Source organism: Quercus robur, chromosome 4 (genome assembly GCF_932294415.1).
Source record: "Quercus robur chromosome 4, dhQueRobu3.1, whole genome shotgun sequence".
NCBI classification, from domain to species: domain Eukaryota; kingdom Viridiplantae; phylum Streptophyta; class Magnoliopsida; order Fagales; family Fagaceae; genus Quercus; species Quercus robur.
Genome location: NC_065537.1, coordinates 57,371,832 through 57,660,189, shown reverse-complemented (window position 1 = coordinate 57,660,189; position 288,358 = coordinate 57,371,832). Strand labels below are relative to the sequence as shown.

Genomic DNA, 288,358 nt, shown 5'->3' with positions numbered 1-288,358 from the left:
ACAAAAGAAAATAAACGGTGTTAAAAGAGACGGTTAAAGTTCCCTGAAAGATGAAAAGCGACGAAAAAAAAAAAAAAAAGAAGAAAGAGACGGGGGCAACCTGACTCCCTAATATAAGCCCAGGTGTTATCAAAATAACCCCCGGGCAACTTATCCCATTCTTCGGGGCGACACACCCAGTCCGTCCCTTTAACAAAGAAAAATCTATTCTTCCAGTTCCTATTCGAATCCGGCATATCAAACACTAATCTTAAGTTCTTTTCACGAGGCGCAAAGTGATATGTCCCCTTGGCGGATACTTTATGCTGAGGTCGGTAGCAGTAAAAGAACTCGTCTATCGAAAGTTGACGGTTCCCCCCACTCAAGCGACCCCAAAGAACTTCAGCTCCTATAAAGATCCTCCAGGCATTCGGAGAGATCTGGCTGACGGACAATCCTAAGAAATCCGCCAGCTGACGGTGTAAGGCCGTCAGTGGGAGTCTAAGGCCAGCTGCGAACATGGCATCATACATCCCCACATCAGCCGTCCTCCCTGTATAACACTTCTCATTCTTTTTAGGGAGACGGAGGGGAATGTGATCTGGGATCTGGAAACGAATACGCAACTCAGAAAAAACTCTGTTGCTCATCTTTGGAAGAAATTTATTGACGGCCCACTCCTCCGGAAGGATGAAAGGACGATTACCTCCGGAACTCCCTGAAGTTCCCTCACTGGACTCTCCGTCATCCTCATCCTCATTACCGTCACTACTAACCTCGCTACCGTCATCCCTATTTCCGTCACTATCGGTCTCTTCGTCACCTTCCCCCCAGTTCCCGTCATCAACAACTTCCTCGTCGATCCCCTCGACCTCAACCTCACTTAACACCTTTCCCCTAACTCCCTCAACACGGTCGTCTACATCAACACTAAGGGATTGGGCGGACGTTTCTTTCCCTGACGACTCCAAAAAGCCGTCGGACTCTTGACCCGAGCCAAAGACTTCGTCGTAGCCCGCTCCGTCGCGGACTGACGACTGATCACTCGACGCGTCACTTGACATCTGACTACCTACAAGTGACGGATACACCCTAAGTTCCTAGACTGACGTTCTCAATAAAAGAAAAATTCTTGGGCAAAAAATAAAAATAAAAAGGAAGCGAAAAGAGAGGAAGAGGAACTTACAGGTGAAATAGATCTTGAATAAATGGAACAAAGTGTGACGGTACTGGTAAGAGCTGACGGAGCAAAACGTGAGCGAGAGTGACGGTTTCTCTGTTAAAAAGATCTGCGAAGTTAAAATGACAAAATAAAGCAAAGCATGATATTTATATAAGGGAAAAAACGCACGGAATGCGAGGCGACGTCCGTGCCCAGAAACGAGGCCAACGACTGCTCGCCACGTAACCTTGCATTAAATAGCTCGCAGCTCGAGGAGACATCCATAGTTCTTTTTCTGTTTCGAAAACAACTCAACATGCTGACGGTTGTAAGCGTCGAACATGTAGAGTAGAGGGCAACTGATAAGGATAAAAGGAGTCTGGCCTCGGACCGACGGTTCTGTGCGACCTTCCATACATAAGCAGACGGAGCCATAGCAGACGGTCTCTATGGTCGACGGTCTTAATAGCTGACGGCCTAAAAGCTGAAGGAAATGAAGTGAGACTGACGGACCAAGTAATATGGCTTTCTCCCCACGCTACAAGTGAGGGATTGACTTGTTTCCCACGCTATAGAATATTCAAGAAACCCCTATAAGGAAAGGATCCCGAAAAATACGCCCAAAGAAGACTCCTATAAGGAAAAGACTTCTACTCCAAGGGAAAAGGGGATGACCCTTGCTACTATAAAAACCTTAACACCCTCGTGATCCAAGGTACGCGTAATTTTACCCTCTCTAGCACTCTAGAGCAGTGAGAATAGTTCTAACTTGACCTTCGGAGGGTATTCGGCCGGTACCACACCGGTGCTCTCTGCTAGGTTATTCCTTTTCGTTGTGCAGGTGCCATTTGCGATCGAGTGAGGAGCGTGCGACTCATTGGTGGTATTGTTTTCAGCACCATCATAGTTGTTGTTACTAAAATAGTTACAATATGATTACATATTAAATTAAATTTATTAACATAGTATACTTTAAGTGTTATTTGTACAAATTCAAGCAATAAGAGTGTCATTTCATCCATAATTTGTATAGAACTTTTTTTTATTATTATTATTAAAACATAATATCACGCTAAGAAAGTTTGGAAAACAATAGACTTATTCTATCTTAATTAGAGAAATCAATGGGAGAGTGTTACTTATACAAACATTTGAAGCGAAAGTATCATTTTGATAAAACTCAATGGAGATTGGTGTAATTTATGCAAAATTTTAAAATAATATTCCAATTTAAAATTAATTACCAAAAGTTTCAAGAAATATAAGAAAATTTGAAAATTATTATAGTTATTAATAAAAAATTTATTTTGGTTATGTATGTGTATTAATATATTAAATATAAATTTGATAATTATGGTAATTATCAATAGGTAGTATTATGATGAGAAGATTTATGTCCATAACATTTTCATAATACTTTCACAATAAATCATAAGTTGTTAGTTATTATTGGTTCTAATTTGAACCTACCACTAAAATTACTTTTTTCCCCCCACCAATAACAACCTGTAACAACTTACCACTTATGATTTGTTATGAAAAATGTTGTGGACATAGTATTTCTCTATTATGATTGCAGTTTTAAATGGAACTATTTAATATATAATTATGGAAATTAATAGATATTTTTTTATGATTGTGTTCACAACTTTGTGTATATAATTATTTATTCCATGCTTCTCAAAAAAATATATATATTCTATTGTTTAAAAAAAAAATGACATTCCAAGTTTTTAAGTGGGGGTTAAATATAGAATATAATTTATATTCTATACATATATATATATATATATATATACACAGTTGGGAGAGGGTATACTTAAATTCCTCCACATGGTATGTTTTAAAGACTTTAGGAATCTTATATTATTTGGTGGAAATGGACAAGAGAAACATCAAAGAAAATGCATGGTTGGAGTATATATGAGAGTTAATTATTTCGTTTTAGATTAGAATTAGACTACTATAGACTTTCTCCCCCCCCCCCCCCCCCCAAAAAAGATTATTATAGTCGTAGTCGATAATTATCTCTCTTCCCATACAGGGACGGAACTAGGATTCGAAGTTGAGGGGGGCAAATATAATTTTCTTGAGGGTGGCAAATATAATTTTTCTTAAGTTTATTTTCTAAAATCTTAAATATATACCTAGCTACTATTTAATATTTTAAAAAAAATTTGGGGGGGGGGGGCCACAGCCCCCCCTGTCTGTATGTAGTTCCGTCCCTGTTCCCATAAATATAAGAATGTAAACGATTCAATCTATTCTTTAAGTGTTAGAATTTTCCTAGGGTTGATAATTATTTTCTTATTTTTTGCAGAAAAGAAAACGTTTTAGTCGTATCTTGTGCTAGGATTTAGACTTTTGCTTTTGATTTTCCTCATGTATATCAAGTGTATAGCCAATGTAATGATAGAAGGGGTGGATTGAGAGAAATGAGATTCAGGCATGGAAGCCCTATCCGGGATAGAATTCTAGCGAGGTAATAACACATGCAAGTCTATGCGTTCATGGTACGTATCGATAGATATGGGCTTTGAGCAATGCGAGCATATGAGATAAGATTTATACGAAATCAGGGACAGACGCGGGGGGCCCAAGAGGACCCCGCCCCCGGGTCCAAAAATATATTTTTTTAGTTATAATATTTTTCATTTTTGTAGTTAGGCCCCTTCTAAAATCTTAGGCCTCCGTTCTCCACAATAAGCCTAACTAAGCTCACCCAAATAGCAAATATCCAACCAAAAAATTTAACAGAAACAATAAAAATATTCACAATGATGGTTATATTTTAGCCGAAAAAAAATTATTTTACCATCAAAGAACCAAAAAATCATGTGTTATTAAATTTTTTATAACAACAGTAAACTAGTATAAATACCAGTTGACTATAGCAAGTTGTTAAAAATAAAATACTTATTTTATTAAGATTATATCTCTTCCTTTAATAAAAAGAAAAAAAATCAAATTCCTTCGCTTCCTTTATTATTTTAATGTTGTTTATATTATTTTAAATGAAGTTTTTTTTTTTTTTAAACATTTGATATTTTAGCCCAAAAAAAATTATTTTACCACCAAAGAACCAAAAAATAATGTGTTATTAAATTTTTTATAACTACAGTAAACTAGTATAAATATCAGTTGACTGTAGCAAGTTGTTAAAAATAAAATACTTATTTTATTAAGATTATATCCCTTCCTTTAATTAAAAAAAAAATCAAATTCCTTCGCTTCCTTTATTATTTTAATGTTGTTTATATTATTTTAAATGAAGTTTTTTTTTTTCTTTAAACATTTGATATTGGGTGTATTGTAAAGTGAGGTGGTAAAATAGATAAAGTAATTTTTTGAAGTGCTAAAAGCTAAAATTTTTACCACCACCAATTGAATGCTCTAACTTCAACAATAACAAAAATAAAAATAAAAAATTCTAGCCAGCCTAATATTAAAAAAATGCATTATTTTGTTTTTGTTTGTCTTTGTTGGTAAATGATTGCATCTTAATGTATTTAGAAACAATGATTTTGAGTATTTATAATTTTTTAATACTATATGGATGCCTTTTTGAATTTTTTTTTTTCCCTTTACACTCCGCCCCACTAACTTAAAATCCTAGGTCCATCCCTGTACAAAATGCATGAAGTTAGAGCCTTATAGTATCCATTCTGGTTTTGCTGGAATATGAATTCAGAGAAATTTCAAAGAATTTATTGAAACAAGTCTTCAAAGTTCTTTGTTGCTTTATTGAATATTGACCAAGGATGTCAATACCGTACCGGAGGCCGTATCGGTTTGGCCACCGGTACGATATATTTCGGATACCGGTCAATACCGGTGTACCGTTTCGGGTTTACCGCTATTTTTTATATTTATAAATATATATATATATATATATATATGTGTGTGTGTGTATGTATGTGTCTGTGTATATATATATTATAATAAATATAAAAATTTACCATAAAACATTTCTTCAATTCAGAACTAATTATTCATGGTTTTAGACTTTAGTATCAATTAAAAGGGAAAAAAATAAAAAAATAAAATAGAAAGCTTAAAAGTTACCATTGCATACTAAGAAAACAAATAATACTAATAAGTTAATACAAATAAGTTACCATTCTATCCTAACAAAAATTCAAAAATTACAAAACTTAAAAAAAAAAAAAAAAAAAAAAAAAAAAAAAAAAAAAAATTTCTGCACCGGCCTGTACACCCGGTACCGGCCGGTATTGCCCGAAATTGGCCGGTATGGCTGGTACGTCCGGTATTTTTTCCGGTACGAAACAAGGGGGTCGAGTGTATCGGATTGCTGGCCGGTACGGTATATTCCAGCCGGTACGGTACGGTATATTCCGGCCGGTATGGTACGGAATTGATAACCTTGATATTGACACCCATCAGTGCAAGATAACGTACAAGATGCATATGACTCATATATGAGAGTAATTATAAGAACATTAACTAAACAAAGATGAAAAGGCATCACATATATACCAATATAGCATTAATATTCTTTATCTTCCTTTTCCTTTATGTAATTCTAATTTTATGGAATTTAATTTTTTCATAATTTCTTTTTTAACTTTTTTGTTCAATCTTTTATCTGGAAAATGTGGTGTTTCTATGTGAGAGATCTTCGCAAAGTTTTTTTTTTTTTTTTTTAATAATTTGAGAATTTCAAGTTTCAGCCAACAACCACCAAAAAAAAAAATTTCATTTATTAGGTACCTTTGACTGATGGGCTGGCCAAAAACTGTGAAAAACCATGTAGATCTCCTAATAAAAAAAATAGAAATATGAAATTAAGAAGCGAGAGAGAGAAGAATAGGTCTTGGCTTGAAGAAGACCAAATACCATACTAAAGAATATAAATTAACCACAAAGAAAGACGTAGAAGAAGAAGAAATCTGAAATTAAGAAGGGGGGGGGGGAGAGAGAGAGAGAGAGAAAGGAAATGGGTCTTATTGTACCTAGAGGCACAACATAGAATAGAGAAATATATAGTTGGATTTGTGCAGGAAGAAATTTAAATAAATTTAAAAAAAAAACATGGGAAAGAAAAAAAATATTGTAGATAAAAAATCGAACTATGCTTAGTTGCATGGTTCGAACTAGAGCATTGATTCATTAGAGTGATAAAAGGACATTGTTTTCTCCGTGTTTTCATAAGTGTAAAAAAACACAAAACTAAAAGGAGCCATTTGGCTGTTTTCATTTTTCTTTATAAACTAGTCGCTAACCCGTGCGATGCATGGGAAAACTATTAGAAAATAATAATGCATGCATATATTAAAAGACAATTTAAGTTCATGTGTGCTTGCAAGGGATACATACCTAAATAGTTCTTGCGGTAGAAATAAAAATCTTATCTTTAAGATAAAGAACTGATGTAAACAAACTAACCTTACATAAAACAAATTTAAAAAAAAAAAAAAAAAAAAAAAAAAAAAAAAAACATAAAACTGATGTCACGGGAAATTCAGTCACATAGTAGTAATATATAAATCTCTTAAAACCTAAACCTAAAACTAAACATAAGGACTAAATATATAAACAAACTAACCTTACAAAAGCTGAACTTTATAAGCTAAAATCTATACTGTGAGTTGTAGATCTTGAATGTTATACCGTGCGTTTAGAGCTTCCTACATCTGGAGAGAGAGAGAGAGTTTGCAGAAACCAAAGAAAATCTCTTTATAACTTAAGAAACACAATATACTAAAATCAAAGAGATAAAATTTTTAGAGGACAAAATATTATAGATAATTTAAAAGAATTTTGGTTTAATTCTTGAACACTGCAACTCTATAAAATTTATATTAATAATAATATTTTATGATAGCGCAGTTAGAATTTTGGTTTAATTCTTGAACACTGAATTGGAAATTGATTATATGAGTATTCAATGGTGAACAAAGTACTATGTATTAATTAATATATAAACAAAACTAACCTTACAAAAACTGAACTTTATAAGCTAAAATCTATATCGTGCATTGTAGATCTTGAATGCTTTAGGGCTTCCTACGTCTGGAGAGAGAGAGTTTGCAGAAACCGTGGCTTTATATTTCTTAACTTGAGAAAGGGGTAAGGTTGCTAGGGTTTTGTAGATCTTGAATGCTTTAGGGCTTCCTACGTCTGGAGAAAGAGAGAGTTTGCAGAAACAGTGGCTTTATATTTCTTAACTTGAGAGAGGGGTAAAGTTGCTAGGGTTTTGAGGAGTTATAATTTTTATTTATTTTTTATTTTTTATTTTTTAAATATTGTGCTGACGTGGAAAATTGTGGTGCCAGCAAAGGCTTCGGTTTTATATATATATATATAGATTAAAAACGATAACTATTATCTATTTTTTGTTGTTTTCAACTTACCACAATTTTTTTTTTTTTTTTTTATTGGAAACAAAAAAATGGTCATTGGAAATAGAAAAAAAAATGCTAGCCAAAATATTTTCTGTTAGGAGCGAAGCTCATCCTATTATTTTTTTTATAAAAATTTAAAAAGGATTTTGTGGGGACCAACCTAGAATAATAGGTTGACTGGGGCTTGGACCCGTCCGAGGACCAATCCGTCCGAGGAGACATCGTGGCCCAGAATCCTTATTTTAGGCCCATTAGGGCAAAGAGCATATGTCCGAGGAGGAATTCCTCCTCGGACGCTGCAAAATCCAGATCAAAGGTGCGTCTCAACCACTGTAGCCCATTCTCCGAATACGTAAAAAGGAAGGAGACCCAAAATATCTCAGCAAAGACTGCCACCACCACATAAAATGTATCACAACTACTCTCTTAGCCGCATTAATGAGGAGAATACCCCTGAACAGTGCTACCTTGGCCACTGCAACTCACAAAGAACTGATAAGGGTGTCTGATGGGACAGGTGCTCAAGTAGGGGTTTGGATGATCAACAAGTGTAAAGCCCAGATGATAGGAGAGGGCCTATATAATATGTAAAAGTCCCCCAAGAGAGGGGGACGGGAGACGGAGAGAAAGAGAGGAGAGAACACTGTAGAGAACTTTTGTTTGCATGAATCTGTGCCCATTAGTCAAGTTGGAGACCTGATCATTTGAGAAAGATCTCTCTTCACTGCTATCTCTTTTTATTCTTGTCTCTGTACCCCCTGAGCCCATGCAACAAACCGTTTAAGCTAACTGAAACCAAGTTCTTTAGCCCATACTCTACAAAAAATTCATTGTGTGGGACCTTTTGGGCCAAGGCCTGACCAACAAGGATCGGGTCAACTAAAACCGTGTCCCTACAGATTTTTTTTTTTTTTTGGGGGGCTCTCTTTAAATATTTTATAATATTTAATATTTAGAAATATCAAGAAGTGCTAACAAGTTGAATTGCAAGACTCTTGGATGATATTATATTATATAACTTACTTGAAGATATGTTACTTTTATTTCTATTTAAAGTTGTATTTTTGAGATCTATTTTAATAGTTAATAATAACTCATTTAGATTATAGATGTTATTATAATTTTTTTTATGTTTCTTGTGGCTATCAATTCTTCTAAAAAAAATTTGATAGACAAACTATTTAATTAAAATGTTAGCCAAAATTATCAATATGGTAGCATATTATATAGGTTAAAACAAATGGTATTTTTTTTAGCTTCTTTCATAGTGTCGCCTCTTTTCCTTATGCTTCTTCTTTCTTCCCCCTCCCCCTCCCTAGATTTTTTTATAGTTTAATTGACATCTCCCATATACAAAGTGCTTAACATATGGGGGAGAGAGATTTGAACTTCCCCAGTATGGGAGTCAAGGGCGAAGGCAGAGCGGGACGGGAGCGGGATAAGTGCCCTTAGCTCGCCAAAGAAATCATCCCCCCCCCCCCCCCTTCCCTTTATATATTGATTTTTTATTAGGTTAAATTTTCCTTTTTGATGAATTTTTTATTGTATTTCTTCTTGTTATATTTATTTTATATCATAATTATAATTAATACACTATTAATTATTTTTATGTCAAAATTCATTCCAAAAAATAATAAAGATCGAGACAATCTTTTCTATTTTATCAATATCTTTTAAAGTTTAAAACTGATCAAAGGAAAACGAATGTAGGAGAAGAAAAATGAAAATAAGGAACTAAAGTTTTAATAAAAGTAGAAAAAACATTATTGTTACTTGTTACATATATATATATATATATATATATTTATAGCTACCAAAAAAGAGGACTTTAAATTCTTTGGGTAATAATTTGTTCTCCAGCATAAAAATTTGCATATAAGTAATAAAATTTCGGGATAATTACATAAGAAAATAGATTGTAGTATGTGGTATCTGTCTAACTATTAAGAATCTTTTAATTCATGAGTGGAGTTTAGACTTTGAAGAAAATGGCTTATTCATTAAAAAAAAATTAAACTAGATAAACAAAATATAATGAATACGTTACCTTTTCCTGTTTTCTAACACTAAAATATTAAGTATACTGTAACAGGAGTCAAATAAGATGTTAATGGTTGATCTTCTTGGCAAAAGATCATTCAATTGGAATGATCTTTCTTGATCATATTTGATAGTTTTTAGACCCCTTGAAAATACAATTGGATTAACCTAGATAATTAGCCAAGTTGTTACTTAGTCCAAATTCCAAATCTAGGTTATCACAATCAAACAATCATATCATGCAAAACAGCGGAAAGATAAATAAAACAATGATATGATCACCTAGGAAACCAAACCAGTAAAAATCTGGGGAGGATTTAACCTCGCTATCTTTAAGGTAAACCTGAATCCACTATAAAAGAATCGAAGTTGTTCAACAGGACTTAGACCACTAACATCCTATTGCTATCCACCAGTAGAAACTGACTGACCTGACTACGTGTAAGCTCCGAAACCACGGACTCCTTCTTTCTTGGATTCTCCAGAAAGTACAAGCACACCCGCTTGTGTTTCTTTAAGTTCTTATGGCAGCAACTGAATGATCATCAAGCTCTTGAAGAAATCTCCTTCTTGATAATCCTAAACTTGTGTAAAGGAAAGCTCCTCACATATCTCACAAGAAATTTACACAAACAGCAATATGAGCAACACTAAAACGTGGGTAGGGTTTGCCTTATATACCTAGGACAAATTAGAAAACCCTAAATGTTTTAAAACAAACTAGGGCTGAGCTGGAATTTTGCAGAAAACGCATCTGACCCGATTTTCGATTAATCGAGCCTAAGCTTTGATTGATCGAACCAGGCCGAGAAGCATAAATGATTTCTGCATCAGCTTGTTCCAACTTTACATAAATGAATTAACTTTGAGCAAGTCTAAACACGACTAAACATCTTGTTTTGATCATGGTTTGCCAACAATACACATTAAAGTTCTAAATACATAAAATCCTAAGTCTTTAGAACCAAACAATTTTATTCTATTTCCCTTTGGAATTTGGCCAATTACAAATTATTCAAACTTTCAATTACAAATCATTCAATCTTTCTGGCTGAAGAAATTCCCATGCACCCGTAGTTGGAGTCTATTTTAGGATGGTGACACGTCCTTGGCAATTTTGAATTTGTGTACATGAGAGAAAATTGAACAATTAATATGGGTTTATTCAAAGAAACTTCACAAGGCGGGAGGGTTTGTAGTTGTACTACTGTGTTGGGAACAAGTTTAGCTACAAATTGGTTTGTATCTATTTTTCTTCAACCCATTATATGATGATTGAAAAAACCATCCATATGTAGTTTTAGTTATATAATTTTTTTAATTAGTCATGTGACTTGTTTAAATAATTCACATGATAGTCTTATAAATCACCACATATAATTTATAATTGTTACTAAATCCCTTTTAGAGAATAATTATTGAACTTTACTAGGGCCTTGCAGACTTATAAGGTGTTTTTTTTGTTTTTGGGTGTGCATTGTTATCACATGTATAGCTCATACATTGTGTTTGGGTGCATGACAAGGAACAAAGCACATCACAAGCATGAAAGAGTGCCCACTTTCCCATCATATTGTACTTAGCACAAATCATCTCTACTCACTTCATATCTAATGAAAATGGGAAATAACCAAAGCATTGAGCATAGGAATGTAAAATTCCTATATCTTGGTCTATGATGGTAAAATGTACAAATCTTAGTTGTCATATTCATTTTGTTTCCTATCTTCTATTTCTATTAATCAACTCAAGAACATCTATATAGGGGTGTAAATTTGAGTTAGCGTGTCATGTTCGTGTCGTGTCGAAATAGGGATATTCAACTAAATGACTTAACCCGAATCTAACCCATTTAATAATTGTGTCATAACACTTCAACTCTAACTTGACTTATTAATGGGGTGGGTTGACATGACCAGACCAACTTGACACGCTTAATAAATGGGTTGTGTTGGGTTGACACAAATGTGACCTAACCCATTTCAATCCGCTTAATATTAAATATAACATCCATATAGAAATTAGTTTTTTACACCTCAAATGTAGTGCATACACTTCAAGTATTCAACTCACATTCAAAATAACATAGTTCAACAAAAAATATAACATTCATCTAGAAATAAGTTCTTTACATTCCAAAAGAAATGCATACAATTTAACCCAAATTCAAAATAACATATATCAATAAAGTTTTTGTAGGGTTTAGAGATCTAATGTTTGTAAAGTTTCTATAGGGATAAGGGGCCCAAGAATATATGTTGGGCCTTGGGCATTGTCCGAGGACACTTTGTGGTCCGAAGACAGATAAACAGTAATAAAGATGTAAAACTCAGGACTCCTTAATCAAGCTATATATGAGAAGGCAGGAAAGGGAAGCCGAGGAGGAGCATCTCCTCGGCTAAACGAGGAAGAGGTCAGAAAGTGTCATCTGTCATTCATGGTGACATCCTAGGAAATTCTGTTGATAAAGATATGCATTATGGACATACAGGACAAATGGGAGCTGGGAAATATCTAAGGGAAAGCTGTTATCACCGCATTGAATGATCTGCAACTAACTCTTTAGCCACATTAATGAGGAAGTGATACCTGAACAGTAATTATCAGCCTTACAGCTACTCTCCAAAGACTTCAGGAAGGTGCTGATGTGACAAGGATCAACACCAGCAATCTAATCTACATGTGGAGGGCAGAAATGAAAAGGAAAAGATAGTATAAAATAGAAGGGAGACCCTGAGAGAAGGGGATCAAAAATTTAAGAGAAGAATATTGTAACATTAAGAACTATACTTGTAATCAAATTCAAGAAAGATATACAAGAACTGATCTCTTCGGACTGGACCGAGAACTATTTTCTTTAGTAAAAATCAGTTTATCTCTACCTTATTGTCATTTAAATCCACTATAATTGCTACCCAACTTATTATAGCCTAGTTTTCTAACCTACTTTCTACAAATTCATTGTATTGGGCTCTTTGGGCCTAGATCCTTTTAACTTTTGGGCCTAGGATTCAAATTGCGACCTTACAGTTTCAATTTACAATTATATCACTTATACGTTTTTTTAATTACTCACTTTTTTTTGCAAGTTTAAAATATAGGTTGGATATAAAAAGTATTTGACAAATCTAAAATAAAATGAATATTTATTTGTCATACGAGTTAAATGAGTTGTGTTAAATAGGTTATTTCGAGTTGACATAAATAAATTGACATGTCAAACTTGTGTATTGTAGGTTATGCAGGTTGACCTGCTAATGACATGTTTTTTACCATGTCACTCTCGGATCGATCCGTTTATAACCCAAACTAGCTAAGCTCCCACCCTAACCTACAAAAACTAGTGTCAAACATTGACACCCCTACATCTATAAAACATAATATTCATCTAGATTGTCTTTCATACTTCTTTGTCGTAAATTTGATAATGAAATGACATTGATCTGGTGAACCCTCTCCCCTGACAGCTTTAACAATCCTCCTATCTCTTCACAAGACCTAGGTGGCTCTCCATTGAGTCCAAAGCGTAATCTCTATATATGTTCTTCTCTTTTGTTAAGTGTCTCGAGAAGTTTATCCACCTCTTGCTTCATTAGCTGTTTCTTGACCATCTTTTCTGGCATTGTTTCACCTAGTCCCGATATGATATCCTGCAACAAATTTTGAACTAATGAATTAGATTTAGTCAATGGGGCATATGTCTTAACTGATATTTCATATTTTAAAAAAAGTTTTTATTGCTAAAATGGAAGATAATAGACAAGATATTGAAGAAATTATACTAATGTTACAATGGGAAAAGAGACCAAAAATGCCTGCAATTAACCTCGCTATAAATTAGTTTATAGATAACAGGATTAGACTTCTTATGTAAAGTTTCATTGACGGTGAATTTCCTCATCTCAAGCAAGTTTCTTAAACTATTTATTCATGGGGAAAAAAAATCCTCAATCTAGTTATTTGTGAACAACAGTATTGATGTATAGTTTTATTGTTGTAAAAAATTTTCCAGGTTGGATTATCAACTCATAAGTCTGTCTTTGAGTAGTCTTATAAATTCTGAACCTTGTTTGAGATACCTAGGTATGAAACTAATTCTAGCCTCAACTATCTGGAAGGAATTTGAATTCTTGGGATTTAAAAGCCCCAGACTTCAATCTCATCTAATCCTGCAACTTTGATTTGAGGTCAATGCTTTGTAGTATCAGAATCCAATTGGAGATTTGTATTTTTAAGCACAATTTTCAAAAGATGAGAAATATCAAATATAGGAAATGCAGGACTCATAACCTTAACTGACATGACGAGGAATGGCTTGAGTTTGAACATTAAAACTGTAGGAAAGTATTAATGAAAGAAGAACTTCATCATTAATTAATGTTAGGAATAAAGTTCAAGAAAAGAACCTGGAAAGTCATGTGACCTTGATCACTTACTGCTCGATCCAATGACACTAGGGGTCTGCTCCTCTCAGAAACAAGCCTCACTGTGGAAATATTCACATTGAGCATTTTAGCAATTTCATCACAGGTAGGTGCCCTCCCTAATCTTTTAGTCAAAATGTTGCTAGCTTATGCAATTTTCGCCACCATCCTGCACACATTACTCTAAACATAGCAAGCTAACCATACATTCACTATCTACCGGTTTACCTCCCAAAAACTCATGTTAGGGTGAACAAAATATTGTGAAGAGGAAGGAAATTGTTATTTTCTTGAAATCTGGACTTAGTTCTAACAAAAATTTTGACAAATTTTTAAAACAAGCTATTGTTATAGAACATCTCAACCTGAACAGCAGTACAAGTTTTCACAAAGACTGGCATCCCATCTGATGAGCAACTCTAGGAAATACAATTTACAGCAACCACAAAATAGAATGAAAAGAAAAAGAATAAATCAGGCAGGGTTCAATGGAAACAATGTGTTGAGTTAGTAGCATCTCGATTGAAGGAAAAAATAAAGAAGCAATTCAAGGGAAGAATCACAAAGACAGAAACTTAGTCCAATATACATTATACATACATACGTACATATGTAAAGAATTTACTTGAAGTATTTACATACCAACAAATTTTAAAACACCTCATATTACATACATGTTAAACACTAAATGGGGAAGACAATGCTCCTTGAGTCGAATTTAGACCAACAACAAAGCCTGCTTTATTTCTGCTTCAGCGTTGAAATTTTGCATTGAAACGCCACAACCTACAACTCTCTCCTTCCCTCAGCCAGTCCTTTTTTTTCTTTTTCTTTTTTTGCTAGATTAATGTACACATGTTAAACTAACAAGCATAGAGACTCACCAAAAATTTATAAAAACTATCATGCAGCAACTAGAGATACTCACAGAAGAATCTTAGAGGGTTTAAGTCATTTTGAACAGAAGGGAATGGTCAGAAGTTAGACAAGCTTAACTAAAAGGTAGCAATGACTATAAACATAGTGTTAATTTACACAGTTTCTCACCGGTAATCTCACTAATCTAGTGTCATTTGCTATGGTTCCTGTAATAGCTTTCTTAATCCACCAGCCAATATATGTTGACAACTTAAGTCCTCTTTCAAGCTCAAATTTCTCCACCCCCCCACCCCCGCGCGCACACGGAAGAAGGCCAATGCTCCCTTCCTGAAAACACAACAAAACAAATTGTACATCAACACACTATAGGAAACAAAATTTAAGAGTAAAATGTATGGCAACCTGAATTAGGGAAGGCAATGGGGCGAGGTGGGGCCGAAGGATGGGATCTTCGCCCCCGCCCCTCATAGATTTTTCTTGCCGCCCCTTAAGGCCCCGCGAAGCCCCACCCTATACTGTAAAACTTTATTTCTTGTTAATTTTCCCTACAACTATTACCATTTTTTCAAATAAAATGACATGTTTCATTAATAAAAATATACTTGAAATTATAAATAAATTTATCCTATCAAATCAAACTATTTTTTGGCAAAAACTAAATAATATTATCTAAATGTTTAACAAGAAAATATCACAACAAAAATCTCATAGTATGACACAATAAAATAATCCAAACTCCTAATACATGATTGATGTCGTCATATCGGCAATCAAACCAATAGGGAAACATATTCCTCATCATCTCGTTCTCCATTCACCACCTCATATTTCTAACATGAAAATTCAAAAACAAAAACCTAGCTCGTAAAATAGATACGAATTTTGACAAGCATAAAGAAGCAGTGTTGTTAAGCAAAGTGAAATCCCAATGGGAATTCCAAGTGTTAAGAGAAAATGGGGTGTGTGATGGCGTACCTTATATTTTATAACAGCCAAATGCCCACACAAAATTACAAAAACAATGACATAGACAAATATTTAGAGCCTCAAACTAATACCTCATTAAAAAAAAAAAAAATTATATTATGTTCATGATGAAAAGTAAGTTGAGAAAGACGTATGAATCATGAATGAAATCAGTAATTCAATAGTATATAAATTTGTTTCTAATAAAGAAAAAACGTTAAAATTGGTACCTTATTTCCAACTTTGCAAGAGAGAAAAAAGAGGTAGAACCACGTTAGGTAAAATAAAATAAGCTGATGATATTTTTGTTTAAATAATAGAGATTTAGGGTATGAAAAAATTACAATTTAACCCTTATAATGCGGGCGGGGCGGGGCGGGGTGGGGTGGGTCTAAAAAGTGTAAACCCATCCCCGCCCTGCCCCGTGATGCGGGTCTAAAATCTCGCCCCATCCTCGCCCCACCACCTTTGCGGGGCGGGGAAAACCCGCACAGGGCGAAGCGAGGAGAGGCGGGTCAAGTGAGGTGAGGCAAAATTGCCATCCCTAACCTGAATGAGGTCCTGGAAGCTTAGTCCTCTGCCTTGATAACCTTTGGCAATGGAAACCACCAGTCTACGGTAGCTCCGAGCAATCTTTTGTCTTTATTCTCTTCCTTCACACAAAATCTTTTCTACACTCCTCCTTTTCATCCCTATGGCCTTGGCCAACTGTTTTGATGTTGGCTCACAGCCTAGAGCTTCCCTAACTCCTATTCTCATCCTTTCCAACCTTGCTCCCTCCTATCAATATGCAAACACTTATTTTTCCATTTTTGATAGAGATAATATTGACTTTCATTTGCAAATTTCAAACTTTTATTGATCAAGTGACTGTTATTATTAGAACAAACTACCTTAACACTCACAAATTTCACTACATAACTACTCTGTATGGAGAAGGCATTCTCTTTAACCATTGGAATATACTAGTAAAGTAATTGGAGTTAAAATTCTTCTGGTTGTTAACAAATTATGTAAAGGAGGCTATTAACATACTAAAATTCAAAGTTCATACCCCACAAGACATACTAAAGTCACTTCAATTATATTATAAGTAAATAGCAACCATTCTAGAATTTTACTGGCAAACCTAAAGAGAATCTAACTAAGGTTGAAAAGATTCTACAATGGTGTTCACACTATGAAACACTCTGTGAAAAGCAGTGAAAGAACAGAGGGCAAAAGAGAGAAAGTTTAGAGAGAGAGACGAAGAGAGAAAAGAAATTTCTGGAAGAAAATAAATGCTTCACTGTGTATTACATTTGATGTACAGTATATAAAGATTACAGAGAATCAGCAACTCCCAGATCAGATCCCTAGAATCACGGAACTGATCTATATAATGTGGAGGGAAATCAAAAACTAACTAACTAACTACCACTTAACTGCTCAACAGAGTGATCTAATGATGTACAAAATGCAGCATATCAATTAAACTAAATGCTTAAGGACTAAACTCAACGTTTCAACTAATAACATAAGTCCTAAATGCTACGTATCATTAAATACATTTACACCACAGTATTAAGTAGAACGACACCATTGCATATCTGGACTAGTCGTTGGGCATTCCATTGGACATTTGAACCATTTGATCAAAACACTAATTGTTCTAGTTGTTTCTGTGTGTACTCTTAACATCCCCCCTCAAACTCAAGGCAGTGTCAGCCAAGAGTTTGCTACATAAAACCAAAAAATGAGGGCCAGGTAAAGGTTTGGTGAAAATATTTGCAAAATTATCATGGCCAAATATGAATTTGACCCCCAAAGTGCTACGAAGAACACAACCCCTCACATAGTGATAATCAACTTCGATGTACTTGGTGCGAGAATGAAAGACTGGATTAAAGGCCAAAGCTATAGCAGAATTGTTATCACACCATAGAATGGGACGGTGTGGAAGAAACAGCCTAAGTTCGTTAAACAGAATGCGTAGCCAAGCTAGCTCAACTACTGTGGAAGCCAAGGCACGATACTCTGCCTCTATGGAGGAACGGGAAACAATTGATTGTTTCTTAGAAGACCAAGAAATTGGGTTGGAGCCAACAAAAACCAACATTCCAGTAGTGGATTTCCTGTCAGTGGGGTCTCCAGCCCAATCTACATCAGAGAAGGCAAAGAAGGTGAGTGGACCAGGAGCAAGATGAACCCCAAAGTGTAAAGTACCCCTCACATAACAAAGAACACGTTTGGCTACCTCCAAATGAGAAGAAGTGGGATTCTGCATAAACTGGCAAAGTTGATGAACACTTAAGGCCAAATTTGGACGTGTGAAGGTTAAGTACTGGAGAGCACCCACCATGCTTCTATACTCAGTGGGATCAGGTAAAACAGAGCCTTCAAAAGGAGTAAGATGGACATTGGGGCAACAAGTGTCTTTGTAGGCTTAGAGTTCTCCATCTTGAATCTATGAAGCACATCTGAAGCATACTTGGACTGGCACAGAGTAAGACCAAATCTGGAAGGCACAATTTGAATGCCTAAGAAATAAGAGAGAGCACCTAGATCCTTGAGCTCAAAAGCCTTGTTGAGGGCAGTGACAAGATGAGAAACTTATGAAGAAGAGTTGCCTGTGATGATAATATCATCAACATACACCAACAAATAAATGATGGTCTGGTGAGAGTCAAACACAAATAAGGAAGAATCGACCATGGAAGCTTCAAATCCAAGATGCAATAGTTGAGATGTAAATCTATCAAACCAGGCCCTTAGGTCCTATTTTAACCCATACAAGGATTTATGCAATCTGCAAATGTGATGAGGAAATTGTTGATCCACATAGCCTAGAGGTTGTTCCATATACACCTCCTCCTTTAGAAAAGCATGGAGGAAGGCATTGGAGACATCTAATTGTCTGAGAGGCCATCTACAACTGACTGCAATGGAGAGCACAAGCCTCACTGTAGCTGGTTTCACTACTGGACTAAAGGTTTCAGAGTAGTCCACACCAACCTTTTGATGAAAGCCCTTGGCAACCAACCTTGCTTTGTAACGAGCAATGGTGCCAACACTGTGCAATTTTAGCTTGTACACCCACTTACAACCCACCAAATTAATACCAAGAGCAGCAGGAACAAGAGTCCAAGTTTTCTGTCTTTGTAAAGCAGAAAATTCCTCATCTATGGCCTTAACCCATTGAGGAAATTTACAAGCAATTTTGTATGATGGGGGCTCAATGTGAGTATAGTCAACCACAACCTTGTAACACAATTTTGGCTTGGAGATCCCATTCTTTGATCTGGTGGTTATAGGATGCATGTTCACAAGGGCAATGATAGAAGTAGTGGCTGTAGGAAGGGAAGGTGCAGTGACAGCAAAAGTAGGTATTGATGAAATTGGAGGAGATGAAAGTGTGGAGTGAGTGGTATTAACAGATGGAGATGAAGTGGTAGGAATAGAAACAGATGGTTGACAGGTTTGGGAAGTGTCTGATAAGGGAATTTTAAAGAAGTGTGAGATGTAAGAGGAGGATTAGAATTTGTGGGATGAGATGTAGAAGTGGAATATGGCCCTAGGATGGAAGGGTGATTAAAATAGTGTAAATAGAGAAGATTAGAAAGCCAAACATCAGGATTAGGAGGATGAGAGGATGAAGTAGGAGAGGGTGTATAGAGAAAGGGAAATTTGGCTTCATTGAACAAAACAGGTCTGCAAGTGTATAGAGTATGAGTGAGTAGGTCAAGACACAAGTAACCTTTAGAGATGGCAGAATAGCCCAAGAAGAGACACTCTTTGGTTCTGTGATTCAACTCGTGTTTTGTGTATGGTCTAAGAAATGGGTAGCAAACACAGCCAAAGATTTTAAGTGAAGAGATATCAGGTTGTTGACTATGGAGCTTATACCAAGGAGAACTAAAACCTAATGTAGTAGTAGGAAGTAAGTTGATAAGTGTCACAGCTGATTGAACAGCAAAGGACCAGTAGGAAGAAGGTAAGGAAGCTTGTGATAAAAGGGTAATTGTAGTTTCAATTAGGTGTCTATGCTTCCTTTCAACTAAGCCATTTTGTTAAGGAGTATAGGGGCAAGAGATTTGATGATTAATCCCATTGGAAGTGAGGAAGGATTCAAAGGATTTAGAGGTGTATTCACCCCCACCATCTGATCTAAGAGTTTTAATATTGGTTGAGAACTGTGTTTTAACCATAGCATGAAACATGACAAATTTGGAGTAAACTTCAGATTTAGCAAAAAGTAAGTACAGCCATGTGAAACGAGTGAAATGATCAACAAAAATGACATAATATTTTTAGCCATTTATTGAATTAAGAGGTGCAGGACCCCACAGATCAGTATGTACAAGCTCAAAAGGGGAATTAGCTACAAATCTTGAACTAGGAAAAGGAAGTCTGTGCATTTTGCCATGAAGACAGTGAATATAAGAATTGACAAAATTAGCACTATTATTACAAGACAAACCATTATTTTGTAACAAAAGCTTAAGAATTTGAGAGTTGGGATGGCCAAGTCTTTGTGCCACAGATGCTAACTAGAAGAAATGAGTTGAATAGAATTGCACAGTTTATTAGGAAGCAAAAGGTCAGTGGCCTTGTGAGGATAGATAGGGTACACTCCCCCTTCACTCTTGCCCTTGTACAGAGTTTTACCCATGGCCAAGGCCTGAATGAGTAAGGTGTTTTCATCAAAGTAACACCAACAGTTATTATCATGACAAATTTTGTGGAGTGAAGCAAGATTAGAAGCAATAGAGGGAACCCTAAGAACATTTCTAAGTTGAATAGGAGTATTTGAAGCAGGTATTAGAGAGTTACCTATGTGAGTAATAGGAAAATTCTGACCATTGCCAACTATGAGGTGTTCCTAACCTGTGTAAGCCTTAGGGAAGCTTAAATGATTTAGGCTTGAGGTGACATGGTCTGTAGCTACATTGTCTGCCAACCAAGGTTGCTCCTGAGTTATCATTGAGTTGGAGGAAGTTGCCATTGCAGCTAGCTTTGTGGGTGGATGCTTGACTTAATAGGCATAATCCATCTTGTGGTAACAATCTAAGGCAGGATGACCTGCCTTACCACAAATCTGGTAGATTGGCCTTTCTGGTCTAGTATAAGATCCTTGAGATTGTGAGAATTGAGATGATGAAAACTAATTGAAGTGATTAGGAGATGGACCTCTGCCTCTACCTCTTCCATTGTTATTTCATCCTTTCCCTCTATTATAAGACTGGTTGTGAGTATTATAACCACCTGTATTGTCAAACCTTGGTGCAGTGCTAACTACCATTGCAAAGGTGGAGTCTTTGATCTCCATTCCTTCATTCAATGAATCTTCTTTTGCATTTAACAGAGTTGCTAGTTCATCAAAGCTTAATTTGGTGCTTCTGGTTCTGATTGCAGACTTGAATGCATTGAATTCTTTTGCAAGCCCTTTGATTGCTACATGAAGTAGCTCTTCATCATCCAAGAGTACACCAACTGCCATAAGCTTGTCTCTTATCACCTTAATTTTCTGCAAATATGCATCCACAGAATCCAATCCTTTCCTCACATTATGCAGCTCACCCTTTAGGTTCATCACATGTGACCTTGAGATTGAGGAAAATCTATTTTCAATCACCTTCTAGACTTCTTGTGCTGAAGAACATCCAACAGTTATGGCCAAAACTGAAGGAGTGAGGGTTGAGCTAATGAAAGTAAGAAGTGCTTTTTCCTTTGATTTCTAGATGAGATAAACTGGATTAAGCACTGAAGTAATGGTACCAGATAAGTCCTTGAGAAATTTCTCAGGAACAAGTGGAACTTCATCAAGAAGCTCGAACATGGAGTAGGTCTTTAACACCATGGAGATTTGATGCTTCCAAATGATGTAGTTGGAAGAATCCAATTTAACTGTCATCATGTTTGACATATTTGAGAGTAATAGCAGAGGTTGATTTGTGAGATTGATGGAGGTAGAAGTAAAAGTTGAAGGTATGGTTATGGAGGTTAAGGGCATAGTTGTTGAAGGTGAAGCTAAGGTGTTTTCTGCCATTGTTGCTGGGATCGATTGCTGCTCTGATACCATGAAGAGAATCTAACTAAGGTTGAAAAGATTCTACAATGGTGTTCACACTGTGAAACACTCTGTGAGAAGCAGTGAAAGAACAGAGGGCAAAAGAGAGAAAGTTTAGAGAGAGAGATGAAGAGAGAAAAGAGATTTCTGGAAGAAAATAAATGTTTCACTGTGTATTACATTTGATGTACTGTCTATATAGATTACAGAGACTCAGCAACTCCCAGATCAGATCCCTAGAATCACGGAACTGATCCGTATAATGTGGAGGGAAATTAGGAACTAACTAACTACCACTTAATTGCTCAACAGACTAATCTAATGATGTACAAAACGCAGCGTATCAATTGAACTAAATGCATAAGGACTAAACGCAGCATTTCAACTAATAACATAAGTCCTAAACACTGTGTATCATTAAATACATTTACACCACAGTATTAAGTAGAACGACACCGTTGCATATCTAGACTAGCCGTTGAGAAACTAGCCGTTCGGCATTCTATTGGACATTTGAACCATTTGATCAAAAAACTTATTGTTCTGGTTGTTTCTATGTGTACTCTTAACATACCTTAAGGCATAAACAAAGCTCCGCCTCTTCCCTGTACTCAATTTCCCAGACTTAACAGACCCAGATGAAATTCTCCAACTTTCACCAATTTTTTCCTCTAACCCTCTTCTCCTTTTCCTCCTCACTCCAAACCCTCCATTTCCATCCCCAACCAACATATTAGCACTCTCTTTGCCACTCCAAACCTCACCAATCTCAACTGCAGCCAACATAGCATTTCTAGTAGCTTGAGCTGCTGCTTAGGCTAGTGCAACTACCTCTACAACTGCAACAATGACTAATGCATCATTGGAGACTATGTTAGAGTCAAATTTAGTAGAAGATGTAGAAACATGCAACTGGGGTTGGAGAGGGTGGTAGGTTTTGAGTGAAGAAATGGTTGGGAAAGTTAGGGAGTGAGTTGGAGATGAGCATATTGTGGTGATGGCCATGAAGTGTAGATTAAGCGAGTGAGTGAGTAGAAGCTTAGACTTTAAAGTATAAATAAGAGTTTGTAGATGTTTTTGGGAGATATTTCTTTCCTTGCCATGCAGGACAAATGTGATTTTTGTTTCATTGTTGCAGATAAGATAAAAGGGAGTGATGGCAATCTATGTGTGGATGTCATTGATAATATTGTAGATAAAAATCAGAATATGTGTAGTTGCAAGGTTTGAACCAAAGCATTGATTCATTAGAGTGATAAAAAGGACATTGTTTTCTCCATGTTTTCATAAGCGTAAAAAAACACAAAACTAGAAGGAGTCATTTGGCTGTTTTCATTTTTCTTTATAAATTAAAAACGAAAACTATTATCTATTTTTTGTTGTTTTCAACTTACCAAACAAGTTTTTTGTTATTGGAAAAAAAAAAAAAAAAAAAAAAAAAGTCATTGGAAACTGAAAACTAAGAAGAAGAAAAAAACAGTTACCAAACATATTTTCTAATAGTTTTAAAAGAGCATTTGGTAACTAGTGACTTTGACATAGCCCTCCCAATTGGTGATAACCATGAAGTAGCCCTCTAGATTGCACCCCTTGTTCTGTACCTCTCCATGTGATATCCTACATTCTTCTTAATTTGGATGGAAGCAAAATAAGAGGATTTGATACCTAAAAGAAAACCCAAATTGAGATGTGGCTAAAAACTTGGTCAAGAAATTAAAGAACAGTATGTTTATTGTTTAAGGTTTACTTTTCCTGTCTTACTAGGGATCAAAAATCCACTAGAATTTTTAGAGTAGTCTACTATGTAAAGTTCTTTAAATCCTCACTTTTCTTTTACAATAAAAGGTCTAAATTGTACCAACTACCAAGCCATCAATACACCACCAAACTCATCTAAGATAATTGTTTTATACTTTCCCTCTCCAAAAACTAGGTTGTTATTGTGTATTGTGGGAGTATACTCTCTCCTTACAGGGAGTTGGATCCCACCTATCATGAATTCACCTTTATGTGAGAGGAAGTATACTCTCAAAGTAAACAATAATCTTCTCCAAATTCTGAAGTTTTCCCCCCTTTTCGCCCTCCTTTTCGTAGGGAATGGTAGGTTGTATTGTGACATTAATTTGTTTTCTGAAAATCCAATTCTTAAAACTTTAGGGACCATAAATTTTTATCTGTGCTATTGGTAGTTTTTCACGTGTCTGTCATAGGGCAGTGAGGCTCAAAGTGGATTTACTTGACTTGGAACTCATATGATATCAATATGTGTCTGTTCAAACTTCAAACTTCAATGGGATATGATTATGTTGCGCACATGATGTGCAAGTGGCTCTGTTAGAAGCATGGGATTGTTACCTATAAGTTATAACAAAATGGTCCAATTTCCACATTAACTGAAAAAGAGAAAATACCCTCTGATCATGGGATTCTTAAATCTTATGTTAAAGCTATAGCAATTCTTGATATGATATATCTCATCTGAGGATTCTGAACTACCAGAGAGAGAGAGAGAGAGAGAGAGAGAGAGAGAGAGAGAGAGAGAGAGAGAGAGAGAGAGAGAGAGAGAGGTAAGCTCAAATATCAATTTAATTGGCAATATCTGCCCAAGTATTTTTTTTTTTTTTTAAAATTATTTGTGTATTCACGTTGCTTTGATTATTTTATTCATTTGTGTGTTCACACTTTTTTTTTTAATGCGTTCACACTGCTTTTTATTTTTATTTAGATATATTATTTTATTTTAGTAAATATATTATGATATTTATATTATTTTATTGTGTTGAAAGCTAAAATATATCCACTGATGCTAGATATTTTATAAAATGAATAAATAAAATAAATAAAATAGTTTTTTATGGTGCCAAATATCTAAAAAAAATAACTCCACCAATATGGATGCTATAAGAGATTCAGTTTGTTTGTTATCCCACAAACTGAAATGCCCCACCAAAGCCAAACTCTTTCCTAAATTAAATAAACTATGTTCTCCCCAAAAAAAAAAAAAATCTCAAACTTATCCTCCTCAAACCATCCTTCAAACTTTTCTTATAACTTTTTATTAAATATGAATTTTGAAAATCTAAACGTTAAATTACATTTTTTTTTTTTATATTTTTAACAAACATATTAAATTTCATTCAAATCGAATATTATTTACCATTCGATCAATAAATTTATTCTTAGGCAACACTTAGATACAATACTTAGGTGTTGTTCCTTAAGTATCTCATCTTAAAATGTTGCCATATGACTTTTTTCTCATAAGATAAAAGTGTATTTTTTAATTAAATCACCATATGACAGAATCTTAAAAGAAGAACTTACGAAATAGTGCTGAAAGTGCTGTATGTATATTTTATCTTTTATTTTTTAATGCATAACTTTAGTTCACAAAAACTTTTTTAAACACTTATTAATTTTGTAATTTTGGAAAAATAGGAAGATACATAGTAATGAGATTTTCAAAATTCATATATCAAATAAAAGAGAAGTTTGAAAGTTTCTCTCAAACAAAACCATTTCCCATCCTTAAATTCCATTAGGATTCATATTCCAGTACCATTACCACTACCATTACCATTACGCTTATAGCAAGCAAGGTGATAACGTAAACTAGAAAAAAGAAAAAAGAAAAAAAAAACAAGAGAAAACCAATAAATAGAAGAAGAGCTCACAGAGAGTTGTAAAAGAATCAACCCCATTAGATTAGATCCCACATTCACACACGTAAACGAAGAACGAAAGGAATTTCCCACAAACTCCGAAAAGCTCAGAAATCAACAAGACTCCACCTCCACCTAGGGTTTTCCACAATCGTCGAAGAGAGAGAGAGAAGATGGTTCTGACGCAGAAGCTTCACGAAGCGTTCAAAGGAACGGTGGAGAGAATCACAGGTCCTCGCACCGTCTCCGCCTTCAAAGAGAAAGGCGTTCTCAGCATCTCCGAGTTCGTCATCGCCGGCGATAACCTCGTCTCCAAATGCCCTACCTGGTCCTGGTACTCCATTCCGTTTCTTCTTCGCCTTCCAAATACCTAATCAGAACCTTCAAATTTGCTCAATTCATAGCTCAATTTTACCTTTTATACAATTTTCGCTCAAATTTAGGTCTCACAATATAGAATTTAGCTTCAAATTTTTGAAAAAAAAAAAAAATTCCATTGTTTTCGTATTTCTTGTTAAAATTTGATTTTTAGAGTTTTTTTTATTATTTAATTTTAATTAGATTGAATTTATTTCAATGGATTTTTTGTAATGTGATTATGTCAGGGAATCAGGCGAGCCAAACAAGAGGAAGTCATACTTGCCACCAGAGAAGCAGTTCTTAATTACTAGAAATGGTAAAAACTAAAACTTTACTTTGATTTTTACGTGTTTTTTTAAATATGATAATGTGTGATGTTTTTGGTAACAGCTACGATAATGGTTTGTTTTGGTTTGAACTCATTTGACCATAATGATGACAGTAAAAAAGTAAATTTACAGATACAAACTATTTTACAAATCGTTGATGTGACAAATTCTTACAGGTTCTCATCTGGGTTCACTGCATCAGCAATTTGCAAAATAATTTTGAGGTTTTTAGGCTTTTAGCATTTTCCAAAAAGTAATAAAATTGACTGATGTTTTATAAGTTTCCTTTTTTATTGTTGATGATAATAATGGGTTTTATATGTTCACTTTTTGGCCACTAGAAAGTGTGAAAATGTGTGGGGAAGGTGGGGGAACCAAAGGGGTTTTTGGATCTTATTATGTTTGTTGTTTCGCTATCCCAAAAGTCAAAAAAAAGTTAATTGGTCCCAGTTGGTGTCCAAAAAATTATATCTGAAGTTGTTTAGTTTAATCGCCCTGTATTTTTTTCTGCAATCAAAAGGGCAGTAATGGTTTGTAGATTGATGATTGAAGCAAATAGAAGTAAAAATAGAAAAAGAAAAGGATGAAATTACGCATATCAGTAGTGTTTTGTGCAAAAAGTTGGATGTCTTTAAGAAATGTTCTGTTATTTTTTCATTTACTTTGGTGATTAGAGCTCGCCTTCTCTTTGCATTCATGCATTTTGATCGTGGTTACAACATTATATTCAGTAAATTCCTAATTAGCTCCACAGCCTCCACCAATAAGTTAGTACTCAACATGCAAATCCTTCTCCCATAATTATAGGATGGAGGGTGATGACATGGGTTCAATACCCACTAGGTGTATGTGTGTGTAATTGAATATATTCGTTACAATAGTTTTTTTTTTAATGCTTTGGATTTTTTTATTGGTAGATTATTACGAAGGATAACTACATTTTGGAATTATGCAAATTACTGGGAAGCAAAACTTCTTCTATTCTCTCTCTGATTGTAATTTTTTATTCTGTAAAACGCACTCTTATATTCTTTGAATGAATGGATAAAGTAATGATAAACCGGTCACTTGTTGTTCAGTCCCTTGTCTACGAAGGGCTGCATCAGTTGAAGAGGAATATGAAGCTGCAGGTGGGGAGGTTCTTCTTGATAACGAAGACAATGACGGCTGGTTGGCAACCCATGGGAAGCCAAAGGGTATGTCCACTTGTAGCGAACATCCGAATTATAAGTCATTATTATTTATACTTATATGTCTTCTTTCCTTTCTGAAGATAAAAGCGATGAGGCAGAAAACTTGCCTTCTATGGAGACTTTAGAAATCAGCAGCAAGAACAAGACTGTAAAGTCAATACCCTCACACTTTGGGGATCAAGATGAAGAAGATATTCCTGACATGGCTGATTACGAAGAACCTGACAATATTGAGACAGATGCTGTAAGTTTGTACATTTGTGTAACCTGCAATGTTTTAGTACTTAATTATGCATTCAGGCACGTTTGTGAAAGATTGAAACCTCATGGTTGAACTACATGACTTTTCTTATTCACTCACTCTTTCTCTCTCTCTCTCTCTCTGTGGTGTATTGATGGTCTGGTGAAGTAGCTAACTTACCAGTGTTGGCAATTCAGTGGATTCATGATAATGTCATATTTCCATGCCAGGAAAAACATTTTATAGCCATACAATCATGTGATCTTAGACCATTGGGCAGTAGTTTGCAATGCTATAATACTCAATCTTACATTCACATATGGAAGGACTAAAGTCAGCTATCAATGTATGTGGGGCATGTAAGGGTGGCAGGGTGTTATAGCTTCTTAGAATTTCATGTTCAAATTGTATTGTTAAGCTCTATACATGACCTTAAAGATTAAAGGAGATGGGGTTTTTGTTTGGCTGTCCGGTAATTCAGCGAATCACGTGGTGGGAGCTCAAGGGTTGCATGATAATATTGGTGTTACTATATCTAGGAAAGTAAAACTCTAAATTTGGATGTTAAAGATATATTGTAGGTGGTGCTAATTTGTTTATCCTGGTGATTTATTTATAGTAGCATATGACTGTGGTCTTTTGGTATAGGTCCACTATTTCGAACGGCCTTTCTCTAAGTCTCTTGCATATAATAAAGTTTTTTTTTTTTCTCCCGAAATTAGTATAATTAACTTCAATCTTGTCTTTTTGTCTTGAATGGATTTTTCTGCTTTACCAATTTATTCTATGAACTATTGATTTATGTTGTTGTCTTGAACCTGTGTTCTTCAGGCAACACTTCCATCCACATATCTTGTTGCTGAGGAACCTGATGATGACAATATTTTACGGACTCGAACCTATGATGTCAGCATCACGTAAGATCTATTATTAATTCCTTTTTTTTTTTACTAGTGTTGCTTCTCTTAAAATGGTGGAGCCCCCTGCTTCTTGAAGGATAGAGTTCCCCTTTCTTTTTGGGTTCATTTCTAATATTGTGGTGACGAATTTCTTTAAGTAGCTGGGTCAGAATGTAGTAGATTACTGCAATTATAAATATTTTTTCCTGTATAATCTTCAAACATTTATAGAAATAGTACCTTTATTTCATGGCACCAATATCTTGTCTAATATTTCCATGTTTCCAGGTATGACAAATATTATCAAACTCCTCGTGTGTGGCTTACTGGGTATGATGAGGTTCGTCTCAGTAATTACGTGTTTTTTCTTGTTTTGAGGTTCCTAAGGGTATTAAAATTTGCTTAGTTTGTTTGATTGGATGACCACTATGAGTGGTCTTTCTATCCTTGTTGGATTTTGTAGATTTGTGTTCTTCTCTAAGCAAAAGTAACTTTTGCTTAGTTTCTTGTCTTCCTTAGTACACGGCCTGTGTACCACAGAAGCAGTTTGTACTATTCCTATTTTCTTTTAATAATTTCCTTTTACCTATAAAGAAAGGGAAATTTGCTAGAGGTTTTTGTATGATAATGTCATTTGCTTTTCATACCAAGAGGTGTTTAGCAAACCAAGCAGCTTGAGCTAGAATGTTGAATTAGGATTTAACAAATCCAGTTAAGGTCTTCCTGTTGAGATCCCACAAATTGAGCAGAGCTGAGCCAAGGTCAAGCCTTAGTTCAGATTGCATTAGATAAGCCAAGCACACAAAGCTTCCAGGTCTGTCATGCTGAGCCCAAACACCTCACCTCTTGGCTCAGCATGGCCTTATTTACTTTTTCTCATGCTATTCTAACACACTTATCACTTCAGTTATGTTATATATTTCATATATGTCAACAAAACTTACATATCTTTACTGATTGTGAAACTCGCAAAGAGAAAAGGAAATGAGTTAGACACAGAGAAGATAATTGGACCAAACAAGAAGTATCTTGGAAAAATTGGCCATTGTTGTCATTGGTTGTCAAGGCTAGCATATGCATTGATGAATCTGTTCTTTATAGGCATAATGAATATTCATTAAGAAGCTAAAATAGTTTGACTACTGTCTCCATTCATTATAAGAAATTAAAACAGTGAACAAAGTCAAAGCGAATAGGAGAAAAAGAAATTCTTCAAGTTCCCCCACTGCCTTTTTCTGGTTGCTGATGTACAAAATGGTGTTTTTATATGTTTGCATTGTTGGGTGAAATGTTATCTTGGGTCGATCATTTTATTCATTTAAATATGCAACTTTTCATTTGACATATTCATTCAAAGGACTTATTGAAATTCCCTTTGCAATTGTGATAGTCAAGGATGCTTTTGCAACCAGAGCTTGTACTTGAAGATGTTAGTCAAGATCATGCACGCAAAACAGTGAGTTTTTCCTTTGAAGTTATATATATATATATATATATATTTAAAAGTAAATTCCTTTGAAGTTAAGCATTTTCTCGTTTGTATAATCAGCATATGTCCACTATATGTTGTTTCTCCTTGATGCAGCATTTACTTGATTCTTTTTTATAGCATCTTTTTTAATGTTACGAAATGGATATTCGCACCTCAACAGTCTAGTATTATAAATATTGTTTCGCTTAATACTTTAACCCTAAAAGTTCCTTTTCAGGCTACAATGATAGTTAAATATCAGTCTATATTTTTAGATATCTGTTAAATTTTATGAGATTTTCCCCATAAATTATTTAGTTCTCTATCTTTATCCCTCCTCATGTTATGTCTTCTCCATGCTTACCTTCAGAGCCTTTTCATTTTCTTCTTTTATTGGAACATAGATAAGTTGCAATTCAGTGCTACAGTACCAGTGTCTGCTATTTTGGAATCCATAGATACCTGCTGGTCCATTTTTTCATTGTTAGCAATTGCTTTTGCAGACATAAAATCATGTGTAAAGCGCCCACACATGATACATTTGTCCTTGTCCAAATGGATTAATATTAGATGCAGATATCTGTTGTAATTTACATTGTGATACCTTTTCTGTTATGCAAGTTGAACTTTAGGCTCTTGGTGTCCTTAGTTCTGGTAAGCCTTATACATGATATGTGCTACTGAACAATGGCGGACAGGGTGAGGATCCTTTGTGAAAATAATATTATATTTAAATGTTCCACATGCACCACCTTCTGATGCAATTGCTTTTTAAAATTAATTTTGTGGGTACAGGTAACCATTGAGGACCATCCACACTTGCCTGGAAAGCATGCATCAGTGCATCCATGCCGACATGGGGCTGTGATGAAAAAGATCATCGATGTACTGATGTCACATGGAGTTGAACCAGAAGTTGATAAGTACTTTTCACTCTCTCAAATCACTTAAATCAGTAGTTTTAAATTGGAACCATCTTTACTTCCAAAGGCACGATATTTCACACCTAACATTTGTCTTTAAAACTTGAATTCAAAGGCTATATGCTTTTAGAATCATATATATTTTGAATTGGAAACATCATTATATAGGTAATTGGTCTGTTATCTCCCATTGCTTGAAATCATACTAGTGCATAGGTGGGCCCCACCACTATCTCCTTTGCCTCCACCTTTACCACTGCCTGTACTGCAGCTACTTGAAATATTAATGATTTTCTGTGCAAGTCAAATGATATAAAAATATTTTCAGGAGCATTTTTAGAGTCACAGCTAGACACAAGAAAACAAGTAATTTTTCTGAAAAATGTTTTCCACCAAAACAGTGTGTTAATAAGTAACACACTACCTTTAAGCTCTCGAGTCTTGATGCCCTTGCTTGGATCCTGCCAAAACCAATCTTAACCTTCTACAATCTCCCAACTAAGCAACTATGGAAAAACACTTGCTCAAGTGCACAATAAATGTGCCAGTAAAAACAGGTGCATACACAAGTATACTCAAAGACGTAATTTTAGAAATGCTGCCTCGTTTGCTTATAATTTTTACATAATTCAGATAATGATCTGTATTCTTACTATCTCTATATGAATTCTTTAGGTACCTTTTCTTATTCTTGAAATTTGTTGCCTCTGTAATTCCAACAATTGAATATGACTACACCATGGACTTTGATCTTGGTAGCTCCAGCAATTAATTCAAAGGTAATTCTATATATATATAGACAAGGTCCTTTCATTCCTTGTGTACATAACATGTTAGAATTAACATATTATGTCTCCACTAGAAACATGATTGTTTGCACGCTTTGTCATATCTTAAGATCATGTTACAGAAATTAACAAGGTGATTGAATTTCCCTGGGAAATAAAAATTGCACCATCACATTTCCTGTATGATTGTGGTATCAATGGTCATTAAAATTGATAATCTCGTTTTTTGCTTACAACAAGAGGGGTGGGGGGGATTTGAACTCAGGTTCTCTACATGGGATAGCTCGGTAATGCCACTAAGATACAAGGCTTTTGGCCTTAAAAACGATGATCATCTATTGTAGATTATGGCGTTTTATTACCCTTCATTGAATAAGATAGATATTAAATGCGAGATGATAGGTTGGTCTTCAACAGAATTCAAGTAATCTAGGGGTTACGCGTTAAAAGGATGAATATATATCTGTGCTTTGTCTAGGACATAATTTTTCTTTGCTTTATTTTTAGCTCGACTATGTTGCAATTTACTTTATTTTGCTACTATATTACAGATACTAGTTGCAACTTCAGCATGAAGGTGATTAAAATGTGAAGTTAAACAATGTTGTAAGTTGTAACTACTACTAATGGTGTTGTCTGTTGACTTAGCCATTATTGTACAGTCTAAACTATTTGATTGGATCGTCTTTTGGATGCTGAATGTGTTATTGGAAGCCACCGTTCACGTTATTAGTGAATGATGGTTTTGTATAGTGGAAGTTCTATTTATCTTTACTGTCTGTTTTATAAGATAGTAGAATTGCCATTTGCCATATTTTGACCGGGTTCAATCACTGATACATGCTAATCGAAAGTCAAAAAACATACCTTAACAACGGGTGAATGACTCAAGTCTAAATGCAAGCGCCCTGTTAATGCATACAAAGCTTTTATGGGTGAGTTTGGTTCAACTTTTTGACATTATGTTTTTTGAAAAAGTGAGGATTTTAAAAAGTGCAGTATGAAACTGGGTTTTTTGTAAAAGCTAAGTGTTTAATAAAAGTTGTTAAAAAGTGCGTTTTGAAAAAGCTAACTGTTTAACTAGTACTTATAAAAGTGGCAGTTTGAGAGGTAAATTATAAAAAATAAAAAAACAATGTATATATAAGAAAGTTTATTTCATACTTAAATCAATTACTTCATATATTTACTAAAAAAACTAATTAATAATAATAATAATAAAAAATATATTATTGGTATTATTTTAATAATGTTTGTGTTTAGTTCTTTTTAGTGTCATAATTATTTGTTGTTAATTAAATCTAAATAAATTTCATTATCATGAAGCACAAAATGAAAATGTAAAAAGATGATAAAATACATACCAATAATCCAAGTTTAAATTGTACTACATAAAAATGTAAAAAGATAATAAAATACATACCAATAATCCAAGTTTAACTTGTACTGCATAAAAATGTAAAAAATTGTATTACATAAGTTCTGCAACTGTTGCAACATCTCTAAATATTCTATCAAGTTGTAGATTTTGTAGACCTTTATGTTGAAATTTTGAAGTTTTGGATATTTCCTACAAAATGTAATTGTCATTTCACTTATATTACAATAATATACATAACTATTTCAAACTAGTTACATATTAATAAAATATTCAACTCACCTTCAACTTTTATGTCCCACCAATTATCACTAGCATCAATCGTTCCCTTCACTGCATCCTAACTTAAACTTGTGTCAAAAACCTTCAATTTTTCCCACTGTCCAATCTGCTTTTTATACATCCCACCTACTTTTTAATTGGTCCTTATCATAGTTTAGACTGGTCTCATCACAGAATTTGATCACCAAATTGCTCCAACCTTTGGGACTTAAGGTAGCAAATATTCTTCTATTCCCAGCTTCAATCTCTTCCACACAAAAGTTACAAAAAGTAGTTATTCAACTTAGATTTCCCCATAATGCTATTGTTTTTTTTGCTTCAGAGCTGGAAGTAATGTATTTACCCATCTATAGAGTTGAGCAAACATAAGAAATGCAAAAAATAGAATTCATAATAATAAACTCTTTTGCCACAAAGGACAAGCATTTTACAAACCATGACAATGAATCAAACACTGAATAATTAACATAACTAGTCGCGAACCCGCGTGTTGCACGTGATAATATTTTTAGGATTATCTCATTAAATTTTTTTTTTGCAGTTTAGACTAATTTAATAAATAGTAATGTATTTCATAATCATATTTTCATTTATTATATGAACAATCACAAATGTAATATATATAATTTTTTTCATGAAAACAATACAATTTTTCTCAAGAATTCAAAAGGTAACAAAAATATTAATTTTTTTAATAAAAATTATTTATAACATTTTGTGTATCGTTAAAAAAGTATATTGAATTTGAATTTTTTTTTTTAAAAAAAATCTTTTTTAAATCCAATTGTATCTAGTGTACAATCAAAAACACCAAAAAACTTATATATAAAAAGTCAACAAAAATTACAATTCAAAAAAAGAAAGGGAAAAATAAAAATCACATCAAAATCAAACTTCTTCTTCCGAATATGTAAAACATTTTAAACGTGATGTGATTAAGCCAAATACCCAATGCATAATCAAATTCAAAAATTTTAATAAGATTTTGAAATGACGTAATAGAAATATGTCATTATTCCCAAGAAAAAAAGTGTTAGTTATAACTTTATATATAATGATTATAACCAAGAGTACAAAGGGGAAATTTAGACAAATTTTTTCGTACAAATAAGAAGCATTGTGTTAATACCATCATAATCTAATCTAACACCTAATCCAACATATGAAAAATGAGTAGATAAATAAATAATTTTAAACACAATTGAATTTTTTTTTTCTTAAAAATATCAAAGAATACACAAATGAGATAAAGAATATGAGCAATACAAAATATTTGTAAATGCTTAAAACAATTACTCATGCATCTAAAAATATCATATAAAGACATAAAAATTTGCTGCTAATTTGGTAATCAAAATATTTACAAATAATGAAAGAAAATTGCATAGATACCATCTTCTTCAACTGCATTAACTGTTCTTCATCGTATTGTCCAAAATATCCAGCTGTTTTCCAAATAAACTAAAACCAGCCAACAACACAAAATATGGACATATTATAATATGATTTTTCCCTAAATTTGGTCAACAACATTAAAACTATTTTGTGTTGTAAATAAAATGATAAAAAAAAAAATACTTGCATCAAGTAACACATATAAATTAGTCAATAATAAGACAATGGGAGTACAAACCTCATAAAAAATCCAACAAAAAAATGAAAAAAATAAAAAGAGAGAGAGAGAGAGAGAGAGAGGGTGAGAAATAACCTTTTTGTGTGGGAAAAATTTGTGTAAAATGGGAGTAAGTGACAAATTTATAGTAAGAAGATGAGAATAAGAAAAGTCAAAATAAAGGAAGATAAAGGGACAAAATTATATATAAAGTTAAAACCGTCTAAGAGGAATATATATAGACAATACTTAGTTATAACATCAAGATTAATGTAGGTGAATATGTAAAATTAAAACCATCTAAGATGAATTTGTAAAGTCAATGTATTTATATATTTAATATTGTCAAAAAAAAAATTAAAGGTAAAAAATAATTATGAAAAACAATAATAATGTGATAATGACATGGAGGATGAGGTGGCTTAACAGGAGTATAGCAACAATAAATACTACGTTTCAGCTTTTAGATATATATAGATTACTCCAAAAGCACCAACCCACCATAGCATGAGATTGATTCCAAAAATCAAATAATAAAGAGTGGAAACATAAACCCGTGCAAGAAACTTAATGAATAAATTAAGCTCCAAATAAAATAAATTTCATTATCAATCAACAAGAAACTTAATGAATACTTTGGAAAGTCTCAGGAAAGAAAGAATAATTGGAAATTGGAAACAGATAAATGTAGTCATCACAGGTAGTGCAACTCATCAATACATGGCAATTACAACAGACATCTCAGCAGTCCAGCCAACAGGTTCTTATTTAGCATTAAGAAAGATGAAAACTTGAGTAACATAACATTGAACCCCAAAAGAAGGAAGCCATTTCTGGATCTCCATTTTGTCTTCTTCAATCATTCTAAAACAACCACATTAAGTCAATCCCACCATAACATCTAAGCCAGTTTAACTAAAGTGAATAAACAGAGGACAAATAACAGAAACCAAAACATTTGGAGTTCCTGTAAACCTTAAGAACACAGTTTTTCCATTGTCTCTAACAATGGGAAAAATTCCTTAATTAAAAAAAAAATTAAAAAATTAAAATAATCACATAAGTAACTCCAATGGAAACAATAATCCAGCCATTCACATAAGTACAGTCCAATGGAAACAATAATCAAAAGTATAATAAAGAAAAAAATAACAAAGAGTTCTTATTGGGAACCTAGCCACCCAAGACAAAAATAATAAAGGTATAAGGCACAACAAAGATGAGCCTTCCTAGAAAACATAGTATGGCCCTTACAATCAGTCACATAAATAGTTCCCAATTTTTTTTTGCAGGAAGGACTGGGGCCACAAATGGTAACTACCATGCACAAACAAATCAAATTAGAGGCAATATTTAAGGCATGTAAACAAGCCAAGCAGAAACATGAAGCTAGTTCTGGTTGAACTTGGTTCCAGTTTGACCAATCCCAACTTCATGAGCAAATCAATTTCTTTATTAGTCACAACAATTTCAAGAACTTAGAGAAAACATTACAACATTATGAGGTACCACGGCTCTAACAACTGGCTTCTCTTCATCATAAGCAATCGTGCATCAACATTCTGATTTACCTCAAACTTCTCCCACTCTAAGGCAGTATGTCAAACTACATGATCTTACCAGGTTTCCTTACACTTACACTTACGAATGGAAATATATATGATAATGAGTATGAACTTGGAAGCAACCATGAAGAAGAAAACTTCTGAATGGACACAAGAATGTGTTTTAATGAATGTTCAGAAAACATAGGAATTATTTCTCTTCACAAAACTCTCTCTTTCTCTTTCTCTTTCTCTTTCTCTTTCTCTTTCTCACGCTATTGCTACTGCTGTCTTTTTTTAGTGTTTCTACACAACCATACGGCTTCAATAATAAACTCTTCTACCAGAGGACAAGCATTTTACAAACCATGACAATGAATCAAACACATACAAGACAACGAAATTGATTTAAAAAGTCAAACTTAAAACAAAAACTAAAATACCCAATTCTAAAGAAGACCCAAATCATGCTTAAACTTAAAAAATCATATCTCAATCCAAAGTGACTTGAACAGAGAAAGGGAGGTTGGACGATTTTTGTCATAAATTAAAAAGGTGACTTGAACATGGAAATACACCAAGCATGTAAAAACAGAGCATATATATCCACAAAAGAAAAAAAAAATACAAAGCATGTACCCACAAATTTTTTCAGTACCCAAAAGAGAACAAATAGATCATTAGCAAGAACAAATAAAGCATGCACAGATTTGAAAATTTTTTAACAGATATTTCAGAATCTCTGGTGGTACTTGGTGGTTTTTGGTAGCAGATCAGTGCTGCTTGGTGTTTTGTTAATCAAAAACTCTATCTTCAAAACATTTTTCTCAGATCAGATATAGACATAAATAAAATTATATATATATATATATATATATATACACACAAAGGGAAAGAAGAAGAAGAAGAAGAAAGAAGAAGAGGAAGAAGATCACCGATGGATGACAAAGGCAAGAGAGACTTTTACTTGCAGCAACACGGAGAGGTTTTTTCAGTAGCAGAGCAAAGAAATGAGAGGAATTTGACATGAGGTAAACTCCAGAGATGTGTTATCCTTTGATTTATCAAAGGATAAAATTGGGTTTTCAATAAAATATTTGGGCTATTTGATAATTGAATAGTCTCCAACGGTAATATTTATGAAATGCGCATTGACCTTTGCAAAAGACTCTGAAGAGCTGTCTTATGTTAAAATGGACTTCCATCACATTTCAAAAAGCAGCTTTTTAGAAAAAATAACTTTTAAAACCTTACCAAATGCACATTTATTTTTTTGGTTTCAAAAAGCATTTTTTGCCAAAAGAAAGTGCAAACAAACAAGCACTATATTAGAAGTCTCAAATGAATATATATATATATATATATATATATATATACACACACACACATTAAAAATCCAAATTTGAACATGAGCCCATTCAAAATGCTCCTCATTCCGAAGTCTGCATTTCTTAGGACCAGCATGAGAGGGCATATATGAGTTGCAATATTAGTGCTGCTGATAAAGTCTGTCTCTCGTTATCAAATAGGAAACTTGTATTTGGTAAAGAACAATCATAATAGGGAACTAGTATTTGATACAGAACAATCATAATAGAGTATATTACTAAACCATATGCACTTGCACAATAGATTTGATAATTTGATTTGGTCTACCTTGCGAGATACCTTCTATAAACCAGCATCCATAATTGGAATTAAAGCACTGCAGCAACAAGTGCAAAATAATGTCCAACACTTGAATCAGAATTTCATCAGCATAAATGATTTATTGACAAAGCTAAATTAAAAATCCCCGCTAGTGTTCCTCTTTAATTGTCAGCTAAAACATCCTAAATAAACCAAACTCATGTAGAACTCCAAAATATCATGTTCAACGTAGCTGTAAGATGCAGGAACGTCATAGACAACTAAGGTGGGTAGATCATACAGCAGACACCAAAAGGCACTTTTTTACTCTAATAGGCTGATTATTATCCACAAGTTAATATCCCTTCATTTGAATTACAAATAATATCCTTCAGTTAAGCAAATAATATCCTACCTTCATATTAAACTTTTCCTGATCATAACGACTAACAAGGACATGCAATTTCTTCTTGCCTTCATACCCCAAAAGGGAGGAGCAAAATCTGACTCGCATAGTCACAAGAGAAAGTTACAAACATACAACAGTAACACAACGTTGAGTACTAAGCTGTTTTTATATTAACAATTTAAATGAAATAAGAATTTCAATTTCTTTTACATTTATGGCATACTGCTCCAGCTCAGTAATTCCTACCCTGAAAAAGAGGAACAAAATTGGAATAGTCACAAAAGAAAGTTACAAATAAATAACGTGGGAACAATTTTCTGAAATAAACTGATTTGGTATTAACAACTAAATAAGATGAGAATATCTTCCTATTACATCTCTGGTATACTGTTTACTCAGAACTGGGCAATGAAACTTGGCTACTGCTCCAGCTTTCACTGGAAACAAGATGCTCAGCCAGAAAAACAAAATCCCGTATGAGCCGACTTGAAATGCAATAAGCCAGGATGCTTTATATGAAGCCAAGCATAACAAATTTTATTAATTTTATGATCATGCACCCTCCATGGCCACTGGGTATAGGCATTGGACCAATTCTGACTAATCTGCAAACAATACATTGAAAGATTCCAGAGGATCTCCGCAGTTATATGAGAAAACAAACATAATAAATACAATAATTAAAAAGCCAAAACAAAACAAAAATCAACAACCTACAACTAAAACCAGCAAAATTAAGATGATTTCCACTGGTTGATAATCTTAACTGGCTCTTGACAATGTTACTCTACAATTCTCTAATATAACAATACATGTGACCTTTTGTTGGTATCATATACCAAGCCTCCAATAATGTGCACCAGGTCATATGCACCTAAAGGCAGCATTGCAGGCCTCATCAAGAAACAAAAACAAAGTTTTCTTGGTTTCCTGTCAAATGTATACAGGTTTGACATCGTTAGGCCCAAAACTTGCTGAACACGTTGGACACTTTCGGTGACGAGTTTCAGTGATTCTTTGTACACAAGGATTGCAGAACAAGTGGTAGCATTTTGTAATGACAACCTGAAGACGGGAAAAAAATAAATATAAAAATAAATCTTAGCATTTTGCAATAACCACCTGAAGGCAGTAAAAAAATCTTTTTTTTTAGGTACTTAGAACAATATTTGAAAATCATTGGATTTAATGGCAGTCATTTGCTTGACCCAAATTAATGGCAGTACATAGACCAATTACTGTATCTTAAAAACCTAACTGAAACAGCTCAATATCTTTATTGAGGTTCAGCCCAAATCCATTAGTTAGTCATTTTTTTTTTCTTATTATCTAGGACCCATATCATTCTTTTTTTTCAGACAAAGTTATGCTACTGAATCATCAAACAGAATTCTAATTACCAAAAAATAAAAATAAAAATAAAAACTTTGACACAAACTACTATATCATTTGTAAAGAATTAGAGTGCACAGCGAGTGCTAAATTCAATGGTATATAATTCCATTGGTCCATTCTTAAGAACCATTCTGAAATCAAGCAAACAGAAACTCTAAATAGCAAAAACCAAGTTAAACCAAGTCATATAGATATATATTCTATACAAGGTTATAATACTGCATCTTTATTGTCTCACACTAAATAAAGCATCCTAAAGAAAGTTCCCTTTGTTTTATTTTTTCTTTTAAAACATACGCTTTGATGGAGTTAGAAAAAATGTTACATATAAACTTTTATTTTATCAATTTAGCCTTTAAAAAAATAAATAAATAAAAATTCTAACTCAAAAACTACAAATTACCTTTTCATCTTTCTTTCTACTAACCCAAATTCAAACAATTCATTTAAGTCATCTAAAACTTGAAAAAATACAATCATATTTTAAAGAATTGCTATTAATGGTTTTTTCAGTAAAAAGTTGCTGATATGGAACCACTTTCATCTGCCCTTCTTGGGGTGTGAAATAGGTTTCATACTACCAGCCATGGTAAAATTCATCATGTTTCACATATTTCAGGTGAAGACTCCAATTGTCATATTCTAATATCCACTTCTTAAAACAGGGAACCAGAGTTGAATCATCACCACTTCCTACAAACTAAACAGTAAACAACAGCCCATAAAATATAAAAATCGCAAATAAAATAATCACCTCTTTTGTCCTGTCAAGGCAGATACTGCACTTCAATATTTCCCGGTATTCTCTGAGTTCCTCCTGAAGCTTCTCAACAATTGATGAGCCTTCTGTCTGCACTCTAAGATGTGATTCCTTTCTCCTTACAACTTCCAATTCCTCCTCTGTTCTTTTCTTGTCAAACCTGATAAAGAATGAAAAATGCGTCAGAACACCTGCACTGAGCAGAAATCAGAAGTAAAGAACAACATCTTCTGTACCTTTCTCTCTCTAATTCTATCTGCAACTCCACAAGGACCACTCTACTTTTTTCAACTTTTGATTGTGATTCCTCCAGGGACTCCCTTGCTTGCTGAGATGATCTTCTCACATCTAATAATTTCTTTTGTGTATTTTCAAAAGCAACTGAACTATGAAATTTATCATCTGCAAATTTCTGAATTTGTTCTGAGCAAACTTTCAACTGCAAAGCATAATTTGACTCAAATATTAACTGTACCTGATGTTGTCAATTCAAATCCAAATCCAAAAATGAGGGCTAAGAATGTACCTGATCTTCGATTCTTGCAGATTTCATGTCATAAAAACTAAGAGAAGTACTTGCTTGCTGAAGCTCCCTCTCCATGGTTCGTTTGTTCATAAGTAGAGTATCCTGCAGCTGTCTTGCCCTGATGCCCTCTAAGACAAGCTGAAACAAAAATAATGAAAGCCATAAATTTACTTATCAATATGAGCATCGGAAGACACATTTACAGAGGTCGAGAAACAAGAAATAGCTACATGTGTAAGCAAAACTTCTTCATTATGCAAGAAAGAACTTTACAATGTTATGGATTTTAAACTTGTCTATTGAAGTCAAGACATGCACAAGTCTCTTATTATGAACTTTTTCAACACACTGATATTTAAACACAAGTCTATCATTCCCAAGCACATACACTAATAGGTGTAGAAGATATCGCCACTATTTTCAAGCACAATATAGGTTTAGAAGCTGAAGAAGGCTACTGCAAATCAAAGAAGCTCTCGACTGAGAAACACAGGAGGCACGATATAAGCTATAAACTTTGCACCAATTTGAGACAAGTGCCCCAATCACTATAAGATATAGCAACCCCCCCACCCCACTTTCTCTTTCTTTTTCATGTTTTCACATGCAACTATACTAAAAATTCATGTCAAGCGATTCTCAAAATATCAGCGAAAACTGATTTTTAAATTAAAGATACATCCAATGTGATAACTTAACCTCATTGGGTGGAATAGTTTGTTCAGGACCATGCCTCGTAAAGCAGAGGTCCATATGAAGAATGGTACTTTTTCTTTTTGGATAGGAATATGAAAATGGTGCATTACTTCTGGAAACTAGAAAAATGACAGCAGTGAGGCAGTTTTCTGTTTCATATAAATTTAAAATGTGACAGACCAATTTGAATGGACTTTCGAAGGAGTGTAAGGACCTAATGCAGAGAGGATCCATAGGCTTTTGTGGGAGGAGCTCTCCGGTCTTATCTGTTGCCTGGTGTGAGGGAGGAGACTTTAACATGGTTTGGTTTCCCATGTTATGTCTAGGTGCTGAGAATTTCACTCATGCAATACAAGACTTTTTTTTAATTTCAAATCAGTTCAAGGCTTGATGGATATACCTTTGGGAGGGAGTCAGTTTACATGGTCCAATAACATCTCAAGGTCCAGAATTTATCGTTTTCTTGTTTCTACAGATTGGGAAAATCACTTCCTTTATATAACTCAACAAATGTGGCCTAGACTATTATCAGACCACTACCTGCTCCTATTAGTTTGTGGAAACTTCCGGAGGTAAAAGACCATCCAAATTTGAGAATATGTAGCTAAAAGCAGAAGGGTTTGCGGAGAAGATGAAAACTTGGTGAGAGCCATACCAATTTCAAGGGGCCCCGAGTCACAGATTGGCAAATAAACTCAAACAATGAAAATTGATCTAAAGAAATGGAACGAGGAAGAGTTTGGAAATGTGGAGACCAACAAACAGAAGGATGATCTCTCGGAGCTGGATACCCTAGAGGAAAGTCAACAACTAACAGCTGTTGAGCTATTAGAAAAGGATTGGATTTGAGTAGAACTCCAAAAGACCTCTCTTTCATGGGAGATTTGTTGGAAGAACAAGTCTAGGGTTCTTCTATCTTCTATGGTTAAGAGAGGGGGACAGAAACATGAAAAATTTTCGTTGTATAGCCAACTTACATGGAAGGAATAACTCCATTGCCAATCTTTTGGTAGATAAGGAACTGACCCCGGATCTAGCAGCCATCACTAATTGTATTACTCAATTCTACAACGTCTATTCAGAAAGCACGACATTTGAACACCCTGGTTGGATAATATAGAGTTTTCAAGGATATCAGAGGATAATGCAAATTGGTTGGACAGACCATTTGACAAAGATATTCTTGGGGTGCTTAAAAGTTATAATGGAGATAAGGTATCACAGATGCTTTTTGTTATCATTATGGAGTTAAGCAGTATGATAGATAAAGCAGTAAGTGTTTGGGCATATGTCAAGATTTATGGTAGGTACCTCTGCAAAAAATCTGTCGATGGTGTCTCATCTTCTCTTTGTGGATGACACATTGATATTCTGTGAAGCTGACCCTGAATAGCTTGTGCATTTACATCTTGTGTTTACTTGGTTTGAGGCTGTTTCTAGACTAAAGGAGAACTTAAATAAATAAGAGTTGAATAAGAGTTGATACCAGTGGGGGATCTTTCTAATTTGGAGGACTTCGTGGATATTTTAGGTTGTAAAAAGAAAACGTTATCTATGAAGTACTTAGTCTTGGGGTGCTAAATTCAAGGAGAAGACAATCTAGAACCCAATCCTTGAGAAGATGGAGAGAGGATACTAGCGGGGTGGAAGCGGGTTCTTTTATCTAAGGGAGGTAAAGTTACGTTAATTAAAAGTACTCACTCCAATTTGCCAACTTATTTTCTTTCTATTTTTCCTATTCCAGCTAACATTGCTAATCGTATTGAAAGTTACACACAGCTTTTATGGAGGGGCTTAGGTGGGGAATCCAAGTTCCATTTGGTAAACTGAACTAAGTTTTGTTCACCTCTTTGGAATGGGGGATTGGCTTCCAAGTATCAAAAACAATTTAACCAAGTTTTCTTAGGGAAATGGATTTGGAGATTTGAAACTGAGACAGAGTTACTTTCGAGAAGAGTGACAGAGGTGAAGTAAGGCAGTGATCGGCTTTGGTGGTGTACCAAGAAGGTGTAGGGTTCTTATAGTGTGGGTCTTTGGAAATCTATAAGAGCTTCGCATCGATTGCATCATATTCTGTTTGAAGTGGAAAATAGAATCAGAGTGAAGCTTTGGCATGACCTGGGGTGGGGACAGTTCTTTAAAGAAGGCTTTCTTGGAATTATTTGGGATCAGTAATGGCGTCCTTTAGTGGGATTTGAATTTCTCAAGACCTGTGCAGGACTGGGAGTTGGAGCCTTTGTCAGCCTTCATGGATTTAATATATTCTAATCCTGTGAGGAGTGGGGATGATAAGCAGTCAACTAAGAGACAGGGTTTTGAGGTCAAAGGGTAATGTTGTTCTTTGATTTCTAATAGTGACAAGCTTTTCCCCTGGAAAACCATTTGGAGGTCAAAGGTGCTACCTAGAGTTGCTTTCTTTTTGTGGACTGCAGCTTAGGAAAAGATTTTGGCAATAGATACTGTGTGGAAGAAACCCTTGTGATTGATTGGTGTTACACGTGCAAATGTAATGGAGAAACAGTAGACCATTTACTCCCTACTATCCTATAGCTACAAAATGGTGGTCTATGGTGTTCGGATTGTTTGGAGTTCAATGAACAGGCGAAAGAGAGGTGAGTTTGCTAGCTTCTTGGCAAGCTCGATTTGGGCATCACCGGAATATTGTTATTTTGAAAGTCGTTCCTCATTGTTTGATGTGCATTAATGCATTTGGCAGGAAAGAAATGCTCAAAGCTTGAGCACTATGAACAGACCATACATGTCCTTAAGTTGTTTTTATTTAAAGCTTGTTTGATTGGATGTTAGCTTTGGGTTCTTTTTCTTTGTGTTCAGTATTAGATATGATTGATATTCGTGACCTATCAAAAAAATAAATAAGAGATCTGATTGATATTTGTACTTTGCGAGGTTAAGTTTCATGCTCCCTTGTATACTCTCTGTACTTTAGTTTTTTTTTTTCATCAATTATTACACAGAAATGACCATCAATAGGAAAATATAGAAATAAAAGGAAGCAAATAAATATTTCACCATAAACAGTGAAGCACACGACAGCTCTTAACATCCATAACAAGAATTAAACACATTATTCAAATTCCAAAATGTCACACATCAACAGGAAAAAACAAAATATCACTTCATCTCAGATAAAAGAAAAGTTTGAGGTAGACAATTACCTTAATATTATAGTCGTCTCTCTCAGTAATTTGCTGCAACAGATGTTGATTTTGATTCTGCATATCATCATATGCCTGTCCAATTGACTGCAGAAAAACCAGACCAACGATTAGACCAATTTCATGATTGAATGTCAGATCACATCCACATTAGATAACTGGAAACTAACCTCAATTTCAGATAAGTAGGCCTCATTTTCTTCATTTTTTGATTTTAGGACATCAGTAAGCCTAGAAATATCCCTGAAATAGCAGTAGTAAACTTGACATTGGTAAGAACTTTACACCATTCTCATGTTCAAACAATACCAAGCTAATGCTAGAATATCAGCCTGCACAGTTAACATAGTGTAATACAGATCATCACAAGACTTAACGATTTTTTTTCTTTAAGTGATATGAAAATTTTATGACCCCAAGAGGTAACACAATTGGCTGGGACCACACCTCATGAGACAAAAGTTCACTAGATTGAATATCATCTTCCCCCTCCCTTTGGGATCAAAACTAGCTTATCAAAAATATATATATTAGGACACTTAATGATAAAACGAAGCAATGAAGTCTTTAAGAAGAATACAAACCAGGTTCAGTTAACAAAGTCAACCCTCTGGCAATTATCTAACAATAATCTAACAGTTCAAAAATGTCTAGTGAAAAGTAAAGATCTTTTGAGAAAGTGCCAAAATCACTAGTACACTAGAAATATACAAGACGACAATTAAACAGAAGAGAACAGCAAATTAGCTTCTTAATTGAACAATTAGAAAAATCATAAGAAAAAAAAGCTAGACATAGTCATCCACTCAAAAAGTAATGTTCAAAACATAATCTTAGAGACATTAGCGCAATTCTGATGTCCACAATTTCAAAACCTCAAATCTCCAAATATCATCTCATGCCTGAATACTCGCATTAGTTATATCTAAGAATTTTTATCAAATATTCTTTGTAATGTTTGTTGATTTGTGGTGACCCTTAAGTACATATCCTGTGTACTGGGTGGTGCTTTTTCTAGTTTTTCAATAATATTTTTACTTATCAAAAAAATTTAATTTTTTAAATAAATAAATAAATAAAGCTAACATGAAAAGCTCACAATTTCAAAACCTCAAATGTCCAAATATCATCTCATGCCTGAATACTCGCATTAGTTATATCTAAGAATTTTTATTAAATATTTTTTGTAATGTTTGTTGATTTGTGGTGACCCTTAAGTACATGTCCTGTGTACTGGGTGGTGCTTTTTCTAGTTTTTCAATAATATTTTTACTTATCAAAAAAATTTAATTTTTTAAATAAATAAATAAAGCTAACATGAAAAGCTCACAATCAAATCCAATGCAACCAAAGGGGGTCTACAGTCTATTCCACACACAAAACACCAACCTTAATCATAGAAGATATTTGAGTTTTAGGGGGAAAAAAGGTTTATCCAAGTAGAAAGTTCAACAATAGTAGCAGTTTAAAAATGTTCCCACTATCATGTCAAAGTAAATTGAACCTTTTAGAAGCTTCCAACTTCTGCCTCAGCTCAGCAATATCAGCTTCTGCTGCAGCCAGCCTTTGTTGGGATATGGCCTCAGCTTCATTTGCTGTCTTCACTCGTAATTCCAAGTTGTGCTCATCAAGAGAGGATTTCAAGGTTTGAACATGAGCCCATGCCTTGTATTCCAAGTCCTTGGCTTCAATGACATCCCTGCAAATCTTATAAACTTCTAAGAAAAGTGAACACATAAACAGTAACTCACATGCTAGGTATGACAATTAAGTCGAATGCGCAAAACCTAATTTGAGCAGAATGAAGTGCTTCCAACAGTTTCAAGTAAGCCTATGTGCAAAACCTAGTCTAGGAACAGCTGTACTTTTATACATTTTAAACAAAATAAAACCATCCAAACACACTCCTATGAAATTCAGGATATTCAGCAGTTGATTTTACTTTAATTCTAACATAAAAGCAATTTTTGCAAGCACGCACACAAACACATGTATACGTGTATATAAGAGGATTGCAGAAAGAGTGCAAACACACACACACACACACAATGCATATGTATAAATCAGGAGATTGCAGAAAGAGTCCTCAGAACAGAGTCACTGTATACTTCCTGTGTACTTGGGTGTCTCTTTTTTTGATATCAATAAATCTTTATTACTTATCAAAAAGAAGAGTCCTCAGAACAATCAAAACAGCTTTGCACAAAGTTTTAGCAAATACATCAAATTAGAAATGTGAGCTAAAAATAACTTATCAAAAAGAAAGGTGAACTAAGAAAAACTAATCAAGAAGAAATGTGAACTAAGAGGAAAAAAATAAATATACAAATTCTCTAACCTTGAATCAGTGGATTCACGTCTATACATTTCTAAAATCAACTTTAACTCCAAATCACTTTCCTTCAAATCTTGGACCTGCAAAGTAGAACAGGCAAAACTCATGTGTCTATGCATTCACCAAACAGGAGAGTGCATCTTTACAGAAAAGGAACATAGGGAAATGGCACCAATGAAACAAATAATCAGGCATAAGATTTAGTTTTCAGGTTTTTAAAGCCACAACCACCTCCCCCCCCCCCCCCCCCAGGGGGCAAAGTAGAACAGGCAAAACTCGTGTCTATGCATTCACCAAACAGGAGAGTGCATCTTTACAGAAACGGAACATAGGGAAATGGCACCAATGAAACAAATAATCAGGCATAAGATTTAGTTTTCAGGTTTTTAAAGGGGTGGGGGGGGGGGGGGGGGGGGTGGTGGGGGTGGGGGGCAGGGCCTCTCTTTTTTTTCAAGTAGCAAGTTACTCAAAGCGGGTAATTATATACCATATAAATTAACTCTGAGAAAATTGTCAATCATAAGTTGAACAACATTTATATTCACAGAAATTCCTCATTATATTCATACCACAGTTGGAAACTGCAATAAATACATAGGATAAGGATAAGATACAATAAGAACATAGCAAGCCAACCAATCAACCATCAAAAACCTAGGATAGTGTACAGCAAGGGTATGAATTTTTTTTTGGTGGTAACAGACAATAACAAATAAAATTTCTAGCTATACATTTGTATGTAAATAAGAGGTTTAAAAAATAATAACGAACATCAGAACATTCAATGGGTTCAGAAAGATTAATTAAACATATTGGGTTGTGTGCATGTGTCTTCAAATTTAAGCCATTTAATTGCCAGACATGTATTGGACACATGTCTGGCAGTGTGCGAGCAATATGCATGTCTGAATACAACATATGACTCACAGACACTCCCAAGGTTTTGAAGTAACTATGCTTCATATCCAAATACATATATTGGAAACATATCATACCACAGCTTGCAACTTCTTCATCTCAGCAACTTGGTCAGCAGATCTGGCCGATAAAGTTTCAAACTCTTTCACCTGTTTTAGAGAGAGAGAACTTTAGGCCCTTCAACTGCATATATGAATATGACTGAATGAATAACAAAGGCCTGCCTTGCTGCCAATGAGCCCTAGTCTAGCTCAAATGATTGTAAGAGCAAGCAGGGTAAGGTCATGGGTTCAAGGCCCACTATGTGCATTACTAAATTACCCATTAAAAAACAAAAAAAAAAAATATACCCACCTTCCTCTCCAGAATTCCAGAAAGAGATTGCACGTCAGCCCGAAGAGAATGAACATCCGAGGCAGCCTCTTTGTATTTACTTAATTCTCTTTGCATAGTGCTCATTTCTTCAGGAAACGAAGAAACCAAGGTTCTAAATTCAGCAATGATTTCTTTTCTTCCTGCAATGCAAAGTATCTTCATCATAATTGCAGCAAAAAAAAACTATAGAGATAAAGTTACTTATGTTTAATAATCATAGAAAAGCATCAGATTTCTTGAAACCTGGTTCTCTTGATGCCTCTTCCAGCTTCGATTCAAGCCTATTTCTTTCCTCAATTTGTTTCTGTATTTCTACTCTCAAATCTGTTGCTCTAGAATCATCAATTGTAGAAGATCTTCGAAAAACATCAACCATGTCATTTTTAATGCTCAATTCTCTCTCACTCCACAAAAGATTGTCCTTCTCAGCCTACAATTTCCAACAAAAAGGTATAGTCAGCATCAGAACGAAACCCTCATGACAAAAATGACAGATGAAGGCATAAATGAAACTACCGACCAGTTACAACCTGTAGTTTCTCATATAAGGCCTGATATTGCAAAACTTCAGATTTTGACTTTTCTATTTGATCTTTCACCAGGAGGTAAGCATTGGAAGAGGAAATACACTTCACATTCTTCAACGTGTTCTGTCATGAAATACCCCATTCAAATGACATGACTGGATTAATAATTGATCCCTTAGAAAGAAATATCTATAGAATTATACCAACAGAATGATCAACATTATAGAAAACTGACCCGCAAACTTGATAACTGCAGTAATATTTTTATCCTTTCTTCATGAAGACTATTTAATTCCATTAGCCGACATGAAGCTTGGTCCTGTGAAGCTCAAAGCAATTAATCTGCTTGTCTCTTCCAATTTAAGGAATTATCAAATGTTGACCTAAAAGAGAAAAAAGTCTGAGAGGAAGGAACAGAAAATTAGTCCCAAGTCAACAAATTACCATTAGTTCTTTGAGAGTTGATTCCATATCGTGCAGATCTTTTTGTTTATCTCTGACCCTTTCATTGGCAACTTGCTTATTCCCTAGATTTAAGACAGGGAAAAATGCCCCTTTTGCAGCATCTCTCTGTGCTTTAAGAGATACCAAATTGCAATTACTTTCTTCCAATTCTGCAAGTGTAACCTCCAACTCCCCTTCAAAAAACCAACCAAATTGAATGTCATTCACTGACCTCTAAGAGCTGAAAATCTTTCACCATCCCATAACTCTTTTTTTTTTTTTAAATGTAATAAAAGTTTTATTGATAAGAAAAGTACAATGTGTTTACAATAGTAAACCCACCGCACTTGAAACAAATCAAAGGGAAGAGCTAACAGATATAAGGAAATCAGACATGGAAATACAATGCGTAAAACCCCAAATACGACTTTTTGTTTATCTCTGACCCTTTCACATGTGTCATATCATGTCAACTCAGTATGGTATGCAATTTAAGGGAACAAAAAATGTGCAAGTATACATACATAAGTCTTCACATCCGTGTTTATCTATCATTTTGGAAATAAAAAATAAAAAATAAAAACCACAAACACACACAAATCAGAGTCCTAGGAAGGTAGAGTTGAATACGGATCCCAACCTTCAAGTTGCATGAAGGGTAGCTCTCAAGAATAAACACTTACGCTTGACAACCCGAAACTTTAACTATTGCACTTCACATTTATGAGTATGTATCATTTATAACTTGCAAAAATAATATACTTAAATCAGTCTTTCCGCCATCCAATAGATGATGCTAACTGTCATGTACTTGGCAGACAGAAATAGAGCAGTTCTTTGCCTACTTCTGGAGTTATGCTAAATGTTTAGTGAAGTTTGAATAAATTCAACACCTAGGCACATATCCAGCTTTGACAAGCACACCAAAACAAATATTTAAGGAATAAATATGTAAATTTTTCTGTACTCTTACACATGCATAAACATATATACATACATACATTCATACATACACATACCTAAGAGGCAGACATATGGCAAAAATCTAAGAAGGTCATGGACACAGACACAGACACAGCTACCTGTGTCTGCGGTGTCCAGCAAAAAAATATTTAAATTTGGACATGGTCAAGGCACATCTAGGACATGGTTGTAACATGGTGATGAAAAATTTGAAAATAAAAATAGTCGGATTTCGACAACCTGGTCGGCGCTGGTCTCAACCCATTGCCACTCTCTCTCTCCCCATATCTCGATTTGGTTGCTGTCCTCCATCTGCACTCCGGTGAAGCACATTGGCACTGGTCTTGGCCCATCTGCGCTCACCATTTGCTGTCACCCACCATCTGTTCTACCCTTTTTTAAAATTATTATTTGCTTTTGCTACGGAATGTTTGAGAGCTAGAGGCTTTGAAGTTTTGCATTCATTTTTCTTAAAAACCAGGCTGATTGAATGTAATTAGTGCTTTTTTGTTTCTAACTCTATCAGTCAAAACAAAGCTAAATGGCAATAGGGGCAAACGAAAATCCTAAGCACTTAAAAGTTTGAAATTATAATCACTAATTAACATAAAATATGCTCATAAGTATAAAATATACATAAAACCCCCGCCATGTCCTTTCCTAGTTATTCAAGAACTGCCATGCCATCATGTCCCATGTCATGTCATGTCATGCTCATGTCCATTCTTCATAGACACATGCATAATACACACACACACACACACACACACACACACACACACACACTAGGTGAGAGAGTAGATATGGGCAGATGACAGATGACACTCACTCACAGCCATCTTAAGGTTTCTAATATTGCCTTGGACAATTAATGGTACATACCAACCCTCATCCCCTCTTCCCCCACAATAAACCCCAAAACCCTAAAGTCTGTTACAATAACAAGATAGAAGTGGTGATACTTAAAGCAATCCGCAAAGCCATACCCAACCAAAATTATCCAAGACCCTCCTTAAGAATTAAACCCTTTTTAGTACGGTGGTTGGGTTGAGTTGGATGGAAGGGGTAGGTGTTATCAGAATTTTGACCATGTTATAAATTCTTACATAAGGCTGCCCAAGGGGGAGGGTTATCTGAATTTTGACTGTGTTTTTACATTCTTACTTTGTCTTGAAAATGAGGCAGCCCCACATTCAACCCAACTTCATGAAATATGAGTGGAAACACCAACATCATAAACAATAAACATTCAGATCTCATTCAAGATCTGGTCATATAATCCACACTTTCAAAAGGTTATGACCAATCATATAACATAAAATAAAGTTACCTCTTAAACGTTTAATCTCAGCTTTATTTTTTGCATCAATGTCTTGGTGCCTCTGCAATTCCCGTGCTAGTGTTTTGTGCTTCAAATGAAGATCGCTAAATTCCAACCTCAAGTTCTTAACTTCTTTCTCTAAATCACAGGATGCCTTTTGCCTGCATGAGCCTAGCAAAAGGAGCAGAAATGCATAGAAATGAGGAGTAACTCAAAAAGGACAAACAAGCTCACAACAGGAACCATGTGAAATTCATATATCCCCTTTTAACTCTTACCATCTTCTGGAAGCTCCTTCAAAACTGCAGTGAGTAATCCATCCTTTAGATGCCACAGGCTATCGGTGGCAGCTACTATATTGAGAAAAATGTTCTTAGTTCTCTCTGAGGCACTTTCTCTCTCTTCTTCCATCTGATTTGGGCAATCATTCATTGAGGAACTTTCAGTTGCACCTGTTTCTATGAGCCGACTAAGAAAAGCATCCTTAAACATAGATGGAGCCCCATCTAACAAGAAAATCAAAGCATCCTTATCAGCAAGTAAATTTACAAAATAAAACATTCTTGGCATATGCTAGTTGATACAAATCTACCAGTTCACAGAGAAGGAAACACAGCCTCCACTAATACAGAAGCAAGATATTTTGAAACCACCATGAAATCAGACTTCACTAATATATTTTACATAAAGAAAAAAGGTAAAACAAAGAAACTATATATGACAATAAAGAATGACATTATTGAACTAAAAACTAGAAGAGGGAGGGCTTGAACTCTGCACCCAATTGATAAGAAAATTAGACTTCATATGAGAATCATCAATCACACATTGGAGAATGCATTGGGCATCTACACAAAAATATTGTTTTCTCAGGATTCATGCAGAGCAACGTTTAACAGGGTAAATGAATACAGCCAAGCTAATTGGGTATTTTTAGTATTTTACAGCCCAGTCCATAGTGTTTCTGTCACTTCTGAAAATTATAAGAACACTGAAGAAGACATAGGTTGCATGTCAATTCTCAACAGAGAAACCACCTTCACTACCTCCACCCTTACTGCCAGCCCCACTACAAATTTCATTACTAATACCTCTGCACTACATCTGGCATGAAAGCGGTTTACATAACAAAGAAAGCCACTTTGATCATGAATATAATATTCTCAAACCTCACTCAAAAATCACAAAATTAAGTCCAAATTGTGACAACCTCAGCAGATTTGGAATTCCTAGTGCTATTCTTAAAAAGTTGGAATATATTTTATGTTGCAAAATAATAACTTCCTCCCATAAATATGGGATTCAAAATCCTTGAGTAAAACAATAGACAGCAACGGAAACATACCCCACCATTATCAAACTAGTGAATTAGTAGTAAAATTAGCATTTTAAAAGAATTTAAAGAATTGAATTCCTTTCATTACCAATTAGTGAAGGAGTTCTATGATCTCATTACTATATTGAAAAATGAACTCTAGGCAGCCTATATTTCTTATTTGAAAGAATCCTCCAGATTGTCTTATGGAACCAAAAGAAATATCACTAAACTAATCTTGACTTCAACATGAAAGTAGATACCAGAAAAAAGGCCATAATTGCATAGCCAACCCAACTATTATATGACAAGCCAATGACAAGATGCTAAAAAACACAAAAATCAATTTCAAGCCACTTAGAATAAATTAAGCATTTAAACAAATAGGAGTACCACCACAAAAGAAGGGGAAAAACATTTAGGTAGTTGATTCTCACCCTCCCTAACAGGAAAATGTTTAACATCTCGTTCACTACTCGACTCTCTTGTGCAGATGGAAGACGATCCCAAGTCATTAACCAGCTGATGTCAAAAATTACGAGTCATTTACCATCAAGCAATAAATAATTCTGTATGCATAAAACCAAAATATAAACTGTCTAGGACTTTTTAAAAAAACAAAGTAATGCAGAAAGGAATTATTTATACCTTGTCCAAGGACTTATTGACCACTACTAATGTGGAATCATATGGTTGTTGTTTCTGCTTCAGTTGAGAGAATTTGTTCTCAAGTGCAAAATTCTCAACCTTCTGAGCTTCTAACTTCTGTACAAGCTTTTGATTTTGATATTGAAGAACAGCAATATCAAGCTACATCACCAAAAAAAAAAAAAAAAAAAAATTGGAGAACATAAGCCAAAAACAAGTTAATGAAGATGACATCATATACATTTTTTGCAACCTACAAATAATAGGCATCACTTGGTTGAAAAAGCGATTTCATTATTATCACATTAAAAGTAAGTGCCACTGCACATTATTTTTCCAAATAGCAAAGTAGAAAGTTATTTAGAAAGTAGTTTTCCAATTGTGGGCTCAAAATCCTAAACCAAAATTTCAACATCCAAACAAATTTTTCAATAATTGGCTTAAAGATGGATAAGTGGAAGGAAAGATACGATTTGAAATAAAGATATTTGTTTAGGATAAAGGTTGCCCCTATTGATAAAATAAAAAATGAGGGAGAGTGGCTTGAGATGGTTTGGTCATGTGCAGATGAAAGTAACTAATGCACTGATGAGAAAGAGGAAGTTCATTCAAGTCAAGAGGGCAAAAAAACGTAAAGGAACGCCTAAACTAACATTAGTAGAAGTAGTAAAATGACATAGGCAATTAACAGAAAAATACGTGTGACCCATCCCTCCTCCGCCCCCCCCCCCAAAAAAACACTAGTCTGACCCCAAAAAATCACTTGGTTGTATCTTACTTAACAGTCATAGCCATTTTCAAACCTTAAATCAATAAAGAACTCAAGAGACAATTCTAAGAGTATTAAAAAACTATCAAAAATAATTTCAAATTAGAATCATCAACCAAGACTTGAACCCCGGCCCTTGCCCCCTACCCCCCAGCCCCACCCACAAGAACTTATACTTGTGGATTGATCATCACACCAACTGTGCGGGTTTCCGTATGCTACTTAAAAGTCATACACTTTTCATTCTAATAAAAAAAATAAATAAAAAACACTATATTTTCAAACCTTAAATCAGTAAGACTAAAAAACACAATGTTAAGCAAAAAAAATGATCACAGATGAAACCAGATTCCAAAAGCCAATCATGTATAGCATAAACACCCCATTAACACCCAATACATCCATATACATCGCCAAAAAAAATTCCAGGTCATCCAATAGAACATGCAATAGATACCCATCAAAATCATTCCCAAGCTAAAAATGCAAAGACTATCAAAATCAATAACAACCCTAACCGCATAAAATTTCTCCACTAAAACAATAAAAATAAAGTGCCCCAAGAACCTAAAAATCATTAAAAAAAAAACCCACAAAATTTCTTGACCTAAAAAACACAATTATTTGAGAAATCACAATCAAGAAAACTGCCCCAAGATCATACCTTTTTGTCCTCAGAAATTGGCAAGAATGGCTGCTTAGCAGCAGTGGGTGAAACTGAGCTAAAGTGACGCCGTTTTCGGTCTGGCTCACCTGTGCTCCCCATTTCGAAACCCTAGCAACCTTCCACCACAACCACAAACTCCACTCTCATTACCCTAACACCAAAAACACCCTACTTCACACATCCACAAATTCCCAAAACCACGAATTCACACCAAAAAAAAAAAAACCCTAAACCAATCAATCCCTCAAAACCCTAAGTTCCCAAACAAAATACACACACACAGATTTCCCCCCCACCCCAAAAAAAAAAAAAAGTTCCCTATTTAGTTTCCAAACCTTGATTTCCCTAAACCCTAATTCAAATCAAGCTTTTTCTTGATTTTTCTCAGTATGGATTTCTAGGGTTTTGAATTTTCTCTCTCTAGTTTCTCTCTCTAAAAAACCAACACACACAGTCTCTCTCTCTCTCTCTCTTTCTTTCTCTCTGAAACTCGAGGAGGAGAGAGAGAATAAAAACGTGAGGATTTTTATGTGTTTTGTTATTATTAATAATTTAGGACGGTGCTTGGAATTCTGTGAAAGTATTGAGGGCATTTTGGGGAATTCAGGCGCGTGGTGGAGTTTGTGCACGTCCACCTGTTCGAGGAATCTAAAAGGTTCGCTGTGGGAGTTAGGTGACGTGGCGATTTCTGATTGGTGGAGTTTATTGGGTGTTGTGGGAATATCAAAGGTTGTGTTGTCGTTGTAGCCTCTCTCTTTTTCTTTTTTTCTTTTTTCTTTTTTTTTTTTCAATTTTGCCAACAAAAAACTGTAAATAGCAGTTGAGAAGTACCCAAAACAAAAGTATTTTGGATAAAAGTATAAAACCAATCAACTCTTGTATATTTATAGAAATCTTATCTTGTTTTTTTAAGTTTTGGTAGATTCACTTTACTTGTTAAGTAAAGCATTTGTGGTCGAATAAAAGATATAAGATTCATAAATTCAATCATATCTAAAAAAAAAAATCTGATAAACTATATTATGCAAAATATTTTAATTCAATTATTTCCTTCTATTTTTTTTCTTGTAATTAATTGTTTAAGATTAGAATATTAAATATTCAGTTATAAGTTGGAAAATACAATTTTAAAATATTAAATACTCTATTATAAATTGTACCATAAGAATCTTTAGAAAAAATGAATATATGTAAATGATTAATCAAAACGAAATTTGTACATAAATTTGAAGAACACGTGACACTAGCACGTGCATGGATTTAGAGTGAATGATTGCATGTGCTTTTCTTTTTCTTTTTTTTTGTTGAATAGATTGTATGTGCTTTTCATAATAAATGTATATGACCTTTTTATTTGAAAAAACCAAAAATATATTTAAAAATAATAATAACTAACTAACTAAACATTATTTAATAAGTATTAAATGCACTAACATTTTTCCTCCTTTTAAGCCTAAACCCATGTTTCTTTTTCATTTTTAAAACATGTACACAAAACATATTTAAAAGTTGAAAGTTGGGTTATGCTAACGAATACCCTTAGAATATTGGTTAACAATCCAATTAAATAAATTTTTTATATGAAAAAAAAAAACAATTAATATTTTGACATTTTTTTTTCATTTTCCATAATAGTGATATCAGAACTTTTTTAAACTGAATGGTTAACTAATACCCTAAGAACACTCATTAACATTTCCTTTAAAAGCTTTGTAGGGTTTTGTTTGCCTATGTATCAAATTCATAATAATTTGCACAATAATTAAAAGTTATTGGTTTTATGTTGCTTTGATATATTTTTATCGCTCATAATTTAAATAATTTAAGTAAGTTGCAGGACAGCAAGAACCAACAAAAAAAAAAAAAAAAAAACTCGACCTTGGTTCCTATTTCCACAATTGTCTTCTTTTTTTTCTTTTCTTTTTTTGATACAGTTGTGCATTTGTTAGTTATGCTAGTTCTTGAAAAACAGGGAAACCATTCCCACCCCCCACCCCCTCCTCCCAAATTTTTTTTTTTTTTTTTTTGAACCTTCTCACATGTATTCATACCACATGGATTTTGTTGAACTCCTAACTTCTTGAATAATAAAGAAACCTTTTTTTTGTGAACCTTCTTTCGTGGTAGGTGTATGCACAATTTTAAGATGATCAAATTTTTATCCGATTACATGTGCTTTTTTTTCATACTTGTATAAACGTGTGCAATTTTACATACTTTTTTTTAAAATAAGTATGAAAAACGCTAAAACTTGATTCTTATTTTAAAAAATAATAATAATAACTAAACATTATTTTATAAAGTATTAAATGCACTTTAGTTTAGCCTCTCTTTTTCAAGGCTAAACCAATGTTTCCTTTCTCATTTTTCAAACATGTTATCAAAACATACTTTAAAGATTGTAGAGTTTTGTTGGCCAATATATAAAATTCACAATATTTTTCAGCACGTTTTAAAGTTACTGTTTTATGTTGCTTTGATATTTTTGTCATTCAGAATTTAAGTAAGTGGAAGGACAACAAGAACGAGGAAAAAAAAAAAAAAACCTCTACCTTGACTCTATGTTCACAATTGTCGATTTGTTAGTTATGTTTTTGAAGATTAGAGAAACCGTTCACCCTTTTGCATTCACGTTGTGGAACCTTCTCTCATGCATTCATACCACATGCATTTTATTGAACCCATAACTTGCTCCTACTGAATTTGTAAGTCAATTACAGCCTATACGAATACAATATTGAATTTTTTGTTAACCATCAAAAGCTTTAGCTTTAACAAACAACTTTCAGACTATCAGTTGCACTAAGGTTGCGTTTACAGTAAAATATTTAAGTTTCAGCAAATGATTTTATATTTGAAACAAATGGAACAAATAAAAAAACTCTTTCATTTTGATTGCTACATGTTTAGCCATCTATTAGATTCCAAAAGGTAAACAATCGGTCAAGGACACTCTTAATGAAGCAAATGACACTAGTTGAATCCCCTTTCTCTTTCTCCTAGGACCAAAACTTATTAAAAAAAGTTTCAGCACCTACAAGTTTAAAGTGGGCTATTGGGTTAAATTTCAGTACAGGCTTTAGCGGAATTTTTTTTCCATTTAACTTTATTATTAGAAGAATTTTGTTATTTGACAAGTTGGGAAAGAAAGTGGAAAAATAGCATCTTGAGTTTTTAAAACTCGAGTTCAATAGCAAATCAAGTTTTAAAAACTCGTGTTCCAGACTTCCGACTTGCTAATGTGGTAAAAAATTTCAGGTGGAATTCGAGTCTCTAAAACTCAAGTTCTAGTGCAAAAGCCATCATCTGCAAATCGTCTGCAGCAAGTGTCTTAATTTTAGCACTAAAAAGGCTTTCAGTTTGATCACCAAGAAACCAGCACAAAGGAAGCAAAATAAGGAAAACCAACTTCACTAATCCTTGTTCAGTTATGTGACTTAGATTCATACATCTTTTTCCTTTTTGGGGGAACCAAACTGATTCTCTGGGAACTTTAATCAAACACCTAGTAACAAAAAAAAAAAAAATCCAACCCCTACTTCATTTACCACCTAGAAAGCTTAAAAAAAAAAACCATAAAAGGGCAATTGGGTTTTGATCAAAAGGATCATAGTACAAAGCTAGTTAAAGTGAAAAGCTCACCTAAAATGGAGAAACTTTAGTAGCAACTGAGGTTAATAGTTGCAGTTGGTGATGTTTTAAGAGTTCGAATAGTTTTTGATGATTCAAAACAAAGCAAACTTGACCGACTTCAGACTTCAGACTGCACCCATGGAGATCGTGAACTGCATCATAGATCGACAATCGGGATGTGCTTGATGGAGATTGGGTTTGTGTGTGCCATGGGTCTTCTTCTTTGCTGTGGATCTTCTTTCTTTCTTTCTTTCTGTTGGGTTTCCTTCTTTCTTCTTTCTTCTTTTCTGGGTTTTGTTTCTTCTTTATTCTTTTCTAGGTTTGTAGTTCCGTGCGCAACGTATATTGAAATCGAGTGTAAAAGAGTCGAAATCTATGTGGCAAAAATCTGTCCAAATCAGCAAGTGGGAAGCGAGTTTTTAAAACTCGAGTTTAATATGGAACTCGAGTTTCTAAAACTCGAGATGCTAGTTTCCAAATACATTTCATACCCATCCTAACTTACTATATTTTATTTCTTTACTGTGCCAGTCTGCAAATATCCCCGGCTTTAGTGTGAATAGGTAGGGTTTCTGGCTCACGTGTATACAACCCATGTTAACTAACTGTAGGAACCTGTTGAAGTCTATCCCCAGCAAACGGATAGTCCACACCTTCCGTGAAGCCATTTAGTGTGCGGACGCACTAGCCAGACTTGGGGTGAGCTCCACCCCCTCTTTTGTTGTCTTTTTGAACCCACCGCCTGTGGTGGCAAGCCTCTTGGCTTTTGACAAAACTTCTTTATGTTGTAATAGACTTGTTAATTCCTAGTTTAATGCAATCTCCATGGTTAACCGAGAAAAAGAAAAAGAAAAAGAAAAAAAATTCCCACAAGCACATAGACAATTATAGAAGTCCCCCAAACCTCCTTGAAATCACATAAATAATTAATTTTAGATATGTTGTCAAGCATTTTTTGTTGTTACTTAAATATAACACCTTAAAAAACATAAATTGTCTAAAAAATATTTAAATATACCTAAATATAAATATTAATTAATTAATTGACGTACTCCAAATGGGTCGAATATTGAATCCGCCCCCATGTCCGTGCAAATTAGTATACTAGTTGACTATGACTTACGTTTTGGTTTCAACAAATTTTTAAACATATTAAAGTGGGTATCATCTATATTTATACACAAATTTAGCAGACTCTAAACTAGTTCTGAGTGATTGCAGAAGAGGAAAAAAAAATATATAAAAGAAAAAAGAACAGCCTCACTGGCCTCATTCATCTTTCATTGCAAGTTCATGCCTCCTTTGCTGCCCAACTTCCACCACCAATGTCATAAGAGCCTCGCACACTTGGGAGGCATCTGCTTCAGATGGGTCATCATTCAATGATGAGTACACCATCCAAGCATGGTCTAATTTACGTTTTGGACGAACTACAACGGATCCAGGGACTTCGGCATCACGACATGTGACAAGCCCATCGCTCTTCTCACCATACCTGATTTGCAGCAGCTGGGCGCATGCAGCCATTACAGCACCAAGGGGAATTACCACTGCAAGTTTTGTAGGTTGATCACTTGCAGATAGGGGAGAAACTGTGGGTAGTTCAGCATGTGCAACATGAGATAATGTGGCTAAAGCAGTAGAAGAAATGCCAGCTTCTGTGTGGAAGGAAACCACAGGGAGTTCTCTTGGCAATTGGTGTTTCATCAAAAATTCTCTCCTCTTCTCGTAAGTTAAATCTTCCAAAGCTTGCAAATCACCCTTCACAACAGCAGATAATACGTTAAAATGTTTTTGACATATTTACCGAGACAAATAGTTCTTCAAAGAGTGACTCACAAATCATACTTATGACGTATTAATCCAAAATACCATAAATAAATGCTATCATTTCTTACTATACACAACCCATGGCAGAACTATCTGAAAAGTGAATCAAACTCAAGCCTAGACTTAAAAATTCAACAAAGCCACAGCCCCACTGTTTGGAGTCAGCAACACATCATTTCTTGCAATGCTATTCTACCAACCTAGCAATTCAAGCAATAATTTCAAAAAGTTCAAGTGAAAATTATATTCAAAATGAGCCACAACCACGAGAAACATCACTAGATGGATTCTAATTTAGAAGAACATACATTTCTTATCCAAGCATAAAAGCAATGATCCAGTATGCATTTCTATAAGAGAGATAGAAAAAGAAAGAGAACAAATAAAACATGCAGTACTTAATTAATAGCCCAACAAAATTTATTATCTAGTGTTATGTAGTGCATGTGAAATACAAAAAAATAATTCTTGCCTTAGTTTACAAGTTCAAATATGAGAAAAAACATTAGCCAAGGAACAATCCCCTACCCCACAAAGAAAGACAAGCAACTACAACAACAAAATCAGACACATAAAGAAAACATAGAGAAAAAAAAAAAAACACTAACACACCTTAATCACTTGACAGATCAGAATCTCCATGAGTTTCCGTACATTGACATAATCACCAAGCTGTCCTTCTCGCAAGATATCTGAAGGTATGGGGCTACCACCATATGGACTCTGTGCTAATGCCAATCCAGCAACCTTATCTTTCAAATCAGGCCAATACAATGATAAGGCAGCTGCTGCATCTACTCCGCCTTTGCTATGTCCAAGAAGCAAAACACGTTTCCTAGAACCCCAATAGATTTCCTCAATGTACTCCTTTATCTCTCTGGCATTTTTCTCAACGGAAGCCTGATTAGTAATTACTCAGTATTTAGTAAAGAATTCTAGTAAAATTTAATGTGCAGGCATGTCAGACGTAATCAAATACCTCGCTGTGAATCTTGGCAATATGACAGGCCAAACCCATCTTGGAGAAACTCATTTTTGTATTAACAAAATAAAGTGGTCCATGGTTGCTGAATAGACCTGCCAATTGCAAAATTAGCCAAACCTGATCAACAGAAAACTACTACCAAAGTTCCAAAAGCTCTAAAGTGCCAACCAACATATTACGAAACTAAAATCAGAGGATGTCATAACAGAATTCCCCCTAACATTCATACCATACAGGGGTTGAAATCAGGGTTTGAAACGAAACTTCCTGTTCACTATGCATCTGTCTGTTGAGCCATTTGAGGTTCTTAAAATTTTAAGACTTGAACCAATTTAAACTTCCCCCATAACTTACAAGAACCTCAAAAAAATCAGAATCCTCCCACCCCTATTAGAATCAGCATGAATGCTTATTAGGTCCACAAAATTTATACTAAATTTGAAACAAGAAACCTTAATTATCATTATGTCTGTTGTAATAAATTGTATTTTATAAGTTGACCCAATTAATTTGATGTATTCTTGTTCCAGAATTTTATCAAATAGATCATAAGATTAAGCTACTCTAACTGCATTATGTAACTTTCAGTAGTTTCAGAATTTCACTATTGACCCTGGATGTTTCCGTTGAAAACACTAGGAGGTGCCAATTGAGTTACAAGGCTCTCAGCTTTCATCTAATCCTTACAATTATTAAGGATACTATTGCCATTTTTAAGATAACAATTGCAAATGGTACCTGGAACAAGTAAGTACACCATTGAGTTTGGCAACTTATGAAGACCATGCCTGACACAGGGAGAAAAAACTGATTTAAAAACAGTGAAAACATGCAAGGCAAATGTAGGCATATGAGAATTGAAAGAAGAATACTCTACCGGATATTGTCAAGAATTTCCGTGAACCTTTCAGTTCCATCTTCAACTGGTGGCATTCCTGAAGCACGTTGTAGCCATCCTATATCATCTGCAGACCCACGAACAGTTCGACGAGCCCGGTCAATAAGGCTGAAAGAAAGCATCACCATTATTGATTAAGCAACATCAAACAGACTTACTAAGGTTTCTGATCCATGTGCAAGGTAATATCACTGGGAATGAATAAGAGATAATACAAGGAACTAAATAATCTTCCACTATCTACTTGATATCACAAGCAGAGAGAAGGGGGGGGGGGGGGGGGGGGGGGAGGGGGATGACTATTCAACTTAAGACAAACTTCTTTTACACTCCCTTTGTTTCAATTGTACATTTTCAGCATTTTCAGGTGTTTGTTTTGTTGTAAAACCTTGGTCAAAGCTGAAATACACTGAAGGAAACTTGTAAAATACTTTACCAAGTTCTTTTCGTAAAACATTTTCCTCAACTGGCATCGCTCACCCACACTTGTTTGTCTCGCACAAACCCCCCACCCCACCCCACCCCAAACCCTCTTCTCTCTCTCACCACCTCTCCCTTATCTCTTTCCTCATGTCGCCAATGACAGATCTGCACACCACTGACGCTATCAACCATAGATCTGTATGCCTCCTTTGTCCCTTATTTCTGTCCTCACGCTGCTTCAACCTCCCTTCTCTCTTTCCTCGCGTCAACTCCAATCTGGTTTGTGCTGCCTAGATGCTTAAGTGAATCTGGGTTCATGCCGCCTTGACACTGACGCTGATCTGGTTCCTGATTTGAGTTTTTCATGCTTCCTGATCTGGGTTCGCGATGAATATCTCTCTCTCTCTCTCTCTCTCTTTTGGCTTCCTGATCTGGGTTTTGGGGTGGTCAGTGGCATGGATTTGGTCGAGTTTGTGTCAATATGGTGGTTTGCACTAAGATTTGGTGGGTTGTGAGATCACAATTATTTCTTTTTCATTCGATGAAACATGCACCGAAAATGATTTTCTAAGCATTTTAGGAACACCCCCAAACACTAAAAAAGAAATTGTTTTCAGTTGAAACAATTTTACATTTGAAAACATTTTATAATGAAACAAACGGAGCATTAGTTCAAAATGATTTCCCAACTACCCATGAAGTCAACCTTCACTCAAAAGAAGGTCATCAGGATTCAGCATAAAAAACAAATGCCAGAAATTGATCCAGAACCAATTAAGTAGACTGTTACCAATTAATGAAGTAAAAAAAACATGTTCAAGAGTATGAAACTTTTTTAGGATGAAGAATTACTTCTTTTAAGTTTACGATACATTAAAACAGGTCTATTCAATATTTACAATCACATTATAAATTGATACCTTTTAAACATGGAAATTCCAATTCCTCCAGTAGGATTAGATTCTTCATGTGCGCTAGCATCTTCGGATGCCACTCTAGTAGATGTCCTTGTTATTTCACCATTTATGGGAGCAGCAGTTGCAGTATTAGATGATTCAGCATGCGTTGTTGGATGGCTTCCACTTGAAGACGGGAGATCACAAATAGAAGCCACATGTCCCCTAGGTTGTCCACAAGAAAACGTTTCTAACTCCTGTGCATGTACAATGGGATTCCTAGAATCTCTAGAGGGTTCTACTGCAAAAATAACGAAAGTATTCAATTGAATAAATCCAAAATTCAATGCTTAGAATTTAGAATAACTAAGTAAAACAACTAAGTATCACATCATTGCAACAGCTGATAGCTAAAAAGGAAAAATTACTATCAAACAACTACAGGGCATGAACACAGAAACAAATACGATGCACTTTAAATACTGAACACAGATGAGGTAAAGACATTGTTCAAAGGATTGGTTCCATTAAATTTTTTATTTTATTGAACCTTAAATTCATATTCAAATCCGACATTATCCATCATAGAAATATTCAAGGAAGATGCCTCTGAAAAAATAAGACTTGGATTGCCTCTATTGACAAAAATTTCCTTTTGAGGTTCATAAAATAGAAATGCATAAGCTTTTCCACACACATTTATCCTAGAAATAGAAAATTGCAGTGACAAGAAAGGAACAAGAGCTTCCAATCCTGAAAAGAACATGACAAACTGAGTGAAGATGACAAGATGGGTGACAATTGGAGAAAAAGATAATCAAAGGAGGTAGGAAGCTTACCAGAATTATCAGAGAAACAACCAGTAAATATAGAAGTTGTTTGTGCTATATAAGATGCAGCTTCATTTAGTGTTGGTACAGAGGTAAATAACTGAGGAATGAGCCCATTACTTGTCAACCCATCATTTGATGCCTGAAAAAATGGAAATTGTTATAAAAATGTTTATCAATTGTAAACTTACCTAATCATCATTGAATAAAGGGAGATATTTATATCAATGTATGAGCATGATAGATAGAAACATATTACTACAATGGAATACTTTCTTTATGTTTACCAAAACATACGAAACAACAACAGGAGCAACTGTCAGACCCATACATCTCTAGAATGGCCATATCTTCTTAAAGAGGTGCAACAAACGAAGAACTAACATCAACTCCCAAGATTAGAGCAGATTTTCCAACACCAAAAATAGCCAACCTTTAGGAGGGATCCAAAATGGAATAGACAATAAAGGCTTTAAGTAAAACCCCACAGGTTCTGCATATAAGCAAAAATTTGTTGAACTATAGGTTCAAACTGGGTTTATAGTAAACCAAGCTTGCAAAATCACTCACACCCTCCTCGATTTTTCTACAAACTAATAATATTCTTTATATCATATTTTTAAACAAATTCTCAGACAAAACCAGTTGAGTGAAAGATCGACGACTTCCCAACACATATAGTAGCCTCAAAAGTCACCCCCTCTAATCACAACATGATTTCCCTACTACTACCAGCCTCAGCCGCATCACATTCTCTATTCTTCAGCAAATACTAGCTACATTTTTAAACATCGAAATCATGCATTAAACAATCAATATAGGTTTCACTACATTCAAATATCGAACTTCATGCACCATTCAAGAAAGCACAACAAACTGACAAACTAACAAAGTTAACCTTGACGACTTATCCCACGAAACAAAATGACATTCAACCAAGTCAACAACAACAAAACATCAGCCCCAAAATTTGGGAGTTGGCTATGAATCCACAACATACTAATCAAGATCTTCCACATGTATTCTTCTCTTCAATTCTATCTCATTCTCTATTTTTCAGCAAAAATTAGCTACATTTTTAAACATCGAAAATTAAGCATTAAATAATCCGTATGGGTTTTACTACATTCAAATATCGAACTTTGTGCACCATTAAGGAAAGCACAACAAAACTAACAAAGTTAACCTCGCCGACTCATCCCACAAACGAAATGATGTTCAACAAGTTAACAACAACAACAAAACATCAATCGCAAAATTTGGGATTCGGCTATGAATTCTCAACAGACTAATCTTCCACATGTCAAATACTAGCTACATTTTTAAACGCCTTCATCCACAAAGATTGGAAAACAAGAAACTATGCATTAAACAATCCAAATACGTTTCACTAAATTCAAATATCAACAAAATTGACAAAATGACATTCAACAAAATTGACAAACTAACAAAACCTCGACTTATCCCAACAACAAAACATCAGTCCCAAAATTTGGGAGTTGGCTACAAATCCTCAACAGACTAATCGAGATCTTCCACACGTCAAAATATAAGCTACATTTTTTAAACACCTTCATCCATGAAGATTGGAAAACAAGAAACTATGCATTAAACAATCCAAATACGTTTTACTACAATTCAGATATCGAACTTCGTGCACTGTTCAGGAAAGCACAACAAAATTGACAAACTAACAAAACCACTACCTATCCCATAAACAAAATGACATTCAACAAGTCAACAACAACAACAACAACAAAAACTCAGTCCTAAAATTCTAGAGTTCCGCTATGAATTCTCAACAGACTAATCAAGATCTTCCACATGTCAACTATTCCTAATTAAACCAAAGCAACATTTTTTTATATAGCAAGGAATTTAAATTCCAATTATTTCTCAAAAAAAAAAAAAAAGAATCCACCTCCAAAATAAAAAAAAATCATGAACGAAAATTCAAGACGGTGGTATATATACTCACACCAAACGGCGCGTTTGGCTCACCACGTTTACCATTGCTAGGTTCCTCCATTGAAGCCGATTTTCTCTTTTTCTATCAAATCGCATAGCAAAAACAATATATTTACATTAAAAAAAAAAGATTGTGTGTTAAAAATATATATATAAATAAATATAAAAATTTGAAGAATATATATATATAGAAAGTTGTGTTATTAGTTATTACCTGAGGTAGAGTTATCCACTTTCGCATCAGAGAGAAATTTAAAAAAAAAAAAAAAATGAGACAATTTCTAGAAACAGCTTGGTCCAATTGAATAAAATTTAATTATTTTAAGGGGGGGGTTTTGGATTTGACTCATTTGAGAGAGAGAGAATCGTTTCTTTTTCTTTCATGGAGAGTTTCTTAACGGCAAAGCGATGCAATGTCAAAACCCAAACGTTGATTCGTCTTTTGGGCCTGAAGCCCAGTTTTGGTTTAATAATTAATAACGGTAGGTATTGTTTCGTGGGCCGACCGTTGGGTTCATGATTTTTTTTTTTTTTTTTGTTGACGAGATTGGGTTCATGTCTCAACAATATACTATTAGAGTTTTATAAAATAAAAAATAAAAACAATATACTATAGAGGATGGTTTTAAAAATCAGAATTGGGTCGGTTTTTACTAGGCCGGTTTAGAATTTGGTTCTCGGTTGATCGGACGGTTCAGTCCAATTTTTAAAACAATGTTATAGATTTATTAAGTTTTATAATTTTTTTTTTCACAATATGTTGATATTACTTTTATTATACAATAATCAAAACATGTTATCTTAGTAGTTGTGAAAAATATTGTAAAATTATTGTGTTTTTTAAACTTATTGAACTTTTATTGAGGTCTTATCAAAAAAAAAAAAAAAACTTTTATTGAGGTATAAAGGAAATGACAATGACGTTCAACGTTTACTAAAATGCTAATTTTTTTTTAAAAAATTAAGCTTTGTAAGAAATATAAGAATTACAACGATTCCTAAGACTATGTAGCAAAATAATTGTTTTCTAGCATTTGTTGTTCAGAAAGCACTTGAGATTGTTGCTGCACTCGAAGAACCAGAATGTATCACACTCTCCCATAAGCTCACTTATGTTGAATATATAATTCTATCAATTACCTCTTCTAGGAGAAAATATAGATATCTGCAAAAATCTTGCATCTTCACATACTTTTTGATTTTCAATAATTAAACTAAACAATGTGTATGGGTGACAAAAACATAGGGATGAGAGGAAAATGGCTAGCTATCGTCAGTCAGAATACTCAGTCAAGCTTAAACCCACATGCAGAGAAATGGAAACCAACAATGTCAGTAGGGCTGTTTCAACACATTTTGTGGCCTAATACGACAATTTAAAGTAGGAAATTTTATAAAAAATTATTAGTTTATTCTAATATCCCAATGGTAGTACTCGTTGAACTCTAAAAGCCATCAAGTTGATATTTGTTTTTCTTAACAACTTTAGCTCAATTGAATTGGTTTCATCGCATTATTACCACTATGATCATGCTAAAATAATGAAATATAATTATGTTATTGGCATGTTAAATGCCTTTCATTCAAAATATGGTCATATTTCTATGTTTTTATTTTATTTTTATATGTATGGAGTATTTTAAATAAAAAATAATTTTTTTTAAATACTTGTAAATTTTTAACGATGTCGTTTCTAGTGAATACCTCAATTCAGTTTTAAATAGATTATTTCAAATCTCGCTCAAATTCACGGTCCACAAAAATAGGCCTAGTCTATACATTTTGGGGCTATGAAAATGTAAAATATATTATTACTTAATATTATAAGCGATACATGAACTATTTTCATATATTTATAAACATATTTTAAAACTTGTAGTTCTAAAAATATCGAAATAATTATTATTAGAATAAATATCATATTTAGATGGTTACTATCTCTTTTGGCAATGTTTGACTTTAGTTATTAAACAATAGATTTCAATAATGAATTTGTCTTGAAAACTATTAGTTTTAATTTTAATTTTAATAGAGAGAGAAATAAAGTGTAAAATTTTTGGAAGATTAAAAATTTTTACACTTTTAAACTACCGCAAACATAGTGAAACATATTAATAAAATATTGAACATTTGGAAAGAGAATAATATTTTTAATCATTTTTATTTATTAAATTTTTAGGCCTTAATTAAAATTTTTACATCGTAAGACAAATAAACAAAAAATTCTATTGGCCAATAGAAGATGTCTTCTTTTTTTTTTTTTTTTCCCCAAGTGAGAGGCATTACTTTTTTATTATTATTTTTGTGCAATACTATAAGGCAAATAGATATAATATATTTTATTTTAGAGGGACCTTCTTTCATTTGGAGGCCTTAAACCATTGCCTAATGGTTAAGCCGCCCTTGAACGTTGATGGATGAAAGGTCCCTCTTATTAAAAAAAAAAAAAAAAAAAAAAAACTAGTTTTGAGAAAAACTCTTCAAATTTCTCATATATCTCTTTTTTGGTTGCGAATTTTGAAAATCAAACTGTTAAATTTCATGTTCTTTATGCTCTTAGCATGTATAGGGACAAAGGCTTAAAATCATGTAGTGGGCTTTGGGCTTCACCCGGGACAATTGACAAGTCCGAGGAGAGGCAAATGATTATAAAAGGGACTCACAGTTAAAATCCCATAAATAGAAAATGCATGAAAGACGATCCGAGGAGGAATACCTCTTCAGATGCGATTGATGTAGCGCAAATGCGTAACCCTAGCAATTATAGGGCCCCTTCGTAAGGCCCTAATGATAGGAGTGTGCCATATAAACATACGGGGAAGAAGGAAACACAAAATATCTAAGGAAAAGCTGCTACCATCACATTAAATGCAATGCAGCTACTTTTCTAACCGCATTTATGTAGAGAGGATCTCTGAACAGTGTTGCCTTAACTACCACAACTCATAGAAGATTGAAGGGGGGTGTCTGATGGGACGGACACTTAAGTAAGAATTCGGATGATCAACAAGTGTAGGATCAAGATGGCTCAAAGAAGGCTATATAATATGAGAGATCCCCATGAGATAGAGATCGGAAAGTAGAGAAAGTACACTGTAACAATCTGAACTGTTTTAGTATCCAACTGTGATCAATATACAATACCTGTGACCTTTTCGAACTAAAAGTCCATTGATATCAACATCTATTATTTATGTTTGATTGTCATTTAGTCCAATACTAACTGTTGTCCAATTCACTAATACCTAGTTCTTTGACCCATTCTCTACAAATTTATTGTATTGGGCTCATTGGACCAAGACTCCATACAATTTGGGATTGGGCTCCAAATTGTGACCCTACAGCATGTATATCAAATTTCATTCAAATAAGATGTTATTTACTATTTGATCAATAAACTTATTTTTTATACACAATTTTAGATCACGAAAACTTGAAATTTTAATACTTTTTTGATAAAATAACAATTGATTTTTGATATTCTTAAAAATTTTGCAAGCATAAAGGACATAAAAAAAATATGTAATCCAACGGTTAGATTTTCAAAATTCATACTCAATATAAAAGATATATAAGGTGTTTGTAGGATTTCTCTCTAAACTAGTTTAGAGAGAAACTTTGTTCCACTTTCCCCGAGAAGGAAATCATCTTCTTTCAGAGGTACTGCTTGGTTCACTTTACACAAATATATTTAATTTTACGTATCAATTATTGAAATTGCTACTTTGAACTCTCTTTTTTTTTTTTTTTTTTTTTTTTTTAAATTCTTTTAATTAGCAATTAATTTTTTTTATAGAAAATTGATTTTTTAAATGAAAATATTGTTTCTTTATGCTGAGAAAATGTCACGTCAATTGCTGGCATGTGTTTGATAATGGAGAAATGTACTTCACGTTTCATCGCCTATTAGAGCATTCACATCAGCTCTTGTATAAATGTGTAAAATACACATTTTGGCCACTTTTACACATTTTGAACCAAAAAACACACTACATCAGTCCATTTAAAATCGTGTATAATCATCTAAAATTTTCAACGAATTACAGTACCCGTGTAAATTTACACGGGCACTGTAGCATGTGTATTTAGTTTTTTATTAATTTCCGTTCGCACCAATTTTTCTCTCTCTTCTCCATGCACAACGACCTCAACTCCTCATCTTCTTTTCCTCAGATGCACACAAACACATCCTCACAGAAAAATCAACACAGAGATATACTTGCTAAAAAAAAAAAAAAGAGATACACAAACTCACCCACACACAAAACAAACCCAAACGGAAAAACAAAAAAGAGACAGATCGGTGCTTATCGGAACAATCGGAGCTCGTGGGTCTCGCTTGATCAGAGCTCGTGGGTATGGGTCTTGCCTGATCGGAGCCTGATCGGAGCTAGGGAGATTGGTGCTTGTGGATCGGAGCTAGGGAGAATTGAGCTGTGGATCGGTGCTTGTGATCGGAGCTATGGATCGGTGCAGTTGTGGATCGGAGTTGTGGATCGATGCAGCTGTGGATCGATGCTTGTGATCGGAGCTGTGGATCGATGCTTGTGATCAGAGCTATGATCGGAGCTGTGGATCGATGCTTGTGATCAGAGCTATGATGATGTGGATTGGTTTGTGACCGAGAGGGAGAAAGATGAGTATAGAGAGATAGACCGAGAGGGAGAGATTGGGTATGGAGAGATAGAAGAGAGAGAGAAAGAAATCAGAAAATATGAGAGAGAGAGAGAGAGAGAGAGAGAGAGAGCGCGTATAAAAACAGGTAAAATGGGTTAGGTGAGAGAAATAATAAAATAATTAAGAAAATTGATTATTTAAATAAGAGAGGTGATAGAATAGATGAACTGATGTGGGTGTTTTGTAAAAGTGATGGTGTAAAATAGAAAAAGTAGGTTTTTGGTGTAAAATAGATGAAATCTTTTAGATGAGCTGATATGAATGCCCTTAGACTAAATTGTTCTTTATGAGAAGAGACAGTATCACAGTAATGGTCTTTAAATAATATCATTAACAAAAAACAATTGTTCTTATGATTGGAGATTGTGTTTCTTGTTATTAGTACATATGGATACTCCATCAAATGAGGTCTATGTCCAAGAGCAACCAGCCCACATAGCAAAAATTGTGTTCAAAACAGGGTTAATGTCATCAATCCTTGGTGAAATGAACAAGGGCATGTTCATTGTGCAGGCGAGGCTTTCTAGTGCCAGAAATATTATTGATAGAATCTTTAGTCTCCACCATGTGTTTTTTTCTTTTTTTTTTGGGGGGGGGGGGGTGGGGGGTAGATATGTTTTGTTAATTAGAACTTGGTTGTAAAAACCAGATCGAAGGCAAAACCGGATTTACCTCTAGTTCTTGATTTTGACTAGTTATTGGGGTTTTTTCCAGATCGAACTAGTGGCCGGTTCCTGATTCAACCAGTCGGTCCAGTTTTAAAACCATGAGTTAGAATTGAATTGGATTTGGATTGTAATCTTGTGTTTGTTGGTATTGTGCTTTACTTTGTATTTGGGGATTATAATCTTGATATGAGTTTGGATTGTAATTTTTTTTTTTGTTGGTATTGTCTATTGTGCTTTAGTTTTTATTTGGGGATTGTAATCTTGATATGATTTGATTATAAATTTGGTTATAAATTTGCTTTATTTATGATGATGTAGTTCTAATTCTCAATTTAATATTAATAATAGTAATTAAAAAAAAAAATTTCCAACCCAATCCAACTCGGTCCACATGGGTTGGATTGGACCCTTGTGATAGGTTGGGTTGGATTTTTTTTAACCCACCATGGTGAGTTGGTTTGAAAAAGACTCACTAACCCAACTCATGCACAACCCTACCACCTATAATCCTATGTGAACATGACCGTAGTCGAATTGGAACACGTGTCCAAAACACAAGGATCAATGTAGACGTGTCTATATTTAACCATTAGAACTGGATGCATTTGCTGTATCTTGAGGACACGACATATACGTGTCAATGCTTGAATAATTGTGTCATTATAAATAGGAAACCATCAAAATAAACTCTATGAATCAACTTCTTTTCTTTTTTGTCTTATTTTATTCTTTTAATATGAACAAAAAAAAGGTCTTGTGTCACTGTTCTTGCCCACTTAAACCCAAATTCAATATGGTGTGAGGCACCCTTAAGTACGTTAGGGTTATCCACATCACATCATAGCATTTTTTTCTCTAAAGTGTGTGACTTGAACCAACACACTCCCGCAAGCATCACGTGGTGCCAGTCCGTAACTCCTACCAACGAACCACACCCCCAAGACTCTATGACTCAACTTCAATAGTCAAGAAATGGGGAGATTTTATTTAACTAAGTTACTGTCATCATTTGATAAAATTCAGTTTTGCACTTATTCACAAAGGTTTTTTTTTTTTTTTTTGGTTTATAATCCACAAAGTTGTTTTATTATTTTTTGGTTGTATCCTGTAGTATATGTAACACACAATGTGCTGTTATCAACCATGTAATTTGATCATAAGCTTGTAAGTTTTTGTTGAGCAAATTAAAAACCTTTCGTAAATGTTGTTCACCCCCTAAAGAATGAATAAGCATGAAAACATGTAGACCAAGAAATTATAGGCGAAACAAAACATCAAATTGCAGTACAGATGTTATAATTATGTAATTGGTCATACTGACACTTCCATAATTTCAAGACATATATCGAAGTTAGATAGTTTAATATTCTTAATTCCCAATTCTTTAGATATTACTAATTTCAAATGCAACATAACATTCCTCCGAAGAAGATAATTCATAAGTAGTTAAAGATTAAACCAAGAAATTGTCTCCAAGATGTGATTACAGGCTACGGACGAGTATGCCTTCGAAAGTAATGCCTGGTCCAAATGCTAAGGCAAGCCCCCATTCTTCTCCTTGTATCTTCAACTCCTCTCTCATATACTCCATAACATAGAATATGGTGTTGCTACTAACATTCCCGTAATCCATTAATGCCCTTCTACTACACTCTAGCTTCTCACTTCTTAAATTCAGTTTGTTCTCAAGCCTATTAAGAATTGCTGGTCCACCAGGATGAACAGCCCAAAACAAGTCATTGAACTCTTTTATATCACCCTTTGCCATGAGCTTCTTGCAAAACTTCTCAATGTTATCCTCAATCTTCTGGGGTAGGTCTCTTCCAAGCTTGAAGTTTATACCCTCTTCAGAGAGCCTACCATCAATCACATTATGTGTATCTGGCAAGAATTGTTGGACAGCATAGTTTAGCTCCATGAAAGGAGACTCTTGACCTGTTAAAGGGTCAGTTCCAATAATCACAGCTGCAGCTCCATCACCAAAAAGTGCAGCCCCTACAAGGTCATAAGGGCGGTCCTTGTTAGGTGGGCGAAAACCCAGGATAGTAGTCTCAGAAGTGGTTAATAAAACCCTGCTTCCTGGATTGTTTTCAGCTATGTCCTTGGCAACTCTAAGGCCAGTGACACCACCATAACAACCTAGAAAATATAGCATGACGCGGCTAACATCAGTCCTTAGGCCAAGCTGACTAGCAAGGTAAAGATCACCACCCGGTAAGCGTATTTCACTTGAAGAAACATAGACTATGTGAGTGATGTCTTGTGCTGGCCTTCCCCATTCCTTGATGCAAGCAAGGCTGGCTTCCAAGGCCATTTCCACCACTGCTGGGTTTGCGATTTCAAGCCTTTGCCTGATTGTTGGTGAGCCCTCAGTAACCAGTTCAGGGTATTTGTCTAGGATCTCTTTCGACATCACTGTGTATCTTGTCTTCACAGTGGTAGTTTTGCCTAGCAAAAGAGAGATGCATGGTGAGTCCAGGGTATTAATGTGTAGAAAGACTTCCCATGGCTGCTGATACAACAAAGGTTATATTTCCCAAAAGAGAATTGACAAAAAAAAAAAAATTTGTGAAGATGTATTCATTAAAAACATTCGATTCTGTCCCTTCAGGGACATCCGATAAAAACATTCGATTCTCTGTAAAGATGATAAAATTAAGGTTAAATGGCATATTTGGTCATTAACCTTTTATCTTTGTTTCAAGATCATCCTTATACTTTGATATGTTCCAAAAAGGCTCTATTGCCATCCAACAGTTGAAAAATGCTAAGGTTACAAAATAGAATTCATGAAACCAAAGTCACTTTGATAATATGGAGCCTATAGCAAGGCATGAAACATTTCGTTTGCCACATAAATGATAATAAAGTAGGAGGCAAGTGCCTTTCACCAAAAGTGACAGGTTAGAGATTCAAGTCTGAAAATCAGTCTCTCCAATAAATTAGGGATAAGACTGCCTATCATAACCTCTCTCAGATCTCACAAAAGTAGAGGATTTGTACACTTTGTACGACATAGGTGGTGATAAAGACCATTTTGAAATAATTTTTAAAAAAGAGGAACAAAAGTGAAGCATTTTAGAGTATAAAGACAAGTTTGAAACAATGGTCAAAAGTTGAGTACCAAATATATAATTTAATTAAAACTAAACAAGGACAATTTAGAAAGCAACAAATTGAATTTGGTATAAAAAGGTTCCAAGCGCAAATCGAAGTAATAATATTTGCTTACACAGGCGCTCCAATTTCTCCTTAATGGACGAGTCTACACATTTTGTGTCACGAATGTAGCCCTCAACCAAGCAATCTTGAGGAACGAGTTGGCTAGGAAAGGCCTTGCCCAATGCAAGGACTGTTGCCTTTCCTGGTGTGGGAATACGTCTAGTTTGTGCAGAATAGTGGTTTGGGGTGCCATTGCCATTAGTTCTTGACATCTTTTTAGTAGTTGTGGCAAGAAGATAGAATTTGAGTTTGATATGAACTTAGGGAGACTTGTCAATCATATATAATGAGGAGATTGGGCTTGTTTTTGGAGAGAAGTTGGTACCAAGAGAGAATGGCATGAAGAGAGAGGAAATGATTACTTTATTAAGTTTGGTTATCTTTTGGGTTCTTGGGTTGGAAGTGTGAAGATTTATTAAGGTAACAATCTTTTTCTTTCTTGGTTTAAGAACTTGTCCTAATTCTAACTTACCATTCCTTTGTGCTGCTTCGTATGACAGACTAAAGAAAAGAGTTGGATAGTCCATTTAACATAGGAACGAGAAAGAACCTTTTCTTATTCTTCTCTCTTCAACCAGAAATCTCAAAAATAAAAAATAAAAAATAAAAAAGCATAAACCCATAGCACCAAAAACAATAGAAAATGCAAAAAATGAATTTTCTATTTTCATCCAGTTATTCTGGCTTTTGAAATCTTCCAAGCAATTAATTGTGACAGTTTCAATTGACCCATAACCCGGGGGAAAAAAAAGGTCCCAAGTAGTGAATAGTAACCTAGTTGATGACTATGAGAATAAACAATAACTGCTTTGCAATCACATTAACAAGTTACAAGTTTATAGCGCCATTTTGTCAAGAATAACAATTTCCCTGTATCCCTAACCAGGGAAGACACGCATTGTCAATCTTCAATGTCTAGGTTGTGCTCAAGTTTATGGAGTGTTGCTGAGAAATTTCCTCATCACAACAGTGAACCACTCAAAGAAGCATGGTAGCACAACAAACTAGCAACTGGAATTTAAAAAAAAAAAAAAAAAATTTCAGTGCCATCTGCCTAGACATATTTGTTTCGCCTTTAGCTTGATTTGACTGCCAACAGCTAGAGACATAATTGGTCCACTTTTCCCTTATTTTTAAATCTAAAATTCCATTAGGGGGCTGGAAAGTGGAAACAAAGTAGCAAAGAAAGGATTATATGTAATGTTTTTCTTGAGATTATGTATCACAAAGTGCACATTTTTCACAAGCAAAACAGGAAAACATATAACAGAACAACCCCTACATGAGAAGGTAGAGTGCAACTGGTAAGCGGATAAAAATCTTATTGTCATATACTGGTAGAGTAAACAGTATTATTCCCTTAATCTGCCACAACCACAATGAACACAATGCAATTCACATCCCTAAACAAATAAAAATCTTGTTGTCATATACTGGTAGAGGAAACCATATTATTCCCTTAATCTTCCATAACTGCGACGAACACAAGTCACAAGATGTTCTTGGATTGCTACCTGCAGTCTGCAGACATGAGTGGAAGAAATTAGATCAAGTTATGTGTGTTTGTGAGTGAGCATGGGTGATTGGGTGTATGTAAGATAGAGACTAGACAATTTATTTTAAAAAATTAGATCAAGTTATTTAAGAAAATTTATTGCATACAGGAAAAATTCTATGCCTCATATGACAAGACATCCATAGAAGAGATCAACAGATATACTCCAGGTGAGGCCCCAAATCATGTTACATGGACTGGAGCTTTTAATGAAATCATTTAGGAAGCAACATGTGGTTACAAATGTATGAACTAATTTGTTTATAAATATAAAAAATGATAGGGAAATACAGATATCTCCTCCAGATCAATACCCTTAGCACATACATAAGGGCAGCTCTTAGAGGAGTAGCCCTTACGCAACAAGGTAGAAGTTCCTTTTTTGCTCATAATATGCTGGTCTTTTCTTTTATAGTGGAGTCACTTATTTTCCTTGGCTAACTATTATTTTGAATAAGGTTTAGTTAGCTTTTCCTTGCCTAGATTGAGCTAATGTTACTCCCTTTTCTCTCAAGTTGATTGGAGTTATGTAGTTCAGTCTATAAAGGAAGGACAATTGATCGCACTTGGCGCAGAACAACCATAAGCTGGCTCTTTACTCCCTCCAAGTGCTTCCAATTGTTTTATTTATTATTTTATTTTATTTTATTATTTTTTTTTTTTTTGGGGGCCAATGTTAGAAGGAACAACAGAGGAAAAGGCTGCCCCAGCCAACGAAATTGACTGAGGTACATTCTTTCTTGGGGGACCATGCCCTCAGGAGAAACAAGAGATGATTGCCTCTCAATAGAATTCCTATTTGGGGGATATTGACCCATAGTAGAGTAGAGATATCCATATGTTTTCACAAAATCAATTAAAATTATAAATCTTTTTTTTTTTTTGATAAATAATTAAAATTATAAATCTTAGTTTTACCATCATAATTTAAAGGGCTTTCCCATACATGAAGACCAAAAGGAAAAAGCTAGGAGAATGGATTGATAAGTATGCATTGTGGCCATAACTTGAACACAACATATACTTATAAATGTGAGAATCCCACTCAAGAATTGAAAACAAGCATAGATATGAGTCATTCACTAAAACAATGAAAGATATAGTCTACTTCCATATTTCGTACATTTCAGAAAGATGGCAAATGAACCAAATAAAGTTATCTATAATAAAGTGCAGCAAAATAAAAAAGAACAAATTTTATGGTGATCCCAGGAACTTATTACCAGAATTTTTGAGATGCTGAAAATAACTCCCTTGAAAAGCAGTGTTTCAAAATGCGAATAGGAATAGGGATGTGGGGAATTTTGTGCCTTCAATTTACAGTGATGTAACAGCCAAAGTCATACGCTTATGAAAATCATATCCAGACTTTATTCAGCATTTCCCTCTGCACAACAACAAATGGGCTGCAATTTTAGAAAAGAATAAAAATTCAAGCATGTAATATGCATAGTTTTGATGATAAAACAAAGAAAATTACCAAATCACTTCAATTCCTTGGAAAAAATTATCCAAAAGTTGTCATGTGCTCAAACATTGAGCTTGGGCTCTCTCCACATTCTTTCACCATCAACAATAAGCTAATCAAGGAGTCCTGATGTTTGAAGCTGACATTCCATGCAAGGCTTCCTGCCCTCTTCTGGTGCTCTTCTAGGTTTCCAACCTGTGAGATAGACTAAATAATTTTAAATAATCCTTCAGAGCAGCAACTTTTATGCTTTTAATGCTGTATGAATGCATTTTCAAGCCAGCAAATTTAGAATAACTTTAACCAACACTAATCTTACAGGACAACTGAAAAAACGAGAATTAAACATAAAACACATGCACACTCGGGACTTACAGTTTTTGAGGTCTTGACTTCTCAGCGCTAGACTTTGGACTTGGAGCAGGTCTGTCCAAATGCCCCTGTTCTGGAATCCTCTTAGATACAAACCCAGCTTCCCGTGATCTTCCCCCAGCATCTAGGGCAGTTTTCAAATCATATAGGCAGGTCAAATTTTGATTTACTCCTTTCTCCACCATTTCATAGTACAAACCAAATGCTTCTGAGAGTTTATTCATTTTACAAAGGCCCAAAATCACTGTATTGCACATATCTGTGTCAATACTTTGATCCTTATCCAAGGCAAATAGCAACATTTCATGTGCATCTAACAGTTTTCGATTCTGGCAAAGGAAACCAACCAATTCTTCCATTTTAACTGAGTATCCATTCTCATAAATCAAGCCAACAATCTGAAATGCTTTATCCTTCAGCCCACTACCAAAAAGTAACCTTATACATTTTGTTGAGAGATTTATATTTTGTCTAATTTTTTTCTCTAACATCAACATTATAGAACTGGCAGATTCATGAGCACAGCCCATCTCTAGAAGTTCTGCAAATATGGAATGGAATGTTTCTGTTTTTGGGACATGAGCGCTTTTTAGCATCTTCTCTAGTGTCTGCTGGGCAAGAAGAGGCTTTCCCTTCTGCATGAAACCATTGATCAAGGATTCATAGATCTCAACATCGGGCACAAAATCTCTTCTTAACATCCAGACTAAGAGTTCATATCCAGCTTCATATGTACCTTCCCTACAATGTCCCATGATTAAGGTTTTGTATGATGGAGGGTCTTGTGTTCCCCTTTTCATTAGCTGCCGAAACACTCTCTCAGCCTTTTTAGTTTTCCCATTTCCACACAGATATTCAAACATAGGGTTATATGCAGCCACAAGAGGCTTACAACCAACAGCACTAAACAGGATTTCCTTCTCCGATAGCTCATCAAACAACTCCTCTGCCCTACCATAATCCCCAATCTGACACAAGCTACGTATTATAACACTATATGTAGCTGAATCTGGTTGAACCTGCAACTCAGACATCTTATCAAACATTTTCAATGCTTCATCCAAGTTTCCGGCACTGCAATGAGCATGAATTAATGTATTGAATGTACATGTATCGGGAGTAAATCCTCCAATTCCCTTCATTCCCTCCAAAATCTCTTTTATCTTATCCAGCTTCCCTGCCTCACAAAGCCCCTTAATTAGAGTATTATAAGTAACTACATTAGGTTTAAGCCCTTGACTACTCATCTCTTCAAGAACAACCAAGGCCTCATCGATCTCTTGTTTCATACAGTACCCTCTAATCAAAGTCGTATAAGTAACAACATTAGGATTCAAATCCACACTTCTCTTACTCATACCCTTCACCACATTATGCGCGATACTAATCTTCCCTACCCTACACAGCCCATCAACAAGGGTATTATACGTAACAACATCCGGTTCACATTTATAACGTGCCATTTCCTTAAAAAAATGAAACCCCTCATCAACCATTGTGTTCATACAAAAACCTCTAATCAAAATATTAAACGTATAAGTATCCGGAGTAACACCATATGTACTAAGCATTTCATCATACACACTCTTCGCCATATTAGTCCGACCCCGTTTAAGCAAAATTGACAAAAGACTATTGAATGAAACAACCGAAGGCGAAACCCCTAAAGACTTCATTGTTGAAAACAGCTTTATAGACTCTTGGAACAACCCAGCTCGACCGTAGTTCCTAATTAAGCTATTGAAGAACCTGTCCTCGAGCTTAACCGCCCCATTAGACCGTTTATCAATGGAAAACAGGAAATTTCTTGCTACATTGAGATTTCTATGGCGACCCAAGATTTCTAACATCATGAAGTATGATTGGGCAGTGTGAGAGAAACCCATTTGTTGTACCCACTTGAAGAACTGAAAGGCTTTGGATGGGGTTGTGATAAGGCGGAGAACTTGGAGCACAATGGTTTTGGATAGCGAGTCAGAGAGTGAGGTTTCAAGGTCATTTGACCAAGGGTTGGAATTAATGAGCCTAGCCATGGCTTTAGCCTTTTTCTTTTTGGGTTTGAGTTTAACACTCTGGTGGTTTGGTTCTTTGTTGTTGTTATCATTGTTCTCGTTGTGGGTATTGGTGTTTTGAGAGGAATACCACCTGGGTTTTGGAAATTAGTTAAGAAAAAGATACATATAGAAGTGTAAAGTGGTGTGTGTTGGTTAGTGAGAAAATGAAGAAAGAGAAGAGAAATTTACCTGGGAGTTGAATGAGGCTGAGAGTTAGAGTTGACGAATTGCTTTCTTAAGAGTGTCAATGATCGACTTTGAGAATTGAGAATGGCGGCCATGACTTGAAAGTGCCGGAATTTTGCTTCATTACCTGGGAGTTGAGTGAGGCTTGAAATGAGCTTTGGTTTAGGATGGTCCGCTGGAGTAGGGAAAGTAGACCTGGCAAAACGAGCGGGTTCGCTTAGGTTGATCCGTATTTTTCACATAACTTTTTTTTTAAAAATTTTATAAAGAAAACATGACTCAATCTAAAATGTATTATTTTGAATTCACCACTTATATCAATAATGAACTCAGTTAAATTTATTAATAATTATTTAATAATTTTAAAATTATACAAATTCTAACATTGCTATCTAAAATAAAATAACACAAAGATAAGTAAAACATATACACAAGTTTTATTTCTACACAATATCAACATTCCAAAATATAAAACAAAATTACAAATGACTTATTGGATAACTCATTTGATAGAGAATAAAAACATATAAGAAATTTACAATCTTGAAAATTAATTTTATAACCTATTATCAATTGTGATTGACACTCTATTTCAATTTGAGATATACATTAAAGTTTGATTGCTTACCTATTTAAAGCATTAAGCATTGGAAAATTCCAATGCTATTCTATTTTACCATTCTAAAACACCACTTTATCAATATACCATACTATTTTACAATTCATTCACATCCCAAAACTCTATTTTTATTAAAATATTATTTTTTAACCCATTCTTTATTATTTCTTCCCAACCGTTCGGCTCATTTTCCTGGGCTTTTCAACAACCATTTTTATTCCTCTCTCCCAGCACCGGTTCAACACACAACACACACCCATTATACAACGATCAACCTATCCAAACCCATCACCACACCCACACACACACAAACATCAAACCAGCAACAAAGCCACGCACAAACACAACCCAGCAACAAAGCCAAGCCACACACACAAACACAAACCCATTAAAAAACCAGGCCACCGATCAAAAACCCAGGCCAGGCCACCGATCCACATCGCTGATCAACCAATCCACACCGCCGATTTGAAACCCAGGCCACCGATCAAAAACCGGAGCAAACCCATTCAAAAAACATCATCACCGGAGCCACCGGAGCAAACCCATTCAAAAAAATCATCATCGGAGCAAACCCATTCAAACCCATTCAAATAAAATCATTACCGAAGCAAACCCATTCAAACCTATTCAAAAAAACATCATCACCGGAGCCACCGGAGCAAACCCATCCAATAAAATCATCACCGAAGCCATCGGAGCAAATCCATTCAAAAAAATGAGAGAGATGAGAGAGCAGAGACGAGAGAGAAGATGGAGAGCAGAGACGAGAGAGCAAACCCATTCAAAAAACATCATCACCGGCCTCTCTTTCTCCCTCAACCTCTAGCACCGGCCAAAATCCATACCCAGCGGCCAAACCCACGGCCAAAACCCACGCCGATTGCTGATCCACCTCAACCGCCACCAACCCACAAAAACCACAAACACCGAACCAAGGAATGATGAAACCCAACCACCCACACCACCAAAAATGAAACCCATGCATTGATCCATGAAACCCATATCACCAAAAATGAAACCCAGCCACCGAAAATGAAACCCACACCATGGAAGATGAAACCCAGCCACCGACCCATGAGTCCTACGCCACATCTCCACCATGGAGGCTTGATTCAAGGGAAGATAGAGAGGAAAAAAGAAGAAAAAAAGATGATCACGGTGAACGATCACGGTGGATGATCCGTGGAGCTCCATTGGTGCTTACCCATAGGTTGATGATCACGGTGGAGCTTTGTTGATTGTAGAGAAGAGGGAGAAAGAGAGGAAAGTGAGTGTGAGATAGAAAGACAGAGAGAGATGGGAGACCGTGTGATGAGAGAGAAAAAGCAGGAATAAAATATTAGTTTTTTTTTTAGAATTGTGCTACAGTGCAATTCTACCTTTGGAATTGCACTGTAGCACTATTACAAATTTTTTTGCAATAGTTGGTGTTTACAATTCCGGATGTGGGAGGTTTTTGGGAGAAAAATGCTAAATGAAGCTTAGATATGGCATTTGCAATTCCAGATGCTGATGCTCTTATACATGGTCTCTTTTATGAATATCATATCATTGTTAAGCAACACATATTCTAGAAAATATCATAATTTGTTTTGAAAAACCGTTTATTTTGGACATAAATTGTTAAAAAATAGGTCTAAGTATTCATAATTTATGCTAATTTGATACTTTGGCTTCACTATTTTCACACTTATGAAAGTTTCTAGCATATGTCTACAATTTTAAATTTATGTTTTTAACTCTGATGAACCCTAGGATATCAGTGGACTGAAAATGCCGGGCCTTGATAAACTTGCGACTGGATCCTGAGAAAACAAGCAAAAACTCAGAGGAGACCGGTGGAAGCCAGCCAAGAACCCTCCGATGGTGAAGTTAGTCTCTGACTAAAAAATGTAAACTCAGTTTCCCAAGAATAGAATGCCTTACTCTTTCATTGGCGTGTGCTTATATAGTATGCGGGAAGCGGTTACTTGTTTGGTAACTGTTCCTACAGTTGAGGAATCCAACAAGCTCGGAAGTAACTTCCATAACTGACGTAGAAGTTTGCATTTCACAACGGTTGGGCTTGACTGGTGACGGTACGTTCTTCCACTCGGCGGAGACGTAGTAACCTCCCTTGTCCTTTATAGACGAGGGGATGGTAGCAAGCTCGTCCGTCCTTTATGGACGGACGAACGGTAGAAAGCCCGTCTATCCTCAAGGACAGACGGACGATAGTGAGCTCGTCTGTCCTTAAGGACAGACGGACGAGTTGGCAAAGATATACCTCATGTCTATCCTTTGGACGACGCATATGGACGGGAGATGACTTAGCGAATTTTCGTTGCACATCAAACTCTACTGTAACCAGATTACCTTGTCATGTACTTTGCTATTTGATATCTAAAAATCTTTACTCATTATAGAATGCTCAACCATTTATTTTTTAATTAATTTGCATGCAGTTATGTAAATGTATCAGTTGTTTTCTTAAAGTTCACAACAAACAATTAAACCAATATTGTCTTAATTTTACTATTTTTTTACTCAAATTTTTTTTTTGAAAAAATGGTTTGAGTTCAAGTCGGGTTGGGTTGACTCACAAAAAACACGGGTTGAGTCACGGGTTAACCTGTTTTTGCTTCAGGTCAAAAAAATCGGGTTCGAGTAGGCTATTTTTTGGGTTGGGTTGGGTTAGAAAATTCTGACCCGTTTTGCCATGTCTAAGGGAAAATGGTGGTGACTAGCTAGATTATTTATTTATTATTATTTTTTAATGAATATGATATGTGGATTGTGAATTGTGATTGAGAGCTGACTGAATTAAATTGAACACATGTCATTAAATTATTGAATGAGAGGACCATTAAGCATTGATGACGTAGTCTTTTAAAAGCATTAGCATCATATATCTCCAAAATATCATATTTTACTATTTTAAAAACTATTTTATCTATTATACCATACCATTTTACAACACATCCAACATCCTAAACTTTTTTTTTTTTGCAACTTTATTTAAATATAACTTTTTTATTCTCTTTTTTTTACTATTTCTCTCTCTCTCTTCCTCTTAAGCAACCAACAACCCCAACCAAGCAAAACACACACACACACACACACACACAAACACACCAAGCAAAACACACACCATTGTCAATCAATCACCACCATAAATATGCCTATAACTATCGGAAAAGGATGATTTATGGTGGTGGAGACGAAATAGACCACCATACAAAACCTAGCAACTCATCCATGCCTCACTGCCACATCTAACCACCGCCGCTGCTAGATTAATGCTGCCACCACCTCACCACAACACACAAAACCTAGCAACCTATAGCCCCTCAAACTACCCACACACCACAACCCACCACCGGACCCATGCCAGAAAAATCACAACCCAGTAATCGGCAAGGTTGAGCAGCCCATCATCGAAGGCGAGCTTGAGCACCTCCATCAAAGGACCACGCCGCCGAAACCACCAGATCCACGCCGCCACCAGACCCACGACCCACGCTAGAATATGCCCATCATCATGAGAGAGGGATTTTAGTGAAAGAGAGGCTAGACCATTATGGAGAAAGAGAGACGAGATGAGAGAATGAAGAGAGAGAAAGAGGCAGATATGTTTAGGTAGGGAATAAAAAAAATATTATTTAGGTTTAGAACGTTGTTACAGTACCATCATAAATTTAGGATAGTATTGTAGCATAATTGTAATTTTTTTTTTAAAAAAAAAAAAATTGCAAGACCAGGTAATGGGACCTTTTTGTGCTTTGATGCTAAATTAGTAAATTATACCAACATATACCATATGGCAGTGCATGTACTGATGCTCTTATAGTGTGTTTGGATGACATGATTTGGATATTTGGATTTAGATTTGGGTGATTAAAATTCATATATCTTATAAGAATACTAAATAATTTCTCTTCAGCCTTTAAATAAAATAAACAACTAAAATTGCTTCTCAAAATAAATAAAATAAAAAACTAAAGTCCAAATTACATCCACTAATTTTGGATTAAATGTAAATTTTGTCTCTAATATAAATTTATATATTTTAGGGTAAATTGCAAATTATATCCCTAAAGTTTGGGGTATTTGGATTTTACCCGTGAAATTTGGAAGTATTTGGATTTTATACCCTAACGTTTCAGAACTTAGATTTTACCCCTAAATTTTAGGGGTGTTTGGATTTTACTCCATGTTGAACTTGACCTAATAATAATGTATGGGAGTTATTCGTGATATCCAGTCTACTAACCCGGTGATTTGGGTATGTGGATTTGCGGTTTAGGGTGAGCTTGGTGGCAGCAAAGTGTTTACCCAGATCCGAAGTTGGTAGGCTTCTTTTACTGGAAACTCACCCGAGTTCAATTGTGGCTAGATAAATTTCCTTTTAATACTCTCATATTATGAAGGGTATGTTACAATCAGATCTCTAAGTGGAGGTTGATACAATTTCCAAATAAGTTCATATTTCCAATTTTCTTTGGAGGAATTGAAACAATGATTTGGATAAAGTTACTTCATTGGATAAAACTACTTCCCTCTGCTTACATACCTTAATTACTTTAGATCATTCTATTTTTTCATCAAATCTTGTTGTTCCTTCTGACATTTCCCCAAAAGATTGGATTATTGATAGTGGTGCCACTGACCACATGGTTCACTCTATTTCCTTACTCACAAAAATAACCTTAGTTACCCATATATCTGTCGAACTTCCTAATGGTGAATCAGTTTTGGTTACTCACATTGGTCAAGTTCAACTTTCTTCTAATTTAATACTTGATAATATCTTGTGTGTACCTTCATTTTCTTTTAATCTCATCATTTTTCTATCTCATTGATTAGCTACTTATATACGCAACATTTCTCCCTTAATCGCTGAAGGATGATTTGGGGTATACCTTTATCCCTTTATCCCATCCCTCCCCTCTTATTCCCACTCACATCTCTCTCATTTGATTTCTTTTTCGCTTTTCTTGTTTTCTCTTCTACCATGGTTGACACTCACTCCCTTCCTTCACTACAAACATATACAAGTCTAAGCTATTTTTAAACTCTTGGTCATATGCATTTTCTAAAGCTTCCGACCTCATCAATAGTTTACCTTCGTTAGTTTTACAATTTAAAACCCCTTAGAAAAAACTTCATTCCACTTCTCAATTACTGAAGATTTTGAAAGTCCAAAATAAAGGTTCTGTCCAACCACACTGTCTTCCTTGCATTGTTGCAGAGATTTACCAAATACCTATCATTACTTGCTACAAACAATCTCTGATAACGTAGGTCTCTTGCTTTAATTAGGGCCATCAAAAGTGCTTCCTGAGTAGCTTGGTGTTGTGTCTTTCCCCCATTGCTTGCTACTCCTCTGAATATAATTGACCCATCCAAGCTCTTAGCTTCAACAGCAAAGCCACTCCTTCTGGATCTTTTGTTCCTGGTAGCTGCCACCTTTATCAGAAGTTGCCAATTCTGCCTGCACTCCATTGTTCTTTTCTTGGTTCTTTGAATATGTTTGTACCTCTGACATTGGTTAAAAACTTCCTTGTACTTGCAAATAAGAGATTGTGAAGTGAGAATTACTTCTACAGGATTAGGAGTTTTCCCATTATGAAGAACCAAATTCCTATGGGTCCAGATTGTCCACAGGATAGTGAAAATTGATTGAAGAGAACTTTGTTTCATTTGATCTAGAATATTGGTTGCAGTGATGTGACTGAGGATCCATTGTTTTACAGAAACATGGTTCAGCTCCGTAGTTCTAATGCCAAAATTCATCTTTGTTTGGATCATTTCCCGAATAAAATTAACATCTCCTACTTCACTCCATTGGTTATGATGAGAAAACCTCTTATTTGGCATTAAATCTCCTACTTCACTCCATTACTTCTGATGAGAAAATCTCATATTTGACATTAAAAAAGGCATCTTAAGGATGCTTTATTGCCCAAGTTTGGTATTGTGGAGTTGCTAGTTGCTTTACTATCCAAGTTTGGTATTGTTGAAACTGCTAGTCACTTGGATGACAAAGTGTCAAGTTTTTGCACAATTTGCAGTGCATTTATTATTAATTTCCTCCAATATTTCAATAAATTTTATAGTAAAACTTTGTAATAAAGTAATTTTTTGACAAAATAGAAGACAATAAGTATTCTATTGTTTTAATCATCTACTATACATGTGTTTACAAATTTGAAAATTGCATGATATAGTGATTGATATATGTATAGGCATATTTCACGCCTACTCAAGAATGCAAATATTGTTTTAGTTAAATAAAAAATGCAAATATTTTTCAATTATTTTTTTACATTATTGATTGTCATTAATTTTTTTTTTCCTCTTTTGTTGGACTTTGTTTCAACCGTTGGAAAAACAACTAAATTTGAGTAAGAAGTGAATTCACAAATAGTTAACTTTTTATTTATTTTTTTTTTTATGGCTTTTGGTTAATTGTTGTCAAAGCAACTAAACATGAGAAATAATCTCATATTCTAAATCTATCATTATTATTACAAATAAAAATAGTTTCTCATATAAAATTTATAAAAATAATCATATAAATTCCTTCAATATAAATCATTAATGCACAACTATCGATAATTAATATATGCATTATTCCATTAGCTAATTTGAAGGCTAATACTTTGATATAATTAAATACAAACTTTGTTGAGGTCGAAGCCTTAATAATAATAAAAAATCTTAATGAATACATCACATGGAAAAACCTCATGCTCTTCCATATGAAATATATATATATATATATACATATATTCTAATTGTTGGATGTGTCCTACTAGATTTGAAGAAATGATGCTCCTCCAAGCAAATTTATCAAGGATATAGTTGGCTGAAACTGACTCTGCGCAGTAGGTAATTTTCAAATTGGGTGCCTATATTTGTGAAAAAAATCTTGGGTGAGACATGCGCCCGTCTCACAAGATAACATCTCCTATATTTGTTATTCTGCTTGGATTGAAATTATAGTCAAACATGAAGAAGCACCATGGTGGAAATTAGACTGGCATAATTCTTCCATTCCTGAGCATGCATTCATTTAGGGGTGGTAATTCATGTTTGAGTGTTGGGTTCGTGTCATGTCAACTCATGAGTATCCAATTATATGAGTCAACACTAACCTGACATGTTTATTAAATGGGTTAAGATTCCTTGACCCTAACACAATCCATTTATTAAATAGGTCAGTTATGTCGACCTGTTTATCAGAATTTATCAAAATAAAAAAAAAATTTATGAAAAAACAAGAAAATAAATATTTTTAATATAAAATTTAGAACTAACGAGTAACTGCATCACAAATAATCATTCAAAACTAAAACATATCTCAATATCACAAATAATCAATCACAATAAGTCAAAGAAAATACACCACACAACTAATAAGTTTATATACCTAGGGTTTGAGGGGTATATTGGTAAACTGTTATTTAATTAAACGGGTCAAATGGGTCTAACGGGTTTCATGGGTTGAACACTAATAGGATTTGATCTCAGATTGGTTCCTCTTGGTTTTAGAATCTCTCTAAATTGGACCTTAGAAGCTTGAAGATTGGAGGATTTAGAGCTATGGTATTTAAGCAAATGTGGGTTGCTGCAGTACTATATCACATACTAGAGTACATAGCAGCAGCAATATACCATCAAAGGAAGCTGTAGTTAGACAAATCAAGCATTTGCAAAGCAATGCTAAATATCCTATGTAACAAGGTTGTGTGTATTATTTGGAAGGACAAAATTTAGATACAGTACCTTAAGTGCTGTTCCTTAGGTTCTCATTTAAAAATTTAGTCATGTGGCTATTTAACTAAAAAATGCACTTTCATCCTATGAGAAAAAATCCACATGACAAAATCTTAAAAAAGAAATTTAAGGAACAACATCTAAATACTGTACCTAAGTCATGCTCTATTTGGAATATCTCTTCCACTGTATTTGCCTATGTTTAGAGCAATAATTTTTTGTGGGACATGTCTTGTTAGATGAGAAACCTAACCCTGAATACTGCATACAAGAGTTGTACATTTTATGACTTGTTCATTTATAGTGTCATAGACACTTTTTCTTTGTTTTTTGTTTTTTGCTCCTGTTGATTTCTTGTAATTTGTAATCTACTTCATCAATATAATTGCTTATAAATAAATAAATAAAACTGCCAGAGTTTTAGGGCCTTTCTTGAAAATTAGACCAACGACCAAGATCCTTTCATAGTTTTATTTAGGGATAAACCATTTTTCGTCCTTACATTTTCACACGATTCTCACTTTAGTCCCTAACTTTTTTTTTTTCATTGATTTTAGTCTCTATCCTGAAAAACGCATCTCATTTTTGTCCTTGTCGTTACATCAGAGACGGAATTCGTACAGCTGGCAAACGACATAAGTTAAGAACATTAAAATAATAATAAAATTTTTTATTTTAACATTAAAAAATGCCACATCAGCATTTAAATTTAAAAAACTAATTTATCAATTTTAACTAAATAAAAAAAAAAACTAAAAACATAATTAAAAACCAAAAACCCCGTGAATTAAGATCTAAATGTATTTAGAACAAGAACAACAATAATACAAGAACCCAACCCAGATTTAAATACTTTTTTTTTTTTTTTTTGAGAAACAACTCAGATTTAAGTAAAGAACAACATTTCAGTCTTTCATCCTCTCCTTTCCATTAAAACCCACACAATCTCAAATCCACACAATCCCATCCTCTTTGTCTCTCTTTTCCTCTCTCCCTTGTCCTCTCAAATCCAAAACTTCACTGGTTTCGCGTTGGGCCGCCGCCAGCCATGCCGTGACAGCAACCAAATCAATACAAGGCCGATCTGCAAGTCAAGAGTCAAGATCCAAATCAATATATAAAAGGCTGATCTGCCTCATGACGGAGGTGGAGGACTGGCCAAAGGGATGAGGAAGATGATGCGGTGATAGAGGGCGTAGAGCTGAAGGTTGAAGCTCTCTGGTCTACAAATTATTTTAATTTTAATTTTTGGGGTTTCAAGGGAGTAATGGTTGATTGGCTTCAAAATGGTTCAGATTTGGGTTTATCTCAAAAACAACTTGGATGTGGGCTTCAGCTATGTATGTGGGTTTTGGGAATTTGGTACAGATTAAGGTTATTTTCTCTCTACTAATGTTATTCTTTGTTGCTAGGTGTTCTTATTTGTTGAATTTTCTTGTGAATATTGTTGTTTGCTGTGATGGGGTTTTGGGTGAGTGGAAAATGAGAGATTTGTTTTTTTTTTTTTTTGGGTTTTAGGCTCTATTTACGGAATGGTTTCTAGGATTTTAGTTTTTTTTTTTTTGGAGTTCCTTTGGTTGCTTTAAAAATTTCCCACCAAATGGAAGGAGAGAACTAATTCAGTTTGAGTCACAACTCTGATTTCTCACTTCTATTGCCTTAAGTGCTTCAAAAATTCATGAAGAACACGAAGAACAAGTTTCTTACAAAAAAAAAATGAAAAGTAAAAAATGTTTGGATGCTAAGAAAATGCAAGAAAAGAGAAGAAAATCTTGAATTTCTTATTTTCTAGGCAACCATGTTCTTGAAGGAAGAACAATTATTATTTAAATAATTAAATGATAACTAAAATTTTATTTTATTTAAAATGAAAGACTGAAATGTTGTTCTTGTATTTAAATCTGGGTTGAGTTCTTGTATTTTTGCTCTTGTTCTAAATACATTTAGATCTTGATTTATGGGGTTTTCGGTTTTTAATTATGTTTTTAGTTTTTTTTTTTATTTAGTTAAAATTGATAAATTAGTTTTGTAAATTTAAATGCTGATGTGGCATTTTTTAATGTTAAAATAAAAAATTTTATTATTATTTTAATGTTCTTAACTTATGCCGTTTGCCAGTTGTGCGAATTCCGTCTCTGATGTAATGGCAGTGACAAAAATGAGACGCGTTTTTAAGGATAGGGACTAAAATCGGTGAAAAAAAAAGTTAGAGACCAAAGTGAGAATCATGTGAAAATGTAGGGACGAAAAAGGGTTTTATCCCTTTTATTTAGAAGAAAATTTTGAACATTATCCCAGATGTTAGATTTGTATATTTCACGGTTCCACCGTCCAAAATCCAACCCCACCTTTTCCCTCCTATTTTCCCAAATCCTCTATTCCGTCCCCAATAAAAGCCCAAACTAAACGGAAAAGTCAATTTAAATATTGCAAAACATGAAAGGAGAGAGATGCACATATTCTTTTCTATGCTATCAAGCTAGGATTTTTGTCATCTGGAGATTGATTTAAAACTCAAGCCATGCCTCAAGTTGACCGTCGATAATAATACCTGCAAAATTATAAGGAATTAATTTTCCAAGCATGTACAGAGAGAGAGAGAGAGAGAGAGAGAGAGAGAGAGAGAGAAGAACATACACAAAAATTTTGATGCCATATATGGAAGCATATTTTCGTAGAAGACGTTCCACTGTGTACCAATCTGAGCGATCTGATCCATCCTGATACCCAATACGTGGCATGTGTATTGAAGCTTTTGGAAAAATCAGATAAATATAACATAAGACAACTTCACATATGAAGAATAAACAAAATTTCACATTCTAAATTACCAGCCTGAGAATTCTGGTAAATGAGGTGTTTATAATATATAGAAGAGAATTTTATGACCATGATGACAAGCAATCAAATAATCACCACAGTTAACTAGATACAAAAATTCATGCCTCAAAGCACGCAAACTACAAAGCAAAACTTGGTTACATTTACAAGGAAGCACACAATCCACTCAGAATTTCAAAATAACCAATAGGATGGAAGAGCAAGCCAAGAACATCAAGTTCTGTAATGAACAAGCCAATTGTGTCTTGACACCTTACCAGAGTTTTGAGCTGCTGAGAATGATGCTTTTGATAAGCAACGTTCCAGATCAGGAAGAGAGATCTTGCTGCGAGGGATTTTACGCCTAACACTGTAAGACTGTACAACAGCCAAAGCCACCCATTGAGGACTACCACCATCCATATTCTGTTCATCACTGCCCTCTGCATAGCAACCAATTGGTTGAGAGGTGAAGAATTATACGAAAGAAAGAAACCCTACAACCAACCAAAAAAGAAAATCGAATGCCAAAGTTTGGAATTTACAGTCTATATGAAAGGGAATCAATGAAGGCTACAATGGACTGCATCTCACTATGGCCCAAAAGATGAGACAATTCAAATAAAGTTCTTAAGAAGATGATTTTAGCTAAGTAAACGAGTTTCCCACATCCTCAAAAGTACGTTAGATTTTTACCTTCCACAAAAGGTATATAGAGGTAATAAGTTTGATACAACCGAAGAATATTTATCCAATCAAATCCTCCATCCAAAAAGTAGTTCTATAACACTCTGGGTAATACCCATTGTGTCTCAAACAAAGGTAAACGTCCACAATTCATAAGCAATGTCACAATATAATAAAAGATGATCTACAGTGTCACCACTGTTTCTGCACATGCAATATCAATTTAACAGACTTATCACTCTCTTGATAAGATTGTCACCACTTAGGAACTTTCCTCACGTTTTTTGGAGCCCTTGTGCTCCAAATACATTTCCAATGAAATGTCGCCCCCTTTGTTTAATGCTTCATAGTAAGAGCTAACATTGAATTGCCCATCACTAGTCAATCTCCACTTCCGTCTGGCAGAACCCTCACTACATGGGAAATTTGAGTATAACATGTCAAACAAAGTGTCAACCGACTCCAGTTCCCAGTCATTAACATCTCGAATAAACCTAATATTCTAATAGCGTGCCCTCCTATCAATCGGCGTTTCCAAACAAGAACTAATTGTAGCATTGTTATGAACTGCAATGGTGTGCAATTCTGTATATACAAATCTTCCAAAGGTTGTTGTCCACACCATGCATCATACCAAATCCACACCCTGTTCCCATCTATTACCACATACTGAACATGCCTCATGAATCTATCCTAGCCCACCATAATACTTCAAAGGTTACAACCATGGGTCCTTCTTACAGGTATCTGCATAAATTAACCTAATCTAACCGATGCTGTGTGGTGTCCATAATCATTTGATTTATAATTAGATGGATTATCTACAATGAGGTAACACATTCTTACATTGGGAAATCATATAAATAGTACCTACTTGTGATAATCTTCTTCATTTAGTCATTGAGTAGAAACTGGAAACAGGATATCTAAGGATTTAATTTTTCAATTAGTAAGTTACACACACAACAAGTGGGTCTTGAACATTGTTTGCATGGATTGAACATTGTATCCTGTCATCAGTACCTGAACAACTTCTGAAGTGTGCTTGAGTGTCTTTAAACAATCCGAAGCATATTTGGTTATTAAACAATCTAAAATAAGGAAGAGAGAACACAGAAGCTGACCATTAATTCTAATAAGATGCAGATCACCAACATGCAGGTCCCCAAATTCAGAAGCTTGTTGATACGCATCAGGGATACTTGCAGAAAGTTTGGCCAGTGCATCAAACATTCCTCCACAGCCCCAATTTCCAGAGTCATCAACACAGCTGCAAAATCAACATAAAAATCAACACTACAAGTAAAAATGGACGACCCTCCAATGAGATGGAACCATTACAAAACATAAAGAGTTGAGATATTAGTGTCATGTAACAGGAGATGAAATAGATCGTTTTATATAAACTTCTACAAGTTCAGAATTGAAGGCCTTTCCAGAACAATGAACTTACCTGAAGATAACTGTGGGCTCAGATGGACAAATTTTTGATGGTTGTGTACAATCTCCATAAACAAAATGAACAGAACCTGAATCTGACATCATATCACTATCCTCAGGAGGAATAGGTTCTTTTACAGACAATGAGCAGTATCCAAGGGCTTCCCACTTAGACAACTTCTTCTCTTCTGCCTTCTTCTTTGCAGCCTCATGTTTTAGATGCTTTTCCTCAGGGGCTTGCCTTCTAGTTCCTGACTCCATAATTGGGTTACTGCCTGTTTGTGATGCCTCCTTCAATTTTTCAACCCAGGAGAGATATGACGCATCATCAAGACCAGGATCTAAACCGACAGAGGTAGAACTTTCTCCAATAGCAATATCAGATCCACTTGACAAATCTAATGGGTTAACCTCAAATTTCCTATCATCCTTTTCCGCAGTTTGTTCATAGCGCTTTGCAAGTACCTTCTCAACCATAGCATTCAGGTCAGACATCTGCGTCTCACCCAATTTCTCAGTAGAGATCTCAGTAGGATCAAACCTGTGTAACCCAAATATGATAGAACGCAAATCACCAGTTTCAACTCCTGCAGTTTCTTTACCTTCCCAGTTCATAACATCATCCCCAACAACATTATGGCTAAGCCGCAACTTCCTCTCTGCTCTCCTCATAATAACCTATACTGACACACATGAAACCAACAGTCTATATTATGGTTTTCAACAACACAGGCTGATAGTGATTAGTAAGATCTCACCTCATCCACAGTATGTCGGGTAACTAGGTTTATGGACAAAACATGATTCATTTGACCGATTCGGTGTGCCCGCTGCAGAGCCTGCTTGTCCACTTGAGGATTCCAATCTTGCTCATAGAATATAACCTAACAATGTGGATTGAAAACAAGTTGTGAAAAAACCATAAATAATATCACAAGGATACAAAGATGTGCTCTGAAGCAACTTCAAGGAAGAACAAGATCTAGGTAGGCTTCTGCATTACACAGAAATAAGGTTTCTTAACCATGATACACTTTCAACCACAGGTGATATCATTAGTGATATCATTATCGAAGTCATTAACATCAAGAGAAGTAAAAACCTGCCTTAGAGCCTTTTGAACATGAGGATTACTATTACCTTCATTTTTGGGTAATATAACATCCAAAATATGTAATTAGAGTTATTTAAATCATTTTCACGGTACAAATTTCAGAAAACAAAACAATTTGCTGAAATAAATGGAAAAAAATTAAAAATATTTTACTACATTGTTGATTAGACAAACAACTGAAATTTGAAAACCTCAAAAAGGAAGAGATAAAGACTTATAATTGCCTCAGGTAGTTTCATTTAGCCTTGTCAAGTAAATTTTTTTGTGAAGGACAACACAAATAGAAACAGAATGAAATTGTTACAACACCTTGCCAAATTAATTTCTTGAACATTGTTAAACAGATTTATGGTAATAATACTATACAGTATTTCTTTCTTGTATTCTGATGCAGGTACTTCCTAGCTCATTAGTGCAAATCCATTTCCCACCTTACATCTTACATGATACCCAGATTGGCAACCATTGTCACCTCTAAGCTCAACTATGAGTTATCAGAGATCTACTCATGATTGTTTCCACAAGAACTATTCAGATCATCAAAGCCTTCAAGCTTGTGTCTGTTATTGATATCTGTAGTCTCTAACATCCCCAGAAAACTATTTTCAGCCACCAATGCAAGTCCGCTGGCAAATTATCTTTAGATGCGATGATTGATTAATCACCAGATTCTGATATCTGAATCTTCTCCCCAACAAGTAAATAACAATTTCAAAATTTGACTGCCTAGCTACATCCGCCCTCAAAATTGATCAAAGAAGAAATTCATCATATCATGATTTCCTCATCATATGGAATAGGTAAGAGAGCGTGGTGATTTCTAAGACTATAAGAACCATACCAGAATCTGTCAATTATCTTTATCATAGTAGTGCACTGACCAGCTTTGAATTCATGCAATCAGGAAGTTTAGAAGTTATAGCATAGAACACATAGAATGCATCAATGCATATCTCATTTCTCAGCCCTTAGCCTCATTAATTACAGGGATGGGTTTCCACAAAATTTCAAGAGTTAACTTTCTCCAGACTGTACATTTTTCATGCCATGTCATAATCAATGATATATGATATATCTCAAGAAATAAATTTAAAACAAGTAAAACTATGCTTTGGGTAAAAGGGCCTAAGAAGTATTTGTATTTGGACTGATAAGAACCATTTCCTTCAAACCACACAAACATATTAACGTGTTCATATTCCACTCGAATGAACACAAAACAAGTCCAAAGTTCCTGCTTCAACTCAATTAAAAATGATGCGGGCATGGTTGGTTGAGTTTGATAGAGCTCACAGTATCAGCAGCCACTAGATTCAAGCCAACTCCTCCAGCTCTTGTAGAGATCATAAAAACAAAAGCACCATTTTGGTCAGATTCAGAATTCAAGCTCCCTTTAATTGATTGCCCACTGAAGCTTCGTATTGCAGAGAAGCGCTCCTCAGCCCGAACTGATCCATCAAGACGCTCATAGGAATATTTTCGTAACTCAAGAAAATCCTACGTTGAATATGGAGACACTTCTTAAAACAAACTGCACACTATCTAATTTAGCTGAAGAGATTATAAAAGTTTTCTTTGTAAAAGGACAAGAAACCTGTAAAATGTCAAGTGTATGTGTCATCTGAGCAAAGAGAAGGACACGGTGTCCAGAATCATGTAGCTTCTGGAGTAGTTGGTCCAATATCATAAGTTTGCCACTGGCCTGATCAAGAAGCCATAAACGAATACAGGTTTCATTCAAAGGAAACATCATGAGTGAGGAAAAGAGAGATTTAATATATATCAATCCAGATATAAAGCACATAGTTTATCCATTTTGGGCTAAAATAGCACAAGCAAGCAACCTTATTATCCCTCTTTCTTTTTTTCTCTCGCCTTTTGTTTTCCCCTTCACTATTAAGGAGATTATAGAGTTTTGAGACCAAATACTTTGGTTCCCACCCCACATCAATTACACCACAGTTATATCAAATCAACATAAGAAAGCAGGGCTACCTGAACTAGGTGTTCACCCTCCTCAAATGGTTCAGGTTCAATACCAGGAAAAAGGTAAGGATGGCTACTTGCTTTTCTTAGCTGTATCACCTGTACACAAATGGCAGATCAATGGTCAAATGCTTTATAACATTAGAGTGACACATGGACACACACACACACACACACACACACAGAGACAAACACACAAACACATCCAATACAACCATACAGGTGATAATAATATAAAAATAAAAAACAAAAACCATGAGTTGAGTTGTAAATGAAGAATGGAGAAGAGATTTTGAGAAAATTTTTAGTGCTGGTTGATCAGTCCTTCACCTTAGCACATATTTATATTAGGGTTTATGGAATGATTACAAAAATTCCCTTTTGCTAATGTAAAATAACATGTTAATATTAAAAATAATAAAAAGTAATCCAGCCTACATGAATTGCAATCAAAGTAAGCAATTAAGTATCAACAAATCATTTGAATTTGTAAAGCAAGAAATAAAAAATTACATGACTAAGGGCCTTAGACTACTAAGATAACAGTACAGACTTCTACTAAAAGTTCACATTCTATACCTCAACATTCCTAATTAAATATGTTTTAAACTAGAAATGGTTTTCAAAGCAGATTTTGTAAAGAACGATTTTATGATTTTTGAGGCAGTCAATTGTTGAGGAAAATTTTAAGTCATTGTACTGCCTTGCTAGTCCATATATTTATGTTTCCCTCGATTTTGTACCAAATTTGGAGTTAGTTTGCACCTCTCAAGCTATGGAAATCATATTGATAAAGGCAGCTAGCCTCTTAATCCAGTCCAGAATGAGTCATAGCACTCCAGTTCAGTACCAGGCTGTAATTTAACATTAATTAAGAAGGTTCAAAAATCATCATATCATTCTTGTCATTTGGCAAGAATATTACATAGCTTTAGGGGTGGAACCGTGGAAGGCCAACAGGGACCCACCAATTTCCACTTACCCCTTCTTTACGTGGCATGCTTCAGCCAATGGACTCAATCCATGAGGCTGGCAGTGAGTGAACTTTTGCATAGCTTTTTCCTTTCTTGACTTACAAGGAGCATAAGTAGCCAAACACATGATTAGTTTTAGGTGAGCACAAGCTCCATATATGAGGATGATTAATGGCAGAGTGATTCATGAGATCCATGAACCTGACATAATCCTCAGATCAGAAACATCAGATATCAATTCCCAAGCCCAATATACTGAGAATCATCTATCAAGTGATTCCATCAATCCACACATTATACTTCAACAAATTTAAGAAAAAGCATAAACATTGGCAGCCCTAGTGTCAGAAGGTTCATCAATATACTATCCTTGATACAAACTTCTTCCACACTTGGAAAATGAGATTATGTCATCTGAATAAAGCGTTGTCAACCTAGAAGCTACCTGACAATAACAACAAAGCCCAAGTCCCAAAACTTTGGGATTAGATATGCATCCTCAACAGATTAATCACGGTTGACCATATGTATTCTTCTCTACCATTCTATTCTATCCAACATCTGACACCTCCTCAATTAACTCAACCTAGAAGCTAGGTGAAATAAAATAATTCTTCCAATGTGGATTAGTAAAAGTTAAGGAACAAAGGAATTTATTGTACTGCAACATATAACTGGAATGAAAATGAAGAAAGGTGCTAAAGGTGAAAAGTTGATAAACTAACGCACAATATTCTGTAAGGATTGATGATTTGATGTTCCTGAAGATAAAGCAAGTAGTTTAGGAAGCTCCTTTCTCAATATTGACAAGTACACCTTCTTTTGCAGGCTGAGCAGCGGTGCCATCCTGTCAATATAAGGCATCTTAGAATCATATGATGTAAACAAGCACACAGAACTTTTGGTTGAAGTAGTTAGTGACATAAAATAGAAAGCATACACGGTTATCTCTGTAAGAGCGGGCAGCACTAGATTTCCACATTCAATGAGCTTTGCTTTTGTTCGTCGAAGCATGAAGGCTCCCAATATACATTTTAAACTTTGGAATTGCTCCTTTACTTTGGCTGTATCATGACCTAATCATAATTAACAAATTTAACGTTTATAAATGAAATCATGTTACATTTTCCCCAAACCTCTTTCTCATTAATAAATCACAAAAGCCATGAAGAAAGGAAGCTATCATCACCAAAAAAAAAAAGCCAGGTTAAGTGATTAGATTGTGACAGTTCCAAACTAAAAGCTATTATCGCATTAAAGGTAGCAAGCCCACACTACTAGCAATGCATATATTCTGAATGTATCTACATGTGTGTTTGTGTGCATGAGTTGGAGCTCTAAAACTTATGGAAGCAAGAGTATTCAAGAAAAGTAGCATCAATAACAATCATGATTATCAAAAAAAGTCCTGTTCCTGACACAAACTTCTCATGATTGAGAAATTTTGTACATAAAAATGGAAAGAAAAGATAATCGTAATAATTTAATTGCTTTTTTCAATTTCAAAAAACAAACTTGTAAAACTGGGTAATTGAAGAAATGAGCAAATCAATGTACAGGTTTACAGACACTCAATGTTTGAAATTCTAAACCAGGAGTATTATGATATTCAGCAGCTCAGCTGACATTATAGTTCTGAAAAGTTGTGACCCCAATTATACTTAATTAAAACTTTATAGATTGATAAATCTTAAATTGACTCCAAACTGTTTATACCAATGAAATCATTTCTCAATATATTCATAATTTTTTTATTATAATTGCACCACAGGCCACTGGCTCGGCCAAATAACCATTCAATTGATGACCTGGCTTCTTTTATAATTTGGGTAAATTTGGAATTAAAATATACTATAATTAGTTGTAGCAGAAGTAGACACTTAAATTATATAAACATAAATTCATAGTCTTGGAAGAGCTAAAATCACTGCACAACTTACTAATGGCTGGTAAGAGGATAACCTGATGAAGGATTTCCAGCTTCCTTGAATGTGAAAAGGAATTGGTCTAGTGTCCCAAACATGGAAGGCATACAAAAATGCATCAAAGCCCAAAGTTCAGCGAGATTGTTTTGAATAGGTGTGCCAGTCATCAACAACCGTCTGGGCATAAGAAAGCGATCTTTGAGGAGACCGTAAAGAACCTGTTAAGGTTTAAGCATTTAGGTCTGCAATAAGAAAAGGGCAAAAAAAGAAAATAAATAATCACTTTAACTAAAATGAGTTTTTAATCTACTTAAAATTGGCATAAGTATCAAGTAATATGGTTGCATAATTCACATCTTTCAAATATTTATTTGAAGATAACTTTCAGTATGTCATTTTTCCATGTTTGGCATCCAAAAATTTATTGTTTTCAGTAGAAATAGTAAATAAAGAGTGCTAAGTCCTCCCTTCAATTTCTGAAGGAAACTTAATAAAAATGTTCACAATATGATTAATGATGTAATTCATAAGTAAAAAAAAAGACTAATATTTCAAGTTATCTTAAGCAATAAACATACACTGGAAGGGTTTTTAAGTCTTTGAGCTTCATCAATTACTGCATACTGCCACGATATTTGAGACAAAAAATCTTGATCCATCAATGCAATGTCATACGTTGTCAACAGAATGTCAAAAGGTAACAACGAGCCCTGTCAATGGATCCAGCTTGGAAAACCATCAAGACATAGATTGAACAGGAAAACCTATTTTTCAAACAAGCGCCCAACCCAAGGAAAATTCTAGAAGGTTATGAATTAATATCATATAATACCAAAGTAACCAAAAAATTAAAAATGATTACATCCACAGCCTGACTCCAATTAGTAAACCCACATAAACTTACATTACAGGATGAGGACTGTTCTTTCACATGTTCATGCATTTTCCAGCGTAGACTGCGGCGGTGTTCTTTATCTCCTACATATCGAAGAACTTCTAAGTTTGGAGCAAATTTAACTACCTCCGAAACCCAACCATCTGTCACACTCAGAGGACATAACACCACTGCAAATAATTGAAATAAAAATAAGAAACAAAAAAAAAAAGTATGAATCCAATCCAAGACCAGAAACAAATACTTCATGATGTTTAGAATCATACAAAAATGTCCTCAACTTACAAAATGGCCCAGGAGACTTTTTGTGAACCTTCAAATAGCTCAAGAAAGAGATAGCTTGCAAAGTCTTGCCTAGTCCCATCTGTCAAGGACTTTATTAGATACAAAGCATACTGAACAAGATTATGCATTGATTTCTACACTTTACAGGCGTTATTAATTTCCTGCTTTTCACTTCTGCTTGGCTAGGTAAGGTTGAAGAAGATTAAAAAAAAATAAGCACACCACAGTTAGGTTTTCCCATATAAGCAGCTAAACTGCAATTTTCTGACAGTAACCTACCACATAAAATCTGTCATCATAAATAAGCAACTACAATTGACACTGAAAAGTCACACATGAACCTGTGACAGGAATTTAATACTCGAGACTTTGTTGTCATTCTTTCAAAACATCTCACATTTTTGTGGTTCTCCCCAAGTTACTGATGAAAAAACACAGATGTCTAAGGTGCACTAAAGGAAACAGATTTGGCACTCTAAATTTATGGTACATTTTACATCTTATTTTTCATAAATTCTAAGCACTAACATAAACTAACTATAGTATGTTACTTTTAACTGCAATGGATGTCTATTTTCATGAAATATTTTGCACTCTCAGGTTTATCAAGAATTAGTTCATTGTAGAAATAGACTACAAAGAGGGGTCCCTTGGGAAAAGTATTTCACATGTAACTTGGAAAGAATTCATCGGTTTACAAGAAGCCCAAAAATTCAGGAAAGATCAAAAGCTCTCACTCTTTGGTAAAACAATTTGTCTTCAAGAATCTCTAACATGGTAAGCATGCAAATAATAAGTCTAGTGGCATAAAATATTTCACAATTGCTGAGATGGCATATTGTGATTGGTGCACACTTAAAGTGGTGTAATTGGTGAGTCCATGTAAAAAAAATGTTGCACCAATCACAACTTACCACCTTAGCAAGTTGTGAAAAAATTTGTGTCCATATCATTGTTCGTGTGCAAATCGTAGTATGGCAAATTCAATTACTTCAAGAAAGATCATGGAAAAGGAAAAATCAAGGTCCAAGTCCCTTCTAATAGGGTAATAGAAATATCATTTCCTAAAAAAAAAGATACTAAAGTACAACAACAGCAGCAACAAAAATAAACCAAGCCTTAGTCTAAAAATTGCGAAGTAAAGAACATTAAATATCGGGCACTTTAATGTGCATACACTCTATTCAAATATTCTATTCATTTGGTTTACTGAAACTTTTAAGTTAAGTGGTACTCCAATATTACATTTAGGCCTTACTTAAAGCCTCCCCACAAAGTTATCTCCCCGAACGAGTGGTATTAGAGCTAATTGTGGCGACTGGCAAAAAGGAGCTAGTAACTCTTATTCGTGGCTTACAAAGAGATCTCAAAACTCACATAAAGATAATAACTCAAACATGATAAGAAGATTGTTAAGTATACACATTCAAGTGGAAGTCACGAATGGGAAAAAAAATTAACATCATTGGCCACAATGCCATAGACTTAAGCTTTTGTAATAATTGTGCATAAGGGTGGTGTCCCAATCTCATATATCAATTGGAGTCTCCCCAAAGTGTTATCTCTCGAGCAATTAATTCAAAGGATCAAACTCTTCATACCTAGTGCACAAATCTCTCACTTTTGCGCGGTCTGAAAAAGGTCTTGGTAGGTAAAAATTATCAACAATCTCCATAATTACTTCAACTATTTTATGAACATTCTTAGAATTAGAAACATATCTGAGGCATTTTGATGAATTTAAACAAAACTTTGAACTTCCTCTACGTATAATAAATCGTACCTCATCTCCTGCAAATTCAACAAGGAAATACAATCAATTAAATGTACATTCCAATTATTAAATATGCATATAAATGAAAATTAATCTGAATTGTATCACTGTGAATGAGCCCTAATTATGGAGTAAATTTTTAACCGTTATCAGTTTAAGTTGAATTTCACTAACTATAAACTCAAATTCCAAAACTTTCATTTACTTTTACTCAAGATTTCTCAGCAACCAAACACGGAAAAAAGTTGAGAAAGTGAAAATCGTACCGAGAATAACGTTGACGCCGAGATTGTACCGCCGAATGAGCCACGAAACTCCTTCGACTTGGTAAGGTTTCAGCGTCGCCGTGACTCCGAAGCTCGCGGCGTCCACAGGCGCGTCGCTGGCGCGTGAGTCGTCGGCGAGTACAACTCTTGCTGCAGCTTTGAGCCTCTGCTCATAATTCATCTCTTTCTGTTGAAAAAGAAACTGTGATTCGCTGATGAGATAGAGAGAGATTCTGCTGTTTGTGACTTTTTGAATCAAGAGCTTGAGAGGGAGAGTGAGTGAGATTTTATGTTGACAAAAATGGCCTTTTAGGAGTTCTCAATTTACCGTAAATCGCGTTCTTCTTCTGGTGTGGTGTGTGTTAGAAAGGTTAGGGTATTATTGGGATTTGGTTTTCCACGTGGCGACGTGGAGACGTGGGAACTGGGAAGTGAAGACCATTGCGCACGTTGATTGCACAGAAATTCCTGATACAGTTTGGGCAAAATTTCTAAAAGCTATAAGTTCTACGTGGTTTACTATCTCCGCAACACATTTTTAGTTTTTAAACAATATTACACAAATTTTCACACACTTTTTCACCTAGGCATATTTCAAAAAACTATAAATAATATTACTCAAAAAACATTACTCAATTTCCACACATATTTCAACATTCCCAATTCATCTTACCTATCTTTTGAATCTCCTAGAAATATTTCCCACATTTGGAAAGCTATTCAACATGGAAAACAACATTTCCTACATTTGTGGGTAAAGAAAGAGAAATTAGCAATTTACTACTATTTATTAAGGCTAAAATGACTAATAAAATATTTAGCAATCTACCACTATTTATTAAATATTTAACAAAAAGCTCATTTCTTGACTCTGGTCCTCTTTTCTCTCTCAGCGTAAGATAAGCATTCTTTGCTATCGTGCACTCGAGATCCCCTGCCGTTTCTCGTGAGCTTGCTCAGGGAGGTGGCCATCCTTGCTCCTTAGTGGGTCTTCTTTGCTATCTTTGTACAGCTGGTTTTGCCTTTCTAGCTCTCTGGTTGGAAGAACAAAAACTTATCCTGGCAAGGTAGAGCAACCCTCATCAATTTAGTTGCACAGGCCATTTCAGCCTATTCAATGACAGCCATTCAATTTCCTAGAGAGCTTTGCAATCAATTGAATGCTATTGTTAGACGATTCTGGTGGAACCCAAAATCAAAGTCTGGATCGTTCCTGACGCCCATAGCTTGGTCATCGTTATGTTGGCCACAAAAGGAAGGAGGTTTGGATTTAGAAAATTTTGAGATTTCAATCAAGCTCTTCTCTCCAAATTGGCATGGTGGATCCTTTCAAGAAAAGACTGCCTATGTGTAAAAGTGCTCAAAGCAAAATACAAAGTTAGAGGCAATTGGCTAAACCATAAAACTGTGGGGTCTCCCTCCAAGATTTGGAGAAGCTTAGAAGGCACAAAATCTTTGCTTGCTCGTAGTGCTTGCATTTTGGTAGGAAATGGAAACACAATCAGAATTTGGGAGGACCCTTGGATTCCAGATTTTCCTAATTTCATTCCGAGTCCAAGGGAGGGGACCAATCCCGAAATGACACTTATTGTTTCACAATTAGTCAACCAAGAAGGCTGGGATCTTATCAAAATTAGAAATACTTTTAATGAGTCCACAACCCAACTCATCCAAAAAATTCCCCTTTCTCGGCTTGCTCCAAAAGATTTCTAGATTTGGATCTCTAATAATTCAGGGGAGTTTTTAGTCAAATCTGCTTATTGGTTAAGTAGGAATATTAGCCCTCCCACAAATCAAGATGCAGTTCGTGGCCTCATTTGGAAGTCAAAAATCCATGAAAGGCTCAAAATGCACTTGTGGCGTATAGCAACAAATTGTCTACCTACTAAAGCTTGTTTAGCTAGATAATGTGACTTAGATGATGTCCTTTGCCCTCTTTGCAAGGATGCCGAAGAATCAAGCCTCCATCTCTTTAGCTCTTACCCCTTTACGAGAGCTGTTTGGTTTAACTCCCAATGGGGACTAAGGTTAGAAAATCTGAACTTAAACTCTCCTTCTCATCTCATTGGTGTCTTCCTTAATCCTCCCTTCGAAGCCAATATTGAGGGAAACAAGAGAGGTGAATTCTTATTATTTAGGGTTGTTTGTGAAGCCATTTGGAGAGCTAGAAACCAAGCTATCTTTGAAGGCCAAGAAACTAATCCTCTTGTGCTCTGCCAGAAAGTTGATAAGACCATAGTTGAGCACAGAAGGTCCATGGCAGTCCATTTGGGCTTCCAATTGCCGAAACCAGTTCAAGGGTGGAAGAAACCCCGTAGAGATTCAATCAAGATAAATGTTGATGCTGCTTTCAAGGATGGTGGCTCCTCCATTGTAGTTGTTGCTAGAGATTGGAGAGGGGAAGTGATATTTGCTTGTGCTAAGAGAGTATATACCAACCTCCCTCTCCAGGTAGAGGCAGAAGCCATTAAATGGGCCTTAAGCGTAGCAAAAAGACTTGAAGCAACTGCTATGATCGTGGAGAGTGACTCCAAAGACTGTGTTGACGCACTAGCACATTCTTGCAAAAATGCTCCCTAGAGAATTAGAGGCATTTGCAGTGAAAATACCTGATTTCGCTTATCCATGGCTATCATGTTAGCTGGATCCCTAGGGGAGCAAACAAAACTGCTCACTCTCTAGCTAAATGGTCCTTTTTGAACAATGTTTTTGGGTCTTTTGATGTTGGTTTTGGCCCTCCCTGTTTTGAGCTTATCATTAAGGATGAGGCTCTAGTTTCCTAATTGTATTCTCTATCTTTGTTTTGTGAATAAAAATTCTTGTTCATAAATATATACATATATATATATATATATATTTAACAATATACAATTATTTTGAAACTCGAATTCATGAAGCTCAAGTTCTATATAGAATTTGAGTTTATGGAAATTGAGTTCTAGAAAAATATGACATGGTGGCAAAAGCTGATCTAACATTTTATAATTTAAAAGTCTATATGGAACTTGAGTTTTAAAATTTTCTATAATATAAAACTCGAGCTCTTGAAGCTCAAGTTCCTTTAAAAATTGATGTGGCCTAATGCACATGGGACATGCTGAAGTGAAGAAAAGCTGAAGGAAAAGAAGAAAAGAATTAGACTAAAGAAAGCACAAGTGTGGGACATGCTGAAGTGAAGAAAAGATTAGACTAAAGAAAGCACAAGTTAGGTGTGTAGTGAAGGACAGTTGAAGTGTAGTAAAGAAAGCAAGGATGATGCCTGTGCTGCGTGACTTGTGAAGTGAAGTACAGGTGGAGCGAAGTGTGTAAAAAGCACAAGACAGTCATAGTGTGTAGGTGTCTAGTAGTAAGGTGTTGTAAAAGTTTTGTTTAGTGCAGTTTTATGGTACTCGAGTTTTATAAACTCAAGTAACACATTACAAGAAACTCGAGTTTCAACAGGCATTTTTTAATTAAAATAATCCGGGTTAGTGAGTGCCACCATGGTAGTTTTTATGGAACTCGAGTTTTTGAAACTCGAGTTACATGTCAAACTTGAGTTTCATGAACTTGAATTTTAAAAAGGTAGTAGATTGCTAAATATTTCAGCCAAATATGGTATTTGGCCATTTTAGCCTACGAAATCAGTGATATAACAGCTGGCCATAGTGATTGGAATTGGATATGAAAAATTCTGTGTGCACACAAAATTCAAATTTTTATATGGAAATGTTGTCATAATCATCTCCCAATTAGATCCATTTTAGCCAGTATCCACCTTGATATTGACCCTACTTGTCCTCGATGCAGTCATGTTGAAACAACCTCACATGTTATTAGAAATTGTCCTTGGGCTAAAGAATTCTAGATGAATTTACCAGGACAAAGAGATTTTTATTTTTTTATTCTCCTGCTATTATTTGGTTAAAAGCAAATCTTGCCAATACAAACCTTGTAGGGTCTTCTTTTACACCCCGGAACATTATATTTGCTTATGGTCTTTGGCATCCTTGGCTTGCTCGTAATGATAAGATTTTTCGTCCCCTTTCAGCTTCTCCCCATCAATGCATTTACTAGACACAACAACTAGCCTCATAATTTTTCTATTTAGCACACTCCTCTGTTCTTACAAAAACTAAAACCACCACACATATTTCATGGCAGGCCCCCAAAAAATCCTTTTATAGCTTTGAATATTGATGGTAGTGTACAAGGTAATCCGGGATTTGCAAGGGGAAGGGGAGTCCTTCGGGATAGCCTAGGGAACTGGATTAATGGCTTTTCAATGCATATTGGTTTTGTTACAAATGATGCTGCGGAACTATGGGTAGCTAGTCAAGGTTTATTAATTGCCTAGGAACTTGGTTACAAATTTATATACCTACAAATTGATTATGAAATTGTGATATGTTGGTTAACATCAAATGGGACCATGGCTCTGGCTATGGCTCCATTAATTTGTGAGTGTAGGGCCCTACTAAGCAGAGTGTGGACCGTCCTACCACGTCACGTCTTTCGTGAAGCTAACAATATCACGGATGGTCTAGCCAAGAGAGAAGTAATTCAAAGAAGTAGCCTAGTGGAATATGCACAGTGTCCTACTGTTGTAACTTATCCATATATTGGGATCTTTTGAAAAAAGAAAAAAGAAAAGAAAAAAAGGCACTCCAAAAGAGAGTTACTTAACATCCTTGAACTTGTGGATTTCATAAGATCCATGGGTTCGAAAGAACTACACAAACCGGGATAATAGTAAGATGCTTAAATAGCTTTGGACACCCTTGTTTACAAAATAAATAAATAATTTTTTTTCTAATTTTTCTATGCTATTTTGAGGAAAAATTGTAAATAGAAAATCTTAATCACATGCATACACAAGTTGTTTAATAAAACTTCTTATGTTATTTTCTTACATTATTCTAGACTTCTTAATTCATGGTGAGTGGTTAGGACAAAGAGAAATGAGGAGGTTAGTGTTGACGGTGGTAGAGTAATTCTGTGCTAATGGAGGTTAAGACCAATCCTCAAACTTAGGTACTACTATTTATCATTAAATTGTAGATATGGACAATGAGATGTTTTTGTTTGATTGATGAAGAAAATTATAAAAGCAAGATAAATGAATTTTGTGCAACCAATGAATTGATGAGCCAGAATATGTTTTTATTTATTTTAAAGATGGAATCTCATATGAACTTTACTAACTTTAGTGGTGCATCAGTTGGGAGAAATAAATAATTTTTTTTTTTGTCTAATTTTTCTATATTATTTTGATGAAAAATTGTAATAGAAAATCTTAATCATATGCATACACAAGTTGTTTAATAAAACTCCTTATAATTCTTTCTTACTTTATTCTAGACTTCTTAATTCATGGTGAGTGGTTAGGACGAAGAAACATAAGGAGCATAGTGTTGACTGTGGTAGAGTAACGATCCCTGGTTCTATGCTAATGGAGGTTAAGACCAATCCTTAAACTTAGGTACTATCATTTAACATTAAATTGGAGATATGGACAATGGGATGTTTTTGTTTGATTGATGAAGAAAATTAAAAAAAAAAAAAAAAAAATTCAATTTTGTGAATTGAGGATTGTGCAACCAATGAATTGATGGAGCTGAATATATATATATATATATATATATTTATATATTTATATTTATATTAATTTATTTTAAAGATGGATACTCATATAAACTTTACCAACTTTATTGGTGCATCAGTTGGGAGAAATAAATAAATAAATAAAATTTTTGGTCTAATTTTTCTATATTATTTTGATGAAAAATTGTAATAGAAATTCTTAATCACATGCATACACAAGTTGTTTAATAAAACTCCTTATGTTTCTTTCTTAGTTTATTCTAGACTTCTTAATTCATGGTGAGTGGTTAAGACGAAGAAACATAAGGAGGATAGTGTTGATTGTGGTAGAATAACAATCCCTGGTTCTTTGCTAATGGAGGTTAAGACCAATTCTCAAACTTAGGTACTATCAATTATCATTAAATTGGAGATATGGACAATGGGATGTTTTTGTTTGATTGATGAAGAAAATTATAAAAGCAAATAAATGAATTTTGTGAATTGAGGATTGTGCAACAATTGAATTGATGGAGCCTAAATATGTTTTTATTTTATTTATTTATTTTAAAGATGGATTCTCATATGAACTTTACTAACTTTAGCGGTGCATCAGTTGGGGGAAATAAATAAATAAATAAATAAATATTTTTTTGTCTAATTTTTCTATATTATTTTGATGAAAATCATAATCACATGCATACACAAGTTGTTTAATAAAACTCCTTATGTTTCTTTCTTACATTATTCTAGGCTTCTTAATTCATGGTGAGTGGTTAGGAGTTGAAGAGACACAAAGAGGGTAGTGTTGATGGTGGTGGAGTTATGGTCCCTGGTTTGTTTGTTTGTTTGTTTTGTTTTGTTTTTTTATTTTTTTTTTATTTTTTTTTATAAAATAGAATTTTTACTTTAATCTAATCTAAGTGTATATGTGTGTGAAGCTTCCTCCTAAAGACTTGAACCCGTCCCTTACCTCCGCATCCACAAGCATTTATACTTATGGAGTGACCATCGCACCAAGAGTGTGCGATGGCAATGGTCCCTAGTTTTAAACTAATGGAGGTTAAGACCAACCCTTAAACTTAGGTACTATCATTTATCATTAAATTGGAGATATGGACAATGAATTTTTTTGGTTTGATTGATGAAGAAAATTATAAAAGCAAGCTAAATGAATTTTGAGAATTGGGGATTGTGCAACTAATGAAGTGATGGAGCTAAATGTGTTTTTAATTTTTTTTTAAAGACGAGATCCCATATGAACTTTAAAAACTTTAGTGATGGACGCATCTCCATTTGAGATAGGTCTAGTTGGGGAGGGTAGTAATGGGAAGCCAAAGAAAAGTTACATATTGGGCTCACAACCAACTATTTAAAAAGAATTCTATTATTTATTTTAATAATAATATACTATAATTTTTTGTTTTAATAAAAATTTGGTATTTCGAAATGATTTTTTTTTGCCATATAAATTCAAAGAATTGTTGTTATTTTATTTGTAATATCAATTTTATTATTCAATTTCAATTATATTATTCAAGATAGTATTAGTTTTTATGCGATTTTTTTTTTTATTAATTTGTGCATCACACGATAGTACTAGTTTAAATGATTTTACTGACATATAGATCTTAAAAGTTACATAAACTAAAAATAAAGAGAGCGATGCATCCCTTCAATAAAAAAATATAACATGATTAACATCCCTTTTTCTTATAGAAATAATATACCATATCAAAAAAGAAAAAGAAATAATATATACTGAAAAAGAAACTAAAAATAAAGCAATATGGAGGAATTTGAACTCTATTAATATGTGGGTTTGATATGTCTAAGTATAAGATCTCATTTGAAACCCATAACATACTATCACAAGTGTTTTTGTTTTGAGTAAAAAGATCCAGAGAATTCACATCATAACCATGTGTTGTTATAATTAAATATATATTAAGCAATTTATACAAATAATTGTTCTCCAAATCTCTTGAATCTAAATCATGAAATTCAAATGCAATCTTTTAAGATTTTGTTCATGTGGGTTTTTCTTTTCAAGATCTATAGCAAACTTCACAAGTATAGTTTTCTTTAAATTATAATAATATATAAAAAATTCTCACGCATTACATTCTTGCATTCATATTTCTTTTGTTGTGTTCTTTGATTTTCAAACATAAATGAATGTCACATAGAAAAAAATTTGGCTATAAACTTGGTTATAATCTAAGACTACAACTTTACTTAATATTATTATTTTTTTTATTAGATATGAATTTTCACAATTCCACTATTAGATTACATTTTTTTCTTATATCCTCCATGCTTGCAAAATTTTCATAAAATATATAATTAATAGCTATATTATCAATTAAATATTTAAATTTCAAGCTTTTACAGTTTAAAATTATGCATTAAAAATAAGTTTATGGATCAAATAGTAAATAATATCCAATTGACATGAAATTTGGCATGCGTGTTAAGAACAAAAATAACGTACAATCCAACGATTATGTTTTTAAAATACATAATCATACTAATTTTTTTAGTGAGAGTTATAATCTTAAATTACATTTAAATTCTAAACCAAACTTTGTCATAATTAAAACCATATAATTTAAATTGTGCACTATTCAGAATCCAACAAATGAGCCCACCACCATTCCGACCAAGAATACAACTTGATCAAAATGGGTGTGCTATGGTCAATGACAAAACCATGCATTTTGATGAATTTTTTAATTTAGGAAACTAACAAATGGCGCTTTAGGTGGGATGTGGGGATGAGCTAAGCAGATTCCTCTATAGACGGCCCAACTAAGAAATGCGGGCCCATGCTTTCTTGTACCGACTCCGGCAGTATCACGCCAAGTACGCACTTGGGAATCAAACTCAAAATCATTATTTTGTTATTGCCCCCCATAATTTCTTCTTTTAATTTAATCCCACCTTCCTAAATTTTAACACTTTTTAAGTTCACCTAAGAGAATTTCACTTGATTTATTGTTGAATCACCAAAGTGACACCCATTGAGAAGTGTTGGGAGGTTTTAGCCTCCTTTTGGATTGTACGTTTGGCGTTTTTAGTGCGCGTCTGACATTTTTATGTGGGTCTTGTACACTATTCACAGGACCGCAAGTACAGAAAAACACATTTTTTATTTTAAAACTGGGTCTCACGGCACTATTCATACATTTAAAAATTATTTTGTTATAGTGTTTTTAGTTTTTAGTAACAAGCAGTATCTAAACAGACCCTTAAGGTGATTTTTATCTAATTTCCATATAGATTATTTCTTTTAATAATATATTTTACTATTTACATGTTAGTATGAGTGATATAAGCCAGCAATAAAAAAAAAAAAAAAATTACTGTCAGTTAAAAGTCTTGTAGCTCAGTTTTGTTTTAATTTGTTTCATTTTTTCTTTAATAAAAAAATAGTTACAACTTAAATGAGATAGCTAAAATGCTATCATGTTTTGTGTTTATCTCATTTGGGATTGAGATTAGCACCAATATCCTAATCAACTATCTAACATTTTCCTATCAAAAAAAAAAAAAAAAAAAATCTAACATTTGAAAGATATTGGGAAGAAAAATATTGGTAATTTCTTTGTTGTATTAGACTATTAGTTTAGCCCCCAAAAAAAAAAAAAAAAAATCATTTGAAATTCTTCAAAATTTAGCATAATATACAAGAGGCATAAAAAGATTTATATATATCTACAAAATTAATTGTTTTTACTGTTTTTTTTGTCAGACCAAGTTTTTTTTTTTTGAGAAAATTTTCAGACCAAGTTTGGTAAGCGAAGTTGAATATCAAATTATAAAATAATCATCTCATAAATTAAATTACCAAGTACCAAAATCTCAATGAATCTTTAGGATATATGGCAGTTGCAATGACACTTGTGGGCATCAGAACTTAAAAATTCAGTGCAGTGCTAGAAAGGTAACTTCAGTTTTCTACTCATTCCATTGTCATAATTTATTGTTTAGATAAAATATTAATAATTAAAGAAAGTAAAAAAAAAAAAAAAAAAGCCCAATAATTCTCAACTCGATTCTTCCCCGCTCCCCTTTCTTGACTAAGTAAATTAGAGACAAGATTAGAATCATTGCAGTAATTAATGTCGTTTATAATAACTGTTATTTTTATTATAAATAGCACATTGTTAATTTATTGTAAACATATTCATGTTTTTACATATAATAAGAAAATAAAAAAAGTCCGCTAGTCATTATTATTATTATTTTTTTTTGAGAAACAAACACATGCACACGAGAGAAAAGGAAAGAGGTTTTAACACAAAAGCATACCACAATTCCATTCAAAAGTTATAATTCTAGTCATTAATTTAAATTGGTTGAATTTTAATAATACATCTTTTACATTTTACCCTATAGTCAAAACTTTTATAAAATGTTTTTCTTTTTATAGAGAGTTTCAACTTTCAACTAATGATGTTTACTTCTAATGAATTGCCTTTTATTATTAGAACAAGACACCAATGGATTTTTTTGATATAGACAAGAATCAAATTCCAAATAAAATACTTCTATAAAATGTGAACTTATAAAAGGATGCTCTTCTCTAATCACTAGAAGTCAACAAGAAACTCAAAATAAAGTAAAAAAATAGCACAAAAGTTGTAAATATCTTGTGCAAATGGCCAGAGCTTTTTATTGAATGGGTTACATACTCTGTCCATAAGATTAAATGACGAAATGGAATAAAACTCGAGCATTATGTCTGCCATTCATTTTGTAAATTAATTTCTTCAAAGTCCATTGTCCTCCATGATTGATGAGACGTAAATATGACGATGGTACCCCACCATGCACATTGAAAGGGCACAAACCATGCAGCGACAAGGGTGGCAAATCTGTACTAAAACCAAACATCCAAGGCTAATTATAAATTTGACAAAGTTGGTTGTACCGAACTTCAATTCTACTTGATAATTTTTTATTGAATGGAAATTTTGACAAATCTATTATTGTATTACATTTTTTTCTTATATTTTCAATGCTTACAAAAATTTTCAGAAGATAAAAAAATCAATAGCTATATCATTAATCAAATGTTTAAATTTCAAGTTTTTATAGTTCAAATTTATGTATAAAAAATAAGTTTATAAATTGAATAGTAAATAATATTTGATTGGCACCAAAAAATCTGATATGTATCGCTCAAAGTTCCATCATTGCAAGTCATTAGCTACACCCTTTGTAGCCAAACTTTTCTTTCTTATATTGTGAGAGTTGTAACCATTAGTTACACCCTTTGTAGCCAAACTTTTCTTTCTTATAAATTTATACAATCCTTTAGAACCTACCAATCTTCTTATATATAGTATAGCTAAGTGTATAACCTAGGTGCCACCTTCATTCGAAACAAAGCCTCACTCAAATCTAAAAATTCTCTCCCTCTAAAAGATGCTAGCCAAACCTACCCACCATATTGTTCCACCAAAATTCCCATCACCAATAAACCTACCTCCATTAGTATCGCTCAAAGTTCCATCATTACAAGCCAAAACAACCCCAAAAACAATACCAAATGCTATATCCATTAACCCCACTTCAACTAACCATGTTTCAACCTTAGACGATACGCTAATTGATGACTCTGTTTGTGCCTTTTGGGACTACCAATTCTTGTTTGTGTCACAACGCTCTGAAACAACCAAACCCATCACTCTTCACGTTGTGGATGGTTCGATACCACATGACTTTCCTTCTGGTACTTACTATTTGGCTGGACCAGGTCTATTCTCCGATGACCATGGCTCAACTGTGCACCCACTTGATGGTCATGGCTACCTTAGAGCCTTTACGTTTGATGGGGTCGATAGGGAGGTCAAGTTCATGGCTAAGTACGTGAAGACTCAAGCACAAGTGGAGGAACATGACCCCACGACTGACACGTGGCAGTTCACCCACAGGGGCCCATTTTCTGTGCTGAAAGGTGGACACAAAGTTGGTAACACCAAGGTGATGAAAAATGTGGCTAACACTAGCGTGGTGAGGTGGGGTGAGAGGGTGTTGTGTTTGTGGGAAGGTGGGGAGCCGTATGAGATTCAATCTGGGACGTTGGATACGGTTGGGAGGTTCGATCTGATCGACGGCGAGTATTCCGCGGTAGATGGTGGAAAGAATAGTGGTGATATATGGGACGTTGCCGCCGGCCTTTTGAAGCCTATTTTGTATGGTATGTATTCCAGCTACAATAATTCTAGAACCACGGTCTCTTCCATACATTTTGTGGCAATTATTTTACGTAACAAACTGTGATTATCACACAGCTAGTCATATAAGAGAGTTATGGTAAAGTATGTGAAATAGGTTGTGGTCGTAGAGTTTTTGTTTCGATTATAATGGTTTTATTATGGTACCAAATAAACAATTTTTCATGAAGACACTTGTTTACGTATTTTGATACAATTTGCAAATTTGTTAACGTGTGATTAGATTACATTATTTATACAGTTACACGCAGGTCCACCACTAAAACTTAATAATAAGTAATTCAAATACCGTTTATTATGTCTCTAAATTGTGTTAAATTGCATGGGCAAAAGCGTAGTGCTTGAGTTTTTGCTTTTTTATTTATTTGAGGAAGAGAGTTTTTGCTAATTTAAAGTCAAAGGTTGCACTCATTTTGGAAAGTGACAACCGATCATGGTATTAAGTAAATAAATTTATGAATTTTTCGAATTACTTTTTACCGTATCTATCATAATCTTTATTTGAGGTTGTTGATATAAATGAAACCATCTTTGTCTCGCACTAAGTACCCGTTTGACATAATTAATTTTATCAGCTTATTTTACTATTCAGTTTATTTTAGATACTATTTATAGGTCTCACTATACTTTTTGGTACTATTCATAGATCCCATTGTACTATTTCAGCAATCTTTTACTTTTATTTACAGTACTTTTAGCAAAAAGTTTTCAATTTCAACAAAATAAGCGAATCTCAAGCAAACCCTAAGACACAAAAAGTGAAAAAAACTGACTACCAAAATTGCAATATACAATTTGGGTTTTCAAACCAACTACTAGTTTATAAAATCAACAATCATACAATATTAACTAGATTGTAGCCTTCACCTATTAGTCATCGAAGCCTTATGACAATGTGAGATAAACTGAACTTAGCATGGTGGAAGGTTTTATTTTTATTTTTTTATTTATTTTTTAATGGATGATTACTTGTGTAGCGTGCTATATATTGCCATTTAATATAGTCTATAAAGACAAAATATTCTTTATCTATTTCAATAGACAACACTTAAAGTACCTTCTCCCAAAAAAAAAAAAAAAAAAAAACTTTGAAGTATAATTATATTATACAAATATTATACAAACAATTCATACATAATGGTATGTGAGATGGTCTCCACTCTCATGTTGCCAAATGCATGTACATGTATTGATAAATGATAATAAACTTTTCACATTATTATTAAATATATATTTTTTGTGAAATTATCTATAAGTTTTTTTTTTTTTTTTTTTTTTTTTTCAATTGTTTGTTTGAGTTATTTTAAATTGGAGTATAATATTAATTAGCTTGTAAGAATGACTAGGAGGAGCGAAACATATACCTTTTACAATGTTTATCCAAAATGAAAAAAAAACCTTTTACAAAAAAAGAGCAACCGTTGCCAATTTATTTTTGGAAAATCCTTAGAATATTCTCTTTTTTTCATTAATTCTCTTTGGATGAGCAAGCTTTTTTTGGATGAGCAAGCTGGTCTGGCTAAATGGTTTAATGATAATCTTTCATTAAAATCAACTAGGGGTTATAGTTGGATACTACTAGACACATTGGATGGTCTAGTTTCAATCATCTTTGCAATTCTCTGATCATATATATATGTATATAAAAGCATCATATGTAGCTTTATTAAAAAAAAAAAAGAAAAAAGAAATCTGAGATTCCCTGTATTTGTTCTTTTGCCGATACAGTTTTCAACAAGCAGTAGAAGTTTGCTATCATTTTTATTTTTCTTCTAGGCGTGCGTTTGGCATTTAAAAAGTCAGCTTATTTTACTATTCAGTTTATTTTTATTATTATTCATGGGCAGTGGCGGAGGCAGAATTTTAGTCTAGAGGGGGCAAAATTAAAAGATGATATTAAAAGTGAAATTAATCTAAAAAATATTAACCAACAATAATAACAAGATAAATAAACAATTGTAAGCAAATATGAATATATTTCATATTATTAAAATAAATAAACAAAAATAACCAATTCATAGCTACTAAAAATTTTATAAACTGATGGAGTAAGAATGTGATTAGTGTTACTTAAAAAATATAATGAATAAATATTAGAAATTATTTTTTGTGATTAGTGACATGCCAATTTGTAAAATATAAGTAGTAAAATTTGTAATATCTCTAGCATCATTCAAGAATAAAATGATGTGAAAAGTATCATAAATAGTAAAAATGGTATAAATAATGATGTAAAATAAAAAATAAAAAATAGTGAAATAGGTGCAAGTTGCAGTAGGACAAGACAAAAGCAATGGTTTGGTGACTTTCAATCAAGTAGAAGTCCTTTTTTTCAATTTTTTTTCCTCTATGTCAGAATGTAACTACTTTAGATTACTATTACTAAAAAATTTTAGGAGAAGTCAGGGGGGGCAGGTGCCCCCCCTCGCCCCCCTCTGGCTCCGCCAGTGTTCATGGGTCTCACTGCACTTTTTGGTTCTATTTATGCAGTAGAAGTTTGCTATCATTTTTATTTTTCTTCTAGGCGTGCATTTGGCATTTAAAAAGCCAGCTTATTTTACTATTCAGTTTATTTTTGCTACTATTTATGGGTCTCATTGCATTTTTTGGTACTATTTATGGGTTCCACTGTACTATTTCAGCTAACTTTTACCTTTATTTACAGTACATTTAACAAAAAGTTTTCAGTTTTAGCAAAATAAACGGATCCTAAACAGACCCTAAATATGTACTAAAACACTGTTCATTGATTCAATCTAGGACCCTTCTCCAAATCGGATTAAATCTACAATCCCATGTCACCATTAAGGGTGGAATGCCATCACATATCATTTAGTTGACACATTTTAATGTTTTAAATAGAGATATTCAGGGTTCAAATCTTTCTTACCCCTATTGTAACAATTAAATTTAAAAATAAATTAAAAGAAGAAGAAGGAAGTATAATAGAATATTTTGCCATCTTGTCCTTAATGCTTTCAATTAATATATAATGATAAATTATAGATGACATTTATGTGTCTTATGCCTAATTTATCTTTTTTCTTTTTGGTTAAACATTCACAGGAGTGTTCAAAATGCCTCCAAAGCGGCTGTTGTCTCATTATAAGGTTGATGCCAGCATGAATAGACTTATTACAACATCATGCAATGCAGAGGATATGCTACTGCCTCGCAGTTCTTTTACATTCTATGGTACAAATTGAATAAGCCATGCTTAACTATCATTTAATGTATAATTCACAGCAAATTTATAACTTTTATCTTATAATTATCTTTTGCAGAATATGATTCAAATTTCGAGTTGATGAATAAGCAAGAGTTCAACATCCCCGATCACTTAATGATCCATGATTGGGCTTTTACAGATACTCATTACATATTATTCGCTAATCGAATCAAGCTTGATGTTGTTGGTAATTAAATGCACATAAATAGTTATGCAAGTAAATCACTTTTACTTCATTGTTTGTCGCTCTCTGATCTTTTAAATTTATTCTCTAATTGCATGTATATACATCTATGTGCACTTTAAACATAATTTCAATTGGTCCAAGACATTATTAGTTCATAAATTTAGGTAATTACTATATATGACTTGTTTACCATGAAGTACACTGCTAATGGCACTTCCTTTTGAATTGTCAATTGGTCATGGGAAAGAAAGGAAAAATACTTGGAGGTTTACAAAAGCCATTTTATTTTCAAATTCTTATAATTAAATTGTTCTCAACTGTACTATTTTTACATGAAAAATGCAAGAGTTATAAATTATTTTATAAATTTTTGATGTGGTAAGTAGTTATTGTTAAATGAAAAAGTGTAGCGGGTCTAGATGAGAACTAATAATAATTGGCCACAATAGCAGTTTATAAAAATATTGTAAAATAATTTGTGACTATAGTATTTCTCCTATATAATCATATTCAAAATTGGCAAACTTAATTGAGTTTGATAAGAATTAATCTAGCTATTTTCTTCAAGCAATAAGAAATCGTGGAAATTAAAAGAAAATGTTGAATTGTAACTTTTTAATGTGGCAAATTTTGATGAAGAAAATGATAGTGTTACAACAATAAAGTGAGATAAACTGTTTAATTAAAGTGCAGGTTCAATGGCAGCAGTGTGTGGAATATCTCCAATGATATCAGCATTATCAGTGAACCCAAGTAAGCCCACATCTCCCATGTATTTGCTCCCTCGATTTCCAGATAAATCTGGTAAAGCTCGAGATTGGAGAGTGCCTGTTGAAGCTCCTTCACAGTTTTGGTTGCTACATGTTGGCAATGCTTTTGAGATTAAGGATGTCAATGGGAATTCAGAGATCAAAATACAGGCTGCCACTTGCTCATACCAATGGTTCAACTTTCAAAAAGTATTTGGTGCGTAGTTTTTCAGCAAGTCTAGTTATTTTCTTTGGCAAGTTCTGAATTTTTCTCTTTTTTGATCCGTCAAGAATCAAGATCTTTTTATTTTTATTTTTATTTTTATTTCTTTATACAAGATAAAAATTCTACTCTAGCTTAATCTAAGTGTATATGTGTGTAAAGTTTTCTCAGAGAATTGAACCCCGGCTCTTGAGTGACATAGTTAATATAAATATTTCTGTCCTTTTAGTGACTTAAGAAACCAATGTAGAAACTACCACGTGACAGATCATCCTAAGCCCAAAACTGAGGAACTAAAAGAAACCAATTCAGTCTAATACAAATATAAAGCAAAAAGTCCAAAGGCAGTAAGGCATATAAAAAAGTTCACAACTGTTGAGGTAGCAAGTTGTTATTGTTAGATAAAAAAATGTATTAGTTATAGGTTTAGATAAAAACCAATAATAACTTGTCAATTCAATTTTTGTAAAAAAATATACGGCACACCAAACGTGGCCGAAACTATGATAAAATGATATTCTAGTACACACCTAAACATTGTTTAGTTTCACTTTGGAGCATATTATTGCTACCATGAGCCATGTTGCACATCTTTTTAACAGAAAGTATGGACACTTTGGCATTGAACAGGATATAATTGGCAGAGTGATAAGCTAGACCCTTCCATTATGAATGTAAATGAAGGTGAACATGAGTTGCTGCCTCGTCTTGTTCAGGTACTCGCTCTTTCTCTAGGTTATACATCCATAATGTATGTATTATGTGTTAATATAACAATTCCAATGTTTGTAACGCTTACATAAATTAGTTTGAGTTCCTTGCGTCCAAAAAACAAAAAAATCGAAGTACATTCTGAGTTAGCAATGAACTATGTGAAAGATTTTGTATAATTTCCAATTAGCATATATCTTATTAAATATCCTGTCACATATGCAGGTGTCTATTCAATTAGATGCTGATGGTAACTGCCAAAAATGTGGTGTGGAGCCTTTGATTAATAAATGGAAAAGGTCAACAGATTTTCCTGTGATTAACCCAGCATTCTCCGGAAACAAAAACAAATACATTTATGCAGCAACTTCTTCTGGGTCTCGCCAAACATTGCCACATTTTCCATTTGATACCGTTGTGAAGCTCAATGTTTTAAATCAATCTGTCCATACATGGTCTGTTGGTCGTCGGAGATTTATTGGTGAGCCTATTTTTATTCCTAAAGGGGACGAAGAAGATGATGGATATCTTCTTGTGGTTGAGGTGAGCAATGTCTTGATCATTTTTCTTATCAACTAAACTATATAATTTTAGTGTAAGCTAATTTGCAAGCTTAACTAATGAATATTCACTTGATACAGTATACACATATATATAGAAAATATCGGTTGAAGCAAATGGAGCTAAGAAGTATAGAATCTATCTTCTTTGATGAGGCAAATTGTTGTCTCATACTCTCAATGTCCACACTTCATGTGGATCAAACATCAATTTGAAAATGTGGATACTTTATGTCCATATTTTATAAATGGTTGTCCAATGTGTATGAAGTGTGAATATTAAGAGTATGAGATAATCATTGCTCAATAAGTATTTTGTGAACCACAAAACCAAGTCAACCAATATATAATCATTTTAGTTGTTTTTAGTTTGACATTTTTTTTTAATTCGAAAAATTGGTTCATAAATGGACTATATCATAATTAAACCAACTTTGTGGTAACATTCTTCTCTATATTGTAGTATGCCGTTTCAATACAAAGGTGCAATCTTGTAATTCTGGATCCTAAGAAGATGGGAGAAGATGATGCACTTATTGCAAGACTTGAAGTCCCAAAGCACCTGAATTTTCCTCTTGGCTTTCATGGATTTTGGGCCACTGACAAGTAATTTGTTTTTGGTAAATGAACTAAAATTCTAAATGAGTCAAAAATACATTTGCCCACAATCTCAGACCCATTTAGGCGAGTGGAAACTATTGTAACAAAGTAATATTTGTAGTGTAATTGAATGAATTGACTTTCATTTACATGTACAGTTTGAATATTTGTATTGCTCCTTCTTTTGTTGCTGGCTTCATGAATTTAAATTGCTTTATGTGAACACGTGATGAAGTGAGAATCCTAAGAAATTAGACTCCGATTGATTTTATAATGAAATTAATCAACTTGTTAAATTAATCAATCTAAATTCTTTTTAGGTTAATTACCACCATCCATATATTTGCCATATAGATTGCTCAATACCTTGAAGCCTAATCCACTTTCCTTTTTCCACGTTCTTTGAAAGAGTACAATAGGACATAACTTCTGTCTTAGAGTTTTGTTGATATTGCTTTCATCAATTTAGACATCATTATAACGGAAAAAGGTTTCTATCAAACTCATCATATATCTTTTTATTGGATGTAAATTTGCAATATCTAACCGCTGGATTGGTTGTTATTATTATATCCTCAATACTTGCAAAATTTCAAGAAGATCAACGATCAATAGATATGTCATCAATTAAATATTTAAAATTTAAGTTTTTGTGATCTAAAATTATGCACAAAAAATAAGTTTAGTGATTGAATAGTAAATAGCATACGATTGGAACGAAATTTGACATGTATTAAGAATATAAAGAACGTGCAATTCATCAGTCAGATTTTTAAATTTTATATTTAATAAAAAGTTATAGGAGGAAATTGAAAAGTTTCTCTCCAAATTAGTTTGGAGAAAAACCTTATTCATTATAGTGTGGAGTTTGGATTGCATGATTGTTTTTAGAGGAAATGGATGACCAATAATGCATGCAGTAACTTTCACCGAAAATTCTTTTCGCTTTCTACGTTCATTCTTGACTAATAGCATTTTTTCCAATAGTTTTTAAATATAATCCACTTTCTACATTATTTTTGACTTCAATGTTAATTCATCACTGAAATTAATTTTTAACCTACCAATAATAGCAAGTAGCAACCTGCTACTTAGAGTTGTTGTGAAATTAATGTGAAAATATTATGGATATAACATTTCTCTTAGCTATGGAGAAGTCTTACATCCACAATATTTTCACAACAAATTATAGAAGTAAGTTATTATTGGTTTATATTTGAACCCACCACTAAAATTAATTTTTTTTTTCTACTAATAACAGTTAATAACAATCCATCACTTAGGTTCTATTGTGAAAGTGAAAATGTTGTGAACATTATATTTCTCTTAAGAACGTCTTACTTTTCACACTTTTGAAAAAAGGAAAATAGGACACACTAATACAGATTAACCTTAGTGTGATAAACTATACATTATAATTCCAATTTTTCATAGAAAGGGAATGAGCTTCATAAAATTTCTTAAAACTATGTTTTTTATTTATTATTGTTGTTGTTGTTGTTGTTGTTACTATGAGAGGATTTGAGTAAAAATGCACGTGAAGAAGTTAAAGGGAAGTTTGTGTAATTTACCATATATTTTTTTTAGTCAAACTTAACTTAGTTGTCAACAGGGACAGAGCCAGAACTTTGAGTTAGGAGGAGCAGTTTTACTGTTGGTTGTGTGTGGCAGTTTCAACCTCTGATTCTACTATTTAACAGTTGAGTTTTTTTTTTTTTTTTTTGGGTAAGAACAAAATTATTTTTGTTTCAAAATTTTTAAAGTGCAGGGTTATTTATTTTGAATAAAATTAGTTAATTAAGCTTAATTTTGTTTTTAGTTTTATTGGTAATTTTTGTTGTTGAGCTATGTTTTTTTTTTTTGCTTGTAAATTGTGTTTTAGATTTTAGATTTATAAATTCTTTTATGGTCATTAAAATGAGGAAAATGCTAAAACTGCAAGGTTTTTTTATTTTTTTATTTTTTATTTTTTATAAATTACTAATGTGATAAGTTGTTACTGGTAAGTAAAAAAAGATGCGAGTGGTGTGCCTATATGCGAACTAATAAAAATTTGCTACCAAAACAATTTGTAAAAATGTTATAAAAAAATTTGTAAGTATAGCATTACTCTTAAAAGAATTAATGATATTGTTAAAGAAAAACAAAATGTAATTTTATAGAAAAAAATTGCTAAAATTAGTATACATATATATAATAATATTTTTTTAAAAAAAATCTAGGGGGGGCCATTGTCCCCCCCTAGTCCAAGGGTGGTTCCATCTCTGGTTGTCAAGGAATTTGGCTCAAGAGTAGCGTGAGTCGTGACCTACTTTCTGGGTTCATGAAAGAAGACAATAGGATGCAAAGTAAATCCTGATGACCAGGTATAAGATTCGGTTTACAAGATATCATTTTTTTTTTCATTTCTGATGATCATGCATAAGATTTTGTCTACAAGATATCAAAATTTTCAAAAGTTTGAGCTATTAGGCACAAATGAATTTAATTATTTAATCATATATTAACACTTCTTCTTATGTGTGGACCCAAAATCCCTCTTACAGTCTTACTAAATAAGATCTAATATGTGGCATTTTTAACACTTTTTACATGGGAGGTAAAGATCGAAATTGGGATCTCCTATTCTGATATCACGTTTATTAATCATTCAACCAAAATTCAAACAAGGATTGTGCACCAATTCTTATGGCATACACTTTAAACTAACTCATATTTGAACATCTCAAAGTTACATCTTCACAACTTAAACTGTTGCATTTTTCAATAAGATAAGTCGAAATTTATATAGCATTGAGCTTTAATCACCAAAAAAAAAAAAAAAAACTAATGCACATAAAAAAAAAAAAAATACTATCTTAGAAAATTATGATCCCAAATAGTATATCCCATCACCAAATATTTGACCAAACTTTGTTAAAAATGTTGTGTATTAACCTCCCTGTGGGTAAGAGCAGTTTTCCAAAATTACCATCCTTTTAAAATGTCTAAAAAACCCTATCTATTAAACACAAGTATACACAAATGCTCTTAAATTTTAGGCGTAAATGCACTTTTAGTCCCTATGTTTTGGCTTTTTTCCATTTTGGTCCCTACATTTTATTTTTTCCACTTTTAGTCCCTAAACCAATTAACGCGTGTTTATTTTCGTCTTTTCCGTTAGTCAACCAACGGAAATAGCTGAGGTGGCAGCCGGAGGAATTAAAATATTATAAAAATGCCACATCACCCATGACACATCATCATATAAATTTAAAAAATTAATTTATTAATTTTAACAAAATTAAAAAACATAAAAACAAAATTTAAAACATAAAATACAATGTTATAATTGAGATCTAAGAACATAAGAACTTATTATTCAATGTTCTTCTTAAATCAAGAAATAAACCCAGCAACAACATCAAACCCAAAATCAAAGAGCAAACCCAGAATAAAAGAACATGAACATCAAAGAACATGAACATCAAACCTACAGGAAAAAAAAAAACGTGAACATCACCAAATCAAAGAGCAAAGAAATTTCGAAGAACATGAACATCAACCCAACAACTCATCCACTCCCAAACCAAACCATAATCAAAGAAATTTCAAATACCACAACAAGTTAATAACTCAAAAAACAAAAAGAAATTTCGAAATGTGAAATTCCCAGCAAACGCCAAAACCAAATCTCCAGTAAACCCCAAACCCCAAATGTTTAGAAACGATCATCGATCAAACCAACAAACCCTGCAATCCCAACCAACGAACCCAGTCGAACCCAGTACCCACCAACATCTCTTTCTCTAAACCCAGATCCGATCAAACCCAGTCAAACCTACCAACAATCATCGATCAAAGCCAAAGAGAAATCCCAGATCCCAGCAAACCCAGCACCCACCATCTCTTTCTCAAAACCCAGATCCAAAGAGAAAGCTGAAGAAGTAAACAAAAACCGAGCCAGCGAGCCAGAGGTTGGGATCATGAAGCAAGGTATCGCCTTTCACGATCTTCTTAATCGCGAAGGGGATCCAAACCAGGGTCGCGACCATGATGAAGCCCAATTGCTTGGTGGAGAGGAACGGAGGCCGGTGAATCAGACGGACGTTGAGCTTGGTCTTGGCCTGGACGAAATCGGCCATCGACTCGGCGAGTCGCGAAAAACGCCCTGGTCCATGTACTCCGATTGCTTCAAGGACTATTGTGGAGTGACGAGGCAGATGTGGAGGATTTTGAGCTGGAGCTCCGACTTGTCGTGGAGCTGGGTGGCGTCGAAGAAGATGAGGAGGTAGTAGGGTCTTGGGGTTTTTGTGGAGGTGAGGTAGAGATTTTGAGTTTTTGTGTGTTTGTTTCTGAAGAAAAATTTTGGGTTTTTTGTGTGTTTGATTCAAATCTGATGTATTTTTATGTTTTAAATTTTGTTTTTATGTTTTTTAATTTTGTTAAAATTAATAAATTAATTTTTTAAATTTATATGATGATGTGTCATGGGTGATGTGGCATTTTTATAATATTTTAATTCCTCCGGCTGCCACCTCAGCTATTTCCGTTGGTTGACTGACGGAAAGGACGAAAATAAACACACGTTAATTGGTTTAAGGACTAAAAGTGGAAAAAATAAAATGTAGAGACCAAAATGGAAAAAGGCCAAAACATAGGGACTAAAAGTGCATTTACGCCTAAATTTTACTTGAAATACCAAAAATTAATGTTACTCTTACCAATGCTAATAAACAAGACGATAATATAGGACTTGCTGTCTTAGAAGAACTCCCATAAAGGAAGAACAATTTAATTCTAAAATCAATTGTTTAAATTATAGTGTATCATAAAATATTCAGTATGACTTATTTATTATTATTATTATTATTATTATTATTATTAACTGGTGGTGAAAAGATTTGTCATTGCATAAATTTTGGTTCTTGATAGACTTTGTATTTTTATTCTTATTTTATTTACTAATCATAGTATAGAGAATCTTTTAAATATATAGAATATTTTGTTGCTAATAATAAAGGAAGGATAATGTAATTACACAATTTTATTTTTAGGGCAATAGTGAGAGTTATCAAGGCCACAGTTGACCAATTAAACTCTTTTTCTAATGCTTATTATGCGATAGAATGCGTTACAAAAAGTTTACTCAAGCCACAGGTGAGTTGTAAAGACGAAAAGTTCTCGCCGTAGTAACTCTTAAAATGCAATGATTACCGCGAAACTCAAAGCCACAAAGTAGCCTGAGCTCTGGAGCCTCTATTTTCTATTTTGTTTTGTTTTTTTTTTCAGAAACAAAAAGAAAAAAAAAAAAAATTGAGAGAATTCTTGTTTACTTGGTTAGGAACTTAAAACCTTAGTATTAGTACACTAAGCCAAAACTGAAAAGATTTAAAAAAAGAAAAAAGAAAGAAGAAAAAGAGAAATGTCGTGCTGTTTCAATCACTTAATTTCATCCATAGCAAAATGCAATGCAATGGGAATTAACCTTCCTCTAGTTAAAAAGAAAAATATGATTGAAAGAGCTTTATATCATTACCTTGTATTTGATAGTATATTGTGGCTGGAAGGTAGTTAAGTCAAAGCCAAGGCTAACAGTTTTGTAGTGATTAGTGAAGTCTGCTCAGTAGCTGCTTGTATATGATTGTAAGCATTTTTTTTTCCTCTTTAATATAATCACTTGTTCATCTAAAGAAAAATTATGAATTATGGTATGTCACACAGTATTTGATTGGGAGTTGCTGTGTCCAATACCCATGTCAAAACACAATGCTTTTGTCTCTATGTCCACAAGATAGAGATCACTTACAGAATTTGGCCTTAAAAGAGACCATTAGTCCTGCTATTGGGACAAACTGGTTCTATCATCTGAGTGCTAAAATCAACTCATAGACCTTTGCTGTCTTTTTCTGTGTAGTGGCCATATTTGTGCTTTCAGAGGTCAATACTAATCTGCGTCAAATAGGTGACTCTAGATCGAATGCTTGTAAGTGTATGTTGACATAGCAGCCCATCATCAGCAAAGAGTGAGTTCAGGTTTACTGTCCAGATTGCCCATATCTTGTTCTGGAGTTATTAAATGCTCCTTATTTCTTTGTAAAACTTTTAAGCTACATTACACATAATTGGTTAAATTTCTAGAGTTATCACATCTTTAAACTTGAAAATAACAAATTATATAGCTCAATGCACTAAAAAATACATTTGAAAAGGAAAAAAATAATTCATATGATAATGAGATAATCAACACAAAACATATAAAATGGAAATGGAAATTGAACATAATTATAGAGATGGAAACAGAACTATACAGGAATTTTTACACAGACACAAATCTTTCCCCAATGTCTTAAATTGTTAGTGATTGCATGCATAAGAGCTATCTAGTAATAGAGTTACAAACCCAAAAAATGTTAAAAGAGTTTGAAGCAAGAGTAGCCAGGGACCTAGCCTCTGCAGTGACTCCTATGCACAGCATATATGTACACCATTGGTGCTCTCCAACTTCCTTGCACTTTTAGCCATCAATCAGGGCAGCAAGTTGCCAAGGAACCTTCTTCTTTCCCAAATAGAATTCCTCCATTCTTCTACTAACCAGAACAAATCTGTAAAAACCAAGCTGTAGAGCCTTAGTTAATGCTTCTCAAACAGCAAGGCATCTAGCCGCCATTCAGTTGCATATGACAGAACTGCAACAGCCTGCAAAAATTTTCTTCCCACCACATGATTTAGCTACATAGGCAAAACAACCTCATTCGCAGCTTCTCTGCCAGTGCCCCTCAACTGTCAGCAATACTGGCAATCCCTCCGCAACTGGACACACCCGCCTTAGTCTGCTGCAGTTATTCTGATCCACATGTTGTGCATCATAGGCTTGTGCATACCTACAATCCAAAGCTTTACTGAGCATTAGCACATCGTAAGTACACTGTTTTGCACCCTCAATCATCACTGTGTTGAGGTTATACAACAAGTCCCACATGTTAGTTATGACAAGATAATCTAGAGAACATCACATATTCCGGCTTATGAAAATCTAGATCTTCCATTTACTGAGTAAATTACTGCTTCCAAGAGCAAGGGTAAATGACCTCAGTTCTAAGTGTCTAATCTGACCAAAATCATACAGCCCAAGCAAGAATGCGCTACAAGAATAAATGATCCAACTTCTCTTCCTTAATGAAAAAAGACACTTGGTTTCACTCACTATGTTTGTGTTGTATGAGGCCATGTCAGATTTTCAGTAATTCCACAGCTTGAGATAGGGATGGCTAAAATTTAATCAGCCACTTCTGGAGAGTACAGCTCTCTAATCAGATCCTGTTTTTGTGTAAAAGTGTAAAGACAAGGTTAAATAAATGTTAACAGTTGTAGCTTCTTTCGACTTCGTTAAGGGATTCCTAAAATATATAATTGAAAAAGACTAGTACAGATAAACACAAAGTTGAATGTTTTAATAAAAGTGTAGGATCTTTCCACTATGAAATATGACTAAACTTAAATTCTGGACATAACATATCAAAATAAAATTGTAGGATCTTTCTTTCCACTATGAAATATAATACAACAAAACCAAGCGGAAAAATATGAGAAAACTTAAATTCTGGATGTAATGCATCAAAACAACGGTAACAACTAGAGTGGGGCTTACCAATTAAAGCAGGATACCTTCTATATTTTTCAACCTTGTCTGCACAGTTGCTTGCCTGCTTGAATATGCACAGAATGCAGAATGGCCCAGAATAACACGCACATTAAATTAACTAGGTGTACAAATATGTGTTATTTGACCAAGGAAAAAGACCAGATGAGAGTTGGAATTAGTGTTAATAATGAAACTAAAGCTCAGCTAGCAAAATTATATTTTGAGGTTCAAATTAATTAAGTAAAAGCGTCCAAAGGAAAAGGGGAAAAAGATAATGCAGAGCAACCAAAAAACAAAGGAATATATTTGAATTCATTGACTTTTAGAGTATTTGAACCTACTTTTCAAATTCCATCAACAATAATAAAAAAAAAAATCCAATGACTTACAGAGTATTTGAACCGATTTTCTAAATTCCATCAACCTTCCAAGTCACTTTCACTAGATTTCTGCCAATCACTGAGCTCCTCACTGCATTCCAAGTACTCCTCACAATCAGATTCACCATAGGCCATAAATTCTATGAATCTTTCATTCCTTTGTGGGTGTGGTAGCTCACTAGGTCCAGCCCCATCATAATCGTCATGGGTTTGCTTTGCTTTGTTACCTTCTGCTTCCACCACTGAATTATGATGGAGAACACCCAAGTCCTCGTAAGGAATGATGCTGGTGTTGTTATTCTGAGCCACAATTTGGTTGAGATCTTCTATGTCTTTCTTGTATACCATACGGAACCCACATTTCTTCACCATCGTTGTTCGACCACGGGGTTCAATTTTAATGCCAATCTGACCAAATTCATTTTCTTCAAATTCCTTCAGTAATTTTATGTCCTCCTCGATGAAGTATTGAGGAAGCCAATAAAATAGCCACATATGATCTGATAAAGCAACTATGCTTAAAGGGCCTATTGTATCATTCATTTCTTCTCCATTGACTATCAATCGACAGGTGAGGTCATTGTCATAGCAATTATCGATCCAGTGATCTTGAACACATGAAAATACAATGCAAACAGCAATGCCCATCCACTCATCACACAAATGAGAAGAAGTTTCCACTTTTATATTCACTTCAACCCCTATGCTTTGATGGCTAAACCATTTCGGAATTACACTTCCAGGAATAACAATGTTATAACTATTATGATACACTTGGCAATTAAGAGAGAGTCCCTGAAACATACAAAGCAAGTTGTTTATAACACACACAGAGAGAGAGAGAGAGAGAGAGAGAGAGAGAGAGAGAGACCTGAAGGTGCTTTCTTATCATTGTAAAAAACATGTCAATGACACCTTGATTGTCAGTCAGTTTACTGCAATTTGTAACAAAAAGCTCTACCTCACATATAGAATTAGGTTTTAGTAGATCTGGTATTGTTTCTAGTGAGGTACAACCATATCCCCCGATAGCTCCGATACTTAATGGAAGCTTTGGCAATGATCGAAGACTCTTACAATTCTCCAACATCATTTTTCTCAAATTACATAGATGATCGATGCTGTCAGGAAGACAAACAAAACTATTTTCACTTAAATCTATTTCTGTTAAAGAGATTAAGCAACCAATGTCATCAGGGATTTCCCTGAGATTGCAGTCTCTTAAATTCAATTCGGTCAAAGAACACAAACCCAATAGAGAGGACAATCCCACAGGATGTGGACTTTTTGGCATTGAATAAAAAGGGAGGAGATCATACCAAGATGGAGATTTAAATGATGATAACCCCTTACATCCATCGAAAGATAGCACTTTAAGATTCTTTAAGAGACCAATGGAAGAAGGAATCTCTTTTATAGCAGTTCCATCCAAGTAAAGCTTCAATACACGTTGCATGTTTTCTCCAAATTCTGGAATTTTTTTAATTTTTGAGCAGTCGGAAAGAATAAGAGTTTCAAGAGACTCCATTTCAAACTTGTTTGGAAGAGATGTTAGGTTTTTGCAGCCTTTTAGACTAAGAAAAGTTAGCTTTTTGAGAACTACAATGGATGGGTGCACCCTGGATAAATTTAAACAATCTTCAAGAACCAATTTCTCAAGGAACGGGACTTCGGTGAAGACAGGGGTTTCAATAAGTTTCAGAGGCTTGCTTATTCGGATCGATTTTAACCTCTGAAATGACTATTAAAAAAAAAAAAAAAAATTTAGCTTCCGCAAAACCTTATATTTTAAGGAAACCTAAAAATAAATAAATAAATAAAAATAAAGTTGCATACAAGTACCTAAATTACCTTTGATTGGAAACTTGATGGAAAATACTTTGAAGGGTACTTGTCCCAGTCAAGAATTCTTAAGCTATTAGGAAGATGTTTGGGATCATGCAAAAGGTAAACATTATTGATTATGAGTAATTTAAGATGTTGCATCTTTGAGAATGATTCAGGATTCCAATGTGCCTCTTTTGGTGTAGACAACTTTAGAACAATGCCTTGAATTGCTTCTGTGTCCTAATAATCATGAACAAAATGGATTAGTGGCATGCGAATGTACTATTACAATATTACCTAAACTACCGTAAGTTAAACTCTTTTGAATAAAATAATAGGGTACATGTCTAAGTTTTCTAAATAACCACTCACCATATTTTTTGTAAGTACATCATCAACATCCTCAAGCAACCACAGTTTGCTACGTTTTCCAGGCTCTTTAGGGCACTCTTGATAAACTATGTTCCTACCCATTTCTTGTAGTAAATCATGCATCCATAACTTAGTTTCATCCATTTTTACAAGAGATTTATCTACAAGAACCCCTAAACCAATATCAGGGTAAAGGCCGAGATAATCTAGGATTTCTACTATGTCATTTTTTATCCGATTATTAAAGAAACATGCAATATGTAGAAATATTTCCTTCTCTACTTCATCTAGTCCATCAAAACTTATTTTAAGTACTTGGAGAATTTCACTTTTAGGAAATTCTTTAAGCCTATTTAATGTACTTTTCCATTGATCAATATCTCTACTAAACAAAAAGGAACCCAAAATCTCAATAGCCAAAGGAAGACCTTTAGTATATTGTATAACATCCTTACACAGCTCTAGATAATCTTTGGGAGGATGGTCATTAGTAAAAGCTTTCAAACTTAAAAGATGAAGAGCTTCATCATCATTCAATCCTTTAACTTCGTATATTTCATCTACTTTAAGTAGACGAAGTAAATGCTTATCCCTTGTTGTTATGATAACTCTACTACCAGAACCAAACCAATTACCCTTCCCAACTAACTTTTTCAACTGGTCTAAATGATTTACATCATCAAGAACGAGAAGAATTCTTTTATGACGTAATCTATTCTTGATCACGAAAAGTCCTTCCTCAACATCTTGTATTGTCATACATTCATTTAATATTTTTCTAATAAGTAGTTGTTGCAATGGAATTAAACCATCTTTTTCACAAACCTCCCTAACATTACGGAGAAAGCAACAACCTTCAAACTTCTTCGAAACCATATCAAAAACAACTCTAGCAAGAGTTGTTTTACCTATTCCCCCCATCCCCCAAACCCCTATAATGCGAACATCATTAAACCCTGTAGCTAAACATGACTCCAATTCTTTCACTCTAGATTTTATTCCTACAAGGTCTTCAATATCTTCCAAGAATGGATAACTCAATTTATGCCATAACTCTCCCACAATATTTTGGATAAGTTGTGCCTCAGACCTGCAATGAAGAGAGAATGATATTTAGTAAGCACCACCTATAAATAAGACCAAAAAAGAAAGTAGACAACCAATGTTCTATTTTGTTGGCTAAAAACAAGAAAATGTAAATGGTGCAAAAAATTGAAAAAAAAAAATGAAAATTAATTAGATCAAGTCAAAATATAAAAAAAGTATGAACATCTATGTCACTTTACTTTAAAGTTTAAAATAAGGCTTAAGAAAATAAGAGTATTTACTTGAACATTTTCAGAGTAACTAGTATGTCAAATTGGATTACCTATCAAGTAGGTGCCACCCTTTGAGATTTGCCACTTCCCTTAAAGCAGCTCTCCATGTATTCACATTCTCTATATAGTCCTTGAAACATTCTTCATGTATAGAAAAGGCTTGGGCAAAAGAGCCTGTTTGTTTTCGTACATTTGATGGATCCACATCATAAAATATTGGAAATACCGTTGTTTTCATCTCTTTCATGCATTCAATGATCTTTACAAGTTCATCTAAACACCATGTTGAAGTTGCATAGTTTTTTGAGAGAATAACAATCGCAAATCTTGATTCTTCTATTGCTTTCAAGAGCTCTGGTGAAATAGATTTTCTTATCTCAAGTTTTTCCTCATCTCTAAAGGTGATTATGCCCTTTTGTCTCAAAGCAACATATAGATGGTCTGTAAAACTATTGCGGGTGTCCTCACCTCTAAAACTAAGAAAGACATCATATTTCCACTGTGGCGTTGAAGATGACGAAGGGGAGGCCTTTTGAGTGCTAATGGAAGACATTGGAAATATGTTGGCAAATCTTGAACTACAATAAAGATGATAAAAAAAAAAAGCGCTTTCAATTAAAATTGAAAGAAAAATTATAAGGAAAAAAATAGAGAAGAAGAAAACAATTTGGTGTGGAATTTTCATTTCTTGGAGTGAGTGAAAGTGTAGAACAAAAGAGATGAAAACTCCATGAGAAAAATTTGATGTGGAATTTTCATTTCTTGTTTAGTTCTTAGTTTTGAATAGAAAATTAATTATTTATCTAAAACCTCAGTTTTTCCATGATGAAAACTCCTTTGCCAATTGATTGATATAATCAAAAGAAATCAAGAAGTAAGCGAGCTAAAATCTAGAGAGAGAGAAAGAGAGAGAGTATTTTTTAAAGAGTGAGAATATCTACATATATAACATGAAAAGTTGAAACAATGTCATTTGTGACACCTATAAGAAGTTAGAAGGTAATTTTTTTTTGAGTAAACAGTAATACTTATTAGAATACACACGAAAAAGTAATACTAGTGTTTTAAACTAAGTTTATAATACATTACATAACCAAAATACAACTACAAAAGGGCCTAACCTTTGTAGTTGTAGACTGAGGTTATAAATAGCGGACACTAGAGCAATTGACCCAATCATCCGTGGATCGTGATCAAGGGTTAAACAGAAATAATTGATAAAAAAAAAAAATTATTAGAGCAATTTAAGCATCATTTGTGACACCTACAAGAAGTTTGAAGGCTGATGATTTAAGAAAATTGAACCAAGCATCTGAGATCAAGGGAAAAAAAAAATCAATAAATGGAAATAATTAATGATAAACAAATTTATTAGAGCAAATTAAGGGTCAATTGACCTCCGGGCCTAGTTGCCCAAGAGGTACCCAGTTCCTCAAGTAACCTCTAGCTCGGGGGTTCGATCCCCCGAATAAATAATTACCCAGCAAAATATTAAGGGTCAATTGTGCACATTTAATGTATAAGGAATGTTGGTGAGACATTTTTGCATTTAATTGATATAAAAACATTAATTTTTGTTTTTTGTTTTTGAGAAGAAAGACTTAAATTTTTTTTTTTTGAAACAAACATACACACAAGGGGAGAGAGAAATGGGTTTTAACATAGACACACCCCAAACTTTACTCAAAAACCATAGTGATATAAATTTTTGTTGATATCATATAAAGGCATGGTAAATTGAATATATAAAATATTACTTCAACTAAAAAAATGTTTTTTTTTTTTGAAAATTTGATTATTCATATGCTCATTTCAAAATTGATGATGACACATTAACCTGGAGTACGCCAATCCAAACGTAAAAATACAAAACATTGGCATTAATCTCAAAATAATACTAACAATCATTTGTAAGCAATTTAAAAAATCAATAGTTGGTGTAAATTCTATCTACAAACAAAATGCACTGAAAAAAAAAAAACGAGAGAGAGAGAGAGAGAGAGAGAGAGAGCTTTGATAGTGTAGATTAAAAACAGAAATGCAAAGGTGGAACAAATTTAACCCAATACAATTTTTAAGTTTGCTGCTATAAGAGAGACAAAAAAAGAACATATTTAAATATGAAAATATGTAGAAGAGATAAAACGTGTTACCAATAAGGCAGTGAGGAAGTTGAAAAGGTTGGGGAAGAGGAGGAGACATTGTATGTTTAAGTAATCGAATGTAATTGTAATTGTCAAAATAATGATATTATATTACTAGTCTCTGCACAGATTGCGCGTAGGCTCTTCTATTTTTTTGGAATTTGGGTAAAAGTTAATAATTTGCATCCATTATAATTTGGAAATATATATATTTTTTATTTTTCAAACAAAAAAAAAATGATAAAATTTAGAGATAAGTATTAAGTAATAACTGTAAAATAAGATGAAAATGAGGGGAAAGAAGGCTAAATTTCAGAAGTTTTCTTTATTTTATATTTTTAAATTTTTTTAAATTGGGGTGTTTTACTTTTATTCGGATGAAAAAGGAATAAAAAATGATAAATTTTAGGGAATAAAAAGATGAACGTGAAGGGAAAAAATTCTAAAATTTAAGAGTTCTCATTTTGAATTCAAAATTAAATTTGTTATTTGATATTTATGATTCTATTTCTAAGAGAAGTTACCCTTCATTAATGAGGGTATTTTTGAACCACAAAACAGTCTTATTTAAAGAGTGAAATCCTCTTATAAATAGTATAAATAAGAATAAGTCTCACTAATACCTCTTTTTTACCAAAAACAAAAGTCTCACTAATTCCCTAAAATAAATATAAAGAAATGTAAAAAGATAAACATTATGGAATTTCCATATACATTTGCAAGCTATAAACGTATGGTTGTAGACTTTCGGGTTTGGTCCTAATTATTATACATTTAATTATGGACCTAAAATAAAAATATAAAAAATAATATCATACACCCATTTTTGCTATAGATATATAAGTTTAAATTTGATGTGTCAAAAAAGTGGGATAAAAACTCAATTAAATGAGATATTTAAGAAAGAAAGACTTAAATATCTCATTTAATTGAGTTTCCCCCCCCCCCCCCCCCCAAAAAAGGAGATATTTAAGTGTCATATATAATTGTCCTAATTTAAATATTGGTGGAATTAATAGTGAACATTTAAGAGCATATTTTTTACCACTCTTGGCGTGATAGTCACTTCACAAGAACACAAATATTCAATTAGATTAGGTAAGAGTAGAATTCTATCTCAGAGATATATATATATCTCTGAGATAGAATAAAGAGCATAGTTTTTATTTCTATTTAGGGTAAATTGCAAATTAGCCTTTAAAGTTTGGGGATAATTGGATTTTACATCTTGAAGTTTTAAAATTTGGATTTTAGCCCCTAAAGTTTGGTGATGTCTGGATTTTACACTCTAATGTTTCAGAATTTGGATTTTACCTCCTATATTTTAGAAGTGTTTGGATTTTGCTCCCTAAAGTATTGGGGTTTTTGGATTTTACACCTTAAAATTTCAGAATTTGGAGGTGTAAAATCCAAACAGCCCAAAACTTTAGGGGGTAAAATCCAAATTTTGAAACGTCAGAGTTTAAAATCCAAACACCCCAAACTACAAGGGGTAAAATCCAAATTCTAAAACTTTAAGGTGTAAAATCCAATCACCACCAAACTTTTGGGGTGTAATTTGGAATTTACCCTTCTATTTATTATTGATACATGACAAACATATTCTATTTATTATTGGCACACGGCAAACATATTGACATATACAAATAATTATTTGACACGTGGGTTCCAATTAACTCAACTGGTAAAGTCTCTAATGGGTTCAATTTCTGCTTACACCAAAAACTGATTGGTGTCTTGATCTGATGATAAAGAGCTATCATCAGGAGCGGACACCATAGGTTGAAACTCTCTCTAAAAAAAATATATATATATATTTAACACATGGTGTTGGTGTCTTGATCTGATGATAAAGAGCTATCATCAGAAGCGGACACCATAGGTTGAAACTCTCTCTTAAAAAAAAAATATATATATATATATTTAACACATGGTGTTGGTGTCATGTTCTATTTATTATTGACACATGGCAAACATATTGAGATGTACAAATAATTGTTTTCAATTAATGAATCCAACATAAAATTACAATCCAACAAAATTGTTGATATATGACCCCTAAAAAAAACATACAAAAATAGAGAGCACATATTAAATATAAGAAAAAAAAACATTAAATGGCAGGCAACGTTGGTATTGTACCGTTTGTGTATGATTAAAAAGCTTTTACTTTCTTTTAAAAGAGAAAAACATATAAGAAAGGCTCTCAACATTAGCAGGTACTATTAATCACCAATAATATCGTTTAATTTAAAAAATGTATTTTCTTAAAAAAAAGAAAAGAAAAGAGTTGTAGTAATAGTCACAACAATTGCTAGGAATAATTAATCTTACATGGAAGAAATGGGATTGAGAAAAATGAAGCTAAACTGTCCTAGGACAGTAGGAGTTTCAAATTTCAATTAACTAGTCGCTAACTCGTGCGATGCACGGGAAAATTATTAAATACGATTTAAAAAAATATATATTTTTATTAATTTGTTTTTGCTATTGACAATGTTTTCTATTGTAATAGTTTGAAAATTTATTATAAGACAAAGTTTAACATGACTACATATTTTGAAAATCTAATCGTTGATTGCAAGTTTTTTATGATAACATAAATAACTTACATTATATAAAGTCAAATATGAAATTCAACTCCAAATTGTAGACTTAACTTGTAAACTAAATGACTGAGTTCATTTGATAGGAGTACTTAGACTTTGAAATTATTATTAATTAATAACTTTGAAAATCATGGTTCTCCCACTCTCCTTCATCTCTAGATTAAATTCGATGTAAAATTCCACCTCCTTTATGGTTCCTTTGAACCAAAACAACACAATTGCTGAATGTATATTTGAAGGCACACTACAGACTATAGTATATAAAAGCTAACCTCTCTTTTTTTTTTTTTTTTTTTTTTTTCTCTTTTTGCATCAATTAGTATGTAAAAAGCTACTCAAACATATCATTACCAGAATAGACTCTTTTTTTTTTTATGATAAGTATTACCAGGGAATAGACATAGCATAAAATTGGGTCAAGAAGGTGAAATCAACCAAGCTTTCACTGTTATTGGCAATATCATGGATTACTTACCTTCACACTCACTCTGGGTGATTAGTGTTGTGTCAGCGACTCAGCACCAAATAGTAGAATGGTCTTTTATTGGGAGCAACAAAACATACAAAAGCTATAGTCGCTACTTGGGTAGTTCAGATAGCCTATTAACAAAATCGTATTGTAGGGGCTGTGAGCTATGGCTTCACTGGCTTGTGAGTAAGGTTCAATTTGCAAGGGCGGCCAAGTATTTAGGTTTTATGTTTGTGACCGTGTGGGTCTCAGGTTTTCAGTTTAGGGTTTTTCAGAAACAAAGTCATGAAATTATGTAGTTGGGTTTTCAAAGGTGTATCGTGTGGTTTTTACTTAGTAAATTAAATAATTTTAAAAATTAATATTAGGTGTAAAATTATGGAGAAAGCATACTTTAGATTTTGTCGAATAGGGGAAAAAGAAAGAAGTTTAAGTAAAACGTAAAACATAAAAGGTAAAATAAAAAGAAAAATAAAATAATGCTGACGTGGAAAATTGTAGGAACTTCAAAAGTTTCGGTTTTATATATATATATAGATGAATCCAACATAGAATTACCATCTAACAAAATTGTTGATATATGACCCCTAAAAAAAAATACAAAAAAAGAGAGCACATATTAAATATAAGAAAAACAAACATTAAATGGGAGGCAACGTTGGTATTGCACAGTTTGTGTTTGATTAAAAAGCTTTTACTTTCTTTAAAAAATAAAAAATAAAAACAATGTAATACTAATACAGGCAACCAAGACAAAAAAAACCTGGGCACTTTGTATCTTGATTATCACTCTGCCCTCACGGTGACTCCTAGCCTCTTTTGCCTATTTTCCAGCACAAAAAACCTGTCCACATGAAGCCCAGTGATCCAATCACCAACATCAATCAACACAACAATCATAAAAAATGTAAGACTACAAGCAAATTGAAAGAGGAAATTCAAGATGCATCTCAAAAATAAGTTTATGGCATTAAAATACCAGAGTCCTAAACAGAGAATAAATATCAAAACATGATAACATGATGTGACACGTTTAATGTTTTGAACTTGGTATTAGAAACGAATAGTAAAAGTAACCTACTCAAGTTTAACAAAAACCAACTGCAAATCGCAAAATTCTCATCGATAGACAGATTGTCAGTGGCTGTTGAAAAGATGATGATGGTAGTGTACACTACCATGTAGAGATTGAGAAAAGACGATGATGGTGGTGTAGAGAAAAAGAATAGCATTAAACACTGTTATACCCCCAATTTTCTTTCCTATGTTTTCCATCATTCCTAAATTCCACCCAACCAAACACAGTGTAAGAGAAAAGAACGTTTGTAATTTAACAATCACAGTTGGGATAAGTGGAGAAATTCAGATACTATAAAACAAAAGTGAAACACAAAATCCAGGATGAAATCTTTATGTTGCTCCCCTTTCACTCTACTTTCTCATCATCCAAATAGAAGTTGAAACACAAACTAAATAAAATTAAAAAAAAAAAAAAAAAAAAATCACACAAAGCATTGCATAAGATAAAAAGAGAGGACCTTGAGAAGAGGAATCACGTTGTCAAGGTCGAGGAGACGAATATAGGCTTGGACAATTGGTGGGAAAAAACTTTCCGTGTGCTCAGTTTGAGAAGAAAAAAATAGTAGAGAGACAATAATTGAAGAGGCAAACTTTTAGTATTGAGTTGGAGAGTTGAGGAAAGTTGTAGGAGGTTTCGTAATTGGAATTAATGGCTTTACACTTTATTTTGCTTTTTTATCAACTTTTTAATTTACTTGCTTTAGTGGAATTTTTTTTTTTTTTTTTAGATAAGTACTTTGGTGAAAATTTGATGACAATTATTCCTAGATTAGTTTTAGGACTATAAATTATTTCATAATTTTTTTCACCACAATTTTGATATGACAGATTATAAGTTGTTAACTATCTCTTACCCTTAGATCTATTATTTTTTTTCACTAATTACACTTTATCATGTCATAATTATAATAAAAAATCTTATTCCTACACATTATTCCTTCAAGAAAAGAGAGAAGAATACTAACTTCTTGGTGGCCACCGCCAGCTATAAAGTCATGTTGATTATATTGCTTTTTGACAAACAACAAAGCTATATATTGCTTTTTTTCCCATCTATTCATAAATCAGATGTCATTGTGATGTGAGAGCATTTTCAGCCGGTTATCTAAATTTTTATATTGTTTAGACAATAAAAAGTGACATTTAATTTTTACCTATCTATTTTTTCAAATATATTTTTCAACAGATTCTTTATCCTTTTTCTCCATCTTATTTAAATATTATTTCTTCATTCATTCTTTATTATTTTTTTATCATCATTTATTCTTCCTATATTAATTCCCAACAATTATATTTTTTAATAAAAAGTGTTATATCCACAACATTTTTCACAATATTTTTACAAGAATCACATCAAAATCTTATGTGGAAAGTTGTTACTAGTTCTAATTTAAACCCATCGCTGAAATTATTTTTTTACTCACCAATATTAGTTAATAACAATCTATTACTTAAAATTTATTGTGAAAATATTGTGGTAGCATTTCTTAATTGCCATTTCTTATTTTTTATATTATTTTTCCTTTCTTAATTTCATCCATATGTTTTTTTTTCCCTTGGTTTTTTCTCCACCACACACGGATCCCATCCTATCTCTATCTACCCTTCTTTTTCTTTTTCTAGTTCATTCCGGATAATTTCTTCCGCTCTCTCTCTCTCTCTTTCTTTCTCTAGCTCTCTCTTTTTTTACTTTTTCTATTTCTACTTGATTCTAGAACACTCTCTCCCTCTATCTCACACAAATCAATTCTCTCTCATACACACATAGATCACCGTAGAGAAGTGGAGATCGGCGTTCAACAAGTTTTTTTTTGTTTTTTGTTTCTGGTTTGATTAGTTTTATGGTGAAAAACACATTTTAGTCATTACATTTTCAGATGATTCCCATTTTAGTCCCTACATTTTATTTTTACTGCTTTTAGTTCATATCCTAAAAAACGCTTCCAGTTTTGGTCTCTGCCGTTACATCAGAAATGGAGAAAGCTAACGTGGCAAATGGCAGGAATAAATAATACTAAATTAATGTCCATGTGGCCTAAATTAATAATAAAAAATGTTTTTTGGCATTAAAAAATGCCACGTCAACATTTAAATTAAAAAAATTAATTTATTAATTCTAACTAAATAAAAAAATTAAAAACAGAATTAAAAACTAAAAATCATATGAATTAAGATCTAAGTGTGTCTTGAACAAGAACAACAAGAACACAAACCCATATCCAAGAATACAAACCCACGCCCCAAATCACAAACCCATGGCTGACCTGTGACTGCCCTCAAATCACAACCACAAATCCACCGGAATCTGCCACATAACTATCAACAATCCACCACAAATCCAAAACAATAAACGCATCCACTACCCACACAAACCCATTGGAGCAAACTACCCCACCCAAATTTGATTTAAAAAAAAAAAACTTAGCTAGTCCAGCCACCATTCCTCTCCGATTTGAGTATGAAACCCATCACCAAACTTCGATTTGTGAATGAAACCCACCACCAAACTCTGATCTGTGCCATCACTGAAAACCACCACCAAACTCCAATCTTAGCCACTGAAACCCACCACCAAACTTCAATCCAGCCACAAACCATTACCGATCCAGCCATCGAACGATCATGCAACCCATCATCGACCGACCCAAACTCCAACCACAACCACCGACCCAAACTCCGATCTGTGCCATCACCAAAACCCACAACCTAAAATCGTGAGGATCACGAGGGAGGGTTGAGAGAGAAAAGAGTTTCGGAGATTGAGGCCAGGGAAAAGTGTAGAGAGTTGAGAGATGAGAGTTTTGGAGTTTTGAGAGACTCCAAATGCTAAGAGCATTTACACCGGTACTTGGATATGCCAAATGTAAGCTCTAATTTACAATTCAGCCCAAAAGCAACCCACAGTCGGACTTGTATTCACCAACTATTGCAAAAAAATTTGCAATAGTGTTACAATACAATTCTAAAGATAGAATTGCACTATAGCTCAATTCTAAAAAAAAAAAAAAAAACTAATATTTTATTATGTAACTTTATCAATTCCTCTCTCTCTCACCGGGTTTTGAGTTTTTGTTTTTATTTGGGTTTTGGGATATATTATTTTATTGTGTAGAAATATTATTTTAATGTGTTGTATTGTAAAATAAAAGTTGGGATGTTGAGAGTATTGTAAAATGGTATAGTATAATTGATAAAATAGCTTTTTAAGATGGTAAAATAGGACATGATAGAATTTCTTGATGCGAATGCTCTAACAATATCTCTATGGATTCTTCAAAAAAAAAAAAAAAAAAAAACTATCTCTGCGGAAAAATAATTTAGAAAAACCACCCAACAATCTAATAAGCAATCTCATGCCTCTATCCACAAAAACCTGAAATTAAACAGAAACACATATTGATTTGAAAATAAAAACGTCAACTTTAAACTTCAATATATGTAATTTCGTGCCTCTATCACCAAATTGAAACACCACACTTTAAACTCAATATCTTTGGCTCTTTGCATTGGGATGCGGAAGTAATATTGAGAACTTCGATTGCAGCACTGATGAAACTAGGCTGTGTTTGGTTCCCGTAAAATATTTTCCAGAAAATATTTATTTTCCGGAAATGCAATTTTCGGGAAAGGAAAATATTTTTAAGTGTTTGGTTGCATTATGAAAATTGTTGTAGAAAATATTTTCATGTGTTTGGTTTTATTCTGAAAATGCTATTTTCCTACAAATTTTTCACATTTTCTCAGCATCCAAAAAAATTTTATTACAAAAAATTTCAAAGTCACAGCCAAATACCCATCACTTGCAACCACCAACAACAACCCACAACCACCGAAATTTATACCCACCATTGAAACAATTCTCAATAGATAAACACAGAAACAAAACCCAACCAAAAAAAATTCATCAAATCTGGTCAAATTCATCAAAACCCAACCATTTCTAAATTGCGATCTCAGTGCGATCGGTGCCGTCTCGGTGCGATCCTGGGCTGCGATCTCGGCGAAGTCGAATGCGTGATCTGGGCTCTGGGTTCGCCGGTGAAGTCGAAGGGTGCGATCTGGGTGCGATTCGAAGTCGAAGTCGAATGGCGAAGTCGAAGGGTGCGAAGTCGAAGGGCTCTGGGTTCGCTGGCGAAGTCGAAGGGTGCGATCTGGGTGCGATTCAAAGTCAAAGTCGAACGGCGAAGTCGAAGGGTGCGATTCGAAGTCGAAGTCGCAGGGCTCTAGGTTCGATCTCTCTCTGGGTGCGATCTCTCTGGCCGGAGCTTGGCTGGTCGGAGGGGTGTGCTCTCTCCCTCTCTCTTCTCTCTCTCTCTCTCTCTCTCTCTCTCTCTCTCTCTGCGCGCAGGCGCGATCTCACTCTCACTCAGCTCTCTCTCTGTTTTCCGGAAAATGATATTTGAAGGTAAAATAAAAACAGAAATCATTTTACACCCCAACACACGGTCAACTGAAAAGCATTTCCAAAAAATTTATTTTCCATGCGTAACCAAACACCCGCATTTACGGAAAAGCATTTCCAGAAGTGATTTTCACCCAAAACAAACACAGCCTAATTCCAATTAGATAAATACCTATTTCAACAAATTCCACATGACCACATTATTAGCTTTTTCATATATTTTAGTTAACACTATGTTTGGTTGGGTGGAATTTAGGAAGGATGGAAAATATAAGAAGGAAAATGGGGTGGAAAACTAAGTTTTCCTCTGTTTGGGAATGGGAAGAAAATAAGAAGAGTGGAAAATCCAGGAGAAAACTTTCTCTCCCGAGCCCACAAATTTTTTCCTCCCAAATCGGGAGGAAAATCAATGAGAGAAAACTGCCTCATTGTTATTTTAACATAATGCCCTCCCACCTACCCCATTCATGCCCTTCACCTACCCCACCTGAAGACTTTTGCCCACAAATCCTTCTCACCTTTTCTCATCTTCTCATCTTACCTTTAGCACACCGTCCAGTGGTCCATCTCCTCTTTTTTTTTTTTTTTTTTTCAACGTGATCTATTCTTTCATGTCCTCATTATACTCCTCATGTACACTGTTGTAATTTTTACATTATAATAATAAAAAAAATAATAAAAATTTATATATATGATGTGGTAAATTTTATATTATTTAATAAGTACAAATAAATCTATTTCTTATATATTATGTAACAAGGGTATAATAGTCAATTTATATAAATTACATTTTCCATCCTTCCCTTTTTCTCTCCAACCAAACAAAAGAGTTTTCCACCCTCCCACTTTTCCACCCCTCCAACCAAACACATAAAAGGGAAAACTAAATATTTTCCATCCTCCCACTTTTCCACTCCTCCATCCAAACGGATCCTAAAGGAAATTAAGGCTTTGGGCTCCACAATGCTCTGTAAAACCCATGCCCGTTATTTTTCCTCTATTCTAGAGTATTTGTATTCAGGCAAAAGAACCCCTAATGGTGAGAAAATCCAAGCCAAAAAGCCTTGCAAAACCTATTCCAGATCTAGTTGCAAGCGTTTGGGGACTAGGAGAATGACATGGTGTTTGGGGGGCAAAATTAATGGCAAGCTGTTGCTGTTGTTCGGATTCATCACCACCATAAAGCTCACTGTCCTAATGGTGCCGAAGTAGGAAAAAGGATTGTTGTTGATGTGCTGCTGATGTTGGAACTGAGATATGTTTTTATTTTATTTTATAATTTTTTTATTCGAAAGGGTGTGATTTGGATAATGACTCATTTAAATGGGACATGACATTATATTACTAGAATGGAGGACCATTAGGCATTGTTGATTTAGTCCTCCATAAAGACTGAATAATTTTTCATTGACTTGATTACTCGAGTGCGTTCCTAGCAACCAGTATAAAGTGGAATTTTTTTTTGGGATAAGTACTTTACTTAGTGGAAACAGACCAGATGAGAGTTGACTATCTTTAAATGAAGTCCTGGGTTTTGTTAATATTAGAGTGTTTAGGAAAATACCCAGAAGTTTTCTGATGATTAATGAACTTTTTTTTTTTTTTTTTCCCTTTGATTTTCTAGCACTAAGGGTGTGTTTGGCTGAGGTAAAAACAGAGATGATGGAAAATAAAGAGAGGAAAATAGGATGAAAAATGTTTTTTTTCCACTGTTTAGTTGAGGAAAGAAAATAGGAGAGATAGAAAACAGGGGAGAAAGTTTTCTCTCCCATGTCCATTTTTTTAATCCTCCCAAATTGGGAGGAAAATAGGGAGAGAAAAGTGCTATAAAATACATTTTACACAAATACCCTCTCACCTACCTCTCACTTTATTTATGACCTGATGACTTTTGCATCTTCTCACATTGAATGGTCAACAAAAATGAGTGTAAATTTCTTTACGTTTGACCACGTTGAAAGTTTGCCCGGTGCAAAAACGTGGTCAACAAAATCTAAATTTTATATTATTTAATGTATGATGTGGTAAATTTTATAATAATAAAAAAAAATAAAAATATATATGTAAGATGTGGTAAATTTTATATTATTTAATGAGTAAAAATAAATCTATTTTTTACATATTATGTAAAAATGATATAACAGTCAATTTATATAAATTACATTTTCCATCCTCCCATTTTTTTCTCCAACCAAACAAAAGAGTTTTCCACCCTCCCACTTTTCCACCCCTCCAACCAAACACACAGGAGAGAAAACCAAATATTTCTATCCTCTCACTTTTCCATCCTTCCACAATTTTTCATCCTCTCACTTTTCCATTCCTCCAACCAAACGGACCCTTACTCCACTCGTAAAAATGTAAAACTATAACTTCATTTCGCTTTTATTATAATTTAATTTAATAGGTAGATAGTGGAGAGGAGAGGTGAGAATTGAACCAAAAATATGGGACACCATAAACAATATTATTATTGTATTACTAGTCGCAAACTTACGCAATGGGCTGGAATTGATATATTACAAGACTAGAAAAATCAGCTGAACTCTTAGAGAGATAAAGAGCATTTTCTTTGGTTGAAGGTTATTTCCCAACCATAGAAAACCTTCTATGAGGAGGCTACATGCTATTTCTTGCCTGACTAATCATTCTAATTGTGACCTATACATGAGTTCACATATATAATATGTAACGACATAAGAATTATAAGGTTTGCAGTAGCATGCATATAGGCAATACGGGCAATCTATTAAATAGCGAAAATCAAAAGCATACATGGTCTGCACTTGTCTTCTTCTCACTTGGCCGTGTGATTGTTTCCTAATGAACAAGTCCAACAATCCTACATCGAGGTGCCAACCAACATATATCACTGAACAAAAATTGGCCTAATCATTATTTATTTTATAAAACTTTTTTTTTTGGATTAAAAGAGTAGCTTCAAGAATGGGGCAGAATTTCTAAATAGTACATTCTAAGGAATATTTTAGGTGGATAGTATGAGGGCGAAGTTATTTAGTTATGTAGACTTTTTCTGGAACTCGAGTTTGTCAAACTCAAGTTCCAATCCAAAATCAAGTTTATCAAACTCGAGTTTCAATTAGTTTTAGGTTACGTGGTAGTCTGATGTTGTATAACAAATTGGAACTCAAGTTTGCTAAACTCAATTTTGGGTTGAAACTCGAGTTTGAAAAATTCAAGTTCCAAAGAGATTCTACATAACTAAATAACTTTAGTCACATGCTATTCTCCTAAAATTTTCCTTTAAAAAAAATACTATTTAGCAAATTTTGCCTCAAGAATGGGCATGCAGAGAATGCTATGGATACAAACATTTTTACATTTTTCTTTTCAAACTGTTGATGTTGTAAGTGGTTGTTGATAAATTAAAAAGTGATGTTAGTTGTGAAGCCAAATGAAAACCAATAAAAAGTTGACTACAACATCAGTTTGTAAAAATGTTATAAAATAGTTTGTGACTATATCATTACTCTTCTTTGACAAATTATACCTGTAGGGGTAAAGGCCCAAGATCATATATTGGGTTTTGGGTTTCACCCGGGGCAATTAACAAGTCTGAGGAGAGGCAAATGGTTGTTAAGGAATCCCCATTTAAAGTCTCATAAGCAGGGAATACATGGATGATGATCTGAGGAGGAATACCTCCTCGGATGCGATGAGTGTAGCTCAAATGTGTACCCTAGCGATTAGAGGGCCCCTCCAATAGGCTCTAGCGATAGGAATGTGCCTCGTAAATGTAGGGGGAAGAAGGAAACGCAAAATATCTACGGAAAAGCTGCTACCATCGCATTAAATACATTGCAGCTACTTTCCTGGCCGCATTTATGTGAAGAATACCTCTGAACAGTGTTGCCTTGGCTACCACAACTCACAAAAGGCTGAAGGGGGGTGTCTGATAGGACAGACACTCAAGTAGGGACTTAGATGATCAACCAGTGTAGGATCAAGATGGCCCAAAAGTGGCTATATAATGTGGGAGACCCTCCATGAGAAAAGGGAGAAGGAGGAGAAAGGAAAAAAAGGGAGAAAGAACACTGTAGTAATCTAAATTGTCTCAATATCCAACTGTGATCAACATATATGATATTGACCTCCTCGAATAGAAAGTCCATTAACATCAATATCTCTTATTTATGCTTTATTGTCATTTAATTCAACACTTGCCGTTGTACAACTCATTAGGTCATAGTTCTTCGACCCATTCTCTACAAATTCATTGTATAGAGCCCCTTAGGTCAAGACTCCATACATTTTGGGATTGGGCCCCAAATTGTGACCCTACAATACCGATCCATAAGATTTAATAATACGCATATTAAATTAACTAGGTGTACTACTATGTTTCATTTGATCAAGGAAATAGACCAGATGAGAGTTGGAATAAGTGCCAATAATGAAACTAAATCACAGCTAACAAAATTATATTTTGAAGTTCAAATTAATTAAGTAAATGCATGAGTCCAAAATTATATTAGTTTCCGATTTTTACCGATTGAATCGACAGTTTTTACATTTGAACCGCTGATTTTTACAGTTTTTATCGGACTAGTTAAGGATCCGGTTCCTGATTAAATTGGCCATTCTGATCCGGCTCTTAAAACCATGGCCATAGTTACCATGGGCCATAAATTCTGGGAGTCTTCTTGTCCTTTTTGGGTATGGTATATCAACAGTGCTTCCTTCTCCACTAGGTCAAACTTCATCATAATCATCACGGCTGCGCTTGACTTTGTGACATTCCACTACTGCTGCCAAATTGTCGAAATTATATATGATGGGGAACATCAAAGCCCTCATAAGGAGTGATGTTGTTGTTACTATATTGGGCCATTGTTCAGTCAATATCTTCTATGTCATTCTTGTATATCATACAAAATTTGCATTTTTTTTTAATCTCCAAGCCTGGACCTCTGGTTTTAATTTTAATTCCAATTTGATTGAATCCATTTGCATCACCATCCCCCGATAATTTATTTGATTTCTTGTCGAAGAATTGGGGAGTCATATAGAGTAGCCAAAGGTGATAAGATAAAACATTAGGAATTGTGCTAATGTCTGGTGCAAGAAACATTCTTCTTCACCCAATTGTGTTTTTTCCCCACCTTTTTTTCCCAGTAGTTTTGACGTAAGTCACCCAACAGATTTAAAATCAATGTCTGTGTGATATCTCATATTGAAAATCTTCCACAACTATAAAATTGGAAGTGAATCAAAAAAAAAAAAAGAAAAAAAAGAAAAAAAGAAGAAGAAGAAAATTTCCCTCTTTTAAATCCAAAATCTGAAGTAACAAAAATTAAGAAAATAGGAAAAACACATGAAAAGTGTTAAATATATAACATTTTCACAAAAAATTTTAGGTGGTAAGTTGTTATTAACTCTAATTTGAACTATATATATATACACAAAAAAAAATTGACAAAACCTTTTACACCTGTTGATGTGGCAGATTGATTTATTTATTTATATATATTTTTTGGTAAGTAAAAAAAAGGTGATATGGTTGGCCTAGATGAGAACTAGTAAAAGTATGCCCACTCAATTGTTGTAAATGGTATTTAATTTTTTTTTTTTTTTTAGAAGTGATACATTCACAACAAAGCCTAGGTGTTAAGTTGTTACTAATTCTAATTTGAACTCAATACTGAAATTACTTTTTTAACTCACCAATAACAGCCAATAACAACTTGCTACTTAGGAGTTAGGATTTGTTGTGAAAAATGTTATGAACATAGCATCTCTCTCTTTCTCTCTCTCTCTCTCTCTCTCTCATTTGATAAAGAAATTATTTTATTTATTGGCTAATATTTAGCCTTAATTAATACTATTACAATAAAAGAAATAATCACATTGATTAAAATTTGGGGGTATTTTGTACTTTAGGACCTTAGGTGGTCACCACATTTGCCTATATTATAAAGCTAGCCTGAGTGCTGTTTATTTTACACACTATCACACACACAACATAGCATGCACACTCACAAAAAAGTCACGATTGCCCTTGTCTTTATTTTATTTATTCATTTATTTGCTAAGTACCTTTAATGAAGAATTAGTCTTCACTCTTCAAGCTTGCCCACTTTCTACTTTCTTAGAAAGAGTACAGAGGGACATAACTCCTCCATTGAAGTTTTGTTTGATATTGCTTTCTCCAAATTATATGTAGCGTGGACGGCATGACTGTTTTTAGAGGAAATGGATGACAAATAATGCACGCAGTAACTTTCACTGAAAATTTTATCCGCTTTGTACGTTCATTCTTCACCTTTATAGTGTTTAACCATGGTCCATTTTCTAACTTCTAAGTCGTTTTTTTTTTAACTTCAGTGTTAAACCTAATGGTGACCATCCCACTTTTCATGCTTTTGAAAAGAGGTAGATACGACACATGCACCAACACAGAATAACCTAATGGTGACCGTCTATATGGTATAAGCAAGAAGACTGTAGGATGCAAAGTAATTTCCGATGACCAGATCCTTAGAATATTCTCTTTCTTTCATTAATACTCTTTGGATGAACAAGCTGGTCTGGCTAAATGGTTTAATCTTTCATTAAAATCAACTTGGGCTTAGTCGGATACCTACTAGACACATTGGATGGTCTAGTTTCTATCATCTTTGCAATTCTCTGAGATTTCCTGTATTTGTTGTTTTGCCGTTATAGTTTTCAATAAGCAGTAGAAGTTTACTATTATTTTTATTTTTCTTCTAAATATGTACTAAAAAGATTTCAGTCCAGGACCCTTCAATCACTAATTTATTTTTATTATGTAAAGCAACTTAGATTAAATCTACAATCCAATGTCACAGTAAGGGTAGAATGTCATCACATATCATTTAGTTGACATTTTAAATTGTAGATGAAATTGATGTCTAATTTATTTTTTTCTTTTTGGTTAAACATTCACAGGACTGTTCAAAATGCCTCCAAAGCGACTGTTGTCTCATTATAAGGTCGATGCTCGCATGAATAGACTTATTACAACCTCATGCAATGCAGAGGATATGCTACTGTGCCTCGCAGTTCTTTTACATTTTATGGTCCTAACTGAATAAGTCATGCATAACTATCATTTAATGTATAATTCACAACAAATTTATAACTTTTATCATATAATTATCCTTTGCAGAACATGATTCAAATTTCGAGTTGATGATGAATAAGCAAGAGTTCAACATCCCCTATCACTTAATGATCCATGTTGGGCTTTTACAGATACTCATTGCATATTATTCGCTAATTGAATCAGGCTTGATGTTGTTGGTAATGAAATGCACATAAAGCAAATCACTTTTACTTCATTGTTGTGGCTCTCTGATCTCTTTAATTTGTTCTCTAATTTCATTAGTACATACATATGTGCATTTTAAAGTTAATGAGATATGATATAGAATGATTATGTTAGGTTCTAAGGATTTAGGATCCAAATGTATTAGAATTTCAATGTCTAATGTTGGCAAATCATGATCAAAACTTAGAGTCTAGAATTAGGCTGCTCAAAGTATGTTTATTTTAAAGTTGGAATCGAGTAATTGCAGAAAATTACTGTTCACTTTCTACAAGGCTCGATCGATCGAAAATTAGACTTGATCGATCGAAGCTCGTGTAGATTATTTTTCTGCAGAATTTTCCAATTCAGCCCAAGCCCATATGATGTGTAGGGTTTTATGTTTTGCCTTAAGTAAAAAAAGGAAAAACCCTAGCCACATTTTATTGTTGTTGTTTATGCTGTGTGTATGAATCTCTTGTGAGATCTAGAGGTATTTGCCTTCATACATACTTAGGGTTATCAAGATCAAGATTGATGTCGAAAGCTTGGTGATTGTTTCAATTGTTGCATAAAGAGCTTAAAGAAAAATACAAGTGGGAGTACTTGTGGTTGCTGTGAATTCAAGAAAAAAGTAGTCCGTGGACTCGGATTCGGAGCTGTCACGTGGTCGTGGTAGTAAGTTTTCTACTCGAGGTAGCAATAGGATGTTAGTGGTCTAGGTCGCTATTGTAAAACTTCAATTCTTTCATAGTGGATTTGTTTTACCTTGAGGATAGCTAGGTTAAATCCTCCCTAGGTTTTTTATCGGTTTGGTTTTCCTGGGTTATCATATAGTTGTGTTCTTTATTTTCCGCACTATTTCAATGATATGATTTACTTGTGTTAACCTAGATCTGAATAATTTACCTAAGTTAATCACTTGGCTAAATAACTAGGTTAATCTATTTGTGTTTAAGGGGTCTGAAAACGTACAGATTGTTTAGCTTTAGTATGAAGTATACTTTTAACGACACCTCCATTTGATTTGTCAATTATTCATGAGAAAGAAATGATAAAACTAGGAGGTTTACAAAGGCCTTTTTTTTTTTCTTCAAATTATTATTAAATTGTTCTCAATTATACTATTTTGATATATGGATTAGCAAGAAAAATGATCCCCCCCCCCCCCCCCCCAAAAAAAAAAAGATGTACAAGTAGGCATGTTGTGCTCTGTATAATCATGTTCAAATGGAAAATTTAATTGAGTTTGATAATAATAAATCTAGCTATTCTCTTCTAGCAATAAGAAATAACTTGTGGAAATTAAAAGAAAAAAATGAATTGTAACATTTTAAGTGGAAAATTTGATGAAGATTTTATAAAATGACAGTGCTACGAAAATAGTGAGATGAACTGTGTAATTAAAGTGCAGGTTCAATGGCAGCAGTGTGTGGAATATCTCCAATGATATCAGTGATCAGTGAACCCAAGTAAGCCCACATTTCCCAAAAATTTGCTTCCTCGATTTCCAAATAAATCTGGTAAAGCTGGAGATTGGAGGGTGCCTGTTGAAGCTCCTTCACAGTTTTGGTTGCTACATGTTGGCAATGCTTTTGAGATTAAGGATGTGAATGGGAATTCAGAGATCAAAATACATGCTGCCACTTGCTCATACCAGTGGTTCAACTTTCAAAAAGTATTTGGTCCGTACTTTTTTAACAAGTCTAGTTATTTGCTTTGGCAAGTTCTGAATTTTTCTCTTTTTTGATCTGTCAAGATCTTTGAAAGCAGCTCCATTGAATGACATAGTTAATATAAATATTTCTGACCTTTAGTGACTTAAGAGGCCTAAAATAAGAGTTGGGCCAATGTAGAAACTACCACAAGTGAGATTATCCTAGGCCCAAAACTGAGAAACTATAAGAATTCAATTCATTTCCATTTTCTCTACTCTTTCCTCCTTGTCCACATGGTAGAGCACGAGTTCCAAATACGGGATAAGATAATCTGTATTCAGTCTAATACTAATATAAAGCAAAAAGTCCAAAGGCAATAGAGCATAAAAGATTTCACAGCTGTTAAGGTAGCAAGTTGTTATTGTTAGATAAAAAAAATGATATTAGTAATGAGTTTAGATGAGAATCAATAACAACTTGTTAATTCGGTTGTTGTAAAAAATATATTGCACACCAAATGTGGCCAAAATTATGATGACATGATTTTCTAATACACACTTTCATATTGTTTAGTTTTCACTTTGGAGCATATTATTGATACCATGAGCCATGTTGCACATCTTTTTGACAGAAAGTATGGACACTTGCATTGAACAGGATATAACTGGCAGTGTGGTAGTAAGCTAGACCCTTCCATTATGAACGTAAATGAAGGTGAACACAAGTTGCTGCCCTGTATTGTTCAGGTATTCTCTTTCTCTAGATTATACATCCATAATGTATGTGTATGCTCTCATATATATATATATACACACATATATTTATGTTTGGGTATAAATATATTAATATAACAATGCCATATAGCACATTCTATGCTTGTAACGCTTACATAAATTAGTTTGAATTCCTTGTGTCCAAAAAACAAAAAATCGAAGTACATTCTGAGTTAGCAATGAACCATGTGAAGGATTCTATACAATTTCCAATTAGCATATATCTTATTAAATATCCTATCACATATGCAGATGTCTATTCAATTAGACGCTGATGGGAATCGCCAAAAATGTTGTGTGGAGCCTTTAATTAATCAATGGAAAAAGGTCAACGGATTTTCCTGTGATTAACACAGCATTCTCGGGAAACAAAAACAAAAACAATTATTCTGGGTCTCGCCAAACAATGCCACATTTTCCATTTGATACCATGTGAAGCTCCATGTGTTAAATCAATATCTGCCCATACATGGTCTGTTGGTTATCGGAGATTTACCGGTGAGCCTATTTTTGTTCCTAAAGGGGACGACGAGGATGATTGATTGATATCTTCTTGTGGTTGAGGTGAGCAATGTCTTGATCATTTATCTCATCAACAAAACTGCGTAATTTTAGTGTAAGCTAATTTGAAAGCTTAGCTAATGAATATCCAATTGATATAGTACACACATATATATATATATATATATATTCCTAATGTCCACACTTTATAAATGATTGTCCAATATGTATGAAGCGTGAACATAAAAAATGTGAGACAATTGTTGCTTACCAAGTATTTTACAAACCACAAAACCAAGTCAACCAATATATAACTAGTTTTAGTCCTTTTTAGTTGGACATTTTTTTAAAAATTTGAAAAAATGGTTTATAATGATATTAGATATATTTCTATATAAAAAGTCAAGTGATAATTTGATTCCATTATTTCCCCCTCTACCTCACAAAAGAAAAAAAAAAAAGGTACATTCCCTCAAAAAGTATAGTTTTAAATTTTAGTGTTTTCACATTTATATATTTCCACCAGAAACTAGTTTTAAATTTACCCGGTTTAAGTTGTTTTTAGTCGACAATTTTTTATTCAAAAACTTGGTTCAAAATGGGATTGAATATATTTTTATTAAAAAAAAAAAAATCAAGTTTTGGTTTGAAATTTTAATGTTTTCACATTTATATATTCCCACGAGAAATTATTGTGTACTCCCGGAATACCATAAATGCATATTCTCTCCTCTCACATGAATGGTGGTTCTCACTAATTAAATTTATGGTAGGACTTACCATTCATGTGAGAGGGGGGACTACGCATTTATGGTACTCCGAAAGTATCTAATAATTTTCCTATTCCCACCAAAAACTAGATTTAAATTTGATCAGTTTTTAGTTTGATTTTTTTAAAAATATATATAGAAACAATTGGTTCAAACGGGAATATATATTTATATATTAAAAAGCAAGTGCTAGTTTGGTTCTATTAAATACATTCCCTCAAAAATTGCATTTTAAAATTTCAATGGTTTCACATTTATATATTCCCACTAAAAATTTAAAAGACAAACTAAATAAAGCAAAACCAATTCAAAATTAAATTGGTTTTATTTTTTTGTTTATCTTGTATCATAATTAAACCAATTTTGTGGTTTATCTTGGTAACTACATTATGTATTTATATGGACTGCGCTTAAATGTGTGTTTTTTCCTTTCTTGTATTTCTCTGTATTGTAGTATGCCATTTCAATACAATGGTGCTATCTTGTAATTCTGGATCCTAAGAGGATAGGAGAAGATGATGCACTTATTGCAAGACTTAAGTCTCAAAGCACTTGAATTTTCCACTTGGCTTTCATGGGTTTTGGGCCACTGACATGTAATTTGGTTTTCATAAATGAGCTGAAATTCTAAACAAGTCAAAAATACATTTCTTCACCATCTCAAACCCATTTAGGTGAGTGGAAACTATTGTGACGAAGTAATATTTGTAGTATTATTGGATAAATAGACTTTCATTTACATGTACAATATGAATATTTGTGTTAGTACAAAATATCAAATTGCTTCTTCCTTTGTTGTTGGCTTTATGAATTTAAATTGCTTTATAAGAACATGTGGTGAAATGAGTTTATTAGGAAACTTTTAGGCCCCAATTGATTTTATAACAGAATTAATCAACTTGTTAAAGTAATCGGTTAAGAATTTAGATTGATTTTTAGGTTAATAACCATACTCTACAAAGAAACATACATTACACTATATGAAAAACAATAAACAACCAAACAAATGATACAACAAATGATGACGCATGGAACTATTCAAAAGGAAAACCACTGTAGGTGTTTAGCCACTGATCCTAAGAAAAACATATTCACTATTTATAGAATTGGAGTTTTTCAAAATATAGTAATCATATTCTAGTTTCCTACCACTTGTAGAGCTTACTACATTTCTTAGTGTCTGTTTGTATCTAGTATTTTTGTTTACCTTTTAGCTTTTTTGCTTATGAACGACTTTTTAAGACCTCACATCTTTTTTCCTTCATATTTTCAAAGTACAAGTATACTTTAGTTTGCTTTTAGCAAAAAGCCAAGTAAACTAATGTCAAGGGCACACTTAATGTGGCTCCAAATCCTTGGATTCTTCAATATATGAATTCTGTTGCACGTGAACATTTTGCTCATGACTTCAATTTCCCATGTGAAGCTTTGATCTCCATAGCAAACCCTGAGATGGCTCTATGTCTTTAAACTTGATCTATATTATGACAGCAACAACACTGTGGAAGAAGATTCTCTATTTGCTTCTGAATCAACGTGCTAAATAGGTGAAGGTTAGGATTTTCTCTTTTAATAGTACAAGTTACCTACACAACATGCTGAAAGTCATGCTTAGTAGGCCTTTTATACAGACAATAATATTAGGGTTACAAAAACCCATTTGCATAGCTAGGCTCAATGAAAATCCCATCAAATCAAATTCTGATTCTACGATTCTCAATTGATCAAGTATGTGTTAAGAATGTGTCAAACTTAAATGTTGATTGATTGAGGATGCATTGAGATTCCATACAATAATTTATTTTTGTCAAAATTTTTGTATATGCGTATGTATATGGTTATGTTTATGGTTGTTTGTATGTATTTGTACATGTCTATGGTCTTGTTTATGTGTGTATCACATAATTTACCATCTAGAGTCAAGTCCTCACTCCTTCTAATTGATTGAAACTTGATACCATTGTTAATAAAAGCAAGTTAGGAGGTATAGAACATGTATCACATGATTTTGGAAGGGTACAAGAATCTTGGCCTTAACATTAAGCTTTTAGTGCAAGACATTTCTATCTTCATAGCATGAATACTTCCTAATTGGATCTACCAGGAAAATGGAGAGGCAAATATTCGCAGAATTAACCATGTGCAAGTATTTAATGATGGTATTATATGAAGAAAATCAAACGTTTTTCAACTAAAATACAAATAAAAGTATACTAAAATACCTATTGTAACCATATATATAAACAACTTTTTGGAGGGCAAGTATTGATGGAAATGTCCACAATATTAATACGAATATGTTGCTCCTAGGATAATCAACTTTTGAGATTTTCATGTATTAGTCCTAATGTGGCAAAGCATTATGCACATAGTCATTTTTGATTCACTTAGTTCACTGATCTTATATTTTGTTTTTTGAATAATAAATAAATAGATTGTTGATAGTATACTGTTAATTATATTGTAAGTTATTATAAGTAGTATATCTCAAATAATATTTAGATTTTGAGATCTCTCTACAAGGACAGTAAAGAGACAGATTTATCACGTCCATGGTTTGGTTTTTTTTTTTTTTTTTTTTTTTAATAAATAATAATGCATATTCATGTTTGTTGCAATCTCTATTTGGAGAAGTAATAATGTGAAAGTTATAAATGCTAGTATTATGTAAAGAAAGTCCAAAGTTTATTGGCTAAAACATTGAACTTTTACAACGATTCACCATTAACCTTGATTAAAGATAGAGAGAAAAATGACAGTAAACTTAGTGGAAAAAAAGGGTAAATAAGAAGCACTATTTGAAATTAATGATAAAAAAAATTTCCAATTACCACTTTTTTTTTCTTTTTTTTCAAAAACACACTATAAACTCTACTCAAAGCCAAGATAATTTTTAACTTATTATTTTTCTTAATTTTTGTACACAAAAAATTAATTTATTAATTTAGTTGTTTTAAACTTTAATAAATTTTTAGATGTTGAATTTAGATTTTTAATCTGTGTATTTGTATATGTATATCCATATGTATACGTTTATGTTTGTACGTGTGTATATATAACTATATATATAGACACACATGTGTATACATACTTGGTTATGTTTTTATCACATAATTTACCATCTAGAGTTAAATACTTACTCTGTCACTAATTTGAAATTGATACAATTGTTAATAGAAGTAATAAAGTGCAAAAAATGTTGATTTCCTTCAAATGTATTTGGGGGAAAAAAACCTACTTCCATATCATTTTGAACCCATAAATGATAAAATGAATTTATAAATGTGACTTATTGGTGACTGAATGTACAAACAAAGTTAGGAGTTATTAAACTCGTATCACTTGATTTTCAACAATACACCACTAACATATTTAAATCATAATTTATCATCGTTTATAGAAGCAACGATATATGTTTGCATCATTAACTTATGTATGACATCACTATGACAAAAGGCCAAGGTGTATTACTATTGTCTAGTTTCGATTACTATAACACAAGAAATCTAGCAGTTTGTTATGAAATGTTATTGTTTCCCATAGACTTTAGATAATAGAAGAGATGAGAAAGGAAAATATGTTTGGATTTAATTTTCTTAAAAAAAAAAAAAAAGAGGAAAAATATTTTACATGTGTATAAATGTTGGGATTACAAAAAGAGTGGACCATACAAAACCTTTTTCCCTCCTTGTTTTTTTTTTGGTGAAACTACAATATTGGTTCTTAAAATTTATCCTGTGAGCACAATTGATCTCTCAAGTTTCAAGTGAGCACAATTGGTCCCACAAATATATATATATATATATATATAAAAGCATTGTTAGTTCTTCTATTAACTAATGTTAGTATTATTACTTATATGGCTAACAGAATAATGACATGATATCTTTTTAGCTTATGTGGCATTATTTTATTAATAAATTTTAAAAGTAAATTTACACATCATAAATTCATAATCTCACAGCTTGATCAAATAAGTAATACCCAAATCAAATTTGAATGTCCAAATCCAAAATCAATGATACTCATAACAATGATTTAAATTTGTCTCCATCCCACTATACGTCATCGACATCCTTCAATGGCAAAACATCCTCATCACAGTACCAGAAAATTTTCGAATTTTGTTAATCAATTAATAAAAAAAAATACCCCTAAATTTAGGAGAAAGAGAGCAAGAAATACATACGGATTGTCCCGTAACCCGTAATTGGGTCTTGGAATTAAAGAGCTTTCATAGATGCTCAGTGCATAGAGAAGAATTTTGTGTGATATCTAAGAATATATTAATATATATATATAGGACAAGTGAAACATCAGAGAAAATTTTAGTTTGAGATAATAGAGTTTGAATTTGAGAGAGAGAGAGAGTAAGGGAAACAAGGGTCTCATATGGTGTGGATTGGGTCTTATACCAATTTGGATCTGTAAAGCATAAAGGTTGGTTCAGGTTTGTATGTTCAATGATCAAAGTCGTGTTAGGATATAAGATTAGCAAGTCTTTTGATAACAGATTTAAATTATTTATTTATCTATAGGTATAGGTATTATTGTTATTGATTGTGGATTTGGAGATTCAAATTTGATTTGGTTATTACTTATTTGATTGAGCTATGACAGTGAGATTATGAATTTATGATATATAAATTTACTTTTAATTTTTTTTAATTAAATAATGCCAAATAAGTCAAAAAGATGACATGTCGCTATTCTGTTAGCCATATAAGCAATAATACTAACAATAGTTAATAGAAGGACTAACAATGCTTATTCTTTAAGCTTGAGAGACCAATAGTGCTCAATTGAAACTTGAGAAACTAATTGCATTCACAAGATAAATTTTAGGAACCAATTTTCCTCATTTTCAATTTAACCAAAGAAAAAGCTAGAAGGGATGGCAAATTACCATTTAGCCCTCCAAAACCAAAAACTACAAAACCCTCATTTTTTTTTTAATCAAATCACTTGCCCAAAACTAGAGTGAGTGAGTAACCATGTCAGGTTTCACATTCGAATGCTCCATTTCCACCTCCTTCTCCTCCTCACAATCCACACCTTCCCCCTCTCCTTCTCAAATCCACCCACCGCCATTGTCTCTGCCTTCTCATTTGGAACCTCCGCTTCCCCATTTGGACCACCCCCTCCCCTTCATCCCCTCCTCCTCCTCCTCCACCACCACCATCACCACTACAAACCCTATCTCCTCTGCCCCTTACCTGCCTCTCTCAAATTCTAATCCTCCACCTCTTCCTCAACCCATTCCTTTTCTTTCCCCTTCAATTCTGCCTCATCTTCCATTGCCACCTCATCTTTATTCACCACACCACTACTAACCTCCTCAATTGCCACAACCATCGCTTCACCTCTCTTTGCAATGATGGTCCATAACCATAACATCTCTTTTCGGATCTTCAACCATTGCCACTTCCCCCCTATTTGGATCAAGTCCATATCTATCCCCATTCGGCAGATCACTATCCATAACAAGTTTAACCTCATCCCCTTTCCAAAAAACCTCATCTCAATATGAACGAATGACTTATCTATGTTTAATGGGTTTTGGAGCAATGGTATATTTGAGCAATGCTGATCAAATCATTCAATTAAACTTTTAACATCTTTGTACACAAAGATTCCCTCTTATTTTAATTCTCCAATTCTCTCTATCTTTTAGCCAATTTGACACACAATAGCTTAGAAAATCTATGTAAATCACACAAAATCATATAAACTAGGGTCAGTTTTTTATTTTTTATTTTTTATTTTTTTGGGGTTGGGGTGGGGGGGGGGGGGGGGGGGAGTTTAATATCACATGTCTAGAAATTAAAGTGAAAATTGTAGGATTCTAAATGAAAAAGGAACTTAACCAAACTTTTATACTCCATTTCTTTCCAATTTTTAACTAAATTTGAGACATGATATACTTTTTTTTTAAATCCAAGTAAACCACACAAACCAAATAAATGACTAATGAATTTTTTTAATGCACGCGTCTCATGTGAGCCACATCTAATATAATGTAATAATAGTTGCACTAAATTCACCATGAAGCTTGCCTATTAGGAAGAAAGATTTATGATTTCAAAACCTAAGAAGACCATGCCCTACTTGAAAAAAGGTGGATTGAAAGTTTTGCAGCCATATATTTACAATCGTACGAGAAAAGTAATTTGCACTAGGGATATAATTTTAGAAGAGTGATGATGCGATTGAAACTAGATTTGGCTAAAAACTTCTTATTTGAAGGCCAATTTCGAGTGCGAATTTAAATTCATGTGATTTATAACTTAAAGTAGTCTAAATCTAAACACTAGGAACTACAAAATCAAAAAATATAATGTATGGGACAGATTGACTTTCAGGTATATTTTCAAACCAAGGTTATTCATATTCTTCTAATGCCAATAGTATCATTTTTATTTATTTATCAATAATCTGAGTAATTGTGTTTGAGGATTTGAAGCCAAAAACACAATAAACATATTCCAAAAAAGAATTTGAATGAAAAAGATAATATTATTAAACCAAAAAGAAAATACAAACAACTTAAAACTCAGCAGCACCTAGTAGCATTACAAACAAATTTCAGCCCACAGAAAAGGACTATGCAGTCCTCGAACCCCGATGGCTGATACCATACACAACCAAGGTCAAGCTCCAACCAGAACTGAGCCTACCAACTAGAATCCTTAACTACGATTTATCACAAAGCTTACAAATCAAGACCAAGATAAGTTAAGCAGCCCAAGAACCTGGCTCAACATGGATTCTTAACAAATCACAAAGCCCTCTGTATCACCCTACATCATTCGAGATGAATTCCTCAGACAAACTCAATTATTCCTTCGCCTCCAAATAGGATATCATATTTTAAATCTATCTATAAGAGAGAAAATTGCTCTGCCTTCTCACATAGAATAGTAGTACACCAAATGTACTAAATTAGAAACTTGTGATCTCCCTAGACATTATTTATTGGTCCAACCACATTGGGTGTAGCCATTGAGGATTCAGTGGATGCTCGTGAAGCTGTTGTCCAGGCTGATTGGAAACATTGTCGGAACCAATCACATAAACTGTGGAATGCCTTTGGAGTGGCGTGCCTCATTGGTTCAAGAGTTTCTTGACAGCGTCGGAGAATCTGTTCCCGTGAGCGATAAAGTAACAATACTAGAACAAATACGCATATAGCGAAGATGAACCACCCAAAAGGAGGAACAAGCATCAACAAAATTAAGTCACATGCAAAAACTCTGAAATGAGAAACACACCCTTGAAGAAAGGGTGATGTGTTCTGTCGAAAGTTGGTAGAATTGTCACTGCCATTGATATAGTGAAGATACATACATCTATTATTAAGAGCAACATGAGTGCACCATTTATGTCGAATAGGGATATATCTGGGCTTTGATACTTCCATTTGAGAATGGTAAGCAGAGTTCCAAACACAAAGCCAAAAACAGCAAGCCATTTGGTGTATGAACGGAGTTCTTGCTCATTCCTAAAAATAGTATATACATTGCTTCAGAATACATACACCATATAGTTTAAAATGGAATTAAATCGAACTCTGTCACTGTGCATTTGCATTTTTTGGCATGTACCAAATATTTGTCTTATGCTTAAAGATGCAGCTATCTTATAATCGTACCAGAAGTAGCGAAGTGAATCACATATTGCTAACTAATTGGAGTAATGTTACCTTCAATCGTGAGTTACATTTAATTCATGCATTAATTTTTAATTGAATTTAATTTTCATATTAAAATTTTGACATTTATTATTAGGTAAGTTAATGGTCAGGGATCATGAAATCTACGGTCTGTTGGATGCTTGGATTGACAATATAGAAAAAAAAAAAAAAATTTCATTGCAAATATCAATTCGGAAACTCAATTGCCTCAAAAAAAAAAAAAAAAAAAAAAAAAAAAATCAGAAACTCAAAGAATCATCCATAATTTGATCAATCCCAAAGTTCAACAATTTCCCAAAAAACAAAAACCTTTTACAAGATCAAACACTTCCATTACTTCAATTCTTATCCTCAACTTCTTGGAAGCGTAAAGTTTGGATGAGAGCCAGCATCATCATTTTTTTTTTTTTTTGAACAAAATAATGTCCATAATCTTTATTGGCACCTTAACCAAAAGTTTACTGGTCCAAACCAAAAAAAGACTGATCATTTTTTGGGTTATCTGAACTCAGTGCATTGAACAGGTCTTAATGTCCTACAGACACACAAACAAAAATTAAAGATGGATTCTAGATTTTGTGCCACAATCTTCTTGGCTATATAAATACAGTTAAAAAAATTCCCCCCACCAAACTGTACTTGAATATGCAAGATAAATGGAACATTAATTGAAGTCACATAAGCTGATAAGCAGTTGTTATTTATTAAAGCACCAAAATAAGTAAATGATTAAGGCACATAAGCAATGCATATGTAAGTAAAACACCAAAACGTTCTTGTTTAAACTTTTTCTGGAAAGAACTTAGCACAAAAATGGACTTGAACTATTAGTAGAATTCATGACAAACTCAGAACAAAAAACTAAAGAAAAAGAGATAGCTACATACCCGTCGGGGCGAAGATCAGTGTAGTTGTTCATGTCCATTCTTCTAAGGAGAAATGAAGTGGCAGCACTTGCAGCTAGCTCTTTGCTCTCTGTGTTCTGTTCTTATTGCTTATGCAGAGTATCTCTGGGAATGGAACTCATTTATATGGTATAGACTATAGAGAAGAGAGTTGGAAGTGTGGAATATATTAATGTATCTTTAGCCTTTAGACTTTAGAGGCTTTCTTTAAAGTAACAAACATTGGTGGCAATTAGGCAAAGTCAATGATACGGACCGTATTGATCGGCTTGGCCGAATTTTGAATCATTCGGCTAAGGGAACTTACATTACTAATGTCAACTAGTCAGAAGAAAAGCTAGATAAAGTAATTAGGCAAAGCCAATGATACGGGCCGTATTGATCGGCTTGGCCGAATTTTGAATCATTCGGCTAAGGGAACTTACATTACTAATGTCAATTGTCAACTAGTCAGAAGAAAAGCTAGATAAAGTACTTGTATAAACGTTAGCTATTCACATTTGAGATCCTTGTCTTAACTTGTATCTCTCTCTCTCTCTCTCTCTCTCTCTCTCTCTATATATATATTTATTTATATACACTATTAAGATACAAAACTCTTAATATAGTACTTTATAATTGAAAAATTTTGGTCTATTTATTGGTTTGTACCAATACTATTTGCCTTTTTTTTTTTTTTTTTTGTGTGTGGATATTTTCAAGTATAACAAAATATATATACAACTTACACTTTCAAATGAGTTAGTTACTTCATTCTCTGTTTTTGGGGTAATTCTACGATATCCCCTCTTTTTTTTTTTGGGGTACGGTATCCATTAATAGGCAATCTGCTATATCAGGTTACTAAAACATCACATTTGATGGTACTATCCTCACATTGTGTAGTAATAACATCACATGTTATTGTACTTTTATCACATTCAATAGTTCCCTTATTTTTTCTCACATTTGATAGTACCATCTTCACATTATGCAGTACCAATATCACATGTGACTATACTTTTGTCACATTCAGTGGTTCCTTCATTTTTTTTCTCTCACATTTGATGATACCATCCTTACATTGTGTAATATTAACATCACATATGATTGTACTTTTGTCGCATTCGGTGATTCCCTTATTTTTTTTCTCACATTTGATGGTACCATTCTTATATTGTGTAGTACTAGTATCATATGTGACTGTACTTTTGTCACATTCGGTGGTTCATTTATTTTTTTTTCTCACATTTGATGGTACCATCTTCACATTGTGTAGTATTAACATTACATATGATTGTACTTTTGTTGCATTCGATGATTCCCTTTTTTTTTTTTTTTTTTTCTCACATTTGATGGTACCATTCTCACATTGTGTAGTGCTAGCATCACATGTGACAGTACTTTTGTCACATTTGGTGGTTCCTTTATTTCTTTTCCTCAAATTTGACGATTCCATTCACATATTATGTAGTATCAACATCATATGTGATTGTATTTTTGTCACATTCGATGTTCCCTTATTTTTTTTTTTCTTATATTTGATGGTTCCATTGTCAACATTAGGCAATACTTATGTCACATTTGAAAGTAGGTGCTTGTGCTTGTTCTTTTACCTACACTCCCCGTGAAAGTAGTGTAAAAGCCTTGGTAAAACTGAAATATTTATAAGAAACTACAACAACATTAACAACAAAAGGCAAAGAAAATAATGGCCCAAATTTGTTGGACATCTTTTTTAGTTGCAACTGTAAATACCTATCTAGGAAACAAAAGCTATAAATACATTTCTGATCATTTCATCGATGAGCCAATATATAGGAGTGATGACATAGCTCCTCGATGCATGATGTTCTATAAAAGAAGTTGAAACAATTTTGATTAAGGTAATGAAAATTGCAAGATTGGTGCCAAAATTTGACACTCTAGATTTAGTGAATGTACAAGTACAACTATAAGCATTCAACTGTTGTCATTAGAAACATGATGCACAGCAGGCTACCTATTATTTTTTCCTACAAAACTCATATTTCCCAACAATTGAACTGGAAAAAAAGAACAAAATTTAGTAAGATATTCATCACCCTCAAGCTTGAAATGGATGCAGTAGAAAAGAAACAAGTACAAAAATTGCAGCAGACCAAAGCCACCAGTTTGATCTTCCTTAGCAGTTTGATCTTCCTTAGCTTTGGCATTTGAGCAAAGAAAAGTGTGACACTCAAAATGAGTCATGAATTATCAGAGCATCATAGCTGCTGATCAAGAAACAAGTCTTTAGGAGATCCCAAATATTCTGAAACATTTGTAACATAATTTTTCAGCTAGGAGGTGCTGCAAGTCAACCATCCAGTCTTAGTCAGTTCTTGCAGTTCAAGCATGCTTTTTCTTTCTTCATCCAGCAATATATCTAGCCACCTCTTAGCCATGAAAACTTGGATAGCTTCAACCCCTTCCTTGACAACCTCCACTAGTGGGATTACAAGAGGATTTTGGTCCAGGTTGAGTTTGGTCAAATTATCAAGCGGACCAAATGTATCAGGAAGAGCATTTCCCTCCGCTAACCACCCCCCCCCCCCAAAAAAAAAAAAAAAAAAACCCAAATTTCAACACCACACTAACAAGAACCCAAACCCCCTGATCATAAAAAACATAGACATAACAAGTTTGGAAAAACCGAATCCCTATGAAGCATTTCAACAAGCACTTTATGTGCCACCTGAAAAGAAATAACAAAATTAGTACCTCTTCAGCACAGAAGTATTGCCTACATTGTGGTACAATGAAATTTAAGAGCAAAATCGAAAAAAATTCTCAAAACCCAACAAAGAAATTAGGGTTTTATTTGATCCTTACCTTAAAAATCAAAAAGATTTGATCCTTTAAGAAACCTTCAGCAGTTGGTAAATGGGGATATCGACGAGATGATAGTGAAATTGATGGACATAAGGAACTCATTTGAAAAGAAGGAATTTGGGTTTTTTAAGAGAACACCAAAGAGGGAGGACGGGAGAAGGTTGGAGAAGAGGAACCACAGTTTTTTTTTTTTTTTTTTGGCTTTTATATGTTTACTTGGTCTACCGGTAATAGATTTCCCACTAAACTAAAATTAACGGTTAAGATTAAAACAACATAGTTTTAATGGCTGACATTTGTGTGGGTACCATACCCACTAAAAATATAGGGGGTACTGGAGAAGGACCCCTGTTTTTGGGTAATTGTCTTTTAAGGGTCCTATTAATGAGTGCTTTTAAGACATTGTTAATGAACCATATTAGGAAAAAATTTATACCACTTCAATGGGAAATATAAAAACTGTAAAAAAAAAAAAAAAAAAAATTCCTAAACCAATATCCTTAGAGCATTCTTTAACTTTTTTTCATCTTTTAAATCTTAGAAAGATTTCAGATTTCTTTTTCCTATATTAACTCAAAAACTACAAAAATTTCTTGATGAAAATGGCAACAATGGCTCAACTAAGAATCGGCTAGTTCTTTTTTTTTTTTTTTTTTTCCTTTGAATTTAGCCCAAGGCACTGCCTTACCAAAATACAAACGCTAAGCCAAGTTATAACTTGTGTGATTGTATGATTATATAGCTAGCAAAAGCATATTTTTGTGACATTCAAACACAGTTTGGCTCTATTGCACTAGACCCAATTGGATGTAGACATATGTCCAAAATTGGTTATATACTCGCATCATGCATGTTGATTCTAATACATTAGAGTATTGGTCCCAAGCTTTGTCAATGTATTTAAATCTCTATGTTGAAGATTTATTTTCTTAATCAATAACATCCAACTTAATATCTATCCAATTCCACACTTGCCCTTACTATGTAACTAAATTGATTTGTTGATTTTGTATTTCTTTGGATAATTTGGGATCAATGTTGCAAGAAATTCTGGGTTTTTTTTAAATAAATTTTTTTAAAAAATTTTTTAGCAATCACGACACAAAAAAGAGCAAAGAGATTAAAAAAAATGTTAAAATATTATATTTGATTTGTTGTTAAACAATGCCTATTTAAAATAAAATAACTCTTGAGTTAAATCACAAATGGTAAAGCTTGTGTCCAGTATATATATTGCTTTACATTTTGATTGCCTATTTAAAGGATCCAAAGAACTTAATCTTCAAATAAAAATATTCTAAAAGAGATCGTACTTGATACACTATCATAAACGAACTCTAATTTGACTAGAAAACCCTCAAAAACACGTAAAATCAAGAAAATAAAATCCTAAATCTTAAAATATTTAAAATTACATAAAAATTTAAAAGTTAACATACAATAAAAATTAAACCTCATATCTTGTCCTAGATCAACATATAACAATAATCAATGGCTTTTGCCTTGGTTTTGGCATGCATGAACGTAGTACATACAAAATAAAAGAAAATTGACATAATATTTTATTAGATAGTTACAATTACTAAATCATAAATCTTAAGATTTATGTTGGAATACTGAATCACAGATACATAGAAAGTTCACAAAAACAAAGGCAAAGAAAAAGAGAGAAAAAAAAAGAAAAAAAAAAGAAAAAAGAAAAAAGAAAAAGAGAAAGATGTTGGTTATTTGCTAGACATAAATAATTGGGAGGTGAAAGAAAGAAAATAAAGTTTGATGTGCGGAAGCATCAAGAAGCAAAATATAACTCCTTTTAAAAAACAAAAAACAAAACATAAAACAAAAGCACCTAAAATATATTCTAAAATGAATTATAATTAATACCTAACCATAACTTGACCTAAAAACCATTAAAAACACCTAAAAACAAAAGGAAATAATCATCATAAACCTAAAATTCTGAAAATTACAGATTAAATACCAAAATTAATAAATAACGAAAGTCTAATTGTAAATTTTGTCCAACCCTCCACATGATTATGTACTACTAAGCAATGAAGCACAGCCAAGATTGATGTTTCTTTTCGGTGTTCACGTTCCCACTTTGATATGCCATGAAATCATCATACGCCATGGCCATATTTGGGCACTTAGAGTTTCCAACACATGATATGTATCCCTTCAAAGCCAATTCCACATTCAAGATTCCCACATTCTTCGAACCCTTGAACACCTTAAGAGAAGTTGATACCTTCTGTTCTGCAGATTCCTCTTCTTCATCAATCCCATCAGAATTACTGTGATCATTACTCTCACTCGTACTATCATCGATGTTATAAGACCAAGGATCTTCATCAGCAGTATCATACCTAAGATATTCATCAGCAGTATCATAGCAAGAATCTTCATCACCAGTATCATACTTGCACTCTTCTTCCTTAATCTTAATGCTTTCAAATATTGAGTGTAGGTCACACATAGCCTTCCCTATGAACGAGTCTTTACGCCATCTACGTGCCTGGTAAATCTCGCATAGCATAGAAGAGTTATCAGAGATTGAAAAAACAAACTTCTCGTCCCATATGGGGTTTGAGCCTCTAGTGGAATTAACCTTGGTTTGGATCTTCGCTTCTGGGCAAATATATGCATCCACATAAGTCTTTGTGATCTTTTCAGCCTTCAGATAAGCAGATTGAAGATTAACCTCCAAAATTCTAAATTTTCCACTCACAGAAGGAGGTGGCTGAACCATCCTGTCACAACCTTGAAAAAAAATTTTCATGAATTACAGAATTTAAGGAATCGTATATGTAGGTCTAAGTTTGTTGATATCAAAGAAAAGAAAAAAAGAAAAAGGTTTTGTTTTGTTTTTATAGAGTTGTGCTATCGGTTTTATGCTTCTCCGAAAAGGAGCAGGATTAGGATTGTTGATGTGGTGGTTTGAATAGTTCGTCTCTTGGAAGGACTTGTAAGCCTAGTCCTTGTTGGTTTATTATGCTGACTTAAGAAATCCAAGTCCAACTTGGAATCTGTTATGGTACACCACGGCTCAACTTTAATTAGCCAAAATTGTGGTATCTTGCGACAACCCTAATACACAAGCAACAGAATATATATATTATGCGGCAATTGATGTATTGGTGATCAAAGGCAGCCGCAACTTTGGTTATTAGAATAGGGCTTTCTCTATTCTTTGTTATTTTGTACAGAGTTCTAAGGTATGACTTTGTGAGATTTTCAAGTTTCTCTAGTCATGTACTTTTGGTGTCATGTACTTTTGGTGATTGTGAGTGTTTTTTGGTGTATTTGAGGCTTGGGCTTTTGTGAGAGTGTTTAGGTAATACCTTTGTAATTTTTTTCTTATGTTAGTGAAACTTTCTCCTCAACCCTACCTATGTATATAGGCCAAAAACCGAACCACATAAATCTTTGTTCTCTCCGTGTAATTATTTGTTGAGTTGTCTATTTCTATTTTGCATAAGCCCACTATTATTTGGCTACACACAACAAATAAATATTTACTCTTCTGCTCGTTCTCAACAAGGATTGTTAGTATTCTTTTCCACCCTAAAAAAAATTTGATTTTGCAAAAATAAGATCTCACCGCCTTTAATATATCGTTTACTAGCATTATTCTCGTACTATGCATGGCTTGATGAAAATTCATATGTAAACTAAATTATTTTTAAAAAATATTTAAAACTAAATTACTAAATAAATAGTAATGATAAATGATAAAATAAGTAAATAATTTTAATAAAAAGAAATTTCCTTTAGAGTTTAGACTTTATTAATGCTTATCTATATATTTTTATATTTTAAAATTATTTTTGTGTTTTGTGTTAATTTCTTAATATGGAATATGGAATGAATTTTACCTAAATTAAATAGTTTTTAAATATTATTGCTTAATTTGAGGAGATATATCCTAACAAATAATATAAAATTAATTTACTAATTAGTGAGAATAATTTTAGCACAACCACGACTTCAAACTTTTATTATATAGTATATGATTTAACTTTTATATCCTATTAGGTTTTGCAAATAGGTGTAAATGCTCTTTTCGTCCCTACATTTTGGGGTCATTTCTATTTTGGTCCCTACATTTTCATTTTATCACTTTTAGTCCCTAAACCAATTAACGCGTGACATTTAAGTCAGGGGCGGAACCAGAAATTTTGGTTTAGGGGGGCCAAGTTTTGATGTTAATATATTAATTAAGATAAACCTCTACACACAAATATAAAAATTAATTTACTAAGAGAATTTATCATCTTCTAAATTTTAATGAGCATACAAAAGTCATGTATTTCTTCTATTAGACATGTACAAAAATTTATCATTTTTTACATATTTTAATTTGTTAAACCTCTTAAATTATATGATTTTAATATAATTTCTCTTTCTTTTAAGAACACCATTGAAATGACTCAAAATTTGGGGGGGGGGGGGGGGGCGCAACTTCAATTTTTACATGCTACATTTTTTAAAATGTAGATAATATAAATACTATAAAATAATTTTTTAAAACTTTGGGGGGGCCTTGGCCCCTCCACCCTGTGTGTGGCTCTGCCATTGATTTAAGTCCTTACCATCACTCAACTAACAGAAAAAGCTGACGTGGCAAACGGAATGCACTGTTGACACAGTAAATATATGCTAACATGGCGAATAAAATAATAATAAAAAATTATTTATTATTTAATAAATGCCAAGTCAGCATAAAATAATAATAAAAAAAGATTTTTTCATTTTTTTTTCTAAATACTTTTAAAATAAAATAAGATAATTAAATTAAAAAAAATTATTTCTTTCATTATTTATTTTTTTTTCTAAAGAACATGTTCATGTTCCTTGGATTCATCCCCATAGATTTTCTTGAGAAACAAACACACAAAGAAACCCAAAAAATTCAAATCAAAAAAGAAATCATAAGCTCAAAAAAGAAATTCAGCCCTCATTTTCAATCCCAACAAAATCATCAAATCCCTAAGCCATAAGCCCAGAAAGTTCAAAATCAGAAAATCATCAAATTCCAGAAGTCATAACCCACACTTCTTCAATCACCAAACTCATATTGAAACCCAGAACCCGACCAGGACAACTTTGTCACCGCAGAACCTAGAACCTAGCAACCACTTCCACAACTTCGTCCTCTCGCACACCATCTCCGCCACTGTAGGCTTCACCTCCACCGTCGTGAGCATGCTATACACCGCAGCCATCTCATCAGGATCGAGATGGTGGGTGTTGGGTTCGACTGGGTTTGCTGGGATCTGGCCTTTCTCTTCGGCTTTGATCGGTGATCGTTGGTGGGTTTGACTGGGTTTGATCGGATCTGGGTTTAGAGAAAGAGATGGCTTCTCCGCCTCTCTCACGCAAAGCGAAGCTTCACACCCCTCAGTCCTCGCCGTGTTCGAGGCCTGCCGTCGCGAGCTTCACACCACTCGGTCTCCTCAGTTTCTTAGCCTCAGGAACCAGCATGATCTCTGGTCCGATTTTGATTATGGCTCCAATGTCATTATCGGTCTTCTCGATATCGAAATCTGGCCAGAGCGGCATAGCTTTTTCGATAGGAATCTCGGAGCTTGTGGGTGTTGGGTTCGACTGGGTTCGTTGGTTGGGATTGCAGGGTTTGTTGTCGTTGTTGGTCTGATCGGTGATCGTTTCTAGACATTTGGGGTTTGGGGTTTGTTGGAGATTTGGTTTTAGTGTTTGCTAGGAATTTCGCATTTTGAAATTTCTTTTTGTTTTTTAAGTTATTAACTTGTTGTGGTATTCGAAATTTCTTTGATTATGGTTTGGTTTGGGAGTGGATGAGTTGGGTGCTTTGTTGGGTTTCTATTCTTTGGATGGTTTGGTTTGGGTGTGGTTTCGTGTGGATTTTCCTGTGTTTGCTCTCGTTGATGCTCTTTGATTTGGTGATGTTCATGTTTTTTTTTTTTTTTGTTGGTTTGATGTTCATGTTCTTTGATGTTCATGCTCTTTGACTCTGGGTTTGCTCTTTGATTCTGGGTTTGATGTCGTTACTAGGTTTATTTCTTGATTTAAGAAGAACATTGAAGAACAAGTTCTTATGTTCTTAGATCTGTAATTTTTTGTTTTTAATTTTTTTATTTAATTAAAATTAATTTAGATGCTGACGTGGCATTTTTAATATCAAAATAGATTTTTTTTTAATTAATATTTTAATGTGCCATTAGTCACGTCAATTATTTCCGTCTATTGGCTGAAGAAAAGGACTAAAATAACAAGCGTTAATTGGATTAGGGACTAAAAGTGGTAAAATAGAAATGTAGGGACCAAAATAGAAATGACCCCAAAATGTAAGGACAAAAAGAGCATTTACGCCTTGCAAATAAGACATTTTTTATAATTAAAAAAAAAAAAAAGTAAATTTCACAAACCTACCCTAAGGTTTGTGATAATACCAACTAGGTCCAAAATATTCTAAAATCTACCGATTTGGTTCTTAAAAAGCAACTTTGTCCCTGATAGCCAAACACCGTTAATTTCATTTTTCTCATCTTCCTCTCTCTTTCCTATCTTATTCCTTTCCCCTTCTTCTCTCTTTGTTATCTGAGTTCTCTTTCTCAAAACTCTCTCTAATTGAACCTTTGCCCCAATGAAACTCATGGCTTGGTCATTGGCATCAGCAACTCTACCATGCAAGGATCTTCCCGATTTCCGCCACAATCAATGACGTCAACGGACTCTTGTCCCTCTCTCTCTCTTTCTCTCTCTCGGATCGAAACCTACGCAATAGAGGTGGTGGTGCTTCAATCTAGATCTTGCCTTCAATAGACTCTCACGGCGGCGTCATGGATTGCAACATGGCCGATCTTGTGATATGATGTGTTTTTTCTGGTTTCTATTATGAATATAGTTGGGATTGTGCTGGTTTTCTATGTTGTTTGGCTAGGATTTTTGTTTTTTTTTTTTGGGTTTTTGTTGGGCTTTTTAGGAGATTTCATTAGGAATTTACAAAGGCATTTGTGTGTTATTTGACTTGGATTTTTGCTGGTTTTTTTGGGCTTCTATTGGTTTTGAAAGATATATTTTTTTGTGCTTTTTTTGTATAGATTTTTTTTTTAATTTTTTTTTGTAGAGATTTTGATACTGATTTTTATGGATTCAGAGATTCCAGTATTGTTACTGTGCTGATTTTTATGGTACTTTGGGATTATTTGTAAAGGGTATTATGAAAGTAACGGTGTTTGGTTGTTAGGGATTATAACCACTCAAATAAAACTAATTTCTGACAAGATTTGCTAAACAATTAGCCTAAGGTTTGAGAGAGTTTTTGAGAGAGAGAACTCAGAGAACAAAGGGAGAATAAAGGGAAAGGAACAAGACAGAAAAGAGAGAGGAAGAAGAGAAAATGAAAGTAACAATGTTTGACTATTAAGGACAAAGTTGTCTTTTGAGGACTAAATTAGTGGGTTTTAAAATGTTTTGGACCTAGTTGGTATTATTATAAACCTCAAAGCAGGTTTACGAAATTTTTTGGACCTAGTTAGTATTATTATAAACCTCAAAGTAGGTTTATGAAATTTACCCTTAAAAAAAAAAAAAAAAAACTCAGTTTATTTTCTATAAAAGTGGGTATCATTCTCCTTCGCTATTAATCCAAAGGTTTTATTACGTCCTATGCCAATGAATTGCAATTATTTTTCTTTACCTCTATCCAAATCAATCAGAGCATGATTCAATTGAACTAATTCCTGCATGCTTAGAGTCCACATGACCAATGGTCACACATCAAATTCAAGATTTTTGATTCAATGTAAACCTAATTAGGGTATTCACTTTGCTACTGTATCTATATAAATTTACACTGACACTATTTATTTTTCATTAAGTTTTTTTTTTTTTTTCTTTACATATCTCGAGGATGAAATATAAGAATGGCAAAAATTGCTTGACCTGTAAGTACCCAACCTGCAAAGCAAATGGGGCAGGTTTGGGTTTTAAAAACCCAACCCGTAGCAAGTTCGGGTCGAGTTCGGGTATTATGTATACCCGCCCCGAACCCGACCCATATACATATATTATATTAAAAAATTTTAAAAACCCTAACTATAAATACTAACTTTCTCATTTCTCTAACCTTAATCCTTCATTCTCATCACTCACTCTCAAGTCTCAATTGCCCTCCCTCTTCCTCACTTTCACTCTCACTTGCCGTCGCTGCCCTCCTCCCTGCCTCCCTCACCTCGTTGTCGCCGATCCCTCCTCCAGCTCACTAGTCCATCCTCTCTACCTCCCTCACTGCGCCACTCACTCCACCTCATCGCGGATGCCGCTCCCTCCTCCCTGCCTCCCTCACCACGCTACTCACTCCTCTTCCTCACCACAAACACCACTCCCTACCTCCCTCACCTCACCTTGATTGGAAAAATGAGGGATTTTTGTTGGGTTTTCTAGGTGTTGTGGTTTTGTTTTTGGAGTTTTGGAGGGGCTGAAATAGTGGTAGCTTTTAGGTTGTAAAGGGCAGATCAATTGCTATTTTGTGTTGGTGTAAAAGGAAAAATGAAGGATTTTTATGTATTTTTTGGGGTTATGCAGAGGATGGTTTAGGATTAATTTCATTGTCAAATGTGAGTCATCTGATATTATATAGTGTTTTAGTGTTTTACATTTTTTAATTTATTATTTCATTTTGAAAAATATTTAGGATTTCTGTATTTGAGTTTGTGATTTTGTTAGGGAAAATGAGAAACGAGAAATTAAATTATTTTGTAGATTTGTGTGATACATTGATATTGATATATATATATTTTTAATTTATAAATTGGTCCACGGTTCAGGGACTTCAGATTGGGCCTTGAAGGGGCATGGTGAGCAGGGCCCACAGGGGCTCGTAGGGGCAGGTATGGGGGTAAAAAAAACCGTTTTAGTTAATGGGGCGGATTCGGGTCATGAGTGGTGGCATAGGTTCAGGGATAAAGAAACTCGATCCATTACCATTCCTAATGAAAGAAGATGGTAAATGGTGGTTATTGTGTGTGAAAAAAGAGAAACAATTTAAAAAAAAAATTGATATTTTAATGAAATATAGTGTGAAATAGGATGTAGGGTGTTTTGAAAAGTAAGTAAAATAGAAAAAGTAGGTTCCTATGTTAAAATAAATAGAAATCTTTCTATGAGCTAATGTGAATGTTTTTATTCAGCTATTATATTCTTATTGATTAATGGTTTTTTTTTTTTGGGATTTTTTTTTTTTATGTAATTTCAACTTATGGTGTCTGCTCTTAATAATTACTTTTTATCATCAGACTAAAGGTAGGAATCAAGCCCCATATTTTTTATTTGTCAACAAAAAAAAAAAAAATTTACCAATTGTGTTAATTTCTTCATATTCTATCAATCTTCTTTTCCTTTTTAAATTTATTTTTCTATTTTATTTTTTTATAAATATTTTTTTCTACTTTATTTGACAAAGAAAATAAATAGAATGTTAAATTGCAAAGTATACCCTTAAATTTTGGAGGTCTTTGGATTTTACATCATGAAATTTCAGAATTTAGATTTTACCCCTAAAGTTATGAACAGTTTGGATGGTAAGCCCCTCCATTAGTGTTGTGTTGATGTGTCCGTTAAGTAACATATAAGCCAACCATTTATGCTAGACGCACCAATCAAATTGCGCCACATGGAATTAGCTTATTCTATATAATTAAATTACTAAAAAAAGCTTTAACAAATTAAAGTAACTCCTAAAATTTAATAAAATAAAATTATTTATTTATTTATTTTCATTTCAGCTTGCTCTCGTAATAACATGGATGAACAGAATATCAAACAAATTAAAATCCAGATAGATCAAATGCATAAATTTTGAACTAGGTGGTTAATTGAAAATTGCTCAGGTGGAATTCTTATTCTAATATTTAAAACTTATGCTTTCAAAAGGGGGGGGGGGGGGGTGAGGGGAACTAACTTATTAAATTTAATTCCCAAATTAAAAGAGGATAACATAAAATAATAATAATAACCTTCTTTATATTATATTAATAACACCTTTTGTTTTAAATGAAAAATATTTTTTATAATATGTCTACTTATAAATTTATAATATTTATAAATTAATAAATTAAGGAAAGAACTAGTGTATTATCAATTTGGATGTCCATTGTTGACCTAATTAATCATGGGTATTGCTTGGGTTTGTTAGTTATGCAGGGAGCCACATTAATAGTCGGTTCTACTCATTACAATGTCTATCAAATATTTTATGCTTTTAATTTTTTTAAGAGAGTTCCAACCTATGGTATCCACTCTTGATGATAGTCCTTTTATATCATCAAATAAAGACACCAATCGGTTTTTGGTGTAAGTAAGGATTGAACCACGAATCTCTTATTCAACCATTTGAGACTTTACTAGTTAAACTAACTAAAACTCACAATATGCTTTTAATTTGAAATGATATTTCGTTACTTTTCTGCAACAAACCTTATATATCTTGAGCATGCCTTTTAGACTACTATCCTATAAATTATTGTTGGTCCACATTCTAAATTATATAGAAAAAATTAACTCTGAATTAAAGGTGGAAGTTTTTTTATGGTCATTTTCACCGCACATTTTGTACAAGTCTAACCACCTTGTGGGCCCAATTTCTTATGTTATAATTTTTTTTTTTTTTTAATTATTCTTTTAAGTATGGCCCAAGAACATGTAACATGTCAGGAAAAATAAGATAGTATGTTTTTGAAGAGTATGACTCGGTTTCTTTTGTATCTTTTTTCATGAGTCTAATTAGTATGTACTACTAAGTGGGCAAGGGACACTGCTTGCACCTTAAGCTTAAGCTAATGGAGGAGGTATTTTACCTGGAATTTTCACCCCAAAAGAGTTGTTATGCTTTGGCTGTCTATGGCCCAACTTTCCTGATCTACCATTTTTTAGCCTTAAACAAATGGCTGACCTTAAGTGGCTAGCCTCGTTTGCTACACCAACCAAATGCAGCCTCCAAGGACTTGCCATTACTTGGAAACATTAGCCCAAGAATTTAGGCAAATTCATCTCCCAAATTATGTATAAAAAAAACATATTAACCATTTTGCCCAATTAAAGCAAATATGACCATAATCTCTTTGATTAACATCTTGCAATCCAAAGATTCTTATATTGACCAAAAACTAATAACTAAGAGCAACCCAAGCTCAATAGAAAAGCCTAAATCAAATTCAAAACAAACTAGCCACTTGTTGCCCTTTAGAGCTGAAACTAACTTGGGAGTACAAGCCTAATTAGACAACAACAATTCTCAATATTCTGAAACTTGGGGGTGAAACTACTGGTATAAAGGAACCTATACTCTCTCCCTCATGACATTTCTTAATTTCCTCTTATTATTGTCTGTAAGTCAAAGTATTTCCTCTTATTACTGTCCATAAGTCAAAGTATTTCCTTTTATTATCGTCTGTGAGTCAAAATTTCAAACATGATGTTCTAAGTGCATTTTCTACATTTTTACTATTATAATTTTGATTTCTCTTGTTAAAGCAACATTCGCTTTGTTCATCGTATGTGGAATTTCTAGTTTGACTCTCCACAAATAATCATTTCTAAATAACCCAAGTAGAGATTTGGGCTATTTTTACATTTTTAACCCTTGTCACAAAACGTACCCAACAAAGTGATATGGTCATATTATTGTTTAATATAAATATTTCTAATAGTGATTTACACAATTACACGAGCCTGCCTAAAAAAGCTAGTTCTAGATGAAGTGGCACTCTGAATTATTTTTTTGCTACCAAAGCCTCTAGAGCAACTTGAAGCCAAGAGAGAAACAAAAAGGATTTCGAGGCCTCCAAAGCTAAGGCTTTATGGATGGCTGTAATTCACTCAGGTACATGATAACAGACTACGGGTTGCATTTCATCTAGTAAAAGAGAAGACCTCTTTATAAACAGTTCCAGCTTCCAGTCAGACTTTCCGTGCTTCTCTCCCAATAAGTAGGCTTCACTATTCGTAGCAAGTAGCATCAGGCCTTTCATCTAGTTTCATTGCCTCTCAGATATAAGGAAAATGGCTGCAGTGCGATGTTCCTCTCCATTGATTTTTATTGTTTTCAGTGGCTTTCACTATTATCAAAAAGATTGCCAAGCTGCAGGAGTTGGCTTTCTATGGTAGACATAAGGTTGATGCGTCAGTAACTTTACCTGTTCTTCTTAAGGCTCTGGTTGCAATAAAAGAACCACACTAATTATTAGAACTGGATATGATTTCAAAGGCATTAACTGAACTATGCTAAAAAATGATCTAGTTTCTGTGCAGCCATATTGAACAAGATAAAGATTAATTTGTAATGGGGCATTCTGATTTATCAATGCAGAGATTGTGCAAGCATACGGTTCACAAATATGCACATACAAAATATAAATAGCTTCCATTAGCATAGAAAACGGCGAACTGATTTATATCTATTAGCAAATATACAAAATCATGATATGTTTAAGATGACAATCTGAATCAATCATGTATCATAAAGCCAACAAATTAAGAGCGGAATTATTATACTCCATTAGTAAATATACAATAATATTTTAAGTTCAAGACACAATACAAAGCAATTCAACCCAACACAACCTTAGCATCAACTGGACATAGTACTTTTGAGAACCAGAGACACTACACCGCAACACCAATAGCCCTCTCCTTAAGGGCTTTATTAGCTGCTTTGACACGAGAAGATCTAGATAAGGCTGGTTTTCTCCTCAGTTTCTTCTTCCTAGCCAACTGCTTCTCCAAGTCTCTTACTCTTACAGTCAAGTTGGATATAACAGTCAACTGCTCTTTTCCTGCTGCAATCAACTTCTCCATCATCTCCCTCAATTTCTTGTTCTCTTCGATAAGCTTTTCATCACTTTCCACACCTATGTTGCACTCATCAACAGAAACCTGGCTGGCAGTAGGTGATAGAGGTAATGGCTCTCCTTCCCCTTCAACTTTCTCTACGTGCAGTGGAACCTCCTCACTTTCAATTTCAGACCCAATAGCCTGGTGAATCAGCACTTTATTATTCTGGCTTTCATTTTCTGCCTCTTCCGCCTCTTTCTTATCCTCCCCGATTGCTAGAAGTGGCTGCTCATCATTATCTTCCACAATTTCAACTCCAATAGCCTGGTCAACCAGCACTTTTTCATCTTGGCTTTCATGTTCTGCCTCTTCCTCCGCTATCTTCTCTTCCCCGATTGCTACAAGAGGCTGCTCATCATTATCTTTATTCTCCCAAGTTGGCACTTCATTGCTTTCTCTTAGTATTGGTGGTGATTCCACTGCTAGTTCAGGTGTTGCATCGCCAGGAAGTTTCTCATTCTTCTGATAGCCAACATTTTCCCAATCTAAAGATTCAGCAATAGACTTCTCTTCATGGATGTCCAGTGCCTGCTGCTCCAATTGACTTACAGTTTGAGTTTCATCATCTGGTGAGATCACATCGACTGTGGCATTACATTTCCCCTCTCCACCAGTTTCAACTTGTTCGTGCCTCTCAAATTCAGAAGCAGCAGGGCCATCATCTAACACTCCACGCCTTTCATCCGTACCCATCAAATCAACCTCAATTTGCAAAGTAGCATCCCCTGACACGTTAGATTCTACTTCACTTTGTTCAACTTCACTTTGTCCCGTTCCAATTTGATTGTCCTTGTCAGACTCATAAACAGTAGGGTTCTCATCAGTTCCTCCTTGTGTAAATTCCATCTCAGATTTGATCTTCTCTTCTTCAACCAAAGGAAGTTCACTGGATTGCTCAGAATATACAATATTTTCATTTTCTACATCCTTCAATGTTTCTTGACAAACATTTAGCTCACAATTAAGTACCTCATCTTTTTGTTCCATAATTTGCTCTGGCTCAGCCTCTTTAGGCACAACAACACTTGTGTCAGTAAAGGTAGACCCCGAAGTTTCCTCACTTTGGAGGCTCGACACAGGGCGAAGCATGCTTTCGTGTGCCTCTACCATTCCAAGCTTACCATTGCAGCTTCCCTCAGGAGAGCTTTTGCCAAATCCTGCTACTTCCACTGCTTCCTCCTCTTGCAGGCACAAACTATTAGAGGTCTCAGCAGTGTGTTGTTCCATATGTTTAGTGGTAGTGGTGGACACCTCCTCAATGGATTCTTCAGACTTGTTAATCATCAGAGAATCTAGCTTATCCTGTAGGCTTACAAGCTCCCTTGCCAAGGATTTTCTCAAATCTCTAACAATTGGGAGCAAGCCCTGATATATGGTAAAAAAACAAATTATAAACTACAATGCAAAACAAATAGTCTAGCAATAAAGGAGAACATAGAATGACATTGAGTTGATAAAAAAAAAAATTGTCTATCATATCTACTATAATAACAAGTTTAAATTTTCCTCTAAAGTCCGTTCATTAGGAAAATAATACAAAAAATAATAAAGGACTAAAGTACACAAACCTGAATTGTGTCCAATTTTAGCAGAAGCCTCATTATGGTTTCTCCAATTACCACTTTCCGTTTGTCATCTCTTTGAAGAAAAAAGGAAGACTCCAGGATCTGAATCTGATTCTGAATATCAACCACCTGCTGACGAACTTCAGCTAGTTGCCTCAGTTTCTTCAGTGGTTCCCATTTTCTCACCTCATACCCATGATAGGCAGACTGGATAAGCACAGCAGCTTCTTCCTCTGACAGGGTCTTTTTCTTGAATTTACCTTCATCACCAGCTAATTTAGATGAATCTATCTCTTCCTTTGATTCAGTTTGTTCCTCAGTTTTCATATCTGCTTCCTTTCTTGATTCTTGAACCTTACATTCTTTACCATCTTCTTCAGATTTCTCTTGAGAACCCATCAAAGGATTAAAAGGGAACTGAGGCTCAGACCCATCTCTTAAATCCCTATCCTTATCTTCACTGGTTTTCCTTTCCACCACCTCTATAACCTTTATCTTTTTCCTTGGCTCCACCTCCTTGCTGCTATCTTGAGTTATTGGAACTTGAGGAGTCTTCTTTTTAAAGCTTGATGCTGCAGTTTCCATGGAAGTGTCATTATTTGATGCCTCTTTTGAATGAGCAGGAGGACTAGGAGATCGGGAACCGCTATTTACATTTTTCTTCCTTGGTAAAGGATCTACTCTCAAACAAACTGGAGGTAACTTGGACATCTTTGGTGGGGATGATGTTTGCTTTTTACTTTTGCTACAAGGAGGCTTGTCCATGGTATTGGCATCACTTCTTCCTCTGCTCTGAGTGTCCTCTGAACTTTCCTCCTTATGCAATTCCATTTGCTTCACCGGAATATTTTCCTGGTCAGCAGCTTTCTCCCCCAATGACACCTCTGAATCACCCTGACTCTTAGAAATCTTTTCATTTGCTGTAGGTACATTTGTGAGTCCGTGACTTTGAGGAGGATTTACTGGAATGAACTTGAAAGTATAAGGTGGCTCTTTTTCCTTATTTCCAGCTTCCTCCTTATCATATGGCATCCAGATAATGGGAAATGGGAATTGTGTCCTCTTCTCCTCCTCATGTTGCTGATTCTGAGTCCTCTTTCCATCTCCACCATGCAGCAGAGTTCCAAGGCTATTCATGGCAGGTGGAGCTGGAACCTTATCAGACTCTGCAGTTTCTATCTCATCTTCAGAAGGCTTTTTTTGCTCTTTTCTTTGCATGGACTCTGGTGGAATCCACACAATTGGATAGGGGTAATTCTTGGCCTGAACAGGAACCATAGATTCACTTTCACTTCTTTTCTTTTCAACCTCCGGCTCCTGCTCCACGATCTTCACAATTTTATCATCCTTCTGATTGTGCGCATGATTCGGACACCCACAGCAATGATAGTTTCCAGCGGGCACATTCTTGTCATACTCATATCTAGGCATCTCCATCGAGTAGTGTGGCGGGGGTACATAATGAATAGGGTAGGATTCGTGATATGTAGGATGACCCCCACAACAAGACATAGGTGAAGGTGGTGGAAAATGAGGATAAGGAGGTCTAAAACTATAATAACCCGGGAAGCTGTTATGATTGCAGCATGAATGCCATGGCATTGGGTAGCCATAGTTGCCACCATGAGGCCAACATTCATATGGAATATTGGGGTTGATTGGTTCACTCTTCATAGCTTCCAAGCCTGGCTGATGATACTGAGTAAACTGGTGGGGTCGTGAGTCCATGAATCTGTATACAGGCATCATTTTTGTCCCAACCTTTGTAAAGGTTGAACCACCCCGGCAATGCTTGGAAAAAGTTGGGAGTTTCTTGCTTAGAAAAGTATAAGCAAGACTAAAACACAAAACGAGGAGAAATCAAATTAGCCCAGAAACCCAAAAAAAGAAAAAATGAGTGACTCAAAAGGAAAATCAACTGAGACAAAAACACTAAAGCAGCAAACACAAATCACATCAACGCAATAACGGTCTTATGATGGTGCATTGTTTACAAAAATTTCAATCAATGGATGAGGAAATTTGAGACAAATATAACTGTCTAAATTCTATGCTATAAAGAACAGAATTCAGTATATGCATGTACAAGAGAAATCCAAGTCCAAATTAATCAATTCTTTTGTAGAACACAAGAAATATGGATAAAAATTTCAGTATGTTGACATCTAATTCCAGATCATAAGAAATATGCAAGTATCAACTGGAATTGTCCTAAACAATAACTGTTTTTTTAGCGATTGAAGTCATCGGAGTTCATTTTTCCTTTTAAAAATTATAAATAAACAAATAAGAAGAAAAGGTCTCCCAACTCATATACAAGGGGATTTTTGCCCGTTAAAGCTAATTTTGCATACATTATTAATTATGTAACCAGCATATTGGTTACGCAACCACGAGTCTCTAAGACTTGAGTTCCAAGCAAAGAGAACACAACACATAAAAACAGCTAAACTGACTTTAATTGATAGCTACACTTTCAAACGGACCGACCAAGCACAGAGATTGCAATGCTAGGAAATAAAAACAGAAATTCAGAATTTACATTAAAAAAGATTGCAAACCCAGCTCTCAATTTCAATAATTTCCTTATCTACATGACTACGTCACGTCACCTCAACTAAACAAGTAAGAGCATTTTAACATTAACAGCATTTTTCGCCAAATAGCATAATTTTAGGAATAATTTAGGAAAAAAAAAAAGAACTGGCTCAAAATTATTTAATTATGTGACATTTTTTTTGAAACTCAAGTTTGGTAAACTCAAGTTCAAAACACAATCTGATCAAACATAATGGTTCAAACTCGAATTTGACAAACTCAAATTTCAAAAAAGCGCCTACATAACTAAATGAGTTTGTTCAAGTGTTATTTAGCAAATATTTCCTAAACATTCTAGCCTACCGAAATAAATAAATAGAGAAGCAAAGAGGAGAAGTGAAAGCAATGACTTACAGTTAACAAATTTATTAATTTCCCCGAAGAAAATGAAAACTGGTTTCAGCCAAACGGTTCCACACAATCCTTAATTCAAAAGTTTTCGGCACCCGAATCAATCCACAAACCCAGAAAACCACGATTCAAATTCTTGAGCTTTCTCTCTCTCTCCCTGTTTAGTTTACACCAACTCTTTTTCTCTGATATGAGTGTCAGATATCACCATATCAGCCTTTTAAAGACAGCCGTTAATAATGTCTCTGTTCCAGATCTTTCTGCGCTTGAAAGAACTGTCTGGAATTTTCTTGCCACGTGTATCGAGTTAGGAAAATTTAAAAAAAAGAGTAACGTGGCGCTTTGTGATTGGATGATGGGTTGGAATTGCATGAGATATAGAAAAAGCTGGTCGCAGCGAAGTTGGTAGAGCCTTCGGGAAATCTAGATTCAGCAGCTGACGTGGCACGTGGGTCTGTCCAGATGTTTCTGGTGTTGTGTAGTGATTTCTTATTAATTTTAATCTATACTTGACATTACATCACGATTTAGAGATTTGAGCTGCTACGGGCTAGCCAGCCCAATAATGTCGGTTTGGGTTGGGTAATTGTTAAATCGGGTATGGATCAAAATTTGAGAAGAGCTAGATAAGTACTTGTCAAAAGAAAGCAACCCCTACGTGGCGTGATAGAATCCACGTTACTCCTATCCTCTAGATTTTTATTATTTCTACCATCCAGATTGTTAGGAATGTGATTTTTTACAACCTGGATGCCTAGAAATATAGTTATTCCTGTGTTTGATTTCATTAGGAATCTTTCAAGATTCTTAGGGACTGTTTGGTAATATTGTTCTAGTAACATTATTTGTATTTTTTAGGAATATGTGTTGGTCAAAAAATATGTGAAAATGCGTGTAATGTTATTTAAAAACTAAAAATATATATTTAAACACATGTAACAAACGGCCCTTTAAGAACGTAAGATGATAATGTTTAGTTTATTTCTAGGAATCTTAAATAAATTTTTTTTTTTTTTCATTATATCCTTTAATTTGAATGTGAACTACCAAGTCCTTAATATATATATATATATATATTTTCTAAGGGTCAGTTTAGATACCGCTTATTGTTGAAAATTGAAAACTTATTGCTGAAAACATGTAACAAAATAATTTTTAAATGTGTGAATAGTGTCGTGGAACCCAATTTTAAAGTAAAATTTGTGTTTTTCCTTATTTGCGGGTCTCGTGAACAGTGCATGAGACCCAGGGAAAAAACGCCAGACACAGATATGGGTTGTTTTTAGTGGGATCCAAACTCACACTAAATAAATAATGAAAAACAAAATATAAACTATTAATAATTTGTTGAGCAACACACGCACAACAATATAAGTGAATACCGAGCAATAATGGAATGTCCCCTTCAAACTTTTTTTTTTCCACACGTGAAACCTAAATAGAACTTTGTTAAAAAATATATCAACAGAGTTTTCTATCCTGTTTATGTTACTCTGGCGAGAAAAGATAAAGACAAGAGAAAAGATATTGATGATTTGTTTTATATTTTATCTTGATTGTTTAAATGATAAGAAAAAGGGGTTAAAATTGTCAATTTATAAAAAATACAATTTTCTTTAAACTTAAGAATATGGATACCACATGTTTTAAAGGAAATCCACATTCCTACTAAAATGGGTTTAAAAGGGAATCTAGATTCCTCTGACATTTGATTATTTGACGTGATTTGTAACCAAACATAAAAATTTTTAAACATTTTTGGGAATTATAAAACATTACTCCGTTCCAAATGCCACATTAGAGTATGTTTGTTTGGAAGTAAAACATGTGGATGGAAAACTTTAAAGAGAAAATAGGAAGAAAATTTTTTTGGAGTGTGTTTGGTTGGGTGGGGAGAAAGAAAAATAAATTGTGGGACCTAAGTGTTTTCTCCTCAAGTCTACCAAAAAATTTTCTTTCCAAAATAGAAAGAAAACTGAGTGAAGATAAATTTTTTCTTAATTGACAAAAATACCCATATGCATGTGCACATAAGCTTCTTCAAGTTGCCTTTTTTTTTTTTTTTTTTTTTTCTCTCTCTTGGGCAACGTTGCCTCTTTAATTTTTTTTTTCTTTATTTCTTTTCCTGGGCAACGTTACTTTTTTTTTTTTTTATTCTTTTGATTTTCTAGGCTTGGGTTTTTTTTTTTTTTTTTTTTTGGTGTGTGTGTCTCTATTTGTCACTTTTTTGTGTGAACATCATTCTTTAACAAAGGTATATGAATAAATTTATTCAAATTCATTTTTTTTTTCATCCTTCCACTTTTCCACTCCCAACCAAACAAATAGGAGAGAAAATAAAATCTTTTCTATTTTCCCATTTTTCCATCCTCTTACTATTTTTTATCCTCTCACTTTTCCATCCCTCCAACCAAATGAACCCTTAATAAACATAAATTTGAACATAAAAGCAGTATAAAGGATTTGTATTTGAAAATGAGTTGTTGCATTATCTTGTTCGGTACTCTCTCTATCTCTAGGTGGTAATATTGATTATATGCATCCATGCATGTGTATATTTGTGTGCTTTCGCTATAAATATATCAATATAACAAACCATATGGCACATTCTATGCTTGTGACGCTTACATAAATTAGTTTGAGTTCCTTGTGTTTAAAAAAAAAAAAAAAAAAAAACCACATTCTGTGCTAGCAATGATCCGTGTGAAGGAGTTTCAAGATGGCTTAAAGGGAAAGCTCTAAGCAACTCTAATGTAGTACAGTGAGGAAGTTCTTGAGAAATCCTGATAGCAATATCATACTCAATATGAAATTGTATAATTTCAAATTGGCATATATCGTATTAAATATCCCCATCACATATGCAGGTGTCTATTCAATTAGATGCTGATGGGAATTTCCAAAAATGTTGTGTGGGAGCCTTTGAATTATCAATGGAAAAGGTCAATAGATTTTCCTGTTAAAAAAAAAAAAAAAAAAAAAGCATTTATGCAGCAACTTCTTCTGGATCTCGCCAAACGTTTCCACATTTTCCATTTGACACCGTCGTGAAGCTCAATGTGTTAAATCAATTTGTTCATACATGGTCTGCTAGTCGTCAGAAATTTATCGGTGAGCCTATTTTTATTCCTAAAGGGGATGAAGAAGAGGGTGGATATCTTCTTGTGGTTGAGGTGAGCAATGTCTTGATCATTTATCTCATTAACAAAACTTCATAATTTTAGTGTAAGCTAATTTGCAAGCTTAACTAATGAATATCCACTTGATATAGTATACACATTTATATAGAAAATATTGATTGAAGTAAACGTGTCTAAGAAGTATCGAATCTATCTTCTTTGATAAGACAAATGATTATCTCACACTCTCAATGCCCACATTTCATACACACCGAACATTAGTAAAAAAATGTGAATACCTAATGTCCACACTTTATAAATGGTTGTTGAGTGTATATGGAGCATGTACATTAAGAGTGTGAGACAATTATTGCCCACCATGTATTTTTGCAAACCACAAAACCAAGTCAACCAATATATAATCAGTTTTAGTTGTTTATATTTGATTTTTTTTTTAATTCGAAAAATTGGTTCATAAATCATAATGAGATTAGATATATTTCTATACAAAAAGTTAAGTGATAATTCGGTTCTATTAAGTACATTTCCCCCTCCGCCTTAAAAAAAAATACATTCCCTCAAAAATTACAGTCTTAAAGTTTAGTATTTTCACATTTATATATTTCCACCAAAAACTAGTTTTAAATTTATCTAGTTTTAGTTGTTTTTAGTTTGACAATTTTTTTATTCAAAAAATTGGTTCAAAATGGGATTGAATATATTTATATAAAATAAAAATAAAAAATCAAGTGTTAGTTTGGCTCTATTAAAAACATTCCCTGAAAAATTATAGTTTTAAAATTTTAATGTTTTCACATTTATATATTTCCAACAAAACTAGTTTTAAATTCGATCAATTTTAGTTGTTTTTCGTTCGATTTTTTTTATATATAGAAACACTCAGTTCAAAATGGAAATATATATATTTATATATAAAAAAGTAAGTGTTAGTTTGGTTCTATTAAATACATTCCCTCAAAAACTTAAATTTTTAAATTTTATTAGTTTCACATTTGTATATTCCCACTAAAAAAAAAAACTGGTTCTATCATGATTTAGACAAGCTAAATAAAATAAAATCAATTTGAACTTAAATTGGTTTTATTTTTTGTTTAACTTCATAATTAAACCAATTTTGTGGTTTGCCAAACATTCCTTTTTACTGTCTAAAGCCTATCGCACAAAAGACTAATAGGTCTTGGTAACTATATTATGGATTTATATTGACTACGCATAAATGTATTTTTTTTCCGTTTTTTGTATTACTCTTTATTATAGTATGCCGTTTCAATACAAATGTGCTATTTTGTAATTGTGGATCCTAAAATGATGGGAGAAGATAATGCACTTATTGCAAGATTTGAAGCCTAGAAGCACCTTAATTTTCCTCTTGGTTTTCATGGGTTTTGGGCCACTAACAAGTAATTTGCTTTTGATAAATGAGCTAAAATTCTAAACAAGCCAAAATACATTACCATCTCAAAGCCATTTAGGCAAGTGAAAACTATTGTGACGAAGTAATATTTATAGTGTTATTGAATAAATAGACTTTCATTTACATGTACAGTTTGGATATTTGTGTTAATACAAAATATCAAATTGCTTCTTCCTTTGTTTTTGGATTCATGAATTTAAATTGCTTTATGCGAACTCATGGTGAAATGAGTTTATTATGAAAATTTTAGGCCCCAATTAATTTTATAACAAAATTATTTGACTTGTTAAATTAATCGATTAAGAATTTAGATTGATTTTTAGGTTAATAACTACAGTTTACAAAGAAACATAAATTACACTATATGAAAAACAATAAACAAACAAACAAATGACAAAACATATGATGATCCAAGGAACTGTTCCAAAGGGAAAACTGCTGCAGGGGTTTAACCACCAATCCTAAGAAAAACATATTCACTATATAGAATTGAAGTTTTACAAAATATAGTAATCATATTTTAGTTTACAACAACTTGTAGAACTTATTAACATTACTTAGTTTCTGTTTGTGTCTAGTTTTTTGTTTACCTTTTAGCTTTTTTTGCTTATGAACGACTTTTTAAAACCTCACATCTTTTCTCTATTTATTTTATTTTTTTTAAAGTACAAGTATACTTTTAGCAAAATCTCAAGTAAGCTATTATTAAAGGCACACTTAATGTGGCTCCAAATCCTTGGATTCTTTGATATATGAACTCTTTTGCAAGTGAACTTTCTGCTCACGACTTCAAGTACCCATGTGAAGCTTTCATCTCCATAGCAAACCTTGAGATGGCTCTATGGCTTTAAACTTGATCTACATAATGGCAGCAACAACACTGTGTAAGATGATTCTCTATTTGCTTCTATAACAAGTTGAAAAGGTGAAGGTTAGGGTTTTCTCTTTTTATAGCATAAATTATCTACACAACTTGATTAATGGGCGTTTGATATAGACACACCTATTAAGGTTACAAAAACCCATTTGCATAGCTGACTTAATGAAAATCTGATCAAATCAAATTTTGAATCTACTATTCTTAATTGATCAAGTATGTGTTGAGAATGTGTCAAAATTAAATCTTGATCGATCAAGGATATGTTGAGATTCCATACAATAATTTACTTTTGCAAAAATTTTGTATATGCATATGTATATGGTTATGTTTATGGTTTTTTTTTATGTATATGTACGCATGTCTATGTTCTTGTTTATGTTTATATCACATAATTTACCATCTAGAGTAAATCCTCACTCCTTATCAATGATTGAAACTTGATGCCACCATTAATAGAATCAAAGTTAGGAGGTATAGAACATGTATCACGTGATTTCAGAAGGCTACAAGAATCCTAACCTCAACATTAAACTTTTAGTGCAAGACATTTCTATCTTCTTAGCCTAAATACTTCCAAATTGGGTCTACTAGGTAAATGGAGAGACAAATTTGTAACAATCCTAGTTGGTTATCTTTCTATTCACACTACACTCATTAAAGTGTTGTGTTAAATCTATTAGGAGAATTAACCATGTGGGAGTGATTAATAATGGTATTATATTAAGAAAATCAAACGTTTTTCAACTAAAACATTGACCTTTCACACTAATACACTATTTAACATTTATACCTATAAAGTTAGTGGAAAAAATGACAAATAAGGAAGAATATTTTAAATCAAAGATATAAAATACAAATACAAATATACTTCAATAATACGTTTCAAATATATAATCGGATATATATGCTTTAATCCTTCTAAAATGTTGATACTTATTTGTTAATTATATGAGAATTTATTCAATGCTAAGCTATTCTAGGTGTCCTCTTGTCATATCTCTCTCCAAGGACAGTGAAAGTGTTGAATATCACATTCGTGATTTGGTTCATTTTCATAATACCCATAAATGTTTATTGCATCACCATTAACCATTATAGCATTAGTGTCAGAGGGAAAAATTAGAGTAAAGTTAGTGGGGGAAAAAGGGGTAAATAAGAAGCATTATTTCAAATTAATGATTAAAATAAAAAAAATTTCCAATTACCACCTCTTTTTTTTTTTCTTTTTCCTAGAAACACACACACAGAGCAAGGGAGATGGAATGAAGTTCTGACACAAAAGCACATCATAAACTCCACTCAAAAGTCATTGACAACTTTTTTAAACTTATATTACTTATTTTTGCAAATTTTTGTACACAAATGATTAACTTATTAATTTAGTTGTTTTAAAGTTTAATAAATTATTAGTTTTTGTTTTACTTTGTGCATTTGTATGATATGTATAAGTTTATGTTTCAGTTTATGTTTGACACGTGTATATATATATAGACACACATGTATATACATTTGTTTTTTAATGTTTGTATCACATAATTTATCATCTAAAGTCAAATCCTTACTCTATCACTAATTTGAAATTAATACCATTGTTAATTGAAGTAACAAAGTGCAAAAATGTTGATTTCCTTCTAATGCATTTGAAAAAAAAAAAAAAAAAACCCACTTCCATATCATGTTGGACCCATAAATGATAAAAATGAATTTATAAATGTGACTCATTGGTGATTGGATGTACAAAAAAAGTTAGGAGTTATTAAACTTATATCACTTGATTTTTGGAAGAATACAAGAATCCCTTCATAACGATACACCACAAACATTTAAATATGGCAATGATAATGTTACTATGACAAAAGGCCAAGGTGTTTTAGTATTTTGTCTAGCTGTGATTGTATGGATGAAGTAAACACAAGAAATCTAGCTATTTGTTATGAAATGCTATTGTTTCCCATAGACTTAGGGTCCGTTTGGTTGAAAAGATGGAAAAGCGAGAGAATAGAAAATGAGAAGATGATGAAACAGTGAAAGGATAGAAGAAATTTTAGTTTCCCTGATTTGTGATTGGTTAGAAGGGTAAAAAAGTGAAGGAATGAAAATTTTTTTTGTTTGGTTGAGGAGAGAAATGGAAAATAGAAAATAGAGTTTCTACAAATTTACTTATACATCCTTATTAAAAATGATGTCCAATTAAAAAAAAAAAAGGCAAATAACCAACCAAAAAAAGAAGCAATCACCCAAGTTTATTAAAATATAAGATTCATGCCCAATAAAAAAACAAGAAAAAAACAGTCCAAAAAAGAAGGTAGTGTAGCTGTACATGTATCATGCTTAAAAAAAAAAAAAAAAATTTGTTGCCTAGTTTAACCCAGTATAAAAAATAATGAATAAAAAGTAAAGAAAGTCAGGCAACTTCAAAATTTTTAAACTTCTTATATATCTTTTTTTTTAATGTGAATTTTAAAAATCTAACCATTGAATTTCACGTTACTTATATTCTTAACATGCATATCAAATTTCGTTCAAATTAGATATTATTTATTATTTAATTAATAAACTTATTTTTTATACATAATTTTAGATTATAAAATTATAAAATTTTAACATTTATTTGATGAAATAACAATTAATTTTTAATCTTTTTGAAATTTTACATGCATGAAAAATATAATTAAAATATATAATCTAACGATTAGATTTTCAAAATTCACACGCAATATAAAGATATATGAAGAGTTTATAAAGTTTTTCTTTAAATTATTTTAGAAAGAAATTTTATTCGACAGCACATACACCCAATTTTGAGAATCATTGGATGTTGCTGCTGTTGTTATCGCTGCTCTACGGCTTTTTTTCACTTCACACATACACCTAGTTAAATCGGGTTTGGATCAAAATATGAAAAAAGCTAGATAAATTACTTGTCACTTCACACATACACCTAGTTAAATCGAGTTTGGATCAAAATTTGAGAAAAGCTAGATAAATTGATTGTCAAAAGAAAGGACCCACTTAATAAACATTACCTGTTCACATTTGAAATCCTTATCTATTTGCATTAACGTGTAACTCCTTTGTATGTGTGTATATATATATATATATATATGTAACTTTCTCTCTCTCTCTCCCTTTGTATGTGTATATATATTGTATGTGTATATATTGTGAGATTTATTTGTAATGAGTTTAATATTAAATTGGTAAATTTTATTCAAGACAATTGATTTTACGACTTCCTTACAACTGACTCGCGAATAAACAACCTGCATGAAGTCATGAAAGAAACACATGTTAGAAACTGCTGAATAGTTAACAAATTGACTTCTCCGAAGAAAATGAAAACCCGTTTCAGCCAAACAGTTCCACACAATCCTTAATACAAACGTTTTCCACGGACAAAGGATTTCATGCACACTTGTGTGAAGGAGTTGCTGCAAACAGGATTAGATGGCAACAATCCATAGTGACACTTGTCCTAATATCATGAAAAACGCACATGGTTAGTTTTATTAGTTTGTATTGTCCGTTAACCAACGTTTTCTTTCTCTCTCTCTCTCAAACGTCAAACACGCAAAAAGTTATCCATCTCTCTCTCTGAAACCATGAGTCTCATTCAGCAAAAAAAAAAAAAAAAACCATCACTCTCTCTCCTCTCTCTTCGAAATCATCAGACTCTCTATCCATCTTTCTTCCTCCTTCATTCCTCTCATTAGAAACCACAGCCACCTCAACCCATAATAAAAAAACTCTTGCTGCCAATCCCACCTAAAACCGAAGATCCAACATGCAAAAAGGAATCCTCCCAAAATTTAGATCTGATCTGTGCACAGTGAGGATTTTGGCTCCGGTAAGTGCAAATATTTTGGAAATCGGGGTTTAGATCTGGTGCTAAATCAATTGGGTTTTATGGGGATTTTTTTTTTTTTTTTTTGGGATTTTGGATTCTTGCTGTTTGGATGCCAAGAAAATATTCAAGACTGAAATTAAAGGAGCTGAAGAGAGAGATAGAGAGATAGAGAGAGAGAGAGCTGCTATAATTTTGACGGAAAAAGTTAACTAAAATCTAACCGTGTGCGTTTCACAAGATACTAGGACAAGTGTCACTGTAGATGGTAGCCACCCAACCCTGTTTGCAGCAACTCTGCACACAATTGTGCAGAAAATCCTTGTCCTTTCGGCACCCGAATCAATCCACAAACCCAGAAAACCGCGATTCAAATTCTTGAGCTTTTTTTTTTCTCTCACTCTCACTTTACACCAACTCTTTTTCTCTGATATGAGTTTCAGATATCACCGTATCAGCCTTTTAAAAGACAGCCGTAAATAAATGTTTCTGTTCCAGATCTTTCTGCGCTTGAAAGAACTGTCTGGAATTTTCTGGCCACGTGTATCGAGATAGGAAAATTTAAAAAAAGAGTAACGTGGCGCTTTGTGATTGGATGATGGGTTGGAATTGCAAGAGATATAGAAAAAGCTGGTTGCAGGGAAGTTTGTAGAGCCTTCGGGGAATCTAGATTCAACTGCTGACGTGGCACGTGGGCTGTCCAGATGTTTCTGGTGTTCTGTAGTGATTTCTTATTAATATATATATATATATATATATAACCGAAACTTTTGAAATTTTCACAATTTTCCACTTCAGCATTTAATTTTTTTTTTCTATTTCTTAAATTTGATTTAAAATTAAATCTAATGTCTGCCCCCACCAAATACACGTTACAGCCTTTTTAAAACCAAAAAAAGAAAACTTCTCTCCTCTTCTCACTCACTAACATCTCCTTCTCCTAAACGTAAAACTCATCCTTACCTTCCTCCAAAATTAAAACCCAAAACTCAGATTCTCTCACAGTCGCTGCTGCCGCCACAGATTGCCGCCACCATAGATCGCTGCCCTCCAAGTCTCTCACAACTTTCAATGTCAGATGAGGCTCATCAATATGAGGACTCCACAACCCAAACCATGGAGGATTTTTCTGGCTACCCAATTCACGAGCCTCATTCTTTCATCCAAAACTTTGCTTCTTCTTCACTGTTTGTTGACACTGAAAGTTTACAGAACCAGGTACGGAACGGAAATTTGTATATGGGTTCATTGCTATGGGTTTTCATTTGCTTCACAGTTTAACTTGCTGGGTTTTCTTCTAAGGGGTTTTATATGACTATGAGTGTGACGTGACACTCATAGTGTGTGTGTGTGTATGTGTGTTGTTGATTAGTCTTTGGAGTTATTAATGATGCAAAATATGTTCATTAGATCGATGAACTTGCGACTTTCTCGGATACTCTTGCCCCATCAGTGACTAGGATCCTGTACACTAAGAAGGATGTTTTGGCACGCAGGTATGCAACTTGACACAACAAGGCCTTGATATACAAGGAGTCAAATGCATGAATAAGAAATTCATTTTCTGATTTTGATTTTAACAAATGAATTTCACTTTAAATGGCACTAATAAGTTGTTTTGTCTAAACATATACTAGAAAGTCTGGCATGCTACAAAAGGTTGTAGTTTGTTTGTTAAGTATGTGTGAGGAAATAGTTCGTTTGTTATTGCTTTTATTTTTATGATTTTGATAAATCTTAGGTGGTGGAGGGGGACTTGAATCTATGTATTCGTTGGAAACATTAGGAAGTGGTAAAGATTCTAATTTGTTTATAAATTTTCTAAGATCAAGGTTTGCTATCAAATTCGATGTTGGCTTCGTTGAACCTAGAGAAACCCTATAGAAGATCAAATTCTACATGGGCTTCATCTCTTGCCAATTTAAAGAATGGTTAGTGATGTTTTTATTTTAATTTTATGTTTTCCCCCTTACCGATTCTCTTTATTTGGAGTAAATTTGTGGTTTTTTTTAAAAACCAAAAGAGCCTTATATTATTATTGTTCATTGAGAGCCTTAATAAGGGGCAGAAAGAGTTAGAGAGGGAGAGAAAAATCTCAGGGACTTTATAATTAGACCAGAACTTCTCCGAAAACATTACCAGTAAGTTTTTAATTTTGTTCTATTGTTTTTGGCTGTTAAGTATGATTTAGGGTTACATTTGGGAGAGTTCCTTTTGAATGATTAGCATAGATTGATGGGTTTGGAAACAGTAGTGGAGTTTGCTAATTTCAATTATTGGTCGCATTGCTCTCTCTTTCATATTTAAGCAAATTCAATCAAATTATTGCTCTCTCTTTCATATCAACTAAGGGGGTTGCTAATTGCAGTAGCATGGCTTTGTCCTCAATTTCTTGGTTATGATTTTCCATCTTTTTTGGTTAATAGGAAGGATGTGGTGTCATTGTCGAATGGTGTATTTGCCCATGTCTTATTTATATGGGAAAGATTTGTCGGTCCTATCCATCTTTCTACATTTAACTTTTACCCTTCCATACTATAATATTTTTTATTCTTTTTTCAAACTCTTGTTGTTGCACTGAAAAATAATTCAAATAATAGGTTTCAAAGATTCTTCAAAATAGTTGTTGTATTGGATTAATTGATATTGTATAAGTAATAATGATTGCTTGAAGATTTAGAATTGTAATAAGATTTTAATCAATACTGCAAAGTTTGGTCAGGTCCCAAGGGTCAACTTCAAACCCAAGGGATGTTTCTTATAGAGGTGTTGAAACAGAGACTTTGATAGGTACAATCTCTTCCACTGCAATATGAATTGCCCATAATATTTTGTATCTATAAATATTCTTCTCTTGGCTTCAACTCAAACTTTTCTCATAAACAATACTTTACTTTTGTTAGTGGGAAAGAGAGAAAAAACAACTCAGCAATCCAATCTGTTCTGTGTTAGACAGCACCTTTAAGATAAAATACCTTACTATTTTATTCTTATTACATAATTTGAATCTAAATTCCCAAATTTTTTAATTTTTACAAAAAATTATGATCTTTTTCACTCATTTTGATTGTGTCCATGCTTAAATTTAAAAGATATTGCAAAGGTGGAGATGGAGTATAAGTATGAGGACTTAGCTAAAGCCCTTGAAAACTTTGGAAACAATTATTATATCTTTCTTCTCTTTTTGTTTGTTTGTCTAATTCTTTGACTGAATTGAAAATAAACAGTTAAGTTCTTTTGCAATCTAACATTTTAATCTATTTACATTTTTATCATTTTGGGTGTGTTATTGATAATTGATATATGAGCCGATTTGTTTGGTCTATTATCCGCTCATCTAGTAACACCCTTGATTATTTGGTTATTGGTTTTGATTAAGGTTGATAGAAGGGCAAAATCGAAGACATCTACAATCCCACTTACAAAAGAAGGCAAATACGCCCTCAAGAACAATCTTCTACTGAACTTATACCTCTCATCATGTACCGCAGATTTACTAAGTAAGTTGACAGAAATCCCTAGAAAATATATATCAAGGAAAATCGAATATTTACCTTATATTTTTTGTGCGTATGGGTTGGATAAGAGTTTGGCTTTTGTCATTGTGTCAGTCTGTGGAACAAACAATGTGACGCCTAATTGAAAAGGTTACTAAAACAAACATTTCCCTATATTTATTAACCATAATCCATATACTTCAATAATTATATGTATTATTGAATTTTGGTTTGTGTATGTGTTTCAAATTTGAGAAAAATTTTAGTTAAATTAAAGTAACCACTTCAGTATTACATTATTATTGAGAACATAAAATTTGGTCAAAGAGGAAGAACCTTTATAAATATACTACAAGTTGAATATTTATATGCTTGCAAATAACATTTACAAATATGCAGACACAGTAATGTTTTGTAATGTTGAGGCTGAATTGCATGAAATAGAGATTGAGTCTATTGATGGAATTAGAGAAGTAGAGGGAAGCAAAAGAATGCACTATTATAATAGTCAGCACTTTCTAATGTTCACAGCCACTATTATATAAGCATATAAATCTTCTTGAAGCCAAAATTTAATGGTGGTTCATGCTAAGCAATTCTTCTGTTGATGTAAGTAGTGAAGATCAAAACCTTATAGAAACGAAGTAATTTGAGACACATATAATTAAATGATATAATAGTTCTCAACTCTCTATATTTCTTTGAGCATTTAGATCAATGAAAATTTCGTATCTTTGTTGTGTATTGAGGTAGCACCATGAAAGGTTAATTAGCAAATACAAGATTCTCTTTCTATGAAACATGTTTCTCCAACTTAGTTAGCCTAATTTGTTTATTGATTAATTTAAATGCTTTTCTTTCTTCCTTTTTTTGTCGTATATTTATTATAGATTGTATGCAAAGATGATCCATAATCCATTGATTTAGTATCAGTTACCTAAGATTGTTAGATTTACAAGAACTATGATTGCATATTAAAAGTTTGTTGCTTAGAACTATTTGATCATTTTTGGCAAAAGCACTTTAGCCATCAGATGCTTTTGTGATTCAAAATGCTTTAAAACAATTGGTCTCTAGATGATATAGAGGCATTTACCCCACTTGGTATATACCATTGGATACAAGTTTCTGTATTGGTTAACAGCTTTAGGATGTTCACTGTAATAATAAAAATTTAAAAAAAAACATTTTGTGTAACAGGTCACCATCTTTGCATTGTACCATTAGGACCCAAATATTGGAAAGATGCTTCTTATGGATTCTATCTTTTAATGCCTCAATCCAGCCTCAACAATTGCAGATTTTCTTGCACATAGTGACCCATTTATGCTACCAGTAATTGGAAAGAGGAAGCTGATGAAGAAGATCCTTTATTGGTGATTCTTGTAGGTTGGTTATTAAGCTGATCCTTACTAATCCTTTTTATGGCATTTGCAGGTTTTTTTAATGGTTAACCTTAATTCTATTACTAATTTAAAACTTGTGCATATATTCTTTATGCAATGACCACTGAGCTTTTCTTAAACTTGGTAAGGATGAAAATATGCAAAGCATAATGGAAAGGAAAGAGTGTTCTATTGGGAAAACTTTTTAATTATATCCAATTAACTTGCAGAAGATGGAGGATATGAGAATGCAATATGTAGATCTATTATCAAGCATTGAATTTGTAGATTTTCAATTTTTCTATTTTCAAGTGTTAGTATTCCTAATTCCTTTCTCAAATTTTTTTTTTTCATTTTTTATAACACTTTATAACGCCATTTTATTCAAGAGAAATCTAATTGAGTTTGTGGCTGTGCAACTTTTCTTCTTTTTTTCCTGCTTAATTTAACCATTTGAATAATTGTATAATATATCTATCCAAAGTAGGATTTACTCTTTATGATATGTGCATAGGTTTAAAACCAAAACATCTGTGATTACGAGAAGTTCTACACAATCCTTTGTGTTGAAAACTACCCAAATGTAGTGCAGTGCAAAAGAAGAGGAAAGAGAACATCATTTTACACTAAACAAGTTGGGAAAGTTGACATTCATCATGCATCCTGCAATGGAACAGTTTACCTCTTTCCTCTATCATAAATTGTTTTATTAAAAAGATGAAAACAACCCATTTGTTATGCAAACAAATGTGCAAGATAACATAGATTATATTGGTGATGAATAGTATATTTAATTACAATTGAGCATTGTGCGAAATCATCACCATAGCATTTTTTTATAGCCAAGTTATAATAGCAAAATAATTTTTTTTATTTTTTATTTAACTATCCCGTACATCGCACGGGTTAGCGACTAGTTTTAATCTATACTTGACATCACGATTTTGAGATTTGAGCTGCTACGGGCTAGCCAGCCCAATAAATTCGGTTCGGATTGGGTAATTGTTAAATCGGGTATGGATCAAAATTTGAGAAAAGCTAGATAAAATACTCGTTGAAAGAAAGGCCATTTAATAAACATAGAGTTGAATACAAAAAGTTGTATAGAAGATTTGTATTTAAAAATGAGTTGCTACTTTGTCTTGTTCAAGTACTCTCTCTATCTCTAGGTGGTAATATTGACTAATGCATCCATTCATGTGTATATTTGTGTGTTTTCTCTATAAATGTATCAATATAACAAACCATATGGCACATTCTATGCTTGTGACGCTTACATAAATTAGTTTGAATTCCTTGTGTGAAAAAAAGAAAAGAAAAGAAAAGAAAAAATACATTCTGAGTTAGCAATGAACTATGTGAAGGATTTTCAAGATGGCTTAAAGGAAGGCTCTAAGCAACTATGATGTAGTACAATGAGGAAGTTCTTGAAAAATCATGAGAGCAATATCATATAGTGGTGTCAAATGGGTGGGTTTGGGGTGGGAATTATTGGGTTAGGTATATAAAACCTATTTACCCATTAAAACCCATTTATCTAATTCTTTCTAACCCAAATCCAACCCAATCAAATTATTATGGGTAAACCCCAACTCATCAAATTACCCAATTATCAAAATTACCAAAATATCGTTAAAGTGAAAATGGCCATTTTGAAAACGTTTGCCTCCCCAATTGAAGTGAACAAGCAATTTTCTTATTTATTGTTTCACCTTTGGGAGGATTAAGTTTAACCATCCAACTATCGAATATAGACTCCAAAATTTTCTTAGAAAAATCACAGAAAGAAAAAACTTGACATCCCATATTACAATTCCCATTAATTCCCACATTTTCTCAGTACCCACATTTTCTCAGTACCCAAACAAAGAATTTACAAAATTAGACAACTATTGAGGTACAAATTTCCGGGCCTTAATTTCATTAGCCCATTCACAAAAATACTCACACAAGCCCATAAATTATTTTGAGCTCACATAAATATTCCTCATATATATTACCCAAATATTCTCCACGTTATTAAGACTTCACAAATACTCCATACACAAGCCTATAAATTGCCTTGGGCCTTCTCATGAATATTACCCATTATAGCCTACATATTATCCAACTTGGGCTTTCACAAAAATACTCACCATATTGCTACCATATTGAGCCACAAAATTATACCAACTCTATAAAAACCCCAAAAGCACTTACCTTGTGGGAAAATCCAAAAAGCCCAAATATTCTCCACGTTATTAAGCCTTCACAAATACTCCATACACAAGCCCATAAATTGCCTTGGGCTCTCTCACAAATATTACCCATTATAGCCCACATATTATCCAACTTGGGCTTTCACAAAAATACTCATCATATTGCTGCCATATTGAGCCACAAAATTATACCATCTCTATAAAAAGCCCAAAAGCACTTACCTTGTGGGAAAATCCAAAAGCCCAACAAAACCCTCTCCAAAACCCATTCCTACACGGCATCTTTACAAAGCCCGTTGCTACATGACATCTTTACAAAACCCATTGCAACATGGCACATCCAAAGCCCGTTGCTACACGGCACCTCTAAAGCCCGTTACTACATGGCGTCTTTACAAAGCACGTTGCCACATGGCACATCCAAAGCCCCTTGCTACACAATACCTTTACAAAACCCATTGCTACACGGCATCTTTACAAAACCCGTTGCTACACGGCACATCCAAAGCCCGTTGTTACATGACACCTTTACAAAGCTTGTTGCTACACGGCATCTTTACAAAGCCCACTGCTACACGGCACATCCAAAGCCCGTTGCTACACGGGACCTTTACAAAACTCATTGCTATACGACACCTTTACAAAGCCCGTTGCTACATGACATCTTTACTAAGTCCGTTGCTACACGGCAATATTTTTACAAAATCTTACAAAGCCCAAAATATTATTTTGGAAAAACAATTACTTTATGCTCAAAACCCAAATGTTAATTTGGCACTTATTACAAACCCCAAATATTAATTTGGCACTTATTTTATAAAGCCCAAAACTATTTTGGCAACTATTTTACAAAGCCTAAAATACTATTTTTGGCAAAAACAATTACTTTATGCTCAAAACCCAAATATTAATTTGGCATTTATTACAAAGCCCAAATATTAATTTGGTACTTATTTTATAAAATTCAAAACTATTTTGGCAACTATTTTACAAAGCCCAAAATATTTTTTTGGCAAAAACAATTACTTTATGCTCAAAGCCCAAATGTTAATTTGGCACTTATTTTACAAAGCCCAAATATTAATTTGGCACTTATTTCATGAAGCCCAAATGCTATTTTGGCACATATTTACAAAATGCAAATATTATTTTGACACTTGTTTTACATATACTAAATCCCACACTCATGGGAAATATAATTATTTATCCCTCAAGAAATACCCTTCTTACAAGATTTATAAAAGCCCATGAATATTACCCATAGCAAAACTCTTCATTTTGTAGTGATAACCAAGCCCAAAGGAGCTCAACTACAAAGCCCAACTGAGCCAACCTAGCCCACACACAAATCCTAACAGCTGGAGGTCATGTGAACTGATCAGCCAAATTTCAGCAACAATTGAACAGCTGGAGCCCCTTCCCATCAGGTCCCAACTTGTCCAATCAGATTAGAAGAGGACACGTGTCCCTCAAGGGTTGAATCCTTCCTTCACAAGTTGAAATCCCATCATTTCTTATGTGACATAAAGCTGAGAGGGATGTGACAGAAAGCTGGGAAGCTTCAGCCAGCTGTCCCTTCTTTCTTCTCCAACCCAGCCGATCCAAAATCAAGCGCAGCCATGATCAAGTCGTTAAAGCTTCTGAAACAACATGAAATCAGCTCATTTTCATACTAAAAACATGTATTCTCTGGTTCATGAACCAAGCACATGAACCCCAAATGGGGAAACTTAGGGAAATATGGTTTAGAGGGCACCAAAGGGATCCTAGCAAAGTTCCCAGCAAGGGCTCCAAGGTTGACACCTGCCTTGGGGTGATCTAATCTGCCCTAGGGAGCTCTGATTCTAGTTGCAGCATAACCAAGATCATTAGCCTTAAGCATGCTCGAATCCCATTAGCTAAGGCCCATCAGCATTCAATATTAAGTCAGAATCCCAGCTGTTATTATCCAAAACAGCAACAACCTTATAAAAGTTGAGTTTACCACTATTAGCTAAAATCTCAAGAACGATTCTCTAAGGATTTTCTGAGGATTGGGAAAGATGTAGCAGAGATTATTTGCTAATCACCCCCTAAAAATCGAGATATAAATGGAACTCTCCATTAATGCTTAGAAAAACACACTAAGGAGGCCAAGATACACTAAGACATACAAAAGGGAAGGCTTTTTCCTTAACCTCTTTGTTTAGGCCTACTCCAAGCTCTGAAAATGTGATGGAGTTCTTAGTTTCAAGCCTAGAGACTAGGTCCCCAACTACTAGCTCAAAAACACTTCTCATAGCTCTACTCACAAACACTTATCTACCCCTAGTAGAATGCTCCAACAGCCTTACTACTCACAAATGACTCTCTCTACTCATTACTCACTATATATTCAGGAGCATGTTTTGGCACCATAATGATCTTGCTACGCTAGCTGGGATCTCTCTCTCTCCCTTCATCTCACACTAAGTTTTCCTCATTATTTGTCATAATGGAACCCATGATATTTACTTATTCTTTTACTATCAATGGTTATGATGTAACTGTTACTATATAATTTTTCCTTCATATTGTTGTATTAGAAGACTCCTCTCCAGAGCTAACGAATGATGAGTCTGAAAACTTAGATATTTCCTTTAGTCTGTGAAATAACTAACAGTTGGAGATCTATCCTGTTTTGTTTAACTTTACCGCTGGGCTCTTTTCTATAGAAACACTTTACCGTTGGGCTATTTTTTGCAGAAACACCTTATCGTTGGGCTGTTTTCTGCAGAAATGCTTTACTGCTCGGTTATTTCTTACAGTATGTTTTTTTAACCGTGCTAATGTGTTCATTGTAGGGATTGTTCATGGGCAATCTAAGCCCAAGGCATAAAATATAGTGGATTTCTTGGATTTTCACTGATAGCCTTTAGGCCGTGCATCAAGCCCATCGTCGAGTTTCAGTTTAGACCTCCAACCCAATATAAATCTTATTTGTCAGAAGGAAAACTTTTTCGCCCCCGACATTTTGGTGAATCCATTGGGGAGTCTACTGAAGCTAAGAGTTCACCATGCCTCTTAGATTGCAGAACAGCCAGCAAGAGGGGACTAGAAACACCAATCTCCCAGTAGCACAAAGTCATCACAGTCAAGCTCCACAAGGAGAGCAAGCTGACCAATGTGAGGTCAACCAAGAAGATTCTGACCATCAATTCTCTTTCTTCTTGGAGACGATACAAGGAATGTAGCAAATTCAATTCGAATTTGCTAAAACTTTAAGGGTCTTAGGAGAGACTTAAGGGCCAACACCCCAACCGTTACATGAAGGACCAGATCCTAGAACACAGCAGGAGAGGGGATCAACAGATGGGAACCCTCAATCTAGTGAGCAAAATGCCTCTCTTCCTCAGTTTGTTACATTATCTGATCTCACTGTTTTGCTGGAAAGTGAAAGGCTTAGCCAGCCGAAGGAACCAAGGCACTTTGTTCGTAGGCCACCCTACCTAGCTAAGTTACTAAGCAAGCCATACCCGGAGAAATATGAAACTCCCACCTTCTCTTTTTATGATGGGAGGAAAGGGACTGCAATCAAGCATGTCAACAAATTTCTTAATTCTATGGGTCCTTTTGTTGGAAATGGTGATCTTTGCCTAAGGGAATTCTTAAAATCTCTTACCGATCGTGCTTACACATGGTACTCCACTCTACAGCCAGGTTCCATTGCCACATGGGATGACATGATTGAAAGTTTCTGCCCAAAATATTTTCATAGGGAGGAAAAGGTTACCATCCTCACTCTTTACAACACTAAGCAAAAGTCCTCCGCAGGACTCCTTAATTTCATATGACGATTCCAAGATGCTGCTCTTGATTGTTATGCTGGTTGAAATTTGTATTGATAACATGTCTCATGAGTACCGGGCCCATTTGGAGAATCTTGATATTGTTTAGTTTGCGCAGTTGCTCCAGAAGGCTCGTAAGATGGTTGTATTAGTCAAACCTTCCACAGCTGAAAAATCCAAGTTAGAAAAGAAAAATACTCCTCAATCTCTTGTAGTCTCCACCAATGAACCAATAGTTAGGGAGAAGCAGAAAAGGGAAGAGGAGGAAGAATACCCTTCCATGCCATGCACCGATGAAGAAATGAATGCTGTCATTAACAAATGGGTGGCTGATGGAGTGCTTAGGCCCTTCAAGCCTATTCAAGAGCCTACTCCGGACGATATGTGAAAACCTCTTTATTGTCAGTATCCTCGGTACGTGAGTCATGGAACTAGGGATTGTAGAGCAATCCGAAGGACATTTCACAAGAAAATTTTAGATGGCACATTGAACCTCACTCATGAACAAGAGGTCCAGTGGAACCCACTGCATCAGCATCACAGAGGGAAAGCCACAGTTACTGTAATTTTTCATAATGGAGTTGATGAGAATGAGACTACCAACGGTACAAGCATGCCCCCAACAGCTATCTCTGCTATTCAAAGAAGCCCTACCTTTCAGACTTTGTTCAATCAATTGGAGCTCAAGGAAGAGTCAAGGAGAGCAGCAACTGAAGCTCTTGTGTCCATCGCTGCTAGCTCTGGAACACATTGCCTCACAGTTAAAGCTCATGCCAGCCGTGCCTTCCTAGAGACTACCAATGTCATTACCTTCACCGACGAGGATATGGAGGTACAACCACTTGATCATAGTAAACCATTATATATTGCTGCTCAGATTAATGATGTTCACATAAGAAGGGCACTAGTCGACACTAGTGCATCACTTAATCTTATTCCAACCAGCACATTCAAAGCAACTGAGATCCCACTTAGCAGAATCACTGGGGCCCCTATTGAGGTTTTTAGCTTTGCTGGAATTCATGAATGCACTATTGGGAGTATACAACTAGTTCTTAAAGTAGGGCCTATTGTCGCTCTTACCAGATTTCATGTTATCGATTCACCCATTTCTTATCATGATCTACTTGGGAGGCCATGGCTCCATAAACACAAGCTTGTGCCATCTACTTACCACCAATGTGTCAAGGGGAGGTTTAATGGTAAGCCCATACGCATCCCTGCTAATCCTACACCATTTGATCTATCCGAAACACATTACTTTGAGGCTACTTTCTATGATGAGCTCACCCCAAGTGGGGAAGATTCTACTTCAAGGCTTGTTGGGATCCCTTTACCTAGCTGGCAAGACATTGAGAGTAATCTAGAAATAGACATGAGGTCTTTTCTTGATCAAAGGAAAAAGAAAAGAGAACATGTGGAAACCTCCAGCGGTGCCTCACAGTTGCGTTGTATACAAATCCAGCTATCGGATGGTCACTTAGGGTATCGTTTATGACGGTACGTGGGGCCTAGCTGCCTCAAGCAGAAAGGTCCCAAACTGAATGAAGCAAGTACTACACCAACATGTTGTTATACTTAAGAAACAGAAACCCCAACAATAGAAGAAAATCTGCCCAACAGTCTGGCAGAACTGTCTAAAGGGCCTCCAATGGTATCCAATTTTTCACTTGATATGGAGCTGGAAACCATTAATCTCAGTGATAATCCTAATGTCTTGCGACCAACTTCAGTGAATGCAACCTTGCCACCACTGGAAAAGGCTTAGCTCATTTACATGAATAACTCAAGTACATCATACCTGGAGGTTCTTTGCTTTGGTAAACATCATGAACAGTTAAAGAAACAATATGTCTTTGGTTGGGCACACCAGCAACAGCTTCCTCAGAAGTAACAGAAAAGTATTCATACAGCTAAGTGTTATTGAACAAGAAGCTTGCTTTACTATTTACAGAAACTCTTTTCTTTGAAACTGCAGTTCTAGTATGCTAGAAGCAGCCGAGACCCAAGCTGTCTCATGACTGGGGGCTTCACCTTTCAAAATCCACTTCTTTGGCACCCCGGGTGTGCTGACCTCAGGATCCCCAACTACTGGGAACAGAGAAGACGAACAATACCAAAGGTCCTACAATGGCAGCAAGGGCTCCCCTAGCCTAATCTCCACATCATCACCCCTAGTAGCTGCCTCAACTACACCCCCAGCCGTAGCCTCTCTTTCTGGCACAGTCACCCCAGTAGTGCTGACATCACCAGAACCTAGCGGTTCTTCTCCTTTAGCCATGATTCACAGAACTAGAGATATTGTTGCTCAAAGAAAAGAGAAAAAGAGTAGAAGAATACCCATAACCACCACAAGAAGCCAAAAAAAAATTTATGGGTCTTTCTCTCACTTGGTCGAAATCAACAAGGGAAAAGAGGAATAATGCAGCTTCTCACTAAACCATGGCTATCGCCCTCATTCTCTCTCACTCTTGGTTGAAGACAATGGAAAGGAAGAAGAAAAGATGCTCTCTCCGCATTTCTCCCTCTGTTTTCGGTCCAAGCAAAAAATAAAAGAAGAAACAGCCAAGGCCAACCCTTTATTGGTAAACGTGAAGAGTGCAGATGACAAGACATGGGGAAAAGACCAGCATTTAATGCAATAAACCTGGGAAGTAACTGAAGACCCACTATATGCTGAACGTGGGAAAGTGCTGAACGTGGGGGAAGTTGCAAAAGCCCACTATTCACAACTGCCACCAAGATTTCAAACTCACACGTGTGACCAAGCAGAAACTGCTCACACGTGACTCGGGGGGCTAAATGTTGAGGTACAAATTTTCTGGCCTTAATTTCATTAGCCCACTCACAAAAATACCCACATAAGCCCATAAATTATTTTGAGCTCACAAAAATATTCCCCATATATATTACCCAAATATTCTCCATGTTATTAGGCCTTCACAAATACTCCATATACAAGCCCATAAATTGCCTTGGGCCGTCTTACAAATATTACCCATTATAACCCACATATTATCCAACATGAGTTTTGACAAAAATACTCACCATATTGCTACCATATTGAGCCACAAAATTATACCATCTCTATAAAATGCCCTAAAGCACATACCTTGTGGGAAAATCCAAAACGCCTAACAAAACCCTCTTTAAAGCCCATTGCTACACAACATCTTTACAAAGCCCGTTGCTACACGGCATCTTTACAAAGCCTGTTGCTACACAACACATCCAAAGCCTGTTGCTACATGGCACCTTTACAAAGCCCGTTGCTACACGACATCTTTACAAAGCCCGTTACTATACGGCACCTCCAAAGCCCGTTGCTACACGATACATCCAAAACCCGTTGATACATGGCACCTTTACAAAGCCCGTTGCTACATGGCATCTTTACAAAGCCCGTTGCTATATGACACTTCTAAAACCCGTTGCTACACGACATCTTTACAAAGCCCGTTGCCACACAGCACATCCAAAGCCCGTTGCTACATGGCACCTTTACAAAGCCCGTTCCTATACGACACCTCCAAAGCCCATTGCTACACGGCACCTTTACAAAACCTGTTGCTACACGGCATCTTTACAAAGCCCGTTGCTATACGGCATCTTTACAAAGCCCATTGCCACATGGCACATTCAAAGCCCATTGCTACATGGCATCTTTACAAAGCCTGTTGCTACACGGCATCTTTACAAAACCCGTTGCTACACGACACATCCAAAGCCGTTGTTACACGGCACCTTTACAAAACCCATTGCTACACGGCATCTTTACAAAACCCGTTGCTACACAGCACATCCAAAGCACTTTACTACATGGCACCTTTACAAAGCCAGTTGCTACACGACATCTTTACAAAGCCCGCTACTACACGGCACATTCAAAGCCCGTTGCTACACGACATCTTTACTAAGTCCGTTGCTACACGACAATATTTTTACAAAATCTTACAAAACCTAAAATATTATTTTGGCAAAAACAATTACTTTATGCTCAAAACCCAAATGTTAATTTGGCATTTATTACAAAGCCCAAATATTAATTTGGCACTTATTTTATAAAGCCCAAAACTATTTTGACAACTATTTTACAAAGCCCAAAATATTATTTTGGAAAAAACAATTACTTTATGCTCAAAGCCCAAATATTAATTTGGCACTTATTTTATAAACCCAAAAACTATTTTGGCAACTATTTTACAAAGCCCAAAATATCATTTTGGCAAAAACAATTACTTTATGCTCAAAGACCAAATGTTAATTTGGCACTTATTACAAAGCCCAAATATTAATTTGGCACTTATTTTATAAAGTCCAAAACCATTTTGGCAACTATTTTACAAAGCCCAAAATATTATTTTTGGAAAAAACAATTACTTTATGCTCAAAGCCCAAATGTTAATTTGGCACTTATTACAAAGCCCAAATATTAATTTGGCACTTATTTTATAAAGCCCAAAACTATTTTGGCAACTATTTTACAAAGCCCAAAATATTATTTTGGCAAAAACAATTACTTTATGCTCAAAGCCCAAATGTTAATTTGGCACTTATTTTACAAAACCCAAATATTAATTTGGCACCTATTTCATGAAGCCCAAATGCAATTTTGGCACATATTTACAAAATGCAAATATTATTTTGACACTTGTTTTACATATACTAAATCCCACACTCATGGGAAGTATAATTATTTATCCCTCAAGAAATATCTCTCTTATAAGATTTATAAAAGCCCATGAATATCACCCATGGAAAAACTCTTCATTTTGTAGTGATAACCAAGCCCAAAGGAGCTTAACTACAAGGCTCAGCTGAGCCGACCCAGCCCACACACAAATCCCAACAGCTGGAGGTCACGTGAGCTGACCAGCCAAATTTCAGCAACAACTGAACAGTTGGAGCCCCTTCTCATCAGTCCCAACTTGTCCAATTAGATTAGAAATGGACACATGTCCCTCAAGGGTTGAATACTTCTTTCACTAGCTGAAATCTCATCATTTCTCATGTGACATAAAGCTGAGAGGGATGTGATAGAAAGTTGGGAAGCTTTAGCCAGCTGTCCCTTCTTTCTTCTCTAACCCAATCGGTCAAAAATCAAGAGCAGCCATGATCAGGTCATTAAAGCTTTTGAAACATGAAATCAACTCATTTTCATACTAAAAACATGTATTCTCTGGTTTATGGACCAAGCACATGAACCCCAAATGGGGAAACTTAGAGAAATGCAGTTTGGAGGGCACTAAGGGGATCCCAGCAGAGTTCCCAGCAAGGGTTCCAAGGTTGACACCTGGCTTGGGGTGATCTAATTTGCCCTAAGGAGCTCTGATTCTAGTTGTAGCATAACCAAGATCATTAGCCTTAAGCATGCTCTAATCCTATTATCCAAGGCCCATCAGCATTCAATACTAAGTCAGAATCCCAACTGTTATTACCCAAAACAGTAACAACCTTCTAAAAGTTGAGCTTACCACTATTAGCTAAAATCTCAAGAACAATTCTCTAAGGATTTTTTGAGGATTGGGAAAGATTTAGCAGAGATTATTTGCTAATCATCCCCTAAAAACCCAGATATAAATGGAACTCTCCATTAATGCTTAGAAAAACACACTAAGGAGGCCAAGATACACTAAAACATGCAAAAGGGAAGACTTTTTCCTTAACCTCTCGGTTTAAGCCTACTCCAAGCTCTAAAAAGGTGGTTGAGTTCTTAGTTTCAAGCCTAGAGACTAAGTCCCCAACTCCTAGCCCAAAAACACTTATCATAGCTCTACTCACAAATGACTCTATCTACTCATTACTCACTATATATTCATGAGCATGTCTTGGCACTATAATGATCTTGTTGCGCTAGCTGGGATCTCTCTCTCTCCCTTCATCTCACACTAAGTTTTCCTCATTATTTGTCATAATGGAACCCATGATATTTTCTTATTCTTTTACTATCAATAGTTATGATGTAACTGTTACTATAGAATTTTTCCCTTATATTGTTGTATTAGAAGACTCCTCTCCAGAGCTAACGGATGTTGAGTCTGAAAACTTAGATATTTCCCTTAGTCTGTGAAATAACTAACAACTGGAGATCTATCCTATTTTGTTTTACTTTACTGCTTGGCTATTTTCTGCAGAAACGCTTTACTGCTGGGTTATTTCTTACAGTATGTTTTTTTAACCGTGCTGACGTGTTCGATGTAGGGATTGTTCATGGGCCACTCTTATCAGTTCCAATCTAAGCCCAAGGCATAAAATATAGTGGATTTCTTGGATTTTTACTGATAGCCTTTAGGCCGTGCATCAAGCTCGTTGTCAAGTTTCGGTTTAGACCTCCAACCCAATATAAATCTTATTTGTCGAAAGGAAAACTTTTTCGCCCCCGACAACAACAAATCAAAATCTAATGACTACTTCATAAATTTCAACAATCGAATTGAGTACAAATTATAGAAATCGCAAATTATGCAAAATCTTTAGGATACATACATATATATATATTTATATATATATATATATATATTTATATATATATACATGCATAGATTCCTATATATATGGGCGTGATTGGGAGAGATGGGTGTGGGGTGTAGGTACACTCTCATACACTCTGACTCTCAGCTTCTTTGTCCACAATACCCGGCGTAATCTCAGGCACTAGCAACGAAGCCTCCGTATCCAGTGCCGGAGCTCTCATCCCGTTATCTCCAGAGGCCTGGAGCCCCTCCGTCTACCCGCTCCGCCATGGCCTCAAGCCCCCACTCGCTCGCTTCGCCATCTCGTGGGCCCAAGGCAACGCCCTCTAAGCATCGTTCTTTCGTCAACCCTCTGGGGGAGACTTTGATGGCGCCGCCAAAGTCGGTGGGAAGGTGATCGAGGTGAAGCTCAGCGATGGAGATGGAGATATCGGCAACGCGTAGTTCGCGCTTCTTCAGGGCTAGAGGAACTCGCTTGCAACCTTGTCGAAGATCTCGTCGCTGTATCACTTTGAGTGGTGAGGAATTTTGAGAAATTTGTTTGTTTTTGCTTTTGTTTGAATCTATTTGGTTGCCTAGAAAGCTGAGCAGAAAGATGCAAAAGCAAAAGAAAATTTTAAATATTGCTTTAATTTTTTTTTTTTTTGAGCAACAAGGAATTCACATAAAGAAATTTAAGATTTTGAAGCTCTTAGTATTGGTCTTCTTGTTGTTGTTGTCTATGTTTTCAATTTTGCTTATTTTGTTTTTGGGAAGGGTTGAGTTGAATTTGGGTATATTGTTTTTGGGTTAAATGGGGCTCAATGGGTTTTTAGTTAAAACCCAATAATCACTGGATCTAATTGGGTTGATGTCCATTTAACCCAACTAATAATTGGGTGGGTTTTGGTTCAATTAGAGTGGGTGGGTTTGGGTGGGCAAATGGACTTGGGCTTACTTTGCCACCCCTAATCATACTCAATATGAAATTGTATAATTTCAAATTGGCATATATCGTATTAAATATCCCCATCACATATGCAGGTGTTTATTCAATTAGATGCTGACGGGAACTACCAAAAATTTTGTGTGGAGCCTTTGATTAATCCATGGAAAAGGTCAATAGATTTTCCTATTATGCAACTAGCATTCTCCAAAAAAAAAAAACAAAACAAAACAAATAAACATTTATGCTGCAACTTCTTCTGGATCTTGCCAAACATTTCCACACTTTCCATTTGACACCATCATGAAACTCAATGTGTTAAATCAATTTGTTTATACCTAGTCTATTGTTCATCGGAAATTTATCGGTGAGCCTATTTTTAATCCTAAAGGGGATGAAGAAGATGATGGATATCTTCTTGTGGTTGAGGTGAGCAATGTCTTGATCATTTATTTCATTAACAAAATTGCATAATTTTAGTGTAACCTAATTTGCAAGCTTAACTAATGAATATCCGCTTGATATAGTATACACACATATATGTAGTAAATATTGATTGAAGCAAATGGGTCTAAGAAGTATCGAATCTATCTTCTTTGATAAGGCAAATGATTATCTCACACTCTCAATGCCCACATTTCATACACACCGAACATTAGTCAGAAAATGTGAATACCTAATGTCCACACTTTATAAATGGCTGTCGAGTGTATATGGAGTGTGTACATTAAGAGTGTGAGACAATCATTGCCCACTATGTATTTTTGCGAATCGCAAAACCAAGTCAACCAATATATAACTAGTTTTAGTTGTCTTTAATTTTAATTTTTTTTTAATTCGAAAAATAGGTTCATAATGAGATTAGATATATTTCTATATAACAATTCAAGTGGTAATTTGATTCCATTAAGTACATTTCCCCCTCCGCCTTAAAAAAAAAGTACATTCCCTCAAAAATTACAGCCTTAATTTTAAGTATTTTCAGATTTACATATTTCCACCAAAAACTAGTTTTAGCTGTTTTTAGTTTGACAATTTTTTATTCAAAAAATTGGTTCAAAATGGGATTGAATATATTCATATAAAAAATCAAGTGTTAGTTTGGCTCTATTAAATACATTCCCTGAAAAATTACAGTTTTGAAATTTTAATGTTTTTACATTTATATATTTCCACCAAAAACTAGTTTTAAATTTGATCAATTTTAGTTGTTTTTAGTTCGATTTTTTCTTTTATATAGAAACAATTGGTTAAAACTGGGAATATATATTTATATATAAAAAAGCAAGTGTTAGATTGGTTCTATTAAATACATTTCCCCACACCTTAAATTTTTAAATTTTATTAGTCTCACATTTGTATATTCCCACTTAAAAAAAAAAAAAAAAAAAAAAAAAAAAAAAAAAAAAAAAACTGGTTCTATCATGATTTTAGATAAGCTAAATAAAATAAAACCAATTCGAAATTAAATTGGTTTTGTTTTTTGTTTTTTGTTTAACTTGTATCATAATTAAACCAATTTTGTGGTTTGCCTAACATTCCTTTTTACTATCTAAAGCCTATCATAAAAGACTGATAGGTCTTGGTAACTATATTATGGATTTATATTGACTGCTCATAAATGTATTTTTTTTTTCCTTTTTTGTATTACTCTGTATTATAGTATGCCGTTTCAGTACAAATGTGCTATTTTGTAATTTTGGATCCTAAAAGGATGGGAGCGGATAATCCACTTATTGCAGAATTTGAAGTCCAGAAGCACCTTAATTTTCCTCTTGGTTTTCATGGGTTTTGGGCCACTGACAAGTAATTTGTTTTCTATAAATGAGCTAAAATTCTAAACAAGCCAAAAATACATCACCATCTCAAAGCCATTTAGGCGAGTGGAAACTATTGTGACAAAGTAATATTTGTAGTGTTATTGAATAAATAGACTTTCATTTACATGTACAGTATGAATATTTGTGTCAAAAAAAATATCAAATTGCTTCTTCCTTTGATGTTGGATTCATGAATTTAAATTGCTTTATGTGAACTCATGGTGAAATGAGTTTATTAGGAAAATTTTAGGCCCTTGTTGATTTTATAACAGAATTATTCGACTTGTTAAATTAATCGGTTAAGGATTCAACTTTTTAAATTAATTGGTTAAGAATAACCACAGGTTTCAAAGAATCCTAACCTATTAGGATTCTTTGTTTGCCTTTTAGCTTTTCTTTGCTTATGAACGACTTTTTAAAATCTCACATCTTTTCTCCATTTATTTTTTCAAAGTACAAATATACTTTTAGCAAAAGCCCAAGTCAGTTGATGTTAAAGGCACACTTAATGTGGCTCCAAATCCTTAGTGAAAGCTTGTATTTGTGTGAAAATACAAGAGCTTGTTTAGATCCCAAATTAAAAATTATGGCTAGATTACTTTTATTCTAAGCCATAAGCCAAGAGTGGAACAAGAGTAAATGAGCGCAATGAACCGATAACACTACATTAAGCCATATTCATCCATCATCAACAATAAAATGAAAGCTTAAAGAGTAAGGAAGAGAGATGCAAACATAAGATAACACCGAGGCATGTTATCGAAAAAGAAACCGAAGAACTCAACGAAAAACCTCCCTGCAACCCTCCAAGTCGAAATTGATCCACTAGAGAATAAAGTTGGAGCACATGAATAACAAAAGACCCTCCAAGCCTAATCTACCCCATGTACTTGAGCCCTCTAAGTTGCTACTATCAACTGACTTCTTGGAGCCTTGTCTTCTCTAACTTTCTAACTTTTTGGATCCCGCCAGTGAATGGTTCTTTCCAATGCTTCCCAGCAGCACCAAAATCTCACTTTACACTCAATATGGGTGTGGTAAGCGTTTAGACTAGCAACCTCTCAAAGATCTAGAGATGGAGAGGTAGAAGTTGAGGAAAACTACAAGGAAATGTATAGATGATTGTGGGTATAACAATCTCTAACTCTCAAGTGTATTTTCTATGGTTTTCACTCTGAAAAGCACTCCTTAAAATTTGTGAGTAATGAGAGTATATATAGTATGGGTAAAGAGAAGGTAAAGCAGAATACAACTTTTTGCCAAACAGAGACTTTCATAAGTCCTTCGCGGGTTAGCACTTCTTACAATTTGTGGGTAACAAGGGTATAAATTTTGTACATATGAAATTGGTCAAGATATTCAATGAAGCCAAGTATTTTGTTGAAGTTTCACTAAGGGACCACAAAACCATGAAGGCCTAGGTCAAGCTAGACCCTGAACAAACCCACAAGACAAGGCTTTAGCCTAGGCGAGTCTAGCCCAAGACCATGTCTACAAGGCAATCTCATGACGTCCTTGTGCAATGTATCTAGTGCGGACATGAGATACAAGCCCCCAATTACATGCACGTATAGGAGAAAGAGCAAAAAGAAGACGGCCCAACCTATTGCCTTATGGATGAAGCCTATTAGTTATTGGGCTTAAGATTAAGCAAGCCTAAGCATTTAATAATTAGGATTTCTTTATGCACTTTTATTGTTAGCTATTTAAGCACTTTTTTTATTATTATTATTGTAAGACAACTTTTGAGAATTATTAAAAGGTGTAAATGCTCTTTTCGTCCCTACATTTTGAGGTCATTTCTATCTATTTTGGTCCCTATATTTCTATTTTACCACTTTTAGTCTCCAATCCAATTAACGCGTGTTATTTTAGTCATTTCCGTCAGCCAACAGATGGAAATAGCTGACATGGTTGACGGAAGAATTAAAATATTATTAAAAAAGCCACATCAGATAAAATAATATAAAAAATTTCTAACCTTCTTATTTTAAAAAAGAAAAGAATTAAATTAATTTTGTTTCTCTTTTTTTGGAAGAACATGTATTCTTCCCCATCAATCATGTTCTTCATTTTCTTCCCAGCAAACCTTGCCCAGAAATTTAAAAAGTCAATATTTTTTTTTCTCTTTTCTTATATTTCCTTAGCAACAAAACCCATAAATCAGTCAGATTTACAAATACAAAGACATGCCCACAGATTTACAAAACACAAAAACATTCAACAATTACTCTGTCATTCTTTCACATTCCCATTACAAACACAAAGACCTTTAAGGATTCAAAATACCTTCAACAAACCCAAGTCCTTACACGCCTTAATCCAAATTTACAGACCCAAGCAAACCTAAATAGCAAAAACCCCAAACTTAAGATCGCTTTCCTCTTCCTCACCAACTCCGACCTCCACTTCGCCCCTCTCTGGCAGCAGTTTTTCCAAAATGCCCCTTCCAAAAACCTCTACAACGTGTATGTCCACACCGATCCTTCCGTCAACGTCACCCGCCCTAAGGGCACCATCTTTGAATTCCGCTTCATTCCGACGAAAAAAACCTACCATGGCTCGCCGACGCTCATCTCTGCCACGTGCCGTTTGCTCGCCACCGCCGTCATCGACGATCTGGCCAACGCATTCTTCTTCTTCTTTTTTCTGTATCGGATCTCCTTGGAGTTTGGATCCGGGTTGATGGAGCCAGATCTGTCTCTGGGAGCCATTTGGGTTTGTAAAAGTTTTGGAGATTTGGATTTGTTTGGAACAAGTGAAAGAGTCAGAAACGATGTTTGAGGAAAGGAAGGAAGTGAAGGTGTGGGTTTTTATAGAGGCAGGTTAGAGAGAGAGAGAGTGTGTGTGCGTTTAAGAGGGTGTGGGTTTTGTGTTGTTATGATTTGGGTTTAGGTTTGTGTTTGATCTCTGTTTTTCTTTTATTCTTTTTTCGTTTGTGTTGTTGTAATCTGGGTTTGGGTTTGAGTTCTTAGTTGCTAGGTTGGATTGGGAAGAACAAGAAGAACAAGTTGTAGTGTGAAAATTAATAATGATAAGTAATATTTTTTTAAAATTAAATTGGATTTAAGGTTTTTTTTTTAAAAAAAAAAATTAATAATATTTTAATCATTACATCAGTGCCACATTAGCGCCACATCAGCCAATAGAATGTTCCGTTAGCCAAGTCAGCTATTTCCGTCTATTGGCTGATGGAAAGGACTAAAATAACATGTATTAATTGGATTAGGGACTAAAAGTGGTAAAATAGAAATGTAGGGACCAAAATAGAAATGACCCCAAAATGTAGGGACGAAAAGAGCATTTACGTCTTATTAAAAACGTGTGTTTCTTTTACATTGGTACTCTAGTTTTGCTTGGTGCTGACTCCAAGCAACCCTTAGGTGCTGACTACAAGGGTTTATTCTTTTGTTCTATTGTTGTTTAATTGCTTCATTGAAAAAGTGTGGTTGTCCTATGTCAGTATCCCGCACATTAATAGGTGAGACCCTTGTAAAGAGGGAGCATGTGAGATAAGGGGGCCAAACACTTAAAACAGTGGGACCATGCTTATATCTTTGTTTGACTTGGTGACTAAGCGTCCTCACCTCAAAAGGAACCTTGGGGAAGTTTACTTAGAGCATTCTCATCAAATGTGCTAAATGCTAAATTTTTAGCATTAAGCACACCAAAGACCAAAAAAACTACCTTCATAAAAAAATAAAAAAATTGAAACATACTACAGTAATGTTCCATCTTTAGAATGGTACGGCCAAGTATGCTACAATATTTAATATTATTTTATTCTCTTTTCCCCTTTTCTCTCTCATGTGACTGTTGTCCTTCTCCCTTTTCCTTTTTATTTTTTCCTCTTTTCGCCTTGCACTCTTCTCTCTTCCCAGACAACTCTCGTCACTCTCCTCCCCCTCTTAGGCATCTCTCCATTCTTTTGTCCCTCTATCTTCAATGGTGGTGGTTGTGATTCCTGAGGATTCAGATGGTGGTGGCAGATTGTGATGGTGTTAGCTGTTGTGGCGATGGATCGCGGTGGTTGGGTCCGTAAATCCTCCATTTTTTATTTTATTTATTTATTTATTTTTTCTGTTTTGAGCTCTCCCTCTCTTCATTTTTCAAGCAAGCACCTCAAGTAAATTCATTTTTGCATTGATTAAACCAAATTTTTTTTTTTTTTTTTTGGGTTGATTTTTGGTGGTGGCAAGCTAGGTCGTGGGTTTGTTTGATTAATGGGCTGTGGGTGGTGGCTATGGCTTGGCTTTGCTGGGCTGATTTTCTATTGATTTGTGTTTGATATGTTTGGTAACTTAGTTTGATACTAGATTTGGTTTGGCTAATTTGGGTTTGATGTTTGGTTTGTGTTTGATATTTGATTTGTGCTTGATCTATTGGGTTTTGGTAAGAAAAAAAGTTGAACTAGAGAGGAGAGAGCTTCAAAGAGACTGTGAAAATGAATTTGGGGAGGAAGAGAGTGCTTCGGGGAGAAAGACAGTATGTAAAATGAATGAAAAAAGGCTTTTTACTTTTTTGGTTGTTTGTATTATTTTAATGGGATGATATTATTATGGGATCATTACAGATTACCCACCTGTGGTTTAACCTGAATTTAACTTATCCACCAGTGATTTCATTTTTGACACTTTACCCACCTGAGGTTACTTCCGTTTAATCTCTGTTACCCACCTCTGTTAAAAATAAGGGTAAGTATGTAATTTTGTTCTCTTTTTATGTCTCTCTCCTCCCAAAACAAAAAATTTTACTAAAAAACAAGAGAAACAAGATCTAAAAGTTAGGGTTTTCACTCTCTTGGAGAAGATTAAAAGAAGATCAAAAGACAACTATGCTTGGTGGCGAGCTCGTTTAACCCAGGTTTTGTTCTTTAAATAGATTTTGATCCTACCCTCAATGTGCCTTGGTCTTGGTGCCATGTATCTTTCATTGATTTTCGTGAATAAGCTAAAGGTTATTTTTCTTTGTTTCCATGATAGATGGCAAAATACTTTACAGCTTACCGGATTGATCACATATTGGGTTTCTTTCGCTGGGAGCTTCTGTAGCATGCTATGACAAGTCTAACTGGAAAATTTTGACCATCAATCTCTTTGAGTCAGGTAAAGTTATGCTTGCCTAATCAAAAACAGCTTTTTTACTTGGAGAATAAATAAATGTAGAGCATGGTCTGTGTTAAGGGAAGCAATAGTTTTTAATGTTATTTTGGTGAATTTACACATTTTGATGCTTCTTCTATAGGAAGAACTTGAAAGAGAGGGAATATGGGACTTTGATTGATTGAGTCGTCCATATATTTGGCAGGAATTGTTACAGGTTACTGAATTTTTTTTGTTAGCTGTAATTTGTAGATGGGTGAGCAAGCATGAAAGAGTGAGTGGGAGAGGAGTGTTTGATCTGATTTCTTGTTTGATTTTTTTATGAAACTTGTTAGAGTAAAGAAAAAATTAGAGGTGGGTTACGGAGCATAAATGGAATGAACCACGGGTGGATAAAGTGTCAAAAATGAAACCACGGATAGGTAAGTTAAATTCGAGCTAAACCACAGGTGGGTAATTTGTAATTTTCCCTATTATTATTTAATGTGGTGAATGTTAAAATAGAATATGTGATGAATAAGATATTGTAAAATGATATGGTAAAATAATAAAGTAGGTTTTTAGTATCTCAAAATGACATTTTTTTATAAAAGTGCTAATGAGAATGCTTTTATACTATTATTATGTCAACATTAATTTTCCTAGCTAATGTTCCTCCTTTTGCATTAAGCATAACAAGGCATGTCATTACTTTATAGTATTGGAAATCGTATTCTAGGAATATATTCTCTCAACCAACCTAAAGAGATGATGTGTTGTTAGGATCTCCTTACTTTATAGAGAACTGGTTATCAACCTTATCCACAAAAGCTTTATAAAGACTCTCAAACCAATACAAAAGGTATGTGTTACAAATAATCATGGTTACAAAGTAGCTTGATAACGCCCTATCAATATACCTTGCACATTGATAGGTGAGACACTTATAAAGAGGAAGCATGTGGCATAATTGGGCTAAACACTAAAAAAGCTAGGACCATGGATAGATTTTGATTTGAAATGCCTAGAGCTCAATGATGGAGCATCCTCATCTCAAAAGGAACCTTGGAGGAGGTCACTTATCCTATCATGACAACATTAATTGTTTTTACTAATCTTCAATCCTTTTACACTAAATGTAGCAAGACATATTGTTACTAATCTTCAATCCTCTCAACAAGCTTAAGGAGATGATGTGTTGTCAGGATCTCTCCCACTCTATAGGGAATTAGACACCAACTCCACCCCTTTCCTAAACCATCAGAAAAGTTATGCATTACTAAACATGGCAAAACGGGCAGTTCGGGTCGGGTTAATCGTGTTGCGGGTCAAACGGGTCATTTTAAGCGGGTTAAAAACGGATTTGGGTCAATCGGGTTGCGAGTCAAGTCGGATTGACCCGTATTTTTCACATGAATTTTTTTTTTTTTATAAAGGAAAACAATATGTATTTGCCATTTGGAAAGTTATGTAACATATTACTTGATGTAAAATGCATTATTTTGAATTTACCACTTATATCAAGAATGAACTTAGTTAAACTTATTAATACTTATTCAATAATTTTAAAATTATAAAAATCCTAACATTGCTATCTAAAACAAAATAACACAAAGATAAGTAAAACAAATACACAAGTTTTATTTTTACACAATATCAACATTTCAAAAAAAAAAAAATTACAAATGACTTATTGGATAACTCATTTGATAAAGAATAAAAACATATAAGGAAGTTACAATTTTGAAAATTAATTTTATAATCTATTATCAATTGTGGTTGACACTCTATTTCAATTTGAGATATACATTAAAGTTTGATTGCTTACTTATTTATACATGGTCTCTTTTATGAAGATCATATCATTGTTAAGCAGCACACACTCTAAGAAATATCATAATTTATTTTGAAAATCCGTTTATTTTGAACATAAATTGATAAAAAATAGGTCTAAGCATTCATAATTTATGTTAATTTGATACTTTGGTTTTATTATTTTCACACTTGTGAATATGTCTCACACATGTCTACAATTTTAAATCTGTTTTTAACTCTACTGTAATCATATTATCTTGGCATGTACTTTGCTATTTAATATCTAAAAATCTTTACTCATTACAGAATACTCAACCATTTATCTTTCAATTAATTTGCATACAGTTATGTAAATGTATCAATTGTTTCCTTAAAGCTTACAATAAACAATTAAACTAATATTGTCTTAATTTCATTTTTTTTTTTACCAAAAAAAAAGTTTAAAAAAATGGTTCGGTTTAGGTCAGGTCATGGGTCAACCCGTTTTTACTTCGGGTCAAAAAATTGGGTTCAAATCAGATATTTTTCAGGTCGGGTTAAGAAATTCTAACCCGTTTTGCCATGTCTATGCATTACATATCAATGTTACTCTGCAATTTTTCTCTCAAAAGTTGCAAGAAATTCTTGTACCGACGTAAATTGCTTCTTGCCAAACCCCCTGGTTGGCCCAAAGACTAGGAATAGATTGTTCCTATGTTTAAAGTTGTTATCTAGTAAATCTTCTCTCATCATATCACATTGTTCAGTCGGCCACCTTGTTGTGGTTCCCATTTTCGAATTCAACACATCACTAAAGAAAAAGAAAAAATTGTCAAAATGTTCACAATTCTTAACCTTGAAATTGATATTCATCTGACCAAAAGGAAAATGAAAACCTTGGAAGTAGCATGGAACCGACTGCACGTGTTTCTCCTTTAAAGCTATGGCATTCTATTATTATTATTATTATTATTATTTTAAAAATTTTGATGCTATAATAATTACTTTAGATTTTGAAGTAGAAGTGAAATCCAGAAAAAGAAAGAGTCAATAACAGGGAATGGTCGACAGTGATTGCCTGAGCAGAATGCCAAACTCTAACATATAAATAGCATCGAGTTAGTGGGGCCCCAGCCTTTTGTTGATGCTACTTTGCAGGACTTGAGAATTGAGATCCATTTTGAATGTACTCAGTTCTTGGGGTTTGCTATCTCATAAAAACTTGCTTATATATATATATATATATAAACGATGATAAACAAAAAAAAAAAAAAAAAAAAAATGTTAACGATATTGAGTATCAAGCACTAGCACAAGAAAATTTTGTACGTATAAATTTGGTCAGGATATTCAATGAAGCCAACGTAAATTGTTGAAGTTTCACTAAAGGGGCAAAACCATGAAGGCCTAGGTCAAGCTAGATCCTTCCCATAAAAAAGAAAAAAGAAAAAAGAAAGGTCAAGCTAGATCCTAAACAAACCCACAAACCCAAGGCCAGGGTTTGGCCTAGGCAAGTCTAGCCCAAGACCATGTCTACAAGGCAACCTCATGACGCCATATGGGCCAAACACTTAGAAATGTAAAGAGGGAGCATGTGGCATATGGGCCAAACACTTAGAAATGTAGGACCATGCTCAGATCTTGGTTTGAAATGCCTAGAACTTGGTGACTGCATCCTCACCTCAAAAGGAATATTGGGGAAGTTCACTTATATTGTCACAAGTTGGTATTTGTTTTATGAACCTATAATATGCATGTCAGAGTATTGGCTCAAAGAGATACTAATAACCATACCTGAATGCCAACATTACTTCATTGTTGAATGGCATAGTTTGAATGCTACATACCCTATTAGTTGGAATTCTACTAAGCAATTAAAGCCAATGGATATTTCATGATAAAATGCTAATATTAAGGAAAAGTAAGTAAAAAAAAATTATATTTTTTTGTTTGGGACACATTAAACCCCACATTTTTAAATTGGATAGATTTTAAACCACACACTTTCATATTTCATAAATAGGACACTTAAAACTCCAGATTTGGATTTATATATATTTGTGGAAGTATGAAATTTAAAGTATCCCATTTAAAAGTTAAACTCAGTTTGGAGTATAACGTATCCTAGGAATCAAATTACAAGATTTTTATATACATTTCCCCAATATTATTTTTCCTTTCAATTCATGGTGCTGTGTACATAAACATTGTTACAACTTACAAGTTGTATTTTACTTTTCTTGTCCTGTTTGAGCCATTGTTTGTTGAATAGCCACGTCTCAAACTTAACGTCAATTGATTTGATCAGAAATCCCTCTTCCACGAAGTTTCCTCATTGCAATTTTCCATTGAGGGTGACAGGGTATCCTACACGTTCTGCATTTTTCACAATGAGAGAAAAACTTCACATCAATTGATTTGATTAGAGATCCCTCTTCCACAAACTTTCCTTAATGCCATTTTCAACCGAGGGTGACAGTGTGTTCTACACATTCTGCATTTTTCACAAGGAGAGAAAAACTTCATGTCAATTGATTTGATTAGAGATCCCTCTTCCACGAACTTTCCTCAATGTAATTTTCCACTGAGGGTAAGAGGGTGTCCTACACATTCTGCATTTTCCACAAGGAGAGAAAATCTTCACATCAATTGATTTGATCAAAGATCCCTCTTCCATGAACTTTCCTCCATGCAATTTTCCACTGAGGGTGTCCTACACATTCTGCATTTTCCACATAGAGAGAAAGTACGAACAACTTTATCACTGTAGCTTCTCAGTTCCGTCTAAGAGCTTAAAAAAAAAAGAGGTGAATACTCTCTTTCACAATTTTTTTTCTTTCTTTTGCTGAATTTTTTTATTGTTTTTTAACCCTCAAGTTGATGAAATTTTATTTATTTATTTATTTATAATTCTACTTTGTGTTGATATGTTTTAGTGTTATATTTTTTAAGTCTCCTCTTTTCCTCTTATAATTTATGTTGATCTTAGTTTGGATTAATATTTAGTTATTTTGAAAATGAATATTTAAGTTTATATTTAAACAAAATCTACATGGTAACATATTTAAATGTGCCTCATATTGTGTTAGTAATAAATTATTATATTGTTTATCTTTAATGCCTTTAGTTTATTTTTAATTTTGGTTAAGATAATTTTATAATTTTGTGGTGAGTTTTGATTATCATGATAATCTCCTTAATTAAGAGAAGAAGAAAGTTGCCCAATTCATTGAATTCAATTCTTGCAATTTTGCATTGAAGATAATCTTATGCAGAAAATTGAAAAAAAAAAATTGATTCCTACCTTTCCCATGACTTTTTAGATCCATCCGTTTCAATTCAAATCATGTAAAGTTATAAATGTATACAAATTCTTTGAATTTTGTTCTTACTTTTCCCATGACTTTTTAAATCCATCCTTGTCAATTCAAAACATGTAAAGTTAAAAATGTATACAGATTCTTTGAATTTTATTAATACATTTGAATAAATGCATTTGCTATTACATAATAGTTTGACATAAATGTTAAATTTAGATAAGGTGGAAGCCTAAATGAGAAGGATGTCATACAATGTGTCACTTGTCAGAACCTCATGTTTTTCCACATGAGTTCTCTACTTTTATATATACTAGCTTTTAACCCACGCAACACGCGGGATCATTTTATGTATGAATGAGCTTACTTTCAATATAAACTTAGTTCTCATGCTTCCATTGCATGCATTCAAGTATCTATGTTCCATCTATAATTTGTTTTACTAAAATAGTTTTCCTCCTTTTTTGTTTGTTTTTGGATATGAATTTTTTTTTAAAGATAAGAGATGAAAATGATAACCTATGTATAGCTATAAAAATGGTTTCATTAGAAGTAATAAAGTTATAAGAATTAGATATCATTATGTTTCTTTGAAAAAAAAAAAAAATGAAGAGAGGAAAAGAAATGGAAAGAAAAATTTAGATTGTTAGATTTATATATCTGAACCATGGCATACTATTTCAGAAAACAACGTGTTTTAACTTATCATATTTCTTGGGTAAAACTCTATAGTGTTCCATTAAGCAACTAAGCATGCATTCAACTACTCAATAGATTTTCTCAAAAAAAAAAAAAAAAAAAAAAAAAAAAAAAAAAAAAACTCAATAGATGATGAGAAGAAAAAATAGCCTATTTGACATCACTACATTATAATCATGATACAAATTCTTACACAAAATTCAATAGACATTATAAGGAAAATTTTGATGCATTCAAGCAGATATATAACTGATCCAAATAGCCACAATACAATTATATACACTATATTGCCTTGGTTGAAAAATTAAAATAACTAAAAAAATAGAAATCAAAGATGAAAAAAGTACCCTTTCCAAGCTCTCCAATTTGTTTCATAGCAATAGACACAACAAAATTATTGATAAAACATGAATATTCAAATAAAATTTAACCTTTTGCATGTTTAACTTAGTTCTGTCTCTGTTACAACAGGAATGAAAGAAGCTGAAAAAATATAACTACAAAAAGTTCATGTTTCCTCTGTTTCTTTTATATATAGTGTGTGAGGACACCATTTTTGTTGATACAAATTTAATATTATGCTTTATGTTCATTGTAAGTAGGTTGCTCAGAACATATCTGCTAAGAGGGGCATAGTAGTCTCAAAATTTGTGAGAATGTCCTTGCAAATCAAAATGGGAAATTGCTATTAACGTACAAAATGCAATTAATCCATCCACTTTCAAGCTGCAAATTCCCTCTCAAACTTTGATTTTGACATTAAATCTTGAGTTTGGCATCAGGTTGAAGCTACAAACGAAGAAAAGAAGAAGTTCAATATTGTTTACCCAAGAAAGAAGAAAAAAGAAGAAGCCTGAAACTGGGAAAACAATTCCAAAGGATAGATTAAGCCGTCTACATAATTCATTGAAATAATCCAATATTAAATCCTAATTTATGGTCAAGCACAGATTTCTTCTTGGCATTCTCTATTCTTATAAAAAAAATTTGACAGATGGCTTAGTTTTTTGTTCTTTTGAGTCAAAGTAGTGTAAATCTCATTCAAAACTCTAAATGTGATTCTGATTGACAACAATAATCAAACAGATTCAAGACAATTCATCAAATGACAAAACACCCAACTCAATTTGCACCAAATCTAAGCTGCCTAACTCACTGGCTTGATGAAAGAAAGTCCAAAACCTCAGCTAAAATTTTTTCACTACAAAGAGGCAAGTACTTTTAGCTGGGAAAAAAGAAAAGAAAATGGAAGTCTAAAACTCTTCCCAAACCTATATAAAAAAGAGGGAAAAAAAATTAAGAATGAAAGAAAATGTTCATCAAAGTACCTTCACAGTTAAATATATATTAGTGCAAGGGCATGTTGTACAGCCCCTCATTTGTCCTACTTGCAGGAATGCTATGTATAAAATACAATATCACTCCATTTAAATTTTCTAATGTTGCAGCTTGGGTTTTTTGATGATGGGAAGTTCAAGTGGACAATGTACTAAATTTCCACTTATGTTGATGACATAGTAGGCCTAAATGCACATTAGAAAAAATGTAGTGACCAACGGCAACTAAAACCAAGAGGCACAAACCATGTAGTGGACATAAACTAATTCAAGAGTAAGCAAAACATTTTGTCAAACACATGGTGTGCACAAAATTTCAGCATTAGAATGTACCATAAAGCCAATAATGAACAACCCAAAGTGTGGGATAAGCATATCAGATGGTCCATACAATCAAAGCCAAGTCAGAAATCCACACCTCATGTAACAATGTTTAAGATATTAACAATTGTTATTATAAATAATAGGAATTAAAACAGAAATACACAACTTATTGACACATTGAACAGTTCTTGTAACGCAACAAATAACTCAACAACAATAACACGATGAACAGGCAGAACAAACAAACTGAAAAGTATCAAATACACGGAACTACATAACTAATTAACTTATTCCATGAATAGTGTAAAGCCAAAAACCCAACTCTTCATGGCTTTTATATTTTATATCATAAGAAGGCACATGATACCTTGCGGCGATTTTGAACCCAACAAAGTAGGCCGTAATCTGTAACAATAGTATTTATAATATAAATGTCACTTTTTTTTCCAGGTACTTAAATGCGACATTCCATTTCAATCACCCATATTATACCAAACACATAAAGAAACATAAAAATTTATGTCCTGACTTCTTTTGCTATTTTTTTATGATAAAATGATAAACTTACCTTAATAGAGACTTAAAAAACACCATGAACTTCTGGCACATGCTTATGCAAATTTGCAATAGTACCCAAACTCTAAAATTAGTATTCAATTTTTTTATCTAATTGATCTAATGCTCTACATCATGAATATATCCTATTTACTTAAAAAAAAAAAAAATCAGATTCCTTGTTTTGGTATTAATTTTGGTTGGTCATGAAAATAATTTAGAAGCTTCTTATCAAACAGATGGTGCGCGTCTATGGAAAGGGAAACTATTTTTGCCTTTAGGAAATTTATCTAAACTAAACCTGGATGGGGTTGGAGGAGAAAAATAAAGAAGAAATACAGCGTATGATGCAGCAGAAAGTATAGAAGGGAGAATGTGTGTTTTCAAAAAAATGATCTAATTTGCAATAAAGCTTAGACAACAATTTTATCAAAAGCAAAAATGTATAAACAAAGAAGATAGTTAAATACCAAAAAAAACATTTATGGTGTTGCTCCCAATCTTGAGGAACTGCCAGGGGTTGCATTCAATCTAGCCTTGGTTGTTCAAGCTTTCAATCCCGATGCGATTTAAGCCATGTCAGTTTGGGTTGCATCATTTCCTGCTGGAATAGTGTGTTGGAAATATATAAAGTGCAAATTAAAGTATAATTCTTTACATGCATTGACATAGGTTTTAAATGTAACAATGGAAATAAACTGAAACACAAATCAAATTCAAAAATGCCTTGGTGAAACAATATTGAGTCACGGAATATCTTTGATGTGTCGTTGAGAAGTCCAGTGCTTGTCATCATTGAATGCATCTGGTGATACACGATAGTAAATATTTAAAATTTCTGAAGAGGATCAGATAGGATAAATTGGAGAGAGGAAGATTGGTGTATGGATGGTAGCAGACAATAACAATTTGGCTAGAAGTAGGATATTGTATTTAAATAGGAATATAATCAGAACTTTACCAGTAACGATTCTGGTAGTCTGATTGGCCCAATTCTAACTACCTTATTATAACCCATAATCTTACCCCAAACCAATTCTAACTACCATTCAATCGTTTGTTACGATCGTTGTTTAGATTGTGTTATTTTTAATAGTGATGAATCGTTTAAAAACTAAATGGTACACCATTTTGTTCAAGAGGTTTTTAAATTGTGTTTTGTTGTATATGAAGAGGCACAATTTCTCTGTTTTTGCCCTCCCCAAACCTAAATCATATATAACCCCAAATTTCAAAAAATCAAATCAAAACCTAATGTAGCCCAAATACCTAAATTAAAATCAATCCAACCAAAATCAATTCAATTCAATTAAATACCCAAACCTAAAACTAAATCAATTCAAACGTTTAAAGAAATATAAAAAATAAAATAAAATAAAAATTACCGATAAAGGTTTCTGGCATTCTGATAGGAAGATGTCTGATTTCTCTGGTTAACAATGCTCTTTCTGAATAACGAACTCACGTTCTCTCTTATTTCTCTGTCTTTGCCCTCTCCAAACCTAAATCATATATAACCCTAAATTCTAAAAAATAAAATCAAAACCTAATGTAACCCAAATACCTAAATTAAAATCAATCCAACCAAATTTCTCAAAAATAATTCATATTTCATACCCATACCCAAATCTAAGAAAGAAAGAAAAAAAGAAAAACTTACCGGTGGTAGTTCTCTCTATGTCCGTATCTCAATTCCTACATGTACCTTTAGGTTACCAGTGCCGGTTCCGGTGGTATAATTTTGGCAGGGTAACGAACGGTGGTGCGTACGAACTCTGTCTCCTTATCATCTCTGTATCGCAAGGTTTTTTTTTTTCCTCCTTCTCTATCTCCGCATCGCAAGCGTTGGTGTTAAGAAAATTCAAAAGGAAGCGAAAAGAGAGAGTATTCATAGGAGGAGAAACTGAAATTAGAGTGAGTTTGAACTTTTGATTGGGAATACGGTGATGGCAGAAGATCTGGGTGGCCCTTCTCTCTATCTCTATCTCTCTGTTTCTCTCTCTTTTCTGTCGATCTCTCTCTCCTTTCTCCATGTACCAATCTTTGTTTTTTGTTTTTTTTCCTTTTTTTTTTTTTTTTTTTTTAGCAGTTAGTTTCCTTTTATACCAAGAGGGCTCCAAACAATATTTTGACGTAATGAAACATTATAACTTATCGCTTTTTAACTTAAATGTATCTCAATTTTATATAGTCAATTTTCCTATTTGTCATTGTCACCTTAATTATAGGAATCCACTTTCTCTTAACTTCTGCTATTATATATATATATTAGTATTATGCCCGTGCGATGCACGGTTTAATAAAAAAATTATATATAAATTAAAATATATATTTTTTATACTATAATATAATTTAATAACAAAAAAAAATAGTAATTTTTAAAAATTATGGCAAGTTTTAAATTTTTAGAAGCTCTTTCTAGTAAAATTTTAATTTGTTTTTATATATATATGGCACTTAAAAATCTTTCTATTATACTTGTTAACACGTGGAGTAATAGAAGTGCTAACCATAAATAAATTTCTAGCATATCTAAACAAAAATAAATTCCATAAATTACAAAAATAAAGTATCTAGATTGCAATGTAAATGTAAATTTTTGTCATAAGTGAGGAAATAATTAGCATAATCAATTAAGAACACCAAATCAAAAAATAATATCAATAATTAAGATGAATTGCTATCTAAATTTTTTTAATAAAAAATCATAGAATTTAAGTAATAATTGAACTATGTTAATAGAAAAAATAGAAACACAATAAAATTAAATTAAAAAGATAGCTCTTCTCACATAAATCTCCTAATTTCATATTGTAGATGAGTTCCATCCCAAATAGATTTGGTGATAAAATTTCTTGTATATAATATTCCATAAATTACAAAAAAATAAAATAAAAATAAGTATCTAGACCTTCTAGGGTACTACACTCAAAATAATTTCAAAAATAGATAAATAAAGGTACATAAAGAGGAAAAAAAAATATATATATATATATATCATATTGCAATATAAATGTAAAAGTTTACATATGAATTACCCGCATCTAGCCATTTTGATATTGACATTCATGTCTAGCCATTTTGATATTGCCCTTAGTGAGGAAATAATCTACACAATCAATTAAAAACACCAAATTAAAAAAAAATATATCAATAATTAAAATGAATTGCATTATCTAAAATACTTTATAAAAAATAATAGAATTTAAACAATAATTGAACTACGTCAATAGAAAAATAGAAACAAAATGAATAAAAAATAAAAAGAAGATAGCTATTATGAATAGAGATGAATAAATTAGAGTAAACAAATACATATAGAAGAAGAGATGAATAGAGAAAAAAAAAATTGTATGGTTCTATGAGTTTATATATATATATATATATATATATATGTCCACTCCACATAAAAGAAGTTGATATGAAAAAAAAAATCTAATGTCAGTTTAATTTGTGAAGGTGTGAAGTTAAAATCTAAATCTTAGAAGTCTGAGAAAAAAAAAAAAAAAAACCATCAATATGTACCATAACAAAAGTTAAGAAAATCCCAAGAACCATATTCGAGCACAACAAATTAAATTATAAACAAACATTATCGTAGCTTTTAGATTGAGGAAGATAGAAATTTACCTTGTAAATAAGGAAAAAACTGAAGAGAGGGATAGACTGCAGCATGTCGTGTATATAAAATGAAAGTGTGAAATTGATATCATTCCCTTGTAGCAATGGAATTGATTTACGTATCATGATATCAAAATCCAATAACTGATCTACTTTAAATAGTGCTATATTCACATGTACTTGTAAGAGAAGTAGAGTTCCAGTTAAACTTTATTATATAAAATCCCATTAGGAAGATGATATTTGATTATATTTAATTATTTAATTATATTTTTCATTTTTAATTGTGTTTATCTAAATATTTATAAAAAAGAAAAAGAAGAATAACAACTTCAGAAATCGTAGAAATCAAAAAATGGGAAAAAAAGAAGAATAATTTTTATTTTTATTTTTTTTAAAAGAAGACAAACCGTAGGAATCAAAAATTAGGGAAAAAAAAGAAGAATATATATATATATATATATTTTTTTTTTTTTATTTTTTTTAATGGATGAGAAGAAGTTAAGTTGATATTAAATTATTAAGTTTTTGTGTCTATCAAACTTTATCCAAAGAAGTGATTTCAAATTAAAATTTTTTATCAACTTAGAAATCATAGGAAAAAAAAAGATAAGAACAAAATTTTGGAGTGGCTCAAGTAGAATAAAGAATTCAATCCTATCTAATTGTGTTATGAGTAATGATTATCACATATTAATTAGTATACAACTAAATTTTGGATATTGATTTATCATATTTATCCAAAAAATTTGTATATATCTATTCTTAAAATCTAAAAATTTATTAAAATTTCTGCAATTTGGTGGAGCCACATGGCGCAATTACGGCGTCTAAACTCAACTTTTATTATATATAATATGATATATAGATATAGATATAGATATTGATGTCAACGTTTAATGTGATAATAAATTTAATTATTATTAGTTAAAAAAATATTAGAATTAATCCTTCACATCACTCAAAAAATTATCAGGTAGGTTTATGTAGACCTCCAACCACACAAACTTGCTACGCTCATTAACTTCGCTCAGAAGGTGAAATTGTGGCTTCCAACTCAAAGCAGACATATGGTCCTTGTGTTTTAAAATAGGAATATGGGAGCATTTCTTCGTTCAGAAACATTGAATCGTTGAATGAGAAAATTGTCAAAATACCATAATTCAATTGTTTTTATAAAAAGTATAAAGATAAAATTCAAGTATAGTTCTTTTTAAGTTCTGTAGGTAGGTTTTCCATTGAATTCAACCACATAACATATTATTAAGCAACAAAGCAAGACACTATTAGATAAAACAATCAAGCATAGCTACTCAAGCATGCGACTCTCAATCTTCAGCTAATGAGCATGCTTGGAACAAAAGCATGCCAAAAAAACCAACCGTAAAGACTGAAAAAACAGAGAGAAAAAGAGAGAGATTCCAAAATATCTAGAAATTTCTGTAACTAAAATCCAATCTATTAAAAACTGATTACATGAGACGGTTTATATAGATGACATCAGAGGGAGAGTTTGTTATAACAAACTTCCATTAGGACTAATAATCCTCACGTGTAATCTCACTACTCTAAAGGAAGAAACGCTGCCGTATTACAAAGTCTTAAGTGAAACGGTGAGTTTTGCCTCTAACTGTGGTCTTAGAACAGGTTGAGGCAGACGACATCGTTTGGAGCTGCAATTCCTGAGTACTGGCATGTTCCTGCTGCACTTCCTGAGCATCATGCTCTTCTGACTTTTCATCCCCCCTCAAACACATGGGGAATCGCCACATGAGTTTGGAGAGAAGCCATAAAAAACGAGGAGAAGGTAACCCTTTAGTGAGAATATCAGCGAGCTGATCATGGGAAGCAACAAACTTAAGAAGGAGATCATGCCTGAGAACTTTCTCCCTAACAAAGTGGTAGTCTACTTCGATATGCTTCGTTCTAGCATGAAAGACCGGATTGGAAGCCAAGGCAAGAGCAGAGATATTATCACACCAAAGAATGGGAGGAGTATGGAGAAACACACCAAGATCCTTAAGAAGCATACGAACCCAACACAACTCAGCAGCAGCAGAGGCTAGAGCCCTGTACTCAGCCTCAGTAGAAGATCTGGAAACGGTGGCTTGCTTCTTAGCAGACCAAGTAATGGGGGAATTACCAAAAAACACAAGAATACCAGAGATAGACTTCCGATCCACTGGGTCTCCAGCCCAGTCAGCATCACTGTAAGCTGACAAAGACAAAGGACCTGGAGAAAAAGCAAGGCCTTGATGAATAGACCCTCTCAGGTACCTTAAAATACGCTTGGCAACTTGGAGATGATTATCAGTGGGAGAGCTCATGAATTGACAAGCTTGCTGAACTGCAAAGGACAGATCTGGCCTAGTAAAAGTGAGGTATTGGAGTGCCCCAACTAGGCTTCTATAGTGAGTAGGATTAGACAGCAAAGGACTGTCATCAGGCCATAAATGAGCATTGGCAGCACAAGGAGTGTTGCAGGGCTTACAATCAGCCATATGAAACTTGTTAAGAAGGTCCAAAGTGTATTTGGATTGATGAACAAACAAACCAGAGGAAGTATACTCAATTTGCAGGCCTAAAAAATAGTGCAGCTTACCCAAATCCTTCAGGTCAAACTCAGAACTAAGCTGATGAAGAAGAAAGGCAGTGAAAGAAGGATGATTACCAGTGACAATAATGTCATCTACATAGAGCAAGAGAAACACCAAATGACCATCATGCCTATAGATAAAGAGATTACCATCAGCACTAGAGGCAATAAATCCAATGTGAAGCAGCTGAGTTGTAAACCTCTCAAACCAGGCCCTAGGTGCCTGTTTCAAACCATAAAGAGCCTTATGCAAAAGGCAAACATGGGTGGGAAAGGCTGAATCAACATAGTCTTGAGGTTGTGCCATGTAGACCTCTTCCTTGAGGATACCATGAAGGAAGGCATTACTCACATCTAACTGTTTAAGCTCCCAACCACAGTTCACAGCCAAAGCAAGAAGCAACCTGACTGTGGCAGGCTTCACTACAGGGCTAAAAGTCTCATCATAGTCCAATCCATACTGCTGAAGATAACCTCTAGCCACTAACCGAGCCTTGTACCTAGCTATAGTCCCATCACTATGCTTTTTAAGCTTGAAAACCCACTTGCAAGTAACAATATTCTTATCCAAAGGAGCTGGAACAAGAGACCAGGTTTGTTGCTTTTGAAGAGAGTGAAACTCTGAGTCCATAGCAGCTACCCATTGAGGGTATTTAGCCGCAACAGCATAAGAAGGAGGTTCTTGGTAAGTGTAGTCAGTAAGAACTCTCAAAACTCTAGGCTTGTGAATACCAACCTTTGATCTTGTTACCATAGGATGAGAATTAGTATGAGAAGGTAGAAGTGTAGATGAGGGTGAAGTAGAGGGAACACAAGAAGATGACCCAGAAATGGAAATAGGGGAAATAGAAGGAGGTTCAGGAACACATGAAATAGAAGAAGATAAGAGACTCAAAGGAAGAAAATCATTATGAACAGAAGAACTAGGTGAAGGGATATCAGAGGAGACATTATCTGTAGAAGAAGCAGGACTTGAAGAAGTAGCAGAAAACCAATTCAAGACATCATGAGACATGGAAAAGGGAGTTTGAGAGTTTGTAAGATGAGGATTATCAGCAAAGGGAAAACGGGTTTCATTAAACAAGGCATAACAGGTAACGTAAACCCTATTAGTAGTAGGATCTAAGCACAAGTACCCTTTGGAGAGAGGAGGATAGCCTAGAAAGATACACTCAGTGGACCTAGGTTGAAGTTTGTGCTTATTGTATGGTCTTAAGTAGGGATAACAAGCACATCCAAAAGTTCTTAGGGCAGAAACTGATGGTGACACAGAATTAACCAACTCCCAAGGGGATTTAAAACCCAAAACTGAGGAAGGAAGTCTGTTAATGAGGAAAGAAGCAGTGGAGAAAGCATAGGACCAAAAATTTAAAGGCAGATGAGATTTGTATAAGAGAGCTAGACCAGTTTCTACCAAATGCCTATGTTTCCTCTCAGAAATGCCATTTTGTTGAGGAACATGAGGACAAGAAGTTTGGTGAAGAATACCATGATCAGAACAAAAAGACTGGAACTGAGAGCTGAGATACTCACCACCATTATCAGATCTAAGGACTTTTATCTTAGTAGAATATTGGTTTTCCACAAGATTCTTAAAATGTTTAAAAACAGCAAACAATTCACTTTTCTGTTTAAGAAGGAAAAACCATGTGAACCTTGTGTAATCATCAATGAAAACAACATAGAAATTATATCCAAACAAAGAAGTAAGAGGAGCAAGGCCCCATACATCAGTATGAACAATTTGAAGCATTGAAGTTGATGAAATTTCATGTTTGCTCAAAGGCAATTTGTGCATCTTTGCACTTATACAAAAAGTACATGAGGAACAATAATCATCAACATTATTGAAAGTAAAGGAGCTATTTACAGACTGAATAGCAGAATGAAGAAGTTTAGAACTTGGATGTCCAAGCCTATTATGCCAGAGCAGAATTTGAGCAGAAGTAGTGGGTGACACAGCAATAGCTGTGGATGAAGAAGAAGCTGAAGAAGCAGTGTTTGTAGTGGAGAAAGAGTGGAGAGAAGATGGTGAAGGAATGGGATAGACACCATCTTTACATAAGCCTTTGTAAAGGATCTTCCCCGTAGGTAAATCCTGGATTGAAAATCTATAAGCATCAAAATAACAGAAGGCATTGTTTTGCAAACAAAGTTTATGAACAGAGAGTAAATTGGAAGCAAGATCAGGTACTCGTAATATGCCATCAAGCCTAAAATTATGAGAAGAAGTACATAACTCACCACTACCAATGTGTGTGACAGGGAGTTCTTGACCATTCCCCACTGTAACAGTCTCAGTACCAGATGTGGGTTGCTGCTGAAGGGACAAATTGGCTAGATTAGGTGTTACATGATCTGAACAACCTGTGTCTGTGAGCCATCCATTTGCACCATGAACCTGAGCTGAGTTAGCCACCATAGCTGCCAATTTGGATGGAGCATGTTTACCCTGGAAAGAAAAATCCATCCTATGATAACAATCAAGACCCGTATGTCCATTCTTTCCACAAATTTGACATTGTGGTCTCTGACTTTGGCTTGATTGACCTGGACCTTGAAAACCAGGTGATCTTGATTGAGGATATTGAGAGGTGTTAGGATTATAACCACTGAAATTGTAGCCACCATTAGAATTGTAACCACTATTGAAGTTGCCTCTACCTCTGCCTCCTCGACCTCTCTGAGTATTATTGCCTCTTCCTCTTCCTCGAGGGAAGCCTTGAGATTGAAAATTTGCAGCGATGGCCATAGTAGCTGTATCAACAACATGAGATTTCTTCTTGATAGCTCTTTCTTCGGCATTAAGTAGTGTATTCAGTTCTTCAACAGATAAGACATCACTTCTAGTCCTAATTGCAGAACTAAAAGAATTAAACTCTGATGGCAAACCATCAAGAGCAATATGAAGGAGCTCTTCATCATCAAGAAACACTGACACAGCAGCCAATTTATCCCTAATTTGCTTGATCTTCTGAAAATAAGCATCAATAGTATCTGTGCCTTTCTTTACTTCATTAAGTTCATTTCTAAGACTCATCACACTAGATCTAGAAATGGAAGCAAAACGTTTCTCCAAAACTTTCCAAACACCTTTCCCTGATTTTTGACCCACAGTGAGAGCAAGAACAGAGGGAGATAAGGTAGAATTAAGAAAAGTGAACAAAGCCTGTTCACGACTCTTCCAACTCACATATGCTGGATTAACCTCTAAGGTGAAATTACCTGAGGAATCTTTGAGATAGTGATCTGGTACTTGAACTGAATCGTCAATGGCATCCATCATCGAATATGTCTCCAGAATTACTTCGATTTGATGCTTCCAAACAACATAGTTGTTGTAGTCAAGCTTCACAGTCATCATTGATGACATGTTTGAGAGTAACAGTAGCGGATTAACGAACGAGTTTGGATTCACCATAGCTACAGATGTAGCAGATGAGGAAGATACATTTGGATTTGTAGGAACAGAAGAAGAATTTGGATCTGTGGAAGCCATGGATGAGTGCTTCAAAGCTTAAGCTCTGATACCCTGAAAAAACAGAGAGAAAAAGAGAGAGATTCCAAAATATCTAGAAATTTCTGTAACTAAAATCCAATCTATTAAAAACTGATTACATGAGACGGTTTATATAGATGACATCAGAGGGAGAGTTTGTTATAACAAACTTCCATTAGGACTAATAATCCTCACGTGTAATCTCACTACTCTAAAGGAAGAAACGCTGCCGTATTACAAAGTCTTAAGTGAAACGGTGAGTTTTGCCTCTAACTGTGGTCTTAGAACAGGTTGAGGCAGACGACATCGTTTGGAGCTGCAATTCCTGAGTACTGGCATGTTCCTGCTGCACTTCCTGCTATTAGATAAAACAATATGTTTTACTACTTCACTTGGAAGCAACCCATGAAACCATGACTATATATATAAATAACTTGCACATCTCCTTCCTCACATTCACTCATCTATTCATCTTTATCTCTGTCTGTCAATATTGAATTTTTAAGCACAAATGGCTTTGTATTCATATTCTATGATCTCCTTTCTGGCCTTATTTTCTGTGTCTCTCTTTGCATGTTGTGCTCTAGCTCATGATTTTTCGATTGTGGATTATTCACCGGAACACTTGACTTGCATAGATAAAACCATAGAGCTGTTTGAATCATGGGTGTCAAAACATGGCAAAACTTACAGGAGCATTGAAGAGAAGTTGCATAGGATTGAGATATTCAAAGACAACTTGAAACACATTGATGAGAGGAACAAAGAGATTAGTAGCTACTGGCTTGGGTTGAATGATCAGTTTGCAGACTTAAGCCATGAGGAGTTTTAAGAATAAGTATCTAGGATTGAAACCTGCTTTGTCCGAAACAAGAGGGTCCTCCAGAGATTTCAGTCATAGAGATGTGGTGGATCTGCCCAAGTCTGTGGATTAAAGAAAGAAAGGAGCTGTTACTCTAGTCAAGAACCAAGGTTCATGTGGTATGTATCTCTCTCTCTCTCTCTCTCTCTCTCTCTCTCTCAATAAATATATAATGTATTAGATATATGCATCTTCATTTCATAGCATGGATTAAGGGTGTTCACCAAACCGCATAAACGGCAAAAATGGCAAAAACCTCACCAAAACCGCCTGTAAAATAGCATAACCATACCGCACCGCATCACACCACATGGTGTAATACAATTTGCAGTTTTATAATAAGAAAACTGCATAAACTGCACCGCACCACACCACACACTCTTTATATATTAATATATTTAATTATTTTTAATATTTAATTATTATTAATAGTTTAATAACCCTAATTTTCCCCAAAAAAAAAAGTTTGATAACTCTAGCAAGTATTGATTAGGAAAGTCAACCTAAAATAAAGAAAAACTAGCTCAATAGTTTAAAACTTGGACCAAAACAAATGGAAAAATTAGTTTTGAGCTGAGTAGAAAAAGCCCAACATTTGAAAAATATATCAACTTCAAACCATTCAAACTGCATCTTATACACCGCACTCAGTAGCGACGCCACGTACAGCTCAGGGTGTTCCTGAGAACACCCTGACCTTAAAAAAAAAAAAAAAATTATATTTAATCTGTATTAGGAACACCCTCAAATTAAAAAATATATATTATCTATTCAACTTTCAAGAAAAAAAAAAAAAAAAGCCCAAAAAAAATTAAACTAAAATCTGGAAAAAAAAATTATAATAGAGCCAAGCCAATAGCAAGCCCAACAGATTACAGAGGTAGCAAACCCACCCATGGATTCTCAAAAAAAAAAAAAAAAAAAAAAAAAAAAAAAAAAAAAAAAAAAAAACAAAGAATTAGAAATCAAACCCACAGTCACGTCGCTGGCAAAGAAAGTAGAGAAAACCAAACCCCAATACAGTCTATACAAAGCAAAACAAACTCCAATACAAAGGTATTTATCAAAAAAAAAAAAAAAAACCCAATACAGAGCAAACCAAAACCAAACCAAAAAAACCCCAATACTCGCTCGCCGTCACCGTAGCTCGCTCCTTGTCGTTGTCGTTGCTCGCCCCTCATCACAAATCGCAAATCACTCTACTCTGGTGCTCGATGCTCCCTCCCTCAAGGTATTTCTCTCTCTTTTTCTCTCTGACTCTCTCTCTCAGTCTCTCTCTCTTTATCTCATTGAAATGAAAACTAAATTAATGAATGTCTCTCTCTCTCTCTCTCTTTATTCTTTAAGAGTCTAACTCCATAACTTCTCTCTCTCTCTCTCTCTCTCTCTCTCTCTCTCTCTCTCTCTCTCTGTGATTGGCTGGCCGAATGAATGAGCTTTATTTATATTTTGCTTTTTGCTTGTTTTTTTTCTTTTTGAATTTGGCTTTATTTTATCCGTTGGCGTTGGTCAGTGTGTGCTGGTGTTGGTGTTGGTGAGATATTAATTGTCTTTTAGTGTAATGTGTATTGTGATTTATGATTGTGAAATTTTCTGATTGGCAACTGGCTATTGTGATTGGGGCATCAGGCATGAGGCTTATGCTTGTTTGTTGAGTGGGGTGGGGGTAGATGGGCTGATGGGCACATGAGGCCGGGTAAACAATAATTAAAGCAGTGTAATGTGCTACACATTACATTGCTTTAATTATTGTGTTGCACATGAGATGTGTAATGTCTGGCTCTTTTAGTGTAATGTGCACAAGGGGCTAAACAATATAACAAATTAAAGTAGTATAATTAATGACAAACAAATTAAAGCAATATAGTTTATTGTTACGCTAAACAACAATAATTAAAGCTGTATAAATAACCAATACAATATAAAAGACAAATAAATTAAATTATGTTAAGCTAAATAATAATTAATAATTTTATAATTAATGAAACAACAATATAACAAATTATAGTTTATAAAAGACAAACAAATTAATGAAACAACTAAATAACAATAATTAATAATTTTATCAATATTTCAAATAAACTTATAGTTTATTGTTTATTCTTTTGCTAGATTTATGGACAAATATTTGATAAGAAAACCACGTACCCAAGATTCATCTCCTATGCAAGATTCATCTCCTGTGCAAGATTCATTTCCTGTGCAAGATTCATCTTCTAAACGAATTCATGTTGACTCTAACTTAGAAAATCTTCCTTCAGATCATGGGCTACGACAAAAGATATCATCTTATCATCCTAATAATCATGATGAAATAAGAAGATATTATTTAACAAAAGGCCCTTGTCAACCTGTTGTTCATGATTACCCTGTATCATATTTTTCTGGAAAGCCCCGTCAATTTAGACCCGAATGATATGTAAATAGAAAGTTGTTGGAATATAGTATAGATAAGGATGCGGCATTTTGTTTTTATTGCTACCTATTTGGGTGGCAAGATGTTGGTAAGCAAGGAGGAGGTGAGACTTTTTTAACAAAGGGATTCAAACTTTGGAATCAGCTTGTGAAATTAGATTCCCATGTTGGAGGAGTTAATAGTGCTCATAACCAAGCTGTCAAGAAGAGTGAAGATCTACTAAAGGAAAAGTAACACATTCAAAGTGTTTTGGTTAAGCAATCAAATAAAGATAAACTTGAATATCAGGTTCAATTAAATGTAATAGCTGATTGCATAAGATTCCTTTTATGTCGGGGATTAGCTTTTCGTGGTCACGATGAATCTCAAGATTCAAGTGATAAAGAAAATTTCCTTGAACTTCTACAATTTTTGGGGGATCACAATGAATCTATCAATGAAGTATTGCAAACAGCTCTGAAAAATTGCAAGCTAACCCACTCGGATATTCAAAAAGACATTGTGAATGCAATTACATGTGAAACATCCAAAGCTATCATCAAGGATCTTGACAATGGGTTTTTTTCAATATTAGTTGATGAGTCACGTGATATCTCAGTGAAAGAACAAATGTCCCTCGTTCTTCGTTATGTGAACAAAAAAGGAATTATTATAGAGCGGTTCCTTGGTATTGTACATGTTGCAAGTACCACCGCTTTGTCACTCAAATGTGCTATTGAATGTTTACTTTGTGAATCTAATTTGAGTTTGTCGAATCTACGTGGGCAAGGTTATGATAGGGTTAGTAATATGCAATGTGATATCAATGGTCTCAAAATTTTAATTTTGAAAGAGAATAAGTCAGCATTTTATGTCCATTGTTTTGCTCATCAACTTAAATTGACACTTGTTGCCGTTGCTAAAAATCACATTAACATTGTTGAATTTTTTTTATGTGGTTAGTAATTTAGTAACTGTTGTTAGAGGCTCTTGTAAGAGACGAGATGCTCTTCAAGATGCACAATTTGCCAAAATTAAAGAAGATTTAGAGAATGGTGTACGTAGAAGTGGGCAAGGTTTGAATCAAGAGACAAATCTTAAACGCCTTGTTGATACACGTTGGAGATCATATTATAAGACTATTCTCAACTTGATTTTGATGTTCTCTGCTATTATTGATGTATTTGAGATTATTGAAGAAGATGGCCTCTCCAACCAAAAAGTTGAAGCTCGATCTATTATGAGGTCAATTCTATCTTTTGAATTTGTCTTTGCTCTACACTTGATGAAAAACATTTTAGGGATCACAAATAAGTTGTCAATAACATTGCAAAAAAAAAAAATTTCAGGATATAGTAATTGCTATGGATCTTGTTAAAGTGTCTAAGCAACGATTGCAAGTGATGAGAGATGATGAATGGAAATCTTTATTGACTGAAGTGTTTTCATTTTGTACCACACATGATATTTCTATCTTGAACAAGGATGAAATATTTGTAATTAGTGGGAGGCCGCGACGCAACACTCAACAAAATACAAATTTACATCATTATCGTGTTGAGCTATTCTACACAGTCATAGATATGCAACTTCGAGAGCTTAACAACCGTTTTTCTGAGGCAAATACCGATTTGTTACTTTGTATGGCTTGCTTGAATCCAAGTAATTCATTTGTGGCTTTCGATAAGGAAAAGTTGATATGTCTAGCTAAGTTCTATCCCTCTGATTTTCTTGGGACAAATATTTTGGCACTTGACTCTCAACTGCAAAATTACATTTTTGATATGCGCAACAACAACTTCTTTTTAGAGTTTCAAGGAGTTAGTGAACTTGCTAAAAAGTTAGTAAGCACAAGGAAGCATGAGACTTATCCCTTAGTCTATTTGCTTGTAAAGTTAGCTTTGACCCTTCCAGTTGCAACTGCAACAGTAGAAAGAAGTTTTTCAGCAATGAAATATATAAAGAATCGCAATCGAATGGGAGATCAGTGGATGGATGATTGGTTGATTGTGTATATTGAAAAAGATGTAGCTTGTAGCATTGATAATGAGACTATCATGCAATAATTTCAAAATATGAAAACTCGTAGAAGGCAATTGTAAATTTTATGTATTTGCGTGTTTTTTGATTGTTGTTGTTGTCAATATATAAAATTTTCTTTTTATTAAATTTTGTAATTTATACTTGTTGAGGAATACCCTGACAAAATTTCCTGGAGTCGCCATTGACCGCACCACATATGTGACCGCAAAAATAAAGTGCGGTGCAGTTATAGTTTTACCTAAACCGCACCGTAAGATGCGGTGCTAAAAATGGCCCAAAACCGCACCGCAAACACCCCTAGCGTGGATCCTTCTATATCCTCTATATTTGCGTGGTAATGTCCATTTTGCATGCATATATAGATGACTATGCATGTATATGTGGTTAGCTTTTTTTTTTTTTTTTTTTTGAGAAAATATGTGGTTAGCTGTTTGTTTTGCTAATCATGTAGTGGGCATAGATGATGATATGATGAGCATGCAGGTAGTTGTTGGGCATTTTCAACTGTAGCAGCTGTCGAGGGCATCAACCAGATAGTCATACACCGCATGTTTTGTTTAAGAGTAATTTATAAGTGCCAGTTTCAAATCACCACTTTTAAGAGATTGGTGTGATTTTAAATCGTTCATTTTAGCCTTGTAATAGCATTCACATCAAGAGTTTTAAAAAATTTAGCATTTAGAAATTAAAAAAGTCACTTTATAATATTTAACACATCACTTTACAATATATCAAAAATCAAAGTTTCTATTTTTTTTACCACTTCATTTAAACATTATTTTTTTATTCATTTTTTATTCTTCATGATTGGATCATTCCCATGAGAGAGAAATTCTTATTTTAATTGAAGTGATAATAAAATATTATTCTTTTAAAGATTTCAGCTATAGTAGGATGTCAAAGATGACATTCTAATGTATCTAAGATGTTAAAACTTTTAAGTATAGCACCCTTAATGTAGTGTGCTTTTTTAGAATCAGGTGTTAAAAAATAGCATATTTAGCATTTAAAACCTTTGATAAGAAAGGTGATAGAGTATGTTTTTGTGTTACATTCCCTAGGTAGCAGTTGTACTAATTAAATGGTCCCTCTTTCAAAAAGCTCATAATTGAAAGGATAAACCTAACTCATCCTAAGCCGTGTAACAACCAAAGACTTTATTTTTTCTTTTCTTTTTTTGAGAATCCAGACCTCACGGCCAAATTAATTCAAGAAAAGGAATTACAAAGCATCCCTCGATACAAGGGGGACTAGATCAACAGGAATGGACTCAATCCAAACCTGTAACTCATCACTAGACTTAGACCATCTAGCTAGACAATGGGCAACCGAGTTGCCAAGGCGCCTAACATGTTCAAACTTACAAAAACGAAACTCAGCAGCTAAGGTAAGGTTGTCCTGAATAATGTGACCATACTCTGGATGATGCACCTCCTTACCCTACAGTGCCCTTATGATGAGCTCGACATCTCCTTCAACCACAGCTTCAAAAATGCACAGCTCCTTAGCAAACAACAAAGCCCTTCTGCAGGCAAGAGCTTCTACCATAGCTGCTGAAGAGGGAAGAGGAATGCGTTCAGCCAAAGAACCTATCACTCTACCAAAGGAGTCTCGAATAACAATCCCTAACCCCGCTGCTTCCACCTAAGAGAAAACCGCGCCATCAAAATTAATTTTGTAATAATTGGGACTAGGAGGCCTCCATCTAACTGAGGTACTGCCTTCAGCTAATGCCTTTCTTTCACACTTCTTGGCAGATTTGAATTCCAACAGGTATCAAGGCAGCCTAGAGATCAGCGAAAGAGATAAATTTTTGTTTGATGATTTTCATGATTTCTTCATCAGTTTCCTATACCACCAACAACCTTCTGCACTTCTATAAAGCATGAATCAAATCTTCGCCATCAAACTTACACATAGGACAATAAGCTGAATTAACCACCATTCGGCGCATCAAATTGTGAAGGGTTGGTAAAGCATCATTAGCTACTCTCCATATCAGGTGTCTCACCTTATGAGGCACTTGCAGATCCCATATACTCTTCCAAAGGTGCCTACTTCCTTCCCCCGAGGAGGTACTTGGTAACAAGTTCCTTGCTTTTTGAACTAAAAGATGATAACCTGAACGGGTTATGTACTCACCGTGAGAAGAAGGCAGCCACACTTGCTGGTCTTGAATATCATACATACTCAGAGGAATGCCTTTAATCCTCTTTTCTTCATAAGGAAGGAACCTTTGATCAATCAATCTAGATTTCCAAGTATGAGATTCATGGTCTATAAGCTCACAGACCCTTGAGTTCGAAGCCATACCTAATATGGAGGAAAAAACTCTAGAGCCGGAAACTTGGGGAAGCCACTTATCACCTCGGATCTAAATAGATTCACCATTTCCAACTCTCCAAATCCTTCCCAGATCAATAACTTGCTTAGCTTGAATGATACTTTTCCAAGCATAAGACCTTTTGTTCAAACATTCGCATTTCATGATAGAACAGTTTGGGAAAAATTTTGCCTTAAAGACTTTATGGAACAAGGAATCCTCATTTTTTTCCACGCTCCAAATTTGCTTAGCTAGAAGTGAGTCATTAAACTTGCTTAATTCTTTGAAGCCCATACCCCCCTTGCTTTTAGGCCAACACATTTTATCCCAACTAACCCAGTGAATTTTCCTTTGCTCACCACGATATCCCCACCAAAACTTCCTAATAAGCATCTCAATCTCATTAATGAGACCTTTAGGCAACTTAAAGCATGACATGGTGTAAGTGAGAATAGCTTGGACAACCACCTTCACAAGAATTTCACGACCCGCTTAAGATAATAGTTTTTCCTTCAATCCCTTCAATTTCTTCCAAATTCTCTCCTTGATGATACTAAACGACTTCTTTTTTGCACGTCTAACCAAGGAGGGCAGGCCCAAGTAATGCTCGTATCTTTAAGTAACAGGGACACCCAAGAAGGTAGAAACATCCTCTTTAGTCCGAGATAGAGTGTTAGAGCTGAAGAAAATGTTAGTCTTTCCTTTATTGATGGACTGGCCTGAAGCTTTCTCATATTGATACAGTATTGATTGGATCTTCACACACTTAGAAACTGTAGCTCTACAAAACACCACACTGTTGTCAGCAAATAAGAGATGGGATACGCTTGGACCAGTAGGGCACAAAGATACTCCCCTAATGTCTCCAATCCCCTCGGCTTGTTCAAAAAGAGCGTGTAAGCCCTCCGTTACCAATAAGAAAAGATAAGGCGATAATGGATCACCCTGACGTAGCCCACTGGTTGGAGTAATCCAACCAAATGGTTGACCATTAAGCATGATTGAATAAGTAACAGTACGAATACAAGCAGCAATCAGATTAATCCACCTTGGACTAAAACCAATCTTTTCCATAATCCTCTCTACATAGACCCACTCAACTCGGTCATAAGCCTTCCACATATCAAGCTTCAAAGCCATGTAACCCATTTTGCCTGACCTCTTTTCTTTCAAGTAATGCAGTGTCTCATGGGCTATGAGGACATTATCTGTAATGAGACACTCTGATAGGAAGGTGCTCTGAGTCTCCAAAATCAGATTAGGCAGAAGAGGTTTCAAGCAATTTGCCAAGACCTTAGCTATCAACTTATACAAGACATTACTCAAGCTAATTGGTCTGAAATCCGAAACTTTTCTAGGACACTGAATTTTAGGAATCAGAGTAATGAAAGTATGATTAAGGTTAGCTGGGATTGTACCTGAATTTAGGATTGCCAAGATTGCTTCTGATACTTCCTTACCAATTTTTCCCCAGAACTGTTTGTAGAAAAAGTGGTGGTAAGCCATCCGATCCTGGGGCTGTGTTTGCGTCCATTTGCTTTAGTGTGTGCTTCACATCATCCTCCACAAACGGCTTAAGCAACACCTCATTCATCTCCGCTGACACCTTTCATTTTACCCCATTTAGAATAGGAGTGAACTCAATAGGATTTGCCGAGGTAAATAAAGAAGCATAGTAACTTGTGATCAGGTTCCCAATCCGGTCTTCCCCTTCCACCCAAATCCCCTGCTCATTCTCAAGACCTGTAATAAAATTTCTTTTATTACGCTCTGTTGCTCGACAGTGGAAATACTTAGTGTTCTAATCTCCAAATTTCAACCAATTAGTTCTTGAACGCTGGTGCCATATACATTCCTCCTTCTCCATCACCTTATGAATCTCCTCAGTGAGAGCTTTGATCCGAGCATGCCCACCCCTCCTAGCCATAGAGTCACTTTCTGCCTTTAGAAGATCTTTCTATTTTTGGGCTAGAAAAATACGAATATTACCAAAAGAATTCTTATCCCAAAGCTTTAACTGAGTTTGGCAATCAAAAAACTTCCTAAGCACTTTACCCACGGTGTCCCCATCTCGGCACATATCCCAAGCCGAGTGAACCACCTCCTCACAACGGTCATCTTTAAGCCACATGGCTTCAAACCGAAAAGGTTTTTGGGGTCTATAAAACCGAGTATTTACATCATCCGAAGCTAACCACAAAGGTTTATGATCAGAAGACAAACCTTGTAGATGATGGAGACGAATAGAGGGGAATTTCAGGATCCAGTTAGCTGTGGCTAAAACTCTATCTAACCGAACCCAAACTAAAGAGCCATCAAACCTCATGTTACACCAGGTAAAGGGTAAGCCCGTGAAACCCAAATCTTTAAGCCCATAGAAATCTTGACAATCTCTGAAATCTTGCATTTTTTTCTCGGATCGAATTGCTCCTCCCAATTTCTCTTCGACCTTCACAATTTCATTGAAATCACCGATGCATACCCACAATAAATTGTACTGTGAGGCTAGGTGACGGAGCACAAACCAAGAATCTTCCAGGTTGGCAACTTCAGGAGCTCTGTAGAATCCCGTGAAGCACCAGGCGTCATCAATTACTAGATTAATCACTGCGTTGATGTGTCGAGGAGAGAAAGTCTGAATGTGCAGATTCAGCTCGTCCATCCAAAGCAAAGCAAGGCCACCACCCCAATTTCTCCTTGGCACAATGAATAAGTTATCAAACTTCAACCTACATCTCAACCTTTCCAAATAAGAATTCTTTTTCTTGGTTTCCATTAAAAAAACCAGGTTTGGGCTCTTTGCTTTCACTAGTTCCGAAAGCTCTCGAACTCGTCGTGGGTTCCAAAGCCCACGGCAGTTCCAACTAACACAATTCATGGTGAACGGCAGGGCTGATTGACAACCACCGCCGATAATACAGAAAGGACAAGAGACTCATATTTGCTAACCTCTCTTCTTTTCACAGGTTGAATATCTGAAGCTTCAGGTGGAGGTCTTTCATGGGTTAGGGGAAGGCTTATATTTTGGGAAATTTTAACAGGGGCTAGCCTTTCCAACTTGGTCCATTTTCTTTCTTGCATTTCTTAAGAAGCCTTGAGATAAATGGGCTTGGTAGTTAAGCCTTGATCAGTATCTTTGTCCAACCCCTTGTGAGTTAAAACTATGTTGCCTAAACTCGGCCCAATAGTGCAAGGCCCATTTACTTTGACACTACTATCATCATGGCCCACATGCTTTGGCAATTCTTGATGGTCCTCTATTCCTGCAGCCTTACCCTCTGAATTTGAAAAACCCCAGGTAGCTAAAGGTGGATTTCGGGGCATGTTACTCTGCAACTCACTGTCCGCCGTATTTAATCCCCTTTTTCCGCCTTCGAACCTATCAATTTCCCTGTCAATCTCTTGAAGTTTAGCTGAAAAAAGGTCCTTGTGCTCGTACTGATTGTGTGTATCCCTTGCCATCCCTGAATTCTCACTAAAAGAGATAGTTCGCCTAGTACAACCCTCCTTATCAGTCACATCACTATCCTTACTAGCCCTCAAGATCTGCAATGTAGGCGTAGTCACTTTAAAATTTTCCTTCTCTATTTCCCCAACCCTGCGCAATTCCATATCGGGAACGGATTCACCATGTTGATTTTCCTCCGCCATGCCTGGCCTGCTCTCCTCATTGGCGGACTAAGTTGATTTCCTTCGAACCTTTTCACCCTCATAAAAGCCAGGAACAGAAACCACCGATTTGTTATAGGGCCTGTACGGAGCAGCTCGTAGGCTCTGGTCGAATTGCCTCTGTTCAGGGATGAGAGTGCCTTTGCTTTCAATCCATAACCTGCACTCCTTATCACCGTGATCCATGCGACAGCACCAATAGCAGATATTGGGCAGTCGTTCATATCTAAACTTAACCCAGAATTTTTTTCCATTCTCAAATGAAACCAACCGACCTCTATAGAGAGGCAGAGCAATATCCAGGGTCACTTTAATGCGAATAAAACTCCCACCATCTTCCTTAACTCTGCCATTTGATCTACACACCTCGCCAATAATATCACAAATACTCTCAGCCACTCCCCTCATCATGAAACGGATTGGAATATCATGCACTTGGACCTAAAACGTGGCCTTTCGAAACTACAGCTCCCGAGCTGGTACATCACTGTCAAACGATTCCAACACAACAAGGTGTTTATCAAAACTCCAAGGCTCGCTTTGGGTGATACGATTGACATCCAACTGAGTGCTAAAAACAAAGAGGATAATGTGGTCTTCGATATTCCTAATTTTAAAACCACTCATAGACCTCCATAGTTGTCGAAACGTTCGTGCCACTGCTTCCATATTCAAGGCTCGCCTAGTTAGGAATTTTGCAGTTATGATGAACTTGGATGACCTTTGATCATTTTGCAGAATAATCCTTCCCTCTCATTGAGGGAGAGGTTATTCCAAGACTTTGTAATATCCTCCATAGTACCTGTGTTTCCCAAAAACCCCACGAAAAATACAACCAACAACCTTTGAGGGTAAACTTATTACCTACAGAGGACAAACAACCTTCACAAAGAAAGGACCTACCTATTCTACTGCCTAAGAGAGGATGGCCGGAACCAAAACTTTCTTAAGGGCAGAGAAACTCTAATAGTATGTGTAAAACTGGTTTTGTGTAACAACCAGAGACTAAATGGGTTTTATAATTTCTTTCATTTATTTTTTTTTTCTTAGGCATTTAGCTATCTATTAAACCAGTAAATATCTCTTAAATCCTTTGTATGGAACTGGTATAAAATACCTTCTCCCATTTTTTTTTTTTTTAAAAAGCACAAAAACATTTACAAATTTTGCATATTTGTTATCATTTATTGGTTGATTTAGTCTCTCTAATCTATTTAGATACAACCTCTAAAATCTTTCTTTTTTTTTTCTAAATATAATATATTAAAATATCCGTTAGCAAATCGAGTCCTACTTTCAAAATAAATTGCCCATAATATCAAACCAAGATGCACGTCAATTGATGGTACAGAAAGTCTAGTCCTCAGTATATATTACAAAAACCTAAACATTTATTAGTTTTGCCTTTACATGGGTTGTTGGACTAGTGGCAGCACATCGAGATCAATTTCCTATCAACTTCCAAAAGTATTCATTAAATAGTTTGGAATTTACGGCAAACGTGAGGTGCGGGCTGGACATCGATGTCAACTTCTATATGCGTCAAAAGCCTTTTTGGTTCTTGCGTAAGTTCTGGGACGTAGACTGCAGTACAAGCTCATTGGTATTTTGGCGCGCACTTACGGGAAAGTGTTTGGCACTTGCGACTCTTGCAAGAGACAATGTGTGCGTACCTTCTTCAGTCAAAAAGAAAAAGAAAGACATGATTTGGAAAAAAATAAGAAGAGAAACTTTAGGGTCCGTTTGGAATAGCAACTCAAACATATGTTTTTAGTTTTTCAATAACATTATAAATATTTTCATACACTTTTTCACTCACACATATTTATACACATGTTTTCAAATAACAAAACACATAGTTTTAAGTGTATATACCAAACACCGTCTTAACTTCTCAGAAAATGTCACTTGAATTACAAGTGAATTCTCCTCAAAAGAATTACAAGTGAATTCTCCTCAAAAGAATTACAAATGAATAATGTTTTCCTTTGGTTTTAAGAATCTCCATTAAGGAGCATTACCCTTGAATTAGAGCACTCACATTTGGCTCAACAAACCAATGTTTTGGCTAATATGATAACTAATTTAACCCACCTAATGGAGTCAAAGATGCTTAACAAACCCCAACAAGTATAACAATAAAAGATTCTTTGAGACAAATAAATCAGGTGAATTGACAAAAACTGACCTTTTTAATTATCTATATAGAAGCTTTTATCATTTTATTATTATTATTATTATTATTATTATTATTAGAAAGTTTATTTCATTAAGCTAGAATTTGTATACCAGTGGTGGTCATGTATATCACAGTTAATAAAAAAAAACCAAAAAAAAAAAAAAGGTGCACAACAAAGGTGCACCAAGGTCCAACATAACTTTTCAACAAAAGAAGTGAAAAGTACTAAAACGAAGATAATAAAAACGAAGGTATATTAATTACTCATTATCCATCAATCATAGCTAAATAGTACCATTTTAGCAAGTTGAAAATTCAACAAGTTTGGGAATGATGTTGTGTCCAATCGAGGATCTAGCTTGTCAGCAGAGCCATTAATTTCCTCAAGACGTCGACCTTAGAAGAAATGGTCATTAGCTTCCGAGCCTCTCTACATGCACCATCAAGTACCATAGAAAATTTCATATTCTCTCATAATTCACTCATCTGAATCCACTTAATACAAAGATAGAGAGAGAGAAATGAAAATTTTCACAGTCAAATCCACAAGTTGTTAATAATATGTAAAAAAAATGTCAAGTTTATCCCAAAAAAAAAAATGTCAATGATAAATATAAATAAAATCCAATTAAAATTAATCAACTTAAAAATTGTAAAAAAAAATAAAAGTTGGCATGTACACACAATAACACATGATGAGTAATGTTAGAAACATATAATTTGCCACAAATTTATACCACAACTCACCATGTGGCATAAAGTTGTGAGAAATTGTGTCCCCCATCGTTACTCATACACAATTTAAAAGAGTTGGTAGATGCTACCCCCAATAAGACTCTGTGTTGTGAAATTTTTCGTGTTTATAATGTAATTTATATATATTTTTTCTTTAGACGTGGAGAGCATAATGGAACTTTTTTAGGTAGGAAAGGGCTAGGCACCGTCCTTTTTTCTTGTCTTTGTGGAGGATTTAAAAAGAGTGATTCGCAGCTCACCGTGAGTGATGGTGTGAAACAAAAGAATGTTTCTTTCAAAATAGTGAAATTGGTCCACTTCAATGCTTATAGTACTTATTTATTTGCTCATTTATTTAAAAGATAATGTAGAAAATGACTTTGGGTTAAAGTAAAGCAAGTCAAGTAAACCTCCACGGTTATTGACTTGTCGTCTTGTGAAATTTCCTGGGAAATTTCTGTACCTGATGAGTAGAACCATTCAATGCTTTATTCTTATATATGTAAGACTCAAGTTTGCTCAACATTACTAAGCAAATCTAAAGCTAGAGAGGATGACCCAAACACAGTTGTAAGTGTAAATTTTTTTTTTTTTAAAAAATCATTTCTTTTTCTTTATTTCCCTAGTTGTTTGTGTTTGTTTTTCTTCACTTTTTCTCTCTTCCTTTCAAGTTTGTTTCTTGACCAAGAAATTCAATACTAAAGAGTAATGCATCATCATTTCTTTGCTAATTTTTCCTATGATTAATTCATGATGGCAGCTTTAGCAGTGGGTTAGAGTTGGCAAAGTTTGTGGTGAACCTTGATATCCTACAACATGCATGGACTGCAATTACGGAGCTATGCAAAGAAACCAGTCAAAATGAAGAACCATCTTCCTTAGTGAAATTCAAAGTTTTTGAGCTACCAAACTGTACCATCATTGCTTTTTTCACTTGGCCTGCTAATAGCAAAGACTATGTTCAGGGAAATGGAGGAGGAGATTTTGTTTCATCATCAACTCTTAAGAAGTCTTTTCCTGTCTTCAATTTCCTGTGCCCCAAAGACAACCAAGATTTCTCCATTAACCAACCTGCATTTCAGCTTTTTAGCTCCAATATTTTTGGTGTGCTCCCTTTCTTGAAATCAAAGGTACCTATATATATATATACTCCGAATTTTTTTTTTTTTTTTTTTTGGGGTCATATATAGCAGTTGTAAGCATTAAGTTCGACCCATGTGTCTTCTTGTCGAGAAACTTGAACTTGCTGGCCTCGATGATTTGATCTAGCTCAATGTTCAACATTTGATTGAATTACTATTTGGACTAAATCTGATCTTTTTTTCTTTTTTTTTTTTCTCTGCTGAATAAAAGACTTTTAAACCACACAAGCAACAATCACCTGGGATGCCTCTGCCAAGATAACATTACCAAAACTTGGGGGGCCAAATCCCAGATCAAAAGTTGGATGAAATCTGATCGAGTTTCCTTTTCCCTGAACTTGTATATATAGAAGTCTAGCAGAAGCTCCCTCGTTATACTTTTACATGCTAGTTTTTTGATTGATGAGCTTGAGTTGCTAGATCAGTACATCTGTTTGGATAAAAAACTGAAAACACTAGTAAAATAATTTTTAAATGTGTAAATAGTACTGTGGACACAATTTTAAAGTTAAATTTATATTTTTTCATATTTGTGGGTTCCGTAAATAGTGTCGTGAGACCCTCAAAAAACACCAAACGCAGCTGAGTTTGGATATCAATGCTATCCAAACTCACACTTATTTGCCATGGAACAGTTACTATTATTATTATTGCTATCAAGGATTTTAATTAAATATCTATCCTTTAAATGATATCTGGTTGAATTGGTATGACAAAAATAATAACCGGTGTTGAGATATCATTATATTAAAAGAAAAAAAAAGGTATGATATTTGATTATTATATTTTTTTTTTAATTTCTGGTATTTTCTGATGTATTGATCCGTAAACCTAATATATTTCAGTCTTTTAAAAAAATTTAAATAAACAAATCATTTTGCAATCTTTCACATATTTCTGTTCGTATTCTCAGCCCAATTTTCAAGATATTGATATCACTTTTCATATCTAAACCAACACATTACAAGATGCTCCAAACAATGTGTCTAGACTACAATCACATATTCTTTTCCAACAAATTTCATAATTGTTGAGTGGGTGATTGCGAGTGATAGACATATTTGAAATTCATGAACTCATCATTTTTTTTCTTTACTACTCACAATTGACTAACTCAACAATTACAAAATTTATTGTGAAAAAAAAAAAAAAAAGTCATATTCATAGCACTACTACCATTTTATCACAATCTTTTTTCATAATCATTGAGGAGACAAATTTTAAAAGGTAGACAAAAAAAAAAAAAAAATGGTATTGGTGGTGGTCCCGATAAGAATCAATGATAACTTAGCATTTATACATTTATGAAATCTATTTGAAAAAATATTTTGTCTAGTATTGTCCTGTTCCAAAACACTTACTTTTGACCTTTTTGTTTTGTATAACTTATCATTTTTTTTTAATGAAAAAAGAAGGGGTTGAGCCATAATTATGCACCTAGCCCATCCAAATGATATTTTTTTTATGAAACTTATCCTTTTTATTTAATAGAAAGATTTCCATTTTAATTTTTTAAAGGTTTATAATTATCATTATTACATATCTCACTCTTCCATGTTAGTGGTGTCAATGGTTGATGATGTTGCCAATTACTATCAATTATATTCTTAACTGTGTCTGTAAACTCTTGACTTTTATTTGGTAAATCAGTTTATTTCTTCCTTCCATGCATGTTGGAGCTGTTAACTGTTCAGAATGACTGTTATATATATATATATATATATGGAGAGAGAGAGAGAGAGTCTTTTTATATTTTCTAAGAATTAGATACGTGAATTTGCATTTATATATAATTGACACAAAATTAAAAAGACATTTTGCAATAATTTTTCTTAGGAAAATTATGCAAGAAATTAGAGTACATTAATTAATATCTAAAGACACTTGATATTAAATTATTAAACAATAGAATGACACTTGGCATCAAATTATTGGAAAATTTAAAAAGATATTTGGCACAAAATTGGAGTCCAGATATTTTAACTTGATTGTTTCCACTTTAATATAGTTATATTAGAAACTTGTTTGATTATACAATTTTACATATCCCAATTGGTTTAGTTGGAGTTTTTATTTTATTTTTTTTTAATTTTATATTCAGTTGAAGCGTTTACTAGAATAGGGAAAATGGAAAAAATCAAATAAAATAAAACCTTAAAAGACATATGTCTCTAAATAATCAAATTAGAACATAAGCTTAATTTCTTATTTTCACATCTTGGTCAGATTGTAAGTTTTCCTGCAATATGGAAGGTAATTTTTATTAATATGAGTCCTTTTTGGACTCACTTTTATCCACTAAAACTTTCAGATAACTAATTCCACCCGTTAGAACTAGTTGCCAAGTAATCTAGGAACATTCACTCCTAACAAGTTAAGCAATTTATACTCTTGCCTAAAGCACTCTCCACTTGTTATTGACAGATTAATTTCAAAAGTTGCACTTATTAGTATGAAGATGTTAATATCGATCTACGCAAAGTAAATTTGATAATAATATTAGTTTTAGATAATGTATAATTGAGCTAAAGTTATAAATTTTTAAACTTTCATAGATTTTGAATTCATTAGGAAGTTAATTTTATTAAATTTGGCATAATTGTATGTTTATCTTTCCAATACGGGTTAGTGACCAATATTCATAGTTGGCATAATAACATTTAACAATGTGTACAATATGCATGCCGAATATTTTTCTATTATTGAACTATGAGAATGTGACTTGGCCAGTTATAAACATTGTAAGATTCATATCATAATGCAGATTGACAATTCCAAACCATTAATTATCACTGGAAACTCTCTGGGAGGATCTGTTGCCACTCTCTTCACCATATCACTACTAGAAAAATTCAATTTTTCAACCACCAAACACCCACTTTGCATCACTTTTGGTTCACCCCTTATTGGTGATGAAAGCCTGCAGAAAACCATATCTAAATATGCAGCATGGAACTCTTGCTTTTTGCATGTGGTTTCTGACCAGGATCCAGTTCCTAGAGTCTTAATTAGTGGTTACAAGCCTTTTGGAACATTTCTCTTGTGTTCGGAGCTGGGTTGTTCTTGTTTTGAGGACCCCCAAACCATTTTGGAGTTGCTGATGGCAACCTATATAGGGAGTCCTGAAAATCAAGATCCTAATAAGATTTTTGAGTCCTATGGAACATTTGTGGAGCATCTCAATCGTAAGGTACTTTGCAAGGATACTACTGATCATGAGTCATCAATTGATTGGACTACACCACCATTACGGGCAGGCATTATTACAAAACTAGCAGCAATTGGACTGGTGCGATCACAGGTAACCCAATTACAATTCTTTTTGAATCGTATATAATTAGAATGCTTATTTGAGCTATGTCATTTGTATACATATATGTTACACCTAGACAATACACAAAATAGAATAATGTAATGAATGAAATGCTTACCAATTAAGTATTAACAACTAACCAAAGCCTCTAATGTTTCTTACATGAGTAAAAATTACTACAATTTAAAGTCTTTGTCTTTGTCCTTGTGATCTTTCAAAACTTCCCTTCTAGCCCAACTCATTTTTACAAGTTATTGCAGCCACTGCAGAACATTGATATCAACATTATCATTGCAAAGACAGAAAAACAGGAAAAAACGACGGCAATTTTAAACAAGCAAGCTTTTGATCCCACCAGGGGGTTGAATGAAATAAAAGTATATATGGCTTATCTAGAACAGTATAAGAAGTTGTCCAAAGACGAAGGAATTGGATACTATGATAGATATAAGCTTGAAAACCGTATTGGAAGGACTACGACTGAAATGGATTTGTTAAAGTTTAAAAAAGCTCTCACATTTTTTTGGGAAGAAATGGTTGATCAAGCAGAGAAAAGGCCCCAGACAGTGGGCCACTCCCTTCGTACCCGTTCACTCTTTGGGGGAACAAATTACCGAAGGATGATTGAGCCGCTAGACATAGCTGAATACTACAACAAGGGCCTAAAAGACTACATAAATAAAGGAAGGTATAAACAGTACATACAATTGGAGCAGTGGCTGAAAGAAACTGAGAAACCTTCAAGTGTTCCAAATGAATTGAAGAAACAGAATGTGGCGTCAAGTTTGACAGAGGATTCTTGCTTTTGGGCACATGTTGAGGAGGCTCTCATTTCATGCAAGTTGCTGAGAGGCGAAGGATCAAGTGATGAGGAGAAAGACTCTACAAAGAAAGAACTGGTTGAGTTTGAAAAGTATGTATTTGATTTGATGAAAAATTACACAGTATCTTCTGAGATTTTCTTACCTGGGAGCAGCTTCATGAAATGGTGGGGAGAGTATAGAGAGATTACGGGAGTTTCTTATAGCTCTAGTCTCACTAACTTACTGAGGAATGACAACAATTACAAGGCATATGCTAATGGCTCCCTAGAGTTTCCTTTAAATTTTGTATGACAAAGATTTGCATATGTCAATATCTATGTGTGCACTTCCCTTCAAACATGTGTGGTATTTCGAAGTCATTACCCAATAAATTGTAAATTAAGGACATCATCTTTTCAACTTTTTAAATTTTTGTATAATAAAATTTTTAGTCTTTCTTTTGCTATTTTTGGGGTTTGATACTTGGATGTGAGTAGATGAAAACTGTTTTAGCATCATTATCAAAGGAATAGTTGGCTTTGTTTATTCTTCCCTCTCAGCAAGGAAAGGCCACATTATTGTGATGCCCCAATTTGATTGATTGTGTGATGTGTGTGGGTATGTGATGAGTCCCACATCGGGTATTTACTGGATTGAACTGGGTTTTATTAACAACTACAAGGAGCCTCAATTGTAACTAGTTCTTTTGAGGTATAGAGAAGATGTGGCTAGCGCTTTTCCTTGGGTCGTTATATATGGTATCAAAGCTGGCCCGGTAATCTCGTGTGGGCTCAGAGACATTACCCCACAAAGTGGGCCCTAACGAGGACGTTAGGGATTTAAGTGGGGGAGATTATGATGCCCAAATTTGATTGATTGTGTGATGTATGTGGGTGTGTGATGAGTCCCACATCGGGTATTTACTGGGTTGAATTGAGCTTTATTAACAACTACAAGGAGCCTCAATTATGACTAGTCCTTTTAAGGTATAGTACAGATTTGGCTAGCGCTTTTCCTTGGGCCGTTACATATTTAATTTATTTTGGATTAATTATGTTTATGGAGTTATATAAGTTTAGCAGGTTAGTCATGCATCTAAATTCATGTTCCATAGATTTGGGTCGTGACAGTGTTGGTATTAGAGCTCTAGGTTATGATTTTGTAGACAATTAGGACTTCTGATGTTTTTGTATAGGATGTGGAAGAATAGGCTTGAATCATTGGATAATCAATGGGTATTTGGTGGGTTTGATAATTGTTAGGAGCTGTGTGCCTATATGCTTAGAGTCATAAGAATAGTAAAAGCTTTAGTATCTCTTGTATACTATAAATTTTTCTTTGAGGTTTATCCAACTCTAAAGTGTTGTTTGTTTGGTTATAGGAAAATGCCACCCCGAAATTCTGCCCCTTCTAGTTTTGAGCCAAATCCTGAAAACCTTGAAGGTGTTTTTAATGCTATTAGAAGTCTTGCTGAGGTGGTGGAAAAACATGTTAGTACTATTGGAATAGCTAAGCCCAAAGATGCTGAGATTGAAGGATGTACCATTGAGCAATTCAGGAAAATGGGTCCTCCTTCATTTTTGGGAAACCCTGATCCTACAGAAGCAAAGACTTGGACAATGCAAATGGAGAAAACATTTGATGTGGTTGGTTGTACTGAAGTACAAATAGTCTCTTTTACTTCATTTATGCTGAAAGGGGAAGCAGAGCATTGGTGGAGATCCACTAAAAAGACTTTGCCACTTGAGAAAGATGAGATATTGACTTGGACTATTTTCCTTGATGCTTTTTATGAGAAATATTTTCCAAAAAATATACGGGATGAGAAAGAAGTGGAGTTTATGGAGCTCATTCAAGGGAATAAAACGGTATTACAGTATGAGGCTAAATTTACTGAGTTGGCTCGATTTGCTCCTCATATTGTGTCTGATGATGCTAGGAAAGCTAAGAAATTTCAAAGGGGTCTTCGACCAAGTATCAGAACTAGGATGGCAGCCTTACGATTGAAGGCCTATTCTGAGGTAGTAGAGACTGCGAAAGTTGTTGAGAAGGAATGTGAAGACTATCAGAGAATTCAAGATCAAAACAAAAAGAGATCCAAGCCTGAAGAATCTCAAAAAGAAAATGAAAATGACAAACCATTCAAAAAGAAGACAACAATAGAACTAGAGCCTAAGGTGGTGCAACAAGTAATAGAGAATTGTTCAAAGTGTGGTAAAAAGCATAACGGTGTTTGCTATCATGAAAGTGGGGCATGTTTTAAGTGTGGAAAAATGGGTCATCGTATCAAAGATTGCCCAGCTTTGAAGAGTGAGCCGATGGTTAAGCCTAACGATATGAATCAGAGGCCAAAAATCCAAGGACAGGTGTTTGCCATTACTGGGCAAAGTGATGAGGAAACTAAGTCAGGTATCATCTGCTTATTTTCTCTTATTAAGTGAAACAGTGGTTTCTGAGTTTATGTAAGTATTGTATGGTTATGATAGTAGATAAGGAAGTAATGGTAGACTTAATTCTCTTAAAGATTTGAAATTTTGATATGATATAATGTGGATTGGTTAGTAGGATATTTTTTGAATTCTAGATAAGGGTTGTATTCAATAGTGCATTTTCCTATGGAAAGGATATTATGCATTGACAATAGGTTATGGAATAGGATGACTGTGAGGAATAAATATCGATTACCCAAGATTGTCCTTAAATTAGGTTACCGTCATACATGTTATGGACAGTACTGAGTTTTAGTGATGCTAATTGGTTGGCTAATATCTCTTTATGTTCATGGACAGTACTAAGTTTTAGTGATGCTAATTGGTTGGCTAATATCTCTTTATGTTCAAGGACTAACGAACCTCAAGTTTAGAGGACTAAACTTATTTTAAGGGGGGAAGAGTGTAATACCCCAATTTTGATTTTATGATTATCACTGTACCTTGTCAATTTTAATATAGAGTTGAGGTACTATATGTGTGTGTACAGTAAGATGGGAGTAGACAATTTTGTGGTGCTACAAATAGGTGAGAAAATTAAAATTTTAGTGCATACAATTTGGTGTGGCAATTAAAATAATAAATAACTAAAAAGGATGAAGATGTTTTATAGGCTTCTTGGAGACTAAAGAGATAAGCTCAAGTAGATTTTAAACTCCAGCCCACTACCCCACCAAGCCCACATCTCTTAAGTGTTAAAATATAAGGTGGAGGAAAAGATAATTAGGGTTTTCATAAGAAGGGTTTCATCACTAAGGAGGCTAGGAGGTGTACTTTTCCTTGGAGTTAATTGAAGAGGCAATCAATTGTTCAAGGTATGATTTCTCACCATTAGAAACAAATTATTAAGGAGTTAGAATTTTATCATGGAAAACTTTAGTGATGTGTAGATTGTTAAAAAGAGGTTTCTTTTTGGTTTCCTAGAATTGTAGTTTACGCTATTAAATCTTGGATTGCCCACTGCCCAGTATGTGGGTTCTTGAACAGATTCATGGAATTTCAATTCCTAATTCAAGAACACGGCTGTAAAGCTTCGACTGTGGTTAACATATATTTATATATATTATAGGATGGCTTTAATGTTAGGATGGCTTTAAGTTTAACGTTGGGATATAAATATATATATAATCCAAAAGTTGAGCCACTGAATTTCAAGGATCTATGGTTATGGTATATGCCTTCCTACGGACATGTACATATATAATATATTTGAAGTCAATGATCTTGCCACCGTGTGTACCCATGAAAATAGACATGGATCAAATATTATTAATGATCATGGCCTTCACGTTTTTCATCGGAGTTATATAATTAAATCCTAGGTTGGCCATTGTGTGTCTCTAGAACAAGCCATGGATTACAAATATCTATTCAGGTATATGGCTCTTACATTTTTTTTCATTGGGGTTTTATATTAAATCTTAGGTTAATGATATTTTGGCTACTGCCTTCCTCATGGCAATATGAGTTTCGATTAATCCAAGGGAATATTATTGGTTAGAGAAACTTTAATTTAGTGTTAAAGTGTTATCAGTTCAGCACAGTATTTTTCCTAGTGAGTCGGTTTGTATAATTCAATAAGTTTCATATTTTGTGGAGGATAGTAAGTAATTTCTATGAATGAATATAGGTCTTATTTAAGAGTGTTTTGAGGCCTTTGGAGGTTGTTTCGGCTGGACTTTCAGAGGGATTCAAGTACTGTAAGTAATTATGCATAATATACACAAGTTTTATTCTTTAAGTTCTTAGAAGTTAAAGGTTTTCAAAAGTTATGTTTTTAAAGCTTACGTTTTCTAAAGTTTATCGAAAGCATTATTTTTACATCAATGAAAGGGAAACTTTGACTTTTAGACAATGTTTTAAAGAGAGACTTCGAATTTGAAATAATGTTTTGAATTTCCAAATCTCATTTAAAAGATGATTTCTAAACTAAACTATTTTCTAAAAATAATTGAGTTTCAAAGTAAGTTTTCGAAAAGGTTCTTGTTCTTTAAATTGTGTAAAACCAAGTGATTTCATAGTCATATTCTTATTCTCCAAATGGTGTTTGAAACTTTTCTTTTAGAAAATTGAGCTTTCAGACTTACTCAAGAATCGTAAAATATTTATATAAACTCTTCAGTTCTTATTCACTCCCTAAGAGAGTCAAGCATCCTTTGATTTATGTTCTATTTGATATTGTGATCTATGATATGCCTCTATATTTGAAAAGAAATTGTTAATATCGAGTAAATTATTATATTTTGTATAAACTTTGTTTTGTGATACGTGACTCAAAATAATTGTTTTTAGAATTGATTAGATATATCAGATATATGTGTAAATCCGCTCACAAGATTGTATGTAAGAATATGTGTTGATCCCTCACCAGCAGGGGTTAGATGTTGGTATCCGCTCACAGGATTGTATGTGAGAATATGTGATGTGTATATGTGACACTGTGCTCTGATCAACTTTATGTATATGATTTCAAATGATTTTAAGATGTGATTACATATGTATTAAGTGATTCATTATATGCTTTGTGGAATAATTATTTTTGATATCATTAAATGAGTTTGTGAAAAATCAAAATACTCGTGCTTTGCTTGACTCTATCCCGTTGTGTATTTTGTATAATTACTTACTAGATGTGTGGCTCACCCCATCAATTACAATTTTCAGATTAAAGTTTAGTTGGGGAATAGAACCTTTGGATTGCTTCGTAAGGTGCAAGGTAGAGTGTGGGAGTTTTAGGCGAAGCCAATAATACTTGAAGTCTTAAAAGATTATTAGTTATTTTTTTTATTCCACTTTAGATTTCACTGTATTTTGGAGATATTTCTAAATTTGTGGAGTTTGGATTTTTGTAAGAGGTTTTACTTAAGAGTATTGTTTCTTTGGAGTTTTAATTTATTTTGGATTAATTACGATTATGGAGTTATATAAGTTTAGAAGGTTAATCATGCATCTAAATTCATGTTCCATGGATTTGGGTCGTGACAGTGTTGGTATCAGAACCGGCCCGGTAATCCCTTATCGGCTCAGAGGCACTACCCCACAAAGTGGGCCCTAATGAGGATGTTAGAGATTTAAGTGGGGGAGATTGTGATACTCCGATTTGATTGATTGTGTGATGTGTGTGGGTGTGTGATGAGTCCCACATCGGGTATTTATTAGGTAGATCTGGGCTTTATTAACAACTATAAGGAGCTTCAATTGTGACTAATCCTTTTGAGGTATAGCACAGATGTGGCTAGCGCTTTTCCTTGGGTCGTTACATATGGTATCCATGGGATATGAATTTAGATGCATGACTAACCTGCTAAACTTATATAATTCCATAAACATAATTAATCCAAAATAAATCAATACTCCAAAGAAATAATACTCTTAAAAACCTCTTACAAAAAAAAAGTCTAAACTCCACAAATGGGAAATAATCTCCATAAAAACATGAATTATAAAATAAGGTAGCTAAAATTCTATAAGTCTTCAATGCATACTGAAGTCACCTACAACTTCCATGCTCTATTTTGCACCTTGCAAAGTGACCCAACGGTTCTATGTTTCCAACTATACTTTAATTTGAAAAATAGTAATTGATGGGGTGAGCCACACATCTAGTAAGTAATTATACATAATACACAACGGAATAGAGTCAAGCCAGGCATGAGTATTTTGATTTTTCACAAACTCATTCAATGATATCAAAAATAATTATTCCAAAACATATAATGAATCACTTAATACAATTGTAATCGCATCTTAAAATCATTAGAAAACACATACATATAATTGATCAGAGCACAGTTTCACATATACACATCACATATTCTCACATATAATCCTGTGAACGGATATCAACATCTAATCCCTGCTAGTGAGGGATCAACACATAATCTCACATACAATCCTGTGAGCAGATTTACACATATATCTGATCAATTCTAAAAACACTTATTTTGAGTCACATATCACAAAGCAAGGTTTATACAAAATATAATAATTTACTTGATATTAACAATTTCTTTTCAAATACAGAGGCATATCAAAGATCACAATATCGAATAGAACAAAAAAAAATCAAAGGATGCTTGACTCTCTTGGGGAACGAATAGAAACTGAGGAGTTTATATAAATATATCACAATTCTTGAGTAAATCTAAAAATTTAATTTGCTAAAAGAAACATTTTAAATACCATTTGGAGAATAGGAATATAACTAAAATCACTTGGTTTTAACAAATTTAAAGAACAAGAACCTTTTTAGAAAGCTTACATTGAAACTCAATTATTTACGGAAAAATAGTTTAGTTTAGAAATCATTTTTTTTTTTAAATGAGATTTGGACAATCAAAACTTATTTAAAATTCGAAGTATCTCTTTAAAACATTATTTAATAGTTGAAATTTCTCTTTCAATGATACAAAAATACTTTTGACAAAATTTAGAAAATATAAGCTCGAAATACAAACTTTTAAAAACTTTTAACTTTTAAGAACCTAATAGACAAAACTTGTGCATATTATGCATAATTACTTACTGTACTTGAATCACTCTGAAAGTCCAGCCAAAACAACCTCCAAAAAGCCTTAAAACACTCTTAAATAGGACCTATAATCAATCATGGAAATTACTAAATATCCTCCATAAAATATAAATCTTACTATCCTATACAAACTGACTCACGAGTAAAATACTTTGCTGAACTAAATGATAGCAGTAATGCCAAGCATCTCTACCCAAAAATGTGTTTCCTTGAATTTATCAAAACTCATAGGCAGCAGCTAATACTATAAGATTTAAATATATAACCCGAAAGAAAACTGTGGGCCAAATCTATTATGACTTTGCTCAAGGACTTAATTTGCACCCGACCCCACCCTTATGTCACTAGTTATCTCTCATTTTTGTCAAGGTCCTATTCTTCTTATTGTAGTTTTAATGGTCTATTGCCTAGGTGTTGACTAATTCCAATCAGAATGATACCTTAAGGTCCAACACGACTACTATTCTTTAAAAGGTTAATGACAGATTTGTTTCTTTTATCCGAATTGTAATTTCATCCCAAAATATTGTGGTAATATTGTGATGCCCCAATTTGATTGATTGTGTGATGTGTGTGGGTGTGTGATGAGTCCCACATCGGGTATTTATTGGGTTAAACTGGGCTTTATTAACAACTACAAGAAGCCTCAAATGTGACTAGTCCTTTTGAGATATAGCACAGATGTGCCTAGCGTTTTTCTTTGGGTCATTACATATGGTATCAGAACCAGCCCGGTAATCTCGTGTGGGCTCAGAGACATTACCCCACAAAATGGGCCCTAACATGGACGTTAGGGATTTAAGTAGGGGAGATTGTAATGCCCCAATTTGATTGATCGTGTGATATATGTGGATGTGTGATGAGTCTCACATCAGGTATTTACTGGGTTGAACTAGGCTTTATTAACAACTACAAGGAGCCTCAATTGTGACTAGTCCTTTTGAGGTATAGCGCAGATGTGGCTTAGATCTTTTCCTTGGGTCGTTACAATTATACCATTGAAATAGTGAGCATAATTTTTCCCCAACAAGACCGTTCATGATTTGCTAATATTTCTACATTTTCCAACAAAAGTCAAAAATAGGATTTTGAGAGTGAAAGGAGCAGTTCAATTGATACATTAATGGTAAGGTTTATATAATGCAATTTGTAATATAGTTAGGTCAAGGGAGGATGTAGAAAAAATAGGAAAAAGTGAAAGGGAAAAAGAAAATATCTTGAGTTGAATTCTTTATATATCATTATCTGAATTTCTTTTTATTAAATGGTAAAAATAATCTAAGTTATAGATAGTTGAATTGGTAAAGTTTTTTATTGTTGCATAAGAATTTAGAATTTGAATCCCACTTATACAAAAAAATAACTGGTTTCTTGGCCTAATAATAAATGATAATTATCATAAAGTAGATACCGTAAATTAAAATTTTATTGTATCTATTAAAAAAAAAATAGGAGTAAAAATAAAAATAAAAACATTGAATTTTACAAAAGCCAAATTAGTATGACAACAAGCCTTGTGAGCTAGTTAACGCTATGTTCTTCCTTCTACTTTTTTGCCCCCTCCAATAAGAGAGATTTCTATTAGGTGTATGTCTAAGAAATATCTTATTAACACTATAAATGAATCAAGCTATTTATGAACAAATAGAGCTTCGCTCAAGAAAAAATCTGTTTATGTTGTTTATTGATTAAACAAACCAAGCTCAAGCCCAACTTTAGACTTAATTATTAAACAAGTCAAGATTAAACATAATAACGTGTTCATAAACAAGCTCATAAACATTATGACTCAAATTAACTATATATAATACTATATATTTATATGTATACTTTTCTAAAAATATATTTATATAGATTTACAATTGGGTTATATAAGTTTGTCAATTATTTATAGTTTATTCATAACATAAACCATCCATTTGTAGTAAAAAAATAAAAAAATTTATGGAGGAGTAAGATATGTTAGTGTAGGGACTGGGTTTGAGCACTGCTATCGTTAGATGAGTGGACTCAAGCCCAACTAGCCCAATACAATAAATTTATAGAGAATGAGTTTAAGAACTAGGCCTTAGTGAGGGTTACAACAACTAGACATGGTTATGAATGGGTTGAATAACAAGGACGTAGGCTAAAGTATGAAATTCTTTCCTCGGGCATTTCTTCCAAAGGACTTGTTGTTCTTCTTATTTTTTCAGTGCTTGGTTACAAAGGTTTCCAAGGTCGTGCAAATTGCTGCCATATGCTCCTTCTCATTTTCAATCCCCCATTCTTGGAGGATTTCTCACATTATATATCCCCTTACAATTGATCTTGGCCCTCCATCTGTTGATCATGTAGGTCACTACTGGAGTGCTTGTCCCATCAGCCACCTTCCCAAACCTTCTGTGAATTGCAGCAACCAAGACCGCATTGTTCAGGGGTCATTTCCTCATTAATACTGCCAGGACGTTAGTTGTGGGCATTTAATGTGGAGGTGGCAGTTTCTCCTTGAACTGTTCCTACACCATGCTCCCATAACTATCCTATGGTACTTGTCCTTTTTCTTGGGACACTCTGGGAGGCTTCCGTCGATGGCGTGCCGTTCTTTCCTTCTAGGATCTAGGTTGGCCGAGAACAGGATTGTCCTCGGTGATGTTTCTGGGCCATTTGGGCTTTCTTGATTCGTCCTCGGCCATTTCTTCCTCCTCGACGTGGGCCTTGGGCTTAGTATAAAGTGGGCCGGGGTTATCAAATTCTTTGACCCCACAGTTAGTTATAGTTTTACTATATATAGAAAAATAATAAGTTAATCAAGTAGTTCGTGAACAATCTTGAATTTACAGTAAGTAAATGAACTAAACTTGAACGTGTAATCTTGTTTGATGATGAGTTCGAGCTCAACTTATGTTCGAAATAAAATTAAATAAACAAATCTGAACTTTTAATATTTGGCTTGGCTCATTTATAGTCCTATATCGTATAGTAGTTTTGTAAATAACATGCTTTTGTTCAAATGTTTTTTTTTTTGGTTAAAGACATTTGGTATAAAAGAGGTATATGTGGGATGACAATTTAAACCAACACATGTGAGTATCTGCCTCACCCGTCTTTAATGTAAGGGTTTTACCTACCCCACATAACAAATAAGACAGGGATGAAGGTTAACATTTTCCCCCGCACTTGTCCCATTTATATTTAAATAATTAAAAAAATATAGGTTTTTTATAAGACATATATAAGTATTTTTAGCATTCTAACTTTAAATTTATGATTTTTTTTATATTGTATTATTAAATTTATAATTTTATGTTTTAATATTTACTTTAACGTTGTTCATATATATTTTTTTAATTGTTGTATTAATTTCTACATTTGATTTGTTTTTGTATTTATTATTACTTAATTTGTTATATTGTTATGCTTTTTTTTTTTATATACAATATAGAATTTTTACTCTAGTTTAATCTAAATATATATGTGTGTGAAACTCCCTCTTAGAGACTTGAACCCCGACCCTTACCCTCCACACCCCACAAGCCCTTATACTTGTGAAATGACCACCGCACCAAGGGTGCGCGATAGTATATTGTTATGCTTTGAGAATGTTTTATTATGTTAGAATTATTTTTTAATGTTTTATGAGTTTTAATTTAATATATTCAAAGTAAGCTTTTAATAAATTTTATATATATATATATATATATATATATATATATATATTGAGTGTGGCAAGATGGGTGCCCACATATGCCCGTTAGAATGGGGCAGGAAAAAAAAAAAAAAAAAAAAGTCCCAAAGCAGAAGTGGGGCGGGGGCGAGGAATAGGATACCCGTTCGTTGCCATTCCTAGGTACCACACTATCACCATCTCGGAAGAAAAATGGTGGAAATTATGTGAGGTGCAAGTGGCGGGTGAAAGTGACGAAATTGCCATAAATTTGGCTTTTCTAATTAAAAGAATCGGACATCTCAAGTGGGTTTCATGCCACATAAAAGGAAAAAGACAGAAGAAATTCAATTGTTATTTCGTTTCCAACGAGTCCCTGCTTTTCTACACGATCACTGCCTCTCCTGGCGTTTTCTGCTTTTCTACACAATCAAAGTCACTACTTTCCTATATTAAAATTTTCTCCAAAAAAAAAAAAAAAAAAAAAGAACTTTCCTATATTAAAAAAAAAGTCACTACTTTAAGAACTTTCTAGTTCACAAGTAAATTTCTAAGATTGAGAGCTACTTGACTCTTTTACTGGGCAAGGCAGAGGTAGGGTTCAAGGAAGATGCGAAAAAGAGAGAAATGTAGATTTTTTATTTTCAATTTGAAGTTTTTGGTTAAGACTTAAGAGAGGGGGGAAAAAGTAAAAGGAAAAAAAAATTCGTGTGTGGTGTTAAATTCTTAATACATCATTGTCTAAATTAATTTGTTCTTAATAAATTGGAGGAGTGACCGATTATTAAAAAAAGAAAAGACGTTGGAGTGAAAATGTCAAAATTACTTATTTATACTATTTTCTCTCTATTTTTTCATACCAATTAAGTTCCATTAATGAGAGAATGAAAAATGATGGGCTCTCTTAAATCTAGGTTCATCCTTCTCCTACTTCTTTTCTTCACTACAAAAATTGGAAAACAATAACCAGCTCATGTGTGATTGATATTAGACTTATTATTCGTCAACTAGCTAAAATGATATAAATTATGGTTTACCATCACTGTAACCTACCAAAATCTGAGTTAACTACAAACTCAAGTCAAGTCACAAAAATGTATTAAAAAAAAAAAGTATGGTCTTTTAATCCTTACCTTTCAATAAAAAAAAAATTAAAAAAAAAAAAAAAAAAGGTATGGTATTTTAAAAGTCGAAAGAAATAAAGAGTAATGGGCCAGAGCAAGTTGGAGAATGACGAGGAATATATAAATAAATATTCCATAGGTAGAATGTAGACATTGACTCGTAGTCTTGTGATGCTTTTTAGTTCTGTCCTACGAAGTTTCTGTCCTTAGACATGGATTAACATTGGGTTTCAGTCTCATCATTGTTATAACTAGCAAAGAGTGTTGCACAACTAGTCCTGTGGCTGATCTTTTCCTAAAGCAGATCTAACAAAGCAATAGATCGAGAGGATGGGCAAAACTCAATTGTAACGCAAATCATTTCTTCTTTCCTTATTTGTTTGTCTTTGTTTTCCTTCGCTCTTTCCCTCTTCCTTTCAACTTTGTTTCTTGACCAAGAAATTCGATGCATCATCATTTGTTAGCTAATTGTTCCTATGATTCATGTCATGATGGCAGGTATAGCAGTGGTTTAGAGTTGGCAAATTTCGTGGTGACCCTTGATATCTTTCACGATGCATGGACTGCAATTTGGAGTCTATACACAGAAATCAGTCAGAATGAAGGACCATCTTCCTTCGTGAGATTCAAAGTTTATGAGCTACCAAACTATACCATTATAGCGTTTTTCACCTGGCCCTCTAGTAGCAAAGACTCTGTTCAGGGTGGGGGAGGAGGAAATTTAGTTTCATCTTCAACTTTTAAGGGGTCTTTTCCTCTCTTTGATTTCCTGTGCCCCAGACCCAAAGACCCAGATAATCAAAAAAACAAACCCAAAGATGACCCAAGTTTCTCCATTAACGAAACTGCATTTCAGCTTTTTAAATCCATTTTTGGTGTGCTCCCGAAATTTGAGGTACCTCTCTATACTCTGAAAAATCTTATTTATTTATTTATTATTATTAATTTTTAGTTTTGGTCTTAGCACTTGTAAACTTGGCAAAAGATCAAGCAGTTAAGTCTCTAATTCAACCGTAGGTCATAAGTAACAAATTGACTGCCTGAACTATATCATTGCCAAAATATCTTTATAAATTGATACAAGCTACTTTTTTTTTATTCATTTACTTTAGAAACAGAGTTGTTGGTAGTTGGCAGTACTCATTTGTCAAGTACTATTATTGTTATTATTATTATTATTATTATTTTTATCTGCAAATATTATTGTTATTAATTAATAATTATTATCAACATTTAAATTTTAAAAAACATCCTTGATATGATGTTGGATAAGTGATAATCGGTATGACAATTGTGATTGTTTGAGATGTCAACCACTATTTGGGTAAATTATACTAAGCTACCTGAGGTTTAGAATAATGTCAAAAATATCCAAAACTTCTTAAAAATAACCAATTTAGTCCTGGAAGACAAACGGCGTGTAACACCGTTTGTTTCAGACCCAAAGGTTTTTTTTTTTTTTTTTTTTAATATCTTTTCTCCGTTCTTTCTTCTTATCCTCACAGTCAACAGCACACTTCCACACATTTGACCTTCTCACTACCTCTTGTTTCTTTTCTTTTTCCTCTATTTCTTACTTGATTCTCTCTCTCTTTCTATTTTCTTTTCCTTTTCCGGGCCAAATCTTACCCTCTTCTTTCTTCCATCTCTTCTTCTCTCCTTCTCTTCTGTCTCTATTTCGTTGATGGAAATCCTTCGACAGTGGTTGATGGGTCAGCAAATTTCAATGGGATAACTGGATTTTTTTTTTTTTTTTTTTTGGGAGAGAAACTAGATTTGGGTTTAATAGCAATATTATGATGGAATTTTGAACCTTGGCTAGTGTGATTGGGTTAAGGTCATTCAAGTTTTCATGGGTTTCTTTGTGAAAGAGATGAAGATTTCTCGACAACCAAACACTGAGTAAAGGAGTCTAAAGAGTAGACGAGACTATATGGGTTGTCCTTTGATATTTTGGCTACTAAATAGGAATGAAGAAGATTTATGAGTTGTTCTTTTGATTTTCTTGGCTGCTAAACACAGAAGGGGGAAGATCCATGTGACTTTTTCTTTGGATTTTCTTGGCTACCAAACACAAAATTATTAATTATTAATAATTTTATTTTAAGAAAAAGTCTATTGTTGGTGTGGTGTTAATGTCCCACTTGCTTGTTGTCATTGTAGTCTTCCTTTAGAAATTCCAGGTAGCTTTGCACTGGGAGAGAATGCACAAACGGCTTTACATGCTGTTAGGGCTGTCCAACCCACCCGCCCGTACCCAACCTGCTGCCCGATCCAACTATTCTGGCGGTCAGAAGTGGGTCCCGAGCTCCAAAACTTGATGCTGGAGGGTCAGTTTTGAGTCCCATCCTTCAAAACCAGTGAAACTCGACCTGCTTGAAAACATTAGATACCTGCGATTCTTAAGCTTTCCGACCATTTTTCATCTTGATTTGGCAAATTTCGGCGACCAAAACAATCAGATTCGGCATAAATACACCAGATTCGGCGATTCTCGGCACGATTTGGGGGGAAAATCATTTGATTTGATGAAATTTCTGCCAAATTCGGCTAGATCTCACCAGATCTTAGACGAATTGGGTGAGATCTCGTCGATTTTTACCTTTTTTCGATGGTTTTTGGTGGGTTTCGGCTTCACCTGAAACCGATGCCCACCCAATGGGAAATCGACTCGTGAAACCTGACCCTCGTACAGGTCGGTTGCGGGTTAGGCACCTGCCTACCCGATCTCTTACGAGTCGGTTGCGAGTTGGGCACAAACTTGACCTGCCCGACCTGTGGACAACCCTACACGCCGTTAATGTTTAAAGGACCAAATTGGATATTTTAAAGAAGTTTTGGATGTTTTTGAAATTATCTCAAACCTTAGGTAGGTTATTGTATTTTATCCCTTTTTTATTAATTTTTTTTTTTTTGTGAGGATTGATGTTTCATTATTAATTATTTATTTAATATTCCAATTTTTTTCATAGATTTCTGTATTTTTCCAATATATTGATCCGTAACCCAATATATTAAATAGGGGGGTGGGGACCCAATTTTGTATTATTGATATGTTAAGTTAAGTGGCCATGTGGACGCTATAAAACCATTTTTTATTAATTATAGTTAAAAAAATCAAAGAGAAGGGTTAATTTGGACAATTTTTATACTTCCGGTTAAAAAACAAAACAATACAAAATTGATAGCTCAACTTGCTAACTAAAACCGACCAATAGGGTCTTTTTGCAATTGAATTTGTAAGGTTGAATTTATTCAACCATGTGTTGCTTTATTCCGTACCAAATTTACTTGTATTTCAGCAATTAGATACTTTGTATTTAAGTGGGAATCATGTAAGGGTTGTATGTGAGAGAGTGTGAAGAATTCAAGTGTGTGTGCATTCAAGAGCATTCTCACGACTGGAACTCACAAGTGACTTGTGACTAATGACTCGGCAAAATGCCACACGTGTGAAGCATGAAGGAAGCTGAAGGGTCATGACAGCTGGAGCACTACAAGACAAAAAAGGAAAGTTTGGCCAGTTAGTTATTACGCTACTAGAACTCGCAACTTGTCCCAGTCGCGAGTGAGTCACCAGAACTCCCTGTTTTGCAGAAAAATGACTTTTCACATTCCTCATATACCCTATTATAAATACCCTTATACCCACGAAATGTAAAGAGCTTCTAAATAGAATTTTAAGAGAGAAACCCTAGAGAAAAACAAAATTGACTCATCCACAATCTTATTCATTTGATTCTCAAATTCCACTACTCTCACCCTCTCCATTGACATATCCTTGAGAGGTTCATTAGTCAAATTATTATTTCACCATACCCATATCAGTGAGGAGGTTATTTGGTGCTCAAGAAGTAGTTTGGAGAGGACTAATTCATTTAGTTGATGCAATGGGCTTATTGCATCCGGAAAGTTAGAGAAGACACAATTAGGCTTAACCTTGTTGGAATAAGAAGCTTGGAGGACTTAGCTAGGTGCATTGGGTAGGTTAGGCTTGGAGGGTCTATTACTATTCATGTATCCCAACTTTATTCTCTAGTAGATCATTTTACTGCTTGAAGGACGGCAAAAAGGTTTTTCATAGAGTTCTTTGATTTCCTCTTCGATAACAAGTGCTGGTGTTATTTTTGTGTTTGCATCTTTCTAAACCTTACTCTTGCCTTTTAATTGCTGCTATGTTGTGATTAATTTTGATTTTGAGTTGTTTGTTTATTTGGGTATTGCCTGTACTTATCATTCCGCACATTTATTGTTGGAGTATAAGCTTGTGTTGATAATTTTGAAATTGGGGGTCTAAACATTCACTAGTGTTTTATACCCCATGTGAACTTTCAGAATTGTTTTTATTGGTATTTCTTGATGCAATAAGATATATATTGATATCATTTTTCATTATCCATTCCAAGATATTATGAAATATCATTATACAATATTTAAAACTATTTCCCTCATTGTCAAGGATCTTATAGTTGAATTGACAAATTCTCATGCACAAAGTGCTTGGCAGTTTAGGGAGAGTAGGATTCAAGCTATGAGAGTATAGGGGGGAAAGGATTCAAACTGCGAGATTAGTAATATATTGTAATTATCTCTTGAAAAAAAAAAAAACTATTTTCCTACTTAAATTTTATCTGTTCACTATCTTATAATTTATGGTAAGTTCCAACATACTGATTTTTTTTTTTTTTTTTGATAGGACAGCATACTGATTTTTGTCCTTTTGTTTTGTACTATATGTCTTTAAATTAAAAAAGGATAATTTTAGGAACTTATGCCTTTTATCAATCCTCCTAAATTAATGATTTCTTTTTAAAAAGTTTGATTTTTAAAAGTCAACAAGATAGAGTATGATCATTTACATATCTGTTCTAGAGAGAATTCCAATGTCATAAGCTTTCTACTTTTAGCATTCTCAATTTCAAGATTGTTTTTTTTTTTTTTATAATTGTGTTTTTTTATTATTAAATTATGATATTTGTGCTTAATTAGGTTAGTTGAAATTGTAAGTTTTGTTCATTTTGATTGATTTGGTCTGTAGTCTTACTTTGATTTGTTCATTGTCTAATGGTTTTCTTTCATATCTCTCTCTTCCATCACTATAAAAAATGCGGGCTATGGTCGCATTTTTTTAGCCACGTTTATAAGTAGTTTTAAGTTAAGTCTATAGCTGTGTTTTTAAAACACGGTTATAGGTTAAAAACACGGCTATAGGTAAAGTCTATAGCTACATTCATAAACGTGGATATAGGTCCAGCCAAATAATTTTTATTTTTTTTTAATTTAAAGGAGGACCTATAGCCACGTTTAAAAAACACGGCTATAGCTAACCTATAGTTGCATGTCAATGGTGTCATCTTAACTCAATATACTCATGGCTTTTGACATTGTAAATCAATTCACCTCTCCATTCTTGCTGACAGTGTCAACCGTTAAGAATGATTAATTATTATTGAATAGTATATTCTTTGACTTTACATACTCATGACTTTTGACATTATAATTTAATTTGTATTTACATTTATTCTATTTGCAAGATGCTTGTTATCTCTTTTTATATTGCATTATGCTGTCTTTAATCTAATAGATTCTATAGTAAATCAAATTGACATTGTAAACCAAATTAGTGGTTTTTGTTTTTGTAAGAATCATATCCAAATTATAGTTTAGTTGGAGCATTTGTTAGATTAGGTCAAATGGAACAAATCAAATAAGGGAAAAGACATATGTCTCCAAGCTTATTTTCACATGTTAGTCAGACTGTAAGTTTTTGTGCAATATGGTTCAACGAAGTAAAATCTTTACTACAATTTTCTACCATTCCAAGCAGCTCCCTACTTGCTATTGTAAGATTAATTTCAAAAGTTGCATTTCTTATTAGTATGAAGATTTTAATATTAATTTATGCAAACTTAATTTGGTAGTAATATTAGGTTTACATAATGTATCATTGAGCTGAAGTTTTATATTTCGAATACATTAGGAAGTTATGTTTATTAGTTTTGACATAATTGTATGTCTATATTTCCTTTGAATCACACGGAGTTGGTGACTAACATTCATAGTTACCATGGCATGCATAATAACATTTAACAACGTGTACAATATGTTATGTAATTTTTATTGAACTTTGAGAATGTGACAAGGCTAGTTATTAACACTGTAAGATTTATATCATAATGCAGATTGACAATTCCAAACAATTAATTATCACTGGAAACTCTTTGGGAGGATCTGTTGCCACTCTGTTCACCTTATCACTGCTAGAAAAATTCAATTTTTCAAAAAACAAAGGCCCACTTTGCATCACTTTTGGTTCACCCCTTATTGGTGATGAGAATCTGCAAGAAGCTATATCTAAATATGCAGCATGGAACTCTCGCTTTTTGCATGTAGTTTCCGACCAGGATGTAGTTCCCAGAGTCTTAATTAATGGTTACCAGCCTTTTGGCACATTTCTCTTCTGTTCAAAGCTGGGTTGTTCTTGTTTTGAGGACCATCAAACCATTTTGGAGTTGTTAACAGCAACCAATTCAGGAACTCCTGAAAATGAAGATCCTAATAAAGTTTTTGAGTCCTATGGAACATTTGTGAAGGATCTCAACCGTAAGGTAATTTGCAAGGATACTACAGATCATGAATCCTTAATTGATTGGACTACAACACCATTACGGGCAGGCATTATTACACAACTAGCAGCAATCGGACTGGTGCAATCACAGGTAACTCAACTACAACTCTTTTTGGATCGTATATAATTAAAATGCTTATTTGAGCTATGTTACAACAAGGATCGTATGGTATAGATAATGTTACACCTAGGCAATACACTGAATAGAATAATGTAATGAATGAAATACTAATGGATTAAGTATTAATAACTAACCAAAGTCTTTATTGTTTCTTACATGGATAAACATTACTACAATTTGAAGTCTTTGTCTTTGTCCTTGTGATCTTTCAAAACTCCCCTTCTAGCCCAACTCATTTTTACAAGTTATTGCAGCAACAAGAGAACATTGTCATTACAAAGACAGAACAAGGGGTAAAAAAGATGGCATTTTTAAACCAACAGGCTTTTGATCCCACCAGGGGGTTGAATGACATTAAAGTGTATATGGCCTATCTAGAACAGTATAAGAAGGTGTCTAAAGACGAAAGAGTTGGATACTATGATAGATACAAGAATAAACTTGATACAAGTGATATTAAGGTGGAAGAGCATATGAGACGCCTCACATATTACTGGGAAGATATGGTTGATCAAGCAGAGAAAAGGCCTCAGACAGTAGGTGCCTCCCTTCGTACCCGTTCACTCTTCGGGGGAACAAATTACCGAAGGATGATTGAACCACTGGACATAGCTGATTACTATAAGGCAGGCAAACAAGACTACATAAATCAAGGAAGGTCAAAACATTACATAATATTGGAGCAATTGCTGAAAGAAACGGAGAAACCTTCAAGTGGTCCAAATAAATTGAAGAAACAGAATGTGGCGTCAAGTCTGACAGAGGATTCTTGCTTTTGGGCACATGTTGAGGAGGCTCGCATTTCATGCCAATTGCTGAGTAGCGGAGAGTCAAGTGATGAGAAGAAAGACTCTGCAAAGAAAGAACTGATTGAGTTTGAAAAGTATGTATTTGATTTGATGAAAAATTATGCAGTATCTTCCGAGATTTTCTTACCTGGGAGCAGCTTCATGAAATGGTGGGGAGAGTATAGAGAGATTACGGGAGCTTCTTATAGCTCTAGGCTCACTAACTTACTGAAGAATGAAAACAATTACGAGGCATATGCTAATGGCTCCCTAGAGTTTCCTTTAAATTTTGTATGACAGAGATTTGCATATTTCAATATCTATGTGTGCACTTCCCATCAAACATGTGTGGTATTTCGAAGTCATTACCCAATAAATTGTAAATTAAGGACATCATCTTCTCAACTTTTTAAATTTTTGTATAGTAAATTTTTCAGTCTTTCTTTTGCTATTTTTGGGGTTCGATACTTGGATGTGAGTAGATGAAAAAGATTTTCATATTATTTTGGATCCATAACTCCAGTACTGGATAACCTTAGGAATTTGATCCAAGTAAAATGAAAGGACAGATTTTCGACATTCATAATTTGGCCATCCTTCGATTCAATATGAAACAATTATTATATCCAAAAAAAGTTTGTTTTAGCCCTTGTGAGGAGAAGTAACCATGTGAGAGTCTTCAATACTAATATCATATGAAGAGGTCAAATTTTTTTGGGTGAAATATTTACCTTCTACCTTTATACACCACTTTATACTTGTAAAAAAAGAATAGATAAGAAGCAGTGCTCCACAAAAAAATACAAGCAATACCTATTTGTTTTTTTATTAAAAATAAATAAATAAAATTGATCCTGGAGGGCAAGTAATGATGGAAATGTTATCGATATCAATAAAAAATAAATAAAACATAGATAAATAAACACTCCCAGTATAAGCAATTTGCAAAAGCTCCACATTATAGATAAATAAACAAAAGAAAAAAATCGTAATAGAATGGTTGGAAGGTATATGATGAATTTTATAATAAATTTAAAATCTTCTCCATATTTGCAAAGTTAGATTCGGATTATCAATTATACACTTATTTTTTTTCATCTTCTTTCAAAAGACACTTGGCAAGAGAATGACACAGCAACCATAGCTCCAATATAGGCAAACTTTTTGGAAATTTGCTCCAAGGAAAATGGAGAGGTTAATTTTTCATCCTTCCATTCACTACCAATCAAATATGATAGTTTTTAGACCCCTTAAATAATTGATTAAATCTAGGTAATTAGTCAAGTTGTTACTTAATCCAATTAAACAAGTCTAGGTTATCACAAAATAAAAGATCAAATCATGCAAAGTAGCGGAAAATAAATAACACAAGATATGATCACCCAGGAAACCAAACCGGTAAAAATCTGGGGAGGATTTGACCTAGCTATCCTCAAGGTAAACTTGAATCCACTATCTTGAAAGAATCGAAGTTCATACAATAAGACTTACAAGCCCCCACGTTCGACTTCTTATTGCTACCAACCAGTAGAACTTACTGACACAACCACGTGCAAGCTTCGAATCCATGGACTCCTTCTTTCTTGGATTCACCACCAGCTACAAGCACACCCGCTTGTGTTTTCTTTAAATTTCAATGGCAACAACTGAATTGATCATCAAGGTGTAGATAAATCTTCTCATTGAAAACCCTAAGTTTGTAAAGGAAAGCTCCTCTAGATCTCACAAGAGATTTACATAAACCGCAAATATGAGCAACACTAAAACGTGGCTAGGGTTTGCCTTTTATACTTAGGACAAATAAGAAACCCTAAAAACGTTTTAAAACACTTAGGGCTGAGTTGGACGAATCTGCAGAAAAACATTCTGCCCGAGCTTCGATCGATCGAGCCTGTCTTTCGATCGATCGAGCCAGGCCGAAAGGCACAATCCTTTCTTGCTTTAACTTGATTCCAACTTTACATAGATGCACAACTTTGAGCTAGACTTAAACACTTCTAAACACATTGTTTTGATCATGGTTTACCAACAATACAAATTAGAGTTCTGAATACATAAAATCCTAAACTTTAGAACCTAACAAACTCCCCCTTTGACAATCCGTGACAAAACACAACTAGAAGCTCAAAGTTTACAAAATAAAAAGCCCTTTACAAAATAATGCTCATAAAACAAATTCAATCCTAACTACTATCCATCAGTTGCAAGTGTAGACAGCAGCTCAATTGAATCAACCTGTATATTTCCTGAAACACTAAACAAAATGCATAACCGCATGTGTGGAAACAATACAAGTAAACAAAATAACTTCTTAATTTCAAACAACAAACACATAAAGACATATATTAATGAATAACTCATAAATATAAATCAATAAGCAGTTTGAAACAAGAAACAAATAAAGTACCAACAAAACATAAAACTCCCCCTAACATGAATATCCCATCAAAAACAAGGTAAGAGCTAAAAAAGTTAAGTACAAAGTGAAGCACCTAGATACAATCTAAACTCCACAAGCTCCAACCAAAAACAAATAAACTCCCCCTGAAAACAAAAACTCTACAAAGTACTCCCCCTTTTTTATGACGGAATGCCAAAGGGCAAACAAGATATCCATCATCAAAAGGGAGATGGTCTAAACTGCGCCAACTCCGCACGCAAGGCACGGATCTCATCGACCACGTCCACCAAAATCAGTCCTTGAGCCGCCTGAACGGACAAGACATGATCCAACGTGCGATGAATGTCTGAATCATCTGAAGCAGTCGGTGGAGGAACATCAGCAGCACCTGACGTCTCAACAGCATCTGTACCTGTAGAAAAGGGAGGAGGGGGAACACCACTAGATGACACACCTCTAGGACGAGAAGAAGCAACTCTCAACTGAGCAGCCCTCTGACGAAGAAATGTGGCACCTATGAGAGCAATCACATGAACGGGCTCACCAGACGGAAAACCATCTAGACCTAAAAAGAGCAAAATCCTATGAATGAAAATAGGATGAATCAGCGCATGCCCTACGGCAGAACTCCTATGAACCTCATTCAAAGAACGAAGGAACAAGTGAGGAAAACTGATAGATGCTCCAGAAACAAAGGCATACAAAAACACACATCGCTCTAAAGGGATGGTGTGGAAGTGAGAGATAGGCCACAAGGAATGACACGCTATCCTAAAGAAGAGATAGGCCGTCTCGGTAAGCTCAGCGGACGTGATTCGAGGATCAGAACCCCACTGGATAGATGACCTAGCGATGTAAGACATGACAACATCTAATGAGGGTGACTCATCATAGGGATAGTCAGCATCCCGAACAACCAGCACCCCAAGAGCCTCAGCCACTACCCGAGGGGTAATGGTGAACTCTACACCTCGTATCCAACTCCTAACAAGGGTGTTGGAATCATAGATGTGGCAAAAGAGGTTCGAGAAGAACTCTCTAATCAGGGCGGTCGGGGGTGGATGATCTATCTCTAAGAGAGGCAACCAACCTCTAGACTCAAAATTGGCCCTAATGGCCGGATCAAGCTTATCCAACACAACAGCTCGCTCAGCCCATATCTTACGCTTACGGTTCAAAGTCTCATAAACCTCACGACACTTCTCATTCCTAAACTCCTCAACCCTAGAGGGAGACACAGAGGAAGTGGAAAGGGTCCTATTGGCTCTAGTTTTCCTAGGCATGGTGCTAAGATAAGGACCAAAACACAGAGCAAAAGAACAAAAACACAAAACCAAAACCAAGGGCAGACTGCAAGTTAGCACAAAAACAGAATATAAAATAAAAATCTATATGATGCATGAACAAGATAAATGACATGATGCATATTCTAATGCAGTGAATTAAGTCCAAAAGATTCAATTTCACAAAATTGGCTTGAACATTAAGGTTTTAACACAAAAACCCCAAAATTTGGAAAACCACTTGATCAAGTTGAAAAAATATTGACGAATTGATCATCACACATGATAGAATAACAAAAATAATGACCAAATACATCAATTTGATAAGCCAATTTCATCAATTTAACCCAATTAGAAAAAATCCCCAATTCGGATCAAATTCAAAACCCTAGAATTTCCAATTTTTCAAAAACCACAAAATTGATCAAATTAAACTATAAGGAACATCATTGTAGCATCATAGAACAAAAACCCATTGATCAATTTCACCAAAATAGGTTCGAATCATCAAAAACCCCAATATTTTGAAAGTGCCGAAAATATCCATTATAATGCATGAAAAATGCATGAAATCATGAAATAAAAAGGAAAAGGAAGGGCAAAAGGGACTTACCGGCCTCCAAGGACAAAAACCTTGCAAAAATCTTGAAGGAAAACGATAAAAAATTTGATGGTGGAGCCTAGAGCCAACGCGGAGAGAGAGAAAAGTTGAAAACTATTTGAAAAAGTGACTTTGAAAAAGTCCAATCTGTCTTTTTAAAAAACCTAATTCACGAGTTTCGATCGATCGAAAATCAGCCTCGATCAATCGAAACAGACAGAGACACTCTCTTTCAAATTTAAAAATTTTTGATCGATCGAAAAACAGAATGAATCGATCGAATTAGGCAGAGGCTCACCATATTTTTGAGGAAAAACACAATTTTTGAAAAACAATTTGATCTAACTCAAAGCATTGAAATTTAAGAACAAAAATGCATGAGTATGGGATGATATGATTTTCAAAACAAGAATTTTAAGCCCAAAATTCCCAAAACAAAATTTCTTGCATTCTCCACAAATTTTCAAACAATAAATTAATTTTGCACAAAATTCAAAGTATTGGCAAAACTTGGTTGGTCAGACCATGAACACACACAATAACATGTACAAAGTTTAGCAAAGAGTAACTCGTGTAGTGTGTGCAACTAGCAAAAACTTGAGATACATGTGAGGTGATATGTGAATAGCAATCAATCACACAGTCTACAAAATTCATCACAAAGAATTTAAAAGAGACTATCACCTAAAGAGTTACATCATATAACTCCCACATCTCCTAGATCATAAGCTTGCAATCATGTAAGTTTCTTGTATTTATGCCTCATAATATACATTCCAATTTTAAGTTATGTGAGTTTGGCATCAAGCCTAATAGTACACACCAATTTTGATTTTAAGAATTAAGCAATTTAACCCGAGGCTTCACCTTATGTTCTTTTTGTGCATGTGCTACACTTTATCGAGCACAAAATCTTATGATATGCACTAAGGTGTTCATGATTGGCTAGTGAACAGTGGTAAGATGGTTATTTATGCCTTTCTCTAAAAGTTCAAGTCAAACATTTAAAAACATGTGACTTCAAGATTAAGACATAGTAATCAAAAGCCATAAACATCTTTCCCACACAACATGCACTACAAAACTTCAACTAGTAAAATGCAATAAATAAGCTTCATCAAATCTAAACAAGGTACAAAAGACATGTTATGTGAAAATAAATTGACCAACCTTGTTCTCAAAAACCAAGAAGAATAGTGCAAAACAAAATGTGCTTCCTTTTTCTTCCTCTTTTTTTTTTTTTCTTTTTTTTTTTTATTTTATAAAATAATTAAAAAAAAACACCTAGAATGAAATGCATGAATGTTATGCTATTCAAATCCTAGAAACAAAAAAAAACAAAACAAAACCAAAGAACAATGGTCACAAAGGGTAGTGTAATGAAGCACAAGGACCAAGAAGATCAAGACAGATCAGGGACACAAAATCACACCAATTACTTGACGAAGAGTCTCAAACTTACTTCTATCAAAAGGTTTGGTGAAGATGTTGGCATTCTGACATTCAGTAGGAATATACTCAAGACACACAATCTTTCTTTCAACAATATCCCTAATGAAGTGATACCTAATCTCTATGTGCCTAGTCTTAGAATGTTGAACAGGGTTCTTAGATATGTCAGTAGCACTAGAGTTATCACAGTAAACCACCATGGTATCTTGGGATATCCCATAATCAGTTAAAACCTTTTTCATCTAAAGAAGTTGTGAGCAACAACTTCCAACAGCAATATATTTTGCCTCGGCAATGGACAAGGACACAGAATTTTGCTTTTTGCTCATCCAAGCAACAAGATTAGCACCAACATAAAAACATCCACCAGTGGTGCTTTTTCTATCATCAGCATTACCAGCCCAATCAGAATCAGAAAAACCAACAAGAGACAGATTAGACTCTTTACTATAAAATAATCCATAATCACAAGTTCCAGCAACATATTTAATTATTCTTTTGACAGCATTTAAGTGTGAAACTTTAGGATTAGATTGAAATCTAGAACACACACCAACACTAAATGCAATATCAGGTCGACTAGCAGTCAAATATAACAAACATCCAATCATACTTCTGTATAATGTAACATCAACAGACTCACCTGATGGATCATTTGTTAATTTTGCATTGGTGGCCATTGGTGTTCTAGCATGGGCAGCATTGTCTAGTCCAAATCTCTTGACTAGATTCTTTGCATATTTTGCTTGGTTGATGTAAATCCCTAAATCCGTTTACTTCACCTGTAATCCCAAGAAATAAGTTAGTTCACCAACCATACTCATTTCAAACATCGCCTTCATTTCATCTGCAAAAGAATGAGCAAGAGAGTCATTAGTAGCACCAAAAACAATGTCATCTACATAAATTTGAGCTACAACAAAACTGTTCTTATCCTTTCTTATGAAGAGAGTAGTGCCTGCAAATCCCCTTTTGAAGCCATGCTCAGTAAGATATGCAGTCAATCTATCATACCAAGCCCGTGAAGCTTGTTTCAAACCATACAATGCTCTCTTCAACTTATACACATCATCCGGTTTGTGTGGGTCAACAAATCCTTTAGGTTGTTCAACATAAACTTCTTCTTGCAGCATTCCATTCAAGAAAGCACTTTTGACATCCATTTGATATAGTTTGAAGTTCAGATGACTAGCTGCAGCCAACAATATCCTAATGGATTCCAATCTTGCTACCGGAGCAAAGGTCTCATCAAAGTCAATCCCTTCCACTTATGTGTAGCATTGAGCAACAAGTCTTGATTTATTTCTGATAACAGTGCCATGTTCATCTGACTTGTTCTTGAAGATCCATTTAGTTCCAATTACATTCACACCCTTTGGTCTAGGAACTAATTCCCACACATCATTCCGAACAAATTGATGAAGTTCTTCATGCATAGAGTTTACCCAATCAGCATCTTGAAGTGCCTCATCTACCTTCTTCGATTCAAATTGGGACAGATAGCGTGAGTGTGTAATTACACTTAAGGCTTTTGACCTTAATCTCATGTTGTCATTCAGACTTCTCAATATATTTGAGGAGGGATGATTAAGCCTTACTCTAGAGGAAGGACCTTTAACTAGAGATGTGGATGTACCTCTCTGTTCTGATGAAGGACTAAACTCATGTTGAACCTGTTGAGTTTCATGAACTGGAGTGGATGGTTCAGGACTTGATAGCACAAAAATTGCATCATTCAACACCATTAGCTCCTCATCACTATGTTTCCCAACATAATCAACAAGAAGAGAGTCATTAACCTCCATAGGCTTATCTTGAACCTGAGTAGTACTTTCTGGATGTGCTTCTGGACATACTTCATCATTGATCACAACATTTGACGATTCCATGACAGTTTTGGTTCTCAGATTATACACTCTATATGCTCTACTAGTAGAGGAGTACCCTAGAAAATATCATTTGTCACTCTTAGCATCAAATTTCTCTAGGTGCTCTCTATCACGTAGAATGTAACAATCACTACCAAATATCCTGAAATACTTGACGACCGGCTTCTTTCCTCTCCAGAGTTCAAAAGGAGTCTTTTTGAAATCAGGTCTGAAATACACCCGGTTGAGTGTATGGCAAGCAGTGTTAACTGCTTCTCCTCAGAAAGATTTTGGCAATTTTTTATTGTGCAACATGACACGTGCCATCTCTTGAACGACCCTATTTTTTTGTTCAACTATTCCATTTTGTTGCGGTGTCTTGGGTGATGAAAATTCTTGATGTGTGCCCTGTTCATTGCAGAAAATAGCTAGCTTGGTATTCTCAAATTCTCTTCTATGGTCACTTCTAATTCTGGCTACCACTGTATCTTTTTCAACCTGCAATTTCTTACACAAATGTATCATCTTCTCAGGAGCCTCAACTTTATCTTTCAAGAGCACAACCCAAGTATATCTGGTAAAGTCATCCACAACCACTAGAATATATTTCTTTCCTCCCAAACTCTGAACTCGAGCCGGACCCATAAGATCAATGTGCAGTAACTCCAGAGGTCTTGAAGTTTGAACACTAGCCACAGACGAATGTCTAGATTTTATCTGTTTACCTATCTGACATGGTCCACATATGCACTTATCTATCTTTTCAAACTTAGGTAAACCAACAACAGCATCACATTTTGAAATCTTTTCTAACTGCTTATGACTTGCATGCTCCAGCCGTTGATGCCACAAATCAACTTGATCAATCTTTGCACTAAAACACTTATTGCTTATGCTTGGCGTCAATCCATAACAGTTGTTTGTTGTTCGTACACCAACACACATACAGTCACCTCCTCCATCAAGTATCTCACATTCATACTTAGTGAAGAGAACATTTAGTCCATTGTCACAAATCTGACTGATGCTGAGTAAATTTGCCTTCAGTCCATCAACATACCAAACATCTTCAAAGACCGGTAACCCTAGGATGTCCACAGTTCCAATGCCTCTGATGACAGATTTGCTTCCATCTCCAAAAGTGACTGTCCCAATCTTTCCTTCAAAAAGGGTCTTGAATAATCCTTTGTTCCCTGTCATATGCCTGGAACAACCACTATCCAAATACCAAAGACAAGAATCACGTGCCTTTAAGGCGGTTAAGGCAGTATAACACAAATAATTATTACCACATATGATAAGATCAAGATGTTCAAGGAAAGAATTAACAAACTCAACAAGAGACAAATACACAAAGTAAGCAAGTTGATGAATAAGCAGAAAGAATTTCCAAAAGTCCATAACAAAGGGGTCAAGGATCAGCTCAGTGATCAAAAGATCAACAACAAAAGAGCTACCTGCTCTGATACCACTTGATAGTTTTTAGACCCCTTAAACAATTGATTAAACCTAGGTAATTAGCCAAGTTGTTACTTAGTCCAATTAAACAAGTCTAGGTTATCACAAAATAAAAGATCAAATCGTGCAAAGCAGTGGAAAATAAATAACACAAGATACGATCACCCAGGAAACCAAACCAGTAAAAACCTGAGGAGGATTTGACCTAACTATCCTCAAGGTAAACTTGAATCCACTCTCTTGAAAGAATCGAAGTTCATATAATAAGACTTACAAGCCCCCACACTCGACTTCTTATTGCTACCAACCAGTAGAACTTACTGACACGACCACGTGCAAGCTCCGAATCCACGGACTCCTTCTTTCTTGGATTCACCACCAGCTACAAGCACACCCGCTTGTGTTTTCTTTAAGCTTCAATGGCAGCAACTGAATTGATCATCAAGGCGTAGATAAATCTTCTCCTTGAAAACCCTAAGTTTGTGTAAAGGAAAGCTCCTCTAGATCTCACAAGAGATTTACACAAACCGCAAATATGAGCAACACTAAAACGTGGCTAGAGTTTGCCTTTTATACTTAGGACAAATAAGAAACCCTAAAAATGTTTTAAAACACTTAGGGCTGAGTTGGACGAATCTGCAAAAAAACATTATGCCCGAGCTTCGATCGATCAAGCCTGTCTTTCGATCGATCGAGCCAGGCCGAAAGGCACAATCCTTTCCTGCTTTAACTCGATTCCAACTTCACATAGATGCACAACTTTGAGCTAGACTTAAACACTTCTAAACACATTGTTTTGATCATGGTTTGCCAACAATACAAATTAGAGTTCTAAATACATAAAATCCTAAACTTTAGAACCTAACAAAATATAATAATATTTGTAAAAGTTCATTGCAATCCCTATGAGAAGTAACGTTGTGGGGATGATCAATTCTTTATATATATTCTTTTTCTTTTCTTCTTCTAAAACATTGACCTTTCACATTGATACACTACTAAATATTAACATTTTATAGAGTAATGTGCAATAAATGTGTAAAACAAATAACACAGGATATTGGTGATGAACTAGTGGAAAACCAATGGATGCATCCAGAGAAAAAACCAATAAAATGGTTCCCAAACTTCAAGAAGGAATTCATTATACAAAATTGAAGTTTACTGTTGTGGAGAAAAACACCTTAAAGAGGCTCCTTGAGTGGTTATTATAACATAAAGAAACACCGCTCAACCTAAAAGGCTTAAACCTCACGAGTGTGAGCTCAACTAAGTTATATTAACCGGTCACTTTCCTCATTAATATCTAATGTGAGACTTCATTACTTAACCAATCACACTACTCACATGTAAATATTTTAACATTTACAATCTAAATCTTACTCATCTTCCTAAACTTTACCTAGTACAGAAAACTTACTAATGTGAACTCAAGTTTAGCTTCAAGCTACTTGGACTCTTCTATCTTCAAAATCTTCCACAAACCACATAGGTGACTCTAAAGACCGCCTTGAAGACTTGTTCTCTATAGCGAGAAAGAATAGGTTTTGTGGCTTTAGCCTTGATCACAAAACAGTAACATTGTCTTGAGATTGATCTTTGTACTTAAGGGGGATGGTCAAATTAGGGGTTTATCTTCTTCTTTTTCTTAGATGCAAGACAATATTCTATAAACCCTATTTTTTTTAGTCGACTATTATGTGTCCTTATATACTTTTGCATTGTTGCAATTAAAATAATGCAAACTCAAGTGCAGATTTTTCACAAGTAATAATATCTCAGCAAGTTTGAGGTCGATCCACAGGGAATGATTGGCACTGTAAAAACCTCTATTAATAAGTAGTAAATAAAAATAGTTGTTTTTTCACCAAAAAATGGAGCAATATAATATTGAAACTACAATTTAAAATAGCAAAATAAATCTAAGAGAAATTAATGGAGAGAAAAGCACTAGGGATTCAAGGATCCACTTGATATTTTATCATACGAACTTGGATTATTTTTAACTCAATTAGGGTAGAGAGCCAACTTGCCTCATTGGAAGATAAAACAATAAAGTACCCAAACAATGTGTAAAGTTGATTGAATATGAATGATTGAGCAAATAATTCAATTGACATGTTACAGGGCAGATTAAGCATTTAATATATTCCCAAATCATAATGAATCAAGGAGTTCAAGTATTCAATATATATAAAAATAATATTAAATCTTAAGAACTTGTTAACATGCAATGATTCCAAATACTAAATAAAATTCAAAATTCAATTATCAATCCATAGAAAACACATAGATAATCCCAAGATCACATGTTAAAAATACTAGGTTTCACCTCTAACCCTAACTAGAAATTTAGCCACACATAGTTATGCAAAAGAAATCCATGAAAACAATGTTTAACATCTAAATAAAAAAATAAAATAAAAATAAGATGAAAAATGTTCTATGGTTTTTCCTTTCTCTATAACCTCAGCCTCCTCCAAAAGAAAAGGAGAAAATCTCTCAAAGTTAGGATGGGAATCCCTTGATTTTCAGAATTTTATCCACTATCAACTTCCAGCCCACTTTTTACCTCCAAAACGATATTTTTGAATTTGTTTTAAACTACAAAGTTGTAGATCTTTAAGTCTTCCTTCTGTGGCTACAAAAATCAGGTCCATTAGAAATCTGTGCAAGAAGTTATGGCAAAAATACTAAAACTGAGCAGGATGTTTCCATATCAGGATTTTTCCAATTTTGGCTTGAACAAAATTATTTCTTCCAATTTTTATTCCCACACATTTTTTACTTATTTAATGCTCCAAAAACCATACTGTTAGGATATATGTGTTTCACTTGTTAGGAACATATGTCACTACTTTATGTAATTGGCTTATCCTTTGACAAAACACACTTTACTTGTATTTAGGTAGATCTAGGATATGTTTAATACTTCAAGAAACATGTTGTTCAAGTCTAGTATTAAAGCCATGAAGATTGGACCAAGAAACAAGTGAAGAAAAGTTGTTCATTAAAGCTGGACAAATAGCTCGATACCTGTGGACAGATATCTCGATAGCTGCTCGATACCTCTCAATAGCTAGGCTATCTATCGAGCTCTTCAGTTGATTGTTATCGCAATCTTGACACCTCTCGATAGCTGGTGGATCGATCAACAAAGCTCCTGTCTCCTCGACAGCTCTTCGATAGCTTTTTGATAGCTGTATTTGTCGAAGTTTAAAGCTCGACACCTCCCAATCGATCGAGGTTACGGGAATTCAGATTTCCAGATCTGATTTTCGGCCCAAGTTTTTGTATTTTTATAGTGTTTCTTTTCTCACAACCCTAAACCTATATAAGGCTTATTTTAGAGGCCATCACATAAGAGAATACAAGGAGAACATATGCAAAAGGTGACCGATGTCTTATTCTCTTTGAAAGAAGCTACTGCGTCTTTACGCCTTAGGGTTTTGTAACCAAGTGCTTCTTGATTTTCATTGTTGATGAAGTGAAGAGCTTTGCAGCCAACAATCTTCTTCAAGTTGGTGAGTTAGTCACGTACTGAGATACGTGCATCAAAGGGTGGCATTCATTTATTGAAGAGTTTAGAGGTTCTGAAGCGGTAGAAGGTTTTTGCTGTGAGTTCATCTACGGGGATTATAGAGTCTAGGGACAAAGGTTTTGTAGTAGATCTGAAACTTCGCTTTACTATAGTGGATTGCTTTTTGGGAAGGTTTCCCCCCAGGTTTTTTACTGTGAAACTAGTTTGTTTCATTGGTTTTCTTGGGTCATCATATCTTGTCTTATTTATTTTTTTCGCTGCATGATTTTGACATGATATTGATGTTTGTTTATTTTAACAAGTTTTATTGATAATAAATCTAATTAACAATTTGGATTTAAAACTTGTTAATTCTATCAACCGGGGTCTAAATTTCCCAACACATACTCCAATTGATTATGACCCTTGTATTCTCTTGGCTGCATGTCTATATGATTAGCTGAATGGTTTTAATCTTTCATAAGAGAAAAATACACGCAATGAGTATTTTTAAAAAATATTTCAAACTCACATATTTACATGTAATTACACATGAAATTGATGTGATATTGCCTACTGAAATTGAAATGATAGAGTAATTTTAAGCAATTTACATGTATGTAGAGCACAAGTTCCAAAAGAATAGATAACTTCATTAAACAAGTTAGAATTTAGGTTTCTCGTATCTTAATCGAGTGAGTCGCTAACAAGAGGTGTCAAAAGGCTTGCTTTGATTGACCGAGACTCGATCGAAGATCTAATGATAACACCTTATCCAGGGGTAGAGCTAGGATTTTTTGTTTGGGGGGGGGGGGGGGGCAAATTTTGATACTAATATAGTAGTCACTAGTCAAGATAAATCATCACATACATGCGCACATATACATATATAAACAATTATATTTTGGTACTAAAGTTGGTCATACTTTATAAAAATATATTGATGAGGTTGAAATCGTTAGTCAGAATGATTGTCCAAGTGGAAAGCCCTCCTCAGCCAACAAGACCCTGCAACAGTAATTGAAGAATGGAAGGAATGTAGGT

At 34.1% G+C, this 288,358-nt stretch overlaps 13 protein-coding genes, 1 long non-coding RNA gene and 2 pseudogenes across 41 annotated transcripts; 6 read left to right on the top strand and 10 right to left on the bottom strand.

The window, feature by feature from the left end:
- Nucleotides 1–15,572: 15,572 nt before the first annotated feature.
- LOC126724667 (small nucleolar RNA Z102/R77) lies at nt 15,573–15,658 on the bottom strand (annotated as a pseudogene).
- A 9,820-nt stretch (nt 15,659–25,478) lies between these two features.
- On the top strand, nt 25,479–32,504 carry LOC126723108 (autophagy-related protein 3). Its single transcript, XM_050426391.1, has 10 exons — nt 25,479–25,860; nt 26,132–26,202; nt 27,295–27,411; nt 27,489–27,652; nt 28,481–28,566; nt 28,837–28,888; nt 29,939–30,004; nt 30,815–30,942; nt 31,618–31,721; nt 32,282–32,504. Exons 1-9 carry the CDS (start codon nt 25,700–25,702, stop codon nt 31,712–31,714), a joined length of 942 nt encoding a protein of 313 aa, XP_050282348.1. The 5' UTR covers nt 25,479–25,699; the 3' UTR covers nt 31,715–31,721; nt 32,282–32,504.
- A 6,674-nt stretch (nt 32,505–39,178) lies between these two features.
- Nucleotides 39,179–55,930, bottom strand: LOC126723107 (E3 ubiquitin-protein ligase BRE1-like 1). Of its 2 annotated transcripts, XM_050426390.1 has the most exons (20): nt 55,417–55,930; nt 53,984–54,145; nt 53,773–53,857; nt 52,299–52,526; nt 52,030–52,191; nt 49,737–49,930; nt 49,528–49,611; nt 49,296–49,415; nt 49,009–49,195; nt 48,745–48,905; nt 48,468–48,539; nt 47,476–47,552; nt 46,642–46,836; nt 45,308–45,380; nt 45,138–45,224; nt 41,266–41,403; nt 40,976–41,178; nt 40,731–40,899; nt 40,561–40,568; nt 39,179–39,649 (listed from the first exon to the last, which is right to left on the bottom strand). In XM_050426390.1, exons 1-20 carry the CDS (start codon nt 55,516–55,518, stop codon nt 39,382–39,384), a joined length of 2,775 nt encoding a protein of 924 aa, XP_050282347.1. In that variant the 5' UTR covers nt 55,519–55,930; the 3' UTR covers nt 39,179–39,381. The 2 variants fall into 2 exon arrangements, with proteins under 2 accessions (XP_050282347.1, XP_050282346.1); XM_050426389.1 differs by lacking the exon at nt 40,561–40,568 and having other exon boundaries at nt 40,734–40,899; nt 55,417–55,928.
- Nucleotides 55,931–60,138: 4,208 nt separating this feature from the next.
- Nucleotides 60,139–67,255, bottom strand: LOC126723106 (uncharacterized). 3 transcript variants are annotated; one of them, XM_050426386.1, is made up of 9 exons: nt 67,097–67,255; nt 66,893–66,964; nt 64,924–65,056; nt 64,109–64,382; nt 62,745–62,873; nt 62,606–62,655; nt 61,862–61,959; nt 61,495–61,782; nt 60,139–60,813 (listed from the first exon to the last, which is right to left on the bottom strand). In XM_050426386.1, exons 1-9 carry the CDS (start codon nt 67,121–67,123, stop codon nt 60,322–60,324), a joined length of 1,563 nt encoding a protein of 520 aa, XP_050282343.1. In that variant the 5' UTR covers nt 67,124–67,255; the 3' UTR covers nt 60,139–60,321. The 3 variants fall into 3 exon arrangements, with proteins under 3 accessions (XP_050282343.1, XP_050282342.1, XP_050282344.1); XM_050426385.1 differs by having other exon boundaries at nt 64,109–64,385; nt 67,097–67,254; XM_050426387.1 differs by lacking the exons at nt 66,893–66,964; nt 67,097–67,255 and adding an exon at nt 65,202–66,183 and having other exon boundaries at nt 64,109–64,385.
- Nucleotides 67,256–73,594: 6,339 nt separating this feature from the next.
- On the bottom strand, nt 73,595–76,012 carry LOC126723105 (type III polyketide synthase A). The gene is made up of 2 exons (XM_050426384.1): nt 75,460–76,012; nt 73,595–74,675 (listed from the first exon to the last, which is right to left on the bottom strand). The coding sequence occupies exons 1-2, from the start codon at nt 75,659–75,661 to the stop codon at nt 73,711–73,713; spliced, it is 1,167 nt and encodes a 388-aa protein (XP_050282341.1). The 5' UTR covers nt 75,662–76,012; the 3' UTR covers nt 73,595–73,710.
- A 742-nt stretch (nt 76,013–76,754) lies between these two features.
- On the bottom strand, nt 76,755–81,269 carry LOC126723103 (pentatricopeptide repeat-containing protein At1g02060, chloroplastic). The gene is made up of 5 exons (XM_050426383.1): nt 81,088–81,269; nt 78,848–80,989; nt 78,485–78,667; nt 78,228–78,391; nt 76,755–76,970 (listed from the first exon to the last, which is right to left on the bottom strand). Exons 1-3 carry the CDS (start codon nt 81,177–81,179, stop codon nt 78,655–78,657), a joined length of 2,247 nt encoding a protein of 748 aa, XP_050282340.1. The 5' UTR covers nt 81,180–81,269; the 3' UTR covers nt 76,755–76,970; nt 78,228–78,391; nt 78,485–78,654.
- A 10,434-nt stretch (nt 81,270–91,703) lies between these two features.
- On the bottom strand, nt 91,704–103,990 carry LOC126723102 (probable helicase CHR10). 4 transcript variants are annotated; one of them, XM_050426382.1, is made up of 17 exons: nt 103,634–103,990; nt 103,377–103,384; nt 101,594–101,672; nt 101,318–101,478; nt 100,992–101,123; nt 100,451–100,631; nt 99,429–99,564; nt 99,218–99,335; nt 97,524–97,613; nt 97,123–97,230; nt 96,822–97,025; nt 95,173–95,298; nt 94,428–95,092; nt 94,099–94,244; nt 92,566–92,730; nt 92,105–92,219; nt 91,704–92,018 (listed from the first exon to the last, which is right to left on the bottom strand). In XM_050426382.1, the coding sequence occupies exons 1-17, from the start codon at nt 103,812–103,814 to the stop codon at nt 91,994–91,996; spliced, it is 2,640 nt and encodes an 879-aa protein (XP_050282339.1). In that variant the 5' UTR covers nt 103,815–103,990; the 3' UTR covers nt 91,704–91,993. The 4 variants fall into 4 exon arrangements, with proteins under 4 accessions (XP_050282339.1, XP_050282337.1, XP_050282336.1 ...); XM_050426380.1 differs by lacking the exons at nt 103,377–103,384; nt 103,634–103,990 and having other exon boundaries at nt 92,105–92,187; nt 99,429–99,552; nt 101,594–101,857; XM_050426379.1 differs by lacking the exons at nt 103,377–103,384; nt 103,634–103,990 and having other exon boundaries at nt 92,105–92,187; nt 101,594–101,739.
- A 10,532-nt stretch (nt 103,991–114,522) lies between these two features.
- LOC126723101 (carotenoid cleavage dioxygenase 7, chloroplastic-like) lies at nt 114,523–121,867 on the top strand. Its single transcript, XM_050426378.1, has 7 exons — nt 114,523–115,403; nt 118,507–118,635; nt 118,725–118,856; nt 119,550–119,822; nt 120,459–120,544; nt 120,765–121,082; nt 121,563–121,867. Exons 1-7 carry the CDS (start codon nt 114,629–114,631, stop codon nt 121,707–121,709), a joined length of 1,860 nt encoding a protein of 619 aa, XP_050282335.1. The 5' UTR covers nt 114,523–114,628; the 3' UTR covers nt 121,710–121,867.
- Nucleotides 121,868–127,936: 6,069 nt separating this feature from the next.
- LOC126723099 (TMV resistance protein N-like) lies at nt 127,937–140,153 on the bottom strand. 17 transcript variants are annotated; one of them, XR_007654167.1, is made up of 9 exons: nt 139,982–140,153; nt 139,207–139,287; nt 133,272–133,799; nt 131,903–132,992; nt 131,555–131,770; nt 130,575–131,444; nt 129,713–130,498; nt 129,330–129,441; nt 127,937–128,998 (listed from the first exon to the last, which is right to left on the bottom strand). XR_007654167.1 is itself a non-coding variant. In XM_050426375.1 (7 exons), exons 1-6 carry the CDS (start codon nt 134,399–134,401, stop codon nt 129,743–129,745), a joined length of 3,519 nt encoding a protein of 1,172 aa, XP_050282332.1. In that variant the 5' UTR covers nt 134,402–134,447; the 3' UTR covers nt 127,937–128,998; nt 129,713–129,742. The 17 variants fall into 17 exon arrangements, 2 of the variants coding, with proteins under 2 accessions (XP_050282332.1, XP_050282333.1); XR_007654168.1 differs by lacking the exon at nt 139,982–140,153 and adding an exon at nt 139,525–139,927; XR_007654160.1 differs by lacking the exons at nt 139,207–139,287; nt 139,982–140,153 and adding an exon at nt 134,343–134,447 and having other exon boundaries at nt 127,937–128,562; nt 128,770–128,998.
- A 3,380-nt stretch (nt 140,154–143,533) lies between these two features.
- On the top strand, nt 143,534–215,901 carry LOC126722238 (carotenoid cleavage dioxygenase 7, chloroplastic-like; annotated as a pseudogene).
- On the bottom strand, nt 178,849–183,938 carry LOC126723098 (BAG family molecular chaperone regulator 6). The gene is made up of 3 exons (XM_050426374.1): nt 183,739–183,938; nt 180,790–182,623; nt 178,849–180,586 (listed from the first exon to the last, which is right to left on the bottom strand). The coding sequence occupies exons 2-3, from the start codon at nt 182,533–182,535 to the stop codon at nt 178,994–178,996; spliced, it is 3,339 nt and encodes a 1,112-aa protein (XP_050282331.1). The 5' UTR covers nt 182,536–182,623; nt 183,739–183,938; the 3' UTR covers nt 178,849–178,993.
- Nucleotides 215,902–224,343: 8,442 nt separating the features above from the next.
- LOC126723097 (uncharacterized) lies at nt 224,344–228,302 on the bottom strand. Of its 6 annotated transcripts, none has more exons than XR_007654153.1 (4): nt 227,885–228,302; nt 227,610–227,750; nt 226,695–226,828; nt 224,344–224,797 (listed from the first exon to the last, which is right to left on the bottom strand). It is a non-coding gene; the product is annotated as an uncharacterized LOC126723097 (long non-coding RNA). The 6 variants fall into 6 exon arrangements; XR_007654149.1 differs by having other exon boundaries at nt 227,610–227,743; XR_007654152.1 differs by having other exon boundaries at nt 226,695–226,825; nt 227,610–227,743.
- An 11,156-nt stretch (nt 228,303–239,458) lies between these two features.
- LOC126722237 (uncharacterized) lies at nt 239,459–240,437 on the top strand (the record flags this gene model as incomplete). Its single annotated transcript, XM_050425399.1, has 1 exon — nt 239,459–240,437. A coding segment is annotated over one exon (702 nt), but the record flags the coding sequence as incomplete, so codon positions are not given.
- Nucleotides 240,438–244,178: 3,741 nt separating this feature from the next.
- Nucleotides 244,179–246,441, bottom strand: LOC126722235 (uncharacterized). The gene is made up of 4 exons (XM_050425392.1): nt 245,623–246,441; nt 245,434–245,520; nt 245,041–245,169; nt 244,179–244,925 (listed from the first exon to the last, which is right to left on the bottom strand). Exons 1-4 carry the CDS (start codon nt 246,439–246,441, stop codon nt 244,179–244,181), a joined length of 1,782 nt encoding a protein of 593 aa, XP_050281349.1.
- Nucleotides 246,442–250,577: 4,136 nt separating this feature from the next.
- LOC126723096 (senescence-associated carboxylesterase 101-like) lies at nt 250,578–255,870 on the top strand. The gene is made up of 4 exons (XM_050426373.1): nt 250,578–250,716; nt 250,907–251,276; nt 254,053–254,589; nt 254,862–255,870. Exons 1-4 carry the CDS (start codon nt 250,700–250,702, stop codon nt 255,714–255,716), a joined length of 1,779 nt encoding a protein of 592 aa, XP_050282330.1. The 5' UTR covers nt 250,578–250,699; the 3' UTR covers nt 255,717–255,870.
- Nucleotides 255,871–267,371: 11,501 nt separating this feature from the next.
- LOC126723095 (senescence-associated carboxylesterase 101-like) lies at nt 267,372–275,182 on the top strand. The gene is made up of 4 exons (XM_050426372.1): nt 267,372–267,541; nt 267,693–268,089; nt 273,377–273,913; nt 274,198–275,182. The coding sequence occupies exons 1-4, from the start codon at nt 267,525–267,527 to the stop codon at nt 275,026–275,028; spliced, it is 1,782 nt and encodes a 593-aa protein (XP_050282329.1). The 5' UTR covers nt 267,372–267,524; the 3' UTR covers nt 275,029–275,182.
- The last annotated feature ends 13,176 nt before the right edge of the window (nt 275,183–288,358 follow it).

What these genes read in the sequence shown, in the direction of transcription:
- LOC126723108 (XM_050426391.1), top strand. Translation starts at nt 25,700, where the DNA reads ATGGTTCTGACGCAGAAGCTTCACGAAGCGTTCAAAGGAACGGTGGAG. An exon ending in ACCTATGATGTCAGCATCAC is followed by an intron (nt 28,567 to 28,836) that starts GTAAGATCTATT and finishes CCATGTTTCCAG; the next exon opens with GTATGACAAATATTATCAAA. An exon ending in AAGATCATGCACGCAAAACA is followed by an intron (nt 30,005 to 30,814) that starts GTGAGTTTTTCC and finishes TTGTGGGTACAG; the next exon opens with GTAACCATTGAGGACCATCC.
- LOC126723107 (XM_050426390.1), bottom strand. Translation starts at nt 55,518, where the DNA reads ATGGGGAGCACAGGTGAGCCAGACCGAAAACGGCGTCACTTTAGCTCA. An exon ending in AGAGGCATCAAGAGAACCAG is followed by an intron (nt 48,906 to 49,008) that starts GTTTCAAGAAAT and finishes TTTGCATTGCAG; the next exon opens with GAAGAAAAGAAATCATTGCT. An exon ending in TGAAGAAGTTGCAAGCTGTG is followed by an intron (nt 47,553 to 48,467) that starts GTATGATATGTT and finishes TCTACTTTGCAG; the next exon opens with GTCCAAGATTTGAAGGAAAG.
- LOC126723106 (XM_050426385.1), bottom strand. Translation starts at nt 67,123, where the DNA reads ATGCGAAAGTGGATAACTCTACCTCAG. An exon ending in AGTGGATAACTCTACCTCAG is followed by an intron (nt 66,965 to 67,096) that starts GTAATAACTAAT and finishes GCGATTTGATAG; the next exon opens with AAAAAGAGAAAATCGGCTTC. An exon ending in TTGTTTCTCTGATAATTCTG is followed by an intron (nt 64,386 to 64,923) that starts GTAAGCTTCCTA and finishes TTATTTTTGCAG; the next exon opens with TAGAACCCTCTAGAGATTCT.
- LOC126723105 (XM_050426384.1), bottom strand. Translation starts at nt 75,661, where the DNA reads ATGTCAAGAACTAATGGCAATGGCACCCCAAACCACTATTCTGCACAA. An exon ending in GGAGAAATTGGAGCGCCTGT is followed by an intron (nt 74,676 to 75,459) that starts GTAAGCAAATAT and finishes CTCTTTTGCTAG; the next exon opens with GCAAAACTACCACTGTGAAG.
- LOC126723103 (XM_050426383.1), bottom strand. Translation starts at nt 81,179, where the DNA reads ATGGCCGCCATTCTCAATTCTCAAAGTCGATCATTGACACTCTTAAGA. An exon ending in CAGCCTCATTCAACTCCCAG is followed by an intron (nt 80,990 to 81,087) that starts GTAAATTTCTCT and finishes TCCAAAACCCAG; the next exon opens with GTGGTATTCCTCTCAAAACA.
- LOC126723102 (XM_050426382.1), bottom strand. Translation starts at nt 103,814, where the DNA reads ATGAATTATGAGCAGAGGCTCAAAGCTGCAGCAAGAGTTGTACTCGCC. An exon ending in AGGGTGAACACCTAGTTCAG is followed by an intron (nt 97,231 to 97,523) that starts GTAGCCCTGCTT and finishes CTTCTTGATCAG; the next exon opens with GCCAGTGGCAAACTTATGAT. An exon ending in GCATCTTATTAGAATTAATG is followed by an intron (nt 92,731 to 94,098) that starts GTCAGCTTCTGT and finishes GTTGCTATGCAG; the next exon opens with AGGGCAGTGATGAACAGAAT.
- LOC126723101 (XM_050426378.1), top strand. Translation starts at nt 114,629, where the DNA reads ATGCTAGCCAAACCTACCCACCATATTGTTCCACCAAAATTCCCATCA. An exon ending in TTTGAAGCCTATTTTGTATG is followed by an intron (nt 115,404 to 118,506) that starts GTATGTATTCCA and finishes AAACATTCACAG; the next exon opens with GAGTGTTCAAAATGCCTCCA. An exon ending in GATATCTTCTTGTGGTTGAG is followed by an intron (nt 121,083 to 121,562) that starts GTGAGCAATGTC and finishes TCTATATTGTAG; the next exon opens with TATGCCGTTTCAATACAAAG.
- LOC126723099 (XM_050426375.1), bottom strand. Translation starts at nt 134,401, where the DNA reads ATGATTGGGTCAATTGCTCTAGTGTCCGCTATTTATAACCTCAGTCTA. An exon ending in GGGTGGCACCTACTTGATAG is followed by an intron (nt 132,993 to 133,271) that starts GTAATCCAATTT and finishes TCTTCATTGCAG; the next exon opens with GTCTGAGGCACAACTTATCC. An exon ending in CATCAAGTTTCCAATCAAAG is followed by an intron (nt 131,445 to 131,554) that starts GTAATTTAGGTA and finishes TTTTTTTAATAG; the next exon opens with TCATTTCAGAGGTTAAAATC.
- LOC126723098 (XM_050426374.1), bottom strand. Translation starts at nt 182,535, where the DNA reads ATGATGCCTGTATACAGATTCATGGACTCACGACCCCACCAGTTTACT. An exon ending in TAAAATTGGACACAATTCAG is followed by an intron (nt 180,587 to 180,789) that starts GTTTGTGTACTT and finishes ACCATATATCAG; the next exon opens with GGCTTGCTCCCAATTGTTAG.
- LOC126722235 (XM_050425392.1), bottom strand. Translation starts at nt 246,441, where the DNA reads ATGAATTGTGTTAGTTGGAACTGCCGTGGGCTTTGGAACCCACGACGA. An exon ending in TCACTGAGGAGATTCATAAG is followed by an intron (nt 245,170 to 245,433) that starts GTGATGGAGAAG and finishes GTAAAATGAAAG; the next exon opens with GTGTCAGCGGAGATGAATGA. An exon ending in CACCACTTTTTCTACAAACA is followed by an intron (nt 244,926 to 245,040) that starts GTTCTGGGGAAA and finishes CCTAAAATTCAG; the next exon opens with TGTCCTAGAAAAGTTTCGGA.
- LOC126723096 (XM_050426373.1), top strand. An exon ending in TCCCTTTCTTGAAATCAAAG is followed by an intron (nt 251,277 to 254,052) that starts GTACCTATATAT and finishes ATCATAATGCAG; the next exon opens with ATTGACAATTCCAAACCATT. An exon ending in TTGGACTGGTGCGATCACAG is followed by an intron (nt 254,590 to 254,861) that starts GTAACCCAATTA and finishes AAGTTATTGCAG; the next exon opens with CCACTGCAGAACATTGATAT.
- LOC126723095 (XM_050426372.1), top strand. An exon ending in GTGTGCTCCCGAAATTTGAG is followed by an intron (nt 268,090 to 273,376) that starts GTACCTCTCTAT and finishes ATCATAATGCAG; the next exon opens with ATTGACAATTCCAAACAATT. An exon ending in TCGGACTGGTGCAATCACAG is followed by an intron (nt 273,914 to 274,197) that starts GTAACTCAACTA and finishes AAGTTATTGCAG; the next exon opens with CAACAAGAGAACATTGTCAT.